The sequence below is a fragment of the Maylandia zebra genome, linkage group LG18, assembly GCF_041146795.1.
Source record: "Maylandia zebra isolate NMK-2024a linkage group LG18, Mzebra_GT3a, whole genome shotgun sequence".
Lineage (NCBI taxonomy): Eukaryota > Metazoa > Chordata > Actinopteri > Cichliformes > Cichlidae > Maylandia > Maylandia zebra.
In genome coordinates this window covers 18,330,207-18,618,564 of record NC_135184.1, presented here as the reverse complement: position 1 = coordinate 18,618,564, position 288,358 = coordinate 18,330,207, and the positions used below count along the sequence as shown (strand labels likewise).

The window sequence follows — 288,358 nt, the reverse complement described above, 5'->3', positions numbered from 1 at the left end:
AATTGGATTACCTGCATTGGCTGATTTTATCTAAGTGCATTGATTAGAAGTCATGCAACATGTAAAAGAGTTTTAATATCCATGAATGTTTTCTAAGTTTGACAATAGTGCTTCAAAAAAGTTGAGATGGCGTCTAAAATATAAATAAAACACAATGCAATGATCTGCAAACCTTAATCTAAGTGTTATTCACAATAGAGCATAGAAACGGATCAAATGTTGCTACTTTCTTATTCGGTCTCTGAATTGAATTTCAAAATATCAAAGTTGAATTTCAGAATAATCTAAATCTAATCTAAATAATAAAATTGCAAAGACTTAGAATATCTCATAATCTAAAGTACATAGTATAGTACACGATAGATTTGGAAAATCTGGAGAAATCTCTGTGCGCAATGGATGAAGCCAAAAATCAATCCTGAATGCCCGTGATCTTCAGGCATTAAAAACAGACACATTTCTCTCTTGGAAATCACTGTTTCATCCAGAAATCTCTGTCTGTGACCACACTTCACTGTGCCATCCACCAATGGCATAGCAAACAGTAACAGACCATTAAATGTGACATGGAAATTCTGCTGTTTTCTCTGGGCCAAAGCTTATTTTAAATGGACTGAGGCAAAGAAGAAAAACTGTCCCATGGTCAAATTGAAATTTAAAATTCAGTTTTGGAAACCATGGACACTGCGTCCTCTGGACTTAAAGGGAGAGGGAGCATTCACCCTATTATCAGCAATCGGGTCATAGGCCTGCCTCTCTGATGGTACGGGGGTGCATAAGTGCCTATGAAATTAACAGTTTGCATATCTGAAAAGGTGCATCAATGCTGAAAACTGCTGTTCAGAGTTTGTGACATCAGTTGTTCTCAGATTTTTCCTTGGAAACTAACTTATAAATGTTTGCAGAAAGCCCCTCTGCAAACATTTATAAGTTAGTGCTGCAGTTTTTTTGTTTTGTTTTGTTTTTTTTGGAGGAAAACGTGGCTTGGAATGGTGAAATACCCATGTACTCATCCATCAGCTATTCAGCCATTCATCTCTCCTTATTGCATCTCTAGCAGTTGCAGTCCAGCATACCCACATCATAACAGATTGCCTCGCCTTGAGGGTTTCAGTTAGTGATCTCATGTTTTCTGTTTTGTTTGTCATCCAAATGCATATGCACGGTTTAACCTCTAAAAAATGGCATTTCTTGGTATTTTTTTTACTTCATCCAAAATTTGTGGTTTTTCACAATTCTCAGGTGCTTTAGGAACATAACCTCTGTGAATTTCAGGGGTCAATGCTATGCTGATTTTAGAGCAACATACTAGGCTAGGCAGCGCCTCTACCACCTACGACAACTGAGGAAGTTCAGGGTCTCTCCAGAGATTCTCAGGATTTTCTATACAGGCGCTGTGGAGAGCATCTTCACACAGAACATCACATCCTGGTTTGGGAACAGCCGTGTTAAGGACCAAAAAGCTCTTCAGAGAGTGATCCGTACAGCAGAACGCTGCTGCAGGATTGCTCTCTCCCCCCCGCTTCAGGACACCTACACCAGGAGATGCCGGACTAGAGCAGCGCAGATACTGAAGGACCCGTCCCATCCTGGCAACAAACTGTTCCAACTTCTGCAATCTGGTAGAAGGTTCTGCATCATCCGGGCAGAGAGACTCAAGAGGAGCTTCTATCCCCAAGCCATCCGGGCCCTAAACCAACCCTAACTTGCATATTTCAGCAAGACAATGTTAAACTGCATATTGCATCTGTTACAACAGCATGGCTTGATAGCATATGAATCTGGGTGCTGACCTGGGCTGCAGGCAGTTCAGACCTTTCACCAACTGACAACATTTGGCTGATCAGGAAACATGATGAGAAGAATAGGACAACATTCCTCTCAAAAAAATCCAGAAACTGTCTCCTTCAGTTCCCAGACATTTGTTGATAGCTGCAAAAAGAAGAGAGGATGTCACATGGTGGTAAACATGGCCCTGCCCCAACTTTTTTTTTTAAAGCTGTTAGTGCCTCAGAAGGCGCTACTATTTTCCCTAAAATGGTGAATTTTCTCAGCTAAAACTTTTCATTTTTTTTCTCTATTGTTAATAAAATGTAATAATTTAAAATAACATTTGCATATTATTGCATTGCGTTTTGATTTATGTTTCACACAGCATCCCAACTTTTTTGAAATTTCGGTTGTATGTGCAATCTCAGCATGTTTCTTTCCAATACTCTTCCAAAATATGAGCCTTTGTTTCTTAGTACAAAGAGAGTCTGTTTAGCAAAAGCTACGAAAATTTTCTGAAACTTCCTGATGAGAGAAGCAGAAACTAACAGGTGCAAAAAAAGAAAACAAAACCCCCGTACAGTGTGTAAGGAAATGAACGATTCAACCTTCAGCCTTCTTTTTTAAGTCTGGAGCCTCTTAGTGGTTCTCACACTGACAACCATTTTTGTTTGATGAAATGAACTGGGAGTGGAGGCTGCTCTGGACTATTGGACTGCTTTGCTCTCATAGCTATTATGAATATTGTGTAAGCCATTTGACAGGTACTAACTACAAACAGTATTAAAGCAGAAAACATACATATTAAGTTTGCATTAAAGAACTGCTAAACTGATTAGATTTCTTTATCTTAAAGGTAGAGCAGATTTTCCCCTTCTCTTGAGAGCACTGTTTGAAAAGCCAAATATTTGTGACATAGATTGTGGTCTGTCTACTGACCTTGTAATCTTAGTTGTTTCAGTTCACTGTTGACACAGGTTGTCTTGCAGAAAAACCTGCTAGCTGTTCACATTAGTGATTATCAATGTGATATGTACTTTCTTTATTTACTGTTGAAATACCAGGCCTGGATCCGTCCAGCACCATCAAGGTTAGTGCTAAACTTTGAATTCAATCCCTTTAACTGGAATATAATGTAAATCCCCAGTCACGCAGGCTGGGAGCTATCTGGCAACCAGAAAAACCTGCCAAATTTAATATGTTGCCAGGAAGTATTAGTCGCAAAGAACTGCACAAAAACCCTCCTTGTTAATTACTCGCTATCTGATTGCATCAATTACCACTAGCTCTTGTTGAAGGTACAACTTGTCTGCAACCGCTCCCTGACTAACCGCTGAGCAGTAGTAAAACTTGAAGTTTTGCAATAACTCTGTGAGACCAACTTAGCATTTTTCCCACTGGCTGCCACTGGTTACTAGGGGTTCACTGCCTAGGCGGTTGCGGTTTTAGCAATCGATTACACAAAGACTTCCAGCAACCACTTGCCAGCTCATTGGCAAATGCTCACTTGGCAGTTTCCAGCTAATATAGAGTCATATTTGATTGGAGCCTAAATATATTTTTCAAATACTAATTTATGTACTGTTTTTATGGTGGTTAATGATGGTGACCCAATTCATCTACCAAAAACATCCAATGCATCTAGAGCAGAAAAACAAGAAGCATGTCAAAACCTGCTGAGTGACGTGTGTCCTGTATCCTGATCCATACAAGCCTAAAGTGATTTTGCCACGAAAGAAATGAAACACGGGTCAAACAAACAGGTTTAGGATTCGTAAACAATAAATGGTGAGGACTATCCACATCACTTTTTGTTTACATTCTCGTTTCCCGTATTCAGGCCCATCCCAGTGACAACACTAAGGCTGTCGCAGATAGCATGCTTATATTGTTGAAGTTGTAGTCTGTCATGCTTTGCGGCTAAGGCACTGTATGACACAGTTGTTGGCTAATATGACACAATAACAGCATCATCAGACAAAAATACCCAGATGATCAGATTAGCATAAAGGCAGATCAAACATATCACACCACCACCACTGACACACACTGGCTCACTGCGAACGTGGGAGAACCCGGACTTGTGGCTTCTGGAAGTCGGTTGACTGAGCTGCTGTTCAGGACATAATTCCCTCCACTACATGATTTATAACTTTGTTAGCATAGCAAGATTGCCAGGCTAGCTTTTTCCCTACTCAAGTCTTTGTTCTGATTAACCTATTAATAAAAAACACTTCAAGGAAGGACACTGGAACATCTGCACCTTTAAACATTTGTCTGGTTGGAATATATAATTACAGGAACACCAAATTACAACACAGCAACACAGTAGTTTGCACAGTAGATTTGTTAGCTCACTATCCGGTTGGCAAATGCTTATTTTTCCCTGACAACTAGTAGTCACTAACTGGTCTATAGAGCTAAAGAGACACTTAGATGGGGAAAAAAGAGTCAGATGTGCAATGACAATTAACAGTTAAACTTTAAAAAATATTTAATAAATACAATTAAGCAAAAATAATCAGTGATGTTGGTATCAGACATTCACCAACTCATGTTGGTGTAAATAAATGCTTTAAGTCTAGAAGGTTTGTAGGTAGAAGTTTAACTCTTATCAAAACCACCCCCACATGTAAAAACGAACAACACTACAAACTAAACTTTTTACAGCCTATCTGTATTCACACAGCTATAGATATGCATGCCTAACAATAATAATTGATAAAACTAATAACCAGATGATTAGAACAGAAACGGCAGACAACTTATTTACTAAGAGAGGTCCAATAAACAAAGAGTGGTGACTGAGGGTCATGGGCATTCAAGGCTCCTTGAGTGAAGGTTATGGGTAGTGAGGTTGGCCCCTGTGACTCGATCCAACAGGCAAATAACTGTAGATCAGGCTGCCAAATACACAGTGTATTGTTGTTTGTTAGGTATGGGTCTGCATAGCTGCAGATCCATTAGGGTGTCCATGCTGACGACTGTCCACCACTGAAAGCGCCAATAACGGGCACATGACGATCAGAAATGGATCAGGGAGTATATAACGTGAATGGCTGGGTGTGTTTGTGACGTTTACCTGGGGAACACTAGGTACCTGGCACCAGGATACACTAGGGGAAGAAGGCAAGCTAGCGGAGGCAGTGTGATGCTTTGGGCAATGTATTGCTGGGACACATGTACTTTGACACATACCACCCACTTAGGCATTGTTGCAGACCATGTATACCCTTTCATGGGAAAAGTATTCCCTGATGACTATGGCTTCTTTCATCGGAATAATTGGTCCTGGCACAAAGGAAAAATGATTCAGGAATTGTTTGAGATGCACAACAAGTTTGACATGATGACATGGCCTCCAGATTCCTCAGATCTGTGGGATGTGTTGGACAAGCAAGTCACAAACAGATTTAGGTTTTTCGAACAATAAATGGCGGGGTAATCCACGTCACTGTGTACATTCTTATTTCCAGTATTTCCAGTGACATCACCTTTGTGGCTAAGGCACTGCAAAACTGTATGTGATGTGTTGTTGGTTAATATGACAAAAATAACTAGCTTATCAGATTAACATAAAAACTGCAGATCAAACATATCACACCACCACTTATGACATATACTGGAGTTTTGCCCTCACTGTGAACTTAGGTCAACCCTGACTTGTGGCTTCAGGAAGTCAGTTGACTCAGCAGCTGTTCAGCACATAATTCCCTCCACCATATGGTTTATGACGTTGTTAGCATAGCAAAGATTGTCAGGTTAGCTGTTCCCAGGTTGATAGCTGATTAACAGATGTTTTCGGAGGATTTCCATCAATAAAGGACACTAGAACCTCTGGGCCTTTAAACATTTGTCAGCTTGGAATATATTATCACCAAAACACCAAATTACAACACAGCGAAAGTGCTGCTGGAATACAATTAAAGCTAGGTAAACCGCTGACATCAAATCATGCTGTCAGAATATTAAAACCAAGGAAAAAAATATCATATTTAGTTTGATTTTTAGCTTACTATTTTTTTTTCTCAATTGCATTTTTTTTAAAGACTCCGCATAAAATAGGATGATGGGGCTTTCAAAGGTATTAAAAACTGTGATACGTCACTGAGGACGTCTCGCCCCTTTCCCATCACCCGTGACCTGGAAAGTTTCATCACACTACGTTGCTGCTAACCTGCAGCAAAATACCTTCACAGTGAGATAGTCGGGTGCAAAACTGGCTTATTTGTAGTTTACCATGTGACTCACTTAAAAGAGTGAGCGCTTTACAAAATAATTCAATTCAATTCAGTTTTATTTATATAGCGCCAAATCAAGGTAAGGTAGACCCTACAATAATACATACCGAGGAAAAACCCAACAATCAAATGACCCCCTATGGGCAAGCACTTTGGCGACAGTGGGAAGGAAAAACTCCCTTTTAACAGGGAGAAACCTCCGGCAGAACCAGGCTCAGCGAGGGGCGGGGCCATCTGCTGCGACCGGTTGGGGTGAGAGAAGGAAGACAGGATAAAAGACATGCTGTGGAAGAGAGCCAGAGATTAATAACAAGTGTTATTCAATGCAGAGAGGTCTATTAACACATAGTGAGTGAGAAAGGTGACTGAAAAGGAAAAACTCAATGCATCATGGGAGTCCCCCAGCAGCCTATGCCTATTGCAGCATAACTAAAGGAGGATTCAGGGTCACCTGATTCAGCCCTAACTATATGCTTTAGCAAAAAGAAAAGTTTTTAACCTAATCTTAAAAGTAGAGATAGTGTCTGTCTCCCGAGTCCAAACTGGAAGCTGGTTCCACAGAAGAGGGGCCTGAAAACTGAAGGCTCTCCCTCCCATTCTACTTTTAAATACTCTAGGAACAACAAGTAAGCCTGCAGTGCGAGAGCGAAGTGCTCTAATGGGGTGATATGGTACTACAAGGTCATTAAATAAGACATATGAAAAAGGAGTTCAAGAGCTTTTGAACAGCCCAAATATGATAATAAGGAAGAATGTGAATTTCAAGTGAAGTTAAAAACATCCTTACGCAGTGCTGTAAAAGCAGAGATGATGTAACAGAGTTGTAAACAGACTACTGCCCTCATTTTCAAATTCAGAATTTGTTCTGTTTTTTGTTTGTTTCTAAAGCACGGATATCTCGTTCTGGAAACAAGGTCATAAGCTGGGGAGAGAAAGTCTGTTAAAACCCACATCCCAACTTGATTATTTGCTATGAATAAATATTGATGCGAATTATGTTTAAGGTTAAAAAATGTTTTTGTGTCTCTGAAAATCTTCTTTTTGTGAAGTGTTATAAGTTCTATAAGAAAGGTTATAAGTTTTATAGCTATAAAGTTTTTACTCATGATTTGACTTTAGTACCTAAAACCTGTTTAAATGAACTCAAACTGCACACGTGATCCACATTCAGTCTTCTGTATCAGTTGTACACACTTGTTTCTGTTCTTGGCTTCACCGTTGAGAGACATGCATCTGTCTAAACAATGTTGTCTCAGAAGCCTGTTACACCCCCACTGTTGTGACCTCCCTAAAACCCCTGCCCTCCACTGCGGTGATCCTATTACTCTGAACAGGTTGCAGACGGACACCAAGAACACAGCCTCGTGGGCAAATGCGTCATTGTCGTCTGCTTTGATTACTGGCCGTGGATTAGAAGAAAATTGTTTCTCCGTGATGACAATCCTTTGAGCAGCGACACAGCAGTTTTAATTCCTTGGTCCTACTTCACTCATTTATCCTACTTGTTGTTGTGCCTCATTTAAGGCTGGCATTGTGTGTGTGTGTTGGATGTACTGGGGAAAATAAAGGATTTGCTGGGATTAGGCGTTTGCAGCAGACTAATGGCAGTAAGAAACTTGCTGTGGCCCCATCAGATACATGATCAGCCTTTAATCTTACAGAAGCTAAATGGGGTACGGGGGGGGGGGGGGGGGGGGGGTGGAGAGGGCACTGCTTTTGTGCAATCATTTTTAAATGTCTGGGTTAGACACAAGCCTCAAGTGCTTAGTGAGCAATTTATCTACTGTTTTTGTCCTCATCTTTACATTTTCGGAGAGAATTGACACAGTTCTGTGAAGTAAACAGTGACGTAAAAGCAGCACGCAGAATGAAAGACGTAGAAACAGCACGCCCCTGTGCTTGTGACATGTGTGCATTTCTGCTGCCTATGTTATATCTTTTATTTACATAATCAAAATGTGAGTACCTGCCTCTATGCTTGATGGAAAAAGCAGGTCATCGTTCTGTAAACCATTTCATTTTAGGATAAATGATTAGTTTAAGTTTGGTTGGTTTTGGGTAAGTCTCCAGGAAATTACTGGAAAGCAATGTGAGGTCCTCTGAAGTGTGTGTGTGTGTATGTGTGTGCTTGGATGAGATGACTTGCAGGCCCTGACACACTGCAGACAATTATGCAACACCACCAACTAATCTGTGTATGAGGACTTGATGGGGGACTGAGACAAGAGAATTATACTGAGACAGGTTTTTCTTTCATGCCAACATCAATACATTTTATATCACTGACTGTATATATAAGTTTTTGGTATTACTGTTTTTAATCTTTGCTGCAGTTTTTAAAAAGTACAACATTGTAAGTCCAGCACTTTTTTTATATGAAATTACATAACATCACATTGAATACTGTTTTATGCGACTATTCTTGGGTAATGAAGTCAGAGTTGTTAGATATTCCTTTTAAAGTATCTATATACTCATCTTTATTAGGAACACCTGTTCAACTGCTTGTTGATGCAAATATTTAACAAACCAATTGCATGGCAGCAACTCAAAGCATTTAGACAATGGAGACATGGTCAAGATGACCTGCTGAAGTTCAAACTGAACATCAGAATGACCAAAAATATATATACGGTGGCCCTGAAAGGTCAAATACACTGCGCCTTAAGAAAACACTTGCAAATAGAAAAACCCTGTAAATGCACAGAAAACAAAAGTTCAATAAAGCATAAAGTCCACAAAGGTCCACAGGTTGAACTTTGGTTGTGTAATGTGTGCTTTTGCAGCGTTTTTCTGTTTGCTGGTCTTTCTTAAGTTGCTGTGCATCTGACCTCTTAAGTGACTTTGAACATGGCAATGTTGGTGTGATTTGGGCTGGGCTGAGTAACTGAGAAACTGGTGATTGACTGGGATTTTCCCACAAAACCGTCTTTAGGGTTTACAAAAATGGTCCAAAAAAGAGAAAATGAGCCACAGTGCTAATGTGTTTTGAGCTGATAGGACAGGAACATGATCTCAAATAACCACTTGTTCTAACTAAGGTACTGTCATACAGACAGACACCTCTGAAGGTACAACATGTCCAAACTTGACGCAGATAGGCTACAGCTGCAGAATACCACACCAGGTGCCACTCCTGTCAAGAACAGGAAACTGATGCTACGGTTCACACAGGCTTACCAAAATTGGACAATAGGGCATTAGAGAAACGATGTATGACCTGATGAGTCTGATGAATTTCTGCTGCAAAATTTGGATGGGCATGGATCTGTCCTACCTTGTGTCAGCTGGTCAGGCTTCTGTTGATGCTATAATGGTGCAAAGGATATTTTCTTGTCACACTTTGGGCCCCTTAGTACCAACTTTAAACACCATAGCAACTGTGTGATGCTGTGATGCCAATATGAAGCATCTGAATTATACTGAGTTTGTGCAAAGGCTGTTCTGAAGACAAATGGGAATCCAGGCAGGAATCAAGGTGTACTTGATGAATTTTACATCCTCACAGAGTTGTGCTGTTGTGCTCTGAGACAAATGTTAATGTCATTGACATGACACATTTATTAGGTTTAGTGTTTGCCATCTTATTTTAGTGAGGAAACATTTACATAGCTGAGGCTGTATTCCAGTCAGTCTTATTAATATTTGACTAAGTTTGATAGGTTTCCTTCAGGCTATGGTTTTTATTTGCTCGTAAAGTATTTGCTTGTTAACTAAAATTGCCAAAACTTCAACTTTGTGAAACTACATGATGAAAAGTTAAGCTATCGCTAAATATACCTCTCCATAATATAATTATATGACCAACAAACAGACATCAGCATTCCTAACTCCAATTTAAAACCATGTTTTCTTCACACTTTACAAAATACTGTGTGCGAGCAGAAAGATACTCTGACTGCTAAGTGTAACCTTAATTTGCTAAATGAATGCAGCAGTAATGTAAAGTTAACGATATAAGCTGTTAAAAATTGAAACTTGTGTTGAGTTTACACATAAACAAGATATTATCAAGAGCCAAAACACCGAAACGATAACAGGCTGTGCCAGAATGCACTGCTTTCACAATTTAAACATTGCATAACAATCCAATTACAAACACCATTTAAGCTATGAGCTTTTGTGTCATCTCACATGGACAATAAAATGTCTTTCTCATTATGTACAAGTGAATGGCAAGAGACGGGACAGTTACGTGAATGGGTACGAAATCCAGTAGATCTAAACACAAAGGGTTAGTGTATTTTTACACTTTTAATCATGTGTGTAAAGTCTGCCCGCGCACAACACCAAACATCCACAGGGTTACACAATTTGCGTGCAGGTCGACATTACTCATGGATGTTCCAAGTGCTCATTTTTTGGATTTGTTGAATGTAACCATCACACATATTTATTATAGTTAACTAAATCTAAACTAAAAATGATACTGATAGTGATTTTCCTATATCTTGCCTCTGACATATGTCCTCCATTCAATAATAATGTAAATGACTAAACAGGAAAACTAATAAAAACATCATTAAATACATTCACAAAAAAGATTCTTCACTCTTAATAAACATGAAGCAACTGCAACTGAAATATATAAAATCAAAGGTTTATGTATTCAAATAATCAATAATAAATGAAAATGTGGTTGTTTTTAAACTGAACTTTTTTTCAATTTTAGACTTTATTTATGTAACAAAATTACACAGAAAATTTATGTTTAGACCTGTGCTGCTCTTTTTCTTTGGTTAGGATGACTCAGAGTCAATACCCTGCCATAAATTATCCACCCCAGCATGACTAACTAGGGCAGTTCCCATAAGGTGTGATGCATTGGTTTTATTAATAATACTCGGCTGTGATCCATCACAATCAAAGAAAGAATGAATAACCAATGATGGGTTGTGCTACATGGAAGTTACCTGCAATAGGGCTCGTCTTTTCTCCTACTCAACATTGTTTTCAGCTTCTTTTAAATAGTGACTCAAGAAGTTTTTCGGAAGTTTTGTCAGTTTTAGAGATTTTAAAGAATTTGGAAGAAAACTTGCGTCAGATGGTCACAAGGAAAACTGGCTTGCCAACTGTTGCTACATTTAATCACAGATTTCGTGTGAATTCATGTTCAATCAGCCATGAAAGGAAGTTCAAAATTGAAGAACATTTAATCCTTTTAACATTTTAAACTCAGTCATTTACAAGTCATCTGTCACCACGTCATCTTATGTAACACAAACTGTGGTATCTGCCTTTTAAAAGCCAAGACAAACACAGTCAAGATTAAATAAATTAATGTTTAATATTGTGTTTTCCATCTAACTGTGCACGTAATCAAAGCCTCAGGTCAGACATGTACCGCGTTACTTAGATATGAAGAAACAGCCTGACTCTGTGGTTTGATCTCCGCAGCCTGGAGCACCGTCACTGAGCTTACTTAAAAAACACACCCCGGCTTTATGACGCCAGAGACATGCGTGTGCGTTGTGCATGCATTGTGTATGTATGCTTAAAGGGAGGTGGAAAAAGATCAACAGAAATCCTGGAAGAATAAGCATACACTTTGTAACACTTATGAACAAAGATGAGGATTCAATAGAGAAACGGACTTAGCTGCTCAGGTGAACGCACAAAAAACATAGAGTAAAGCAGCTGGGTTTTACCTCTGTGTTCTTCCTTCAGGTCCTGCTCTCGCCTCATTATAACCAACAACGGACTTTAACCAGGTTGTTTGTTTTATGCAAAATTCTGCCCGGTCTTAATATCCTTTATCTCCTGGGTGTGTGATGCAGGGGGAGAGGATGGAAAGACAAAGGGCAGGACTAGAGTTAGAATCCCAATAACTTTGAATCTGAGAAAATATTTATTTCTTCTTAAAAACCTTTAACATTGGGTCTGTTGGTATTCACCCAGTTTCGAGGATAGATTGTATATAAAAGATGGATGTAGCTTTGTGGTCTGAAAAGTGAAGGGAGCAGAGAAGGGCATTAAAGTTGCATTCTGGTTTCAAAGAGAACTCTGATTATGTAGAAGTGTACGGGAAAACGGACCCTCAGCTTCCAGTAAACACAGTAATAACTTTCCTGATTAGTTTATGGTCTTAATTGCTAGTTTCATGAGTTGCTGCATGCAACGTGTCATTCGGTTTCTAAATCATGGTTCCCACAAGAGTCAAAAAGGACAGGTTTTAATGATTCGCTACTGTATAAGTGTCACGGTCATGTGTAACCCTAACGTCCATATTTAAAATGCTCACCTCGAGATTTCACAGTGGGCAATGCCACAGTGTGTACATTCACCTTTTATAGACACCTCCTGAGGAATTGCCCTGCCGTGTTTTGTTTGTTTCAGCCCTGGAGTTTGCTGTTCAGCAAAATATTAAAACTTTGTAGAAGTTGAAGTCATATTTTATGACACAGCCCTGATCCAAAAAGTTCAAGGTAGTGCACTGTAAATATTTTTAAATATAGTCAACATTTTATTCACCATAGAAGTTCTTTTGAACTCTTGTGCTTTAATTCACTGGACACATCTCTTCTCAAACTCCTGTAGTCCTACACTGCCCTTTACTTCCTGCAAAGTATTTACTGTAAAGTAAACTCGAATGATAAGTGTGAAGTTTTTATTCTGTGTTGTTACCTTTGGAAAGAAAAATTAGTGATATTTGTTGTTAATGTTTTGCTCACTTTTTAAACCTTAAATATTCAAGTTCATAATCCACCACACAGAACACTATAACGCCCTTTTTACATGTTATTTGCTAAATGTCTGAATGCTCAAACTGCCGTTGTAGTCAGTTCATCTCATCAATCTTACTCCTTTGAGAAACCACATGTAAGTATCTTGATGCATGCTCAATCATCCAGGTAAGTAAATCCCCTAAAGTTGATTCTGCTCATCTGGACGTAACGTTTTCAGTGGGAGAAACGTTTCGTCACTCATCCAAGTGACTTCTTCAGTCTCAGCTGACTGCAGGTTTCCCAACCTTATAAACAATCTTGGGGAAACGTTTCTCCCACTGAAAACGATACGTCCAGATGAGCAGAATCAACTTTTGGGGACACATATAAGTAGTTAACACACCATGTCCCCTTTATTTAATTATTAAGCTTTTGGATAGTATTTTAATATTTGCTGAAGGGGTGTTTTTTTTTAAATAGTGTCCTGAAACTGTGACCTAAATTCTCTTCAGGCTTTGGTTTTAAGAACTTGTATGAAACAAATCAGCTTTAAATAAATAGAAGAAGTAAAGAAGTGTTAAACGATACTACAGATTTTCTTCTAGGTACTTTAGTTACTCCTAGTATTGTTATCCATCTGATAAGCTGATAGCAATACTAGTGATGTTGCATAAACTCTGACTCTGTATCCAAGCTCCTGCTGTGTTGATTGAGGTTGTCGTCCTCTTAAAGTGTTCTAATACTTTGTCTTGTTTAATTTAAGCGTGTCTTTCAAAAACAGCCAAATCTGAATGAGACAATCTTAATCGTAAAAAGTGGAAACGGAAAATGAATGTACTCCCTTTGCTGGTATATAGCTTTATAGAGAAGCGATTTTGCCAAGTATTTCTAGTTGCTTTCTTATTTCCTATATAAGAAAAAAAAAATGAGTCCTTGAACAACACTCTCTCTTATGAGGGTGTATAATTTTTGCATTAGTCGTGACCTGATTATTGTTTGCACAAAAGCACATAGAGTTTGTCAGGCAGGATCAGCCAGCTTAGTGCAAACAAGTAAGCGCTATGGGAAATGCCAGCATCACATAGAAGACATGTAGATGATTATGATAAGCTTATTTAAAGATTTTTCATAGGTTCGAGTTTCACATGCTTTTCAGGAAGTCTTATGAGTGTGCTCGGCTGTTACAGGTCAACACAGGATGCAGGCTGGTTTAAGTTTAACATCATGTGACGCGTCTAAAGGTCCAGGGCTGCTTACTATGGTGGAAATCTGTCTTCTCAAGACATTTATGGTTTTATTGTTTGCTCTTACTACCTGAAAACATCTATACACATACAGTTTCACAAAGCTTTACATGTTAAGTGATGTCATCTGCCTCTCCGTCTCACCCAACCTTTAAAGCTCAAACCTGCTGACTCTAAGTGTTACTCTACAAATAGTAATTTGATCTTGCCCAGAAGGGCCGAGTGAGTCTGTGAATTTACTTAAGTTGTTTACTTTTTTACAGTTTTGTACTTTGTATTTCAGGCTGCTTTGTGTTTCTGTTCCACCACATTTTACTGGGAGCATTTTTAAACTAATGTTAAACACTGGACCTCAGGCTCTGAACATTTTTGACTTTTGACCTCTTGCAAAAGAGCTGCACATTGTTTGGATTCGTCACCATTTCAACTGTATGTAATGTGTTAGAAGTTATATCATACATAAGTTTCCCCTGATGGTTTTATTGTCACGACGACGGATGGCCGGTACTGAATAGGACTCAGGTGCAGAAACCCAGAGCGGAGACAGTAGATGATTTAACAGTTTATTACGGTTAAGTGCAAGGGGGAAAAAAAGGGAAACGTGGCAAAGACAGAAAATGACGAGACGTGGAGCCTTGGTGTGGCGTGCCCAGGGGAACGTGGCTAGGGCGAGGGAACGAGGCCTGAGAAGTGGAACGGAGCTGAGTGGGGAACAGTCACACTGAGGGGAGAGGATATAGGAGTTAGGCAGGTAGTGAAGGCAGCTCAGAAGTGGCCAGTATAAGAGCAGCAATTCTTACTTGCAGTTAGGGACCTGGAGTGTTTGAGAGGGGGATGATGAAGATCCAGGGGAGGCTGAGTGGCATGGAAAGGCTGACCTGAGATCCGGGGCTCCAGATGGAGTGTGATGGCAGGAGGGCAGGCAGGTGAGGCACAGAGGGATTTCCAAAATGATCACTAGGTATCCCGAGTCCGGAGGTGGAGTGAGCCAGGGTGGGTACAGCAACTGTAGCACAAAAGAGTCTTTGTTAGTAAGATAAATCACAGCGAGAATTTGAAACACAAGACCTGTTACCAACATGGGTTGATGACGAACTGGCAGTGAGTGAACATCGATGTGTGGTTTAAATCCCTCTGGCTTGATAGCCTGCAATAGGCTCCAGGTGTGCAGGAGCTGGAGTTGGCCCTGCCCAGGGGCGGATCCCAGGTCAGTTCAGGAGCCTAATGGAAACTCCAGCCACCCACCGTAGACCATGACATTTATTTAACTATATGACCCATAAATGTGTTAAAGGTGCAATTCTGTTTTTAAGAAAAGAATAAAAACTGTAACCTTTGGAAGCACTGCTTTTATTTTGTCATCTATCCTTCCACAATAAGCCTCTCATGACCGTCAGAGTGATCTTACTAATCCCTAGATGTGAAACCACTGGACTTCCAGTGTGTAAGCAACTTTTCCCATTAACATGGTAAAAAGCTCAGCTAGTGCTTTGGTGGACTGTAGGTGCCAAGCAAAGCTTTGCAGACCCACGTCTTCCTGTTTTAGTTGTGTACTGTCACCTGGGGGCAACATAAAAAATAAGTGGAACAACTGGTACTGTGGGCTATGCTCATTTATATTTGTGCGTGTGTTCTTTTCCCTTCCTGAGAAGACAAAGAATGTCTGTGTTGTGGTGGAGTAAACCAAGAGTTTAAAACCTCAGAACTGTCCATAGTCCTCTGATCTGCTGGTGTTCTTTCCAGATACTCGCTCATTGTGAAAAACTCCTCCGGGAGAAACTTTCTCGATCAATTTTTTTAAATGGCCAGTATTTGCATTGTACTGTCAACACTGTGCGACATGCTTTTGGCTTTGGAGCACACATAAAGGAGTCTCTGTGGTTGAATCCGGCCCAACTCCAACAGCTACAGCAAATCATATGCTAGAATTAGAGAGTATTTTTTCTCAGCATACTGTGGTCAGTGCAGTTTGCATGTTCTCCCAGGCTACTTTAGCTTCCTCCCACATCCCAGTGACATGCACGATAGGTTAACTGGTGACCGAGTGTGAATGGTTGTCTGTCTCTCTGCATTAGCCCTGTGATGCAATACATCGCCTTTCATCCTGTGACAATCAGTCGAGGATGAAAGGCGAGAAATCTTTTATCTTTGATTCAGCTTGGTTTTAATACACACAATAGCTACAAATGTGTACAAGGAGAAAGGGTGTGAAGGAGGGTGTTTTTGGCTGAGCCATCTTGAAGTGTTGCTTTTCAATAAGCTTGTGTTTGGCTGATGTGAACGAGACACTTTTTTTTTTTTTGTTAGTCAAATTTTTGAGCAAACAGGTTTGAGGTAGTGACTGCCACGCGACTGTCAGCTTGAAGATCACTTCTTTACACTCCTGGAAACCACAAAATGCGATGTACACATTGAAAGTTTTCTTTGAAATGAATTATTAAGTCGACTTAAGATTTTATTTTACATTATTTAAAAAAGTAAACATGAGGGTTAGATCCCAAATCTGATGAGTGTCTTCTGTTAGTTTGCCAGCAAAATTCCTTAAAGGATGTCCAGGATCCCTTCAAATGTCTTTGGATCTTGTATAATATGCAATGCAGGCTGTGGTGTGTGCTTTTTTGTTTTGAGCATTGTCATTTTAAAAAAACTTGTCCCTGTCCCCAAATTTCAGTAGCACATGGAAGCTTTTTTTCCTTGCGTGCCTTATTACTAAATGGAAAATTACCAAGAAAAGGAACTTGTAGGGGTCTGCCGGCCATCCTTTGTTTTATATGTTAAAGAAGGGACAACCCCCTGTTGATAAATCAGCAGGGAGTTATTGGGGGAGGGGAGCAACCCTTGTGAATTTTGAGGTGGAAGAGTACTGGCATTTGGCCATTCCTCAGCCCTCTTTTCAAACCATGGAAGTGTGGACAGTTTGAACTCTGGTGAAACTGCTCAGAACTGTTTGTGACAGGATGTTTAATTATGAATTCAACACGTTCCTGACACTTGAATGGATGAACAGTAATTTTTAGCAACAGCGAAGAAGAAAAGTTAAACAGATGCTGGATGACTGAGCAGAAGTACTCAAGTGCAGAATTAAAGTGCAGATATTTTACCCTGAAGTCCAACTAAATCTTACAGGTAGATAAGCAAGAGTAGCAATAAACTGATGGACGTGCAAGCACTGTATATATATTTTTTTCTCTTTACTTTAAATGTGGACATTAATATGTTTGCCTTTGACACTTTTACCTACAAAAAGACTGCAAACACACCTCCCCATTCCTCTCTTATCATGCTTCCATCTATTTCATGTTTTTACCATCGACGAGAGACAAAAGCATACTGTGTTTCCTGCAGCAGAGCACAGCCAAAACTGTGTCACTGTGTCATATGTAATGGCGTGACCAATCACAGCACAGGTAAATTTGAGTGGCTGTTGGGGATCTAACATAAGTCCAATCACACCAGAGTGCTCAGCCAATCAGGATCCTTGTAGCCAGTGCACAGAGCCTGTCTGTGGGAACATACCAAATTTTTGAGTATAAGTGCAGCTGGACAAAATATGCAGCTGCATGTTATCTCTGCTCATGAAGACAGGGATGAGTTTGCATGTTTATTTCTGATAGCGCTTGTAAGCACAGCTTGTAAATGTATGTTAGAGTGAATATTTAGTGAATGTGTGGGAGAAAGAGAAAGAAAAGATGGAGTTATTCCCTGCAAAGATATAAATTCTGATGATTTCTCACACTCAAAAGAATTTTTCTTGTTCTGTATATTTCTCTCTAAAATAGGATTATTCATGCTTCCCGCCAAGAAATGAGCCAGGAGACACATGTGTCCTCCACTGACATCTCCTCTCTTGCAGCTTTCTTAAGATGCATTTTGCATAAAACAAAAAGCTGCATTGGTTTCTTTTGAAGCTGTTTTGCAAATTTCATCACTCTCTCGTCCTTCTAGAGCCATGACTTTATGATACAGGGAGCTCTCCATCCATTTCGCACTGACTACAAGAAGCGCCAGCACTGGTTTGAACCAGTGCGATTTGTTACACAACACCACAACAGAAATGAGTAGGATTGTACTGTGCATGCACTGACAACAGAGCAGTAACCTCTAACAATGACCGATTTTCCTGCAGATCCCCGTGCGTTGTTACATTAGATCTCAGAAAGTGTCACTGTGAATATGGAATAAGAGTTATTTGCATTTATTGATGCCATACTGTGAGTGCTTGCTAGCTGACCAGCATCATAAAGCTGTGTTTGGCCAGGGGGCTATTGCGCAGCTCCATTTATGAGACCCCATTTGATGTTTTTTCCCCCCTACTTACATAACATGGATGTGTGGGGGGTTTTCTGGCACTCCACACAAGAACCGCCATGATCCAGCCTGTACATTCCGGTGGTTGCCATAGCAACAGGGCAGCATCCCGCTCCATCCTTTGTCCAGTGTCTCCCCATCGTTTGAGCTTCCCAGGCAGAAGGAGGTTTGGATTCTGCATGCAAATGGAAACACCCCTAATTGAGCTTCAAAGCCAGGAAGTAGAAGGGATTTACTCATTTAGATGGTGACTGAATGCCATTAGGTGGCTTTCACAGATTGTAGCGGTGCACTGAACTCCCAGCATCCTCTTACGACATGGCAACATGCACGTGTCGAGTAAGAGGAAAGGAACTGAACACAGCGTACTGATCAAGTTTTCTTTTTTGTCACATATGCAAATGGGAACACAGCTAAGGGAGGGACTGGTGCTAAATGACGTGCTTTAATTAAATGGGATTTAAGTCTGGGTAGGAGAACATGGTGTCACTGTGTGGTTCTGGGAAAGCATGAAGTTTTACTGGGAGAACTGGACTGTTGCAGTGTGTGTGCCAGTCAGGGAATGTTTGTTTGCTTCTGTCAACAAGTCCCTCAGCTTTGGAACAAGCTGCCTGAGGAGATAAGGTTTGCTGAATCAGTGATTGCCTTTTAAGTCTGAGATCCCATTTTTTATAGGCAAGCTTTTATATAGTGAAGCTTTTGTCATAATTTTATTGACTGTCTTGCTTGTGGGTTATTTTATATTGATATGCAGTGTTTTTTATTTTTGCACCCTTCTTTGTGTTTTACTGGATGTTTGTTCATGTCTGCCTTCTTTTGCTTGTCTATTAAAACTGTAAACTGAATGCTCTATGTTTTGGTGTTTTGGTTCTCCTTTTGCTTAAATGGCAAGAATAAATTCATGACTCCCCCCCCCCCCCCCCCCCCCCCCACACACACACACACACACACACAGACACACACACTTTTAGCTGTAGTGCACAACAGTCTCTAAATAAACTCACAATAAAAGATACAGTTCAATGCCCAATTAGCAACTTAGTGATTGGAAGGTTTTATCTTCTAAAGTTTTAAAGCACAGTTTATACTTGTTTTTCCCTTCAAACTTTACATCCTGCACATGTTTTCCTTATTGGTTTTCTGTTACGAACTCAGTGAACTCAGAAAAGTCTTCTACAAAACAACGTTTAAAAGGGTGGAGAGGTTTCGTGTTTTCCCAGAAAAGACAAAAACAAAGTACATGTCTTGGCTTCAAGCCATTCACCGTCTTCTGAAATATGAGTAAACCTGCTTTCGGCATTATGATTGGCTAACCTGCGCCATGCAAAGCCAATCAGGGATCTGACTAGCATTGTGTTGTAAGGGCAGCTGGGATGTAGGGGAAAGGTCTCAAAGCCCTACCTCTCCCTACCCCCAAGAAAGGAGAGGACAGCAGAAGTAAATGTTCTGTCACGTCAAATGACCATGTTGTGTGCTTTTTTAGGAAATTGGGTCACTCTTTTGTCTCATTATATTAGCGCAAAAAAAAAGGATTTATTTTCCATCCTGTTATTTTCTCTGTATAGTGCAGATTCCCAACTCTTTCCTGACATCATGTTGGATTTGAACACAGCTGAATTTATACGTGTTCTCTACAGATCGCAACGCTTAAGGGTAAACAATATATGTAAACACCAGAAATATGCTGAATTTACTACTTTGCATCAACTGGCAGCACCTAGAAATTTGCAACTAGTGGAAATTTACCCCAAACCTGCCATCCTCTAAACTCAAAGGAAAGACTTGTTTTTCTAGTTTGTTTCTTAAGTTAATAACAGTGTGCAGACAAAGTACATCCAAGCCACAACAATCTGCGGTGCTGTCTGACTGTTAAATGACACAGCACTTCTGGGAAGACTGGCCTCTGGCTGTTTCACTGAAGGAGTTTAATAGCTGTCTCATGAGTGCACCAGTTTTCAGTTACTTCTCATTCTATCCTAAAAACGAGCCCAAACAAAGCTGCTGTTGAGCTCCTGCCAAGGCATCAGCCAGACTGAAACATTACTAGTGTTTCCTCTTGGTGTATTTCCTTTTAACACTCACAGTAACAACACAGCAGTGCCAGCTGTTTTAACAGCTTGCACAAATGTGTGAAGAGCAGCCCGAGCTCCTCCTGCAGCTAGAAACCTTTGGATCAATCATGATTTTCACACTGTCATGATAGCTTTATGAATGCTCCAGTCTAAACTAAGTTTATCAATGAAAACTTGATGCTTTGCTGTCCATAGCTGGACAACTTTGATTATTCAATATTTTGGCAAGCACACCATTCTTAAAAGTTAGATGAGAAGATAGAAGCTGCCACTGGGTCTGCAATGCAACCTTAAGCTGTATAAACAATGTTTGCATCTGCATATAGAACCTGTAGGCAAAAAGCAATATATTTTTTGGCACTTGAGTCCTCCGGTCTCCATTTATACTCCTAACACTTTGGAACTTGGCAAGCTCATAGCTTTTTATACAATTTTCTGGGTTAATAGTTGGGCTGTAAACAACGACTGGCACCCATATTATTTAGATCATTACACCTTGGTCTTGATATGTACCTGTTAAACCGGAAGTCCTAAAATGTTAGTTCCCCCCCAACCGTTAAAGTCTAAGGTAGGCAATAACAGATGAGGTTAACCAGCTATAGTACACCACTACCTGTCTGAGCTTCTACAAGGAAGCAAGTCGGTTGAAAGTGTGGGAAGTCAAAGAGTCACACAGCAGTGTTGTGATAAAAATAAAAGTTTTAAATGTTTCAATAAAAATCACCATGTTCAGTAAATGTAATGTTTTACCAAATCAGGCGCATTATAATATCGCAGTTAACAAAAGGATAAAACTCCTTGAGGAAATCTACAAATGGCATTATGGACAGATCCACCACATTTGCACAACTTACATCTGGGTACAGACCTCTACAAAGTGTACGATACAAAGATGACCCAGTGTGTCAAAACTCTGAAGACAAATGTTGCCATTTAAAAGTAGACACTTGATAAAATGACAGAATTAGTAACAATGAAGACTGGATAGTTGAAAGGCAGTTCAACATATTAACAGTACACTAACTAGTCAGATTTATTCAATTACAAATGCTGTCCAGTCTTAGCAGCGCTACTCTGCAGTGTCCATGTGCTTTAGTTCGTTTTAGTCACTGACAAAACAGGGAATGATATGACATGGGTTACAAAACAGTGTTACAAAAGCCAATCCCTGCTAAAGATGAGGGGAAAGGCATACCCTGCCATGACCAGCTCACAACTACCAAGGATCTAACACCTTGTCATGTTTTCAGTTGACCAGTCAACTTTAAGCCATTAAAAATGTGGGTTAAAAATCATCTCAGAGGGAGAAAGGGAGGAAAAAAAATACAGTACTAGTTTAAAAGAAATTAGGGGGGGGGGAGAGAAACAGTCGGAGTCAGTTGTGGATTTAGTAATCCGCGGGTTCATCTCCTTCCTCGTTCAGCAGACAGGTGCGGATCAGGGCCTCGGTCACACTGTACGGGTCACAGTTGGCTGATGGGCGACGGTCTTCGAAGTAGCCCTTCTTCTCCTGACCAACATTACGAGGAATGCGAATGCTGGCACCACGGTTGGCCACACCTGCAGAGAATTCGTGGATGTTTGATGTTTCGTGGCGGCCAGTGAGACGGCGGGCGTTGTCGAGCCCCCCTTTGGGGTCGTAGGCACGAATGTGGTAGCTGTGCCTCTTTGCGAGCCTCTCAATGGAATCCTCAATAGCTCTGAAAGCAGGAATGACAAGTGTCACATCAGAAATGCAAAAATAACTTTTTAAAGAAATAAATTAAACTAGACGTGAACTTAAGTCCATGAAGCTTTTGCCACGCACTTCAATCCACCGTCTTCCCTCATCTCTTTCGTGCTGAAGTTCGTATGGCAGCCAGCACCGTTCCAGTTTCCAGGGATTGGCTTGGGATCAAATGAGGTGACAACGCCAAAATCCTCACAGACACGGTGCAGGATGAAGCGCGCTACCCACAAATGATCGCCCATGTCAATGCCTTCGCAAGGTCCGACCTGGAACTCCCACTGCACATGGAGAGACAGCTCAGCATTACAAGTGATACTTTTAACTGTCTCTTAAGAACCAGAAAAACCAGGTTTCAAATCCAAATTCATGTTTGGCTTCTTTAATTACCTGAGCAGGCATCACTTCAGCATTTGTGCCACAAATCTGGACTCCAGCGTACAAACAAGCTCTGTAATGGGCCTCCACTATGTCCCTGCCATAAGCTTTGTCAGCTCCAACACCACAGTAGTATGGCCCTGCAAACATTGAAAGTGTTACATCATCCAGGCAAGGATCCATGTATCAGTGCACATTAATTCATTGAGGGGAAAAAAAAAAATAAAAAAAAAAAAAAAGTTTCTCACCCTGTGGTCCGGGGAAACCATTAGATGGCCAGCCAAATGGATGCCCGTCCGTTCCAAGGATGGTGTACTCCTGTTCCATGCCAAACCAAGGATGCTGATCCGCCACCATATCCATCACTTTCTTACAGGTGAGCCGAAGGTTGGTTTCTGCAGAGACCAACATGGCAAATTACACAATGTTCTAAAACACTTTGGCCACCGACAGTGCATATTTTTAGGGTCTCTGATCTGTAATTGTGAGCTTCTCTCATCTCAAATAAAATGAGTGTAAATCTACAGAACAATTCTTCAGTTATGTTTTAATTCCACATTTATTCCCATTCATTTGCCATAATCACCAATGCTGTATCTCTGGTATGTACACCTCAAATTTTGGCTCATGAGACGTAATGAGTGGGTGGCATATTTCAACCATGACTGCAATAATCATTAAATTGATTAGAACTAGCTTCATACCAAGAACCATTGGGTCAAAGCATATCTAAGTTTGTCATGTCACAACTTTATCAAAATTGTTGCTTAGCAACGCTGACAAACAGTTTGCTGGGCTCCTTTCCCCTCTTCCTCGGAGTTCTCCTTTAAAGGTATGCCCCGCCCACTTTACACCTTTAGACCAATAAAATCACCGGCCGTCTGGCGTTAGCTTATCAGTTTTAATATTCAGCTATCAGATTTTCAAATAATTTTATAGCCATTATCTCGTTGAAGTGGTCACATTTATGATGATCTTACACGCACATCACCATCCATCACCCAATTTTTTTTAAAATGAAAAAACAAACAAAAACAGAGGAGCTCCGTTTACCTGTAGGTTTACGGTTGTACTTCAGGACTTCACACAGCACCAGCTTGTTGGGGTCTTTGCGGAATGGATCGCGGAACATGGCTGCGGGGATCAGATACATGTCGCTGTTGGAGCCTTCGGACTGGTAGGTACTGGATCCGTCAAAGTTCCATTCAGGAAGATCTACAAGAGGAGCAGAGCAGTGTGATAGCCTGCAGAACATCTCTGGCTTTCTGCGACTGCGTCAGGAAGATGCTGCTTACCTTCGATGCTTTTGGGCTCAGAATCAAGCGTCCTGGTTTTGCATCGGAGCCCCTCTCCGGTTCCGTCGATCCAGATGTACATGGCCTGGACTTTGTCCCCCTGAGGGAGCTCCATGTACTGCTGCTTGACAGCTTTACTCAAACTGGCGCTGGCGGACGTAGCCATCTTATTTGCTACTATAATACACCTGAGGATGAAGAGGGGGAGATGAGAGCAGGTACGAGACTGCGCTGCGCTCTGGATCACATGTTGCATAACCGGGTTCGGGGCGCAAAAAAAACCCCCACACACACAAAAGCAGCCCCATTGTTTTGTTTTTTCTTCCAGAAAAGGGGGGGGGGGGGGGTGAAAAAAAAACAGACCTTTAAAAAAGGCACATTTCCAGCGTTTTCCTATTTTTTCTGCTTTGGCCACAAAAGAAAAGGCGACTTTACACCATCCGTGTTTACTGATAAGATTACATTTAACGCCGCAGATGCCACCTCACTCCGTGGAAAACACAAGGAAACAAACGGCTTCCGCTAAACACACCTCATCCATCCACGCAGTAGCTGATCGCCGAAAACAGGTGAGGCAATGTTACATCATTTGCTTCCTGTTTCATACACATTACCTTCTGACCTACACCTAAATCAACACACCTAGGAAAAATAAACCGAAGCATCCATACAAAGCAATCAAAGAAAGGCAGAAGCTCGGGTTAAGAAAGAAGTTACTGCACAAAGTCTGGAACAATGGGAAGTCTCACACAAAGAGCTGCCTGACCGGGAGGTAAACTAATACAAAGGTAGGAAAAATAAAGACGAATTACCTCGAGAAACGAGAAAATTGAAATAAAAACTAAAGGACTGGCAGGTCCAATGTGTTGTTGAATGATGTCTCACTAGTGGCTCTCTCATTCTCCGGTACTGAGATCCCGGATCCAGGAGAATTTATAAGAGCGGGGTCTGGCCTTTGATTGGTCGGAGGGGGAGGGCTGAAAGAAGAGCCGCAACGCCCTCTACCCGGAGCTGAGCCGCGTGTTACTATGCGTGAGTCTCCCCCTCGTGAGGGCATCCTCATCTTCGCGCTTAATCTGAAGCTGAAGCGAGACAAAAAGAAAGAAGGAGCCTGACATGGAGGCTGGCAAACTCTTTGAAAACACGCTGCAGTGCCGGGCAAAATGTGCAATTCAGCTCCGCTCACACCGCCAGGTGCGTCTCCGGTCCAAGACGCCACCGAGTGGTGGAAATCAGTGCCATGAACGAACTGGTTTTAGTGGGAGGTTATGTAATCCCGCAACCAGACATCTGATGGTGCAGTGAGGTTTTCAACTGGATTTTCAAGTTTCTTTATGATACACTCATGTGCAGATGTATATCATGCGCCTCTTTACCAGTTGTTTTTATTAGTTTAGTTTTCATTCTACAGTTGGATAAAACAGCCACAGCTGGCAAAGCATCAGATAGAAGCTGTATATTAAAAGACCCTCTGGGCAGATTATTTTAAAAGATCTTAATGCCACAGTTACTGCAAATACTCTCTGACCTCCTGGCAGCCATGTCCTGAGGCTGTAGTTGCATACATTTTCATAGTCATCACACCATTCAGTGGCCCCTCGTCTCCTTTGAAAAGGAGGTATTGTCCAGACGGAGACTGCTCCCAACAGGATAGAAATGTTTCATCACAAGATAAAGGTGATCTCTCAGAGCAACCTTGTATTGATTTGAAGTGACCTTTCCCTCCAAGGGGGACGATAAGGACTGAACCAATGCATGCACCCTAACTGCTTCCTGCAGCATAACAAAGCCACCTCACTGTAGGTGTTAACAGCCGGTGTTTCATTTTAATTTCTCACCCATCTGAATTTGCAGTGCCTTTGTCAGCAATATTATGCAGAAACTACCAAACAGGTAACCTGTTTACCTTTACATTCTTTTGAATTAGAAGATGAACGACTGGCCTTGGCGTGCCTTTCTAACTGAATGCATGTTTTGGCTCAGGAGGGGAGCTGCTAAAAACCAGCTGTTTGACGTGTAAATTCTACTTAAAAGCACTTTTCACAAAAGATTTTTGCACATTTGGTGATTTCTGCGGTGGTCTACATGATCAGTGGTGAGAAATCTAGTTAATTTTTGACATTTTAAGTCATTTTGATAGTGAAAATAATGGAAAAGTTGGGACATTTGCATCATGTCCAAATATCTAATAATATATCATATCAGTAAATGGTTATATCAGCAAATCATCACATTCAAAGAAGCTGAAGACCTTTCTTTATCAAAATACTTTATTTTCTCTTGGCCACTATTTAAACAGCGAATAATTTCATCTTTAATTATTTTTTTTGAGGTGAATAATGTATCATTCAACGCTCTAATAAGATGCCAATCCTGTGATAGCAAAAGAGTGGCCAACAATCAAAAAAATAACCATTCTCCCTTAAGGGGAAAAAACACACAAAGATCTAACCTTAGAACTAAATCCTTGAGAGACCCTTCTTTAAGCTCACTTTGAACTTTTATGTAAAGGTGGCGCTGCATGAAAAGGTCAGCTGTTGTGGTTAATGTGGGTGAGCACGAGGATACTGTGTACAGCCAAAGAGCACAACATTGTTATCAGGAAATTGATGTTTTGTCATCTGTTGTCCATCATTGTCCAGCCCTTCTGCCTCTTGTGCTCAGACCAGACTTTGTCCTGGCAGATGATGAAAGTTCTTATGAGAACTTCTTGAGAACCTGGGGCTGAATGCCAACCTGCACCACCTGGGACTGTGGACTGAGAGGAGGAAATGCCCTGCAGCTATTTCTGACACCAGAAATCCTGCTAACCTCTTGGGAACGTTGTGTCCCTTATCCAAAGTGTTGAATTGACCACATTAACCACCAGACTTCTTTACCCTTTCCTACACCCTTCAGACTTTTGTTCTGGTTCAAAAGCGTCTAGCTCCTTAAACAAGAACAACAGTTTTCTTACATAACTACAATTTAAAATCTTCATCATAAGCAGATCCTCTTGTTCTGCTCCATTTAGTTGGTGTACACCACCACCTGCTGGAGCTTCAGAGGAGTGAAGATGATGAGTGAGACTGATGGAGGCTTCCTGAAGCCTGACTTACTCTGACCCTCCTGAGACCTGCAAGGTAAGTTCTCCTTACCTTTGCTCGACCAGAGGGTTGCTGGAAAACTTCGGTTTCCCTTTGGAGTCTCTAAAGTTTCTGAAGCATCTTTGTGATTTTTCTGAATACACCTGATGCACAAGTTGAAAATCATTAACATTAGACTGATGAGAATATTTTACACAATCCCGTCTGCAATGATAAACAAAGTCATAGCAGAAACACCTGTGAATACTGTGAGATGGACGCGAAAGCTCAGGAATATAATATTTTTGGTCAAGTTTACTGTGTCAAAGGAAAAAAGCTTCATTCTGTATTTTAAGTCTCAGTTATAATTTTGGTTAAAAGACTTCTGCAAAACATTGGCACAGTGTGTTTGAAATACAAAGTCACAGCGTGAGTCCTCAGTTCTGAATCGAATTTTTCTTAATAGTATCAGCTCATTTTGGAAACTAGGTCATAAGTACCCCAACAGTGCTGTAAAGCTTGCAGCCCATGTTCAGCAGATCTCAGCACCCAAACAGACAGAACACTTTGAGTTTTCACAGATTCATCGTTGTCACATTTGCCCAGAGGCACAATGCAAGCTGCTCCACCAGTCTGTTGTGAGTTTTCTGTGAACTCAGCTCTAATATTTAAAGAGGATAACCCTCATGAACAGAGACACATTATTCCCCATGTAGAATAAATTCAGTTTTACTTGACGAGAAAAGATTGATTAAAAATGGACCTTTACTGTCACTAAAGCCTTTTTAGGGGATCAATTAACTGTAGACTGCTCAAAAAGTGAAGAAACAGTTAATCATTACAGGATAACACAATTGAGACTGAGGCATATTAGTCTGTCCGGTTAGGAAGGATAACCCAGTGAATCCATCATCTCTCCTCTTCATCCCTGCTGATGGATTTTTCTCTAGTTCTCCTTTTTGCTACTGCCCTTGTTACTAGTGGTACAGGTAAACCAGCTCCTCCAGCATGGCACATTCATATGTGCAGACACAAGGTCTGCAGACTTCAAGCACACCTCAGGAGTGCAGAGGAGGTAGCAGGAGATGGCCCAGGCATCAGGAGAAGGGCATCGGACCAGCAGCAGGAACGATATGTGGACAGGAGGAGCAATGCCAGTGCATTACATAATAACATCCAGTGCCCTGAGGGTGGCAGGAGAGTATAACATCATTTAGAGGAATCTCTGGTCGCAGTACAGCAAAATGCAGCTCATTTGGCGGTCACCGGACAACACCATAATTAGCAGGTCCACCACCTTCACCCTGTTTTCCTCACAGATGAGAGCAGGTTCATGTGATTAAAAGGAGTCTGGAGCATGAGTCCCACATGAGTGATTCAGCAGAGGGTCAGCGATGGTCCAGGGTGGCATATCTTTGGAAGGTCGCACAGAACTCCATGCTTTAGCCAACAGTATCCTGTGCAGAGAGTTCCTGGATGATGGAGGTACTGATGTCGCTGACTGGCCCTCAGGTCCCCCAGACCTGACTCCAACTCTGAGAACCTTTGGGTAGTATTTTAGTATCAGCAGAACCACAGACTATCCAGCAGATCATCTCTGCCTTGAACCACGTCTGTGAGGAGATCTCCCGGGAGCATGCCCACCCGGACATGTCAGGAGTGCATTACAGGTACATGGGGGCCACATTATAATGCATGTTGGATCATCCTGTGATCTAAAAACTTTACTTTGAGTTTTGAATCCAGCCCTCAAAGGGTTGATGATTTTAGACTCCAGTGGCTGCTGTTACATCATGTTGTTTTCAACATATTACACGATGTATATCAGTAAACAATATCCAGCTTTAATATTTCATTCATCAAGACTTAGTGTGTGATCTAAGAGCTTCCTTAATCCCTTGGAGAATGTATTTGGTGGTGTATATGACTTTTTAAAATAAATATTGAAAAAACAAGCCAGCTGCACTAAAACGGTGAGGGAGCGAGGATGTTTAGATAAGAGGAGAGAAGAAGAACGTAGTAGTAGTACTATCCCTATGACACAGTTCTTTTCCTCATTTTCCCAACTGGTTTTCTCGTACTAACTTATAGGATGTGATGCAATACAACACAAGAAAATATTACTTTATTACCTCCCAAAGGAGGAAAATCATTCTGCAACAGGCAACCCCAAAAAACAGACAACAAAAACCATAAATTGGCTTCTTTTAGTAAATAGAAACCTCAGAATAAATAATCAGTAGATAATAATTTAATAGAAAAGAGCCGTTTTTTTAGTTAATAGATGTAATATTGGTGACCATTTTTCTCTTTTTGTCTGTTTTGGGGAAGGAGGTGGGGCTAAAACTTTAACTGTCTCTGCGTCATAACAGTAAGCAGATCTATAGAAAATCAAATATGGCATATGGTATAAATTATAAATTGAATAACAAAATTAGGCAGCTAATGCAATTTTTAGAAAACAGAACACAGATAGAAGTTCTCCCCAAATCCCCCTTGATCCTCAGAGCACAGTGTGGATTTAAATAGAGCGCTATATGCTTAGTGGTATTATTTCTTGTTCCAAAGATTTTGTTTTTAGTGGTGAGATCATTTGTTTTTTAGAGTTTTATTTATTTATTGGGAGGGGGGGGGGGGGGGCACAGAAGTCTCTCTTCTAATTTGTTTTAAGGGAAAAAAATATGATGTATTCTATTATTTGAAAGTGTCTGTTTAACCCGTTTCATAAAAGTGCCTAAATACCAAATTTCACATAATAAAAATTAATTCTTTGCAATAAATACTTTCAGTCACTTAATTGGCTACACCTGTTCAACTGTGTGTTAACAGAAATATCTAATCGTCCAATCACATGGCAGCAAATTAATACATTTATGGATAGAGACGTGGTTAAGTGAATGTGGAAGAAGGGTGATATTAGTGACTTATTAGTGACTTTTAACATGGTGTGTTTGTTGTTGACAGGCAGGCTCGACTGAGAATTTCAGAAACTGCTAATGTACTGGGATTTTCCCACGCAGCCATCTCTAGAGTTTACAAAGAAAATATCCAAAGTCTTGTTGTTCTCATAGTAGAATGGCCAGACCGCTTTGGGCTGATAGGAATGCAACTGTAACCCAAATAACCTCTCGTTACAACCATAGTATCCAAAACATGTTGAATCTTGAGCAGCAGGAGCAGAAGGCCAGACTGGGTGCCATTACTGTCAGCTAAGAACCATCCATGTCAATTATGATTCATATGGTTACGGTTCAGGCTGCAGTTGGTGTATAATGGTGCTGGGAATATTTTTTTCACACACACCGGGCCCCTTAGCTTTGTTTAAACATCAGAGCCCACCTGAATATTGTTGTTAACGTTCATTTTTTGACCTCCAATGGAGCACTTTTGGGATATGATGAGATGGGAGATTCACATCATGGGTGTATGATGCTAAAATATAATTATGGACCTCAAATTCTGAGCTTTCCAGCACCTTACTGAATCTGAGTCATGAAGAGTTAAGCAGCTTTGAATTCAAAGGGGAAGGGGGAGGGGGGGGGGAGGGGGGGGGGGTCCATATTAGCAAGGTGTACCTAATGAAGTGCCCAGTAAGTGTAACTGGCATTTCATAATGTTGGTACTAGTAATGTTTTTAATCTTTTTTTGTGTGTTGTGTATATAAGATATTTCATGGTGTACATCCACTTTTTTGTTCTCAGTAACAGTTTCCTGAATAATAGTAATGCACTTGAACGCACCGCCCTTTGGTTGGTCCGTTCAAGTGCAAAAAATTACTCAGTTCCCGCCAGCATCAGAATAGATTTCAAATTATAAAAAGTAATCCTTAAAAAGGTTGATGGTTAAAAGTTTAACCAAAAAGTTTTACCTCATTTACCTTAACTGGATTAGTAGCAGTACAATAAGACCGGCCCACCAATGCACACCTCTCATACGACAGTCTTTTCTAAACCAAGACTTTACCTTCAAAGTATTTAAATTCTCCTTTATATTTAACGAACAAATGGCAGTGAATGAAATGTGCATAGAAAGAATTAATCCTTGTTCACAAAATTCACCCGATATTCCAGCAGAGGGCAGTAGCTACCAGTCTAAAACGTCCTTTAGCAACTCTTGAGTCCAGAGCTGCTTATTTAAATCAGTCAGTAACTAAGATTGCACTTGATGCTAAATGTATTTAACAAGAAAACATACAAACCAAAGCACTTGCAATATCTTTTTAGACAGTGCAGCTCTGTGTGCTTAACCTTCACAATTCATTTGATGGACTGTATGTCAGATCTCACATGATGAAATTCAGACTGGCCTGTTGCAATATAACCGAAGGACACCGAAGACTGAAGTTACATTAGGTTCATTATAGCTAATAGAGTTTCTATACTGATATTAAATGCAAGAAGATTTATGGAGTAAAACAAGGTGTGTTCACCTTCTTGTTTGCAGCTCCGTCATTCAGCACTGAGGTTGATGAATAACTCCCCTCCACCCTCCTTGCACCTTCACCCCACTCAACCTTTTAACAATTAGGCCCAACCCTCGCGCTCCCTCTATCGCCATATATCACCATGTCCTCCGCTAACCACAGGACAACACTCTACTTTAAAAATTAATAAGGCTCACAACATACTTGTCACTATTTCAATGCCCAGCGTGTCCTCTGTGACTCATCAGTTCAGCTGTAAATCAGGCCAGGAGTAGCCTCGAGGGATTGTGTTTCTCTAAAGCTTCTTCAAAACACTTTATATGGAACATCAATAACCAAACACTTTGCAATCGCAGTTATTGGCACGGCAGCACGGAGATCTTCTGACTGCTCAGGAGCACGGCTGCTGTTGGGATTTTTGCCTCCGCCAGATCTTTGTCCATGCTCTCTCTCCTCTGGTGAGGATGAATGCAGAAATGTGAGAGGTATTATGGGTTATATTTAATCCACCCTTGCTGTTCTTTGGGATAATAACTTTTTTGCTCCATTCCAGCACTTGTCTGTCATTTTGACACGGCAATATCTCCCAACTCCACTGTTTCATAGTCAGTTTCATTTATTTCCAAATACCATTTCACACCCTGCTGGCTTTAACTAGGTATTATACAGCGTGTGGGGAGTGTGCTGCAGATTGAATCGTGACAGAGACAACAACATTTCTGGTGAAAAATAAGTGAATACTGTTCATGGCAGACTATATAAAATGATTTCTTTTGCTCCATTTTCATGCCATTTTGTCATCTTCATTCCTCAAAATGACACGGCATGTTTGCGGCTTTGTTCTGTTTTTTTAATATTTTATAAAATATGCGACAGAGACTTGTAATGTTACTTGCTTTATTTCTAAGATGTCCACAGCACTTGGCTTTCATGTCAAATTCAGTTTTCTAACTTTGTACCGAATCAAGGCTAAAAGTTTAAATGTTTTATCTGATTAATTATTTTAGAAAAACTATATTTCTGTAAAGAGATACTTTAGATTCGCTAGCTGTGCTGATCATTTTTACTTGTAAGAACAAAACACAAAGTTAAATGTTGCCTTCAGTGGCAACAAAAAGTATTATTATTTGTGTAATACTGTAGAAAAAAACATGAAGGCATTATGTGTAAGCTCACCATGTAACATATACTACATCTTTAATCTAATGTTAGAGAATTTTTTTGGAACAAAAAGATGTTTGGTGGGTTCTTTGATCTGTAACCAGCTGCTACTTTATATTTCTATTTACAAAAGACATGTAATTGGTATAATATGTGGCATAATTTACATTTCAAAATGTACGTTCTGTCACATGTAGATTTTTAAATTTCCAGAACAGTATATACAAAAGATTTCATTTACCTACATTGGTTTATTTTCTATAAATTCTTATATTGAATAAGTCAAACTCTGTGTAATCTTTGAATTACTGCTGTTTAGTAATGAAGAAGAAAACTAAAGGTTTAACTAAAGGTTCCCAGAAACCATTGGTTTCAAGCAGTGTTATGCACAGCCGGGATTCTCTGCCTTTTTCTTTCTTCAGCTTTTTCCCCATGCTGAGTCACATATATGTTAATCTTAATTGTTTAGTACTTAAGTCCTAGAAATCCCAGGGTAAAAGCAAGCAGCACCAAATAGCTAGCATTCTTTATTCTGAGCTAGGCTAAGCTAAACATTTCCATTGTCCGTTGATATTTTCTAATCTAATGATAGCAACAAAGTGTAAAGCACTTTGTGTTATCCCCTATTCGAAATAAATTCTTTGATACTCTGTAGCTCTTTAGCGTGAACATTTCAACATTGCATACATATATTAACTGGGATTAACGTAGATTTCAACTGCTTACAGATCATTTTAAGGTGCCTAGCAGCGCAAGAGCATCAGGAAGTTGCTGCATCGAGCTAATGCCCAGTTTCTTCTTGCCAGGAGTGAAGCAGTTGGCCTCTTACTTGTACCTGCTCTAAACAGAGAAAAACCTGTTGCTGTTTCCTATGCACGAAGCTTAAAATCATCAACAAATACCACTCGTTCCAGTCTCTGTGACACAACAATGATATTAATGTTTTGTCATTTATTTATTCTTCTCAACAAATTGCTCTGCTAATTCCCTCAGAGGCCTCCCATCTGGAGGTACCGCTACTGTCTCTCCCCAGATCTGGAGTGAGAGTGCTGTGATGCCAGTGGGTGGTCCTGCCTCGTGGCTTGGTGGGTGAGCTTGGTATAGTCCCTGCTGCCACTGCCGCTGACATATCAGAGCTGTTTATTAAGAGGATGACAACTCTATCAAGCCCCATAAGCGGGCCCTCGTGCACAGGAGTTCTTTTGTTACTTTCGGGGAGGGTGTCATCAATCTTGCTGCCATGCTACTCTCTTGAGCTGTTGATGGCAAACACGATTCCTCCCTTTCTGCCTGGCCTCTCCCGCCTCGCAGTCTGGAATCAGGCGTGGCGAGGGGGATCAGGGAGATAGGAGGACTTTCCCCGAGAGTGCCTTTCCTTGACAGGCGACAGAGCGGACTGTTTGGACACCAGGGGTGGATATATGGGGCCGTGTAATGAAAAGACGTTGACAGGACCTGCTTGTTCTGTAATGAAGGTCTTCTGGAGCTGTGAATGGATGCGCACATCTTTCAAGCTTTTGTCTCCCCGCCTTTCCCACAGAATCTCTCTCATCCATTTTAACCAAAGAGGAAGGTGTAAGAGAAGCATCTGAGACAACAGCTCACAGTGTTTAACATTTACATGCAACGACGTGGTGTGAATTTTTAATGAAACAGCAACACGATTGATTTACACCCACGATTTGTAGCTAAACCTACCCCCCTGCTCCTTGCATTAGCCCGTGAAGGTGCAGTTGAGTTTTCACCCTCTTTCTTCTTTCTGTCAGTGCTACTCGAGAGTCCGTGTAGCTCACAGAGATGGACTATGATGTATGTACTCCACTTTAGCATTGGCTGAGGTCATAGACTCTATAAATGTCTTAGACAAGTCTGATATTTTAATCTCTTTTTAGTGAGAGGATGTTGGGCCTTTGCCCAATCAATACACAGGGCAATAGCCTTGCCAAGATTTCTCATGGTAACTTTTCATTGTTCTGTCTGGAAGCTGAAATGTCAACCAGGATAGGACTGCTCAAAGTGAAGCTGAAATATGTCTGTCTGTAGTCAAAAACACTGCTGTTATGACCTGGAAGCTTCTGGCAATAATGAAAACACTGATCGCAGTCTAAAGAGCACTCTAATGTGAGGACGAGCAGGAGGGTTGACACCTGAAATTTCCTTTATTGCTCTCAAATGAAATCCACCCTGTTTAATTCATCAGTCAACAATAGCCCAGAATTGGTAGCACGCAGGGTGGGTGGGTGGTGGTGGGGGTGTCCTCTGCTTCTGCTTTTGTGCATGCACGCAGTCAAAAATATCAAGTCTCTCTCTCACATTAACATTGCTAATTTGTTTGCCGATGGTTTCCAGGGCGCTGAATAATTGGGTGTGAGATATTGTTTGTTCAGGTGTTCTACATAATTGAATTCTACATTGAAAATACTGCTGGATGAATGTTTAAAGATTGCGGAGAAGAAATCATGTACTCCGCCATACATTTTCTTTGAAATGGAGCGATTACCGTCCATTAATTCTCGTCCCAGTGGCGACTTGTGACGGCCGCGTCACATTAATTATCCGGCTAATGTATAAAGCACACACGTTTTGAATTTTAAAACAACTCGTGTTCATCCGTTTTCAATTAATGTCCCGTTGTTGAGGCTCTTTTTGTGCAGATGATAGGGCTTCCTTTGCACATGATGACCTTTTGAAACTCGCAGATTGATTTCACGCATCCATTATTCCGCCAAAATGCTGCTTTTGTCAGCGCTCCGCTGTGAGCTGTGTGCTGATAAGCCTGTTACTGTGTGTTGCTGCGTAGCCGGGTCCATATGCACATGTGGAAGCAATATCGCGTCCAGCTGGACACGTGTGTTGAAAAAGCCGCATGATGTATTTGATCATAGTTAGTTGCGAGGAGGGTCTTGGTTGGGTTTCATTCAGCTGCCTGATGGTGACCTAACGCCTCGACTCAATCAGTCACCTTGTCCTCCCCTTGACTCCTCACCCTGTGATCCTCATCTCGCACCCCAAAGGCCTCAAGAAAAACAATCCAAACGCTTAAGGTCCCCCCTTTGCTTGAACCTGGATAGAGAAATAAATTAGATATGAAGTCGGTGTTGGGGTCGGGTTACTAAAACACTTTCCAGATTTCAACTACTTAGCCTAACATGCCTGAATTAGCAGAATTAGGGCTGGCGTTTTGACTAAAAAGAATAAAAATAAAAAGATTATATCTGTACTTCTGCTGCATTAGAGCTTTCTAAATCCGTCCATTCTTCACAGCCACTTGAGCCAGGGTCTCCATCAAAATGCTCAAATTTAAAACAGAAATAAAAAAGTTTAAAAACTAGTGCAAAAGAAAGCTTTTTAACTATTTCCCCCCATTCATAAGTAATTCACTTGTTTAAGGCCTCAGTCATACCAGTCAGAAACCCACTGGCAACCTCTGGTTGCTGGGGGAAAAAAGCATATTTCCAGATCGGCTGGGGAGAGGTTGCTGGCTCTAGTATGTGAAATCATTTGCAAAGAGGTTGCTGCACCAAAAACCTCCCTGTGGGGTGGGGTTGCCTCTAGTTTGCACAGAAGATACTGGCCTGTCTGCAAATAGCCGTCATTTACTCTCAGAGTAGTAGCAAAACTTGAAAAAGTTTGATGCAAACCAGAATGAGAATGTTTCTTTCATACCGAAATTTGTGCTTTATTGCTGCAACTGCTTTGAAAGTGACTGGCCCGATTAGTTGACGAGCATTTGCAGAGAAGTCTGCATTTTCCATTCAAACTACTGGTGACCATGGTAACCTGCTAGCTACCAAAGCAATAACAAGGATGTTTTCGAGGTGCAACACAGTATACCTCTTTTCAACCAAATTCATCCTAGTGTCATCAAGTAACCTCCAGCGACCATTCGTCAACCAGTTGTAGAATACACTTTTTTCTCTAGCAACCAGTAGTAACCAGGGCGTCACTGGCCTGTCACTGGTCACCTGTGTGAATCAGCCTTTAGCAATAAGTTTCACAAAAACTGCCAGCAACCACTCAGAGAGTACACTTTTTTTCTCATGATTGATGTTTGCCAGATTGTTGCCAACTGGTTTCTAGGCCCCTGGTGATGGGTTAGTTACCGTTACCAGGGGCGTGGTCACTTTGACTAACAGATGAATGCCTAAATGAGAAGCTGTAGCTGTTAGCTCCATGTTAGCATTCAGCTCAGCTAATTCCAATCACTGAGCTGAACTCTTGATCTGCATGTGAAGCATTTTCATTACAATTATCTAGCAAATAATTCAGGACCTCTGTGCTCTAGTTGTGTGAGTGAAATTATTTTTTTTCTTTTCTTTTTTCCGTATGTTAGACTATAAATGCACAACACGTATAATAATTAGCAATTATCTCTAGCTGCACCCATACAGTCTATGGATGAATCTGCTAAGCAGTCTTGCTACAACTATTTACTCTGAGTTTTGGAGAGTGGGGCTTTGGCTGCTTATACTTCCTCTCCTCTTCCTTCTGTAATGCTGTGCGTTCCTTCCCTTTTTTTAGAGCTCATCATACGCTTCTGTTTACGAGGCCGGCATTTTGTGTGTGGGAGAGAGTGTGAGTTTGAATCTCCGGTCTGATAATCAGTGACAGAGATGTTACAGGAGTGTGACAGAGTTCTATTTGCCATAACTGACATCTTTATCCCATCACTTTCCTTGTTTTTTTTTTCTATGAAACTTACCAAATGCTGGCATCTGTGGTGTTTCCAGCCGGATACGCTGCAGTGGACTGGGAATTCAGAGGATTCAGACAAGGCCACAGCAGCTCAGGCAGGTGGAGAGAAGGAAGAGCTATTTACACAAGCAGTACAGGAGGAAAGGAGAGGAAAAGACGCTGTTAGAAAGAAAGAGAGAAAGAAATGAGCTCCTTCTCCGAGCCTTATAGTAAAAGTGTTTAGTAGACATGCTGTCAGATTCTGAGGTTAGAGGGGATGATTGTATCGACAGGTTTTATTCGCTGGTTGTAAGTGAAAAAGAGTCAGAAAGCAGGCTTGAGCAGCTAGAGCTTGTGATGCAGAAATACACTATAAATCACCACGTACGGTCTGCCCTGAATAAAAACTGAAAGCAAGAAACATCGGCAGAATATGAGGCAAATTTTTTACGAAAATAAACTTCAAGCATGTTTGACTTCTCAGCGTAGCCTAATTAATTTGGCCTACACAGTTTTGAATATTCTAAACACAAAACCTCAACTCTTCATGCATGTTTGTAACAAACCAGCGAGAAAATATAATCACTCAAGGTACAAATGACCTAAAATTCAGCAATTAGAAAAAAGACATTGTCATGATCAATTATCCATTGATAGACTTTAATTGTGTGTACTTTCGTTTGTTAAAACGTGAATGTGTAGTGCTCAAATCAACCTCCTCATTACAACTTTGTAAGTTAATGCATACAGACTTTTTGTATAGCACAAGTTTGAGCTACACTGTCTTCACCACACTCATTTGCAGTTTCACAGTTTATGCACACAAATAGAAACATTGTAGCAGTCTACGCTGAAATGAATGTGTGGTTTAACAAAGTCAGAGGAGTTGGAAACTTGAAGGATAGATGCTGCATCCAGGTCTGAAAAGCAAAGCCAACGCAAAAGTGCCACAAACTGCATTTTGCCCAACGACCAACAGGAGGCGACTCTTGTGATGGTGAAAAATGTATCCGCTGTATAAAATTCTGTAGAAATCCCACCCTCAGATCTCTTCCTCTGTGACCTCACTAAACACCTCCCTGACGACGCTAGTTTTAAGTCATGCTCAATACAACATCATGTTCGTGTAGTGAGTTATGTTCCTGTTAGTGTCTGAAAGGATGACAATGATTTCTGTAGTTATTTTGGCGCAGCTAAATACGTTTACACACCGACCTCCACTGCTTATACTTAGCTTAATGTCTGAATAGTTCAGCAGAGTACGGGGGATCCGGTCACCTAGGCTTTGCACCTCCAGGAGCTGGTCAGCCATGAAAACTCATAATACGAAGATCCCAGTACACAGTTTTTGTGCTGATGTTAATACCAGAGTTTTGCAGCTCTGCGGTTACTGAGTCAGCCGACCATTAGGTATGCTCATGCACCATGCACCTTTACACAATCCGACACTTTGTGGCTGAGTTGCCAAGCTTTGCAATAATATCATTCACAGCTGATCATGGAATTTCACAAAGTGACAGTGACATCCAGTTACTGCCCCACTGTTCTTGTCAGTCCTCATCAGAGCGACCCAATGTTTTACCAATGTGTGTGAAGGTAGACTGCAGGCCAGTGTATATGATTTTATATACCTGTGGCACCTGAGTTCAGAGGTTTAAAGGTGTGTTCCAACATTGTGTACCCAATGTACATATAGTGTATCATTATATTCTAGTGGTCTATGTGACCAAAAGCTTAGACATTTTAAGCCCTTTTGTTGAAATCATGAGGATACTTTTCAACTTACTAGCTAACCTTTCGGTTTATGTGAAAATATAAAATATGGGCATTTTTTAAAAAAGAAATCTTCCAGTGCGTTGTTCAGGTGTTTGAATGATACACTGAGAGTCAAAATATGCACATATGTTTGGTTTTTACAAATAACTGCTAAACTGTCTAAATCCCTTTGTCTGTCAGGTTCACAGCAGATCTGCAGTGCATTATGTGTTTTAACCTCCTGAGCATTGTCCCATGTTGATCTGAGGATTCACTGGCATTTTTGTGATATGGTGTAAAGACTGAAATGTGCACAATATTTACCTGCTCATGAAAACCAAGAGATCCCACTCTCATTACCAAACACCCTTCATTATAGCAGATAATTCTGCAGCTGACTTGTTGGCACAGTGATTCCTCAGAGTGTCGGTGAATGGAGCTTTCACAATGTTTGCAACCCAAAGTAAAAAAAAAAGGGTGTTGTGTTTCACTTTGCAGAGGCTTTTCAGCTGGCAGCGGCCCATCACGCCTGACCCCTCCTTCTCTTTGTCACCACTTGCACTGCACTCTGTTTTCTCGCATCTCCCTGGCAACCAGCGCTGCATGCTTTTGTGTTGATGTTTGTCCACAGCTAAGGCGTCGCCTCTGTGCTTAATGGACCTCCCAGTCCGCTTCAGTGTCCGCTTCAAACTGAGTGCCCCGGCAAAGCTGGGCGGCCGGGCCCTGCCGCTGTTTGTCCCCGGGTGTCATTGAGTTGAGGCAGGGTGGAGATGAGATACAGCTGATAATGGCCTCTTTGTTCTTTTGCTAGATGTGTTGAAGCTGTGCTCCTGTGGACCAGGAGACGCCTGGTCAAACAGAGACACACAAAGGCTCTGGAAACGGCTGGCCGTGGCCCATTCTCCACACTCTGCCGCGCTGCCAACACGCACCACCTTCTGCAGCCACACTGAATTACTACCCTCACAACCTTTCACACATATAAAAGCACTCTTTCACACAGTGGGAACACTGACATTTGCCTTTTGTTGGTTACAATGGATTTTTTTAATGCTAAGTTTTTTTCAGGTGATTACTCAGAGGTCACATACACCATTAGGATCAGTATGGGGCCTTCTCTTTTGAGGGGCATTCGATTTATTCACTCGTAAAACGCTGCACAGGCATTACTTGATTCAGCCGAGCTTAAGTCGAGAGCGACGCTTTTGAGCGGTGCATTTTGCTTGCGAGTTATCTTTTTTACTTTTTTTTTTTTTTTTTTTGCTTGATTGATTGGCGAAGGAGGCGCAGAGCAGCCCTCAAATCCTATCTGGTGTTAGAAACCGGGGAGGAATCACTCTCAATTATTGCACTTTTTAACATTTACAGATAGGATACACGGCTGCACAGAGAATAGTCACGCTGTGCAATTCTGTGGAGATAATGGTGTATTTAACAATCAATAACTGTGTAAACCTTTGAAATGCCAGGAAATAATCTCTCGAGCAAATGCGCCACACATTCTCATCTACCGGCTCGTTGTTTTAACCTCTTTAGCATAGCCCCTCGAGGACACGGGGGATATGATTAGGAATTCGTTAGCGGGCTTCTATTTTTATGCTGATGACATACTTTCTTCTCCGGGGCTCTCGATGTTGCTGGCTCTTGACTTTCTCACTGTCTTTTTCGAAACTAGATCAGCTGTTTACCACCATGTAGGAGCGTGACATGAAGTTCACTGACTAAAGCAGCTGCGAGCGGAGAGGACCGATATCAGTCAGAGAGAAAAACTCCCCTGTCATCTGAAATCCTGTCACATGCCCTGACACCATTCGCAAGCCCCTTTACATCCCTTCTTCTGTTTCAAAAAGAGGATCCTGCAGCTAAAAAAGATGCTTTAAAAAAAATAGCTGCTTCAGTTATGTTCAACCAGTCGGACCTGAAGCTGCGCCAAAAGCCTCAACTATTGACTGTGAGATACAAAAAGGATGTAGACAACCAGTGAAGGATGCCACAGTTTTGTTGAAATCCACTGTTTTTGTTCATCCCATCATGTTTGGAGCAGATTACAGTGTGTCCGCACATCCGTGCTCCCCTGGGTGCCTCCTCTTGTGGTTCAGGTATTGTGACCAGGCGGGCGGGCTTGTGGCCCTGGGCCCTGGGCGCTTTTGCAAAAGAGAGGACAGTAGCTGCATTTGTTTCCCATTGAAAAGGATTACAGGTCCTGACGGCCATGATTAATCACCAGGAGGCAGACATCTGAATGCAACCAGGGAAAGGTTCAACTTTTTAATTCATCCCACACACAATCTATTCAAACCAGCTGTTTGGCGCTCCTCTCCCTCATCTCCTTGCTCTTTCTTCACAGTGACCATTGCCTTCTACTGTCTTTCTCTACCCCCCCTTTACAGCGCACCTAATTATCTGGGGACGCAGTTGTTGTAATTGTGGGGGTACCTGGACGACGCTGCGCGCTCTATTTTTATTGGAGATGGGCTTCTTTCTTCTTTGTGGGAGAATAGTTAATTGACTTTGTTAATGCATTTGGGGATCAGTAATTTCTCCACAACAAATGACCTTTATGGAGCTCGGCGTCACATATTGTTTGCTGTGTGTGTGCTCGTGCGTGCTGCGTCGGTGCGCGCGCGCATGCGTGTGAGCGTGCACTGATCCGTTGTGACCTTTTCTTGTGTCAGGTGTGTTTGTGCAGAAGGCAGAGAAATATTTCCCTCAAAGCTTCTTTTTTTCCAAAACACTTCAGCTTCATAAACATTTCCGCGCCGCCTCTGCGCTGACAGACAGCTGAAATCCTGCGTTTTGAATAAATTTCACATCTCGCCATGTTCATATCCACTCATATGAGCAGGCCTTCTCATTAAGACTCAGCAGGTTATATGATGGTATTGCTGGAATCCCTGGAGCAAAATGAACAGGGACAGCTACACTGCTTAATGCAAGGTAGCCTAGCAACAGATAGTGGGATGGCAGTGGAAACATACCCTCATATTTATGTTTACATGAGAGAATGATTTGTCTGTCAGGCTGATGGATCCTAATGTTCTCCTCTCCCCGGGGCTTTTCTTGTGCCGCACACAGGCCTGACACTTACCCTGAAGGACAGGCACCACCTTCCCCAACACGCATGAATACTTAATACTGTTAGACTGCATTTATGCAAAGAATGGAAATGGCACCAGACTAGAGGAGAGGGGGGCTAAAATGCATCAAAACATGACACAGAATGCATGATGAACATAGAGGGGGGGCAGAGAGAGTGACAGCAGACATAAGGTAAGACAGTTTTAACACTGTTAGAGGAAGCGTGGGTTGATATATGTAAGAACAGTGGCAGAGCCAGGCAGTTTTTATCAGCGTGGCCAGGGTAGGGTTGTTATTTAACAGTGAGATGGCTCGCAAACACATGTCTCCCCTTTATTTTATGTTATTATTGTTGCTTTTTTATTTTATTTTTGCATGGCAAGCCTCCGCGGGCCAAACAGTTCATTTTTTTGCTCACTCCCTTTTACAATCTACTCATAAGGCCACTCAAAAATATGACTCTCATGACCTCACGTGGATAAATCTAATAAGACAATTGCAATTTAAAAGTGCTGGTCCGCTAATAAATTGAATCCGTGTGGGAACAACAGCTGCAGAGAAAAAAAAAAGAGTAGTTTCTGAATGTAAATACACTTCTGTGAGTGTGTTTGTAACTCTCTAACAACGTTTACTATGCTTATGTGGGGTGGGTGGGTTTGCAGACTCTCTGGTGGTCTCTAGGCCTCCCCAGGACCAACTCTTCACTTGTGCCCTTGGCAAACAACCGTCCCGAACCGAAGTGGAGAAAATCCTACTGGAAAAGTTTTTCCTGTTGCACCAGCTCGGAAAAACAGCTAGTGTAATCATATAAATGCCTTCTGATATTATATTTTTGTGACAGCTATGTCATTAGTTACTTTTAACAGGACACATAAAAGCTTATAGGGAGTATTCCTTGTTACAGTTACAGTCCGTGTTGATGTGCTGCGTCTTAGCCGGTTGCCTGTAAGGCCTGATTGAGACTTCTGCAGGGAACCTTTGGAGAGCCTATGATGTAACCTAAGGGGCTGATGCTGTTGCCCACATTTATGCTTGTGTGTGATATATTACGAGTTAATTACTGTGTGGTGGTGTCCCAGTGTTTCATATGCGACGCCAACCAGTTTAAAAAAATAAAATGCTGCAATTGTTTTCCTTCCTGGGCCCCACCTCTTTGTTGTGGTCAGTTTTTTTTCCTCGTTTTTTTCCGGAGGCAAATGTATTCGTCCCTCAGGTTTTTCCACTTGTTTATAGATTCCCTCACGTCCATTCAGATAGTTTCAGCAATCTCCCTCCAAGGATCTGCTGACATCTGTGTCCTTATTTAGAAAATAAAAAATTGTGATACTTCTTACCCCTCTATACCCACCCAACAAGTTGCCACTGCTATTAAGCTTTCAATAGGTTGCTAATAAAACATGGAGATTTTGTAAAACCTAAATGCAGCAACATGAACATAACACAAACAAAGCAGAAGGATTATGTGACAGCCATGGCAGATGAACTGTAAGTCAGGATTATTTTAGGCTGTTTAGCGTTTCCCTTTCTCTCTTGTCCTCAGTGTCTTGTCTCCATTTGGGTCCACATTCAGCTCCACACAATCTGCAGCTTACAGATCTTGACATAAACAGAGGATATCATGATTGCGATTAACTGTAGAGACGTTAGCAGCCAAGCTTTGTGGTAAAAGACAGTTTTATTCTTATTTTTATTGAAAGAAGCTGCCTACATCTAGCATGAATTATAGTGGTGCAGAAATTGCTCATGCTAGTTAGGCCCAAGTCACACAGGTTTCAAGATTCAAGATTCTTTATTCGTCACAAGCATAGTTATACAAGTATAACACGCAGTGAAATGTAACCTGACACGCTCCTCGACTTGTGCAAAAGGGGGGAGAGTGGAAAGTACCTTATATATTATATACATTAGGTGAATGTGCAGTAGTAGCATGTATGCAGCAAGCAGGTGAATTCTGTACATTAAGTGAATTAAATAAGAATAGACAATCTGAACATTTTACAAAATAGACAATATGAACATATTTAAAATTAAAAGAATTTAAAATGTACAATGTGCCGGTGGGTTTAGAGTGTCTAGAAGAGAGTCCTGTCTCAGTCACTTATGAATGATGTGAGAGGGCGGGTGTGTACGGATCACTCTTTGAAGAGCTTTTTGGTCCTTAACACAGCTGTTCCCAAACCAGGATGTGATGTTCTGTGTGAGGATGCTCTCCACAGCACCTGCATAGAAGGTCCTGAGGATCCCTGGTGAGACCCTGAACTTCCTCAGTTGTCAGAGGTAATACAGGCGGTGCCTAGCCATTTTGGTCTGGACCTGAATGTGGGCAGACCATATCAGGTCTGAGGAGATGTGGACACCGAAATACTTGAAGGACTGGACCCTCTCCACTGGAGCTCCATGGATGGTAATGGGCTTGTAGTCTCTGTGCGGACTCCTTCTGAAGTCCAGCACCAGCTCCTTGGTCTTGCCGACGTTCAGCTAGAGATGGTTATCCTGGCACCATGTTGCCAGATTCTTCACTTCATCCACGTAGGCCGCTCATCGTTGTTGGAGCTGGTGCCCAACACCACTGTGTCATCAGCAAACTTCACAATGGTGTTGGAGCCGTGGGTGGCCACACAGTCTGAAGTGTAGAGGGAGTAGAGCAGTGGCGAGAGGACACATCCCTGTGGTGCTCCTGTGTTGATGGTGATGCTGTTAGAGACGCATCTACCCACCCTCACCACCTGAGTTCTGCCAGTGAGGAAGTCCAACACCCATGCACACAGACGACTGTTGAGTTCTAGATCCCTCAGCTTTGTGAACAGTCTGCTGGGCACTATTGTGTTAAACGCTGGTTTAGAGACTGCTCAGTGACTCTCCGGCAACCACTGGTTGTTAGGGAAAAATGAGCTCTCCTCCACTGGTTGTGAGTGTTTGCTTGAAGTTGTTGTCTTCAAACCAGCAAATTTTGATTTCGTCATAGTCAAATCAATTGCTTATCCTCAGTCACAAAGACCTAAAGGCACTCATGGTTCCACTGCTAGACCATAAACATTGCTAGAGAACAATGTATATACCAGAGCTGTTGGCAAGTGGCTGTGGGAAGTTGCTTGCTGTCGCTAGGTGAAACTGGTCGGAAGTGCTATATTAATAATCTGCTTTCAGTGGCTTTGGTTACTCGCAGAGGGCGCCTGTAGTTTATCTAAAAGATAACAACTTGTTTGGAAGCACTTTCTGATTATTAGTCGAGCTGTTGTGAAACGAAAATTGTTCACTATGAAAGTAAAAGTTGTGCCTTTTGTGCACCACTGTTTCTCTGTCTCTGCTTTGTGTAGCGCTTTTTCAAGTTTCATTTTTCCCTGGTTAGTGGAGGTTGTCAGTGAATTGCCAAGTGGTCTCTAGGCCTGTGTGAGTGAGGGCTTTGCCATGTGGAGATGCTTTATGTAACAATGAAATGAAAATACATGATAAAAAAAAGATATTTTCCCCCCCTAAACAATGTCTAAAACCTCAAGGTGTGAACCAAACTGTTTGGATTTGGAGACTCGTGACACTCCTAGTGACAATATAAAAGCAAGACACGTCTAGTAAGTACAATACATGAACTATATGACTTGATAGAGTCTGTCTTTACAGTATGACCAGCTCCTAGAAGGACAGACTACATCAACTCAATTAGCCTGGCACAGCCTGAGTATCAGCACCATAGATTAGATTTCACTCAGCCTTGTTTACCAGAGAGCGGCCGCAGAATAATATCTAAACAATTTGTGCTTTCAGAAAAATGATGACAGTATCATAGTGGGGGAGCACCAGATATAAGCTTCTCTTGTGCTGTGGCATGGGGTAACTGGCTGGGAGAGACATAAAGAAGCCTTTTGTCAGTAGATAGACATATCCCTGTTCATCCTGAGAACTTGTTTCCATAGTTACATCAATGTTGTTGAAGTGAGAAGATCAGGTATTCCAGTGAGTGATCTTTTACATGAGCTCTGCTCCTTTACTATTGATTTTCATCCCACGTTGAAAAAAAACCCAGCACACTGTCTCAGAGATATTGTGGAAGTAATGAAAGGGTGAAATGTGTCGGAAATGCACTGGACAAGAAAAGAAAGGAAAATGAAAGCCTCTCAAAAAGCATTGAGAGATTTTTGAGATGTCACGTCCAGCTCCTCCAGAGGGGGGGGGGATCAAGTAATGCTGTCAGAAACACAAACCACAGAACATAACAGGGGCTGAGACTAAAAACTAATTGCTGTCTCCAACAGGCGATGATCGCTGTGCTGTTAGCCGTGCGCCTATGTGTTCATGTGAAATCTCCCCAACAGTGTGCTGCTTGCTGTAATGCTAATGGCTCTGAAAAGAGAGTTAATCACTACTGCGCGGTTAGCCACATGCTTGCCTCTTGCAGCGTGCTTGGTGTGTTCCAGGGGTTAGCAAAACACTGGCGTAACACATGATTGCTCTTTATGAGGCTGGGGCCTGCAAGAGAGAGAGGGGGCCCACAGACGATGCTAAAAAGACGGTAATGACAGCCATTCACCGCAATCCAATTATGCAAAAGGGAGTCTAAACAATTCCATCATCCCCTAAATTAGATTGTCCTAACGAGATAAAGGCACCAATTAATCCTGAATTAATTTCTACAGCTCATTTTCCCCAGAAAACACTCTAATATGCAAATGCCAGTGAGAGACAGAGAGGCATCCTTCTGCAGGAGTTTACACCAGCCCTGCTTGTTGGCTTTTCTTTCTGAGTGAACTTATGAACCTGGACACATATTGTGAGGATTAAATGAAGGATTATAACATATGTCACAGCTCAGGTGTTGTGCTGAAGATAAACAGTTTAAGAGCAAATGTAAATTTCTCTGGATTTCATGTTTAGAGTTCAACGAATGCAATTGTTTTATTGACACGAGGCAGCACCGTTCAATAAGCTCCTTATACTGCAGCTACAAGTGTAGCAGAAAACGAACTGAGGCCTAAATGAAATCAATATATCTAAATTTGACAGCTAGCTCTGGGTAATTAGGTGTTAAGGAGCTCAAGAAATTCAACTATTTAAGACATGACCTTATGGTATGTACAGTTTCTGGACAGAGTAATAAAAACACGAGTATTTTGGTCACTTTTGTTTTGTCCTACAGCCCCGCTTTACAGTGTGTGATGATTGTGGATGGTTTATAAGACAATGGGTCCGTAGCTGCAGGAGGCCAGCAATGCCTCCTACATACTAGGTGCAAGACACCCACACTGAAAGAGGCACAGAGCAGCCCTGTCTTTTGTAATCATTTTTGTTTCTGTTCATGGTTGTTTTGTCTCCCTGTGTAGGCATTTTGTGTCTCTTGGTGATCATTTTTGCATCATGTTGCAGTCTGTGCACAGCATACCTACTTGTGAATCCACCTTTAAATTTTTAAAGTTGACCTATTATTTCCAGTGCTATTTTTTATTCTTTTTGCTGAAGTTTGAGAGTAAAAATTCAAATATATCTTTCTTTTTTTTTTTTAGTTTTGTACAGCCAATCAGTCCACTCTGCCTGAAAAATGCCATTTTAACACCTCAACCATCTGCAACCAGTCTGCAACCTCCTGGCAACCTCTGCTAGGGAAAAATATGTTTTCTCTGACTGGTTGCAAGTAGTTGCTGTGAAACTGATTGCTAAAGGCACATACACAGAGGTCTAGAAACAGACCAGCGACCCTCAGCTAACAACCACCACTAGGGCAAATTGTGTACTCCAAAAATGTTGCGCAAATGGTTGCTGTTTGTCCCTAGATGAAATCAGTCTTAAAGAGGGGGGTGCACCAACCTGCTTGTCAGCGTTTTGGTTGCTGGCTCGTGCTTTGCATGTAAATGCCAACCTGTTTGCTTTACTGCCGTTACCAACACATTTCAAAAGGTGCAGCTTGTAATTTGAAAGTGAGTAGTTCGGAAGTCTGTGCAGACAAGTCGGGATATTCCATGCAAACTAAACAAACTGTGGTATTCTGTCACTGACTTACGCAACTGAAAAGAAGTTTCTGGTGCAGCACCTTATACCTCTTTGCAACCAATTTTATGCTAGCAACTACCACTCGCAACGGGTCAAGAAATACATACATTTTCCTCATGACTGGTGGTTACCAGATGGACCTTCACAGTCCTGTGTAACAAAAGGCCTACACACTCACTTTTTAAGGCAGCTTTCTTCTGGTTGGCCACCCCTCGTAAATTTCTCGACTTCTCTGCTCATAGCTAGAGCTTTTGTTGACATCATTCAGATCCAAGGGTTGAAAAAAAAATGCCAGAAATGAAGTGTTTGAACTGAAGCCTCAGCTGACCTCATCAGTTGAAACTTTAAAGATGTTTAATGTTGACCACTTTAACGGTATATACACTTAGCACAAAAAGTAAGGAAAATTGAGTTTGAGTGACTATTTCTTGTATTTTTGTTGCAACAGTGCTTCTTGGTAATAAATCTTATACCACTGGAAAGCCTATTTATTTCCTCTTGGTGCCACATATGTGAGGAAAATGGATTTGTGGGTTGACCAGCAGAGTCGAGTAGTTGAGAGTTGGAATTTAATTTAATAATTTATTCATTTGACAAGCCGGAGGCCTCAGTAGCATGTGGAAGGATCACACACAGCCACAACAGCCTGGCATCTCCTCCTCATGCTGGTCACCAGCTTGGTCACATACTGCTGTGGGATGGCATCCCATTCTTCAAGTCAATGTGGTTGTGTTGGCTGACTTGCGACAAATGCTTGTTGGTTCCATGACAAATTATTTGGTTGGTAAATGTAACCTAATATGTTTCCCTCAGCCTTTAAAGGAACATGCTCTGTGATTATTTAGTAGAATAAAAGATTTAGAGATGCATAGTTTTTGGTGGAGAATAATAGGAGGGTAATTATTAGATTTACTTTAAGCCAACAGTTGAAGCAATGCTGAAATTCATATCAGTTGTAGCTACAAACTCAGGGTTGCACATAATGCCCGTAAAGCTCTTCCTGCTTTGAAAACAAAGCAATTTTAAAAAAATCTCCATCATAATCATCATTATCATTTTCACACTCTTAATTGTCTTGCTGCCAGCTGTCTTGAGCAGTTATAATTGAGTGATCTGACACATTTTCTCAATAGTGCCTTGGATACAGAAATGTACGTTTGCAGAAACATTCATTTAAACCTGTAATTTTCATTGGTGTTATTTGTGTCTCATAACTGAATGTCTTTGACTCTTTGGCCATAAATCTGGACCCTCCTTTATATCGAAATGAAAATTTGGAACCGCCTCTAAACCCCAGTAGATGTCTTTATGAAGCTGGTTTGGGCCTTGAAGCACAGTATTTTATTGATCGACTGTGAGCTGCCACCACCTGTGCACCCCCCAAGTGATGACAGAAACAACCAGGCTGTCAGTTGCCAGGCAATATTCACAACCACTGGCCCACATCGGCTAATTACCAGCAGAAATCACGTATTGACAGATGGGCCCATGCATATTGATCGGCCAGCGCTGCCACGTTCTAAATCACCAAACGCTAATGAATCATTTCCTGTTTGTGTGAAAGAAGGAAAAAAGCATTAGTCTCCAGCCTGACATCATACCTGTGCGGCACATAGCACATAACGCGTGTTATACATTTTATTGCAGCTACCAACATTTAAGCTGCTTATACAAACACCACCAGGCTCCCTGCCTGTCTGTCTCCCTCTCTCACCTCAGCCATCCCTCTCTGTGCTGAGTGGCAGTTATTTTTCATAGCGGCGAGCTGGCCGAGGCAGTAAATACCTCTCTCCTCAGACTGCGGACCAAGAGTGACCCTGCAACCTTTGTGTCTCTGATGTCTCTCCCAAGGTCTCTCATTCCAAGGTCCCTGTGATGCAGCGCTGTGGTTGCAGCATAGACCCTGTAATTCACCAGCCTGCTAGATCGCCTGCCAGGAGCTATTGATTTTTGTTTCCCCAATCTCCAGGAGAGAGGGAAAGAAAAGATTAAAAACACTTTGTCAGTTTGGTAGGGAATAAGAATTCTGCGCAGAGGGATGCCTAGGAGGGCATGGGGTCAGGGCTGAGGTACTGTACGTCTTTATGGCTTTAACTATTTCCACACTGCGGACATCTTTTTCTGGCTCTCACCCTCTCTTTGTCTTTTCTTTCTGTGCCAGGAGAATTCAAGGGTAGAAGGGGAAGCAGAGATTCTGCAGGTGTTGTTACTCAGCGATGACCTCTACTGCTCCTCTCGGTATACACCGTGCACGCTCTGACATTTGTGTCAGTGACTGCGTCTAAATGCAAACACGCACTAAAAAATGATTGAAGGCAGGATGTTGGGCAAAGCGTGTGCATGCTCTTGTCGCTCTAAAACTCTGCTGCTCCTGTACCACACACTCCAACCTTCTATGTTAAGACGATGGTGACTACATGTCTTATTGTAGTTGGGGTTATCTCACATGTATGACTCATATGAATGTCTCATCTAGTGTGACACTGTCAGTCGTTGTTGTTATTACATCAGTTTTTATTCTACTTTGCTGTCTATTAAATGTAACCAAAATGATGGATAGTGAATATATAACTGGTTATGATAATGAATCTAATTAGCATTGTAATTATTGTCTATTGTTTACTGTTTATTTAAGTCATACGTACACTAAATTGCCAAAAGTATTCATCATTGGTCTTTACATGCATATGAACTTGAGTTCTTAATCCATAGGGTTTAATATGATGTCAGCCCACCTTTTGCAGCTATAACAGCTTCAGCTCTTCTGGGAAGTCTTTCCACAGGTTTAGGAGTGTTTATGGAAATTTTTGACTGTTCTTCCGTAAGGACATTTGTGATGTCAGACCTTACTTTGTGCACTGGTGCACAGTCATGTTGTAACAGGAAGGAGCCATCTTCAAACTGTCCCCACAAAGTAGGAAGCATGAAATAATCCAAAGTATCTTCATATGTTAAAGCAGACCTTCCCAAAGTGTGAGGCCCACCCCTTAGGGGGGGCGCAGAGCCATTGCAGGGGAGGCGCGGTATGAAGGGAAAAAAAAAACAACAACAACGCTTGGACACTGCTAGCACGGGGCGCCCACACAAACGCAAAGCAGGAGATGAAGCATAACTGAATATGTTTCCAAACCAACTTCATTCTAAGCCAAAGACTAGAAAATATGGTGAAGCATATCTTCCCTTTGGTTTCACCTGCACACCTGCCAAGGTAGGTCTCCCCTGCATAATTGCTCTCCAAATCACAGAGAAACAGTATCCCACATTCTTGATTTTTAGTTCACACACACTTGTGGTAATGACTAACTACTCCTGACATTTTGGAGATGTTAGCTCTTTATACAGTAAAGTTACAGCAGGATACAAATAATATCAGGCTGATCCTGCCGCAATTTGTTCCCCCTGTCTAAATCACGGACAAACGGTATCCCACAGTTGTCAAAGGAGCTTGCAAAGAAAAGCGTCTGGACTTCTTTAAGTTGCTTGAAGACGTTTCACCTCTCATCCAAGAAGCTTCTTCAGTTCTAAGGTCAAATGGTGGAGAGTCCCAGATTTAAACCTAGTGGGAGTAACCCCCCACAGAGGGACAAAAGGACCCCTGATGATCCTCTAATCACCTGAGCCAAGGTGTGAAACTGGGTGTGGGTCCCAATCAGCCAGGGTTTCGGGTGAGCTCATTGTGAAACCTGGCCTCACCTTATCATGCGATTTCCTGAGGTCAGATGGCCCAGGATGTGAGTGGGCGTTAAGGTGTCTGGGGAGGGAACCAATGTGAACATTGGCATCCTCGAAAGAGTGTCCTTTATCCTTAAGATGCAGATGGACTGCTGAGTCTTGTCCTGTGGAGGTACGTATGGCACAACATAGAAGAGCCAGTGTTCACAGTTTGGACAGAGTGGACAGATGGTTTGAAAGAGGAGTGAATGAAGCCATCTATATCCACTGTGAGCGACCATCTTTGAACAGAGGCGGTGGTTTACGACACCAACTATAATCCAGTTTTGAGTTCCCTCCGCCATTTGACCTTAGAACTGAAGAAGCTTCTCGGATGAGAGGTGAAACATCTTCAAGCAACTTAAAGAAGTCCAGACGCTTTTCTTTGCAAGCTCCTTAGACTACGATGACCTGGATGACTGAGGACCTTCACAGACGGCATCCCACAGTTGTTTATGTTTTTAAACCCATTTTGCACAGAGAGGCAGTTTTTAAAAAATGTATTGATAGCAATGTCGAATATTATTACAACTACATGTAAAACAATTACACCGTGACACCTCTGCCTTTCTAAATGGAGGGACAGTAACTGCGTGTGTGTATGTAAGCGTGTAAAACCTGAAGATAGAGACAAAATGCTGTTAATCTGACTATCTGCCATTCTGCAATTCATCTCATGTAAACAATAACGTGGCGCACAGCGTGACGTGAAAAAAAGGCACATACCTTTAACGTTGTGTAACGAACTCTGTATTCCTCGTCCACACTTAAACGCAAAAAAGGAGTTTTAAAAAATCTCAGTTTTTGGTGATTCGAAACGCCGTTTATGTTTGGACGAAACAGCTGCGTTTTCAAAAATACCCGTGTAGGCGCGGACGTAGCGTAAAAGTGTTAGTAGTTTATTTTCTTACTACCTGCAGATTATTTGTATTTGCTTAATTGTTTACTAAATGTTTGAGGTGTGAAATAAACCGCAATGGAGCAAAATATGGGTGTGTGTGGTTGGAGGATGTGTTAGTGCGTGCGTGTATGCGCGGGGGGCAACATTTTTCTTGTAAAACAAAGGGGGGGCCTAGCGAAAAAAGTTTGGGAACCGCTGTGTTAAAGCATTAAGAGTTCTTTCCCTGTAACTAAGGGGCTGAGCCCAACTCCTGAGAAACATCCCCACACCATAATTCCCCTCCACCAAACTTTACACCTAGCTCAAAGCAGTCAGACAAGTACCATTCTCCTGGCTACTGCTAAATGCAGATTCATCATTACCAGACAGAGAAGAGGGACTTGTCCATCCACAGATCACAGCTCCACTGCTCTAGAGTCCAGTGGCGGCATGCTTTACACCACTGCATCCAACGCTTTGCATTCTACTTGGTGATGTAAGGCTTGGATCCAGCCGATCGGCCATGGAAGCTCATTCCATGAAGCTCTCTGCGCACTGTTCTTGAGCTAATCTGAAGGCCACATGACGTCTGGGGTTGTCTGCACACTCTGCTGACCCCTCTCTGTGATTTTGTGGCTGTGTTATTCCCAATCACTTCTACTTTTTTAGAACGCCACTAACAGCTGGCTTTGGAATATTGCACAGGTGACATCCTATCACAGTACCATGCTGGAAGTCACTAAGAGGAACACATTCTTGGACAAATGTTTGTAAAAGCAGTCTGCATGCCTAGGTGCTTGATTTTATACACCTGTGGCCATGGAAGTGCTTGGAACATCTTAATTCAATTATTTGGATGGGTGACTGAATATTTTCGGCAATGCAGTGTAGCTTGCTGTACACATGAAATATGTTTGTGATGAGTTGCTGTGTGACTTCCTACAGGTTCTCTTTTTCCTCCAATCTCCCTTCACTTAAATTTAGTCATAAAAGGGCAAAACAGCGTCCAGTTTTACCTCACAATTGAATCCTACTGTATGCAGCTGCACCACCACTTCATTTCGATTCCGTCTGAGCACTGAACACTGGTTTGCTTAGGTAGTGTATTCCATTATAATGCATAATTTATAAGGTGATTGTTTGTTTTATATGTAAACTTTAAACAACCCTCAGCCAAGGAGTTAGTAAATAATGCTGTTAAATAAATGTAATGGAAGAGAATTAAGTGGTACGGGTAGCATCCAGTGGAAAGGAAATTCAAGCTCCTTCAGCAGGAGTGTGCAAACCTCTTTCCAAAATAAAGTATGTGTAAAATATGTGTTAGAACAAAATGCAATTATTTGCTAATGATTTAAACCAAAGTGAAAGTGTCAAATACTGAAACTGAGAAATGATAGTTTAATAGCCCCACGTGATTTTATTGCAACCCACGTACCTCTCTGTTTCTTCTTCTTTTTTTTCTTTTCTTTTTTTTAGTTCAGATGGCGTACGCAAAAGACGGGAAGACTTGTGAAGTTCTTAAAAACAGCACAACTATACATGCTAACTGGGAACAGCTGGGTAGCATGCTTGGTGGCATAGTGGTTAAAATGGTCACCTCACAGCAAGTTGTTTCCTGGTTTGAACCCCAGCTGAATCGCTCAGCTTCCTTCCCATAAACACGCATATTAGACTGATTGGTGTTTGGTCCTGTGTGGTCACGGAAGTGATGCAAACAAAAGAATAATGTGCTATATCTGTATGTTTAAAAATGTGACTCTGATGTTGTGAAAAGAATTACATAAATACAGTGCTATACATGAGGTGTTTTTAAAAAGGTGGAAGTGGAAGGTGCATGGTCAAATACTTCAACAATTTCAGCGCAACATTGCTTAAAAGAATGCTGCAGGACTTGTTATTAGTAAAAGATAGTGAATGTGGAGAATTGAACTTTGTACAATTAAAGAAGACCGACACAAACAAGCTGCAGGAATGCCACCGCTTTCTCGACACTTAAACTCAGCGAAGATTAATTGAAAGCAGAAAACATTCCTGTGGTCTCACCACTCAGGATTTAAAATTGTTTTTTAACTTCACGTCCTCGGAGAGAGGACAGAGTGGACCTACAATCCAGCAAAAAAAAGAAAAAAGATCAGCATCCATTTGCGTTTGCATAAGATAAATAAACAAATTTATTAGATCACCTGTCATAAAAATAAGGAAAACAAATAGTTTAGAAATCTGTCAAAAACAAGTTTATAACCAAATAGTTTAAAATGATATTTAACCAAATTCATGTTTTTATAACCAAATTTGAGCACATTGGACTTGTCTGAGAAGACATAAATTGCTAAAGCTTAATATTTAACCAATAAAATTATTTTTTCGGTTCAGGAATGCAAGTAAAAAAAATTAATTTGTGCTTTTCTACAGTTAGTTTCTCCTTCTTTGTAAAACAGTGAATTAGAAAATTGATGGATAATAATAATTATATTTTAGTATTAAAACTATCATCTTGATTAAATAGCTTGCACAGACTGTAACATAAAAAAAATTTTTGGGCGATTAGCAAATTACCAGTACTGTTAATTTAGGACATAAACCTCACACTGGGTGGTGGTTTATTAAATTTGTTAAGCACTGTATGCTTTTCTGTCTGTCATCCTTACACCATCTTCTTCAGGTAGGATATTGCTTAATCCAACATGGCTTTGCTGAACCATACTCTGCACATATTACTCTAGGAGCAGTAGAGCCTGGAGCAGACACAGGGTGAAAGGCGGGGTACACCCTGGACAGGTCATCACAAGGCCAATCTTAAACCCGCTAACCTCTCCACAACTGTGCTGCCCATAGTTCAAACATATTGCATGCTTTTTTTCTTCAAAATTAGATTACTGCCCCAAAGCGTCGAACGACAGCTCTAACTGCATGCGAGGTGAGTTTTAAACATCTTTGACTTTTGTTTCTTCTTACTAAATGAGGAAGATGATAAATTGAAAAGCCATGTGATTTGAGTTCTCCAGTTTCTCATTTTAGTCATTTGGGAAAACCTACACACACACACACACACACACACACACACACACACACACACACAGAGTCATTCAGTCAAATACAGTCATGCTAATGTGATGCCAATGCATTACCCCATCAGATTGTGTTATGCATGGACGGCTCTTATCATTTCACCCTAACTTTCAGCTAAACGTGGAGAATGTTTTCCCCTGACATTAGAGTTTGGTAATGGTGCCTCTCAGGGCCACTTTATTTTCTGAAATGAAATATTCATTCATTGGCAGGGACAGTCTTAGAGGAAGTCTGTCTGAAGTCTGTTCCAGCAGACATTTCTTCAATATTTGATGGGTCATCAGAGCTCTGTGTCTAATACTGTGCAATTCTTCCAAATATTCATTTTCTCTGTTTTGCTTCTCTGTCTGCAGATGGTTGAATCTACTTACAGTTAACTGAATCAGACATAAAAAAAAAAAAAAAACTATGGCCAAAAAACATATGGGCAAAAGTATTTTTTTAACCACTTTTGGTGACATTTTAAGCGCAAATCAACCTTTTTCTTGACATTATTTTTTTTTTCTTTCTCAACAGGTTATGTACCTTATAAGGCCTATCTGTTGTGTAAAGCCATCAGCAAGTGCACACTAAATCAGCTTGATTGCATGCCAACAAGAAGATAAAAGGCTCGGAGGTGGGTACAGTAATCCAAAGAGAGCGGGTGGTCTGCTTCAAGGCATATCATTTTATTCTCTCATGCATATTCACTTCTAAGCCTCTGAGTATGCAGATTAGTCTTGCCTGAACAGTGGACTCTCCAATCACATCCTACTTTTTTTCTTTCGCTCTAACTGCACCCTGCTGTGCATGAGCGCTGGCACAATGAAGGTGTATGGGTGTGTATGTGTGTGTGTCTGTGTGTAGGGGGGATTTTTTTTTTTTTGCTTGTTTGCAAGTTTGGGGGCAGGCAGATTTGAGTGTGCATGCATGAATGAATGTTTGGGTCTGTGTGCATGTGTGTTTGTGTTCCCTGTGTGTGTGTAGGTATATGATTGCCAGACACATGGCTTTGTCTTGTCCTGGCACTGTGCTCTGCTCACCAGATGTTCTCCTTTTTTATCATCCTCCACTTGCACCGTGTTCTTTGAGGGTTTTTGAGAATCTGTGCTGCTCACATTCAACTTGCTATGTTGTTTTCGGCTGTTTTGTGGGTAAAAACAAAATGCTCTTCAAAGCCTTTTTATTTTCTGTCATTGAAGGAGGAAGGTTATTACAAACAACAACTCAGCAAATTACATTTAGACAGTAAATTATGTGCTAATAATTGAGACCTTTAAATCACAATTACAGCAAATTCTATTTAGTTTTATATTTAGAAAAAACCGAAACAGTAAAAATATTAATAAAAAATGTACAATTAAGCACTTGTGGTATTGTGGCTTCGGAAAAACTGACTAATATAAACTGCTGGTCTTTGATCACTGAGGTCCAAACACATGACATCAGCAGGGCTGTCTGTAGTCTGCAGGTTTACTGACTGATCATGTCTTTTTGTCCAACTCATACTTTCACAAGCAGAAGAGATTTACAGTATTAATCTTCCAAGATTAATGCATACGTTTTGGCAGGGAAACAACAAACCACGCTTCCAAATCCATGTTTTAACAACTTTGAACTGGCCTAACATAACACAGACCCATAGCTCCAGCTCATGTTGACTGAATATTCACTTTGAGTTGGATCCAAACTAACTTATGACACGTTGAACAGTATAATTAAGGGTAATCCTTGCAGGAGTTTGCAGCTGAACAAGCTACGTGGCATATAATCTAAAAGCAGTAAGCTAGCTCGCCCGTATTCAGACTGTAAAGCAGGTCCTCTTCATTACCTATGCAAACAGCACATATTTACACACACGTGTATAAAAGAATACACTCAAACAAAGAGCTTTGTGATGTTTTAAAGGCTGATGTTTTCTTTAGGTGTTGCCTTGGTGATACTGGTGAAAGTCTTTCCTTTGGTTAGGCCGACAGAAAATAAGACTGTGTAGGAAAACAAGTTCATATCCTAATAAGTGTTTTCTCCCCAAGGGTGTTCAGGCCAAAAGAGCCCCCACCCAGGCATCTTGAGTGCCTTTTAGAGGCCCGTGGTAGCACTGAGTGCAATTGAGGAAGAGTCAGATTATGGGTAATAGGCCAAGTGGACCACCTGCCACCTGTGGGCAACATCATTTTATTTTGTTCTCCTATGTTTTGTGTACTCCTAAATGTTGGTCTGGTTGGTCTGCACCTTATCGCTGTCTCAATGGGCGGATCGATCCAAATATCGATAGTATCATTGGCACTGCTATTGTGTCAACACTAGCATGATATGATCGATGCTTCTACCCTCGAAGTTCAGAATGTAGCTCACTAAATTGTGTGTAAATTAATTATGTTTTTGGAAATGACAAAATATACCACAGACATGCACTATGAAAAATGTCTGACCCTTTTTGTGGTTATATCTTTTTATCCTATAACACATTTAAACAACAGAGGTTGACCCAAAGTGCTCAAAAAACAGGCACATTTATATCCCAGGTATCCATAAAACCCAGTTTCACCAAACATAAAAAGCCAAAAGGTGTGTTAACTCATTATTGTGGATAGTAAAAATCACAGTAATTCAGTGGTCAATAAAATGTGTTCAGAATTTGCAAATTGACGATGATTTATCTCATAAGTCATGACACACTGCTCTTCCCTACATAAGCTCCCTTAATAAGTTGAAACTGTCAGAAATACTGGCCCTGTATTTATTTGGTATTCGATCGATATAACAATTTGCCTATTTCAAAAAATAACGCACCAATCAGCTACAATCAGCAGGTGAAGCCATCTGGTAACAGTACACCTCGAGTCCTTGTGTTCATGTGGAAGATGTAGATGTCGACCACCCATCTAAATGCTGTAGCAGATTAAGAACACCCCTATTCTTTTTTGTCTGCCTCAACATGACGTGAAAAGAAACATGGCAAGGCCTACTCACTAATTAGATGATCATGCGCCTCATTCTGATTGTGACTTTTCTCTTTGATTGACCCCAACTTAAGTGCTCGATGCTGGTGATGTCAATGGTGGTGATGGCTTTATGAAACAGCTGTAAACACACAAAAGGTCCACTAGGATTCATTTATCAAAGAACGGGGAAACCAGGCCTGAGAATTCCTTATGAGGATCCTGCCCTTCGTCCACAAGAGGTCAGAGTGCAGGGTTGCATACAGAACAACTTTTCAAACGTTGCAACATTTTGCTCACGGCAGAGCAGGTGAGGGGAGGGAGGGAAATGCTGCGATGACTAGCATGTTTACACCCAGCTACCGTTCTAGGTGACTGGTGCTAAACACAGGAAAGCAAGAGTCACGCTACACAATGCAATGCAGTTATGCCCATGTAAAAATGAGATCAAGCTGTCACCTGGTCGGTGCCACCACCCACCAAACGCACAAACAATCACACCCCCATCAGCAAATGCATAGAGCTGTCAAATAAAGCAACGCTTGTAATTACGGGAGGGGCCGAAATTCAGATTTATTCATTATAAAATGAAGCCTGCCGATCGACGGAGGGACAGCTCTCCTCCATCTGTCATCGTCGAAGCCGCACGCGTCTGACAGAGGGATTCATTCGTCTTGTCGTCTTTGACAGTCGGATTTTCCCGGTGCACTCCCACCAAGAGTCGCACGGGATTTTTTGGAGGCATTCTAAAAAAGAAAACACTCTGTGACAAGGAATAGGCTCTTTATGAATGCAAATGAGTCTGGGAAAATTCACAGAGTAGCTAGCGGGCTCCGAGGCTCCGGCATCCGTCACATCTCCCCCCACCAGGCACAACCCACGCTTTGCCAAGAGGTCTAAGGGCTTACAGGGGCCCTACAGCAAGAACAGACACACTCAGGGGAAAAAAAGGGCATGGAAATCCTGTGGCTGACATGCACTGCGAGTGCCACCGGTGACTATTATTTTCATGAAAATGATCATCTTACTGTTTTTACATGCCATCCACAGAATCGCTGGTGGGTTTTGGGGCTTTTTTATTATAAACCATTCATCTCCAAATCCCTCTCTGTGTGCGGATATGTGCGTTTGAGGATGCGTCACTTGTATCACTTGACATTTGGCTCCCCTTTTATCCTGTTCCAAGGATAGTAAGTCAAATGCTGTGTGACAGGTCAACCCCTTCATATCAGTCATTCTTCACCCTGACCCAGCCTCGGCTGCACAAAAACACATCCGGCTTTTTCCACAGTAAAAATGATCACTGACTCAAAGATGCAAGAGATTGCTGCAGGGTTCAAAAGCATCTCCATCCTTACGCATCTAGTTTTTTTTTTCTTCTTCTTCGTCTGCAGTCGAAATCCAAGAAACAGAAGCTGTTCATTCAGAGGATTTATGTATAATATTACATTAACCATGCGCAGCTTTTGTTGTCGACTCCTGGTTTAAGTATTTAATTTCCTTAATCGTTAATCTGAGGTGCAAAGAAACTGGAACGGGTGGGTATTTAATTTAGTAGGAGTTCAGAGGAGGATGGTCAACTGAAGCAGAGCAGGGGCTTGGAAATGCTGACTCGGCTCCTGTCGCTTAATCTATTTGAGGCGTGATTAAAGTTTAATTCGTGCCCATCTCCTAATGCTAGCCGAGTGTGTGTGTGTGCTCCTCAGCAGTGGGTCGGTGAGTAGTTTCAAGCTGAGCCCAGGTCTTTTCTCTCTGTCTGGGCCTCACTTTATTCATGCCTGAGGGACGCCAGGAGCAGCAAACAACTGAATTTTTCATCAAGGTTACTTCCTGTGCCATGCAGTTGCTGCTTTCCCGCGCTGTGTTCCTACCTCATACATAACTTACCCTGCCCTGACCCGCAGCTCTCTCTCCAGGAGGAGCTGTTTGACCCTGGTCCAGATAAGAGAATATGTGCTGTGGAGTCAGCATCGGTTTGTTATGAAGCTCGAAATATTGTGATTTGGTTCACCTGGTTTGGTAAACCAGGCGAATATATCTGGAAGTGTGTAATCCACTAAATTACCCATGTTATACATGGTTTATTACACATTATCAGGCTTTTAAAGTGCATAAAGTTTTGTGGGGGGTTTTGGACGCTTCAAGAGGTAACGGGAGTTTCTAAAATGTTACGCCACTGTTTATTTTTATTTATAGTTCATGCCGTAGTTAAGTTCCAGTCCCGGATGCATTATAATCTTTGGTACGATCTGTCTTCTTCCATTCATCAGAGCAGCTTCGCCAACAAATTCAACTAGTTTACATTTCTGTTGGGAATATCGAACTCCTTAGCATTTTTAGTCTCCAAAAAACAACTCTGCAACTTCTGCAGAAAACATCGACTGTTTATAAGAACATTTTTACATCAAAATTCATCTGCAATTATAATCAAACTCTACTTTTTATGAGAATATTAATGCTGCAACAACACATTTGGTTTTAATGGAGGGAAAATATGCAGTGTCAGACGATTTTTTTTCCCCCTTCTTCTTCTCTTTCATTAAGGCTGAAAATGCTGCTTTATCTCAATACAGCAATCAGAGCCACAAATGAGGTCTTATTTATTCTATTCAGAGTTTACTTTCCTAACGGCATCCGAGCAGTAAGGTCATTTTTGTCTATTGGCTTACAGTGGAATAAATTTGAATTTAGAGTGAACAGAATGAGCTCTTTCGATCATATTTCACGCTAATCAATGCTGCCTTGATTTGTAAATCAGAACTTAGGAGACTGATGAGTGGGGGGTTGACACAGATTGGGATTTGAAGAACCAACCTGACACTGCGGTTTTATATTAGCTGAATGATGGAGTAAAAAATATAAGGAAAAGAAAATTAATTGTCTTGACTCCTAAATGTTTTTTTTCTCTCACTTTAAAGCATGCACGATTGCAGCTGAACCACCATCTCCCTTCAGAAGATTTACAAGATAAATATGAGGCCCCCTCCAACGTTATGACACAGTTAAATAGGGAATAAAATAAAGCCGAATGGCTGCTGGACTGGAGACTTCCATTTCAAGGCTGTGCTGTGCAGTCTTTGCAGCTCCTGAGTGTCAGACATTATCACCACCACTACCCTCAACCTCACCCTGCCCCTTGTGACAATTACTACTCTACCTCCCTATTCAGCACGTAATGAGAAAACTGACTGATCGATTTCTGTCCGGCCAGTAAAAAAAAAGAAGAAGAACAGACCACACTCCGAGGCACAGAACTGCAGTTTATCCACGTTACAATTTCGATTTTTCAGGTGTTAATGGGAGAAATACTATTGCAAGGCAGCAACTAAATTATTTTGATGATGTATTAATCATCTGATTCATTTCTTGATGAATCATTGGGTCTATGACATGTCAGAAAATAGCTGTCACAGTCAAAAAGTAAATACGACAAAGCAGATACAGTGCCCTTTTTTAATTGCATCTGCTCGTCTTCATTCCTACGGCTCCCAATGTTGAGCTTGTTACTCAAGAAAAGTATGTATTACACATTACATTACTCACCACAGTAATTTGTTACACTACTCATTGCATTACTTTCTCGTCACTCCGTAAAATGACCTGAAATAATGTCTCATTTAGGTATGAACACAAAGCTGACAACACAAGACAAAGATGAAAAAGCCAAGTTGATTCTACTTTAGAAGCATGCTCGGATAGAAATGGAGGCTACAAACATGACTGCTTTTGTTACCTGTCGAAGTTCAGGCTCTGGCTGCGGGGCTGGGGTCGGCATACACTCAGCTTTAAAATCCCTCTCGGTTCTTGACTACTTTAGTGTTAGCATGCTATCTATGCAGTAGCCTTGCAAAGAGCCAAAGTTCTCTCAGCAGCAGGTATTCGTCTTAAAGTTTGCGAGGTTTCGTGTGTGATGCCGCTAAAAACAAAATGAAGCCAATGCGTTGGTGCCAAAAAAAGTGCAGTTCACCAAATGACCACTTGAGGCTCACTTCAAAGGTGAATCTATCCACACAGGCTTCAAATGGCAAAGTTGAGCTGGAAGAAAAATAAACACATTTAAAGAAAGGTACAAAAAAATTTTATATTGATAGTTTCATTTGCTGTGTCAACTTCATAGTGATTTTTTTAAGCCCTCTTCTTTAATTGCTAAATAAAAATAATAATAAATAACAAACTATCAGTAATTTTCCACCTGAGACCAGGAATGTCAGTTAAGTTTAGTAACTCATAAAGATGACAGGCAAAATAATAGTAATAGTTTTGCAACACATTTACCACAAGAAGTGCTGCAAAAGTCAAAGTGTGCAAATTTGTGAATTTGTGACTTGAGGGGGCACGTTTGAGTGGCTGAGTTGTGGTTGTAAACAGTAAATAAATAAATAGGAGTAAAATTATAGGTTTTCAGCTCTCAGTGTATTTGTGTAAGTATTAGACTACATATTTGTATTTTTTCCCACGTGTAAAACATTTTATTCCACAATTTTGACATTTTATTCAACAAGCCCTCGCATTTTTCAAAACACAAGGTGTTTGGATGAAGACACATCCAAACACCCAACGTACAAACACGGTCAGATATAAGGGCATTTGTTGATACACGACCGACATGCACACATTTTGTGTGAACTTTTGAGGTTTTGAGAAAGCTAAGGTATTAAACTGAGTTTTTGGCAGCTGTTTAAAACAAACTACAGATTCAGTGTCCTGACGGGCTGTTTGGATGCTACATCCTCTGGACTGTGTGTGCAACACAGATGGACCCTGATCAGATGATAAGAGACTTCAACTGCTGGAATAACGACTCAGCAGGGAGCTCCCCATGCAGGGCTTTATTTTTAATTAATGCAATTTTTAATTGGATTTAAAATGGAAATCCAATGACAGAAAGCTGGGCTAGTTCATTCGGTAGCAGCCTACGTTCTGGACTAACAAAATAACCTTTAGCAATATGAAGTGCGCAGGTACCAAGTTAAACTAGTCATAACAGCAGGTGGGTGAAGCAGCTACCAGTAGGAATGAAGGATACCACTGACCAACACAGGAAAGGGTGAGAAATACTGAACTGCCTACATAGCAAAAGCCTAAAAGTCCATCTCAATAAACTGAGGCGGTTTTAGATTATAAAAAATAATTATTTTGGCCAGCAGTATTACTCCCCAACAGCTGTAAACTGATAGGAAAAATGATCACATTTCTTTTTAATCAATTATCCAGATATTTTATGAGATTTATTTTCTGTTACTGGGTAACTGATGGTTGGAGTAATCTTTATTATATATTATATTATTAAATAGCATTAGCTCTTATTGCTCTCACAAGTAGGCTGTTGTGTTGGATTCCAAAGGAGGAAGGCTGCTAGTTAGACCGCTTTCTGTTACGACTCTTGTGGTCCAATATTCCAACTCAAGACTTGTAAAACGCTTTCCACAAACTGCTCTATGCTCTAATAAATTCATCTTGATTTATTGTTCCTTTGACTGATTACACGGGTGTAAATATTCAGCAGGAAAATATATAGTCCGGATGACAGAGTGTCTTTTCCGAGCACCACCATGCTGTCCTGTTGGGTCAGAGCTCCACTGCCACTCACAATTATTTATTAGGCTACATATGCACCCTCGATCCATCACTGTATTGCCACCCGGTCCGGTCACATCTCTTTATGTTTATTACAGTGTCCCACCTTCCCGAGGAAGATGATTGACGTTTTCGGAGAGGACCGAGGTGGGACTTGCGCGCTTCTTCTTCTCCAATCGTGGCTCGAGGGGCGGAGGCTTTTCATCCACACTCTGATTATGAGTCAGTTACCAGACATAAGCGAAACAATAACAGTTGGTGGTACTTTGTATCCAAAACCTTCAAAGGCAAGTTGAGTCTTTAGCGTTTTGGCGCATCAAGCTCTTGAGTATATCGGAGGTTTCATAAGAGGAGCACAACGCTCTCCACTTTTAATCACATTAGGAGCCTTTAATGTTCAATCCTGTTTTTTTTTTCCTTCCCTACAGTAGCGGTGCAGGAGTGGCCAAAGCCTAAAGCAGCGATTCAGATCAGATTTCACCTAAACCAGCTGGGAGAGAGACCGAGAGAAAGCGAGAGAGAGGGTTTGTCAGTCTCCCTCCTCCCAAATCCAGAAAAGCTTACCAAGGAAAAAGGAGGAGTGGGCTGGGAGAGAGACACCGAGGAATCCAGAGGAATTTCCGAGGATATTTTCTCTTCTTTCTTTTTTCCTCTCTTCCCCTCTTTGATATTAAAATTTTAAAAGTTGGAGTGGAGGCAGCAGGGACCGTGGTCAAGGATGGACGAGCAGCCTCGGCTGATGCACTCCCACGGGGTAGGCATGGCCGGACACCCCGGCCTGGCGCAGCATATGCAGGATGGCACGGCAGGGACGGACGGAGAGGGAAGAAAGCAGGACATCGGAGATATATTACAGCAAATAATGACCATCACAGACCAAAGCTTAGACGAAGCACAGGCGAGGTGAGGCTTCACAAAACACTTTATTTATTCACGTGAAAATGGAAATATTTGGGATGGAGAGGGGGGGGGGGGGGGGGGGGGGGGGAGATCATAACATTGTGGTTCGGATCAAGACTGCCTCTAAATGAAAGCAATTACGCCCACCGAAGTGCCGTGACTGCGCGAAAGCGAAAGAAAGACCCTAAAAACTTGTCACGATTCGTGGTAAATTCTTTGCAAAAACTTTTCTGTCATTTTTTTAAGGTAATATATCGAAACTATAAATGATTGCGTGGCTATATGAGATTGACACGGGGGTGTGTTTTAGCTGTGGAGCACTGAGGCACCTCAGTCAAAGTGAGAGTCTTCTGCCTTGTTACAAAGGAGCTTACATTGTAATCCTATGCTGTAATAACATGTTGCAGATCCCTTTCTATAGCCTGCACTAGCAATAAAATATACATATAGCAAACATTTGAGGCAAGTTGTAGTACCTGAGTGAATTTTATTGGATGCTGCATAGGATAAATCTGTGTTTTCCAAAGATTTGAAGTCATGCATTGTGCATTTAAATTATTTTCAAAAGAATTATACCCACAAAGTATGGATTGATTTTTTTTAACAAATATATTTTTTCCCATGCTTTGGCTCCTGTAAGTTTTATATATTTGCATGCTTTGAAGTGCAATCAGCTGAGATATGTTGGGAAAATGTAACCTTTCGGGGATTTCAGCAAGTTCAGTTGTGTTGCCACTTGTTTGAATACTGATTTGGAAAGTGGTGTCCTGTCCCCCCATCCCTCCTTTGTTTTTGTTTTTTTGTTTGTTTTTTTAGAAAACATGCACTCAACTGCCACAGAATGAAACCGGCTCTCTTCAACGTCTTATGTGAAATAAAGGAGAAAACAGGTAAGGTCACTTTTATGGCCAGTTCCTTGTGTGTCAGCATCACTTGTTTTCTTTTCTCTCTTTTTTTGGTGTCTTCTTTTGATCGTTGAAGCATTTTTAAAGAAAAGCAGAGGTCACGGTTATCTAGACTTGACTCTCCCAAACCAGTAAATATGTATTTACATCATGTTTTCTTTCACAAACCTCACTGACACTGGATAGCTCGCTGTCATTGGACATTTGGGCCTCTTTGGGACCGTCTTTCTTTCTTTCTTTCTTTCTTTCTTTCTTTCTTTCTTTCTTTCTTTCTTTCTTTCTTTCTTTCTTTCTCGCTCCTCTCTTCTCTGTTTTCCTTGGCCGAGTTTGATGGTGTTTGCTGAAGTGAGCTGTTTTGCATGCAGAGACAGGTCAGGGGGATTTTCTGTTTATGTTCGCAGCCTGGGTCAAAGTCATGAAAAAGAATGTGTGAATTATTACTCTCTTAACAGCAGATTAAAAGGAGAGCTCCTCACATGATGAAAGCCTGTGACTATTCTCTGAGGGATGTGGCAGAGCGCTGCTTTTGAAGGGGAGGAAATAAAACAAAAGATCCAATATAACCTTATCTGTGAACACAACTTTGAAGCTGTCTGAGATTATTGAGAGAGCCTTGTCACTTTGGCTGCTCGGTTGTCGCGTCGCAGCCATGCAGACAGCTGAGAATAAACACGGGGCTTGTGCTGTATGGAGGCAATGCCGTTTTCATTAATTTAACATGAACTGTTGTTCACTGAAGCTTCACTCTTATGAGTCAGAGTTTGGCACAGCCCCCCCCCCCCCCCCCCCCTCCAAAAAAAAAAAAGAAAAGAAAATGAAGGGAGAACGTGTAGACACTTGATTTTCGTCACATTTAAAACGTGAAGCCCATGAGGAAGAAGCTATAGCAGGCTGGGGCCCTGCTTCTAAATTGCAAGGCTTGGAAAAGTGAGAGAGTAATGCCTGGCTCTTTGTAAACTGTCTGGCGTCTCCCCGGGTTCAACCAGAGTTCGTTTCCAAAAAGAAGAACAAAGTGACTTGGACCTTTTCCTGGCTTTTCCCCCCTGCCTCTCCTCTCTTCCCACCGTTCTTGGCAACCAGGATTTCACAGGGCTTCTGACGAGAGAGGCTCCCCCCAGACTGCAAATTGCCCTCCCCTCCGCTTAGCACCAAGTTTGGAAAAGGAACATAATTCAATTCAATGTGGATTACATTTTCTCTCTCTCGCTCTCTTTTTTTTAATGCATCGGATCAGTTATTTTTACTTAAAATGTGGCTGGGGAACATTTCTCCCAAACCACAAATCAGCGAGCTCTAAATAGCTACATTGTTTTGATGGCGACAGAACGACGTATAAAAAGTTAAGAATAACCCAAGCAATTTGTGAGGGAATCAAGAGTGAATGGCTGCCTCTCTGTGTCCTCCCTGTCTGCGTTTGAAGAGCTGAGCCGCGGCTCATCTTCGCCCATAGGAGGTTTGTGCAGACGAAACTGAAAATCCTTTCACTGCAGTGACAGAGAAAATGACTCAAACCTTCACCATGGCATTTACAGCCAAATGTGCTGAGTGCAGTGTATGCGAGCGGAGTACAGCCTGTAATTTGTCAGCCTTTTTTATATTCTTTATAAAGAGTCAGCTTCTCCCTGCTTTTTACACTGTTGCAGTGAGAGTGTCTGCGAGAAGAAGAGCGAGCAGGGGGCGATGAGTACAGCAGGGCAGATTTGAAGCAACGCTTTCTCCTCGACCTTTAACTGAAGAGAGGAAGTGTTTTTTCTCCTTCTTCTTTACGTCATCTATAGGTGCTGCATGTTCACGTGTCTGTGTGTGTGTGTGTCTTGTACGCGCCTCTTCTTTGTGGTGCGAGTGTTGACAGCAGCAATATGGGACATTAGAGCAGTGAGGTGTCCATTGGCAAGCAGCTGACAAACAAGGCAGGAGCACATGCCAATAGCAGGCCTTAACTGATGACCTCACACACCCCCACACCCTGTTTATTTGCGCAGGGGTCGTTCCTGTGTCACAGATTTAGAGTATTTAGCAAGCTTAAACAAGCTCAGGTTCACACGCTGGCCGATGGAAAAGCAGCGACAGAGATTTGTGTTACGACTTACAGTCGTACCTTTCGACACCGGGGTTGTTTGGCCCGTCTTCTGGCCCCTCTCGACTTTTTTCTTTTTTTAAACTATCATCATTGTTTCTGCAGTTCCTGAGAGCACTTAGAATTTGTTTTCCTGTGCTTGCTTCACATCCTGTGAAGAGAACCGGAGAGCGTCTTTGTTTGTGTGGAACCATTACGGCGAGACAAGCTGGCACGTACAGGTTGACTAAGTAAGAGAAGCCAGCCACCAAGTCAGTGTTTCTGGGTGTCAGATTTCAGACCTACGCTCTCCCTCTCTCACTCTCTGTCTATCTGTGGGCCTGCGACCGTTTCGTCAGGCCACTCTTGTCAGCAGCCTCACATTACTCCCATGCAGGCTCGGGTCAGATGGCGAGCTCCTGCATGACTAATGTGATCAGACGGATAATGCATTACACCGCTTGAACTTATCAAAGCTGGAGACCTGCTGAATCAGTCCATCCCGCTAAGTGCCACCCTCCGCTCTCAACCCCCCCTCCTCCCCATGCTAATTGGACGTGTACACACAATTTAGATATTCACAGTGGTGTTGATCTGGTCACTTTGGAGGTGTCATGAACTCTTGAGCAAATGTTGTTCTTTCAGTGTCAAGAAGGCGGCTTTTGTTTTGATGGCTCAAGAGTACTCTTTGATAGTAGAGATGCACAGATCAAGCAGCCAGGCACAGATTTTCAGTGTTCTCAGTCCAGACCTGATTCGTTGCATGTAAAACTTGGGCACAGTGGCACAGGCAAAAAGTGGTGTGTGCACTTTGGGGGGACAATCAGAAAAACTTTAGTGAGAACAAACTTTAATCAGACACTTAAATCCCCCCTGAACATGGTTATTTTAAAGAAGCTAACAAAGGTAAAGTGGTTAAAGCTAATGAGCCTCAGTATGAGCAAAGGATAGTTACTTTGGGGATGAGTAATAAATAAAAAAGGGTTCAAGTCCTGTTATCTGGTGAATTTATAAACTTTTTACAAAATGATGTAAGGACTTGATTTTTGTCTTGCGATATAAATGTGTTGCACCTGCTTTTGTAAAATATGTCAGGTAAAGGTGGGTGCACAGCGACTTACTGTCGGGTTATTATTTGTACCTCATTTTGGTAGCATAACACTTTGTTTTCAGAGTAGTTTATTAAGCAAGAGAAAATCTGTAACTTACTGCAGTTTGAGGTAAACTTTAAAGTTTACTAATTTTATTATGAAAATAATGTTTTACATTGTAGAAAAGCTGATTTTTGGTTCTATATGTTGTCAGTTAGAGTTCTTAGAAACTATATGATAGTTTAACCAATAATACCGGCTGGACCAAATGGTCTCTAACAACCCAACAACTGGTGGCTGCCAATGTGTAATTCAGATTATATGGGATTGTTTTTGTTTTAACCTTAAAAAAACAGTCTAATGGATTGAAACAAAACAGCAAAACGAGGACACACTGCAGCCTGTAAATGACCAGGTGAGATGAGTAGCAACTGATAGCATACTTAGCATTAGCTTGGTAATCATACCAATGAGAATCTCCATCAGCATCTCTGTGCAGGAAAACGCACCAACTTGTGTTTACCAAGCTTTTAATTAAGGAAGCAGAGCACTGGAAAAAAAAAAACGTGTAACACTGAGCAGTAGACTTAGTCAGTCCCCAATAGATGACATATTTGTCCAATGCCATCACTGCAAAATCCAGATGGGATAAGGCAGCATATCCAGATGTTTTGTTTTGTTTGATCAGCTGTTGAAAATATGTATTATTTACCATGAAAAACAGCAAAGCTTCTTAATGCAGTAGGTGAAGCCAACAAGAGTTGGCATTTTGCTTAAATAAATGAGTGAAACGAATAAGTGATCATATTCAGTAACATCAGTATAGCAGTAAATAGCAGTATTGAGCATCATGGATCCTGACTTTGACTGTTCACTAATTACTAATCAAATAAGTGGTGTCAGATCTGCTTTGCTTGACTGAAATAAGCCCAAAGGTGCACGGCGATAATGTCAAATTACCGTTTTCTGTAACATTAGCGTTAAACACTTGGAGAGGTACTGGTTGGGCTCAATTCAGCCGTGGATAAACTGGTCACTATGGCTCCCAGTCCTGCAGTTTTTCAGTATTTAATTGACATGGCTGTCCATGATGAGTTCAGGGGTTAGTGTTGCCTCTCTTTGTTACCCTCCTCTCATCTCCAGTGACAGATGGAGGCATTAGTCTCCAATGTGGCGCTGTCCTGAAACTAATGGCTATGTCCTTGGTTTCCCCGCGCTAGCTGGGAGACTGTATATCTGTCCCCGGCTTGGAAGTGCCGAAGCAGCAGTTTATCCCCCTATGTTTTAGTTTCCACGGAAATAAGGCTGAACAGGACTCTGCCTGTTCTCTCATAAATAACTTCAAATAAATAACTTCAAAATGTGTGCGAAGTTTTCCCGAGAAAAATATTGCCTGGCTTTGATTTATGCATTTATCGGAAAACTCTTCCTCTACTTACCAGAAATGTTCGTCTAAGTGAATAATAATAAACATGTAGTATATTTTTATAAGTATAGTCGGAGAGGGGATGTGCTGACTGTCAGTTTATCTTTGCTTTTGAAGTGAGTTATGACATGTGTAAATAGACCGGACTCCCTTTTATTCACTGGCATTTCCTCTATATTCATATTTATGCTCACTACATATTCACTTCAGGGGCAACAGCAAGTATTTTTGCTGTTTCCTGTCCTCTGATATAAACTCACTTGCAATTAGGACAGCTAATATATTATGCAAATGTTGACTGGCTTAATTGAGACATGTTAATCATGTTTTAAGAGGCTAATTACAGCCCTGTATATGTGAGGTGGGAGTTGTAATTAGCCGTGATAACAGATCTGGCTGTAGAATGGTCATATTCTGTGTGTCGATGTATGGGAAGGGTGTGTGTCTGTGTGTGAGATATAGGTATGTTGCTGGGCTTGTTCTATGTTTGCTTTCACTCCTTATTTTTACAGACCTCTCGCCCTCTTTAGCACACAAAAACAATGATAATGTGTGTTTACCTTTCCACTGTTTTTGTCCTCTTTACGTAGTCACAAGTTAAACTGGCGTCCACGTCTGTTTGCTTCACCTTCGCTGAAAGGGCAATAGGGACAGAAAGACGGAGCTATCGGCTCACCTATCCAAGAGAAATATGAATTCATTGCGTCTCTTTCTATAGTTTGTTTCCTGCACTTTTCAGTCTGGTTATCTGATGCAGCAGCGCTGACCATTCTGCACGCCGGGCTTTTATTCGAGACTGTGTTCTTAGTTTTCTGACAGAGATCATATTCAGATCCATTACGCTAAGAATGCCTTCCCACTTATCGAATATAAAATTGCTTTAGAGAGGAAATTTGCTCTATGGCAGAGTGGAGTTTCTTTTTTATCAGATGTTTGTCTCTAGAGCAGCTTTTAGTGTCTACAAAACAGCTCTGGTGACATTATTGCAACTGCAATTGCCTCACCCATTGTTTTTGTTATTGGTGCTGTTTGGATTTGATTGGATTTTCCACAGTCTCATGGAATTGCTTCACGCAGCGTGACTGGCAAACGCATATATCCTCATACTGTTGGTGTTGAAACACCTGCAGATCTTATTATTGATATGTTCATGGGGCTCTAACCATACACTCCTACCTTTGAATTATACTGGGGGGTTTTTTGGCCTTTTTTTTTAAATACCTTTCATATATTTTCTTGTGCCAAAAAATGTAAGTTATAACATATTCAGATTTTCTTGATGGAGGTGTGTTTTCCTGGCACCCTGCCACTAAAATGTAAGTGGTGTGTAGGCAGCATGCTGGGGTCGTACAAAGGACCCCCTGACTTCGATGAACAGTCAAACATAAAATGGCAAGCACTCTTCCCTGGCTGACTTAGTAAAAATGACACAAATTAATACATGCTGCTTAAACAGGACCAAGATTAATGGTTGCCTTTCGCAGCGGCTTAGATCCACTGTCAGTCGCTGCTCGCTGCCCAGATGGAATCAACACCAATCAATGAGGCTGCCTGACTCTCACTAGATATCTGCTTAGGATGCTGAGTGGTTCACACACACACACACACACACACACACACACACACACACACACACACACACACACACACACACACACACACACACACACACACATTTAAATATGTACTGTACATCCACACACAGCTATTCGATGCGGTACTCTTGTGTCTCTCCTCAACATTTCTTCGGATAAACTCGTGGGCATATATTGTGTTACTTCCCATACAGTGTGACGTTCAATCAGGTGCCACAAAGTCAGATGGGGGAGAGCAGTGAGGCTGATGGCTCAGTAGTGATTGGATGTTTCAATTACTGATAGTAATGCCATGGTGTAGTGAGTCATGCAGTGCAGATAGCACCATTTATTTTAATCAGGACAGGGGAGAGATGGGTGTGGATGTGTCTCCCTCATTTCAGAGTTTCACATTTAGATGCAGGGGAGTGTGTGCTCTCTTTCTCTCGCTCTATCTTTCTCTCTCTTTATGTCACACACAAACACTCGCACACAACCGTGCACACATGCACATGCTCAGGTGGATTGAGAGTGGAGGAGAGGTTGCCGTGGGTAACGCATAGCGACAAGGTACTCTCTCGGTGAGCTATTCTAATTTATGTTAATAAACCTCGCCTGTGCCGTGAGAGACAAAAGGGGCCACAGATGAGCCTTGGTAACCTCGGCACCTTCGCTGGAAGGAAAGGCACAGACAAAGAACAATGCAGACACACACACGCACACACACACAAAAAAGCAGAGAAGAGATATTGAACTGTAGAGAAAGACACAAATACTGTGGCGGAGAGCGATGATAAATTTAGCCACACAAAGAGTTGTTTTTGTGGCTGCAAAATCAAACAGTCTCTTGCTGGCAATCTTCAGTGCGGTGTACGGTATGTACTATTTCTGCGCGCGTGTCACAGTGTGTGTTGCAGGGGCAGAAACAGGCAGGCAGGCTGTCTCTGGGGATTGTTGCTGCTAATTCCGTGGGGCCTATAGAGACGCGGGGTTCCTGCAGTTTTTGGATCACTTCCCTTGGCAAATGTGACACCACAGGTAGCATTTAGCACAGTGGGGCGAGAGCACGGATGTTAGCACAGGTCAGCACTTGGCCTAGCCACCTGGCAGTGTAAATACCATCTCTGAGAGTAAGATAAGGGCCCTTAAGCCTGCTTCTGAAGGAGGCAGGCAAAAAAGGGAAACCTCAACATGCAGGATTTTTTTCAAAAAAGGGTGTTAGAGTGAAAGATTTTTTTTTTTGTTAGAAAGAAATACATTAATGCCACTCGTGTCATATAAAATGTCGTTAAACTCAAATTACATTAGAAGCAGCGCCGATTTTCTCAATCGTCAGCAGGTTTGACTCAAAGTTTTATCTTAATCTGTTTTGTGTAGATATCCGTTGCCTCGTTGCTATTATATGTTTTCAGTGTGAAAACTAACCAAACCATTTTCTGTTTGGTTAAATACGTACCCAATTTTCGCAGTAACAGCCATGAGGATTGATAATGCGGTGATGCTTCCTTGCTGCTTCCCTGTACAGTAAAAAATCTGTATCCCCTACCCAAAGAGTGAAAGCTGTGGATTTCCACTGTGCCTTCTGTCTGCCAGCTTGCCTTTGGCGATGTTAGTTCTGGACAGTTAACTCCTACTGAAATTATGTTAATTGCTGTCATTTTCTTTTTTCTACTTGAGCATAATCAGCAAATTATATACTTCTGTTCATTTATTACCGAGCCGCTCCTAACGGAGTTTTTACCCTTCAAAAGATTAAAAGTTAGGAGGTAGTTTGCTCTTATGATTTGTGTATATTCATGCGGGTTTATGGGTATTTTTATGCTATTAGCAATTTGTTATTTTCTGTATCAGTTTGTAATTGCATCAGCTGTTCTGGGCCATAAAAGTTGTCTTAATGCTCCGAATGTGGTGTGAACGCTGTGCTAGTGACACCTGAGAAGTGCTTGTGCTGGAGCCTATCGAAACATAACTTGTGTAAGGTTTATATCGTTTTAATCTTTGTTTGACAGTTTGCCAGTGTGATGCTTTTGTGTTGTTTTGGCAATACTGCCACCCTGGATGCCATCATGCCGCAAGGTTGTTTTTGGCATTGTTACAAAAGTTTCAGGTGTTCACGCACTTAGTATGGAGGAACAAACATAAACATCTTATTCCTGCAGCTGGTGCAGGACTCCTAACTGGTACCAGAAAAAGAGAAAAGAATCACACCTGCACTGTTCTCTGCACCGTCTACCTGTTAAATACAGAACTGATTTGAAGATCCTTTTATTTGAATAGGTTGACACCTGGGTACATTTCAAATCTTCCCTGTCTCTACTCTCCTTCTGGGTCTCTCATATCCTCAGAAGAACTGCATTTTAACTGTTCCACCATCATGGTTAGTGGGTAAGGCTGACTTTAAGTTGGAGCAGCAGCCCACAATTGCTGGACAAGCTTTCCAATTACAATCAAAGGTTTGCTCTTTGTTGGTGCTTTTAAGATGAAGACTTGCTGGCTTTCAATGGTCTTTTGTAGTTTTTATTGGTCTTTAGTAGTTTTAGTATTTTGGCACTGATGATCACAGTGTATGTATGTTCCCTAACTCTTCCTAGATGCAATTATTCTGGATAAAACGAAGGATATAAACTATATACTTACAGTTTACGACATTATTTAGGAAATATTTAAAATCATAATCTTGGTTACTAGGATTATTGACATTTGTATAACTTCTGGGAGACATTTAAAATGCATTTTTAAACATTCAAATCCTTACAAATTATATATGTAGTAGCTGATCTCAAAATGAAAGGTGACATGGCATTTAACTGGTACAATTGTACATTGTACCTGCCTGAAACAGGTATCTCTTGTAACGAGTCTCAATGGGAATACCTGTTTAAATAAAAGCTAAATAAAAATTTTGAAAGAAATTACAGGAACATTACATTACGTGTACATTTTTGATACTGTGGGTACTTTACATGTGCACGCTGTTGTTACGAATATGTGTAAATAAGTGTTCATCAAACACTGAAACTGTGCATCTCATACAATAAAAAGTGTAGCTTACAAAAAGAAAAATACCTGTATGTATTTATTATTCATTTGTTTGGTGTTCGTGAACAGCCGTTTGTTGCTGTCTCTCTATGAAGATAAAAAGAATGACATGATAAATTAACTTGCACATCTGTGTTTTCACATATCTGTGTGAATAAACGTCACAGGCAGTAAAAGCTAGCAAAAACCTCCAGTATAAGTCTAATTACCACTTAAGTTACCTTATAGGTACGGGTAGGCCTGAAGGTTAGGGGTAGATGCTCTGATGTCACTCTCTGGGTGTAGTCAGCTTGACTTCATTTGAAGAATTATAGGAATCTTCCCATTGTGTGCATTATTAATTACTCTTATTTTCATGTCTAGGTTTATGGACTACCCTTTCGAAATCCCTCACTTTCTATGTGCACACATACACACAGGCATGGCCTCTGCTGTTACAGGAAGGCAAACTGTGTTAGTTTAACCTAACAAGACCTCTCGTTTTTACGTTAAACTAGGTCACGTGACACAAAGACAAGTAATATTAGACATGCATTTATTACCACTTCATTGAATAAGTTTCAGTGAGTGAGCGTACATGGATAATTTCTTTTCAGACTTCCCTGAGGCAGACCGCATGACAGTATGTGCAGGTTCCCCCACGCCATGTTGTAAAAGGAGGATTTTAGTGCTTTCTCGCCGATGCTTTCACGAGTCGTTCACAAGATATGAAGCGACGACCCCGTGACTCCGCGCAGCAGCTCTTCTTCTAATATTTTTTATTTGGCTTTGCTGCCACCACCTTGCAGCCTGTTTTATTGGATTTTATTGATGTCCTTCAGCACCATGTTTAGCAGTCTCCTCCCCTAAACACATAAAATTCCTTTATGTTCCTATTACTTGAGTTTATGAAGAGCGTCTTCTCCCACCTCCCTCCCGATAAGATCATATTGATAGATTGATATTGGGAGAGCTGTAGTGTGATAAAGGCGTGGGGGTTAAGAGCTTCTTGGATAGTTTAACCTTGATAAAACAGTTGTTTCAGTGAGGCTGATTTTGCCCCATCCGTCTTCATCCGTCAGGGCCCCTCTGAAGTATGCAAATGAAGGCAGTAGAGGGAAGCGCCGTGTGCGGTTAAATGGGGCGTTGCGAATGTGCGGTGTACCGCGCAGACGGGGTGATACTACTTACTGTCCAAATTTAGTGTGTCTCTTCTGAAACACCCCACCCCCTTCCTTTTTTTTGGTCTGCCTTTCGAGAATATATACACCCTGAGAGCTACTGTGGCCTCTCGTAAAATGATTGCAGCTGTGACAGAAGCAAATCACTTGGCCCTTTTTTTTAACGTTGTTTAAAATATATGTTATTATAGATTTTAGTGTTTTTGAGCAGCGCGTTAGCCCTTTATTTGTGACTCGTACCTGCATTTACATGTTGCAGCGGGTTTTACTGCATGCTCCAGCCATACATTTTTAGAGTATGGCTGTTTACCGTGGTAATTAGTGAGTCTGGAGGTGTAAGGGTAATGATCTTTGTGATAATAACTGTTTATGCCTTAACACTGCTCTCCATTCACAGTTTATGTTGCTCAGGCAGCTTCATTTGCCTGATTAGTTTTGTACCTACTCAGCAGCATTAGGGATGGGGTTTTTTTCTGTGTGTGTGCGTGTGTTTGATTCTCTCATTTATCTCGCGTGTCGGCATATTGATCGATTCCCCTGCTCACTCATTATTTTGTTCTGTTCTTCACAACTCATTTTCAGAAAGGGGGGCCAGCGCCAAGGCCACAAACAGATACCGTGTCTCCTCGTTGCTGTCTGACTAGCCACCACACGCATAAAGCTGTCAATCAGGAGCTCTCCTGCCTGCCCTTTGTTATGGAACGCCAGCTCTGTGGGTGGGTCCTCTGGGTGATAGATGGTTTTGAGAGCCTATCGGACTGCAAGAAGCATCCATCTCTGTCTGGAGCCTGTTAAACAAGCTTGGGAAAGCAGCCATGTAGTCCTAACCACCACTGGCCTCCACTAAAAACCCCCATTAACATTAATGAAGGATAGCTTTAAAAGTTCTCCAGTAATAGGCTTGAATTGGATTTATGAGTCAGATAGTTTGCCAGAGAGTACGTCATGAAAAATGTCGCTGCTAGATAAATGGAAATGAGTGTTTGAAAGGTCTCGGGACACTGTTTCAGCGAGGATTTCAGCTCAGCTTTGAAACTTTTTTTCCCCTCTCACCCCTCAATCATTTCCCCCTCCAGCTCTAAAATCAAGCTGCAGCTTCGGTGGCTGTGAGGGAAAGCGAGGTGTTTGATGTTTTAAGTCACTGCAGAGATAAAGCTGCTCGACTTACACTCAGTGCCTCTGCTTCTAGTGGGGGGAAAAAATAAGTTCTTAATACTTTTTTTAAAGGCCTTTCATCCCAGGTGGCACTGGCCATTTCAATATCTTGCAACTACCACTTTACCTGTCTGCAAGGTCCCTATAGATGGCTGATGTGAAACTGCCATTAGCCAGCCAATTCCTCAGCCACAGATTACTGTGCCAGTACGTGGTAATCACAATGTTGAAAAGGTCTGATTGCACTCCATCCAACCTACAAAGTGTGGCGTAAATGGGTTTTTCGAAGGTCTGCAGTTGGTTGTTGGTATGTCATCATAGTGCATTAGGACTGTCAGAGGCAAAATAACAGTTTTTGAAACCTCTTTCATTTCATGTGAATGTTAACAGGATGCAGAAATACACTCAGAAGCAACCAGGCAAACAGGGTCCTCAGTGAGATGGTTCAGTGCAAGTGCCCGATGTACGAGCTGAACCATGAACTTGTTCCACTGGAAATAGATGTATTTGAGGTCTTTCTAATTTTCCGGAGCTCCCCACTCTCTCGGTTTCTCCCTCTTTCTGTCTTTGTTTCTCCTCCCATCTTCTGGCTGGTGTGCTCTCTGCTAACCTCGGATATCATTACCGTCAGAGGGAGGTTGAAGGGAGAGACAGGTTGCTATTCTTAATGAATTCCGCTATGTCTTTGCACTCCCCCACCTAGTTAACCCTGCCCACCGCCCCATCGTCATCGCCCCCACCCTCCCCCAGCTCAAGGTGTCAAATTAGAGCAGCTGGAAAAGGGGAGAACAAGGAGATGAGCAAGGTACATCTTACCCCAGCTCATTTCCTCACTCTCCTTCAAATCACCTCATACAACATGATATTCATGAAAAGTATCCATGTAACAACTGGGGAAATGGTTGGATACACTACACATATTCTCTTTAATTATTAAGAAGCTGGTGTTGGGATTGATGCTCCTCATGCACTGGTGTGCAGTTAAAGTAAAATAAGTAAAATAACACAAAAGTATGAAATTACGATTTTGTAAAAGCAGGCAAGTGTTTAAAAAGTCGAAAACAACTACATTCGGCAAAATGACCTGATGAAGAGGTGGTCAAAGGAAGAATCCAATAAGCTTGGATATTTACTTTATAAATACATCACACCAGTGACTTGTTGATTGGGGCTTCGATGCTGTTAGGAGGTCCCTGAGGGCTGACTTTAAACTACTAATGGACAATTGGCTTTGACGTCACAGTAGCACAAAAAAGGGGGCCATGTGTTTGCAGGGTGGTGAGTGTTTATGGGTTGGAGGTATTTACATGAGCAATAAAAGGTCTTTCCAGAATGTGAGTTTGTTATCCAGTTGCAGTAATTATTATTGTTAATTGATATTTGCTTCTCAAGTGTCCTCTCATTTGTGTATGCGTGTTATCATTTATTATTTTTGTATAAACATTTATGATGTTTGATGATTGGATAAGGTCTGCCCTTCAAGCATTTGAATATGTTACGGGATCATTAGCATTAGTGTAATTTCAGTGCTGTTTCTGGTCAAGGTGCAGGTGATTTCATTTTTTTATGAGGCCTGTAATGAAGAAGCGTGTCCTTGTTGCATATTTCAGTGACTTGTGAATATTTTTCCATTTTTTTCCCTAAACATCTCAGATTGCTTCATGGCAGTTTTTCATGGCAAAACTTGAAGGACATGTGTTACACAGTATTTGTGGTGTAAATACTTCAGTTTCTAAATTCCTGAATACAGAGAAAACAGTGAAGGTGTCAAATTGCTGACATGCAGTGCAGCAAGAGCATGGTTTCAAAACTCGAGTGACATACAGTAGATGTGCCAGCAATCCATCCATCTATCCATCCATTTCCTTTCCTGCTTATCCAATTCAGAGGCGTGGGAAGGGGGGATGGGTGGGCTGCAGCCTGTCTCGGATGTCACTGGGAGAGAGGCAGTACGCTGCAGACAGGTTGCCATTTAAAGAAAGAATTCAGTGATTGTCTAATATTATTTGTGACCTGTAAATACAACATCTCAAATGTTGAAATTGAGCCATTTTAATGTAATTTTTTTAATTAGCGTTCAGTTTGAATTTTACATAAGCACCACAGTTCAAAAGTGAACATCCATGGTGATGATAGCACAAGTGCATTAGTGCAGATGGTGAAGGCATTATTAATACTGACTTACCTAAATATGGGTTTGGAGCAGGGAAGGTGTTGCTTATATCATCAAGACAATGCCAATTCACATAGTCCACAGTGGTAAACACGTATACTGTCCTGTGTTGTGGGGCATTCCCAGTGTTGGAATGGGGTTGTATCTCAGAGTAGTAATTTAATATTCTCTTTGCTATGCATCCGAACACTGTTCCAACTCACACCTTTAAATTTAGTTCAAGATCTTAAAGTTTCCAAAAAATGCAAAAAAAAAGAAAAAAAAATCCCTGAAAAACTACGTCATGGTGATAAAATTCAGACTTTGACGTAGTCGTAAAAAAGGGGGCCTCGGTAAGGAGCTGAAACAAAATCAAAGAGTAACATAAGATTGTTCACCGGCGCTGAAAGGCTGTTATTTGTTTAAGCCGTACTTTCAGCAGATGTAAGTACATGAAGTTGTAGCATATAGCAACCAAAGAGCTCTGCTGAAGTGCATCAGTTTGATGTTACAGCTGCTGCGTTTGGCCAGTTATGCTCAGGATTGAGAAGATCACACGCCAGCTGTTAAAAAAGAAAAGCACACAGATGTAAGCTCCGTCACCGGTAGCAGTTTTTAATGATGTCAGACTGTTTCAGGGTGGATTTTTTTCCTGTGAGCCCAAGCAGAGCTGTTGTCTACTTCACCCCGGCATTAGTGTTTGATAGTCCTGACTCAACAGAGACTCGGCATCCCCCCGTGGCTGTGCTTACTCACTCCTGAGCCCAGTGTTTAGTTTTCCTTGGCAGACCCGGGCCACAGCTCATTAGACTAAGAGAATGTGCTTGCCTTAATTAATGACATGTAAATATCCTTGAATTGGCCACATTTGCATATTAAGAGAGATTTGTGGAATCTGTGGAGTAATATATTTTAATTAGGGATTAATTAAAAATAATGGGAATTTCATTTCGCCTGGCAGGTTGTGTTTGGTGCGTCGGGGCCCAATCTTTGAACGCAGAGGCAGCTACCAACATGTGAAGGAAGCTCTCTGCTCTTTCACCCGCTATCTGTGCTGCATACAAAAAATTTTCTCTAACACACACACACACACACATACTGGCATCACATTCCTTGAGATGCCAGAGTCTTCCCAGGGGGTCTCCACAAAGCGCTGTAGCTTTGAAAAGCGGGTGAGGAGGAGGCGATTCCAGCTTGAACACCCACAATATGTTTTTGGGGATGGTCCCAGTTTGGCTCAATTTCATCTCCTCTCATCTTTCTGTATCTGTATTTTTTTCCCCCGTATAGTTGGGGAACGGCTCTCAGACACAGAACACTAGTTATGTTGGCAATTATGTTAATGGATGCCATTAGGCCATGATTGTGTATGAGCGAATGGGGAGAGAGGGCACGTTTTCGAGACCGACCTCAACTTCTGCTTTGATCCATTTTTAAGAGACTCTTTGCTATAATACTTTCTAACATATACTCCAGTTTTTATTCCCCCCCCCCCTCACAGATCAGCAGACATTTTGACCGTCATATCAGGGATTGTTTCATTTCAGGCTATTTGCTCTGGGTAATGATGTACTCAGTGTGTTTCTTCTTTCCTCTGACAGCTGTGAAAATAAATCTGAATAGAGACAAAGAAACCATCTGTCATCAGCATTACTAATGGCACTGATAGCACGGCCACTATCAACCGCATCTCCTAGGTGGAAATCATCCCCATTACCAAGCATCAAAGCTGCTTCCTGCTTCCTGATGCTCCTTGCAGCAGTATCGCGCACAAACACACACTTCACGACTTCGGCTCGTTTTTAAAAGAGAGGTTTTCAACGATTTCCGACGCTCTCGGTCATTTTTGCGAAGAAGAAGAGGCACGCAGTAAACGTCTGTTTTTCTTCAGGCGCCGCTTGAAGCGGACGGCTCCTTTGGCATTTGTGATGTGTCGTCAGCGTGCTGATGTTATTGATCCAGGACCTTCCGAATTCATTAGGAGATCCAGCCCTACAGTGCCGCATCTTTATTTATGTTGCTGCCCCCTCCCTGGCCTGCCTCTCTCTCTCTTTCTCTCTCCGCCTCACTCCCTGTCTGCCTTCCTCTTTCATCCTCCATGCATTATTCTTTTATTATTCTTTTACAGCTGCCTTATCGCCCGCATTTTGGTGAGGATAAGACCTGTCATCTTTGGGTCTTGTCTGGGGAGATGATGGGAGACTTCAAGGGGAAGGAGGAGGTGGACTGGGGGCAGGAGGAGGAGGAGGAGGCGGAGGGTGGGTGTAAAGAATGCTCTCTGTCCCCTTTTTTCATCATTCGACGTGGACCTCTCTCTCTCTCTTTTTATTTCTCCTCTCCCTCTCTCTCTCGCTCTCTCTCACTTTCGCCGTCTCTCTTTGTAATGAGAATCTCTCTCTAATTGAGGTAGCTGCAGCGAGCTGGCCGAGGGTTAGATTGTGATACTGGCTACGTGACCGTTATGCTGATAGAGGTGGCAGATCAATAATTTAGGCCCTGACCTTAATGGTGGTGTTAAAATGCTCATTCCTCTGGAGTCTGGAGGCCTTAAAGGTGCAGGAGTTGGATAAAGGCGCAGGAGCTCGTTGGATGTGGAGGTGGGAGCGGGGGGATGGTGGGAAAAGCAGATAAGAGGAGAGGTGGAGAAAGACAGAGAGGGAGAGTGCATTTGCAGTCAGCCCCTCAGTCTGTGAAAGGAAGGGATCATGAGTGATGTTTCTCCTGCCTTTACATTCAGACACTTACATTGTCACCAACATTCATCCTCTTAGTATCCATATGAATGCCATAAGCTTTTTTTTTTCTTCTCCTCTCTCTGTCTTTCTATCTCTCGCATGTATTTGGTATCCGGTTGTAATCCGTTTTCATAAGAAATCCTCCACCCATTCTCACTGATGCACTGAATGCATCACCAGACACCAGAAGTGAACAAAGACTGCGGTAACGAGTGGGTTTAATCTGGTTCTGGGCTTGTCTTGTGCTTCGTAGCTTAAGGCCATGCTCATTGAGGATTCGGACAGCCATCGATTTGATTCTGAGGGACATTAACGTCACAGCCTCATGCATCTCTCTCTCTCTCCCTCTTTCTCTCTCTGAATCTCTAAGACTCGTTCCCTGCTGGCAGGATGCGACCATCCCCAGCTCTCCCTGCTCTTCCTCACCCACCCAGTCACCCTTAGGGGATGATATATTAGATATAACCAATTCAATTTTATGCAGCCAGGACAGACGCCCCGGGGACATAAACACACACATTTTTAATACACTCCTCACCAGGAAGCCCAATGCGCCAGAGCCTGCGGCTGCCCTGGGTCTCCTCTCACACTCAATTATTAATGTAATGGCCGTAGTGGCTTAATTAAATAATAAAGACAAGCTCGCTGCAAAGGAATGGGCCAAGGACGGCGGGAGAAGAGGCAGATTCTGTAAATGTGTGTTATTGACATGTGTGAGATTGTGTTGCTTTGATGGCAGATGTGCTTTATTATCATCGAGTGCACATTTTTGGTTAAGACCCGTTGTCTCGTCGACGGGCCGCGTGCCATCCGAAATGACTTGTGACGGTGGTTGGTTTTGTAATATTTTCTCCAGAAAGCCTTGTCTTCAAAATAAATCATTTGAGCGAGAGAGAGGGGGAGAGGTGTAGACTTTTGATTCAAGTATCCGATCCGCTCATAAATCAATTGTCGCGAGAGTCAGGTCAAATAGGGGCTCGTGATACCTCAACTACATAAAAAGACTGATTTCCTCAGATTATGGATTCCTGCCACCTCAAGGGCAAGCCAGAGGAAGCTCTCTGTCTCCAATGTGATGAAATGTGGCGTTATCTTTTACTTTGTTTCATTAGATTCACTGGAGATTACACACTCTATCCTCAAACACGCGATTTTCCAGCTTTCTAAGATGAGACATCTCCTGGCCTCGGGGCAAGAAATATATTTCCGAGCTGCCGTCCCCCCAGCCCGTTTCTTGGGGTTCGTGGGCTGTTTTAACTTGCAATTAATTATTCAAATTCATTTTGAAATGCAGGGTTACATTTTGAGTGGCTTGTTCAAAAGGCAAAAGCAGTTTTTTTTTTCCTCTCCCCCCCAACTAATGGCAAGTAAGCCCCCGCCATTAGATTGAAAAATAGGCCCATTGTGTGTGTTGACTTGGTGGCGTACTGCGATGAAGGATTGCGACAAACTGGAGTGTTTAAATCGGCGAATTGAAATTAATGCCCTCTCAAAGCCAGGCTTGCTGACGATACATTAAAGCTAATACTCCAGTGAGGTCGAGCAAATGTTTGTTTATATACATGAAATACGCTCGGAGAGAATGAAATGATTGGATTTTGCCCAAGTAAACACTTATATTAAAGAGAGAGACAAAAGAAAGAAATTGTAATGCAATGAGGTGTGGGTGCCTTCTATGTTTATTGTTTCTCCTCTGTTTTTGAGTAGACTAATCTCTTCTGACGTCTTTCATTTATGGCTGGTGTTTTCCCCCCCCCCCCCAGTTGTTCCCTTTCCTTCTTCCCTTCCTTGCTTCCTTCTTTTTTTTTCTTTAAACCTCCTCCTTAAAGCACCTCCCTCTATTTTGGTCTGCTGACACATTGAGACACTTTCAAAGGTCATGCCTGGAGTTTTGTCTTGTCGCATCACTTATTCAGGCTGCTTTTTGTTTATTCATGCCACTTTTTGATTTTAATAATTAAAGCAGCGAGATGTTTATTTCATACGCCGATAAAGTGCTCGCGAAGAACGTCCACGTTTTATGTGGCTTCTTTGTGTGACGCCGACGATCTTCCATGCAAAAAAGCGCGAGCTGTTGCTGTCAGTGGGAGCTGTAATGTGTATCGACTGAAATTACCCCCTCGCTTCCACTGCGGCCAGAAGACCTCTTAGATGGCGAGTGAAGAGGCCGAGTGTATAAGAGCCTCTTTTTTTGTACTTTTCCTTTTCCTTTAGAATTTACTGCCAGCGGCTGAGAGTGGTATTTATTTTCCTCAGACTCTGCTCTGCTATCCTGGAGTTGGCAGAGTGATTTTGTAGAATAGAAACATTATAGACTGTTAGTGTCAAAGTGTTAAATGTGATGTATAGAGCTGGGGGTTTCAGTGGGAGGAGGAGGGGGGCGACGGGGTTGAGGAGGAGGCGGTAAGGAGGTGAGCACTGCCAGCCATGACTGGAGCAAGGTGCTCATGGGAGAGAGGAGCCATCCACCATGTGAGGGATGGCAGGGTAATGTGGCGGGAGGTAATGGCTTTTCTCAGTCCGCTGAAACAGAGGGGAGATCATTAGGGGTTGCTGTGCCGCACAGCGCAGTCCGTTTACCCCGACTCTGCCAGCGCCTCCTGTCAGAGCAGGGGTGTGGAGATACTCATTGTATTTGTCTGTCTGCTTTTGTGTGGCACTGGCAGCGTTGCTCCGAAGAGGCTCGAGTGTTTGATTATTATTTTGGGCCTTTTCTACCAGGATGGATAGACGCTGACACTTTGGCTTACAGCTGCACTCAGATATTTTCTTACCAAATGCTTCTGCAGCTGTGAAATCGAATCGGCGAGCTAGCCCAGACCTGATGACAAAAACAAAACTCTTTTTCTCCTTCGCTTAAATGAGTATTACTTTACCGAATGTCATTCAGTTATTAGGAGAAAGCAGGATTGAAAAAACCTTTGGGTTCATAAGAGTTATTTGTTCAAGGAGCCGCTTGAAAATATCAAAAGAGGAAGCCGCTGATTTTATTTGTTACGAGCCGCAACACATGTTTTTGTTGTTAAAAAGCTAAAGTCACAGTCAAAAGAGAAAGAGAAAAGACTTCAGACAGAGATGGTCTGAAAGGCTCATAGACAAAAAAAGGCCTTCAGATCTCAGAATGATTGTCTGTGGCAAATGAAGGTAACCCCTTCTGTTTTCTTTGAGCGAATCATCCTCTTTGGACTGTGTTTGTTTACAGTGGTTGACATTTATGTCTCACCAGGTATGTTGAAACAAGCGAAACTGCCTCCAGACTGAGCATCTTATTTTATAAGAGCCAGCATTTCAAGCTGTGCCGCTGAATATTTGTGAATGTGTCTGCATATGTAGTGTGACTGTGATCGCCCGACTTTAATTGTGGGAAAAGAAAGCGATGACATACAGCCGCGTTTGAAATAAAGGTGTGCTTTGTGAATCAGCGAGAAGTTCTCAAAACCGGTTAACAGCACTTGGAACTGTCGGTCGATTTTTGCCCCGGTGAGCCTCCAGCCCGGCGTGACAGAGAAGATTGGACGTCATTAAGGTCTACACTCTTCCCTCTGTCTGGGGGTGTGTGAAATGGGCTCTGCTGCTGCCAAAAGCGTGCACCGTTATTGTGTATCTCCATCATTCATGGTGAAATCTCACAAAAGAGGAGGGCTTGCAGCGCAGGCGACCAGAGCTGCAGATGGTGTCATTTACCTGCCCTGCATCGGTTTTCCAGATGTTTTTTTTTTTGTGTCGCTGTTTATATGCCCTTCTGTGCTGGCTGAAGGTTGGTGGATAAGTCACATTCCTAACGAGAAGATTCTCCTCGTGTCGAGACTCATTCGCACATTATGAGGAAAAAAAAGAAGCCTCAAAGAAATATGATCGCTCCTGTAAAATAGACCAATTATTCCCCATTGACAACCTTCAAAGCTCACTTTTATTGGCCGATTCAGCCAAATAAAAGTTTATTGCACGAGCTGAACGGGACGCCATCATTTTTGCATAGCTTTTCCAAGCCCAGCTTTTATATGATCCCCATTATTACACCTCTGTGACATTTAAACTTTATTGAACAAGACTTTAAAATCTGTAGGCAGTATATAAAAGAATGAGGAATTTATCTCTTTCAGATGGGAGGAACCCCCCCCCCCCCTTCCAAACTGCTAAGCGCTGACTGAAACAGAAACGCAATTTTTTTTGCATGTTTTTGAATTGATAGCTTTATTTTTATTCTAATATCTAAACTACTGCAACAAGCTGTTATTTTACCTTCAAAATATTTTCTCGATTTTAAGAATTAAATTTTACACAGTAGTTAAAAGTCTCCATCATAGCTGCTTTGATCAATCACCCAAGGTGCAATCATCACATTACTAATGTCTGCTAGTCATTTTAATCTTTTCAGCTATACAATATGGACAAAGGATGAAAAGTGAAAAAAGCATAAAATGACATGTTTAAATACATTTCTAAGATCACTTCATTGTTGATGAGCATTTGGTTGATTGATACTTTGCAGAGAGACAAGACATATGCAGCAAATGGCCCAGACAGACAGGAACTGAACCAGGAACTCACTGTTGAGGTGTGTTTGCATATGTTCTTATGTTTTGTTTGGTTTTTTTGCCCAAAAAACAGCTGAAATCCCAAAGATAGTATACAATTACAAAAAAAATGAATTATCACTGTTTGTTACAGTCATCTAATAGATTAATCTACCAGCTGTCTGATCTAAAATACCTAAAACGTTGAGGCAATTTAAACTCTCTAATGTTCATTTGTAGGCTCTTTTTTTTATGACAAATGCAATCTTACATCTGAGAATAAATATATTTCCAAGACAGCCAGACGGAGAGAAAGTAAAGCGGAGAAGGGAAAGGCACTGGAAGAAAGGTCCTGCCCCCCTCCTCTATGTAATTAAAAGGGGGTGTCTGTCAGGGGCTGCTGCTGCTTTGTGTGGCCCCATATGTTTGGGCGCTGATACAGGGAGGATTATTCTGTTTGGAAGCCTGATAACAGCCTGTTTATAACCTTGGCACAGGCTGTAGCCTAATCTGGCAGCACCCCCTCCCCTCTCCTCTCCTCTCCTCCCCACCTCCACCTCCCTCCCACCCCCAAATATTCACAGAAAAACCATACTGGCTGTTTTTTCTTTTTTTTTTCTTCTTCCACCTGGGGGAAACAGTCATGACCCAAAAATCTTTCATATGCACGTTCGGCTCTCCTCAGCCTGAATATTATGTGAGATGTTGATATTTAACAATTTCAGAATGGCTCCATTAATCCAGCCTGTTTTGATATTTCGACTGATCATCTATCACCGCACACTCAACGTGGAGGATAAATAATATTTCCTCTCCTGAATTTTTACTTCCCTTCTTCTTTCAAGGTTTTATTTAATTGAGCCGTACCGATTTTTTCGGTTCGTCTTTCCTTTTCCAGACGTCAGAGCTGCTATTGTTGGAAACTTTCTTTCTTTCTTTTTTTAAATCTGCAGGCTGATTAGTCCAGTCTTTTGTTCTCAGACTATATTGTCATCGCGCTGCCTTTCACATGTCTGAGTTTGTCATGATTTCAGTTCTGCTTCTGAAAACTGCTTTGTGATTTTTTTAAAGTCCTTTGTGCTTTCAGAATAACAGCCCCAAATTGTTTCTTTTGCGCGCCTATTATGCCTTTCCTTGACTAATTGCTACATGATTGACTTTATGAAATTAAATGAAAGCTCCTGTAGTCGCCCAGTATGGAGGCCATATTCTTACAGTAAGAAATAATTTCTGCTAGTGTGCGCTTTAATATGATTTTATTAATATGACTTTAGGCAGTGGCTTTTTCTTAACGTGAGATGACACTGGTGGAAGGAAACCAAAGTACTCCACTAATGTTCTTACATTTCACACCTAAAATACGACAAGTAGGGTTGTCAAGTTAACTGCAACGACATTAATAGTGATATTCAAAAACTAAATGTCAATCCCATTTCAATCATGAGGATTAGAGCGCATGAAACAAACAAAAATAGGTCATGACTTTTTTTAAAATGCTGAGACAAAGAATCAGAATTCTGATTTTAATGTCAGCAGTCTGAGATTTTTAATACTAATGGAAAAAGTTAGAAATGTAACTTCAGTTTTGGAATTTTGATGACAAAACAGAGTAAGTTAGAATAAATTCTGATTTATTAAAAATCGGAACTCTGAGGAAAAAGTCTGAATTCTGACTTCAGCTTTAGAACGCTGAGAAAAGAAGTTGTTCTGAAACAAATCGTAGGATTCTGAGAAAAAGTAAGTCAGAATGTCCAAATCCCGACACCAGCCGTACAATTCCAAAGTTACTCTGACACAAATGTCAGAAAATCTGAGATTCTGACTGTAACCTTGAAATTAACATTAAATTTAATTGAATTCTGACATTAAATGATAACAATAAAATTGGAATTTAGAGGAATTTGAGTCGTTCTGAAACAAATGTTGGAATTCTGAGGTTAAGGTCAGAATTATTTCTGTAATATTGCACACCAGATTAGTCTGAGCACCTCCTTGCATTTGTTAAATTAATTTGCCACAACAACACACAGGAAAAACATTTGGTTTGGTTAGTTTTATTATTGCAATTTTTTATAATGATAATCATAAAGTGACAGCCTGGGTGATATGTATTAACATGTGACCCAGATCAAGTATTTTCAGGGCTATAGCCAGTATTTGTTATACTTTAAATAGTACCACCTATATTTCCACAGAGATATTAAGAATTGCTTTTCTTCGTTGTTTTATTTGTAACGGACTGCTTTTTAGACTTTTGCTTAGGTGCATAAGCGAATGACGTGACTACTTCCCGTGTATTACATCGTGTATCGACTTCTTTGCTCTTTTTAGACAAAATAGAAAAAAATAGCTCCCCGCCTCACCTCCTGAATCGCATATTTCCGTGCAAATCTCACTTTAAGTGTTCGCGTTAATAAGAGGGTTCCAACCTAGCTGATGAGTTTCCAGGGCGCTGAATAATAGTCGCTCCTGTAATGCACTGTTCTATAGCGAGGACACTTAACCAGCACACTGCGGGGAGAGGGGAGTGCTCGGAGTGGCAGGCAAAGAGAACTGTCAACCTGTCACATTTCTCCCTCCTCTTCCCCCTGATAAATTAAAGTTACACAGTGTGCGTGTTGTAGCAGCGGAAGGCTGTGCAGAAAGCCTGGCTCCTCAGGTCTCAGGAGATAGCTGGCAACTAGGTCAGACTGATAATGTAATCCGCTGACTGGATCCTCAGCCCACTACATCCAGAGTAGAAAAGCATGACAGGAAAAAAACAGAAATGTAGGAGGAAAAATAGCAACTTTAAGGTGTTGTTGCATATCACCTAGCTGGTTCCGCTTAATCAAGTTTTAAAAAAGAGTAGTGTCCATGCAGGATGTTGTGAGGGAATGTGCCGATATAATATCAAGCTGCTCTGTGTGTGTGTGTGTGTGTGTGTGTGTGTGTGTGTGTGTGTGTGTGTGTGTGTGTGTGTGTGTGTGTGTGCGTGTTACTGCAAACACCTGATTATTCAAAGTGTAATCCATGTCAATACACCTCACGCTACTTACGGGGGAATCTTATTTACACGCATTGCTTTTTTCGCGTTATCTTTGCACCACATACTGCACCGCATATGCACAACAAAATAGTGCCGTGCGAGTCTGCAGGGAGAGAGTGACAAGAATAAGTTCCTGCATCAGCAAGGTGCATTTTCATTCCCGTGCAGTACTCCAGAGAGCCTCTGTGGGCCCACTGTGACAACTCTGCCCCCCTGCAGGTGTGGAAATGAAACAAGGCCTATAAATAGCCCAGGCAGCTGGGAGTAGAGCGCTGTGGAGCTTGGGCGGAGGGGGAGGGAGTTTGAGGTCCAGCTGGGGATGCAGGTGTGTAGAAGCTGACCGACAGTATATGACTGTTGTCTCACCCAGGGGGCCGGGGAGGGCGGGTGAAGCTGCAGCATGATCCAGTTTAAGAAGTGGAACTTCAGCATAATATTAATTTTTTAATTCTGAATGAATGAAAAGATGGAAAACTAGAAAAAATAAACGGATCCAAATCAATTTGCTGTTTTTTTCAGGAAAACTGTCAGTGCACTTCCACGTAACAAAGACTGAGAAACAAGCAGAGCAGACCTTTGACCTCCATCCAGGATCCATGAACTCTGTTATGCTGTTACAGCATTTTTGCTGGCATGCTTTGAGTCTGCTTGTCCGCACTTAGAGGGAATGGTTACTACACATCAGGACACTTTGATCTTGATCCTACGATGAAGCATTTCTATTCTCTTGGGAATGGTCTCTTGGGCTCACTTGGCCACGCTGAATGTTTTAAATATGAAAATGATGTGAGTCACATGCTGGCCTTCGCAGTCACAAGATTTCAACCTATCTGAATACATAAGGGAGATTTTGAGCCCACATGTTTGCGCTCCACACCACCACCGTCACCATCTAACACTTAATCTTTTGGAGAATGGTGTTTCATTGCTCCTTTTTCCCATTTCATGAAGGGGTGTCAGCTAACGGTGTGCCTCTGAAAAACCCGTTTCTACCCTCCTTTTTGTCCTTTTTTGCCGTTCTGCTGTTTTAATGATCTTAGCGTTGTCGTCATGTGCTGAAGTAAATCACAAAACCACAATAAGGACAGAAACTCGGACATCAGCAGTAGTAACAAGAGGATAACATTTTATCACTTAAAAAACAAAAAAACGTGAATTGAGTGTGAGAAGAAATCAGACGCCTTAAATTTAGTCAAATGATGGTGGTGTTTGGTGGATTATTCATTTTCGTTAGTGATTTCGCTTTCAGCTGGGCATCTGTAAGCTTGATAAAATGTTTGACATTGTTTCCATGGTTACAGCGATCTGAGCGAGTTTCTGCGGAGGGCTCTTAGCAGTGCTTCTTCGTGCCATCTGCACAGGTTCAACCCCTGAAGGAAGCATGTGGAATTTCAGCTTGCAGAACAAATTGAGTGAAAATATTCAGAGTGTCTATTTAAATCTGTGAGCAGTAACACAGGATATGTGGGTCAATGGAGAGAAAAAAAACAAGTAGAACTGCAGTAATTGTGACAGATATGGACTCAGTTTCATTTTAGCAATAATGATCTTATTAGAGGCTGTCATTAATTTTAAGAATGCACGGTATATTTTATTAATCCCTCAGTTTACTAGGAAAGATACGACCTCACGTTTACATTTTGTGACCCCTGCGAAACAGACACAGCTGAACACAGCGTGAGCAGAGGGTCTGCATGACGTAAGAGTAAACTGAGTACAGCGTGTCAGAGTAGATAACCAAACAAGCTGCATAGAGCGGAGACTATAAAAGTATGCTGCCTATCTGCACTTCTCATCTACAGTGAGCCGGTCGGAGGAGCTCAGTGCGTTTCACCGGCTTTAGATTTTTGCGTTTTCCTCACTTCTCTTATCACCTCATCAGCCCAGCATCATGACCCATGTTAAAGCCACGCTGGTTTTCTGCCAATGCAAGTGTTTTCATGCCGTGATGACTCTGAATTAGCCTATGAAAGCACCGTAAAAAAAAAAAGGGCTAAACACTGGTTGAACCTGCATTCGGCAGTCCCTCAATGCACAGGTTTCTCATACCTGAGCGGGATATCAGTGTTTCCGGCGTGCAGTCTTAGTGCCACAGGACGGTCTGCACCATATATCAGTTTGCTCCTTGTTCTTCTTCTTCTTCTTTAAAAAAACATAAAAATAGAGCAGTGTTGTCTCTATTTTTTAAAATCAAGTTTCAGCTTTCAGGGCAGAAAATGCTGCTTTCACTCCCAACAGATGACTTGATGTGCTTTTCATGTAAATGGCGTCTAGCACTTGCACGCCGGTGTTTGCATTAATGCATTAATTTCTCAGTACTGTATGCTTTTTGTAGCTGCAGGCTGAAAATGACACGTTCCTATCTAAAGCACATTTCTCCGCTTACAGTCCCACTCCACTTAGACTCTCACGCACGTTTTTTAGTGCTGATTGACAGCAGGAGCTCCCCCTGACCTAGTATTCTGCTACAGTGGGACGATCCCACAGGCCAGTGATTAATGACTAGGCTTTATCCGCTAGTGGTGTGGTAGGCCTGCCAGCCGGGCCACTTAGACTGCTTGGACCGCTACCTCTGCTGTAAACACACTCGTGTCTCACTCTCTCTGCCTACAGCCATTGTACTATCATATTCACTATTACAGCTCTAAACTGGTGTCCCAAGTTGACCTCGCTCTAACCCTTACTCAGTGAGAATGCTTCCCTTAGCAGTCATTAGCCAAATCTATTTGCATTATTTTGAAATTAAGGCAGCTCTAGTAGTGTCTAGTGAGGTTCCCCATGTAAAAAAAAGTGCATGCATTTTCCTTCTAAGTATTCTGTTTTGTTTATGCAAAGTGTCTGGTGCTATTTTTTTTTTTAAGTCAAAGGCAAACAGTCGCACATATGGCATGCTATAAGCAGATCTTAACAAACATTTTAAGCCAAGAAAAATGAGTGAATGCAGCGGAGGTGGTCTCACTCGTGGACAGTGATTGCTTACATTGTTTTTCTTTCCTTACAGCTCAGGGCACACTGAGCATTACTAGTCTGCATTTGAACATCAGGCCTGGCAAAACAGCAAACCTCAGAGGGATTTCTGTAGTTGTGACAGCACCCTAACAAACTGCACACGCAGCAGGAACAAAGCCACTATGACTTATTTTCTCTTGGTGTGAAGCTTGCCTGATAAATGCGGGGAAAGATGATATTTCCTGCTCGGGCATATCTCCCAAGTGTTGCAGCATTATTGGCAACTTGTAACCCATCAAGCATTCGGGCATGAATGTGAGCCTTGGTGCAGTCTTTACTTTTGTTTTGATGACGAGCATGAGATAAGCGAATCCGTTCTGCTTTCAAAGGATCTATTAGTGTGCAAATATTGAGTGCATAATGTGTTTCAATCAAGTATTATACTTCATGGTGATTAATTGCTTGATTAAATTAGTTGATCGCACATATTGTATTACAAAAACAATGATCAAACATTTACTCCAGTTTTTCAAATGTGAGTGTTTTTGTTTTTCGGCTTTGCATCACAAACAGAATGGCTTCATGCGACAAAATGCTCAGTTGCAGATTTCTGACATTTACAAACAAATTATTTTATTCGGCGATAAGATCGTAAGATCCTTGCCAGTGATTTGGTCGATTCACCGGTCACCCTGCATTCCTACCCTCACCTATGGCCACGAGCTGGGGGTAGTGACCAGAAAACCAGAAGTTAGCTTCCTCCAGAGCGTGTCGGGCCTTAGAGATTGGACAAGGAGTTCATTCATCCAGGAGGAGCTCGGAGTAGAGTTGAAACTTGATACTACTCCAATACTACATTGAAAGCAGCTAGTTGAGGTGTTCTGGGCATGTCCTACTGGGAGGAGACCCCTGGGCAGATCCCAGATTTGCTGGAGGAATTACATCTCTCAGCTGGTTTGGGAGCACCTCGTTGGCCTACAGGAGAGCTGGAGGAGGTGGCTGGATACACGGTGGTGTGGGTATCTGTGATTAGACTGCCCCTTATAAGCTTTTTGATGCGGCCCTCCACAACAGTCCCAGTTTCTCATAAGATCCCTTGGGAAAACGAATGGCCCACCTCAGGATTTTATAAAGAAGAGTCATTTTTATCTTTTAGATAAACATTTGTCCTCTCTTTTTATTAAAGAACAGACAGACTGTTACTTGTTTCACCTTTTCATGTTTATGTGCAAAACCTGAATAGATCAGATAAAACAAATTCAAATACAGTTAATTGTTAAAGTTGTTCATTTTTTGTTTTGCTAATTACAGTTTTTCCTCAATTGCTTTGGTGCAATTCTCACATCAGAAAAATCATTGTCAGCACTCTTAATGCAGTTCTCTTTTTCACACATATCAAAACATGAGAAATCAGTCAAGCACTTCAACTCTGATGAATGAAAAAAACAAACATTTCACCACTGTATTGAAACTTAGACATCAAATTCTTTTAAAAACATTTTTATTAAAAATCTTACTGACAGAGAGTAGAGCAAAGATGAAGGCCTAATGTACATTAAAAAGTGTCCAGAAACAAAAATAAAATGTGAAGGATTTATTTAAAACTTTGCAAAATTGCTGAAATCTCCAAAAGCTAAATACTTGTGAAACTGTATGCATCAGAAAACAGGCAAAGAAAATAAATACAATCTGGTCACAGCACCATCTGTTGTGTAATCCAGTAAATTCATCTACATACATTAAGAAACCACTTTATTAGGTACACCTGTTCAGCTGCTCCTTGATGCAAATAAGTAATCAGCCAATCACAGGTCAACAACTCAAAGCATTTAGGCATGCAGACATGGTCAAGACAGCCTGCTAAAGTGACTGAACGTTGCATTATTGTTAGTGTCGGACAGATTGGTCTGAGTATCTCAGACACTGTTGATCGATCGGGATTTTCCCCACACAACTTGGGTTTACAGAGAACGGTCTAAAAATATCTGTGAGCGGCAGTTCTCTGGATGAAAATACCTTATATTTCGTAATCATAGGTCAGAGGAGAATGGCCTGACTACTTCAAGCAGATACAAAGGCAAGAAAAAAACTCACTCAACCACTCGTTACCAACAAGGTGTGCAGAAGAGCATCTGTGAACACGCAGCACATCGAACGTGGCACAGATGGGCTGCACTTGGACCACACTTGGACGAGCAGCTGACAAATCTGAAGCAACTGTGTGATGCTATGATGTAAGCATGGAGCAAATTCTCTGTTTCCAGCACCTTGTTGTGCTGAGCAGCACAGCAACAAAGCAAAAGGGAGTCCGACCGCATACTAGCAAGGTGTACCTAATAAAGTGACCAATGAGTGCATACGTATAGTACAAGCCCGTGTGTCATTGCCATGTCACAGGTGCCATGACACAAGGCTAAGAGTATGCTCTGTGTTTATGTTTGCTTCTAACTGAAGGGCAGTTTTAGTGCTGTTACTGGCCCTGTGTTCCTGGCCTTGTTCTTTATTAGTTTATACAAGTTTGAAGTAATTTGGCTGAAAACACCAGTGCAGTCCAACACAGCATGTCCCTTGGAAAATTAATGGCCCACTTCGGGACTACATCATATAAATTAGAGTTGCGAGATTCAAGTGAGAAGTGTATCACGTCTAATGTGGCTGCGTTACTGATTTGAGAACTGCAAGAGTAGTGAGAATGTCTTTTCTGATGTGAGAATTGCACCAAAGCGATCGAGAAAAGCTGTAAAGTTAAACTCTGTTGTTATTAGCAGAGATACGTTGAGGCCCACACACTAACTAATAAAGCTTCTGTGATAGTTATTTGAATTCAATCAAATACTTTAAGTAACAAAAGTAATAAAAATATGCTGATTAAACAGATGTTCACATTATTAATATGAACATAATTTTCGTTGCAGTCATTTAAACTAATTACTCTTTAACTGATATTCATTTAAGATATGCTTTCTTTGTAAATCTGCCATTTGCAAAATAATGAAATGTAGTTCAGAAGCATAAAACAGCATTGCAGGTCCAAAATTCCTCCACGTTGTGCTTAATTGCAGCAGCTCGAGTGAAGAAGAGTAATTGTTCTTGCGGCTATAGCTTAAATCCCGGAAATTCATCCTCCAGGAAAGTGTGCTGATATTTTTAGCTTTGCTGTGACTTATCATGTGGCAACAAAAGTGTATTTTATGGATTTGCTGGAGTGTGATCTAAACTTGTGGAAAGCTTCAGGGATTTTGCTGTATGGTACAAATGAGGGAAGCTGAACAGCTACCAGTGAGTTAATCCATGAAATATACAAATGTTGTCTCTAAAACAGAACAAATTAACTACTGACCAGTCAAGAAGCACACAACACTAGCACTTATCTCATTTGGATCTGGCTCTGATGTCACTTTTCCTTGATGCACAGATAATGTATACGCTGTAGGTTATCTATATATAGAAAAGACAAAAGGATCTATTTGCAGAAGGCATATGGCTAACATCATTATCATGCCATTCAAAGCACTCAGTGACCACTTGTGCTTTATGGAGGTACGCATTGTCATCATTGGAGATATTGCTCCCAGTGGGCATGAAATGTATCATGGGATAATCTAAGTAACCACTCAGAATCTTTTTTTAATAGTATAGGATATCGCAGACTGAGCCATGTGACTGTGAATAGGCTCTGTGCATCATGTTAGTAATAAAATGTCCCGGCGGCATCTCTGTGTTTCTGTTCTCTCTATATTTTCCCCTGTAAAAAAAGAAAGTGGGTGTAGTTTTTTTCCTTCTCCTTCTTCCACAGACTGTGAGCCAGGTTTGCTTTGCGGTGACGGTTGTGTAAAAATTCATGTTCACATGTTGTCGAGTGAAGCCGAGCACAGCGAAGCAGAACCACAAGCACTACTGTCTATGAGCGGCCATATGGTGGGTGTCCTTGCATGGTAGCTTAAGGGAGCCTTTCTCCCTGAGATGAAACAATTTTGTTCAGCAATGAACCTCGTCTCTCAGCCTTTCGTGTTCATCAGACCCTGCCCCATCATCCACCTCTGAGATCTCACAGTGTATCACAGCTCCCGTCAAACTGCCTTGAGCAGGGATGGCAACCCTGGGCATCCCAGGTAGACCTAAACAATCTCGGTCACGTGGGTTCTGCCTCCCCCCGCTAGTCAAAACCCACCCCTACTCGTCTCGCCCTGCTCCGTGCCTCCAGATGTGGCTTAATTTACTGCGACTCTGCTAATTGCTGTAATTAAGGATTAATTACTGTTAATTACCGTCGCATAAACTCATCACCAGTCAAAGAGCGAGGCCTTATGAAATGTGCCATGCACAGGAACACACACCGCGGGGACTCGAGGAGGATTGTTTTAGTGGACCTCTTGTTTTGTGTCTCGTCCTGGTGCGTTGGGAGGGCTTGTAGGGCAGCAGTTAGGGCAGGACGCTAACTATCACGGACAACCTCCTCCTGGCTCCGAACACTTCACACATCACCTCCTCACCAACTGTTGCCCAGGACAGCGTCAGTGCGCTGGCATTTGATTAGAGGCTGAAAAAAAGGGGTTTGTTTAGCTACTTAAACAGCAGGGGAAAAAAAATATTGACAGCTCGCCTAAAAAATGGGGCTTCATGGATCAAATATCTCATCAGTGCTGAAACTCATTTTACTTTGCCAGTAGTTTTGAGACATTGTTTGATGCGTTGGCCCACCCTTTTATGAGGCTAGAATTTTTCTGCCAGTACTGAAGCCCATGAAGGATTGACGCCAATGTTTCATACGCCCGGCCACTCTCTTTAAAGTCCATGAATATCAGATTCAAAAAATGGGCAGACGATAAATTCAGCATGTATGGTTAAAATTCTGGCACCTGTATATTCGTCCCTCTTCTTCTCTTCTTCTTGTCACCTGTCTTATTGTGAAAAAAATCTTATAAAACATCTAAAAATAAATAGATTTTTAAAAAAAAGCCAAACCCTGCCTGACGTTTATCCAAAAATGAATACGACCAGTCTTTGTGTACTTTGTGGTATCCTGTGGACTGTCCTCTCTCCACAGAGACATCTTTGTCTCTCTGCTTGCAGGCCGCCTGTGCAGCTCGCTGGTCCACAAGCTTGTGACTTCTCAGCTATTCAGTTGCTGTGGTTTCCTACGCAGCCTCGAGCAGTTGGAACTGCATGGGCTGAGCATGAGTTTGATTCAATCAAGGAGATATATATTTTTTAAGACACCTTAAGAGAGACAGACACCCAGGGGCTAATGTATTGCCTATTTTGAATAATGAATTATTTTAATGAAGGCTTTTAAATGGGAGTGCTCTGCATTGGTGGCAGGGCGGTGCACTGAATGGTCTTCTCCTCTGGCGCTGGCTGCCTCATTATCAGGCCAGCCCCTCAGGCCTCAAACTGGCCTGCTTAAGCCTCAGATGATGACGATAATTACCGTTATTAGGAGTAGCTGCAGGGGGAACTTGTTCTGAAAAACACCAAGCTGAGTTCTTGCCACCACCGCCGCTGCTGCCGCCGAATGAGAAACTGCCGATCGCTAGTGGAGAAAGCCGGAGAAGGGGAGAGACAGAGGGGAAGAAAAAAAAAAGCAAGGGATGAGGGGAGCGGCCACCAAATCCGCCTAATGTGACGCCTGTCAGCTCGTCTCCCACCAGCTGTCACCTCCCAAATGCACTGGGGTTCATTTTTTTAATTGACACCTCGCTTTCCTATTCCATTTCTATTTTTCGCCTCTCATTCTCTCTCCATCACTCCTTGCCAGCACCATCCACATCTCCTCATCTCTGTCTGTCTCTCCAGTATTTCTCTGGTGTTTTTCCTTGTCCTTTTGTGTCCCCATCCCCCCACCCAGTGACAGATACAACACTTCAGCTCTGCCCCTTTTCTGCACATGATACTCGAGATGGCTGATAAAACATAAAGCTGTTTTTAGCGGTACTTTATGACTATGCCCTTGTGTACTGAGGCTGTACAGCTTCCCATTATCTGGTGATGGAGAGAACATTTTGGGCCTGAGAAAGTTTCCCATGAGTTCATGGATAGCCACAAATCTCGCTTTTAGCTTGAAGTGGAAAACATTTTAGGACCCCTTAAAGCGGCACCGGACAAGCACGCCCCTACTCACTGATAATAATAAATACGTACAATAATTAGCTGTATAACAAAAAAAAAGGATAATTAATTTTCCCATGGGCCAACAGTAAGTAACTGGGACCAGTAAGCTGAACTCATTTCTGCTCAGTATTAATTTTTATCTCTTTATAAGCTCACTGGTGTCCCAGTTACTCTATATGGCCCCTTGGGAAATTTAATGGCCCACCCCTGCCTCACTTAATAAAGAAAAAACACGAATACGGATAAAAATTCAACTAAAAAGGAATTTAAAAGCTAAAATGAAATGAGCTGGAAACTAATTGGCAGTAAATGGAAAATTTTAAAGCGAATAAAAAAAAACAAATACACTGAAAAAATGCTAAACTTTCAGTTTCTTTCACTCTCCTTTTATTTTTTTGCTTTCCTCCAACAAACATGGGTGTTTTTCACTTGTCAGCCAGTTTCCATATTTGCTTCCATATTGGTTTCCATACTTGTTCCATGTCCATCATTATATCCTCTTCCTGCTTTGGTTACGCAATTGAGCCTTAATTACTTCATGACAATAAGTCAGAAAAAAAGAACCCCAACTCGTCTCTTGCCCCTGTAAACAGCTCAGTGTTAAAGAGTTTTCATGCGCAGGCTGTGAGCTATGATTAGTAATTTCATAATGATTGTCCTTTCTTTATTAAAGCCCAGATTCAATTCAATAGAAATGACCACATATACAGTAAATTGGATTTAATGTAACATAATATTCATTCAGTGTTCTCGGTAATGATAATTGCATTGCTCAGTAGTTTACCTCAACTCTGTGGGGTCAGTTTGAAAAATGTCACAATACCGCGTTTTATGATGATTGCTTTCCCGCTACCAAGTGAAATGTGTTTGTAACTGTGAGCATTGAAAAGTGTCGAGCTTGAAAGCCGAGATCAGTGCCGTCGGACTCGTCTGTACAGATGAAACAGTGATTACCTGATCGGCGAGTTGACAGAAAATTCAATCACAGAGTATTGTGACGAATGCAGGGGTCAAAAACTGACCGGCATCGCCTGCTGCAGCTCCCTGTCGTGAGGATTCCAGTTTTTGCAGTCGATTTAGTAACCTAATATCTTTGAGCTTGGTGCTGTAATTCGCACAAAACGACAGGGCTTTGGAAATTACAGATCGATGCTGAAATACGTACTCTTTCGCGGCTAAAATTGTGAGCTCCTCACCTCGCTTTGAGAGGAATTACCCTTTGAACTGCCGCGATATTAATCAAATTTAAAATAGTTTCAGTGCATCAGAAATAAACCAAAAGCAAGCAGTTCAATGAAACAATGCACGCTGGAGAGGAGAATTATCTCTGGGCCACGTTTAAAGAGAGCTCCACATCACAGTGTGATTGCAGGTCTTAAGGAGCACTAGAAAGAGGCTGACACATGTCGCCGTCTCTGCTATTATGCAGTATTATTTTGAGCCGTTGAATTGTGGGTAATGTAGGTGCCATATTTTGACACTAAGGAAGAATGAATGGAATTTAAAATGTGTCCATTTAACTGTCCATTGTGAGTCAGACAGTGTTATAGGTGCGCGACGCTAAATCGGCGCAGTAATCTTTAAACAGCTTTCCATTATCTCATTGACAGAACGTACGGAGCCGGAGAAAGTTCGCGCATAAATCACACATCCTGCAGAAACATGGCAAAAAAGGACTTTAAGGATGAAGAATCTAAATGTTTTCACGGCTGATATTTTGTCGAGATGTCTGATTGGCGAATTCGTAACGATTGTCCTTTTCTTTATTAAAGCCCAAATCGAATTCGGGAGGAATGATCACACAGCGCATACCGTAAATTGGACGTAATGTAACGCAATATTCATTTAGTGCTCTCGCTGATGATAATAGCATTGTGTAGAAATGTAGTTCACCTCTACGTCGTGTCTGCATGAGATATGGCTCAGTGCTGCCTCTTATGAAGACTGCGTTATTGGGCTTGTATCAGATGCAGATGAGGGCAGGATGGTGAACTCCTTGAAGCCGCGGGGGGGGGAGGATTTGTATTAGTGATACTTGTCATGTCTGCTGTAAATCACGCTGCTTTTTTCAGGTTCCTAGGTTGTTGTTGTTTTGTCTCAGAATGCTGTGTGGCAGGGATGAATGGTGGTGATGTTACATTATCATGTGGCTGTCGCTTTCACTCCTGCTGACTGGTCTGTGACAGGCCCACACACACACACGTACACACACACGTACACACACACACACACACACACACACACACACACACACACACACACACACACACACACACACACACACGTTTGTGTCAGGAGCAGGCCTGATTTATTAACTGCTGAAACCCAAGATGACGTTTGCCCACACAATCAATACAGAGCACAGCCACTGCCTGGTCCTCTCTGGGGTCATGTGATGTGGACAAGAGCTAGGCAAGAGAGAGGACGCACACATACATACACACTACGGGGCTGTGGAGTGTATTGCATTACTGTATTGATGGGAAATGGATCCAGTCCAGTGTTGGCTGCTAGCTGCCAGTCAGAGGCAAGAAGGCTAAACTTTCATCGTGGCTGTCAGGGACATCACTGCTGCCTTGTTTGATTGTAAATCTTCCTAATTGTGACAGAATACTTTGACGTCATTAATTAAACATGTTTTCATTTAAAAAAGCTTGCAGGGCGCCAGGCTGGGTGCTCAGGGTAGTCCGGCAATGTGCGTAGCTGTGTATTTTTTTTTACTGTGTGCTTCCTCATTATTAAGAGTGCTTACATTTGTTCATCCAGTGTGTTTGCATGTGTGTTTGTGTGTGTGTGCGTTCCTTGTACCTTGAGTCTCCCTGTATGAGTGGGTGGCTTAATCGTCATGTTTATTTACACTCCTGTTGTCTGCAAACAGCAGGCAGTGCGGCGATGGGCATGAGCCAGCTCTTAAGGAAGTAAAACGGCATAAATTAATCCTGTCAATAAGCAAAACAAAGGCTTATTCTTAGAAGTCCATTCATCATATAGGAAGTGGCTCGAGAATAGTTTGCGATGCACATTTATTTTTGCCCTTTTTTTTGGTGGTTGTGGGGTTGGTGGCCCAAATCTCGGGAAAGAATTGACACAAGAACGTGCAAACAAAGGGAAGGAGAGACGACAGGAGGAAGGATGGAGGGAGGGAGGGAAGGAGGAAGCGACAGAGAGGGGAATTGCGTCCTCTCATTGTTCAATTAAGTCTGTCGGTAATGATCAAGATGAGATGATGGCCATCTTCCTTTTATAGATACTAATCTGTGACTGTCCGTGGAATAAGAGAATCGCAGAGTGGGGCGGTCTCCGCTCCTTTGTCGCCACCAGAGAAAGTCAAAAGTGTGTGTTAAAGAGTTTTTCTTCTCTTTTTTGCTGCCATTGTTGTTGTTGTTGTGCAACTGTTGGGAGCGGGTGACTTATTTTAATAGAGGGCACTCGCCTTTGTCAGGTGATTACGTTAATGTATAGTCCGTGGTCGCAGAGTTCACGACGAGCGCTTTGACTGGCATTGAGGTCTAATCGATTTCATTGCTATTACTGAACAGAAATAAATAAAGCTGATGGCTGTGGTTGGGGTAATTATGCCACAGCACAGTGAATTGTTTGATTTTCCTTATTAATTGTATTTATTTAATCCATTTCATGCTTTTAGTTGTGCACTCGGGGACTTGGAGGGAATGAATAAATCACTCTTAGGCTCATTAGATTCCCCCTCTGGTAGGGATGTGCCACTATTTTGTCAGAATCAAATTGGCGAGTGTTATAATTTCCCGCTGGTGTGATTCACATGAAAAATATCCACATATTCATCTACCAGCACATGTGCACATGCGCCCACACACACACACTCGCGCACATGCGCCCACTCCCCCCCATCTGAACTCCTGACCTTTTCCAGCCGTCTGATAGCCATTGACATTTGCCTCCTGAGCTGCGCTTGCTCACGTGTTGGAGCTGATGGGAATGGATGATGTTATTGCTGGAGGAGAAAAAGGGAGGGAAGGGGGGAAAAAGGTGGAGGGGGTGGATGTGGTGGTCGGGGTGGTGACGGGGGGGGGGCAGTTGAAAAGAGGTGGACTGTGGTAGACAAGCTCCCCACGCGGCTCCTGGAATCCATCTGGACCCCCTGCTCCCCGGAAAGGTCACAGGGCGTCTCAGCCTTACATCCTCATTACAAAGGAGCCGTCGCTGTGACCTGAGACTGTTTAGCTACAATATGGCTTTCTCTGTCACACAGCCTGTCACATCCCCTCACTGCCTACAGCCATCACGGAAGGGACGTACAGTATGTAATGTAAGACCGTCCTCTTTAAGCATTTTGATTGATGTGTGGATTAAAGTGTGCATGACAAATGTCGTGGCAGCTTTGTCTTTGTCCTTGAAGACAGGGGATGGAACGGAGGGGCTGCACCTGGTCGGCTGTTTTCAGCTGCTCGCTGAAAAGCAGGACGCTCTGCTTCTTTACCGAGGGAGCCTTCTGGTGGCAGAAAGAGGCAGGGCAGTAAAAAAAACCTCGTTCTCTGTTTGAAAGTGAGGGTGAACCACTTGTGCACAGTTAAAATAGTGTTAGAAGAGCCACCGGCGGAGAGTTTTCGTGCGAGCTGAGCCTGCACTTGTGCGTGTTGTGGTGTGGTATGTCATTTGTGCTTGTCCACCTCAGCAGGCCTGTCTTTGCTGTGTTTACACTTCACTCTCCACACCATGGGAGATGAGTGTCAGCCGAGAGCTGAGCGCCTGTAGGTATGAGAAGCTTCAGTTTAGCTTCAGACGCTGTCCTATCTAAACAGTGGCTGTGGCACCAGCGTCCGAGGCGTGCTGTTATTAGGCCGTGTACAGAAGGGAGAGATATGGATACAGCTTGAAACAAATGTTAGATTTATTCCTACTGAAAGAATATTTTCTTTGTTAAGTGATGCATTTTGAACTCTTAATTATGATTAATGTTACTATATTTCTTTAATGTACTCATCATTTTTCATTTCTGTGTGTAAATATGGCACTGGGACTATTTTATTTAACTCAAACTCTGGCAGGACTCATAATTGTTTTGTTTTTCTGTTTAGACATTAACAGGATAATAAAGCCCTCAGCTAGAAACTGAACCTCAGCTAGAGACATGAAACATGAACTCTGGTAGGAGTCTGTGTCGTTTTTCTTTTTTTCTTTTTTTGCATGAAATGATAGTCAAAAATAATGAAATGATAGTTTTATGCTCTCGCTCAGCTGCCAGCCTGTGTAAGGCTGCAGGTTTTTATGGCGTGGACTTGAACTCTTTTAATGACGCCTGTATTTCAGGGTGTCTACTCAGTAAAATGGAAGAATACTTAAGACTCCTTTCTCAGGCGCTGTAAAATTTTTATACCCACAGTCATTTTGAACACCCATGCAGATCGGCCCGTATTACATCATTGCTCTCGTGACCTCTTCTTCTGTCCTCCACAGTGCTCAGTATTCGAGGTGCCCAGGAGGAGGAGCCTCCAGACCCCCAGCTGATGAGACTGGACAACATGCTGCTGGCGGAGGGCGTGGCCGGACCGGAGAAAGGCGGCGGGTCGGCAGCTGCGGCCGCCGCAGCGGCAGCCACCGGCGGCATTGGCGCCGACAACTCAGCAGAGCACTCTGACTATCGGGCCAAGCTGTCTCAGATCCGGCAAATTTACCACACGGAGCTGGAGAAGTACGAGCAGGTGGGGGTAAAGCAAGCTCATTCTTTATTACACGTTGCTTCAAAACACATTCAACACTTCCTCAGCTATCATGGATCACGGATTTAGCTCAGGTCCTCTGTGTGCACAAGTTATTTATGTTGCTGTTTTAGTATAATGCGAGTGCATACATAAGCTGTATGTAAGTGAGGCTTTTTTCCTGAAAACTGAGCCCTTTGCTCAACGAAAGACACATAAATTTAACCCCCCTTTAAAAGGATGATCTCCCGTATTGATGTGCCCATGAGCCAGTCAATGGTACGAAACTCCCTTTTTTCTTGGATTGTGTATATGGATATATGTAACAAGGAATCCTGTGTGTAAATTCATTATTTTATTAGAGAAAACCTTTTGTCAGCAAAAATGTGATTTTTCTATTCTTTGGTGTTAAGTGTTTGAAAAAAGGCAAAACGTTGCACTTTCATGTTGATGGATACAGAATCTGTATTTTGTGAGAATTGTTGGCATAAATTTCAGCAGTTCCAAAAATCAATGTGGATGGAAGATCTTGCCGTTCTGTCAGTATGACCTCACTGTTTTTGTAATGTTGAGGATCTGGCTTTTCATTTTAGCTTTCTAACGTCCCGTCCAGACCAGATCTTCTTGCCCTTTGCATGCTGGGAGAGGCTCCACGCTGCCAGCCTAAATAGGAATAAGTTGGTAAAGGACAGACGAGATATTTTCCTGAGGATGTTTAAGTAATTTTGTCAGTCTAAGAGTATAATGTTCTTGAAATCAGCACTCGTGGGACAGGCAAGCCGAGCCTTTCGGAGATGCTATCTTCAGCAGGCAAACAGCCATTATATCAGTCACACACCAGCTCTTTTCCAAAGACTGTAACATCTTGTCATTCCCGTGGAAGTCAAAGCGTTCTGGGTTTGTCATCTTCTCCGAGGAAGGCTAGTCATCGCTAACTGTCAAAGCCAGTATACACCTGAGCATTTTTGTGTCACCACGCTATGTACACCTCACGTGGTATGAGTGAGTAGTGTCTAGCGTGTGTGTGTGCAAGCAGAACGGCTGCTCAGTGCATCACTTTGACTGACGTAACCCTGGTGTTGACAAGCAACAGACACCTTGACTCTGAATGCAGTCATATCCAGTGACTGATTCAGACAGAGAGAGAACGAGGTAGACGGAAAGATGGAGTGAAAAGAGAGGGAGACAGTTTAAACCTCTTGAACATGAACGGGACTGAAAGCCTGCTGTCATTTTAGATTTCTCTTCACTTGTCACATTCTCTCTGCTATTGAAGAGAAGTCTTTTTAATATTCAGAGCACTGCAAGTGCTCGCTGCCTCCGCTGTATGACTCCGCTGCCACATTTGTTTGGCTTGAAACATCGCTGCGTGTCTGCCGCTTTAATTCAAACTATTCTTATTACCTCTAACACTACTGCTGTTACACTGTCAGCACTGCTCGTGCCAAGGCTTACCAGTGAAGGTGCAGGCTCACCAGAATCCAATTTCATCCTTTTGTTCTGTCTGAAGCTGTCGAGCCTCTGCGATAGTTATTCTTTTTATGAATCCTGCCTGTCTGTGCATCCAGGCGTGCAATGAGTTCACCACCCATGTGATGAACCTGCTGAGGGAGCAGTCTCGAACACGACCCATCTCGCCCAAAGAGATCGAGCGCATGGTCAGCATCATCCACCGCAAGTTCAGCTCCATTCAGATGCAGCTGAAGCAGAGCACCTGTGAAGCTGTTATGATCCTGCGCTCACGCTTTCTTGATGCCAGGTGTGTGTCTGTGCGCCCCCAACTAAATCTTATTCATATGTACTTATATTTCTATTTGACTCTAAGCTGCTTTTTTGTTATCACTCCATTTGATTTTGTTATTACAGTTATTGATTATTGATGGTGCAAGGGAGGAGTCATTTTTCTCTTCTGTGTTTTTTCTGATCAGGCGAAAAAGGAGGAACTTCAACAAACAGGCGACAGAGATCCTAAACGAGTATTTTTACTCCCATCTCAGTAACCCCTATCCCAGCGAGGAGGCCAAAGAAGAACTGGCCAAAAAATGTGGCATCACAGTGTCACAGGTAAGATCCTAGGCAAATTGAGAAAATTAGGCTCTGTGGTAAGTGTGTTGCTCAAAAACAATTCAATTATTCTAAATCAGCAGGGCTCTGTGCTTCAGCGGTCGGGAGCCCTGTCAGCCTGGGGTTACCATTAGAAACACTCACATTAAAAACAGTTGGTTTTCTTACCAAGTTGTCAGTAGTTTCCAAAGCTACCAATACCTTTCCAGGAGCATTTGACAGTCAGTTGATGAAAAAATGATTCACAGTTTTTTCATGGAAAGACTGGATAGTTACAAAGACTTTAACTATAAAAGCTTCTTTTTTGCATGCATTTTCTTTTTGTACTGTAACATTTTTGCTTTATCATGGATCCTCGTTTTTCTTTTTGGGTTGTTTCATTGTTTTTTGTTTTGTTTTTTTACTCAGTTGGTACGCTGGCTATAATTTTCCATCACTTCTTAAATAAATACTAGTAATAAAGACGACCACCCAAAAATCTAATTTGAATAGGGCTAAAAAACTCACAGGGAATAGCAACCAAATTCAAACATGTAGAGCGTGGCAAAAGCTGAATATGGAAAGTTGATCATTTACCTGCTTGAAGTGCAGAGCCACTTCTGCCTTGGGCTGTTTTATTGGAGAGCCAGTCAGCCAGTCAGTGTAACTATGCAGCATGAATTGGTATCATTTCTATGACAGTAAATGTCAGAGAATCTGCATATAAGAGTCGTTAGTGAATTTCTTGTGATTGCTTCAACTTTGGACTCAGCAGCTTTGCAGTGTCATGCATCTGCCAATTTTTTTGTTTTGTTTTGGGGTTTTTTGCACCAATACAAGATTATTTTTCTGACTTATCTTCAATAGCAGATTATTTTTCTGTAGAAATACATGAAATGGGTTCTAGGTTAGGTGGTAACAGTCATTTGCAGTTCAACTGCAGGAAAAAGTTAAATCTGGTCCATGAAGTCCTCATCAAAACAAGAAGAGTGCTACTGGAATACTGCTGTCATATTTCTGTAGTGCTGAGAAGGCCTCAGTTTTCCCCCAGATAAGGTGGAGGAGGTGGCTGGAGAGAGGGAGGTCTGGGTGTCTGTATAAGCAGAAGAAAGTGGATGGAGGGCTTTCCATATTGCTCTGTTCCATGAGAATTAATTCGCAAGCAACATGAAATACCGTGCAAAGAAGAGAGGAGGTTATTGTGCTAACTGGTGTACATGGCATGACTCAGACTTTTTAGGTGTGCAGAGTATCATCTTATATTTGCTTTTATTTATCTTGCTACCGTCTTGACAGGTATCAAACTGGTTCGGGAACAAGAGGATCCGATACAAGAAAAACATCAGCAAGTTCCAAGAAGAGGCCAACATGTATGCAGCGAGGACTGCAGTCAATGCAACCAGCGTGTCCGCTCACGGCAGCCAGGCCAACTCCCCATCTACTCCCAATTCAGCAGGTGAGCTTCGGGCTCTGATTAAAGGCCGCTGGGCTATAGTGAAACAAGTTCCATCAATAGAGGCGTTATCAATATTTGTTGTTCACCAGAGCAGACAGAAGCGTAAGATGGAGCGTATTGACGTTCTCATACCAAAGCCACAACTCAAGAATTCAGTCTCTGGTGATGTTTCTTATAGACTAACAGAACGCTCTCCTTAATTAACCCAGTAATACACTTTGGCTTTCTTGCCGTTCTTCTTCCATTTTTCTTCCTTTCTTCTCTGCCGTCGTTATCTTCCTCCCTCACTCATTCGCTCTCTGTTTCTCTCTCACTCTCTCTCTCTGTTATTGACCTCTTGGTCTTGTGGACGTTAATTTTTCCTGCCTCTTGTCCGGTTGACCTCATGTATGCCATTAAGCTGCTCAGAGGGCAAGCGGAGTCTTTTGTCATATAGAGACTTTGCGACTGTATTGGATTAGGACCGGGTGTTGAAATCAAGTTACGTGATGGTCTCTTTACATCTGGGGAGCTGGGGTCCATTAAAGGACGAATACGATTCTTTGGGTCTTCCTGCAGATCAATTATTACTTCCTTAATGAAACACTAGCAGCACGGACATGTAACAGTAATATGATCCATGAGGCTCGTTTTAATTGGATCTTAAACAGTTTTACAACGAGAACCTGTCGGATTGTTCTTGCTGGTTGATTCAGTGCGTCTATTGTGTGCAACTTTGTAGAAAAAGTCTTTTTCATAATGCCTGCCACGCTCTCAAACTAACCCATTCAATGCCTTTGTGCTTATGCATGATTTCATTTTAACTCCTTTTTCTGTCCCCCTCTTCTTCTCTGTTACTATCCCCTTTCTTCTGATCCTTCTCCTCCTGTCTGCGCGTCTTTCTTTTTCTTCTGCCTCTGTGTATTCTCAGGTTCTGCTGGCTCTTTTAACATGTCAAACTCCGGAGACTTGTTCATGAGTGTGCAGTCCCTCAATGGGGACTCGTACCAAGGGGGGCAGGTTGGGGCCAACATACAATCCCAGGTAGGCGCCTCTCCAAGTTTAGCATCCCATGTGGCCGTAAACTGGCACATTCCTGAGCTCGTTTGTGATGTGGTTTAACCGCTGACCAGTCTGGGAGTTTAGATGCCCACAATAACTTGACCTACATTGTGAAACGGAGGTTATACTTAGCCTGAAGCACTACATTAATGTAGAAACCATTGTCAAGCCACAGTTGAGTAGACGACTGCGGACAGTTTTGGAAACGGTGCAACACTCATCAGCACCTCTGACAAGAGTTCACATAGCCACTGGTGCACTTTGTAGCTCCCTGACCTTGCCCCAGTGGACAGTCATGACCAACGCAGTGTTACAACTCTCACCACGGATTAAGGAATCACCACCCGTAGTGAAGGCCTCATTTGGTTTCAGTGCTTTCGGCATCACTTCCTTCTCCCTCCATTCCTCCTCTTCTGTTCTGATCAGCACGCCAATCGCTTTAGGTCGTTCATGAATATGCAGAAGGGACGGCCCTTATCGTAGATAAAAAGGTCTTCGGGGTTTGCCCTTAATTATTGAACCCGAAAGGGTTTATTTTTCTGATCACGAATGAATGACCTCAATCTCAAAGATTTGCAAGTATAAAAAAGGCACAAAGTACAAATTCATATATGTTTGTCTAGTTGGTAGAGCAGTCAGATTTGTTGTGAAATCCATATGGAAAGTGTGTTTCTGGGGAAAACAAATATAAAGAAATATGAATTGGACTGTGGAATCTGGAAAGAGCATGACAAAATGTTAACAGTAGAACAAATCCTGCATCACACCATGGTTTTATTGGCAGCAGGTGATACTGTGGCACTTCATCTGAGTGTTTGCTCGACTTTAAATAGTTTAAAGAAAAGACACAAGTCTGGACATAAGAATATACAACAAGAACAACAAATACATTGATAATTAGCTATCCTATATTTACTCCTGTGTTTTTGTCCTTTTGTGGCGTCTGTTATCGAGCTTGTAATAGAGGCCAAATCATTCTGATTCGCTGTTTGTAACCTTTTCCTGTTTATGATACCCTTTTACTATCAGACTGACCTTTCCTTGTGCATTACTGTCTTTGTTATCCAGAGCTTTTGTCTTACTGGTCCTTTTGTCTGTGTCCCCGCTGTTCCAGGTGGATACCCTTCGCCATGTTATCAGCCAGACCGGAGGATACAGTGACAGCCTCGCAGCCAGCCAGATGTACAGTCCACAGGGCATCAACGTAAGACCTGTAAACAATCTCATTCTGTCCTTCTCAGTGCTTCTTTGCTCTTTTACTTTGCAGTGATTCCCCAGCTGCACAATGTTGGTGATATCGCCTAAATCTGTATGCACACTAAAATGCCACTTAGCAGACTTTGCCGGGGTTGGGCTGTTGTCCAGCCATTTGCCCCCAACCCCCCTCTGTCTTCTGCCCCAGTCGTGCCCTATGGTGGCAGGCAACGAGGCAGCTACCAGGCTGAGTAGCTGGACATGCTCCTAGCCTGTCGGAGGATATTAGCGTTAGCGAGGCACCTGCAGTCGACAGAAACAAGGACACAGGTGTCATCGTCGCACCAGACGCTGCTCTGTCATTGCCACTGTAGGACGACTCATATTTATTTCCCCCTCCAAGACTGGCTTGGAAAAAAAAGAAGTTCAGAGTTGCTGCTAATCCTTAAAATAACTCGTTAAGCAGCCTGTCAAAGCCTCAGCCAGTTGTCTCGGTCTCCTTGCTGGGCCGGGCAGGGCGGGACAGGCAGCACTCGAGGCAGTGTGTTAGCATGTAGATCCACAGCGACAGGCCGAGCGGGGCTGAACAGAATCAATACGACAGTCACAGGGACAGAAAGAGCGAGGCTTTGGGCTAACAGTCCAAGCACATTGGCCAGATCATTCATCCACAGGAACAGCAGCACTGACAGCCAAGCCTGGAACACCCCTCGTGCTAAAATAAGAACGAGGACGCGTCCAGCGCGCTGCAGCATGCAACAGGCTCATTTTACATCTGTAATTTAGACTAATAACAACACACCAAATTATGAATCTCTGACCTCAGTCGCGCAGCTAATTTGGCTTCTTTCTTTTTCTTATTAATTTTGCTTTTTGTTCATAAAAAAACGCTTTTTATATGTGGAGGTAGTAGAGGATTATAAAAAACTTTGTTCTGCTCTAAATGCTTTTTTCTTTTATCTTCATTAGTCTTTGAGGATTTTTTTAAACATCAAATATCAAATGAATTAGTAATTCAGAGAAACGTAGCGTATCATGACTGCAGTGTAATTGTCATACATAAATGAGTGGTTAAACTGCAGCTACCATAAATGGCTTCATTAATAAATTGGAACTGGATGCTCAACGACGCATTTGGTTTTTAAGTGCTTTTATTGTCAAGGCAAGCCCCACCCCACCAAAACTCAAATGAGCCACCCTGCAAAATTCAAATTGCAGTAATCGATATATTAAAAATAATTAAAACTAATTGTGCTGTTTGTTGTGAAATAGATCGCAGATCCAGCCTGAGTAGAAACACTTACTTTGAAAGCTTTAGAAAAGAATAGAAATAACTATTTCGGAAATTCTTAACAATATGAGGCTCTTTTACAGTTTTACTAACAAAAATTGCAGTGTTTTATTGAAGCTTATGAATGAAGTCGTGCATCTATTTAGCCCAAATGATATTTTTTTTATATTCTTTCTAAGATTTACTGACTGAACTCTCGTGGTTCACCTCTCCTTCTTTATTCTTGAACAGCAATTACAGCCCCTCAAATTGCTAGTGGGTGTCGACTTTCTCTGAGACTGGAAATGCATTTTTTCCCCTCCTCATTCTTTCTTTTTTCCCTCTTCTTGCTTCTGAATAAGATGACAGACGGTCTTTACACAAAATAACAGGGTTTGGAAATAAGAGGCTGCCAAAGCACATTCCCAGCACTCACTAATAGCGTTGAAATTGCAATTAATGGTCTTTAGCCAACCTTTTATGATGATTTGAGAAGGCTTCCATTTTAAAGAGCTTTTTTTTTATTGTGATAATTTATTCTTTTATCATCCATCTCAGGGGTATATTCTGAGATATATGAAAGGTCTGCGTATTCGCTGTTTTATCTTTGCTGTTTATCTCACATTATGTCGACCATGTGGAGGTCCAAGTGAAAGAAGTGGCATGATAATTTTTTTTTTTTTCTGAAAGCATCATTTGACAGTTTTTAGTGCTTTCATTTAGAGGTTTTAGGAGCAACATCACTGCTTTTGAGGAAGTCTTTTATATTTGTTTTTACGTTTAGGGTTTACCTGGTATTCTTCATATATATTTAACAACAAAACCTGCTAAGCAAAACCTTCTGCTGTGAATATTTTTCGAAGGCGTTACCTATAGCGTACTCCTTTTTATTGGCAGGTGTAGTTCCACATTTATTATCTTCAATCAATACACTAAAGATGTAAATATTAAGTAGTGTGGTTTATATTACATAGATGTCATATAGAAGGCAAAGAGTGCTTTTGTTGGGCTCAATATTTGGCTCTATTTGAACATATCTGGGGGGACGGGTGAGTCTGTACAGCACACTGTAAAAAGGTTTGTGTATATTTTAAAGTAAAACTGTAATTTTCAAAGAAATCTTCACTATTCATTAGTTTTTCCAAGCAACCTTACCTCAGTGAATTACAGTAGTGACCCAGCATACTAACACATATGCACACACCTATTATAGTATCTTCCTGTAGATATTAGAGTATAATCAGTTACAGTGTAGCTGTATGGCGTATGGGTACTTTATAAAACTAGGGTGTAGTGCACCGGTAGTCCCTTGTAATGAAAGCATATGATGAAGTTTCATTTTTACAGCAAAAAGCTCTATAAATCGTCTTATTGTCTCCCTGTTTAAGAGTCCAATGGGCAGATTAATACCACTGTCCTGTGTGGTCATTTGGCTCAACATAAAGAAAATATTCCAGCCTCGCTCTGACAGGAGTCTGCAGATTAATTAACGCATTATAACGTATTAATTTACTCTGCACAAAACCGAAGTGTAGAAGTTGTGACCAGCGTCATCCCTGGCATATTTTGATTTTAAAGAAAACAGGACATAATGTGTTAGTGAGTAGCAATATGCCAACGTGCAGATTGTTTTTATTATATCTGATCAGAACCAGCCGAGTTAAACACCTCCAGGCTCCAGCCTCATGGTTTGCATGAACCTGTGAGGTAAACTCCTCACCTAACTCTTGTTCACAACACAAACAGGAGGAGGAGAGTTTTTACTAAGAATATTTTATTTTGGGGTAAAAAAACATGTTTTTTTTCCTTCTATTTACTCTTTTCTTATAAATCTAGAACCACTCTTTTTATTTTATTTCATATTAACTGTAGTTTGTGTTTATTTGTTTTAATTTTAGTGATTTGGTTTGGAGAAAACTAAAGAAGAAAAGAGCTCTGTAAATGCATGATGACTCCAAAGTCAGTTAAATAACAACCCTGAACAATAACCAAGCTAATTGTGTTTGAGATTTTTGACACAATTTAGCAGCCCATCCTTAATATAAAGAATGATGATATTTCATATCACATTCATATTCACGCTAACTTTGTCTTCTTGTGTCTTTACAGACAAACGGTGGCTGGCAAGATGCTCCGACTCCTTCGTCAGTGACATCGCCCACAGAAGGACCCGGAAGCGTTCATTCAGATACTTCCAACTGAATATATCCATCTCTACACTCCATCCACGAAAAACAAACAAAAAATGTAAAAAACATGAACTGACGTTGCTATTCGCAGTATTAAAAAAAAGAAGAAGAAGAAACGGAATTCACTGCCCCACCGTACGGCGAGGTACCACGAAATCCTAACCAGAAAAATTCAATAATATTTCCTCTGCTTATAACGATGGACTTTTGGGATACAAACAAAAAGTTTCACAATAAAAAATATTTCAAAAAATTAAACGATATTGCAATCAATGGAGATGTTTGTACAGATTTCACATTATAATCAGAGGGCTGGGGTTCCTTATTCACTCGTAATGTTTTCGCTCATTATGACGATAAGATAAAGCAAAGAAATAAAATCATTGGTTTTAACTGAAAATACTTCATTCTACCTCTCAGCCACTTAAAAAAAAAAAAAAAGTAGAAAAATGTCAGTGACCATTATTTGTTTTGTAAAAATGAAACTTTTGTCTTTGCGAACAAGAGGCACATCTTCTTACTTACATTTTGTTGTCTCTCACCTATTCTATGGTACGCCATTTAGACTTAAATATTGCTCAGTTGTTTACAATGTGTGCTTGACAAAAAGTATGTTCATCTTCCCCTCGCTGTCTCCGACGAGTCAAAACCAAGTTCTGTCAGGAGATTTTTACCTCTAAGGTAACCCTGTGAAGTATGTTATCTGTAAAACAATAAATAAATACCTGTCATCAAATCAGACAAGCTTGACATTATTCATTAAGAATCATTAACCTAGACGATTTTACACAATGTTGGTTTTGGTTCTGCAGATACACGAATGACAGATTTAATAGAAAAAGTAAGAATTGTGTTTTTCTGAGTTCTTCTTTATCGCAGCAGATTCTGATCATGCCAAAACAAAACTGCTCAGTTTACTCACCGTGTTTGGTTACTTTGTTACTAATCCCGATCCTTTCCGAGAGAAAGATGAAAAGAAATATTGCTTTCATCGCAGACAAAAGTTTGTCAAAGACGCATGTAACTCAGTTTGTTGCAATCCACTTAAACGGGGAAGTCATTATGCTAATAGAGTTTTACATGCTCGCACAGTGGATCTTTGCTCCTGAAGCTGCGGCGCAGGCCCACAGATGCTCGTAGCATGAAGCCAATGATCACCGTCACGACGGAAGGAGCAGGTGGATGAACTGCGGCTCAGCTGAGGACAGTTTTTGACGTGTTACGCATTTTTTGTTGAATTGTGTCCTTGTTAGGATGTTCATTTGCATATAAATCAGTGCATTATTCTGCTGGAAGTGCTTTAGTAACTCTAGAACTGGCACCAAAACAAATATAGATGTTTAAAGTCATGCTTGCCTCCATACCTATCAGGCTGATTCTTCTCAGTATCAAAGTTTTACAAGGAAGCGTTAACGATGAAGTACTTAAAGAAGGGACGAGTCATTCTGTCAAATAATGTGTTTTCTGAGCAGTCTAACCTTGTTTATAGACACTTTTTATGTTGTGTGGCCTATTTGTTTGTATTTGTATTTTTTTTATGGTGTGCTTAATGTAGGCTCCTATTTTTTTTTTTTTTGTTTGTTTGTTTGTTTGTTTTCCTATTCTTGTGAATTAGCTCATGGGTTTTCAACATGTGTTAATGTGCACCACTGTGCTTGACTTGCTTTGTTGGAAAAGGGTTTTCAACACATTAAAATGATATGTAATGCAGAGCGATCATACATCCAGCATTTTTTATTATTGTGGCTTTACGAGACAGCAACGACTCTACGTTTTTGCTCACACAGAGGCGTCAATGGCGCGATGGTAATCACTGCTGTGATAACTGAAAGTCAGCCAAGGTTAGTGAGCCCCCACTCCCTTAATGGCTCCACATCTTCCTACCATTCATGATGGCTCTTGTCCAAACATATTCAACATATTTGGACACATGCACTCAGATAAAAGCACACTGAACCAAATCCAAGCATTTACAGTGAACAGAGGGTTTTGTGTGTACTGAGGATGTAACACACATGTGTTTATGTAGCATTTTTAACTTCAGGTTGTACCTTAGCCATACACTCATAGAGCAATTTATTCTGTACACTTAAAGCACTTTATCTACCTCACAAGCAAGTCCAATTTAGAATCACCAGTTAACCTGACAGGTATGTGTTTGGACTGAGGGAGGAAGCTGGAGCACCTCCAAACAGAGAGGTCCCAGTTGTGGATCTTCTTGTTGTGACTAGTGGTGCTACACCACTGTGCCATCCAGAAACTTAGAGTGTATTGACTGTGAGCCACAAAAGCTTCTGTATATACTCATCAGCACCTCTCACTGGCTGACACTGACAGGCTCTTTCTTAATTGGTAGTATTTTTCAGCAGTTGTTACAGACTGAAGTAGATTTGGTCTTGTTAATATAATTTTTTGTCATGTTTGTTGATATCGTGGGAGCCCGGTCAACACCTTGAGCTCCTTGTCATGTTGCTCGAGCAGTTTTTCATGATGACAAATTGTCGTGCTGGGGGAGGCTGCTGCTGATGGCGGTTGTTGCTGCTGTGTGGGTTGTGCTTAGTATGTCTGCATAGTATTCACATGAATGTCAGGACCCAGGGGTTTAGATTGTTGCACAATAGGTTATTGCATTAATCAATGTGATTCACGTCATGTCATGACAAATCCAAAGACCAAGACAAAAAAAAAAATCTCTTACTTTATGGTCTATTGAGTTTTTCTGTAAGCTTAAAATTCGGTTCTTAGTGTGGCTCATGATGTGTCTTAGTAGGATAACAATGCAGGACATTGCTCAAGCAAAATCACTTGAAGTCCGTGATTTGGCTCAAAATCTGATAGAAAATGAGAAAATGATCAGATTCTTCAAATACAAACAACACCGCTGACAATATCTGAATGGACAGTTGCATGTCTGACAGAATTACATTCATAGCAAGTGAATATTCATAATTGGCCAAACAACAGGGCCGAGGGTATGTGGGAGCAGTTGGTGGTATAGTCTGCGGACGGTCAGAGGCCTTGACTGCTGAGCGAGTGTGAAGTGCCAAAGCCAAACTGCTCCCCTGCACCCCGAGGGCAGCGAAGGAGCCGGGTTGTGCTCACCAGCAGAGAGGGCCTCAAAAACAATCTGACAAGACTTCTCATCTCCTGGCCTCTGCAGTACTGCAGTAGATGCTCATGAGCGAGATTATTCCAGTGTCAAGCCTGCAGCTTTGTCATCTGAAACAATAACATCAAGTGAGATAACTCACGCAGACTGAGTTTTACTTAATTTTTGAGGGATTTTTTTTGTCATGCAGCGTAATTCTCACACCGCCGAGGTGGTGACACTGCACAGGCCAACTGAAATATAATGCTGCTGTTGACATCTGTTTTCCAGCTGTCAGTGAAGCACTGTTTAAATTGCAGCTGCTGTGGAAGGGGCATGGATGAGTGGCTCAGACACCTTGTGTCTCCCTCTTCTCAGCAGAGCCCATACTGCTTGAATATGCAGTGAAACTACCACTCACACATTGCCTGGATGCTTCATCTTAAATTCACTTATTCACACACTGTAACCCACAGATTATATCATGCACAGGAGACAGGGTGTGGCCCCTGAATTTTTCTGTATTACAGTCTGTTACTCATCTCTTATTTTTATAATGGCACAAGGCAACGTTTTAATGAATGTTTAAGAGGGGTCATGTATCCAGGCTGTTTAAAGATTCAGTTACATGAAGACAAAATGATTGATCAGAAGAAAAGCTGTGTACAGAAGAGCCAGAAGTGTTTGTCTTCTTCCACTAGATGGCGACTTTAACACATTTTGTCAAAACTTTCACATCCTCCACACTGTGATATGGAACAGGAAAGATTGCTTTCAGTATTTCCCAGTGGGAATGTTTTGACTGAAGTAAAACCCTACCCTATCAGTAATCAGCATTTCAGTTTTGGGTTTTTCCCCCAGTTACTCTTGCACAACACTAAAAACTTTCGTTATATCCCCAGAGTGATGACGCCTCTTCTGTTTTCTTTGCAGCTGATCCATCTCTTTCACTCTTTTCTCTCAGAAAACCACTCAGATTCAGTCTCTGTGTATTTTCCTGTCATGGAAAAACAGTGACAGCAGAATGATATGCATATGTGAAAAACATGGCAATTCAAAATCAACAAATATCAAGCCTTCCGGTGAATACTGATGATTGCATTTCAGAGCTGCTCTCCTTTTTACAGAAGGAGTTTTCAGCTGAAAGACTTGTAACTTTGTAAAAATGATGCATGGTTAGAAAAAGGCAGATTTCATGAAACGATCTCCACGGCACTGCCCGTTCTGAATAATAAAAACATTTAATAAATATATATATTTTTTGTTGCATGATTTTCCTCATGATTGTATGCTGTAGTATACTGTTAGTTTTGGGTATTCTCTCCAACACTGCCCGGTTTTGTGCCAAAAAGTGATCACTTCATTACTAGCCCTTGAACAGGTACACACAGAAAGGTGGGGCCCCATGAAAAGCAGCACTACATGTAAATGTAATGTTAGAGCGCCCCTGCTGGATGGTTGCTGTTTGACAGCGAGAAATGCAAAGTGTTCGGTTTCCTAACATTCCTTCACCCCGATGCTCCTCCTCTCTCCTGTTGGTGCCAACTCCCTCTATCAACTTTCCTGAGACAAAAGCTCCTTTTGTGGCGGTGGAAAAACAACATGGCAGAATTTGCCGTCCAGTCCGAAGGAAGAAGCGAGGGGATTGTGGTAATTAAATTAGGGGGCTGACGGGGAAGGGACAAGTGTCGAAGAAAAGCGTCGCTCGTGTATGGATGCACAATTTGCGCAGGCAGACAACTTTGCGCGCCTTGCAGATTGCTTAAAGTCACATGCGCTTCTGGTGCAAACAAGATAAAACTCGTACCCGCTGTTTTTCTCCTTGTAGTACAGCAGAAACATGATGTTTGTGTTTATCTCCCCCCCTGCAGATTAAAGATGACTGGCCAGGCTACAGTTTAGATCTCTTCAGCTATCCAGCACACTACTCCGGAGATTTAGACTGTGTCATCATCCCGCATGGCGTGATTATGGACAGGTACATGGCTACAACTGGGAAGTCGCTTTCTTTGTTCTTTGATAAAATCGTGCATCAAGGAAGTAATGTTCCCATATGCTTTTGCACGGGGGCTGCATAAAAGCCTTTGTACAGTTTCTGGGGAAATCCAGGGGATATCATGCACAGATTATGCGATATGAACTTGACGGAGGTTTTGGCATGCTTTTATTGAAATGAATCCTGGTAAAGCTTAGAAATTCCCCAAAGAAACAAACAAAACAAATAAAAAACCACAGCTCCCCAATGAAAGCTCAAATCCCACAGTAACTCCCCGCGTGTATTCATACTTTTTTGGTAAAAAGAGAAAAGCCAGCAGGAGTTCAATCATACTTTGTTTTAAATAGTACTTATTAACTTCTGTATGTCTATAAAAGAAATCAGAAAATGAATTTTTAATTAAATAATTAGTGTTTTTGTCACGTGACACAAAGCTTTTTATCTTACTGTAAAACACAAAAGCTCTGTATGTGGGTTTGTTTATGTTTCTGCTACCTGCCGTTACACGATCAGGAGCCGAATAACCAAACTTGGCACACGGGTACATTTTATGCACCTGAAGTTTTTAATCTATTACCGATATCATGACATCATGATGTTTCCCAGCAATCGTCTAACAAAGGTCTAAAATGATCTGTTCTTAATACCCGTGCACTAACAGAACTATGTCAGTTTTATGTAATAACAGTAGTTGTAATTTATATCTACAAAAGAGGTTCTCTGGCAACCAGCTAGCAATGGGCTCAAATCAACCATTTTTAGAATTTACGCACGTAGAACACCTTATGATTATCATTTCATGTCAAACAGCATGAGCGGGCGGAACAGTACTGAAGCATGGGCATGTACTACTATGTATAGTTGTGGTCAGATGTTTAAACAAGTTGCTTAGGCATAGAATAAAAAGTGCAGTAGGAATGTGCGTGCGACTGGCTGAATAAGCGTTTTAGGTGCTCAATTAGTGTCAAAAAGTGCTTTGCCAGTAGTCAGTTTAAATCACATGTGAGCCATCTGTTTTTCTTTCTTATAAAATATTTAAAACATTTATTTAAATGTAGTAAACGGTTAATCAATCAGTTTACCTGTCTTTGCATATTTAACCAGAATTATTCAATATGGTGAAATAATAACACAAAGCTAAACAAATTTAAACATCACATATGGTTGTGGACCGACAGGGATTTCAAAACTGTCTTAACTGACGAGAAAAGAGGTCTTTTAGAGGTAATTCACCTTTTCTTCATTGTACACAGAACAGAACGTCTCGCTAGAAACATCATGGATGACCTGGGGAACCACGCCATTGTGGTCCTGTGCGTGCTGAAAGGAGGTTACCAGTTTTGTGCCGACCTGGTGGACAGGATCAAGGACCTTAGCCACAACTCCAACCGCACAATCCCCATGACGGTACACTTCATTCGTCTCAAGAGTTACTTGGTGAGCTGTTGCCCACTTCAGCAAAGAAAGCTGACAGTTTATCTTGAGTGGCATTTGTGTGAGAAGTGGAAAGCATTTTCACGCTCAAAAGTATCACCTGTGAGTTTAGAGTTAGTCACAAGATGTGTATTATTTTTCATGCATTAGAACATTGGTGTCTTCCTCTAACTTTGCCTTGAAAGTGCTGTTATGATTTGATGTGATTGCTGACAATTTTTTTTAGCTGTGAAGTACTGCTGGTGAGATACCCTCACTGGCCACTTTATTGGGTACACCTTCAAGCTACACAGGGTTAAACTTCTCTGTGGAGAATTATTCCCTGTTCTTAGATGACGAAGGTGGCACCCGGTGTGGTCTTCTGCTGTGACAGCCAATCTGCTCCAGGGTTCAGTGTGATGTGCATACAGATATATCTGAGTTACTGTTGCCTTTCTATCAGATCAATGAAGTCTCTCCTCTGACCTCTGGCATCAACAATGCATCTTCACGCAGAGAACTGGCACTTACTGAATATTTTCTCTTTTTTGGACAATTCTCTATGAACCCTAGAGATGGTTCTGTGGGAAAATCCAAGTAGATCAGCAGTTTCTGAAATACTCAGACCGGTCTGGCACAGTCACAGCCAAGCTATGCTCAGAGTCACTTAATTCCTCTTTTATCCTTATTCTGAAACTCGATTTGAACTTCAGCTGGTCATTTTAACCATGTCTACATACATAAAAGCTTTGAGTTGCTGTCATGTGATTAGTTGATTATATCTGAGTTAATGAGGAATTGAACAGATATACCTCATTAAACAAGTTGAGCTGGTTCGGGCATTGGACTTGCATGCCTCCTAGAGGTGGGAATCACCATACATCCCACGATACAATATTATCACAATACTTAATGCACGATACGATATTATTGCGATTTTTTAAAATATCTGCGATATTCAGATTCTGTACATAAAGGTTAACTTTATCAATATTCATTTTATCTAATATCAAAGTCTCGCACTCAGTTTTTCTCTCATTTCAGTCAGTTATATTGTTGACAAACTGAACGGTTTGTATTACAGTCTAGTCCAACTTAACTGAATGCAACCATCTGGTACAATTATAGCTATTCTGAACTATGCAATTTGTGAAAACTATGCAGCCCATTCAGCAACTGAAGAATTTGAAAGTAAATTAAAACAAAATATAATTTTACATTAAATAAAAAAGTTTTAAACTTAATTAAAATAAAACATGTCTTAAATTAAAATAAGTAAACTGTCATGTTTATTGCTGCCAAAAAAAAGTTAAACACATTTGGACAGTGAAGGAATGTCAGGATTCTTGCTCAGAAAAAGGAGCTGATCAACATGCTCTGAAGTCAGAGCACAAAAACTTTTTTGTAACAAAATATCGATTTCTGCTGTCCCTGTATCGATACATTATTAGCAAACAAAATATCATGATACTACACAGTATCGATTTTTCCCCCCACCCCTAATGCCTCCTGGGTGAGGTGTTTTTTCAGCCATGTCCAAATGAGATGAAGCTCCAGGATAGACTCAGTGCATTCTTGAGAGATCATATCTCTTATAGATAGATGAATGGATAATTGAAAATATTTCTCCTGTATTTTATGTCCACAGAATGACGAGTCAACAGAGGATCTTCACATCCTCGGAGGAGAGGACTTGTCTTTATTAGCTGGAAAGGTAAGATTTTCATTATCATTGAGACGTCTGAGCCTTATGATGGGCCCTGCTTTTGTAAAAATAGGTAGCATGGAGATGGTGATTGTTGATAGACAGCAGCCTCAAGAGGGCACCCTTCCCTCTAATGTGCTGTTTGCCTCACTTCAGTGAATGAGATCAAAGATGGCAGTTTCTGACACACCTAGCGCTGATCACATGCCAGCTATGACAAAAGGTTTATTCCATTTTATCTCAAGTGAAGCAAAATGTATGGTGTAAATTGGAGGCCATACTGAGTGCGTACCTCGGTAGATCAAGGGGATGACAGATTTACTTAACACAGTCCCTCTTCTACGGCTCGTCGTGTTATCCTGTAATTAGAGATGGTAGCTCACAGAACTCGAGTGTGTGTGCAGGCTGTTGCCAGCCTTTGATAGTGCATGCCACCTAACAAAGGGTCTCAGTGAAACAGTGCAGACTTGTGGTGATGACAGTCACCTTATTATAAAGAGTTGTAAAATCATTTCCAGGATTGGAAATAAGAAAAGCAAAACTTTTAGATGCTTTCATCCTGTTTTCTTGTAAAATACATATATACATAATTGTATATATGACAAAGAAAACATTTTATTTGTTTGTTTACAGCAGGTTAGGAAGGACTCAATCTAACATTAAAGGCCCTGATTACATGACATGTAACTAGTTTGATTTAGAAAGAATAATCAGCACTGATTACAGCATGATGGGGTTCTGTGACGGCAGCAGATCATTCATAGTGCTGAGTGACCACTAGAGGTATTATTAAAGTGAAATTAAACCAAACTAAAACATTTTAGTCAACTAAAACAAAAATAAAAGCAACAAATTAAAAAATATTAAAACTATCTGAAACAATATTGTGAACTTTGAAAACTAACTGAAATAAAATTAAAAGTATAGAGGAAATACCCTTAGTTTTAGGTTGGTAAAAATGTAGTTACAACATGCCTGATGAGGCGTTGATGGATGTCTTTAGATGTCCATGAGACAGTGAGTCAACTGCTTTCAAATGGTTTTGTGTTTTTATTGTAATACCTCTGCTGATTTGCCCAAATCTTGCCTTGGACATGTGCCCACCATACAATGGTGAATACAAAGATGGAAACTAACACTGAAACTAATTCAGACTAAAGTAAAAGTAAACATTTTATACAATAAAAACTAAACTGAAACAAGAAACTAACTGAAAATAAGCAGAATTCAAAACAAAAAATTGAAATAAAAACTAATGAGAAAATATTTGTGTGCTTATATTCAATCTGGAAAGTCCTAAAAGGTTCAAAGACTATTCAGCAGGGAAAGTGGCCTAAATTACACAATTAAAGAAAGAAAGAAAGAAAAGAAAAAGACAGACAAGATGAGCCTATAGAGAGCACACAGCACTCCTCTTAGCATTAAGTAAATGTGTTTGGCATAACAGAGCATTCAAACCACATTTCTGTTTACTAAATCTGGTTTATTAGAAAAAAATAAATAAATAAAACCGGCCTAAATTCCAATTTTCACCAGAGATTTGAACCATCTCACAATTATGTGAGCTCTGCTGTTCATACCCATATATTTCTTATAAAAGAATCTGTGTACAACCTTTTTGCCAAGTAAGCAGCTTTAACTCCCACTCACACACACACACGTGCACATATCTATGTAAGCATACAGAGGGATGAATCATTAACCGTTACTATGGGAGTTACAAGTCAGCAGTGGTATTTTTAGATAATTAAAGTCAGCTGATATGAACATTCACAGTCATACGCATACCTCAGCAGTACATGCACACAGTAGCCAGGTGCCTAAAACTTGAATAGGATATGAGGTAGTAGGCTTGACTCACTGCTTTCCTCACAGAATCTTTAGTGTGCTTGTGAAATCCCTGAGCTCACTGTGATGTGCTGCTAATTTTTGTCCCAGGTCCTAACAGAATGAGGTGATGCTTTCCAGGAAGAGGTTACCTAATTGTTTAACAGTGTACACATTACTGTTCATTTGCTTTTTGACCTCCCTGAAATGTAGTTTTCAGACAGTGAGCTTTACATATCTTGTATAGCTCATTGCTTTTGCATTTCTCCAGGGTTTAGTGCGCTCTAAATAAATCTGGATGAATAATGATTCCTAAACAAAGCACGACTGCACCCTCGGATGAACCCTTTGTTTAAAAAAGTGGAGTAAACTCCGGCAGTTAGAGAGTTTCACTTTTCATCGTGTCCTAGCTAAGTTGAAGCGAAGCCCAGATAGCGGCTCTTAATAAAGACACTGCCCAGTCGTCTTCAGTTTATTAGACAGACATTCGCAGAATTTCAGCTATTTCTGTGCGACATTCAGGGCAGCGCTGCAGGAACATAGCTTTCCAATCTGGATTAGGATCATTCGTTTAGCTGAATCACTGATATCATAAATGCAAAGAGTCTCGCGGATGTAGTGTATGAAAAAATGTGGTTGGTTTAGCTGATATTGGCCATATTTCAGTACTTCTCCTTTTATTTCAGCTGCAGCCTGATCATTTCCTGAAACATTATTTGTCAGTTGGTTTTGTTTTGCACTTTAGAACACAACAAAGTGTATTTCTCTGTTTATAATTAATTGCTTCTTAAATCACCTCTAAATGGCTTTTGTCTTTTTTTTAAACGTGTGAGTTTTAGTCTTGGAGTAAGTGTGGAGCAGATTATCAGTTTTCAATCAAGAGTAATTGTTTGTTCCTGCCCTCTCTTTTCTCCTCGACATGCTCGCTCCATAAGAATGTTCTGGTTGTGGAGGTGAGTCAGCCATGTTTTTGCTACTCTGCTTTTCCCCGTGTTCACCAAATGGACCTTATTGTGTTCCTTGTTGTTGTTGTTGTTGTTGATGATGATGTTTTCCAGGTCAGGAAAACTCATTTAAAATTTTTATCTTCTTCTTGAAGGTCCTGAATTCAACATGAGGACACTTTTTAATTGCCTGACCCATATTTGAGAAACCAAATAGATTTATTGCTTTGTGTGTGTGTGTGTGTGTGTGTGTGTGTGTGTGTTTTAACTAACATCATTGAAAATCTTGCCTTGCCCTACATACTGGAATAGGTGCACTGCAAAAAAATAAAAAGGAAATGTAGGCCTGCAGTCATCATCGTGGGCATTCATGATACTTACTGTAAAAAGATTGTAGGAGTAAACATTTTGAAACAGCTCCCTTTAGTCAGTGCACAACTGTGTGTGACAGGGAACTCGCAATCTGTGGCCGCTTCAGCTTTAAGTAATATTAAAATCTTTATTGTGTGTCAACGTCATCGGGATAAAGCAAGATGGAAAGACTTAGCGTCTCATAAAAACCAATACATTACATCAGGTGCGTCACATTTTACAGGAAGTAACAGAGTTAAAAGGAAATAAAAAGTCAAAATCAGGAAAGGCTCTAAGGAGGTCGATGACTCAGCCGACAGGATTTCCACAGGCAGAATTTTCCATATTTATAAGACATAGATACTGCTGTGTACTTGTTATGCAATTGCATTTTTAAAAAGACAACCTTGTCTTAGTTTTGACTTGTGCAGTGGGTTGGTCAGTAAAAAACCCTTTTTGCTATCAGTATTGTAAAATGGCAGTCATCACTCCATGGTATTTACAAGGGGTAAAATACAAGCACTGATAGATAGTAATGACTTTAATACTAACGCACTGAAACACACAAGGTTACAAAATGTTTCACTAGATACGAGAGAGATAGGAGAATACTTTAAAGAAGTGTACATATCCCAACAAACAGTACCTACAAATACACACAGGTACCGATTTTCAGTGATATCAACTTTAATATCAGGAAATTAACTAAGCGTATATATATTTTCTTCCTCTCTTTTTTGCCATATTTTTCAAGTAACCTGTGTTTGACAACAGCATAATAAAACTGGAAGTTCTGTTTTTTGTGCCCCCCCCACCTCCCATATGGCCACCCCTATGAAAAAATTCTGGAGACGCCCCTGCGTGGAGCAGTTAAAAGACCCGGATCAGGTGATCAGAGATCAGGTGATATAACACCTCAGCAGGCCATGCAGGGCTTTGTGATTGATAAAAATCTGCAGTGTGGTCTGAATTTCACTGGGAGCCAGTGAAGGGAAGCAAGTGTGTAGTTCGGGGCTCACAGCAAAGGATTTTAGCGATATTTCTTAGATGACTGGATGAGCTTAGAGACATGAGATTCAAAACTCAAACACCTGTCAAAAGTAATACCAACGTTTTGAGCACAGGATTTGGCATTATTGGCAAGTGCAGCCAATGTAGTGACTGACCTCTGTATAGAAACCCCACTTTTACCAGGACTGTGATAATAAAGTATTTATAAAGCATTCACTGTGGTAGTGAGAGGCTCTTGAGCTGACTTGACAGAAAACAGATCATACTACATCATAATAGTTATTTTGTGTAAGGAATTTAAATATGGGTCATTTAATTTAAATGAAATGAGAGAAGGAAACAAGCAAAGTGCATTTAAAAATAAGTAAAATAGGTTTTAAAATCTTAAATTCCTGCAGTATTATAATTAGGCTAAGGCTGTTAGTCTGTTCTGGCTCATATTCAGTGACAGATGAAAAATGTGTGAGGACAGTCACACATTTCACATATTTGTAGTGCGTACTGACCAGCGGCACACTGACATGATCGAGCGTACTGTTGTGGCTTTGGTTCGCCTCAGCGTTTGCCTACATCGTAGAGCAAGAGGTCAGATGACTTTTTTTTTTTTTTTTTTGATTGAATATCACATGTTTGTGTTTAAATTCCTCTTTTCAGTGAATTCAAGTAATTCCTAGTGAATGCTTGTAAACAGTTGCGTAATTTGAGTACAGTGTGACACTGACTGCACTTAGTTTCTGTATCACTTCTAGTCCAGAGAAAGAAGAATTGAGTTTTTGTTCTTTTTTTTTCCTCACTGCCATGTTATTACTTTCTCAGTCCAGTTTCTACATCTTCCACCCCCACCCTCACAGGGCATTGTAGGCACCGGAAAGACGATGAAGACTCTCCTGAAGCACGTCGAAGCCTTCGGGCCCAAAATGATCAAAGTAGCAGGGTAAAGCCGCCAAACAAAACCAGCTCAATTTCCTGCTTTGCGAATCACTGTTTTCCCCTTTCAGTTGAGACACACACACAGACACACAGAGAGGCAAAGACTAACATTGTGATGCAGATCTCAGGTACCGCAGGTTTTTTTGAAGTGACGCTGTCTCCTGAGACGGTTTGAGTCGGCTGTTGTAAATAATGTCTGCTTTTGTTTCCCTCAGATTGCTGGTGAAGAGAGTGCCGCATAGCTCAGCATGTGTTCCTGACTGTACGTACCTGACCAACCCTTTTATGGCTCAGTGAGTCATTCACAGTTAAAAAAATTGTTGCATTTGCCGAGTCCCAAACTATTGGAAATATTTGCCTTTGTCGTTTTGTGCTTTCAGATGTCGGCTTTGAGATACCCAATCGTTTTGTGGTTGGATATGCTTTAGACTACAATGAGTATTTTAGAGATCTCAGTGTAAGTCAGTGTCTGGCTTCTTTCTTTCTTTCTTTTTTTTTTGACGACTGTATTGGGAATCCAGTAACACAATAAAGACCTGTGCTTTGGTGCTTCTTTTAGCACATTTGCGTGATCAGCGACACCGGGAAGATGAAATATAAGATTTAAAGAGAGGGCCGGCGATAGAGGCGACTGTCGAGCAGATGTCATCGGACAGCAAGCCCAGACACTTCCTGTGAGATGCCATTGACTTACAGCTGCTATGGTGACATCTGATCCCAATCAGGCCTGCGTTGTTATAACATTCCTGGTTCCGAACATGTTAACATTTTTAACAACACACACTGCAACATTTAACTGGAGATTTGAACACAAAAAGCGCATGCTTGAGGATAAGTCGGAGCTTTGTTGCTTTGACACAGGTGATTCAGGTTTAAAACGTGTAGTGTTAAGTGGGGGGAATGCTGTTCTAACTCTATATCTAAAGCATCCAATCATCCCAGGTGTACTGCTTCTTTTATGAAATGTAAAGCATTCAATAACCACTGCATGTGAGGAATACCAACAAAACCTAAAATGAAAGGAAGTTGGGTTTTTTTTTATTTGTTCTCCACCTGTGCGATGCCTTTTTAAAGTTTCATCTGATTTTCCATCACTTTTAACACACAGGGGAGAAACAGTTCAAGTCTTGTCAACACTAAGTGCCATTACTACCTCCTTTGTGTGTGTGTTTGCTTGTTTTTTCACTTGCTGTAGAGTACTTTTGTCATTTCTCTGTATCAGTTTATGTTCTAACATACAATAAAATGTTTTTTTAAGATTTCTGCATTCTACTATTAATGTTCCCACATGATTTTATGAATGAATGTTTTTAGTACTAATTGATTTACAATGGTTCCTTGGCTGAGCTATGAATATAAAGAAGACCTTGTGTAATATGTTTCTTAGGCTGATGATATACAAAAGGGGCTTGGAGTCTTTTTCTTTTTTTCATATGTCTTTTTAATGGTGTTGAGCTTCTCTTAATTTTATGGAAAACTGGCACCTATATAGGCCCTGAAGTAGCAAAGCTTTAAACCAAAAGCATCCTGAAACATCAGGTTGCCATTGTTTTGTTTTAAAAAGGGGGTTTTAACTGTAAGTGAACTTACAAAATGAACAAAAGAGAGCTCGTTGTGCTGAGCTGCTGTGCTCTTTGTATGCACTTGACATGTGACTCCCTTTGCTTAAGCACTGAGCACAACGTGCCATAAAGAAAACCATCTCTTGGGACAGTGAATAGACTTTGCCTTTTTGACTCACCAGACCTCCAACAGTGATAAAGTAAGAGCTACAACTGAATTACATTATTGCAACCCCTAAATTTGTAGTCAGTACTTTTTACAGTAGTGGAAGAAGTAGTCTGATCTTTTTCAGAAGCAAAAGCAGCAATGCACCACTGTAAATATTCACAATTACAGAAAAAGTTCATGTATAATATCTTACAATTGGATGTCAATAGCATTTCTCAGTTTACTATGGACCAAACTTCAATATAGTTGTAATATTTTAAAGCGGGGGTGTCAAACTACCTTTAATTAACAGGCCACATTCAGCCCAATATAATCTCAAGTGAGCTGTGTAGTCCAGCTAAACAAATGCACAAAAACCTTTTAATATAAATGTGTGTGACATAAATATGTGTTTATATCAGCATTACATGTCTGAAAGAATTAGTGCAATTTCAGCACTATGGGTGCTACATGTGCATTACACATCACATTGTAATAAAAAAAATGTTTTTGGATCTAAATAACTACAGGCTTTAGTGCAGCTGACTTTAATGGAGGCTGAAATGAGTGATTTCTCCAGAATTACAAAGTCATACAAACGGAAACTAAAAATAATTGAAACCCCCCCCCCCCCCCCAACATTTACAATACACAATAATAAACAATATAGTTATTTAAAAAAAAAAATTAAAATGAAGTTAATAACAGTACAATACTGGTACTGTGTAAGAGAAAAGCTCAAATTGCATTAATAAATAATATGTACACCATAAATCTAAGAAAAACAGCTGCTTGAAGATATAATGCTAAGTATTTAGGTTTTATATCAATTTTCAGAGCTGATATATCCCACTTGGACCCACTGAAAGTAGAACCGGCTGGACAGGACAGCTTTGTGAAATTCTCCTCCCTAACTGACCTCTGTAACAAAAGCTGCCAGTCCCAGGAACAGGTGGCTCCTTATGTTGGAGAGGCATAAAAGGGGCATTTGTCAGGGGCCCGAGAATCCGAGCACTTATTTCAGTCTGCAGCTAAAGTGCAGCGAAGGAGTGTCCATTTATTGTTAACTATCTGCTTCGTGGATAAGATGAAAGAAAAGATTTTATGCTGTGTGGTATGTGTGAAATCACCACTGCCCTCCACATTACTAGCTCAGCTCGACCTCACTTTGAACCGGGGCATGTGACTCCTCGTTCACCCTTGCTGTGCGTATTAAACCAAAACCACGACGAGTTTTTGAACGGCTTGAATTGCGGATTTGTTACACGATGCATCTTTTCATCTTCTCCCCTGTTCTCCCGGGAATACTGCTCTAATAGTTCACGGGAACGGTTAAAAAAAACGCCACCGTTTACAAGCGCAGATACAAGCTTATTGTAAACTCGCGCCTCATTGGCCCGGTCAAATACAACCCCGCTCCTGATTGGCTGATAGTGTCCTGTTGACCGAAGGTGGACTCCCAGGGAGTCGGGAACAGTGGAGGCACAAAAAAAAAAAAAAAAAAATTCCGAACTGCACCATGCGCCTCCACTGAGTAGGTTTGGATTAATCACCGGAAAGTCGTTTGTACTCAGACTCTATTAAATTATGACAACGCCCTCCACACTGGACCATACACGATATGTTTGTACTTTTTCTGTGGATTTTTATGGATAAGCATCGCCGTCGTTGACAGCCTGTAATGACGCTTCTCAACTACACAGGTAACTTTGTTTTAACTCCAACCGTTAGCATGGAGGCTAACTGTTAGCAGCCTGTTGCCGCAGTTTGCTTGGTTGTCGCTTTTGCCCACTTTGCTAGTTTTACAGGGAGCTTCCATAAACACGCAAAAGGGGCAGCAGTGCCTCGTGTGGACGTTTGGACCGCTTTTATTGTGGTATTTTATGTAAAGTAACAAAGGGAAAAGCTTCTTTTGTTGAGCGCTCGGGAACAACAGCTCGGCATGCTCCCTTCGTGTCTCATTTAAACATCGATTTCAATCAAGTGATTGAAATCCATCCTCTAAAAAGCACAAACGTCGGCTTTGTCGTGAAACACAAACGGCAAATAAAGCTCGTGTGTTTTTATTTTGTAAGAAATAGTTTCTGTGGGGTTTCGTGTCTCAATTTTGAATGCGACGGACATATTTCGCCCAGCCTCCCGACAGTCCCCAGTCCACTTGTTGCTGGCTATTCAGTTAATGCACCGCTGGCTCTCCACGTTGTTGTGCTTTACGCTGGTTATAGTCCTGGTGTTGGCTACTACAACATTGTTAGACTTCATTAAGTTAGTTAAAATGAATTATTATTACAGTTGACTGTCAAATTAAGTTTGTTCTACCTTTTTATTATGTGCCGTCACATAGTATTACCCTGAATCAGCCTGTTTTCAAGCACCTGAGTGTGAAGCTCTCCAAGGATGAGACACAAAAACAGCATTTAGAAGTAGCGTTTGGTTAGGACCCTGTTGCATAATGCTGATTGTCTAGAATTAATCACGAGTGGTCTGCTATTATAAACAACCAAGGTATTCATTCATGTTGTTTGTACAGACTCTTGGAGTAGTGTGAGATGTAATTGCTGTGCAGCTGATTCCTAAATCTGCCTTTGAATTCATTTTTTTAAATGCACTAAACACATATGTCATCTCATATCTCTCAAACAGATGGATTAAGAAATCCAGCAAGTATGGAGGTGTGAATCGGATTGGAGCATTTTTTTTAACATCCTGGTGGAGCTACATTTTTCATGTGGTGCTTTACAGACATCAGCATTTTAACTGAAGCTAAATGATGGCATCACGGTGGGTTCCTTCTTGTGAAGACGATGAGAGGCAACGAGCAAGATCTTCTTTCTGTGAGGTGAGTATGAGTCAGACTTCTTTAAAGTCCTGAAATGTGTTAAATGCTGATGACAAAAGGGATTTCTGTGGCCAACTGATTGCAGTTTCAGTGTTATCCGACCTCCTTCAGTTTGGTTTTGGGTGGGGGTGGGATTTGTTTGACACCAAGTACCAGCTGTTTGTGTTTGTAGCAACCCCTGCTGAATTCTTTTGCTCTTTATGTCAACAACGTGCCTCTTATCTATTCTTGTCATAAATATGCCCATCAGATTTTTGTTTCTTTTGAGTGCTTCAGATTTTTCTCAACTAAGATTGGCTGTGGTAGATGAACAGATCAAAAGAACAGGTTTTGGTTACAACATTTAATCAGATTTGAAATTATAATCAAACTCAAACGATGGTGTTTATTCAAGACCCGTCTTTCAGATTTTTAAGCTGTGACCCCTGTACCAGACAGGACACCATCTGCTCCTCTGAAAGCTTGCAGTCTGAATGAAGACCTTTATACTGTAATAAAGTAGGTAGCAACTGGGACTCTTTGAAATGAAAGGGCACCTATTTATAGTCTGTAGTTTTCTTTGATTTCCTCCATTGCCTTTAATCTAATATTCAGCTTGTCATTTAAGCCTCCCAAGTTTGCATGATCACCATCCCTAAATGAGGGACATACAGGTGATTATGTTGTTACTTTAAACTAGGTAGATGTGCTGAATTTGATTTTTGTATCTCAGACTCAGGGCAGCAGATAATGCCTAAAAAATTATAATGAATCAATTACAGAGTAATAGAGTTGGTTTTCCGGGGTTTCTTTTTCTAATTTATTCACAGGGATGAGGTTTTTTTGTTTGTTTTTTCCTAAGAGGCCTGAAATTAAAATTTCTGGATCAACCAGCACACCACATACTAGCGCATTCACTGTTGAAGCTCATTCAACAGACACAGCCTTAGCTGCATCTCACTGTCACAGCTAAGAAAACAAACTTAGATGATGTGCTTACCTTTTGTTATTTCAGCCATCTGGATACATGCTTGCCACTACTACACTCATTTAATGAATGAATAATACAGCATGAGAGAAAATAGACAGTTCTTTTGCATAGGATCCCAGAAACCTGTTTGTGAATACTTTAGTAAGTGTTGATGTGCCATGAGGGAAAGCCACAGCATAGTGCCGTGAGAGGAAATCCTCCTTTTTAGCACTCCCTCTAATAAGACTACCACACAAACCAATTCATGTGCTAATTTTGAGCCGGAAACCCCCTGGAGTCTCTGGTTCAGGGATTTTCTGGAAATGATGACACTGGATTTAATTAATGACCTAAGAATTTTCCTAGGCGGATTTTCACTTTCTCTTAGTATCTTAAAAGAGCGTGCAATGGCTGCAGTCGTTGGGAATCAAGAAAATCATTTGGATACAAGACTTGTATATTAATTTAGAGAAAGCATGTCACTGTTGGTGTTCTTGGAATTACATCAGGGGGACGGGAGCTGGATCTGGGGGTGGGGGAAAAGTCTTTCTCACCCACCCTTGCTTAATTCTTTACTAGTCTGTCCTGTTCTTTTAAAGTTTTCTCATCTGTTATAACTATTAGACATGTGGAAAGTGTTTATAGTGAATACTGTGAAGCAGACGCTTAAAAATGGAGGAAAAATATCTGTTATTTGAATCAAGAGTTTGATTGGTGGCATTATCCTCCTCCACACTGGAGTGTCTGTCTGCTTTATCAGCTGAATAGTGCGTGGTATTCAGACATTGCAGCTGAATCCAAATAGCAGACAGCCCTTCCTCTGCTTGGATTTCAGACATTCATTTAGCGGCACAGTGCTGCTTAGTGCTGATGAGTGTGCTGTTGTGTGATTATGTGTGTTTTAGGAATTTCTATATTGGCCTATGGTGTTTACTAAATCAAACTCTATTGTATGGGTTTTCCCCCCTACAGCTTCTGTATGATGAATGCCTTTTTCACGATGGATAATTCCAGCTTTTCATTCTCTAGTAGAACAACAGAAATGAGAGTGGTTGGAACTGGATTATTGTTTTGGATGATGAAGCATGATCCATATTTAGCACCGTAGGAGACCATTGACAAACAGACTTCCCCTGTCACCACAACCCTGGCTTCATTAAAGCTCAGTGTTTATCTGATTTAGGCTTGCTGCCTTTTTACAGAACCCTCTGCGCAGGCATCGTATGGTTAACTGATGGCAATCGGAAGGGAAAATTGACCTTCAATTGGATAGAAGTCGTCTGTTACTTCCTGTTGCGTTATGATTGTGTCTGCAGCGTCTCACGAGAGAACATACGAGATGGGCTGTGTGATTCAGTTTTTCCTCACTGTGTTGTAAAACATCTATGTCTACACATGGAAAACTGTGTGACATGCTCTGTGTCTTGTTCAAACAACTAAGAAAGATTACAGATGGTTACAGACAAATCCAATAAGAGGGGATATTTTCCTTTTTAACAACTGCTCACTAAATCATTTTGAAAGCAAAGTGCCCGTTACACATGTCCCAGTGTTTTTGGTCCAAAACCTAAAATATAGGCAGTTCTATCAAATATGTTAACATGTTATTCGTTTTCAGTAGCTTGTATTTTTAGTAAAATTTGTGAGATAATGCCAGTGTTTTTGACATGTCTGCTCAGAAAACAAGTGGCATCAGTAATTTCACCCATTGAGGAGAATGAAAAATTAAAGCAAATGATCCTGCAGAGAACTGAAGTATCACTACAACTCCTTGGTGCTGAGCTTTTTTGAAATTGTCTTTTTTTTTTTTTAAATAATTCACTGCTAGTCTTTCGCGTATGCAAAGAGGCTTCTCCGTGCCCTCTGGGGTTTCAGTAACGATCAACAGAAAGTATGTTCAAAATTACAACCAAGGGGTGGGCTTACAGCTGCTGAGCAAGACTGTTTATTTACCAGCTTTAATGTTTATAACAGCAGCATTGTATGACAAACTCATACGGGATGTAACAGGATTTCTTTCAGAAAAGTTGTTAATGCTGGCACGTTCGACCAGCACAGTGTGGACTAATGAGGATATTAAGCTTTATAAGACAACGAGATAAGACAATGGTTGTGCCGTGATTTTTTTTTTTTTCCCTTTTTTTTTGAGTGTGGGGTATATTTTTTAAAATTTTTAATTATCACTCAAAGAGAAACCAACAGTATGTCTTGTCTTGGTTTTTTTTTTGTGTGGTTTTTTTTTGGGTTGGGGGGGGGGGGGGGGGGTTCTCTCTCTCTCTCTCTCCCCCCCCCCCCCCTTTTCACATTGTGCAAAACTTCTATGTGCCCTCTTTCACAGGTGGTGCTCTCTGCTGCTGACAGAGCAGAGTAGATTCAGATAGACGTGTTCTTGCAACAGGCGAGTAGGATCTCTGACAGCGGTACAGGAGATGGCTTGTCCCAAAAGTTGCTCGTTTGGTTTCTAGTTGTTTTTGTTTATAAAAGATTTCTAGAGAGATTTCTATGAGAGGTGACTAATTATACTGATAAAGTAGCTAAGCTGACAACAGTGAGAGGTGAAGGAAAGAGGATCACTGCTGTGAGTGAGGGGGTATCAGGTGCCAAGGTGAGATGGCATTTCCACATTTTAAAACAACAGAGATCAAATTACTGCTCAACAAACCAGAAGTCAAATGTGTGCTAGTAATGGAGTACACCTCGGCCTGAAGGAATGCCATTTGGGTTTTATGCGACACTAAGACTACGTCCACACTAGCCCGGATAGATGTGAAAACGGCATTTTCGTCTGAAAACGCTCTGTGTCCACACTAGCGTTTTCAGTCGTTTTCACAGAGTTGTGCGTCCACATTGAAACGGCCAAAAACGCTTACATTCCAGTCCTGCGCTTTCACAAAAGCGAGTGAGAATTAAAGAATTTGAAGAAAAGCTATCTGTACAAACTGATATTAATCTTTTTTAGGGCTGTCAAAATTGAGAGCAGTCAAAACAACTGCTGTATAATGCACTCTGCTATCTTTGTTTAATTGGTCACATGACTGCATCACATGACTGAAATGCGTCATCGTCTTAGAAAGCCTGCGTTTTCGAGTGTCCGCAACGGGACAGCTCCGTTTTGAAATGTATGCGTTTTCAAGAGCGTTTTCAAAACGCTGTGTTTTTCCTTGGGGAAAGCGCCGTCTCAGTGTGGACGGGAGGCCAAAACGGAGAGAAAACGATGCGCTTTCAAACAAAAATGCATTAGTGTGGACTAGGGCTGGGCGATATATCGAGTTTTTTAAAAAATATCGATATATTTTCATACGAGATATAAGATGTGACAATATCGTTTATATCGATATAGTCTATGTTACGTTATAATTATACTTGTGGAGCCGCAGGTTTGCCTCTCTTTCGTCCACTTTTGTCTCTACGCAACGTTACTCGGCCTGGCCTCTCCTTCACTGAACACAACTCCGCCTCCCCCATAGCTTCACCTGCAGGCAATGACAAGATGAAAGCGGAAAATCTCCGTTAGCGAGTTACCATGTGTGGGGCTGGACGGCGTCAACGTGTTAGCGAGCTAACCGCGCTAACGAGCTAACCGCGCTAACGACATGCAGCCAGGAGGGGCTGCATGGCCTAAAATCCTTTCATTTTCTCAAAAATCGACAGTGCGCCTTATGTATGAATTCTGGTTGTGCTTACTGACCGCGAACCGATTTTATGTGGTACACAGCGCTCAGCAATCTGTCAAAAAATGTTTTAATATGACTTTGCTAAGCTACGGAGCTGCACCACTTGATGGATTGTCGGAGGATTACGGCTAACGAGGAGGAGCCTCGCGGAGTGATACGTACTGTGTGTATAAGGACCACAAATGGCACCTGTTCAGAGACGTGGTGCAGCTGTGAAATCTGTCTCTTTGTTATTATGCTCAGCGTCTATTAGTTTACATTTTGACTGCACAATTGTGAGCTTTTTGTTATGCACAAAAACAACATTGTTTTCTTTTATTTATGGACCATGATTATTTAATAAATGCTGATAATTTATTTTTGAGTAATTTCTTCATGTACATCTACGCTGTATGTAAATAAAAGTGCCCGTGTGACATCTGGGACACAGTGTGACTAAGAACTCTCTTTTTGTTCTTAACTTATGGCTTTAAAAAAAAATCGAGATATATATCTTATATCGCCATCCAGCTAAAAAATATCGAGATATGAATTTTGGGTCATATCGCCCAGCCCTAGTGTGGACGTAGCCTAAGGCAGTACAGAGAACGGTTTCACTGATGATTTGCACCTCTGTTTAAGTAAAATTCAGTGTAAATCTTTTCTTTTATTGTCAGTAATTGATTTAAAACTGTGAGATGTGGGCTGCAAACTTGTTTTTTGTTTGTTTTTTTTACTTTTAAATTTTTTGGGGAACTACTGTACTGAACGAAGCTTCAAAAAGGTAATTTTTTTTCCAAACCACACAGATCTGTGTCAGCATACGGGAAAAAAAATCCCACACAAATGGCATTCAGTCATTTCCTTCTCATCCATATGTTACAAGTAGAAGTGTGGCGTGCAGAAAATGCACCACGTGTCTGTGTAGACTGTAGACTGAGTAATGATACTTCTCCTAACCTTGTCCTGCAGTACAAGGCTGGAACGCCCAGTGCTCGCCAGTGGCTCTCTGTATCATTATCTTAGGCTTTTCACAGCTAAGTGCTTGGTTTGGATGGGATGTGGTGTAGAATTTAGCAGCCCACAGAGAACTATGTTTCCTCACATTTGAAGGTTATGTGAAAGCTGATGTCATGTGGTGCATGTAATGTCTGATTTGGTGATGTCAGCAGAGGCTTTCAGACATACAGGCCTCGCAGTGTGGTTTCATAAGATTTGTTAACAAACACTTGTCATGTTGTTGTATATCAGTTTTTTATGTGAAAACTGCTCTCTAATCTCTGTGGTAGGGGCACCAATGGTGTAGTCAGCATAAAAACTCCTGGGGGATAACCACCTGTTCTTTGGATTCAGCATACTTGAAACAGTGTATGTACTCCTGTGTCATTTGTCAAAGAACATTTACTTCTGAAGACACTTATTTTGTCTGTGCATTAAGACAAGGTATGGTCTTTGATATGTTAAGGCATCTCAGTGCTCTTGTATGGTGCGATCCGTACTTAATATTAGGACTGCAACTAAAGATTCTCAATGTAGTCGACTAATCTGCCAGTTTGTCTTTGATCATTTGATTAGTCAACAATTTTTTTCAAAAACTCTGATCTTCGCTTCCTCGGGGCAAACCTCCTGTTTTAGGCTCCAGTACCTCACCTGCTAAATTCTGCCCACTTGTGAATATCACCCTGTTGACCCAGGAAACAAATGAATTTGAAAATAATCACATGTGTATTTTTATCAATATTCAATAGGGCCGTCAGAATAAAAATGAAGTAAATAAAAAATTACGTAATAAAAATTAAAGTGGTAGTAGTATTTTTTTATTTTAAAGTGTGTAATTAGGAAACTAAAAATAGCTTCTGTCAATAAGTTAAAATAAAGCTTCAAATCCAAAAAAAACACTTTTTTTTCCAGTCCAAAATAACAAGTTTGCAAAGTTTACAGATGATTCAGTTCAGTTCATGAATTCACAATTGCAGTGTACATGCTGTGGAGTGAGATGATGTTCCCAGCTGGTAATAACCATGCTAAAGATGCGCTCTGTTATGACTTCAGCCATTTGACAGAGTGGCTGAAGTCATTTGGCTGAGTTTGTCTTTACAGGACAAAATCAGCTACACGCCTTTGATTAATACAAGTAAAACAGGACAAAATAGAATTAAAAAACAAACAAAAAAACGTTACTAATCACAAATTTGGTTGCATGTCATAGTTTCCCTATATGGTTTAGTGTTCAATGCCAATTATGCTGTTTAACTGACAGTGTATTGGTTTACTATCGCATTTCACTCATTAGCTAGCAGAACTAAAAAGGTGTTCCTTTTTGCAAGCGTGATCCTGAGAAATTTCCGACAGGTAAGCTAACACAAACGTTACAGTACAAACGTTAACATAAACAAGGTATCAATGTGATGCACTAACTGAACTCCCTACAACCGACCCATTCAGAGTCAACGTCACAGGGTGCTGGTGTTTTAAATGCTCGTGCACTGCAGTAGTGTTACTGTTTCCACTGTCACATTATTTAATTATGTGGCCATTCTTTACCCAGGGAAGCATTTAAATGGTAGGACTCAACAGTGTACAGATGCAAGGAACATGGAGAAAGCAGAAGAGTGATGGTGGGTCTGTCTTCTTGTAGATGCATTGTATCTACTGTAATCTTATCTGTCAGTCTTTCTTACCCCTCTTTTTTTAATCGATAATTTTAGTGGTTCTTACTAGAGATTTAGTCAACATTTGGGATCAATATATGGAACTGGGTTAGGTTTTACTTTATAGAGCAGTAATGGTAATATTTCCCTTAGTAGAAAAACAAAAGCATCTGAGGAAACTGAGGAAAGAAATGAGTTTTTACAAAGGAGCAACAAGTCTTCACATTTAGCTTGGTCTGAGTGTGCAGACGGTGTTGCTGGATCAAGCAGTTATTAGCTCAAACATATTGAAACACTACTATTAAAAACTCAAATACTGCATTTGTCTTTGTCTTTCCAGCTTCTCAGGCTGTCTTTGACTTTTAGACCCTTCATTCAGAATAAAAAAGGAACTCTTTAAAATTACTTGGTAATTTTCTAAAACCTCTAAATATTTGATATTTGCTGCTCTGGTGATTATTTACAGCACCAAAATTTGAGATGCGGGTCTGGTCACTTTTAATTTCCAACAGACGTCCACCAGATTAGCAAATGCCTTCTCGAACCTTCTCCAAACTGCCTCACCCAGTGCAAACAGTCTGGCATTCTAGTGATTCATAAATAGGTGAGAGGCATTCATTTGTGGGCAGGAAAGAGAGGTGTGTCATATTTTGATGTGGACGTTCCTTTCATGTGCTTTTCTTTGTAGCCCCTTTTTCACAAGTCATGATTTTCTTTTATGTTGCTTCCCCTTTGACCTCTTCTCACAGTTGTTTAAAAGTGGTATCAACTGTGAGGTTGATACAACTCCTCCACAACAATACCCATTTTTGTTGTTTGTTGTTTTGGTTTTTTAAATTAAGTGAGGGAAATGCCCATCTAGAATTTACTGGAATGTCACATCATTAATAACTATGCGAGTGGCAATGATAACACTGCATGGCCAGACCATGTCTAAAGATTAAAGGTTGGGAAATTATTCTCTGGACAAGTTGCTAAATCTGATCCAGTAAACTGAGGCTGACTTGCCCTGGAGACACAAGGGCAGCAGTGCAGGCATTTCAAACATCCAGTCCTATCACCAGAAACAGTCGTCTGGGCACACATTTAATACAACCAGAGCTCATACAGACATAGACTTTAATGTGGAAGTGCTGGTATCACAGTACAGCCAAAGCTCATTCAAAGGAAAACCTGTTCTGCTGGTTTAATCAAAACACATGGGTGTCAGCTGCACCTGTAGCTCTGTTTCCCAGCCAGCTATTAGTGCTCTGGTTTCTTATCCTGTGTACATTTGAAACCTTTATGTGCCCTGCTTGTGATGTTGCTTGAAGTAAAATGTATTTCAAATAGTTTGTCCCTTTCAGCAATATATTGGTCAAAGTGGCCAAATAAGACTGTTAAGAAGGCTGTAGAGAACACAGTGTAACATGCCTTAACTTGGTATACACCTTCAGGCATGCATAACATTTGAGAAGAGTCAATGAGTGTGAGACAGTCTGATCAGTCTGCGAAGTACTCAAGAGTAGTTGGGTGGAAAGTTGGAAAGTTTTAGGTCTGTGCTGACAAACTGTTTTTTGAAATGTTTGTTTTGTCTGTTCATCACTGTGTGCAACAGCTGTTTGGTTTTGCTTAAAACAAACAAAAACAAGTTTTGTTTGTTTGTTTTAATGTGTACAAACAAATTCTTTCAAATTCTTTTCATAGGTTGTTTGAAAATGGATGTAATTCCTCCCAGTTTTCTGACATTTTGTTTAACATTTCTGCCCAAGCAGAGATGGCCTGAATGCAAGCTCATCAAATTCTTCACATTGTTGGGGAAAGTCTGTGCTTCAGTGGGGAGGGGGAGGGTTTGTTTGAGACAGGATGAGGAAATTAGATTTATTTATTTATGTTTATTGAGACTTTTCAAGGCTGATTGGATAGAGGTGTTCTGAAAGTTATAGTGGAGAATGACAGGATTGGTATAAACACTGGCTTGAGGTCAGTTTAAAAAAAAAAAAAAAAAAAAAAAAAAAAAAAAAGAGGTTATGTAGGACAGATTTATAAGCTGTTATGTTAAGTGACAGAAACCAGCTGTTAATTATATGACGAAGTTGTTATTTTCACTTGGAAATTTTCAAAAAGTGTGAGCCTATGGATTTTAATCAAAGCGTTAAGCTCTTTTTGTGTTTTTAAAATCATTATTGTCGAAGTGTTTTATTTATATTTGCTATATATTTGCTATGCTATATTTATATCTGATGTACTTTTTAATGTTTGTATTTATTCTTTAAGACAATTTCAATGAAAAAGTCGAATGTATTTTGCATATACATTCTGAAAACGGTGAGAATAAAAGGACATGCTTCTTGTGTTTGTGCATCCTGTCCTCACAGTTTGACAAATATGAGGAAAATAAGTGATTACAAAACCATTTAAGGCTTGCATTCACTGGGGGATGACTTATTAGGCAAGATACTTGATAATATACCATTGAAAGTGAAAGCCACAAAGACATTTGTGGACTTGCTGAACAAACTAATAAATAATTTATCCGTATTTACATTGTGTTTTACGCAGCAGATGCTGCCTTTATTGCCAACACAAACAGTAAAACGTGCAGTGATGTGAAAGTAACAGGCTTGCGTCATTTAACGACGCTGTAGATTTTAATTGTATTTATTTTTTGGGCCATCCTTCAAAAGCTAATGAGAGATGGCCCAAAAAGTGTTTGCGAACTGAAATAGTAGTGCATATTTGAAAGGAGGAGTTCTGTGTAAAGGAGGCGTTGCTACAAACACGATACCACAAAGGTGTGAAGCTATAAATAGTCAGTAAACACAGGAGTGATGTCTAAAGCCTGACATGCTCTACTCCAGCTGTGTAAATGGGATACTCTGAAATGACTTGATGGTAAACACTGGGCAACCACTAATGTTTTTCATAAGCCCATTCTCCTCTTCACTATGTTAAGCTGAAATGAATGACCCTATGCTAATGCACAGTAATTCCTCTGAAAAGGATGTTTGTTGATGTGGGAATTTGTGGTGGCTTTAACATATGATGTAGTTCTGTTTTTGTTTTGTTTTTTTGTTTTTAACTTTATCTTTTCATTTGTGCCCATTCCTAGATTATGTAGCTAAAAAATTCTTTTATCAGAACTATTTTAAATCTTCTTTAGAAAAAGATGCTTCTTTTTTTTTTTTTTTTTTTTTTTTTTTTTTTTTAATTGCTTCTTAAAACTTTCTTTGTTCAGAGTGACACTCCAGAGTGGAGGAGCTTGGCTGATTCGGCCGCAGCGCCGTACCCAACAGATGACGAGCCATTCTCATGGCCGAGGCCGAAAACTGTGCGTTTGCATCGCACATCCCAAGGCTTCGGCTTCACCCTTCGACACTTCATTGTGTACCCGCCGGAGTCAACGCTGCACTACTTTCCGGTAGATTTCACATCTCAGAAACTTTCATGAGTTTTATTGACCTGAGTATTGTTTGCCTCTTATCACATAAGATAGCATTAAGTCAGCAAAAAGCCTAGTACTGAAAAGACTCTGACCATGAGCAGCAAAGTCACTTGAGGATTTCTGTGCTTTTACAGGAGGAAGATCATGGCCGCAGAGGTAAGCAGAAAAATTCAGCTGTTTCTTCTTATTCCTACCTTTCAGTACTGCTGAATCAGAGCAGTTCATCTGAATTGCATCCACCCTTCAGCTCTTTTTATTTTTTTATTTTTTTTCTTCTAACGTAGTGAGTAGACATAGACTTTATTTAATCCCACACTGTGGAAATTAGCTTGTTACTGCAGCACAAGGGCCAAAAGGAAGAGGTGAATTAGAGATGTATTAGAAAACAATACAAAAGTAGAAAAAAATAAATAAGAAGAACAGACTGGTAATTAAAAAAACAACAACCCCAAAATACTATATTATGTAAAGATAGTTACTATATGCAGTAAAATACACCAAGATTTTCCTTTTTTATGTGTACATAAAGTGCATTGGGTACAATGTAGTTTCTGTGAAAGGTTTGTTTAGCACCACCTCTTTCTGTCCTGCTCTGACTCTCCTCACTACACATTTTGTTCTGGCTGCTTTTCAGCCTTTTTCATGCCCTTAGAAAGAGATGGTCTCAGTTTTCAACAAGCTGTGTTTGACAGTGAGTGTTATGGTTTGGTTTCTTCGTTATAAATATTCACACCCTGTCTATGGCAGACGTATGTCAATCCATTACTGTTTTTTACCTTTTCGGTATGTGACCAGAATAACCGGAGTAGCCTGAAGTTACCAATACGTCACATGCTTTGTTTAAAGTGTGATATAGTGAAACAGAAAGTAGAGAAGAAGAGAAATTAGAAAAGTGCCTGTAATGTTTATTTGTTTGTAAGTATTTTTTTGGATTTAGGCCAGTTTTGAGGAAATGCACTGTCCTTGAGTTTTTGCCAAGTGAGACTGAAAATGTCTAGATTCAATTACTGAAACTGCAAGGAAGTATTTTCAGATCTTTCAAACAATGTTGTGTTGTCATTCTTCAATGGACACCGAGCATGTACTTGTACCTGTTGGGCTAGAATGGATTTCATTTAAATTTTGCTCCAATTATTTTGAATAAGAACGTTGGTCCATCTGCTCAACTTATTTTTGTGGGTGTCAGTAAATCTATGAGACATTTATAATCACGGCAGAGCAAAACATGTGCTGGAAAGTAGCCATGTAAATTTGCTCGCACATGTTGAAGTTATTTATTAAATGTACAAGTAATCGTTTTGTTTTCTTACAAAATGGAAAGCCCCATAAAGTCCTCGGAAGATCACGATCTAAAGTTGTTAAGTGTTAGTGTCTAGTGGCTAATATGAACAAAATCTAATATTTCTGAAGAATGTCTTTAATGGCCATCTTTAAGAGTGTTGGTCTTTTTAAAAAGGAAATTCACCTCTGGGTATTTTTTTTCCCTTCACAGTTCAACAAGTTAGGCCAAATAGAAATTTCAAGCTGTAACACTTTACTGTTTAAATCAGAGATGTCTTTCCAAGATAATTTCTTAGGTATTTATTCTAATAAAACTATTATGAACACTTTCTGATACTTTATACAGCAGATATTGAGCTTGCTTATTGTTCAGATATAAAACCTCAAGTAACATTACAGGAAAGCAAGGTGCCATTAAAGTATATTATTTCTGTTTCACCCCCCAAAATTGAAACACTTTAGAAGCCCAGCACTCTGCCCAGCGCTTTGCTGCTTTGGATCAGGTAAGCCGGAGAATATTAAAGAATCCCGGTAGTTTTATAATGCTCCTCACAGGGGCTCACAGGCAGCAAGAAAAAAGCCAACCTGAGGGCTTTTCAGTCCAGTCTGAGTCAGCAAGCAAACAAACATGCTGCCTCCCCAAAACGTGGAGGATAAAGCTGCACTGTCGTACCTCTGATGTTTTTTTGTTGTTGTTATGAATCAGTTTTTGACGTGTATTTCTTTATTCAGAATAAAAATACACCAAAGCAGTATTCTATAGGTTTATTTACAGTGCAACTCAGTTTTATTATTGTGCAAATGGTCCCATCAGTTTTGTGTATTTTTGCAAAAAAATCTGTCGGGACAACAGTAGGAGGCAAATTAATGTGGGAAGAATTGGATGAAGTAGAATTACTTACAGAAAGAGCTTCATTGCATAGATGACCTTCACATGAAAAGGTGATGGAAACACTAATAATATAAAACGAATCATAAAGAGTTTTCTCAAAAGTTTTTAAGTCATTTAAGGAACTTGACCTTAATGGATATGGATGAAAACAGCAAATTACAGCAACAGACTTATGTTTAAGGGTGGCTGTCTTATTGCTGCTAGCCTTTACCACATCCAGGTTAAATGTTAAAGTTAATAGAAACTCATACAAGGATGTTAAAAAACAAACAAGAGAATTGGTATATGTGAACTATCCGAAAAAGAAAATGACCTTTAGGACGATCCCCAACGTCTCTAAACAGTTTAATAAACATAGTTTTGTGCCTCAAAATCGGGTTTCGGGTTATTTGGTAATTAGACCTCAGTGAGTCTTAAAAACACTGCATCCACCCTAATTTGCTGTTGACATAACTGATCATTCAGATGAAGGCTGGTTGTTATTCTGAAGACGGAAATGTGAATTTACTTAAAACCAACAAGCCCCCCCCCCCTCCACCCCCAAAAAAGAATCCGAGTTATGGATGTGCTGTGGTTATGGTGTGCCACATCACCATCCATTCACAAATTGTACAAGAGTCCGCTTCTTCCCAAGACAAAGATGCTCTGTCATGGCTCGGGTCACGTTTGGGTTCACCAGTGATCTGATAATTGCTGCCTTTTACCTCATTCACAGCTCTGTCTTTTTTAAAACTGCTTATGGGGGACAGGCATTAATATTTTTGTTTTTAACCATGAAGCTAATTTATGGTGGGTTATTCAGTTTTTGCCTAGAAATTATTTTGCACTATATTTTAATAGTCTTCATTAACATAACGGTGAAACCTGCATAGATAAATATGAGTCAGCTGTGGGCACAAACTTCTCTTGAGTTTTCCTGGAGCAATCCAAACCTGTTCCTTTTTTTTTTCCATTTTCTTGGAAAGGTTTTTAAAGGAACACTCAAACTTTTGTGGCATGTGCATTTGTTTTTGTGTATCTGTGCCGAACATTGAGAAATGAATTTAATCTTTATCTGCACATCCACGTTTGGATAAAGCAAACAAACACGTATTTCTCAAAATACTGGTTATGCACAGGAAATGGTTTGGCGCCAACGGGATTAGTGAGGTGCTAAGCTTATGTGTGAGCTATTATACCTTGGTGACATTAATACTGCCATTTGTTTTAGTCTGTCTCTTATTCAGTGCAACTCCCAACATGCATCTAGATGTTCTTAGTGGCATTTTTAGATGGCTTCATTGAAGAAATTAGGACTTGCAACTTCTCAGAATACCACCAGATGGAGCATCTCTTTTTGGTGTAGCAGTATGGGAGTCTTGTACTATATTACATAATGTCCCCAGGATGTGATTCTGCATGAGTAATTACGGGTGTGTGGAAAGGAGGGGGAGAAAAAAAATAAATAAATTTTGAGTTTGGTCTGGTGTAAAAATAATTAGCTTTATCGGCCTGTCAGTGGCATGATCATTAGGTGTCTTACAAGATCATGTCTGAATTTCTAAACAACAACAAATGTGGAGTATTTTAATACTATCACGCCCGCTCTCATGCTGGCTTTTCTGTCTGCTCTAGTTTGGGATGACTCACTAGCAGAATGTTAACGATTGGGCCACTCTTTGGCTGTGCCCAGAGCTTTTGCTCAGTTTATAAGGAAAGAGTGGGAGTTGAGGCAGCTGAACACACTGTCACTCTACCTCGTCTTAGTTTTAGTATCCCCCCCCCCCTTTTTTTTTTTCCTCTTTTCTATGGCTCTGCAGCTGCTAGGAGACAGGAGCTGCATGACCAAACGGGTTTCTTTCTCTTTTATCACTGTCCCTAAAATCACAAAGCTCCACTTCCCTGTTTAATTTTTTTTCTCCCTCTCTCAATCAGTTAATGACCATGTCTATTGAAAACTGAGAAAGAATTGGACAGACCACAGCTTACTATCCAGGCATAATGTTGGTTTGCATCCTTCCAAAGCTTGTGACAAACCTCTCTGTTCTCATATGTGACAATTTATAAAGCAATTTTACGTCTTGGGGTCAGCTTGGGTTTTTTTTGTTTTTGTTTTTTTGTTTTTCCAAATTTTTAGATTTAGTTGTGAAAAAAGGGCAAAGGTTAAAAAATGAATCTACATCATAGGTCTGCTTGTACATGGGTAAGAAATTGTTGTCATTTGTACTAAACATTTAGGATTTTCTTCTCTGAAGGTTTTATAAATCTTTTCTTTGTCAGGATTTTCTCTGTTATGAAGTTGGAAACCTCATTAAGAGTAAATTTTCAGAACTACCCTGTAATACATTTGATATGTTTTCATGTGTTTGTATTGCATATGGTTTATAAATAAGTGTACTCTGTTCTCTACTATCAGCAGGAAGGCAGCGAAATAGACTGGAACCAATGGACACTATTTTTGTGAAGCAGGTCAAGGAAGGTGGCCCTGCTCATGGCGCTGGGCTTTGCACAGGTCTGTCAAATGTCAGCCAGTCATCATTATTTACCAAAAACTACCAAAAAGAGGTTGTTCATGGGGGTGTAATTTCTTGGAAGTCACAGCATTACAACAGAAGAGGCATATTACAGTAACACAGTCTGCAACTTCCTCTATGATATTGTCCTACTGAAAGCATAGGGGCAAAAATGCAAGGAGTGCAGTTTTAAGTTGTCTTGACATTCCTTTCACTGTTATGCACAACATAAGCCAGGCCTGCTGCTTTCTGCCAGGTACCCTAATGATTTTAAGGATTTTAGTCAATACGGAACCCTTCAACCACACTTATTGAAAACTTTCATTATGTTTCTATGTTACTTTTTTCCTTACTAAGAAGTCATAGTCATGTGCTCAAGTCTTTACTTTCTGTCATGAGCACATGTTTCCCTCACACAAAGAGCTTGAAGTTTTCCTAGGATTCTGTCACTGATGTCACTCAAGCCTTTTCGTTTTGATTTGGTTTTCTATCAGGTGATCGAATAGTGAAGGTGAATGGAGCAAGCATCATTGGGAAAGCTTATTGCGAGGTTATATCTTTGATCCAAGACAGGTAAGACTGAGTATGAATTTGTGTGCTTCATGCTTGTTGATTTACTTGCCTTGTTTAAAACTTCTTTTGCTCCCCTGCAGTGGTGACTTCCTTGAACTTTGTGTAATGCCAAAAGATGAGGATGTACTGCAACTGGTAAGTTTTCCTTTGCAATCCTGTTTTGAAAATTAGCTTTAAAAAGTTGTTGTTGTTTTTTTTTTTGAAAGAGTGCTCTCTTTTCTCTAGCCTTGTAATAACTTCTGTTCTGTGACAGAGCTGCTCTAGTTTAAGGTGTTCATGTCGGGACAGCAGTTATGAGATGTAGGCAAGCTAGCTTATCCCATCAGAGTTTTCTATTTAGGCCTCCTAATCAGGCCAGTGCACCCTTTCTGTCCTCCAGAAGTGCTGCTTACAGAACCGCTGAAATGGCCCAAAAGGAGCGGTAAAGGAAGCTTTATTAAAAAATACATTTAACTTGTTGACACACAGGCCAATCTAAATAGCGCATATATTTTGAGTTTATTTCATCTATACATCTGGGTTTATACAAAGTACCATGCACATTAAAAATAAACCAAGGAATGAAAGACATCAACTGTTTTTTAAAAGAAGTTTTATTCTCACCATTTGTGGATAAATGTTCTCTGCAGCTCAGCTGTTTACTTCTAGGTAGAAGTTAGATAATGAATTTATTGTTTGTAATACAACTAAAAGTTGAGTAAGTGGTTTACAAGAAGTGGCAGGGATGCTTCAAATCCACGACAGTAACCTGTGCATGTTGTTACTGTTACTTCTCAGAAAATGCAATGTTAAAAAGGACTGATTTTAGCTGAAAGCTAAATGGGAACGGAGTTCAAATATTATGGAAAGAAATATGAAACCATTAAAATTAGGTTGCTGATAGTTTGGTTCAATTTTGGATCCAGTTCCTAAAATAATAGTAGTAGTAATAATAACTTTAAAAAAATAAATAAAAAAAATGCATGCATCAGGTGTAGATTTATTTATTTATTTTTTTTAAAAGATCTCTATAGAAAGTATTCTGGCGGTGTTAGAATAGTTTGCATTTATAGGTAGCACATGCAATGCATTTTTGCTGGTTAAAAGGGCCGACATCACATTTGAATTATATCAGCTGTAGTTAATCAGTGCTTATCCTGTTACCAGTGTCAATGAAGCGGCACTGGTAACAGGAAGCTAATGCCCTCCCTCCAAGCTGCATGTGAGCTAAAAACCAGCTTTAGTTGTGGCAGCACTTTGTGATTAAGAGTCAGGAAAATGAGAAGGTTTAAACACAAGAGAGTCCCAGTTAAAATGTAAACAAATACAGTATTTTGAAGTTTATATTTTGGAATCAGTTGCTGTATGATTTGGTAATGTTATTGCTGTTATTTTAGTTTGTGAGACTGATTAACATTAATTAGCAATCAATCCAGCTTTTTCTTTTTTTTGTTTTTGTTTTTTTTGGTTGTCTCTTTTTACGGTTTTTGATTGGAGGAAAAATTGATTAGTAATGATCTAGGTATTACAAAAATGGTGGTAGTTCCAGCTTTTCACCCAAAAACGGGTGAACCCTGTGTGCTAATCGCACAGCTCAATATTTAGGGTTCATATATTGCCTTTGTCTTTGTTCTTTGTGAGTATTGCATGTCCCCAAAACAATTTAACGTGCAGAGATAAGTCCTCATACCTATGAACACTTGAGATCTCATCATTAATCTTTCATGCATGCTGCAGGCAGCTCTTTGAAGCTACTGTGCATTTTACACAGTCAGACAAAAGTGAAAGTGTACTCATCTGTTTCATATCTATAGCAAATTACTGTAAGTGCTTTGTCAAATAGCTAAAGAATACTCTCCCTAGGGGTTGTTGTTATCTGACATCCTGTTCATTAGTTAGATAATAAACGAGCTGGGCTCTCTGTGTTACCTAGAAAAACTCCTTAGGGGTCATTTATGGCTAGATTAAATTCTCATAATAAACTTGATGGTTAATTCAATGAATCATTTATTTTGGCATCCACCTTTGCAATATCAAAATCCTGTTTAGCAAATGGTCATCTCTCTGCAGGCTTCACATTTCTCCCACAACAGGCAAGTTATGTAAAACGTTACACTGTATGTATAGCATTTTAATGAGTCGACTAGAATTAACATTGTAAATATCAGAGAGAAATAAATTATTGGTCACATTCCCTTGACTACTCCCACAGTTCTTTTCTAGTAACCAATTGACTGTCACTCCACCCCTTCTCCCTGATAGGTTCTCTTTCCCTCCTGCCTCCATTTTTCCCATCTGTAATCATTCACACAGTTCAGCCTCAAACACGTGTGTTGTTAAATCCATGGTTGCAGTGTTGCAAATGGCAAACATGCGCACACGCACGCGCGCGCAAAAATATGTTGATGTAGGCACGAATAGGAACTGTCCATAAGAACAAGAGGATTGTTGGAGGTGCTGGCAGCAAGACGTTACACTTTAGGAGGCAGCACACTCAGTGCTTGGAGACAGGCAGCAGTTGCTTAGCAAAGAGATGGATTGAACATTGTAGGAGCAGAAAAGGGAAGAGGACGGCACACCGTGAGAGCGGAGAAAATACAGCAGAGTGGGAAATAAAAGGAACAGGATGAATGATGAGCTGAAACCAGAAGATAAAATCAGCTGACTTCCCTGTGTTTTGAACAGGTTGATGCTAAGGGAGAGGGAGAGAGGAGGATGGAGTGGGAGGGGAGCTGTACCATCACAGCTGAATGTATAATCAGCAGCTGCTGCTTCTGTCATGTGAGCAGTACCAAAGGGAAGGAGAGGGAGACATAGACTGGAGGCACCTTGTTCAGTTAGCGTAATATTCTGGCTGAATATGGATAAAACCGTGAAGACATGAGAGCAGCATGAGAGGCAAGCTTCTGCTCTTGTCACCTCACCCAGGACAGACTGGCATAGGCAGGTCGTAACGTGGCAACCCCCTGCTTCATCTTTCCTTCTTCATCCCTCTCTACTGCCACTGCAGCTCTAGTATATTTTTAGCATGTCAAGCCCAGCTATGGCTGATTCATGTTTTCTCCCCGATGAATCTGTTTTGTTTCTCCCAACATGTGCATTTTCTTCTGCTGGCATCTTTTTCTCTTCCACCCTCTCTCCCATGATTTCTTAACGCTCTCGTTTTCTCACGCTGTGATGGCAGCCTATTTCTCTGGAGACTACTAATCTGGTAAGGAAACAGAACACTGGGTAGCCTCTTGATGTTGACGTGTTGTGCTTGCTGTATCATTTTGCATATGTCATGCGTGTGTGTCATTGTTACTGCTGGATGTTGACTTCAGGTTTTACATGATTGCTTTTCAGTTGGCTCGCATGAGTGTTTAATACTCAGCTCCGTGCTCATGATTGAAATGTGTAGACTGTAGAAATGGGCGATGCACTGTGCCTGCAGTACCTGTTAGATTGAACACTTCAGTAGGCATCCAGCTGGCATCTCAGCAAGGCCTCGCCCCTTCTTCATTCTCCATGTCAGATGTCATTAGTTTGATAAAGGCCATTGACCTCTGAACTGTAAAGGGAAGAACTGAGTCAGTCAGTGATTTCTGTGAAACACACAGCTTTATGAAAGGTTGTAAGGCTGTTGGGATCAAAGTCCTCATACCTTTACAGGTCTCATGCTTTGCTGTATGTACAGTATGCTGAGTATACCAGATAAACAGCACATAGTTTAATGTGCTAGAAGAAGTTTTATGTTTAGGTTTGTATTTATTAGAAATGACTTTATTAGCATGTGTATGGAGCATGGTTTTCCGAACGTTGGATAATAACCAGGGGGATAAATATAGCAGTTTCTCTGTGAGCGATAGGAACCGGTTGTCAGTCTGAGGCTGTAATCTGTCAGTCTGAGGTGGGTAAATGGAAACATTGGTTATCTTTCCACATTTATGTCCATTTATGACAGTTTTTATGTTATCGATTTTGTTCCCATAAACCAGTCGGTTAGCTTATTAATATACTGGTGTTACAGAAAGTGTCACTGTTGGGGCTAAATAAGTTCAGTAGGCTTGTGCACCATTTGCCAATTATCTTTTGGTGTTAGCGTTTGTGGTAAATGTTTGTTTCTTGGATGGGCGAGACATTTTTCCTTATACTAAAAAGGACAGCTGTTGTGTAACCACAAGCTTGGAGAACACAGGCTGTAATGTTGTAGAAGCACCAGTACACCACACTGTACCATTTAAAAAAATAAAATAAAATAATGTGTTGGAAACATTGTTTCTTTTAGTTAAAAATTTTCTTCTTTGGTTTATATACTGTACTAGCCTACGTTATTACCATGAGAATTCTAAATAAGGAGCAGATGAAGAGCATTGACACAGCTGAACTGCCTGAAACGCCTCCGCGTTCACTCACACTGCAACATGCACTGCCCACACACATACATGCAGTAACATTTGTAATATCACGCTTGACTTCTCTGTAAGTAGCTAGTATCGAACTGACGTGTGTTATGCACACTTTGCAATTGCTACTTGTTCTCATCTGTTATAAACATTTCTCTGTTGCTGTGTTTCTAGGCCTACTCCCAGGATGCCTACCTCCGTGGCCACAGTAGCTACAGCGGAAATGCCTGTCACATTCCTGATCCACCTTCATTATGCTACCCCAGAGTAGACTGTAAGCCTACGGGCATGGCCCAGCCGACAGACTCGGTGGGGCAGGTCTGCCGAGCGCCAACAGCACCTCCAGACCATGGGTACCGTAAGGAGATTACTGTGCCCCCAACACCACCTCTGGCATCGTATCCTAAGAGCCAAACAGCAGTGTGCATGCGCAATGACAGTGTGAGGACAGTGGTAGTTCCTCATAATACAGCCCATATGGGGCGCATGGTTCCAGCACACAGGATGGAATTTATGGAACCTGCCTTTGTTAGGGGGAGGCCTGGGTCACTGGCCCAGTATCCTCAACCTCGAAAGGCAGATGTCTATCCCGGTGGTCCTGGAATGGTTCCATATGGAGCTCAGGTGTCAAACTACCCAGGAAACCACCAGAGCATTGATTGGCGCACTTACCAGACATACAGGGAGTACATTGACAACAAAGGGATCCATTCTCATGGTAGTCGGACTATCCAGGAGAGGCTGGACAGTTTACGAGCTGCTGGTCAGGCCAGCTTTGGCCCTACTCATCACGTTATGCGGGGAGACTGGGGTCCTAAGGTGATACGGCGAAGGAGTACTTCCCATGACCGGTCATACCAAGGACCTCCACCCCACCTTCAAGTTGCCCCTCGCAGTGCCTCACAGGATCGCATGAGCAGTGCAGAGAGGATTAGTAATGCAAGGAACTGGCCCCCTCGAAGCGTGTCCCAAGATGGCCTAGTTCACAAATCCCGGGCCCGATCCACAGACTATGTGGACCCTGCAGAGCTGGCCCGGCCCAGTGACAGGAGAGGGGGATATGGAAGGGCAGACCAAGGTACGAGGCTCAGTAGGCAAGCCATTCCCAGGCAGGCCATGGTCTACAGGCCTTCTGTGGGATACAGTGGCGGTATGAGGGGGCCCCCAGTCCCTTCTCTGTATACTAAAGGACACGATTCTCTTCAAACTCGCTCTTCACCCATGCTCTCTGACAGACCCTTACATTTTGCAAAGAGTTCAAGTGTTGAATATTCTTTCGCTGACCAAAGAGTTTCAGGCAAAGTTAGCCCTGCAGGCCAAGCTCTCCAGCAACTTCAAAGCAGGGTGCAGGTTGAAACCATGCAACCTGTTGAGGTAGGCAGAGATGCAGCATTGGTAGGACTCAGATCTTCTTCATGCTCTGCTCCCAAAGAGATGCCCCAGAGGCCTAGCATCCTCAAGCCACCTCACTCAGATTCCCAGAGTCAAGTAAATGGGCAAAGCCCCTCTGAGAGTATCGTGGTTCTAAGGGAGAAGCCTCTATCTGGAAAGAACCCCAGCCCCCTCCGGCAACCCTCCTACATCCTGGCTGTCAATGACGATGGAGGTGACTCCACGGCCGATGTGGTGGCGTGTTGGCTTCCTAACGATGCACGTCGAGAGATCCAAATGCGCCGCCTTGGGGAACGGTGTAACACCTCCTGCTCCAGCAACCTGGACGAGTCTCTGGACTCCATTCCATTCATCGGTAAGAGAATCCGTAGTAAGCCTTGCTGCTGTGCTGCTGCTCGTTGTCATGGCAACAACCGCAGACCGTAGTAACATTGTTCGGACCAGTAGTACCAATACTGTAGATGGTTGAATAGCATTAGCACTATAGGCACTAATAAAAATCAGTTCACAAGTGGTGGATGGATGGAAAGCTGACTCCGATGCTTGCAGGTTAACTGACACCTATGGTTTCACTGTTAATCTGATTCAGTGTGTGTAAATATAGCGGTGGGGAGATGCAGTCTGTGTTTACAGATAAACTAATCTCCCTGGGAAGATGATATTAATCAGTTTTTGCGGCTTTTAGTGTGTGTTTGTGGGATGTTTGATTTAACCAGGGCAGAGTGAAGGATGGTTTAAGCCTTTTAGATTATATTGAATTTCTCTGAGACATTGTTTTCTTGGATGTTCTCCCTTCAAAACAGATACATTACACTTAAATAGTCACAAAATTGATTTTGTGATGATTAAATTGTTGTTATCTCTAAAGTAACTATCTTACTATGAACATGTTAAGTGTATGTCAAGTTTCTTGCAGTGTTTTGCTTTTGCCTATGTGTGTCTGCCATTTTAAAAAGGGCATTTAAGTCTGATGAGAATTAAAACGGTCAAAATGTAATTGTTTGCATTAATATAATAATCATAAATAAAGGGAACAGTCACTCTGTTTAATGTTGTGGAATAATGTGGATATTGCTATTATTACATTTCTAGAGACAATACTGATGAAATGCAGATGGATGACCTTTTGATTTTTAAGAGGACCCGTCCCAATTTTTTTGAGGGACGGGTATTACAATTTTTTTTCTCTTTGTTTCTTTTCTGCATTCTGGGTCTTTTTGTGTGTCCTCCATCTGTCTCTCTTTATGTATGTATTATGTATTATGATCTGTCTGTCCATCTGTCTGCCACTTCGTGTGTCTCTCTAAAAATCACAGAAAATGGTAGAAAGGGGATCGGTGAGAGGGGATAAGCTGTTATTTGCAGTTAGATTTTGCGTCATTTGTTTTGGGCTTTACTGTTGTTTGTGCTTGTTGAGTTTTGTTCTTCAGCGAAATGGTCAATACCCAATAACAAAGACTTATAAGGGATTTGTTTTCAGACTGAAACAGGGGGATAAATTCACTTTACTTAAATAATATAGTTTCTTATTTTGACTAGACAGTATTAGCTGGTACTTTCTATTCTGTTTTGTTACCTCTTGTATCAGTCTGCTAAAAATGTGAATTTTATTGAATAACTATCAGATTTGTTCCATCTATTTAAAAAGATGACTTTTTAAATAGACTGAATTTATCATGGAAACAGTAAATTTCCATCATGGAGGTCCTGCAGATTATTTTGGGTTTCTGGGAAAATTGCTTAGGATTAGCTAGAACCACCCTCTTCTTGTCTGTCAGGAGTATGAGCTGTTGCATGCAGAGTGCTGTTTATTAGAAGTGTTACTTCCTCTTATATTGAGCTTATCAGATGTTTGAAAAGGATGGAAGACTTTAAATTTAGTGATGGAAACAACTTTAGCAAAGTAGCTGAAGAAATCTTTTCAAGGGGATGGTGACATCCTTTTTCCGTTGCCCCGTTTCAAAGTTGGGCTCAGGCTTTAACTAGAACAGTTGCTTTTAAATTTAGCTCCAAAAGCCCCATGGCTGCCGAGAGCAGCTTTGTACTCTGAGCAGTTTCAGACTTGATGTGCCAAGAGTGGGTGGTACTTGAGAATTAAAAACTTCCTTCTCTTTCTTGCTGCTAAAAAGGAAAAGGCATTAGATGACGATGTGTTGCTGCACATTAGCTATTGGATTCACAAAAAGAGTGATTTCCCCCCCCCCCCCCCCCCCCTTTCTAAATCCCACAGATCATAGTTATTGGGATACAGATCAGTGAGTCATAGCGCAGCAGTCGTACATTCTTGCAGACAGATACTGAAGTTGGAAACGCATCATATTATAGAATATATATGATGTTTATCTGCATCTGTGTGTTCACACTAAATGCTTTGTGTTCATAGATGAGCCAGTCAGCCCCAGCGTTGACCGGGAAGCTGCTCCTATTCCACCCTCTGCTGTTATATCTGTTGCGCCATCCACAGCTCCCTCTGGTCAAGGCTCACCATGTCCTCCCATTCGACGCCAGCTGTCACATGACCAAGGTAAAAGCCACAAATAATCAAAATCCTCCCCCCCCCCTCCCCCCCCCAAAGAAAAACAAACAAACAAAAATAATAATGTAAATACTGTCGTCTTTTTTTTTTTTTTTTTTTTTTTTTTTTTTTAAATCCTATTGGTCATGTATCTGAGGGCCTATTGTAGCTCTTACTAACAGTGATTTGGAGTCTAAATAAGTTGCATACATACTTCACCGTTACTGTGTAGAGTCCTTGCGAAGTGCTTTGCTGGAGTCTGACTCAACAAGCAAAACTGAGCGGTCCAAGTCCTATGATGAGGGTCTGGATATCTATCAGGAGGAAAGCAGGGCGTGAGTGCATCTTGAACAAAATCACTGCTCTTAGTTTTATTTATTTATATATACACACACACACACACACACACACACACACACACACACACACACACACACACACACACACACACACACATATATATATATATATATATATATATATATATATATATATATATATATATATATATATACACATATATATATATATGTGTGTATATATATATATATATATATATATATATATATATATATATATATATATATATATATATATATATATATATATATATATATATATATATATATATGTGTGTATATATATATATATATGTATATACATACATATATATGTATATACATACATATATATGTATATACATACATATATATGTATATACATACATATATATGTATATACATACATATGTATATGTATATATATATATGGAACAGTCTTTTTTTTTTCTCTCTCTTTTTTTTTTTTTTTTCCTTTGTTTATTTTGTGTCTTTTGTGCCACTTCTTTAGGAGATCTTCCAGTAAGCATTTGCCCAGCTTCAGGGGGCTGAGAAAGGTGAGGAAATTTAGGATCAGTTGCATCATTTTATACTGTGTCAAGGTATTGAATAGCGTTTTTTGTGTGCTTTTTTTTTTTTTTTTTTTTTTTTTTTAACCCACTTTTGAGTCGTGTAGTTGGTTATTTTAACCAATATTTTTGAAAAAAAAAAAAAAAAACTAGATTGGATTTCTGAGATTTGATTTCTGAGAGATATATCAAGTATATACATATAAATAAATAAATATAAAAAAAATCTCTCACAATCATAAATGGAAATGAGTTTGGAAGTTACAGGATGGTCAGATGATACCAGTCTTTGTTTCTTTTAATTTGGGAACTTAGAATATTCTTTACAATGTGGTTTCCTTAGAAGTCTATATATTTATATCATATATTGTCCTGGAAACTGACATCCCCAGTCTAAATCCACTCTGAGATCTTGGCTGCATGTCATTCTACCCTCAGACTCTTCCCACAGTTCATGTCACCGTCTTCTTTCAGCTAATAATCCCAGGAAAAAAATTGTCATATATTCACACTTGCAGGCTCTGGATGGGCATAAATCATCTGGGGATTCTGGCTCTCGAAGGGACTCCTCTTCAGTGATCTTCTCTGATTCTTCCAGAGAAGGGTTGCTTAACTTTAGGCAGTTCAGTACAGATAAAAATAAGGTATTTCTTTACATTCATGTCTTCATCTAACACTGTAACTATCACTAACTTTATGGTTTCTAAGCATTTCGCTCTCTATCTCCTTTCTTTTCTTATAGCGTGTTGGTGGGGGAATGAGATCATGGAAGCAAATGTATGCTGTTTTACAAGGTCACACCCTGACCCTGTACAAAGACAGGAAAGATGCATTGTCTCGCTCTTCAGGGCAATCCGAGGAGGAACCACTGCGAATTAGCATCGAGGCCTGTCTGATTGACATCTCCTATAGCGATACAAGACGCAAGAATGTGCTCCGACTAACCACCTCAGACTGCGAGTACTTGTTTCAGGCAGAAGGGAGAGATGACATGCTGTCTTGGATCAAAGACATTCAGAAAAACAGTAACCCAGATGAAGAGGTAGGGGTGTGTGTGTGTGTGTGTGTGTGTGTGTGGTAAGACCAAATGTTGTGTGCTTAAATGCAGAGCCAAGTGATGGTTATGACCACATGATGAGTTGATCTCTCACAGCCTGTCTGCCAGCTTAAGTGGTTTGATTATATTTCCCCCAAACTTCCTAAAGTGCACCAACTCCTGGCTGGCCTCATGCTTTTCTGTCCTATAATTAAAAAATTGTTATCAAGTCAGAACATAATACTGTAGTAGTACTTTTTTTTTTTTTTTTTTTTTTTTTTTTTTAGAACACTAGCATGTGCTAGTTTAGACTACAGCACGCTGTAGTTTTGAAAATAACAACCGGCACACCCATCAGGTTAACAACAAAGAGACCCAGAGTTTGTCTTTGAATAAAATACAATGAACATGTCAGTGAGATGGAGAGGATTACAGCAGTTATTTACAAAATGGTTAACAAAAGCAAAAATAAGGTGTCACTTGAAACCTGTTCTACCTGGGCAGAACAAAAAAAAACCCCACGGATGGCACTTGGTTAGGGTGTGAGGGGAAATTTCCATTTCAGACTGAGAGGAAGTCAGTAAGGTTCCTTTCTGATCTGTACAATAAATAAATACATGATCATATATATTTATTTACAAAAATATTGCAAAACCTCGATAATTAAATTGTATTATATTACAAAACAATATATTTTTATTTTAAAGTCTTCTGTTTATGTCTGTTCTCGCTACAGAACGCAGCTGTGAGTCGGGACCTGATCAGCCGAAGGATCAAAGAATACAACATGAGGTATGAGGGACTACATTGACCCCTGAGGGGGATCCAAAATACTGGACTACCAGTATTAAGTGTATGGCCTCCTAATTGTAATACTTATTTAGACTGTGTATTTTTTAAATATTTTGCTGTTGAACAGTGCACCCAGCAGCAGGTCTGAACCTTCACCCAAGCCTGCCCGACATTCGCTGAGCATCAAAACGCCATTCCTTGGAGGCAAAACAGATGGTAAGAACCATAGCCCCCATTTGCCCAAAACTGGAGAGGAGCAGAGGGCAATGAAGAGTAAAGCTGCCAGTTTTTAATGTTAAGGTGTGTCATTAAGTGTCGTTAGAGTGCATGTAACCTCAATTTGTATACGTTTGACCTGTCAGATGAGTCCAGTCCACCACGGGACAGAGGTACTTGGAAAATTGCCATTCCAGGGATCATAAGGAAGCCATTTGAGAAAAAGACTCCAGCTGGCATCACTTTTGGTGTCCGACTTGATGATTGTCCATCTGCACAAAGTAACGAGGTGGGTCTGCTGTGTTTCTACAGGTTTTTTTGTTTTGTTTTTTTAAAGATGGGCTCATTATCATTCAGATGAAGATGAAATGTGTTTCTTCCAGACAAATAAAATGCATCTTTACATCCACTTTGAATCACTCATTCACTGGAGCTAACAGTGTGTGGTGTCATTGATCGATATGGTTCATGCTGTTGATTTTTTTTTCTTCTTATGTAATTTGTGCAGAATGTTCCTCTCATTGTGGAGGTGTGCTGCAAGGTTGTGGAGGAGCGAGGCCTGGAGTACACAGGAATCTACAGGGTCCCTGGGAACAACGCTGCCATCTCCAGCATGCAGGAGGAGCTCAACAGCAAAGGCATGAATGACATCGACATCCAGGAAGACGTGAGTGACTGACAGTCAGGTTGCACAGTACAGCGCACCACTTCCCTGACAACATCTTTGAACTGTGATTGATTCGTACTGCAAGAACTGCATTAACCTGAAGCTGCCTTGATCTACTCTGCAGAAATGGCGGGACCTTAACGTCATCAGTAGTTTATTGAAGTCCTTTTTCAGAAAACTTCCAGAACCTCTGTTTACAAATGGTAAGACTAAAGTCATAAAGAATACATTGCAAAATCTCTGGGATAATGTCGTTTTTCCTGTGCGGTTATTCTTTTTGCAATTGTAAGTTGAGGTTTTCTGGATCTGTTCACAGAAAAGTATGCAGATTTTATAGAAGCCAGCAGAATAGAAGACTCAGTGGAGAGATTAAAGGAGCTCAAGAGGCTGGTGAGTGAAAGATCAAATATGAGGAACCTATTTGAACAGTTATTACCATAAAGCATTCTCCTCATCCTGAGCACTGGCCCCCTGTTTGGTCATTTCCTCCAGATCTGTGAGTTGCCAATTCATCACTATGAAACTCTGAAATTCCTTTGTGCTCACCTCAAAAGAGTTTCTGACAACTGTGAAAAGAACAAGGTATGAGCATCAACAGGATCTCTGTGTTAATGCCGTTAGTTAACACCATGCAGTGCGTTCAATCCTGTGCTAATCCAGTGTCTCTGAGGATTATGTCATTAAATGTGACTTTTACCTTGTATCTATTTAGATGGAGCCTCGTAATCTAGCTATCGTGTTTGGCCCTACCCTGGTCAGAACCTCTGAGGACAACATGACTAACATGGTTAACCACATGCCAGACCAGTGCAAGATAGTCGAGAACCTTATTCAGCAGTTTGACTGGTTCTTCGCTGATGATGGTGACGAGGACCCTGTTGTATGTAGCATTTCTTTTTCCTTATTTTATTCGATGGAAATTAAATGAAGGGTCTATCAGTTCTGTGGATCAGTTTAGTTGTTGATTTTGAAGACATGCAGCTACAGTGTTTATGGATTACCTTTAAAATGTAAAAATAGAATTGAACAACTTGCACATGTCATAAACCCAGATTTTATTTTACAATAGAAGATAGAAACCCTATTTTTTGCATTGTGTTAAGTTACTTTTTACTCTTTTTCCTTCCGTATGTTGCTCCAGACCACAGCGGAGCAAGAAAGTACAGTGCAGTCTCAGCCTGTGCCCAATATCGACCACCTGCTCTCCAACATTGGGCGGACTGCACCCTCTCCTGGCGAAGTCTCAGGTAACTTAGCAGCAGTGTTTTTCACACTTCAGCATCAGCACAGCAAATTTCTGCCATAGCAGCATTAATATTTTTCCTTAAGATTATAGTAGATTAAAAGAGTTGTGTGGTAAAGACCTATTTAAGATTAAATGCTGGTAGAGTGTCAATTGCAAATGCTAAAAGTACGAGCACCATCCCTTGTTTTTCAGTTCATATGCTTTAAGCGAATACTAAACAGCCAAGTTTTATTTGTTTCTGTTAAAGCAAGTTTTGTTTAGTTTTTTTCAGTAACTTTTCAGTGGATGCAATGTTGCGCTTCAGCCACTGGAAAATTGTTGAAAAATGCCTTGCAATCATTTAGTTTATTTTTTGGGATAAAAGTCTGTTTTGTTTGGATGTTGATGTTTATTTGCCCAAAATTAAACTGTCCTCAAGTTTTGTTTTTGTTCGTTTCTTTGCTTTACTCTTCTTTTTTCTTTTCTTTTCTTGCTCAAGTCATTTTTTTCTCCCTGTGCTTTACCTGTGTTGAGACGACGACTCCTTTTCTTTCAGTTCTTTTCTTCCCCTCCTCCTCGTCTCTCACATAATCCCGGCATGTTCTTTCCCAAAGAAAATCTAACAAACAAAACGAAACAATGGAAGTTTTAACCCTTCTGACCTGTGCCCTTCTGTGTGTAGTGTGTTGTTTTTCTCCCTTATCCCTGTCCAGCACTCACACATTACCCAATCTTGACACAGGCCAAGTGGGCGGCGTCTATCACTCGATGATGTCACTGATGGACTCTGTTTTGTCAGTGATGGACAGCTGGGACTGTAGGAAGAAGGACGAGTGTTGTGCCCAGTGTAGCTGCCTAGTCTGCAGAAACCCACAGCTCTTTTAAATTTGGGCGAAAGGAGGAAAAAAGATAAAAAAGAAAGAAAGAGAAGTCGATGTTTGTCATTTTTCCTGTGGTGTGCACGTCTCATATTTAAACCAATACCCTAAAATGAGGGCATACAGAGCGATGCTGCTGTTCTCTCTCTGAAAGCCCTTCTGCTGTCTCTTGTTGTTTCTTAAGCTGATCGCAAGGACAAGTAGCATGGTACGGTCAACCTCAGGTTCTCTCCCGGTCATGTGGCATAATCTGTCATGATGTCTGAGGGTGGGGGTCGTGGTGTTGGGACTGAGCTGGATGTTCCCCAGCACACATGCGTTTACACACAAACAAAAAACACACACAGCCACCTCCCAGGTGGAGTAGTAGTTAGGAACTTACTGAAGCAGAGGCACTCAGGCTTTCAGCTAGCACTGGATGGAGTTCCCGTTAGGAAGATGTAGTGTTTTTTTGTTTTTGTCTTTTATTTGTTGTCTGTGATGTCATTCTTTCAAAATCTTCAGTATTTTAAAATGTCACATCGTCAACTACAGACCAACATTTTCTCATATCTTGTAACATAATGTCACAGCCGCATGTCTCTCTCCCAACCATGCTCTGCACACACACAGACACACCCACAAATACACACCAAAATTTTAACCTAACTTAAAACAGCATTATCATAGTGGTAGTCCCATTACAACATGGGAACTTTTAGGAGTCGTAGGAATCGATTATTTAGTCATATGATAAAGGTTTTTATTGGACTCTGTGCAGTCATATGAAAAACTAAGTACAGCCCATAATTCAGTAGCTTTTAGAACCACCTATAACAGCAATAACTTGGAATAAAAAAAGATTTCTCAGACTTCATCAGTCTCTGACATAACCGTGGAGGAATTTTGGATCACTCCTTTGTGCAGCATAGCGTTATTCAGTTTGTGTGTTTATTTATGTACAGCTCTCTTAAGGACCTGATTTGCTGCTGGATCATTGTCCAGTAGTTTTAGCTCGTCTTTAGCTATCAAGACAAAAGGCCTCACATTTGAGTTTAGAATACTTTGATATTCAGAGGAGTTCATTGTCTGCTCTATGACTGCAAGGTGCACAGTCTGTAAAACAAGCCGAGATCATCATCCCTCAACCACTGTGCATGACAGTTGGTTTACAGTGTTTGCGCTGATATACTGCCTATTGGTTTTCACCAAATGCATTGTGTCCAAACATCTCCACTTTGGGCCTGTCTGTCTAAATAACATTGTTTCAGAAATCTTGTGGTTTGTTCATATGCAGCACTCCTACCTTAAAAGCCATACCCATTTAGTCTTTTTCTGTTTTTTTTATTCTCAGATACGTTAAAACTTTATGAGACCTGTAAAGTCTTAGATGTAGCTCTTGGGTTTTTTGCAGTTTCTCAGAGCATTGCACGGTCTGGCCTTGGGATGAGTTTGTTGGGAATTCTGCTCATAAGAAGATTGTCTGTTTTGAGATTTATTAACAAACACCTGAATGTTCCAGGGTAGCAAATTACCAAACTTCTACTTTTATACAGATGCTCACCACATATTGATATTTTAAAAAGTGCAATCGGTTAGCACCACCTAGCTGCTTCTGTTCATTTTTATTCCATTTGAAGCAGTAAGGGTGTACTTGGTTATTCACTGGACTGCAGAGTCAAAACGTTTTTACATGCCTGTAGGAATATTAGAAAACAGTGAGTTTCAGGCCAGTGACAAAATGTATTTCAGTTCAGCTTTATTTATTCTGCAGTTTAAAGAATACACAGCGATGAACAGTTTAATGTGTAATAAAATCTATAAATAGGTAAACCTGATTTAAAAAAAAAAAAAAAAAACACCCTCAACATTGGAAATATATGGTCATTAAGTTCTGAGCAAATCTTCCTATTTTTTTTTTTTTTTTAAGCAAGTAGTTGACAAATTTAAGTCTTGCACTCAAAGACACCTCACAGCGCCTCCTATTTTTAAAAAAACGTATTATTGAATCAAGATGCCACATCTCAAATCTTTGCTACAGCGTTAACTCACACAGGATTCATTGGAAGTTTTGTTTTGTTTTGGTTTCTTTTGTTCCTGCATTTAGTTCCTGCGGCTGCATTATTTCTGTAAAAAGCCTGCTTATCTTGCAGTATGCATGATTTGAGTCAGAGAAAGTCTTGCAAATGTTTTTGGCTTTTTATGTCTTTTATAGTGACAGGCTACTTGTTGAGGGAAATGTAGAATTTCATGCAGCTTGGAGTAAGAGCAAGTTAGACCAAAGTTTGCCCGCGGCAAGTTGTGTCAACCACAAAACACACTCACTGGTCTGTTCAGCTCAGGCCCCTTAAGTCTCTCAGTCAGAGCAAACTCATCACTCCCTCTCCTCTGTGACGTCTTTGAGTTGGGAAAGAATGCCCACAGCTGGTTGGTGGCTATATGTGATGCTCTGTGACTGGCGTGTTTGTTCGTGATGTGCCGTCGATCCATCGATACTCGAGCATGAGCTGCTTTTCTGTGTCTTGGTTTACCGCCAGGTTCTCACTTCCTCGCCCCTCATTATTCATCTCAGGCCTCTTCTGCTGCCGTCTCCACTTTTTCATATACCGCTTAGCTTAGCTACACCTCTCTCTCTCGCGTGCTCTCTCTCTCTCTCTGACCAAATTGTATCATCTGCTTTCATGTAACTGCTCTCATTAAATCCATTGTATCTTGTCACTTTCACTCTGAGCAAACTTTGAATCTGCCTCTTCTTTCTGTATATTGTCTGCTTTGAGACTGTCCTTAAGATGTGAGACTTTTACTAATGAATCTCTTGTTTTTAATGCAGACTCAGCATGTAGTGAAACCTCCAAATCAAAGGTAATGTGCTCCTTTGTGTTTCTGTTTTCTCATTCATGTGTCTAAGCTAGTTTTATGGTCTGAAGTCCAGTTTTAATGTTTTAATGCCATTTTTAATGTGTGTCATCAGGGCTTGTGGGGATCAGGGAAGGATCAGTGTAGCAAAGAATTGATTCGCTCCTCCTTCTTCGTTAACCGCAAACGCAAGAAGCCCAAGGAAAAAGTTCAGCCTAGCAGTTCAGATGATGACCTGGACCCTGTGTTTACAAAGAAGGAGCTACCAAAGGAGAGCCAACAGCATCCTCTGTGGTCCCCGCACAGTCGGACCGAAGAGGAGGAGGAGGAGGAGGAGGAGGAGCAGCAGACAGATGAAACCAGCGAGAAAGAGAAGGAAAAGAACAGTTCTGAGGAGCAGCTGGACAAAACCAACAGGAAAGAATATCTTTCTAACAGCTCAATGTCACAGCCCTCTCCCTCCCTGCCTCCAAAACGCATTTCCTCCAACCTTCAGACTGGATCCCCCTACCCCTCTCCTACACATTCCCCAGACCTCAGCTACCGTATGCCGATGGTTCACCAGTCCTCTCTCACGGACCCGCCATCAAACTATGATGACACGGTGTCTGACCTCGGAACGATGAACAGCACCAGCTCTCAAGCATCAGTGCCCAGAATGAGGCGTGGCAAGACGGTGGGTGCCCTGGGAGCAGAGATGTGTCCCAGCGGGCTGGGAGCGGAGGTTTGCTCCATTACCTCAGACTACTCCACCACATCCTCCATGACTTTCCTGACTGGAGCTGAGCTCAGCACCCTCAGTCCCGAAGTGCAGTCTGTGTCTGAGAGCAGGGGCGGAGAAGATGCTGATGATGAGAGAAGCGAGCTCATCAGCGAAGGAAGGGCAATGGAGACGGACAGCGAGAGTGACCTGTCAGTGTTCACTGTGGGTAAAGCCGACCAGCGAGAACCGCAGGAAGTCCTTCGACCCCTCCCCTCACACAGACTCATCGAATGCGACACACTTTCAAGAAAGAAAGCCGCCCAACAGAAAACCAACAGCGAGTCTTCTCTGGACGGCGCTCGTAGCGATAAAGATTCCACTGGACCGTCACGCTCTTCGGGGTCAGTTAAGGGTCGTTCCACCGCAAGCCTCAGCACTGCGTCCCGGAGTGAGCTGGACAAAGGAGAGCCCACGTGGAAGTTGAAGATCACAGACAGACTGAAGGTACGCATGCGAATGTCTGTGGATGACATGTTCGGTGTGGGCAGCCAGAGGATTCAGTCCTCAGAGGGCCGCAGTAAGAAGAAGAACATCAGACGCAGACACACGATGGGCGGGCAGAGAGACTTTGCCGAGCTGTCAGTCTTGGGAGACTGGCCGCAGCAGGTTCACATCGGCTCACGGTCTGAGCTCTCAGCTGTGGACCGGCTGAAACCTAAGTGCAGCTCTCAGGACTTCTCAATCGGGGACTGGATCGCCCGCGAGCGCCACCGATCCAGCAATCCCGAGGTCAGTCTGGACTTCTCTGAACAGCAGAACCCCAGAGCCTCGTCCTCTTCTGAACCCCCACATCATCCTGCTGAGGCGCTGAACGGGGACTTCCCCCAGAGCAAAAATCTGAGCCTCTCGGCCACCGCTCACCCACATAAACTCACCAGTTCCCAGGTGGTCCATTCGCGCTTCTATCAGTACCTGTGAGAGCTGTGTGTGCGTGTGGCTGTGTGTGTTTTTGGTCTGTCAGGTGTGTCTCTGTATATGGGAGTCTGTCAGTGTAGTGTCTATTGTGTGACCAATGTCTAGTGAATGAGCATGTTGTACAAAAATGTCTGGCGTGTGTGTCTAAGTGGTGTGTGTATGCTTGTGAAAAGAGAATTACTGCACACAGGAATTGTTGAGCTTGCTCATGTTTAAGGCATGGAACAAAATGTTATCTTTTTTTTCCATTTTGTTTTTGTTTGTTTTTTCTTTTTTATATTAAAAATGACTTTGGGATGGCCCAAGAGGAGGATTTCAACCCTCCTAGTACAAGTCCCAGATGTGCTAACGATCGAAAGGACCTGTTGCCCGTGAAACGAGTCTGAAGTACGTTTAAGGAAGTGTGAACACTCAATTTAAGATTGTTTAAAGGTTTAGCTAAGTGGCTTTAAGGATGAACTGACTTAGGATGAATAGGAAGTAGTGGAAAAGTGCAGATTTTTCGTATTGCAGAGCAACTATTTTTGCGTAAAGAAAGTTACAGTGTTCAAAGTCGGTGAGTCTGTCGGTAACCAAATGAAGAATGTACAGACATGCTTGCTGTAATACTGACTAAAAGCTTTAGATGCTTGTGTTTCATTCTAAAGTGTACATATCCCTATTTTTCTGTGTACTTGAATTGTGTTTTTTGGTAGTGTGTGTGTGTGTGTGTGTGTGTGTGTGTGTGTGTGTGTGTGTGTGTGTGTGCGTGCCTGCCTACAAGCCGTCTGCTGTCAAAGGGGCCTTTCCAAAGGTACAAAGGTGACAAGGAGACACTGGTCTTATGCAAATGGAAAATATAGTTCATACTCATCCCTGCTGTGTGGTTTAAAGAGCAGTGAACAACAGCCCTCTGATGCAAGCTATGTTTTAGTGTTCGGAGTTCACACGTCTGTCCGCGATTGCAACGAAGAGAGAGTTGGGCAAAGAAGAAAATGGGTAATCGAACCAGAAAAATCAAGTTTTCTTCACTAAAGAAAGTGCCTCACAATGAAATGTTAAGGGTGCCATATTGTCTTTGTTGAGATACACGAAGATGTTACTGTGAATGACATTTTTACTGTTGACTCTCAGTCATTCTACAGGTTAAGAAAATGCCGAGCTTCCATTCCTTAGGCATTCCACTCTGGTCTTAATGTTTTATACATACTTTATCCTGTTTTTTCATTTGTTGTTTTTTGTTTTTTTTTTAATTTTAACAGAACTTGAATTTTAAATATTCATTGTAAAATAAGTAACTTAAATGTACATATAAATGCCATGTTTTAGCTGCTTTATTTTTCATTTCCATCAGATTGCAAGTTTAAGTACAGTATTGAGAAATGACAACAATGGCGATGATGAGGATGATTATCTCGAGGCCTGTGTGGGTGTTGTGGGCAGTTTGGTACTTCTCTGTGATGAGAGGTTCCCTGCAGGAGGAGGGCACTTCATTGAGCTGGATTGTTTGTATCAGTGCAGTGTTCCTCTTGATTGTAAGGGGGTGTGCACAGACTCCTGAAACACTGGAAATAAAATTTTGTCAATGGCAAATATCGATTTTCGCTTTCTTACCCCCCTCTTCACCACTTTGTATGATGGAAGTGAGATGGGCCAAAGCACTGAAATCTTTTTAAAAGGGGAAAATGCAACTTAAATAGTTGTGAATATGTTTAAGCTCTCAAATCATTTTAAGTATGAATCAATATTAATGATTACATTTAATCCTAATCATGTAGCATTAAAACATTTGTCTGAAATGTGCCTTTTAATTGGGCCGCTCACTACAAACTCACCATGTTTTCCTTCTGCTGCTGTTTAGCTGTCTGCATTGTTTTAGTGCAAGTTATCCAATTTTGCAGATATTGGCTGTAGAAATGTCCCGCTTCTCTGGAATGTAATGGATGTAAAGGGCACATGCTCTGCTGTGCACAGAGCTTCTGAAAATAATGAACAATGTTTAAGCAGGAACTGTGTTCATTTTACTGCATTTATCAGGCAGATCAGTGCATGAAGAAGCTCTCATTTTTAGTAGTTTGTAGGGAAAATGTTTCCTACAAAAAGAAGAATTGGTACCCCCCCTTTTTAAAAAAAAAAAAAAAAAAGACATTGCATATTTTTCTTCTTTTTTTGCATTTTTGCATTTGCAGTGAACTTGTACAAACGCATTCAGTTGTCAAACTTCACAGAGCTTTTTTTTAAGATGGTGATTTAGCATGGAGCCCGGTTGGTATTTGTTTGCTTATACAGCTATTTCCTGGGTTAGCACACTAACCCAAGTAAAATACATTTACTGGCCACTTCAATAAGTATGTGTTCAACTGTTTAATCCAAATATTAAACAATCACATAACACAACTCAGGCATGTGGACAGGAATAGAAAACGGGAACTCAAAGATGTGCAGAAGAGCATCTCTGCATGCACAACATGTCCAACCTTGAAGCAGATTGGGTCCAGCAGCAGAAGACCACACCACACACTTTTATAAGCAAAAAACTGTGATGCTGTCATGTCCGTGTGGATCAAAAGGGGCAACAGGTAGTAATGTAGTGGCCAGTAAGTTTATTTCGTACCAAACCTGGTTGTCATCGTTTGCCTTTATGCTTGTAGTTGTCAAGGTAAGGTCATGAATTAAGCCAAAGAAAAGATAAGTTTCAAAATGCTTTATATACAAGTTGCACATACAACATAAAGACTCAAGATGTTTTATACACTTTGTACATCAGCTGACTAGAAACCACTGACAACAGAAGTGATATGAGGAGAGAGAACACACAAAGTCGTCAAAGTAAACCACAAAATAATAATAAAAATCAGTATAGTTAATTCACCACTACGCCAGTTTGGATGGCAAATATCAAGAAACTGCAAACTAAATATCGTTGGTTTTGTGTTAGTGTAACACCTTCTCCCCAGCAGTCGTACAGTTATCTTCTATTCAGCTCTTCCTAAGTTTTAAATGTGCCCCTTGATTCACACAACGCCTTTTCCATATTAGCTCATTTTCAGTGTCATGTGGGCTCCTAACATGAACACGTCACCCACAGTAAGGCACAGTGACTAAAAGAAAAAAGAAAAGGGTTCATTCGGAAATATGAAGAGGAAAGTTTCACACCATTTTTGTACAGATACATTTTTTTGGAGTACAACACAAGTTAAACATTGTGCCTTTGTTTCGTAAAGCAACTAAAGACTGACGCAGCCAGACAGCCACTCCGACACGGTACAACTGTAAGACACTGAACAGAGAAATTCTGAGAAACAAGTACCAATAATCATACTCATGAACACAATAATCAGTAAGTTAGTTGGCAGGGTTATGAGAAACTGGCAGCCTTTTAAAAGTTAAATCTCAACATGATGAGCCTATCGTCGCAGGTGAGGGATATTTGGTGCCGCGAAGCACTGGATTAATGTGCCTGTTTTGTAATGGAGACGCAATGCCGAATGGATGCTTTGTTGATCCTCTATCAGTCCACCAGAGGGAGCACTAGTCCGTTAATCAGAGAGAGACATGACTGTTCGCATCTGAGATTTATTCAGCCTCTATCTGACTGGTTTCCCTGTCAGCAGCCAGCACGAGATGAGGAGAAGGGATGTAGGCAGAGGCCCTTTTTGCACATGCAGGTGCTGCACTTCATTGGAGCTAAAATCAGATTTGACAGCAGGTGGTGCGGATTTACTGGGATGGAACGAAAAATCTGTTGCATATTGTGCTGTAGTATCTGGCCGGGGCTGCTCAGAGGATCAAAGTTTAACTGTTGTCCTCGTTCTCTTCCTGCTGGTCGTCTGTCAGAATCTCTGGTAGCCGGAAACACTCCTCGAAGAAGTTGACCAAGGACTGGCTCAGGTGCTGCTGTGTCCCCTCACCGTGTAGGAAGTGTCCTTCGTCTGGATAGATCTGCAGATAAAGATGGAGAAATTAACAGAGACAGTACGGTGAGGCTGATTTGGTGTCGTTCACTCAAAATCTTTTTTTAATAATGTTTTTTCATTGGATAATGAAAATGCATTTTCTGAGAAAAAAAATACTAAAGCATAGCGCTGAAGTGTAAAAGAGTGACAAATGCACATAAAAGTGGATGAAAAGAAGTTTTTCTTGGACATTTCAATCATTTTCAATGCAGTCTTTGTACCTGATCATTTTCAGAGTAATGTTGTTTAGTTTGATAAGTCACTTAACACTGAACCATGAATCATTCAAGCATAAAAAAGACACCGAACTCAAGGGATGAACCCGTGTTTACAGAAAGTTAACAGCCTAACAAAGAATAAAAAGGTATCTTTATGCACTTTGTTAATAGCAGCCTGTCGCAAAATTCCATAAATGTTTGCATTTCTTTATTACAATCTATGAAAAATATCAAAGACAACACAGTTTGACTGGCAGAGCTGTTAGATAAATACTTGGCATATCTTAGTGTTGAGTGCTGTGTGAAGTGGAGGACAAAAGAAGACGTGGTAGGCTTTAAAAAAAACAAACAAAAAAAGAGGTCTACAGCAGACAAACAGTATCTGAAAGTCATGTTCTAAAAAATACATGGGAAAAAAATCCAGCAAAGACCCGGCATAGGACCTGAGCGACACATCTGACCCTTCAGCTGATCCATCTACTGTTGTATCTGTTCTCCAAAGTCTCATCCAGAAATGGTCTCAGTGAAACAGTGGCTTGTCAAGAAGCTATTACTAAAAATTACAGGAGGATTTTATTATTTATTTTATCCTTATACACTGTATTTATTAAAAAGCCTTTCTGGCATGTATACAGGCAACAACAACAACAACACTAATTATGATATTGTGGGGAAAAAACAGCAAAACAGCAATATCCGACTGTGCACTGGGACACTGTGCATAAACATAAACTGCATGTAAATAACTGAACAGTTCTTCAATCTGCAAAACTAAGAAAAAGTTATTTGTCAAGCTAAAATGGGAAAAATTAGAAAGAATAATACACAAATTAATCTGAAATGAAAATAACTCTTAGTTACTTCTCTCAAGAGATTTTGAGCGCATTCTTCACACAACATCAGGCCATTTACACACACACACACACACACACACACACACACACACACACACACACCAGTGATTTCAGACACCGTGGCTCACCTGCAGAGTGTAATTGGCCTTTTCACTGATTAAATGGTTGATGAATTTGGCTGTGTGCTGGAAGTGAACTTTTTCTGTGGTGGCGAAGATGATATTGCAGTTAGACTCTGAGCACGCACATATTTACTGTGGTATTTAGAAAAAAGAAAGCACTGGGTTCTACCATCAGCAGTCGGGTGAATTATTAAGTACTGTTTCTCCAGCAGCTGACCCGCTCTGTGTGCTAAATTTGCCATCTGGAGGAAAGAGACAGAAGGAAATCCACCATGTCATTGACACGTTCTTTTATAAAGACCCCCCAACTCATTGTCTGAGCTAAGCATTCTGAAGCAGAGGAGAAAAAAGGGTGGATACTTTACTGTGTAAACTCGGGAGTCTGTCTTGGCGCCGAGGTATCGCTCCGAAAATGCAGATGCTGCATTTTGCAATAAAGAAAACCAGGGTTAGAAAGATTGGGTACCTTTTAGATCTAAGACTCACTTAGCAGAAGATTTACTGTAAAGTTTTACCATAAAGCTCGAAATCTGTGATGGGGGAAACTGCTGTTCCACATTTAAGTTGGGTAAATTCTTCTGAGCTCAAAAGCAAAGTTGCTAAATAACCACCATAGGCCTGGAGAAGAGGGAGACACAGATACAGTATGTGAAAATAATTTCATGGCGGGCTGTATTTTTTATAAAGGCACAGAGGTGAGTAAAGGTTTAACAGTGCATCTGACTGTTATGTCTTCTTACCTTTCCATAAACTCCCATTCGATTCTTATCGATGTAAGACTGTTCGGATATCAGCCTGAAAATGAAAAAAACAACAAACCCCCCCCCAACAATAATGAAAGTGACAAAAGCCAAATGACCAAATAGTTTTTTGCTCATTTTTCTGAGTCTGACCTGAGTGCCTCCAGCTGGTCCCTCTCCTCCAGTTTCCCCAGTTTCCTGCGGACCTTGTGGAGGAGGTTGGTGCCCTGAAATCCGCTGCCGTGGCCGTCAAAGCGGACAACAATTGTGCTGAAGCTGCTGACCAGGACGGTGGCCCAGTCCACCTGGAACTGCTCCGTCACCATCTGCCCGCCAGGGGTCCCATCCCTGTGAGAGAAGCACACAGCGTGATGGAAAACAATAAGTTCAACTAATATCTCAGAGCCTGGTGTAGTAGTAGTATTATTATTGGTTGGCACAAAAATTAGAAAATTAATTCCGAAAAGGGAACTTTGAATAATCAGATCTTTTACAAAACACTTCGAAAGAGAATAAAAGGGACACTGTTGAATTTAACAAGTCCAATACAACACCATAACCCCTTAAATATGACCACAAATATTTAAATATTGCAGTTTTTAGACATGTGGAATATAGCGCACAACATTCACATTATTTTATTCTGGAGCAATAACATTTGATTTAGTGATAGAAAATCAATAGGGATTATTTCAGCCTTAGGTAAACTGTTTCCCACTCCAGCTGCTTCTCTTCACCATTAAATGTCAGTAGATTGCAGTCAACTGTATTCTGTTATTGTACCTCTCCCAATTCAAGTGCATATAATCCTAGCTAGCTAGCATGGCCAGAGTAGGACAAACAACAATGGCTGCTGTTCATTTGTAGTGAGTGTAGGCTGTAAGTCCACTGCAACTTCTGTTGATACTGAGGTGAGTTGTTGAGGATATCCTTAATTTTTCTTAGTAAGTGCTGCTGTTTTTGCTGCTGTTAGCCAGTGTTAGTGAAATTTTCTTTGAAGGTTATCTAACATTGTTGGACCGAGACACTTAAAAAATGAAACGCTCATATGATTTGAGAATTTAATCAAACTGGTTATCACAGAGAAAGTTTTTAGGACAGTTGAGTCAAACATTAGCTGGTGTAATGTTAGCTTATAAGCAGCTGCTGTTATTGCTCGGCTGTTGTAAGCTGTAATTGTCAGACATGAGAGAGAGATGATGAAAATATACAGGTAAAGCAATTAATACATAGTTATACATAGTTAGTTACAGTAAGGAACTAATTTCTAATCTTTAAATTAAATGTCACTTATAAAGTGTACTACATATGAGGCTAGTCTTTAGCAGCATACATAAAATGCGATTAGACGGAACGTATATGTCCATCCTGTCAACTGGATGTCCACTGGATTCAAGATGACGGGCAACATGGTGACGTCCACAAACCCACTGCTATGTATTTTAATGTACTGCTAAGCTTAGTTTTCTTGCTTCTTACACACTAATCATTGCATAGTTATGAGTTAAATATTCCTTTTAAAATGATGTACTGTACCTTTAAGGAATAAAGACTCCTGTTAAAAACTGATGGCAAGAGTTTGAAAAGGTAAATATTTATCAGCTCGAAATGCAAACACACACACACACACACACACACACACACACACACACACACACACACACACACACACACACACACACACACACACACACACACAAAAGAACACCTTGCAAAGTCGGGGACACTTTTAATATATCCAAAACGTCTTGTTACTGACATGAAGGCTGAAAAATGGTGGAATAGTAGTGCAAAGAAACTTTTGAGCTGAGGTGAAAAAAAATGACCTAGCTCATGTAGAAAAGTTATTTATTATCCTATAACAAGTCAGGCATTTGAAATAGTTATCAGTGTTTTGTTCATTCATGTTGTTCCCAGAGTCTGATTTAAATGCTTACGGCTAGACTGAAGCCTGAAGAATCACTTCCAAACTAGGGAAATGGGATCGTTTGGGCAGAATTTAAATGAATACTGGCCTCGTAAAAAAAAACAATGACGTGCATGGCCGGCCTAGGATCCAATGTTTTGGGGTTTAATACAGTACTAAAGGTGCAGTACTAAAATGATGCACTAAAGTTCTCCTTTGAACATTAAGTAAAGTCAGTTTTAACTGCAGAACTTATGCTCACCAGACACTTCATTAGGTACTAGTACTGGGTTGGTCTCGATTTCTGTCACAGCAGAAATCGAGACCTAGTTTCCTGACATCTGATGTCAACAAGGCATTTTGATCCAGTGAACTGCTACTCACTGGGTATTTTCTCTTTTTCTAACCATCCTGACCACACATAATATTTATACTCACACTAGCAGCAGTAATGGATAGGTAGCTGTTTCTACAAATCCAGCTGGCTTCAGAATCTGCATCGTCAGAGCTAGAACAGAAAAGACAGGATCAATGGGAATCTTATAACACAGACCTTCCTATTTCTTATCAAATTACAGTGTACAGTTGTGGTCAAGACTTTACAACCACTCATCATCACTTCTTTGAACTACTCTTTCTCGAGGGATGAATAATTGTACATCATACATCTTTAGTGACTTTAGAAAACAATAATTAGGTGCACGTTGGGTTACACAGAGGCACACTTACTGTAGCCTTCTATGTCAATGGTTTTGTACTCCACTCTGGGCATCTGCATGTTGTTGTGTGTGTTGTTTAGTCTTTTATTTGTCTCCACGTCAAACACCTCTGCAGTTCAAGAGAAAAACCTGTTACAAATTCTCAAGTCCAAATGTATTTATCATTAAACATATTTGTAGACGTGTTGTAGACGATGCAGGCGTACACTTACTCTCTTTGTCCTCAGTTCTATAGACAGCCACACTCGGTATATCTGGTCCTACAAAGAACAATGCAGGGAAAAATGATCAGCTAACGGAAATGTAATAATAGAAGTTATTGGATAAGCATGATAAAATATCACATAACAAGATGCTGATAAAAGGCTGAAATGCCTCCAGGAAGGCAATAATAAAGCCACTGAAACCCAACCCTCTGTAGCAGAATAATCTTAAAACAGCACTCTCAGCCAGCTCTGCAGTTAATAATCTACCTCTGTCCCATGAGGAAGTATCTTATTATTTCACGATGGAGCTACTCTCCAAAGATCCAATTAATGAAGAAAGCCACTGGCACTTTTCCTCTCCGATGTGATCCCCTTAAACAAATCAGCTTCCATAGAAACCTTGATGATGTTGTCCAGTGTTGAAGCCAAAAAATGTCATTGTATTTTTCTGCCGGAGTGTCTCTAAGGAACACAAGAGACTTCTACTACTAAACAACAGCTAATCATTGAGCTTTCTTCGCATAATAAATGCTACAAACGCCAAAAGTCACACAGCCTCTGTTAGTACTCACGTGACTGTTTGCAGGCAGTCAGACAAGCTGTTTATTCTTACTGCTAATCAGGAGGATCCTGCAGTGGTTTGAGGTTATCTGCTAACATCCAGTTCGATATAAGCTCTCTACCTGACATGGAGCACTAATTCAATTACACTTTCTACTGAACACGCTCTCTGAGTCTCCCAGGAGGCCTTCGCTGTCAGGAGTGTTGTTATGTAAAACCTTTCAGTCCAAGATTTCTCAAGTGATTCAAGGTAAAGGACGCTCACCTTTACAGTTGAGCAAGAAGTACTGCATGTCGTGGCTGAATGAAACATCCATATAGCCGCACTTGAACTCACAGGACAAGCAACAGCGGTTGAATGGAGCGATTGTGTCAGCACTGCAGGATGGCACAGAGTAAATAATGTACACTTGAAGCAGCACTTAAAAAAAATCACCAAGATGACTTTAACTAAAGCGCTACCTGTACAAGTGCCGCCGTTTGGGGTCATCCTCCGTGCTCAGGAAGTAACTGTGAATCATCCGAACACTGCTGTCAGATAACAAGAGAGCCAGGACTGCATTTAAAAATGTGAAAGCATCTTAAGGTCTTACATGAGGTTTCTTTCATGATTGTAGGCCAAGATCCTGGTCACATCCCAGTCTCCAGAAGTTAGGGACTGAAGTATGTCTGTGCTAGTGTTGGGCTAAAGGGAAGTAACACAAATTAGACACTCACGCAACAGGACGAAGGAAAAATATTACAAGCAAAGGTTTAACATTACGTACCAGAGATGTGGACATGGAGATGTGGAAAAACTTTCCTCTGCCACCCTGAGGGATCGCCCTGGTGAAGAAGAACTTGTATCCATCTTTGGAAAAGAGCGGCGGCTCGTTCTGAAGAGAGGAGAGAAGTTACAAAAACGTGCCTGCAGGGCTTTTTATATCTTTGTCTGTTTACGTGTTCATGCACACACGGGATAAAAAAAGAGTCTGTTTTTTAGCCAACTAGACTTCTCCGTCTTTCATCACATACCTGTCGGTGCAACCAACTCTCACTCTCATCCTCATGTTTCTGAAAAGATAAAAGGATCTGAGCTGAAAGCTTAATTCAGCAAATAGGAGGGAAATGAAAAGATACATCTCAAAAGGTTTTACATTTACAGTTATGTAAAAAAGAAAGCTTTCACAGGATTGCACAGTCCTGTGAAAGCTTTCTTTGTGCCGATATGTCGTGTTTGGTTTTCGTCAAACATTATGGCCACTTTGGTCTTGACTGTGCGGAGGACATTATCCCAGAGGTTTTGTAGTTTGTTAAGATACAACTTTGCAAGCCTAGCTGTGCAGCCGTATTCTTTTTAGAGAGAAGAGATTTTCTTCTGGCAACCTTGCAGAAAAGCTATACTTGTTCATCTTTTTCTAATTGTATCATTTTGAAATTTAACATTTAACATAGCTCTTGGATTTTTTTGACATTTCTCTGTGACCTTGGGATGCATTTGCAGGGACATCCTCACTAGAGAAGACTGGTGACTATCTTGAATGTTTTCCATTTGTGAATAATCTTTCCTACTCTAGAATGATGGACAAACAATGGTTTGCAAATTGTCTCATAGCTCTTCCCAGATTGATGAGCAACAAGAATTACTTCTCTAAAATCACTGCTGATGTTGGTCCTCCTTGGCACTCTGTTAATACACAACTGAACGCTTCAGACCAGCAAACTGCCAAAACCTCTGCTTTTATAGAGGAGCTGATGATCAATTTATCATCTGTATTTGAGCGGTGGCACTTGGCTGCTCGTTTCCATCTTAATTCCTAAGGAAGCAATAAGGGTGTACTTAATTTGTGTAAAAGAAAGCTTTCAGAAGACTGTGCAGCCTTGTGAACAATCTCTATTTCACGTCACTGTATATTCTTGCCAAAAAATTAGACAAACAAACACAGTCTCTCTCTACTTGATGCTGTTGGCTATATATAACTATAGTATATATGACAGTGCCAGACAAGACTCTCAATACCAATCTCATACATGCAAGTGTGGCCAAAAAAAACAAAACAAAACACCTGACAGATCACAGCTGGGATTTAAACTGATGAGCTAAAGCAAGAACAATGTGACTTTGTGATGCGTGATATGAAAGTTATGGTTTGTGCACATCAGCTGGAGTCTAGAAGAAGCTTCTCTTTCAGTTTTATGTAATAGATTGGACAGGAATAATTAAAACAGTGATACACGACTTAAAGAAACCAGCATCTTTGCATAAATATCAGCCAAATGCTGGAAACTGTTGTCTCCATCCACAGTGTTTCTGAAGATCACTCTATAACTATCAGTCTACATCAGGTGTATCAGACATAAGGCCCGGGGACCAAGACTACAGTCTAGCTAGGTGGAAGCGTCTGGATAATGTTTTTTGGACTTTAAATAGTATTCTCACAATATTTTCTTACTGAAGACTGCCACCATTGGCATTCAAGCTACATCAAAGTAATTAGATAAGCAATAACAGAAAACGTCCTTTTTTCAGTATGGGAAATAATGTGAATTACTATCAATGAACTTTTTCTGTAATTTTCTGTAAAAAAACTGAGACATATGGTATTAAATGTACAGTTAAACGTCTTCAGACTGACAAAGAGGGGATTTTCACTCAAGATTAAAATGGGTTGTATGAAGCCCACCATATGAAATGTTTCACATGCCTGCTTTCTATATTGCTTATTGTGTAAAGTGAAAAAAAAGACTTTTATGGGGATTTAAATAAGCGACTGTTTCACAAGAACACAAGCTCCTTGTCTCACGCTACAGTGAAAGATATTCACCACGATGAATGCTTGTTAAAAAACAGCTGGACAATGTGTTATACATAGCAACCTTACTCTTGTAGGACTAATGGTGCCCTTGTCAGGACCTATTTTTCTCTAATGAGTATCTGCAGCAGCAGTTTGATGTTTGATTCAAAATAAACTACAGTGTTTGTGTTTATCGACATGAAAAACATGTAAGCCAGGGTTATTTCCAGTCTTCTCCCAGGAAAACACTGAATGTCACAAGTGGAATACTTTAACACAACGGGGAAAGGGTGGCAGCTAATTTCACACTTTGTTTCACCTTAATGCAGACTCCAGTGGTCGCCTCACACAGTGTCAAGATGGAGTTGTTCTGGGCTCTGTTCAGCCAGTTGACAGCCAGTTTGGTGTTGGTTGCCCATTTCACCATGGTGATGTAATATTCCCTCCTGGAAAAGCAGAAGGTGAGAACACATGACACCTCTGACAAGCAGCACTGTCTCCTTTACGAAAATATATCTCGGTGCTTGTTACTTTATACACAGCGAGGCACCTTCAGATTCAGTCACTCACCCTATCCGGGGGTCATCAGGTTTCTTCATCGCTACCGTGTGCAGAGGACCGTGGAGGCTCACCACTGACAGGTGCACTACAGGGTTTTCTTCTCCAGCCTGCAAGGAAATTAGATACCGAAGGTCAGAAGCTTCAATAACTGATCTTTTTGTCCTCTTGAGGGAAGTTCACTGGCATCTCTCATAATTCTGATGCGACAAGCTTGTTATTTGCACACTGAATAGTCTCGGTTTGTGCCTTTCAGTCTTGTTTCAGCACGTTTAGGTCACACAGTTTATTATCAGTTTCTTTAAAACAACGGCTCATTTTAATCACAAGCTCTTTTTGGATAACGGGGCTTAAATGAAACATTACATGAATGTTCTCCCTGAACTGCATATTAAGCATCGTAATTAACTTCTTCCTTTAAATCTGTCATGGACACAGGCTTGAACCATTGACTCCTTCTCAAAGGACCAAAATATTTTGCCCATAGTTTATTAATCTTTTGGACAGATCACTGATGAGCAGAGAGAAATGAGTCTGAATAGACCTGCATTTTCATTGTAAAAACTATGAATTCGTTAAGCTGTAAGATTTGCTGGTCGGGACTTGCCTTTGGGTAATGATAGTCAAGACTCGCGGGATATGGCGCTCCAGTAAAAAACGGCACTTCCATTTTTGGCACCAGCGTGTCATTGATGGTCATGTAGGCCAAACGCAGTCCATCTGGAGACCACCAGTGAGCTATGTGGGTCTGCAGGATCTCCTCTGTAAAACAAATCAACAACATATTATTAATATACATTTCTAAACGTGGCAAAATACTGTAGTTCAGTCTATTACTGGCGTATTCTCCTTGAAACTGGTTAATATACCCAATTATTCGGGCAGTGGGGTGAACATCTTTTCTTAACAAGAAAAACATGATTATTAGAAAAGGGCTCCATACTCGCTCAGCTTGTATTTCAGTCCAAGAGTTTTCTTTTGCCTGTGGGTGGCATTTAACCCAGCAGGGGGCAGAAGAACTCTGTGAAAAGCATGTTCCAACACAGACTGATCAGTCCAGCCTTGATGAGGACATTTTGATTTTGTTTTCCAACTAGCCAATCTTGTTTTTTTGCTGTCACAGCTGGCAAAGGAAGCCATTCACACAGAATTTGATTGAATTTTCACTCTATGGCAGAGGGTAATTTGTTGCAGTGCAGCTTGATTTTTCGAGGTCAGCGCCCGAATAAAACCAGCAGAGACTCTAAAAAAGCACAATTCAATGAATCTATTGTTTTATGAAGGCCAAAGCACTAAAAAGACCTCTGTTATGAAGCTCTGCATAGATGCTATAATTTGTTTCCACATAAAGATGGGATAGTTATCCATTTCTCACATATTCTCTGTGAGAAATCAGTGGAGAGGTTGACTGTGCAGCTGATGTTTCCCTCTCTTTCGGTTGCGGCTGGCCAACCCTCCAGTCACAAAAGAGACGCCACATTTCTGACCAAATTCCACAGATCTGCAGACGTTAATGACATGAGAAAAGACAAACCCACGCGCTGTACTCATACGAGAGCTCATCTATTCCACCTCCCCAAACCTGCAGCTCGACAATTCATTGTGAAAGTCTTTCCAGCATCTCATGACTTCACTATCTTTAATCTCCTGATCAAAGGTAGAGCTCGTGTTGGTTGATGCTCTCTTATGACAAGTGTGGAATTATTCCTACCACTATTGATCAGCATCAAAGGCCCACACATAATTATTCCTGTCTGAGAACTGTTTAAGCCCACAAAACTACGTCTGAAAATCAAAAGAGAATTGTGATGCTTTAGCAAAAATGTGAATCATTAAATATTCCACTTGATATGATAGTTCGTACATAGAAATTGCATGTTTTCTTCAGCGTGATGCACAGCCCCTCATTTCTTTGCATTTTGGCGTGATCACCATTATTCTTTCGCACAGCCTAAACTCTCTATATTTGTCCATTTATATCTCTCGTTCAACACTTAATTTTATATGACTGCTTTGTCGTCTACTGTATACACGCTGCTATGACAATACAATTCCCCTTTGGGATTAACATTGTTTCAATAATGTTGAGATCCAGGCCATGAGGAGGCCAATCCATGACTGATAGTGTTCAAATGTGTTTGTTTTTGCTTTTTTTTTAATGCAATCAAAGAACTGGGAATATTTTTACTGCTCTGGCCGTGTGTTTAGGGTCATTGTCATGCTGGAAAATTAAGCTGTTGCTATTGACATGCCTCCCAGATTATGTTGGTGAATCTATAATTTGATGGCATTTTTCTGTGTCCATCATTTACCATTGAAATCAGTTTTGACAAGATCCACAGCAGTGAGTGTCTGCTGGCTGTAGACACTAACTGTTGGGAATCTCTCCTCATGATTTGAACTAAAAATGTAAAATTTGCATGAATGGCTCCATAAGACCTGTTGCTATTGATTTTGTCCAGTTCTTGTGTGATTTGATATACCTCAGCCTTTTCTCCATGTTATCCCCCCTTCGTGACAGCCGTCTTTCCGCTGAGACCCGATGAGGCTTCTGATTTTACTGATCATCTGTTTTATAGGGGTTTTTTTTATATACTCCTTTTTTGTTCCTGCACTTTTTAAGGACATGTTGCACACCATGCTGAGATATCCCAAGTTTCCAGCTAACAGCTCTTTGGGAATCACCTTGCTGGTGGGAAAAAATACTACTTTATGGCTGTCAAACTGTGTTATCTTTGGCATTTTCATAGATGCAACTATGAAAATGAGAAAAGCTGGAGATTTGTCCCTCAAAACCAATTTTTTTTTAAAATAAATGACAAAAAAGTCTGACTCCTTGGAAGTAAAATATAAAGAAATGAGGGAAGGCTCAAGACTTTTGCACAGTACTGTGAGATTTAAAATGTATATACAGTTAAACACCTTAATAGATGTTTAAAATGAGTAGCATTTCCTTGAGCCCTTATAAGTAAATTCAATGAAAAAACAGTAAAAACATTTTAAAGTTGAATGTACAGCCTTCCAGAAATGAGGCAACCTCACCTTGAACCACATTCATACAACTTCTGCCAAATCCTTCTGACCTGAAGAGCACAGTGTGCACTGTGAACACTCCAAGAAATGCGTGGGAAATATACATAAGCTGCATCGTCTCTGTTTTTGTGAGACAGTGTGTTATCCGCAGATAAATCCTTACAACACAGCAGGAAAACACAGCAGGCAAATCTTGCTTCGGCTCTGGTAATGGATTACTTCTTTCATGTCATGTTCTGTGTCTCCAACAAAGAAATAATCCCATTAATGAAAAACCGATTAGAGCCGACCCTGAAGCAGTTCATGCACTGTAACAGAATTTCTCTCGTAATAATTGGCATTTTGTAATTATATTTGCCCTGCATTATTATCCCGGCCCCTCCTCACCCGCAATAAATCCACAATTAATAGAAATAACAATGCAGAAGTCTAAATAAAATTACCTTCAAACTTCAAAAGATTATTCTCAAACATGACAATGCATCTGTAAACAAAACCGTAATCAAGAGGTATGTAATTACAATGTCTGTCCCACATATGCTGTAATCGGGAAATGTCTCATATTAAATCGCAAATATGTTGGCTTTTGAACATCTGCTGAGTGAGATTGCAGTGCTGCAAACATGAATTAATTAAAATTGCCAGAACGCAAACGCAAGCTATGCGAAGACTAAAGGAGGAGGTGCGCTGAGATGTAGCCAGCTGCGTGCTTTCAAATGGAATCACGCACACAAATACACAACACGCCGTAGGGAGAGGCAGGTGTCAAAAGACTGGATTAAAATGGTTTTCAAGTGTAGCCGTCGAAATGCAGTACATATTAAAAAGTTTCTTGAAGCCGCTGACCTAAAGTTTACTTTCATTCTTGTGTTGTTCAGGCGGCAGGCTGGGAAAATACACAAAACAACCTCACAAACTAACACCCAGCAACAAACAGCAGGTAGATGAAGTTAGTGACTACCTGGTGAACATAATGAGTGCATACCCAGATGTGGCAAGCAGCTGTTGGGAGCGAAAAAAGCTCTATAAATCTTCCGTGGGCAACACTACCTGTAGCATCAAACAGAAGACACAGCTGGCAACTGAATTAGCTGGTGAACCCAACAGAGCACATAGATGCTAAAAAGAAAGATATTTGGATTTCAGTAAAGAAAAACCCCCAAAAACAAGTGAATAATAAACTTGCCTTCACCGGCTGGATAGAAACACAACTGGAAGTAAATGCACATGTTGTTATTATGACTTCAACGTGATAACACTGGAGGTGGAAGTATTTATGACTTATTTCTACTGTATCCAACAGTCCAAAAAACAACTAAAGAAGATTTAAGAGGAAATCTAGATGCTACAATTCAGTTCACTTCAATTTTATTTATACAGCACCAAATCACAACAACAGTTGCTTCAATGTGCTTTATATTGTAAAGTAAAGACCCTGCAATAATACAAAGAAATGGAGGAAACACCGACAATCATACGATTGACTTGAGCAAGTACTTTGGTGACAGTGGTGACAGAAAAACTCCCAACAGGAAGAAAGTACTAGTAGTACTACTGTACTACTAGTACAGTAGTAGACATGCATACCCTACAGTAGTACAGTAGGGTGCAGACTATTAACATGACAATCTTTAAAGCAAAAATGAACATGTTTAAAGGCTGTTAAATGGTCTCTATAGCTTCTTGAATTAAGTACATCCATACTACCTCTATGGGAAATATGAGGGTAAGTAGCAGCTAGATGCTGCTAATCAAATGAAATTGATTAAATGATCAGCAGCAACTCTCAACACAATGCCACAATCTTCCCAGCAGTGGAATTTTCAGCAAATTCACCCCAAAGTCACGCTGTACCAAGCTCAGAGAAACTGCAAAAAACCAAGAGCTAAATCTCAGATTCTTAGGGCCTCAGCTAGCATGTTAAAAGTTAAAGTTTCTGACAGTACAAATAGATAAAGATCGAATGGTTATCTTCGGAAAGGTCAAAGCCTCTTCTCTTTAAAAAGAACATGGCAGACCAGCTTAGGTTTGCAAAAGTGCATCTGAGCAAAACCCCCAGATTTCTGGAACAATGTCCTTTTGACAGATGAGACCAAAGTGCAGATGTCTGGCCATAATGCACAGCACCGTGTACTGCAAAAACCAAACACAGCATATCAGCACAAACACCTCATACTAACTGTCAATTGCAGCCACAGGGCATCTTGCAGTCACTGAGTTGACCACAAGCCTCTCTGTATAGCAAAATGTTGTCAAATCTGAAGATATCTGTCCAACAGCTGAAGCTTGGCCAGAATTTGGTCATGCAACACAACAAGCACGAGCAGTAAATCTGCAACAAAAGGGCTGATTAAGAAAAAAAACCCAAGGTGCTGCAATGGCCGAATCAAAGTCGAGACCTCAGCCTGATTGAAATGCTGTGGCAGGGCTGTAAGAGAGCTGTGCATAAACTAATACCAGCAAACCTCAGCGAACTGAAACAACCTAATATTGCACAACATTGCAAGAAAATGATAAATTTACAGAAACATATTGGGGCTAAAGCTCTTTCTTCAAGCTATTGAATCATGGGCTGTGCTTACGTGTCAAGACAATTTTACAGAGGGTGATTAATTTTCTTAAACACGTGTAATATTACATGTTTGGCCACTGTGAGTGACAGCTAGGTGGTATTTTGTTCTGTTCACCATTCGGCTCTTTTCAGACACAGAGCCGGATGATTTTTCTAGTAAGTAGGTTTTGTTTTAGGCTTATTTGCTAGCGGGTGACCACATTTTATGTCTCTAATGGACCTTGCTGAACAAGCTAACTGGGCAACACTTGCATTAGTTAAAACTGTCCTTATGCTACCCTATCAACAGAATATGTCCATGTCTGATTTTTAAAAATCCAAATCGCACTGAAGACAGAATTTCTCAGACATTTTAAAAATAATCCAGAAATCAGGGGACGGCATTACAGTGACTATGTCCATCTTTTCTATTCAGTCTATGCTCTTGGCGCAACAAATCCTCAATGTGAGAAAGAGAAAAAGCTGGACAGACCTCTACAGATTCCTCACCTAAACCCCATGCAACAACACTGGGCTGTTAAAATCAATTCAAATGCAGTCAACATCACAGTCCAACCTCACTAAAGCCCCTGTGGCTCACTGGGACAAAATCCCCATACCCAGCATCTGAAATGTTGTAGAAAACCTTCCTGAAAAGCAGAGACTTTATAATAACACATTAGCTGGCCTGGTTTCGAAATGAGATGTGCACTGAGCCCTTGCAATTCATTCTCAGAATCCATAATTGAGTTCAACTTCAACCACTCGTTAAAGATGAAAGAAATCCGTCTTTGATCTGAACTCTGAAGAAAATTCCAGCATTTGCAACATAAAGGAATCAATATTATTTCAAGCGTTGTTGTATTTTGGTACGACCTTTTTTTTTTTAAGTCATCTTACCCTCATACAGCCAGTCAGTGAGGCCATTGAAGACAACTCCTTCTTTGCCAGTGGACACCAGGCGGATCGCTCGACTCTCTACAGTCGTTCTGTAGTAGATGTTGTTTTCAAATATGAAGACCTGGACAAAAAAAGGTGAAAGAGTAGCCATCATCATTAATATTTCTTGTACTTTTGCATTAAAAAAATGAAATCTTTAAGCCAAAAATGTAAGAGTTTTTTTTTTTTTGTAATAACAACACATTATCTTAATCCAAGCTGATACACTCTCAGTCAACACCTGCTTAATGCACGAGTGTTAAAAGAAATCTCCCTCATTATAGTTCACACTGGGTTCCTCTTCAGCCCAGCACGAAACCATTTCTGTTGCTAATCAAGGCGCTGGAATCGGCTTCGGCCCTGCAGGCACACATACATTGCTAAAAACATATGTAGATGCCAGCTGATGACTCCCCCGCCTCCCGCCTTGCTCATTGAGAACTCCGCGCTGTCTGCAGGGGGCGGCCGGGATTGAGCTAAATTGCTGGTTATACTGCTGATTTAAGCCTCTGGCACCCACAGAGGCATCGCCTGAAGGAATTTAGACGCATCGCTGTCAGATGAGCGTGGGACACTTAAAAACCTCTGTCTATAAACTGTGATTTCACCGCTTCAACAGGTGCCAGTATGAAGCAGATGAACGCAAGACGGTCTGATGTCTATAGTTCAGGTCGTGATGGTGTGACTAGCCTGTCAGCTGTACCCTCTTCAGTGAAATTTAAGCCTCACATCACTCATAAGATGGAGGAAAACAGAAAGACAGAAGTCCTTTTAGCTCTGATCTTTGGATGCTATTGAGCAAATCAAAGTTTTATATTGTGGGATTAACATCTGAGGAAAACAGATCAATGCAGGGCAGTGTAAAAAGGAGGGAAGCTGGCAGTTGGCGAGTGTTACAAAGCAGCCGTGGGACAGGATTCAAAGAGTTACATAAAATAAAATAAAAAACCCTCAGCCAACCAAATGATTAAAAGACATGCATTAAATTTCAGGGTTGAGATTTACTTTCAGAACAAAACTGATACAGTCATAAATAATACTGAATGGACTCTCAGAGCTACAATTGTAGGGCATCCATATCTGGATTCACACTCACTTGCTTGGTGATTTTTAATGTTCAAGGGAATTAGATGAGAGAAAAGAGTGAAAGTGCAAAAAGCCAAAAGATAGCCATTTCAAAAGGGCAGAGATGAAAGCAGCAACATCAAAGCTACCTGAGCAGGGCGAGCAGCATGGTTGCTCATTTGTGTTGTTGCAGTTGCATGCTGGGATGTGTGCTGGTGAGCGAGAAGTTGCGAGACGTCTAATTTTGTCAAATAAAACTTCCACTGGTCATTTTCCCTTAAATCCATCGTCTTATTTGTGTCAATACAATCTCTTTTCCCGCTCTATGTGTGTGTATGAGTGTGTGTGTGCGCGCATTGACCCAGCCTCACTGATTGCACCGTCATGGTGGAGTAATTGCTTGTGGTTTAATGAGGGGAACGTCACAGGATTCATCTCCTGGCTCCTCTCACTGTACATCTGATGCTCGGCTGCACGCAGGCACAGGCACAAACACACACGGCACATTTTTCTGTGCTGATGAAACACTTGATGATAAATTGCTCCACTTCTGATAAACTTAATGGGAAATCATTATATTCACAAACTGTTATGGGGAAAAAAAAGAAAACACATCTCCGGGTCACAGAGAGACAAAAGACGAGAGCTCATCTCATTTTTTTTTCCTTTCCTGCACAACCTTGGTAGTTCATTAAATCAAACGCAGAGCTACAGTAACAGCTATGCGAGAGGAACAATCAGATACATTATTACCATATGCAAATTCACCTGCTTTCTTCCCTCGGCAAAAGGCAAACTCTCATCACACACTTGAAATGTTAATATTTTCTCACAGCCATGTATCTGTAATTTAAGCAAATGATACGATAAGAGCAATTACAGCACAAAGGAAAAGCTTTGAAGTAAAAGCCGATGAAACGTGGGGCCGTAACTCGTTTAAGGAACACAATCTAAACAGAAAAATAATTTAAAGTCAACAAGGGAAAAATGGAGTAAGTGAGAGAATGAAACAAAACACCATCAGGTGCTGGATCGATGAAACTTTTAAGCTCAGTAAAAGACGGGCTAGCATTTTTCATACAACAAAACCAAGATTGTGTCAACACAATCTAAATATACAGTTTTGTATAACATAAAAAGGCTAAATGAAGAGCTGTGAGAGCACAGAGCTGTTTAAGAAGTCTCTCAAACAAGTGTTGACAAAACAACATGTCGCCCAGCGCAGCACTGTTGCTTGCTAACTTGTTTTTAATAGTTTTTAAACAATAGAAAAGCTCAGTAAGGAATAAGCCATAATGAGCTTCAGCTAAGCAGGTAAATTGCACGACAGATTCAGCGACGTTCCACGTTTTTCTTTCAGGATATATAATGACAATAGGCAGTTGCAGGTAAGCATAATCATTACCAAGAATAAAAAGATACACAAGTTAATGAGGAAACTGTGCCACTAACGATCGAGAACCAGGTTTTTTTTTAGTGTTTTGTGATCCTTTATAAACTTTATAAAGTCGCTTACTGCTGCCATTCCTGGATGGCAGATCACTAAGAATCTACTAGGATCCTTGAAACATGATAACCAACAGTCATCAACCATAAAGAAACTGGATAACCATGCCCCCCTCAGTGATGGCTTTCTGAAAAAAGACAAACTCCAAGTGATGAGTGCAGCTGTGTCACAGAAAATTGCGCATGTCAAGTGCATTATTCCTGCAGTGCTTCAAGTCACTGGAGAAAAATGATGCACAAAAGTATGGATTCTATTTTTGGAGACTCTACATGTTGTAAACAAGTCTATATGACAGTGTGTTCAGTGCATTTTGTATGGTCACGAGATCAAATCAAATATATTTACATACATACATACACATATAGATATATATGTAAAATCCTTTTGGGGAATTAGAGGACTGTAAATGTACATTATATTGCCAAAAGTATTCACTCACCCGTTGAAATCTTTGAAACCAGATGTTCCAAACACTTCCACTTCAAATGGATGGAATGAATTTGAACTGTTGCTTGTAGACTGCTTCTACAAGCATTTATAAAGCTATGGAGCTCGGTGAGTCCCAGTGACAAGAACTCTTAATGCTTCAGTATACCAAGACATTTTGGACAATTGTATGCTCCCAGTTTTGTGGGAACAGTTTGGGGATGGCCCCTTCCTGTTCCAACATGGCTGCACACCAGTGTACAATGCAAGGTCATTAAAGACATGGATGTAGAAGAACTTGACTGGCCTGCACAGAGTCCTGACCTCAACCTGACAGAACATCTTTGAGATGAATTAGAGCAGAAACTGCAAGTCAGGCCTTCTTTTCCAACATCAGCGTCTTACCTCATTGCTGTGTTTCTGGAAGAATGGTCAAAAATTCCCATAAACACCTCTAAACCTTGTGGAAAGCTTTCCCAGAAGCGGTGAAGCCGTTATAGCTGCAAAGGGTGGACCGACATCATATTAAACCCTATGGATTAAGAATGGGACGACACTCAAGTTCATGTGAGCGTGCAGCTAGACTTTTGGCAGTATGGTGTATGTTAGATATGGTTTCCTAAAATAGCTGATTTTCCATAAAAAATTATAGAACAGCTAAACAATTCTCTTGCTTCTAAGATCTGAGTCACAGCTCAGAGTTTTCATTATAAAAAAAGTTACAGATTGACCAACAGTATTTGACCTCTACTGAAGTCCATTAAAAACAGACAACTATTTTAATATTTGAGTGTTTCATTGAAAAAATAGTTTTAGTGATTCACAATAGCTGGAACTAATCCAGATACCTTTTTTTTTCTCAGTAGAGCTCATTTTAAATCCCTTTGTGTATGGAGAGACACATCTTTTAACTATGCTGAATCCAAGGACTTCTGTTTGAACATCATCATGGAACTATTTCTGTACTCTTCATGTTTTAAAAGGTAAAAGCAGCAAAACATGTTTTTCTTTTGTAAAAAAAAAAAAAAGGAAAGAAGAAAAAAGCAATTTTCTGTCAGTAAACTGAATGGAAATTCCAAATAGTGAGACTAAATTGAAGATTAAGAATTTGTTTCCATAATCATACAGACTGTCTCCAAGCAACGGGATCCTTGTACATGAGCTGCCCCCAAACGTGGCTGACATCACAGACCAACACGTGTGGAAACACGTGCCTGCTGACCTTTGTGACGACACTGGTGCAATGCAACCCTTTGCTCATTGCCGTAACCTTGAGGCTTATCTCCAGTCCTACACCCTCAAACATTTGAAGATGTGCCAGAAAGCCAACATATCCTCACCATGCTGTGGTCTAAAATGAAAACAGGCACATGCACACACATCATTGCTGTGTGTCTACTGCTCCTCTCCCAGCAACCTCATACTGCCCAAGCCAAGGGTTGTGCCACCAAGATGCCATCTGCCACTGTGTCTCTCACCGGCTCGCGAGCTGTCACAAAGCAAAGATCTTCTTGGCTGACATTGATGGAGGTCAAAGCAAAGGACGTTCACCTAAGAGATCTAAATGTGGTCATTACAGAGTGCATAAACCTTATTACCACAAGGTTTGGCTGTGCCACTGTGACAAGCCACTGCTGTGCCTCCTCTGTGAGGGCAGACTGATACTGACAGATCTCTACCTGCGAGCTAGAACTCAGGGAGTGTAATCCCAAGGGTACAGGCTTCTTACCAGCTGCTGGCCTTGGGGCCCCCATCCGGCAAACTGCAGGAAAGCTTCATGCACCTCAGGGGGATTTAAAGGCCACGTTTCCCTGTGAAGACAACACATCATGAGAACATACTTGCTGGTTTGTATACTGCATGCACATCACACGTGTTATATGCCAATATAAATGCACAGTCAGACAAAGAAGTCGTGTGCTTTTCAGCCTTGTTCCCTCACTGTAGGTTTCATCAATCAACCATGTCCTTTTTTTTAGCACAAGCTGACTTTGCTTGGCTCGCTACAAATACAGAACAGTAGGGAACTAAGCAGACATAGATGGATGAAAGGCTAAAAAACAGGCCAAAAAGCTTCGCCCCAAACTAAAGTGAATTAAAAAGCATTCCCATAAGATTCTAGAGTACGCAGGTAAATGGCGCTGATGTCAGTGCCAGGCTACATATGGTCAGAGTAAAGACTTGTCGAGAAAGAGGACAGAAAGTTTGTACTTACTGTGTCACGAGACTGTAAATGATGTACTTCGCCTCATAGGAGTGTTGGTATTTCTGTGGAAGAAAACAAAGTTGCGATCAGGAAAGGACAAAGTCTGAGAAAACAAAATATTTCAGCTAGATTTCTCACCGGTTTTACTTCAAAGGCAAACAGCACATGTTGCATGTCTGGAGACACTTGGTACTTGGCAGCTCTGGATCTATCCTGGATGGGATACAGACAAAAATACAGACACACTCACATCAGGAACACACTCAGTACAGCAGCAGATAGTAAAAGTTACTGTTCTTGGAGAAAATGTACTCACAAACAGCTGGTTTGGAACGACAACCCTTTGCTCCAAGGTGTCAATGTTAAGCTGGACAACATCCCCTTCCGCTGTACGATACAGCAGCTCATTGTCTTTGAATGAAAAACAAACACCAGAGGGTGAGATGATATTTCATACAGTTCCTGTTCCCAGATACAGACAACGAAAGTGCAGCAAGTATGGTTTTCCTGTTGTGTAATAATTACTGCGACAGGTCCCACCACAAGGGCAGTTCTCAGTATATACACTACAGGGGCAAAAGTATAAATCCACACCTTTAATCCAGTGTTAATTTTCCAAAGGGCTAGCCCCCTTGGGAAAAACTGGAAAACTGGGACTGTTGTGGAGGGTCCACGTCATCTCAGTCTTTGTATTCCGGTGTTTTCAGTCCTCTTGCCACAGGTGTATACGATCAAATATCTAGCCATGAAGCCTGCCTTTACAAACATCTGTGAAAGAATGGCTCTTTCTGAATTCAAGTGTCGTACTGTAATAGAAGGGCCACCGTTTGTGAAATTTCTTCCATCCTAGAGACTTCTCAATCAGCTGTAATTGGTATTATTGCAAAGCAGCATTAACATCAGCACAAAAACTGCATGCTGGGAGCTTCATGCCATTGGTTTCCATGGTTAAGCAGCTCCAGTAGGTGTAATATTTAGGTAGCCTGGTAGTACATGACTACCTGTAGACAGAAGTTGTCAACACAATAACAGTTTAAATAAAAGCATGGGTTTAGTATGACTACTAATTAGAAATAATGTAGTAATGACCACCTACACCACTCCACTTTAGTATCCAGTTTAACCTACAATTTGCCAAATGTTTTAAAATTTTTCTTGGATGATTTTTTGAGCACTTTGGGAACATAGAGGTGAAGCACAAAGACTGAAACTCAACATCATTACTGTTTAAGTTGATATGACAACATTACTCATCATTTATTTATGCATCCAACAGTTACAGAGCAATATAAATAACTTGGGGTTCATGGGAATATCTCTTTTTAGCCATCAAAGACTCAACCAAGTTCACCAGCTAGTTGCTTGTATAAATTATGGTTCCGGGCAGGTTATGTACAGCTAAGTGTTTTTAATGAAGCCAGTTGTAATTTAAAGCAGCAGTAAGCTGCCAAACAGGCCTTTCATCTGTTTTATATGAAAACTACAAGGTTTATCTTATGATCTAATAGTAATGAATTACGTATCTCCCGCTGGTCAGTGTTAGAAAGGCTCTGAGTATTCAATGTGCCAGCGACCTTAGCTTAGCACTGAGATTCATGTCTTCTTTCCTCTAAAGGGAAGTGTCTGCTGTACTAACTGTATTTTCTTCATCAGCCTGAATATTACAATTCACAGACTTGCATATCAATATCCTAAAGCTGATAATATCTGATTATAAAGATATAATAATAATAAAAAAAAATTGTTACAATGAAAGCGGCTCTGCTCAGGCTGAAACAGGTAAGCAAAATACATTTTGTTACCATCTGTTTGTGTCACTCAAAAGCACTTGTCTCACATCCCATCATTGACAATTTTCAGGAACTACAGATGCATATAAAATGTGTCATTTTCAGCCAAATTTAATTAATTAATTTTATGAGAAACATTTCAGCTGGAAGTCATAAAGTTTGTTTTTACTATGATAAAACCCTGATTTACAAAAACTTAATTTGAAATATTAACGACTAATAAAGGCGCCACTATTTCAGTTATCTGCTACATCAGGCAAAGCCATCATTGCTTTGTGTACTTCACTCATATGTATGACCTGTGATATGAATTTTAATTAATTGAAAAGTTTTATTTTAAAAGGTTCATGTAAAGTATTTGATTTTATTCATTACTAAAAAAAACAACAACACAAAACTGTCTTTTATCCTGTCTTCCTTCTCTCACCCCAACCGGTCACAGCAGATGGCCCCACCCCTCCCTGAGCCTGCTGGAGGTTTCTTCCTGTTAAAAGGAAGTTTTTCCTTCCCACTGTCGCCAAAGTGCTTGCTCATAGGGGGTCATATGATTGTTGGGTTTTTCTCTGTACGTATTATTGTAGGGTCTGCTTGCAATATAAAGCACCTAGAGGCGACTGTTGTTGCGATTTGGTGCTGTATAAATAAAATTGAATTGAATTGAATAGACTATCTTGCAAAGAAAGACCTCAAAATACAACCTTAGTGCAATAAAAATCAGTTCATCTGTGACTACAGCAACAAAAGTAATTATACAGTTCCAATTAAAGCTAACTGCATGGACATATTTATGGAAGCCTGAGAAAGCCACTGCTTTCTCACGCCACCTGGTAAGGACTCACCTGAACAAAGCAGAGCAAACTAGAGGACTGACCTTAAGCTGAAACATTGCTGTAGCAGTGGTTAGGAGGGACTGTGAAAGGCTTTTCTTTTCAGAGCAGGCCCCTCCATTTTATAAGGACTTAGAGGTCACGATGACCCAGCAGTCTCTAACAAGAGTCTCTCAAAATCTGTGCCTAGGATGCTCTCTCCTATCTAATATTAGAAACTCAGACAGTGATCTTGCCTAAATAACATTTCCACTCCTTCTAGACTAAAGGTGAAGGAGTTCTGTTAGCCTTTTCTGGATGATTGAGTAGATGTGGACAAATTGTAGGAGTGTAGAATGAATGCACCCTGTTGGGAAGTGACCTTCAAACTGTGTTGCAGTGTGTCATATCAACCTTTGTGGACATTTTTGCTCTCCCTTGTTTCTGCTGAGGTATGGGAGGAGCCGGATTGCCAAAAGGATTTGGGCAAAATGCATAATTTTGCAGTTTATGCAAGTTTGCATTGAGACAGGTTTCTGTGACAACAAGACAAGAAGAAGGACGTCGCGTGAAGCTGTCCTCTCGTCAAGAGTGAAGTGTTTTTCATGTTTGTCACACATCATGAAAAAGAAAAGAAAAACATTATTAGTGGCTCTAATGCTGATGACACGGCAAAGACCAGTGACCTGTGTTACCGATCACAAAACACTGATGAAGGAGGTATTTTCAAACATGAAAACATGCTGCCTAACACACACAAAGTTTTTAAAGAAGACAAGAACTGAAAACACGGGCAGGGATGCTCGCTGAATGAAAACCACTGGAAAATCTTTGGATTATTTTAAAAGTGGAAGGTAGAGCAACAAAACCCCCGCAGCAAAGAACAGATAAAAGAAAAACATCTGCGAGAAAGAGGAGAACATTTCTCCTCAGTCTGGCATCATCTTTGCCCAAGAAGATTGAGTCCATCATCAAATATAAAGACGGGCATGCAAAATATAAAAGGATGGGAGTCTGCTGAGGAGGGATGTACTAATTTTTTGTTGTTGCTGCTGTTGGTTGCGAAAGGGCTCTGTTTAAAGTTGCCTTCACTCTTCTAGGGCTTTCTTGGGTAAAACTGGATTAAATGGATTGAATTTAATGAGGATGGAGTGAGTTTTGTTATATACCGTATGCTCTGTTCTCTGTGTGTATTTCAAAGATACGAGCGCTTCAGACAGACAGTGGGAGCTCTTTGTTTTAGAGATCAATCCGAAGGTCGAATACTTTGCCTTTGAATCGGAGTCTGTGAGAAACTCATAGGTGAGTCCAAAGACTACCGATGCGAGCGGTGATCAAAGAGCAGTGGGGATCAATTACGCACTGCTGTGAATGTAGCCCACAAAATATTGATGAGGACTGCTCAAGTGTGAGCTTGTCCCATCGGGTATCTTATCAGAAGGTCATTAGCGCCAAATGGGGGTTGATTGCATTAATGTAGCTGACAAGATGCAATGTCACATAATTGATTCCTGGAGTTTTGTCAGGTGCCGAGGACGTTTTCATCAGGGCTGTGAGCGAAGGGCACAGAAACACGCAAACTTAACTAATTATATGTTAATAAGCCTGTAATGTAAGTAATCAGTCGAACAATCTGCACAGTGGAACAAAAGGACAGATGTAAGGTCGTTTTGTGCTTGTGCGCTACATGAAAAGTAACAGCTGCATTTAAAAGTACGCATGCGAGTCTTCAGGTGTTTTCATGCAGTGTGTGTCAAGCTAATAACCGCAGTACGACTTTTACGAAGAGGTTGAACGCAGCACTTTCACTTCTCAAAGAAGATCTGAACATTGTTTCCTAATCAAGGCAGCCTTTCTGTATGACTGTAAGAACCATAAAGCAGAACTCAGATTTGCAAAAATTTCAGAAAATATAAATGTTTTATGACTCATCTTCTAGATTTGATTTTATGTCTGACCAAATATGCTTTTTCTCCCCCCTAATCAATCGCCTTCTTCTCATCTCTCGGCAAACAGAAATTTGAAAAAGTAGTGGATACAGAGAGGGGAGCACAAAAACAAACTACAAGCAATTTATTTTTTTTGTTTTAGACTTAGACTGTGTGTTTTTCATTGAGATACTTGATGAGTTAAAAGTTTATTGAAATCTGAATCAGAACTTTATTTTGAAGGTCCCAAACCTCCACCAAGGCAGCGCCTTCTCTGTGCAGTATTTACTTTTATGCGAACAGTATTGCATCAGCATTCATTTTGCTTTATTTACTTTATTCATTTTTACTTTACATAAGTTTGTTGAGCAACAAAAACAAGTGTGACGTAATATGCCGTTATGTAAAGTTATTCATATTTAATGTACACTACAACCATTGTAGCCCCTACAGCAGGAACGTCAAACTAATTTTACATCATCCCACTTTTATTTTAAGTGGGTTGGATCAGTGAGGCTACATGACAAATGTGTAAAATTACAGAAACCATTCTAGCAGTTCATTGCCCAGACTATCCTGTAATTATAAAATATAGTTTTTGTTAATTCACAGAAAAATCTGGGGTGTTTTTTTTGTTTCGTTTTTTAAAAACAGAAATTTCTAAAAGTAATAAACAAGAACTTTTCTGTCATTTAATTGTGGATCTATCACTTAATTAGTTTGGTTTAATATGAATGGAAAACACTCAACATTTTCCAAATGTCCAGTGGACCAGATTGTAGTGATTGCCAGATTGTTTCTTGCCCCCAGGCCTTATGTTTGACACCCCTGCCCTACCCAAGTATCCACTCAGTGTCATAATGTAGCGCTTTAAATATTTAACACCCTGCTGAATGAAACTGAGAATGAAGTTCAGAGGGAAAAACGATTTGGATGAGCTATTAAAATCAGAGACATTTGTACTGGGTAAGCTAAAGCCAGAAGACAAAAGGGTAGAAAACACTGCTTTAATGTTTAACTTTGTTGTGCTTTTAAAAACTTCTTATACTATTCACTCTGTATGATATGAATCTTAAAAAGAAGTAACTACTGGTAACTTCTGTGGTCTGTGGCAACGCTTGCCATTTGTTTTGCTGTTGTTTACTGGGAGGGCATCATCAGTGCCACACATGCCAGCAGGATCAACAAGACTGGAATCATTATTGCCATCACTGGAGGCACTGAGTCAGTGAGAGACAGGGGGTCACTGAACATGGAAAACCCATCGCACCCACTCCATTGCACACTACAGAGGCAGCAGGGCTGACATGAAGAACACCTCAGGAAAAATCATTCCTCTGTAAAAAAAAAAGTACAACAGCTCTCTTTTATTTGTGACAGGTGAACACGCCTGTCAGGACATAAAGACATCTCTGTATCAAACCTTCTTGCTGCTGTTTCTTATATTTATACTGTTCGTGTTATTTATTACAGGAGGCAGAACTGCAGGTGGCACAGTTGAAGGGGGACGAGATTAGAAATGAGTACATCAGAGGGACAACTCAGGTCGTGCAGTTTGGAGACAAAGTTAGAGAAGCAAGGCTGAGATGGTTTGGACATGTGCAGAGGAGGGATGGTGGATATATTAGACACAGTATGATGAATATGGAGCTGCCAGGCAGGAGGAAAAGAGGAAAACCTCAAAGAGTCATGGATGTGGTGAAGGAGGACATGCAGAGGGTTGGTGTGGGTGTGACAGAGGATGGTCGGGATAGAAGAGATGGAGGCAGAAGATTCTATCTATCTATCTATCTATCTATCTATCTATTAGGGGTGCAACGATATTCGTATCGATATTGAACCGTTCGATACAGTGCTTTCGGTTCGGTACGCATATGTATCGAACAATACAACATTTGTAATTTATTTTATCAATTTTCCTTCTGACGATGCTGTCTGTGTTGAGCGCTCAGTGAATCTGTGTTCGACTACTCCGCCTAGGCTGCACTGTTGAGCGCAGATCCACTGAGCGCTCAACACAGACAGCATAGTCAGAAGGAAGAGCGCAGGGCAAGCTAGCGAGACAGAAGTTAAGCTCTCCTTGCAACAGGCAAATTGAACCTCATTCAGGTCTGGCATTTGGAATTATTTTGGTTTTCATGTGACGTATGACCCTGAAGGTAAGCGAGTCATGGACTAAAGTAAAACAGTATGTTGGATGTGCCATGCAATGCTCAATTACACTGGTGTGAACTAGTGTGTTAGCGCAGTTAGCTCGTTAACGTGTTGGCCGTCTAGCCCCATGCACGGGGCGATCGGCGGTAGCTCGTTAACGGAGATTTGCCGTGTTGTGGCGTTAAGGTCATTTCAACGAGATTAACCTGAAAGCACTAGTGGGAACACAACGAATATGACTGCACATTTACGCCGACATCATCCTAGTGCAAAGACAAGTGGAAGCAGACAAAAAAAAGCAAGCATGCTACTAACTTTAGCCGAGTCATTTAGACCGCTGTTAGCACATGATTCTCCTTATGCTGCTGAGAATATAGCCCAGAAGAAGCGGATAGTATAGCTTTTATTTTGGAAAGAGCCATTTCTCTGTAATAAACTCTCTTTTCCAAAGATGAGTGATTCCTCAATCAGATACAGGGCTTGCAATATCGCTAGCCCGACGTCCCGAAGCTAGCGATTTTTTCAGTCGGGCTACCAAAATCTATCTCTTCCCTGCCCGTCGGGCTATTGTAGGAAAAATATATGTCAATGCTTTTGCATTCTTTCAGAAATGTAGCTGGGTAATTATGTCATTGGCATCGGTGAGCCACTGTCAATATGTGACATATTGAAGTCGCGTTTGAATTTGCGCTTGTTTTTTTGCTTTCACTTTGCAATCGTGCGAACTGTGTATAGAGAGCGACAGCACTGATCTGTGAGTGATGATAATTTGTGCACCAATTCCTCTGACATCGTCTTATTAATCGTTAGCTTACTATGCAAACATGACAAGTGAAATCTCCCGCAGCAAGCTTAAACATGTGAGAGGTTGATCGCGCAGAGAATCGCTGAGCTTATGTGAGTCCGTGTGTAAAAGCATTTCAGTTCTGCTGAGCCAATAAGACAGGTCAGGGTGAAGAAGTGACAGCCAAAGAAAAGCTTACCACAAAACGGAAAAGTTATGACAAATCAGACTATAAGGCAAAAAGAAAGTGCAGCTTTATGGTTTCATGGACAAAAGAATTTCTGTGGCTGCAATATGACGAGCTAAATAACCAGGGCTGCACATAAGTGGTCCACAGGTGCGCATTCGCTGTCAAAATAAAAAACACGCACAAGGGTTAGGGTTAAATTTAAAAACTGTACTTTTGAGTTAAAATATATATTTATAATTTTAATAAATGACAAATTAAAAATGCATGAACATTTTTTTGTATCGAAAAAATATCGAACCGTGACACCAAAGTATCGAACCGAACCGAACCGTGAATTTTGTGTATCGTTGCACCCCTACTATCTATCTATCTATCTATCATGATGCAATGTTATTATAAAGTTACCATCACAGGAACAAAGTAGTGCTGATTCAAGAACATAAAGCACTTCTCCTGCTGAACACCAGGGGGCACAGACTTAGCTTTTATGAGCTCAGGTAGCAGCTTCCTATTCTCTACCTTATTAAGGCAAAAGAGGACACAGGGACGCTGATTAAGTGTGCATCTTTTCACTTTGACTGGCACACAGCATGCTCAGTTTGTATTGCATGGCTCAAAGGCTGACTCCAAGGATGTAACGTGTGTTTAAGGTGAATAATCAGAGTTATTGTTTGTTGAACTAATTGTAATGTTTATTTGAGGTAGTGTGGAACTCCATTAGCTTTAGAAACAAGCAGGTTTAAAAATATTTCATATTTTATTTGCTCAGTTATATCAGTTTATTTGTGCTGTTGCACCTCGCTCAGCAACTTACTCAAAACCGATCCCTCATTTGTATCTTATCCTTATAAGATACAAATGATGTCCTTACAGGACAGTTCAATAAATGCAAAACTTTAGATATAGGAACACTGCACTCGTTAGCATCAGATATTTTGCACCATTTCTTTCTTTTTCCTTCATTTTGCTTTTCTTTGTTCTTTATGAATCATTTCTATGCCTCCCTTTATTGCTGGGTGTCTGGCTTTGGGCTTGCTCTAGCACGTTGGCTGTGTGTGACTTGACTATCTATTTTTCTTTTATGAGAAAATATAATCACTCTATTGTACTATACTGTATGGACAAACCAAGAAAATATGTTACCAATCAAAGTTTTTACAACATCTGAATAAATAGAGTTTTATTTTCTCTCTAGAAATCTTCAAATCCTAAATGAAAACTGTTTTTCTTCTCATCCAGCAGCCAAACTGATTTCATGATTTGAATTCTTTCTGCAATGAATATAAATCAGTGGTTTTGAAAAGGTCAGCACAAAAATGTGGTGTATCATTTGCAGGCTTTTTTTCTTTCACCCCTGCATTAATTTCATCCCAAACCAGCTTGAGCTGGACTTTCCATGTAATGAAGGTGTTTTGCTGCAGGATGAACCCTCGGGCTTCCTGCGTTACTCAGCTTTTCCCCATAATTTCAATGCCAATATAAACTTCTTCCTTCTGCACCACTATAGTCCTAATGATGTATCAGCGGGTTTAGTAACACAGGGTGTTCCAACACCTTTTGTAAGTGAGTGTTTTGTAAGTATTCAACAAAATGTTTGGACACTTTTGCAACAACTTTTCAAGGCTTCCTCTAACTCCAATGCTGCAGGAAATATGTTAGTTATCCAACTTGTTAATCGCTGGAAGAAGGCCGGACTTCTTTTAGAATTTATACGATGATACCCACATTTTTATTTTTTTATTTATTTTTTAAACCTTGAACAGTTTACAGTTATCGAATGCAGTTGAACTGCCTGAACTTGAATAATAGGTGGAAAAACCGGGCTGCTGCATGTACGTGTACGCCTGATTTTGATGCCGATGTTATGTTCTGTGTGACGGCTGTCATAAAGCGTCTGGATATGTTCTGTGTTTTGACACGAGAGACGGATTTTAAACGTCAAACACACGTTCGCTCACTCACCGCTCAGCCATTTAGCGTCCGGGTCATGGATGTGAAGGTCTGCACCAAAAATATCTTCTACGGTTACTTTCTTCTTAAGGGCCAGGCTGTCATCTTCACCTGTCAGAGCATTTCACAAAAGGATAAACATGCATAAATTGAACATGACACACAGAAGCCCACATATTTACGGTCATAAATTATTTTGCGGTATAGCTGTCTTTCAGTCTTGCCAGATTTTTTTTATTTTATTATTTATAGCAAACACTGAAGGAAATATTTTGACTTTTTTATCAACACGTTTGTTTTACTGTACATTCCTCTTCTGTCTCTGGAGGTGATGGAATCCAGCAACTACTCCCCTGCTACAGGAGGGTCAATTTAGCACAAAGAGCAAACATTAAAGAGCCTCTGGTATTGCTCTGTTGGTCTAAGAGCATCAGTTCCCATCTTCCTGCTGAGTTTCTCAGCAGCTGCCTGGCGACTCAAAACCCAAAATGAGATCTGAAGCCGACAGCTGAACTGCAGGTGGAGCAGACAACAGGGGGGCAACAAGCGAGTGAGTCTGGATGTGAGGAAGGAAAAATGGTGAACATTTGAACCCTTTTGGCATCTTATAGAACACCTTTACTTAGAAAAGCACCGTTAAGACAGGAGTTGTCACGACGGCTGACAGCCCGGTCTTACTGTACAAAATGGTAAGTTGACAGATTCTTCGGCACTCTTCGCGTTGTGACTGAGCGGCGAGATGTGCGCGTGTAAATACCACATCGAGTGCTGTCGAGTGTTTACTGACTTGAAACGTCATAGAAACTCTCCTGCCTGGTAAGAATCTGCAGAGTGAGGAGGAGAAAGCTAATTTCCGGCACGAGGCAAACAGTGTTCTGATGCTTTGCCAATCTGACAAATGGCTGGAGTTCTTACAGCATAATGATCTCCATTAAACAGGCCTGAATGGAATTGCGCATTAAAAGGGCCATTAGCTAGTGAGAAGATGACTGGTAGAACTGGTGTAAAATCACAAGCAGAGAAACAATGTCCTCTGTAAAACCGTTCCCTGTGGAAAAAAGATTGTCAAATCAAGACAACTGCGATTTCATGTGAGGCGTCTCTGCAATGGGGAGATTCAGCAAACGCCTCTTTCAGTGCTACGAGTTCATGTAGATTGTTTTGGAGATATTGGCTGTACTAAGTAAAGTAGGCAGCACATGGCTTGTGGTTCACAAACTGCAAAAAGGACTTGATTTTAGTTCTTTCTGCAAAGCTTCTGTTTATAACAGCCATAAAAAATGTTGTGAATCATATGAATGTTTTGATTAAGCCAGAAGATTCAGCTGGACCAGAGGCTTCCCATGTTTCCTGTTTTTTAGTCTTAATGATGCATCAGAGGATCCATCACTTTTGTTCAAAAGGTCATCCACTTGTCAGTAGCTTCATTACAGCTCCACATCCATAAGAAAGTCTGTAGTTGAAAACAAAGAATTACGCTTAACAATCATGAAGATGCGTCCGCACTCTGGACCAATCAGGACACTCAACTCATCTTTTAATTCACCAAAGCAGAAAGCGTTTTAGCCCGAACTGTTTCAGAGAACTGTCCACAGTTCAGGAATACTTATTTACCGTTTGGACTTTTTTGTCTTTCCAGTGTTCAAACATTACAGCCCGGCTAAGACGGACGCCATTAATGCTTACATCCTGTCATGAGCACGAGCCTCTCTTTACGGCCAGATAAATGCTTCCTTCTGCACACTATGTGTGTAGAATTTGTGTGCACTGAAAAACAGCTAGAGTACTTTTCTCTCTCCTCACCTTGATTTCTTGCCAGGAAAATTTAAAAGCTTCACACATTCTAATGGGTTTTGGTGCGACATTACGACACAGCCAACAATGATTAGCTGCTCATGAGAATCCAAGGCTTTTGGAGGTATTTTCAATAACTTCTGCAACTTCTGGCACACTGTATTGCAATTATTTTAGCATTTATTATTTTATAGAATCAGCTGAGGTGACTGTGTAGCTTTGTCAGAGCCTTGCCCTCTCAGAGCTTCGTCTCACTTGTCTAATGCGTTTTGTTATTCAAGTTCAAGTTCAAGGTTCTTTATTCAGTACCCTTAGGTAGATTTATTTTGCAGTGAAAAGAGCTGGCACCCTTCTCAAACACACAGACACTAGACAGTGTTAGTTAGTTATTTAAAAAAAAAGTTCCATAGCTCCATGCTTCACTGAGACCACAGTTTCAATCCCTCCCCCCACCTACAGTATACTAATAGATACATTTGAAAAAGGAAAAAAGAGCTACTGTTATAAATACATAAATAAAAATATAGAAATATAAATTAATTAGTGCTGTCAGCGTTAATCTTGTTAACATGACGTTAATGCACAAATCTCCGTTAGCGAGTTAACGCGGATCGCCCTGTGCATGGGGCTGCACGGCGCTAGCGTGTTAACAAGCTAACCGTGCTAACGCGTTAATGAGCTAACGGCGTTGACGCCGTGCAGCCTCACGTGTTAACTCACTAACGGAGATTTGCCACGTTAAGTAAATAGGTTTAGAAATGGGAATATTGTGTGCACTGGTACCTCAGCCAGAGAGCTCCTGATTTATAGCTCATCTGTCTGAATGCTGAATATCAACATGTCAGAGTAATTCAGAGGTGGCAAAACTACAGATACTTCAAAACTGTGTTCAAAACTACTCCAGTAAGAGTTCTGATGTATCTTATTTACTTTACATGCTCTGAAATGAACTCAAAGTCCAACAGTAAAAAGCAGCTTTTCTAGAGCTCTTGTTGTGCAAATCTAAATGAACTTAATGATATTTTAATGCAATAACAGATTAATTTTAGTACACGGGAATACAAACTTTATTTCTGATTACACTTCCACAACTAAAACAAAAAATACAAGGGTTGAAGTGGGATTCGGCAACACAACAAATTATCTTAGGAACACTAAGTTGTTGTATTGGCTCAGTGTTGGAGAAAAGAAACATATTAATTTTTGTTGTGAGCTCCAGACTGCTGCTCTTGGTGGATTTACACAACTGAACTCAGCAACAGGCAAGCAGATGTTTTGATTTTTGTTTACTTTCTTGGCAGATTTCCATCAACTACACTGACAGTATAGTATTTATTCTGTCTTTATCCTAGACCGTATGCAGCTGGTCTAAATACTGAATTCAGTTACTGAATTCACCACAGTACAACAAGCTAACCTGTTTATCCTGCACCAAGCTCCAGAGCACTTGAACAACACAAAGTTAGTATAAAAATTAGATTGGTTTGCTGGACGTTTCACAATATGAAAAAATAACTTTATTTCATATACAGATCCGATATAAGATTAAAAAATGAGGACACTACATGTAAGCTTTATATTTCCAGTTTATCATATACCCAGTGTTGGGAAGGTTACTTTTAAAATGTATTCCATTACAGAATACAGAATACATGCCCCAAAATGTATTCTGTAACGTATTCCGTTACGTTACTCAATGACAGTAACGTATTCTGAATACTTTGGATTGCTTAATATATTATCATGCTTTTTACAACAACGTGAATGTACTATTGCTGTGTGATTTATTACTATTACTGAAGGTCCGCGACTCCGAACTGTAGTAAAGGGACCTCTGACTAATACGGCGGGGTCCCTGTCGGCTCGTAGCCGAAAAATAGCTTTACTTTGTTGTGTGGGTCAACTTTTCTTGCGAGAGACAGAGAGAGGCGTTGAAAGACTGCTCCAACGGAACTTATTGTTTTCGGAGGAAAACACGAACACGGTGTACAGTCGAGTCTTAATAGCTTACTTACAACTGGGCTCGTCAGGCACTCTTCTTGGCTGCAGTGGTTATTATTATATTTACATGCTTCCAGCTCCCGTTTTTCCTCAATGACAACTCGTACCTTTCCACTCCCCTTTTTCTCCCTCCTCGCGCTCACAGACCCATAACGTGTATGGCAGTCCATTCTCCCTGCAACACGGACTACACTGCCCATGATGCTACATTCTTTAGAGCTATGCTTGTAGCATTGAGCCTGTTTGCTTAGCACAACAACAACAACGAAAAGGCTCTCAGGAAACACACAGTCAAAAGAGAGAGAGAGAGCGTCGCCCTGTAACCATGGCAACCGTAACGCTGCCGCCTGGAACAACAGCACGTAGCTGTCAAACAAAACCCAAACAGTCCTGACCCGCGACAATATTAAACAGGAAAGTACCGCAGTGTAATCCATTTATTTCAACAAAGTAACTGTATTCTGAATACCACCTTTTTAAACGGTAACTGTAACGGAATACAGTTACTCATATTTTGTATTTTAAATACGTAACGGCGGTACATGTATTCCGTTACTCCCCAACACTGCATATACCACTGAGAACTCCTTATCTTTAAATCTATCCTCTCATCTTCCTGTCCTGTTCTGAAAATGTAAGGATTAAAAAGTGCAGATATTTGTGTAAAAATGTAGGGAATAAAAGTAAAAAATATGTCAAATAAATAAAACTCAAGTACAAATACTTGAAAATACCACTTAAGTACAGTAAAAGTACAGTATCTGGAAATATTAAAGAGAAGACTGTAATTTTTGCATGAGTTTAAATCCTTGCCATAGTCAGTTATGAATGCACATAATTCCTAGGAAACTGGATATGTAACGTGATGCAAATTACTCATTTTGTTTGAATAAATATAATAACCTAAGAGGATTAAGCATCCTTGGCATCCTTGGAAATACACACCCACTGAGTGTTAACATATTTGCATGCAGGTTTGTGTATTTGTGTGCATTTCCTAGAGGGCTATACACACCAGGGCTGAGCAGGATAACAGAGGTGACAATCAGAGAACAGATGATCAGGATGACCAGCAGGGCTATGGCTATTCCCTTCCAGTTCCTCTGAGGTGGGGCGCTGCCAACAAGGTCCTGAAAAACATAAATATTAAATTACAATGAGGCAAAAACAAACAGAAGCGAAAAAATACCACCTATCAAGCACCCATAGGCAGCAAATAAAGTACTTCCAGTGCTACAATTCTACTTCACTGTAGAAGATGTTGTACAATGACATTCAGGAGATTGTATTTTTTGTACAATGGTTTAGAGTTCACCTCATCATAAATAAAAAAAGAACTATTTTGTACTGTCACAGTTGGAGGTAGAGATTGGCCGGAGGACAGCTCATTCTGTCAGACAGATGCTGACAACTCAGCCACTTGTGCGCAGTAACAGCGCATCATCCAGTTGCTCCCCGCTGCTCGTATACGAAGAGTCCCCGCAGCTTCGCCTGATAGCTGGAGCGGCGCTACGGCTTCAACACAGACACAACAGGCAGAATAATGAGCTGCTCTCCTCACGGAGCCCAGCAGATGGTAGATGGCTAATCAACACTGTTTGAAACGCACGTACTGCAAAAATCCACAGGACACACAAGTGCAAAAGTGCAGCATGCAGCAGTGAGAAGACTGACCAACAATCAAAAACACATCTTCAAGTATTTCAATGTAAAAGCCCTCGAGTGGCTTTACTGTGTGATTTGCCGGCACAAGCACGCACCATCAACCGCCTCTTGACACACTGCGTCCATTAGAAAGCAACAGGAACAGACAGTTTTCTGGAATAACTGCAGATGAGTGCTAACCTCCTGAACTCGGAGCTGGCTTTCACTCACTCTGCCTTTAAGATTGGGGGGTAACTTCGCTTGCCGGGCACACATGTCAAATATTTCCATTTTCAAGACCGATTAGACTATTTAGAAATGTCCTCATCTGACACATAGATCGTTTAGAAATTAGTGTCCAACTTTGGGGTTTTGTTTTTTGCACTTTAGTATGCTGTATATTTAAGACTCTATTTTTCAGTTTATTGAAACTCAAAAACTAAAATTTGTAATTTAAAATAAGCCTTTTACTGACTTGCACGCCATCTTTAGGTCTCCCCACAAGGCTTAAAGCTCAGGCTAGGCCCTTCTGGATAGTCATGACTTTGCATTGTCCTGGCAGTATGTCTTGGGTCAGTGTTGTGCCAAAGGTGAATCAGTGTTACAGTTGCAGGTCTGTGTAAGCAGAAAAAAGAGACCTGCGACTTTCTAAAAGAGCTTGCTGTTTTCAGTTCAGTGGCACACTGTGTGACTTTTACAGAAATGGAAACAATCAATAAAATAACTACCACAGCCCATCTCCTCACCAACCTTCTCACTCTCGTACAGGGCAGAGTTTCCACAGCTGCTCCAGTTATTTGACCATTTACCATTTAAACACAGAGGAAGGCACTATTGCCATTTTTTTCCTTCAGCAGACAGTGGCAGAGAGAAATGAACTGTGAGAGTGAGGTTTTACAGGTGCACACAAGCAGTCCTCTGAATAACCATCTTTAGCAACAATAACTTGAAGTAATCATTTTCTGTATGACTTGTTTCTCACATTATTGTGGAGGAATTGTGCCCCTTCGCCCTTACAGCATCGCTTCAGTTCATTGAGGTATGTGGCCATTTGTTGATGCGCATTCAGATCAGATTGAGGTCTGAACCAAAGCAACACCTTGATTCTTTTCTTTTTCAGTCATTCTGTTGTGGATTTGCTGCTGTGTTTAGGATCATTGTACTGTTGCATGACCCGGTTTTGGACAAGCTTTTGACTCTGGAACAGAGGAGTTTATGGTCAACTCAATGATCAACAATATGCTTGACAGGTGGTATGAGGGCCTTACACTGATATGGTTTTCTGAGGTCAAGTAGTTCCAGAGGTCTTGAGATTTATTCAGATGCAGCTTTGCAAACTAAAGCTGTGCTGCCAGGTTCTTTTTAGAGAGAAGCAGCTTTCTCCTGGAAGCCCTTCCAAACAAGACATACTTGTTCAGTCTTTTTCTAATTGTGCTGTCATGAACTTTAACATTAAACATGCTAACTGAGGCCTGCACATTCTGAGATGTAGCTCCTGGTTATTTTGCAGTTTCTCTGAGCACTGAGCAGTCTGACCCGACACGTGCTGATGACCAATTAACTGCTAGAATTTCTAAATTCTGGTCAAAAACATGCTTTAACACTATAATTATGGGTTATTGCTAATATACTGGTGTGCAAAGTTATATTAATTTAATTGTAATTGAAGTGTTTAAAGTGAAGGCTCTGAAGCGACCCATTAGGGTATCGCTCTACTCTATTGCACCCAGCGTGTTGAAGGGTCGAGGTTAGAAATTGCAGCCAGATATGATTTCCGTGCATCATGCTTGCCAGCTATGTGGCCGCACAAACAGACACGCACATTTGCACATTAATGCCTCTGGTCACAGTCAGTGAGACAAGTGAGCAGCTTCAGCCACCCGTATCAGTCCAGCTGCTCATAACCATGTTACCAATTAGCCCTGGTCTCTCTCTGCCTGCAGTCAGGAGAGTGGTTATACGGTACGGAGGGGCTCAGTGAACCACTCATGAGTTAATGAGGGGTGCGTGTACACGGGAGAGAGAAGCAGACAGCTCAACTGGTGAGCAGAGACAGCGCTTCTTATATATTTGAAGACTTTAGCAAGTTACGATACAGTAAATGTTTAAAATGATCCTGTGTGTACGGCACCTGTGTGTATTTACTTTGCTTGCGCACCTACTGTCTCTGCACAGTTTGTCTCACAGCAAAGCAAATCAATAGCGAAGGCAGTGAGTACATATAGAAAAACAGCAGGCACATCAATAAGCTGATGCATTGCTGCAGAGGTAAGGATTTTCACAACAGCGTGTATGGAGTCGTATGCTGGGTTCATAAGATATTAATCTCCCTGTGTTATCTCGCCCCAATAGGAAAGACACGATATCTGCAATCGCTTCAGACTTCTGACCGAACCAGAAATAAAAGGCGCTGATGCTCCGACCAGCTTTGCTGATAATGACCTCCTTTCAGCAACCGCTAACTTTTCACTTCATAGAGTTGTCTGTGTATCTGTGCGAAAAATGTAACAGGATCCAGTCCAGCGTAACACATCAATCAATACACGTGGCATTTGGAAATAATCAACATAACAAAGTAAGGAAAAAAAAAATCTCCCATCACAATATTTCTAAACACTGTGACATTTAGTTACAGCAATTCTTCCACCTATGACAAATGCAGCTATAATGACAGCAGAGCGCCATTTCTATCACAAATGCATCTCCCACAGGTCCTGTGGGCTAGTGCAATTGCAGAATACATATGATTTGACAAACAGGAGCAGCAGCTTCCTTCCAGGATGGCAGTTTCTGTAAACAGACAGTCGAACATTCAATTACGAGTCAAAGAGCTTTTCCGCAATCCTGATCAATAGACAATCAAAGACTGCTGGACGTTTGCCTTCTTCACCGTAAAAATATATAAATAAAAAATTTAAAAAATTAAAACAGCTCAGGTTGAAACGGTTGCCACCATTAAAGTGGTATGTCAATATTTCTGGATGCATAACACCGACCTGACTAAGATCAGATCGATGTTTATTGTGCTACACGGTGGACAACAGAGCCGTCAAAACAGCTGCCACAGCTGTTTAAAACGCCCATTCAACAAAGCCACTGCAACAAGGTGAGCATTAGTAGTGCACTTACTGAGGGTGAGCCTCAAAGCTACTCAACGCTGTAAGAAGCTGTACTGAACATTTACCAATATGAGATGGCCTTTATCTGTCTGAATTTATTAGATGAATGCATTTCCACCTCAGAGCTGTGAAACTTATGTACTGTATTACATAAAGTACATATTTATTCAATGCTGTGGTTTGTAAAAACGTAACCATAACTCACTACAGAACAGGCTTTACCAACTTTTATCGTTTTTTTCTGTCTTATAGTAGTAAATCGGAGTATGTCTTGTTTAAAATGAATGGGTCTTTTGATTTAGTGATTATAAAAGTGTTTCTTAAATACCTATATGGCTGCTTTCACTTTGAAAGAGTAAAAAGGTTCACATTCAGAGGTAGGCAGGCTACAGAAACACATCAACATTCGACCTGGACGAAGGAGTTCATGGTACAACATTTGCTTAGGTTTAGGTTTAGAAAAAGCTCAAAGCTCCCAGTCTAAAGACGATATTACCAGTGCACTTTGTGGTGACTGTGAAGGCCATTTGAGTACAGTGAATTCATTGCCATGTTGAAGAAACTTGTTTGAGATGATTTGAGCTTCGTGACATGGTGCACTTTCCTGCTGGAAGCAGCCATCAGAAGATGAGTACACTGTCCTCATAAAGAGATGGAGGTGGCGAGCAACAATTTTCAGACAGGCTGTGATTTTTAAATGATGCTTAGTTGCTGATAGTACTGTAATCTGATGTGATCTGCTGCTGCTGTAGCCCAACCCAGTATCATGGCAAAGCATGTAATAGACACGCCAGTCCATCGTGTCCATTTCATGCTTTGCCTCGCCAAAGCATGAAATGGACACCGATGCAGAAATTGCATTACCAGCAGGAGGAGAAAATATATTTAAAGCCAAGAAGTCGCTTGTGGGCAAGGAAGGTATGAAGTACTTTCCAGGGTCCTTAATCGCCAGACACGATTAAGCAATATGACTAACATGTTTTTACATGTACAATTGTGTTAATAATGTCTGTTTAAATGCTTTGCCGTGATTATTTTCATGAAGGTTGCTCGTACTGCAGGCTTGTTATAGCGGCACGATCTCAAGGTTTAACATGTTGTACATTCTGAGATACTTTTCTGCATACCTTGGTTGTAATGAGTCTTTTTTTAGTTGCTATAGCTTTCCTATCAGCTTCAAGCAGTGTGGCCATTTTTCTTTAACCTCTGACCTCTGACTAGGCATTTCCACACAGAGATTTACCGCTCACTGGACATTTTCCCTTTTTCAGACCAGTCGCTGTAAACCCTAGAGATGACTTTGTGGGAAAAATCTCAGCAGATCAGCAGTTTCTGAAATAAATAAACCATAAAACGTTCAAAATCACATTTTTCCTTATTTTCAGGCTCAATTTGAACCTTAACAGGTCTTTTTGGCCTCATCTACATGACTAAATGCATTGAATTGCTGCCATGTGAATGACTGGTTAGATATTTGATATACGACCAGTAGAATATGTATATATAATAAAATGAGGGTATAAACCAGTAAGGACTTGTTTCAGAATAACTAAGTTATTGTCGTTTCTGTTAGGATCATCAGCATGAGCTTCTATGTTGTATACATTTATTTAGTTAAGAGCATTAAGAGCATATATTTTAAAATAGAGCTGCTCTCTCATACAGCCCACTGTTATTAAAGTGTCTCAGCTCTGATTGCTTTAACTGTGCAGAGTGCTTTATCCCTGTTTAAAACGCTCAACGCTTCACCCACCTACTCAACCACAGAACAGAGAGCTCCACTCTATTCACTTACATAAAAATGCATGACAATTATCACCACAGTTTCCAGAAAACAAACCCTACAGAGATATATAGAATCTAACCTTAGATGCATGGTTTCTTTTCCCGGGTGTTCAACGTGTTTCAGAATATAGCAAACTGTAGGAGTTTGCGGGAGATGTTGAGTTTTCTGGAAAGCTCTTAACAAGTGAAAAAGTGCATCTGTGTATAAGTGGAAATCTTGACCTTTAGCAGCATTTCAGATGCAGGCTGGCTCTCTGCATTAGGCCATCTCCTTCTGTTAGTCTGTGTGTGAAGAGCACGCATGCATGCCTTACAGCTGATAACAATAAAAGCTGCATCAATAAATTAGAACTGCAGCCATTTCCACCCTCTTCTCTACAGACACACATCTAAATAAACCCATTCCCATACTGGCATCTCTCAAAAGACAGAAAACCCCAAGAGAGAGGACGCAACAAGAATTTTTCCCGATCTATTTGTTGCTATTTCCATTCTGTTTCGAGACAAAGGGGCTGTAAAAAGAAGGCATCTTTTAAGGTCAAGCTCCCTTTACCCCCCTACCACTCTCTCTCTCTCTCTAATCCTCTCTCCCTCCCACTTTCCCTTTGTCTAAGCATCTCTTTGTCTCTCTGCTCGCTGCTGAAGTGTGAAATGGATCTTTCCTGATCTTTGAGCACCTGGTTTCCAAGGGAACCAAGAGAGCTGTTTGAGTCAGATTTGCAGTGAACATGGTGCTCGCTGGTACAGTACAGCAGGGACTAATATTACCGCTGACTGCCATGTGGGAAACAAGGGGCTTGAGAAATTAACCTAGGATTTAGGGGAAAAAAGGAAACAAGGGAATGTAGATGTTTGAAACTCAATGTATCCTTTCACTGTAATGTAGTCGCTGTCTCGGGACAGTAAAACTTCAGAGTGAAGCAGTAGCCTTTGGACATAGGGGGAAACTTTTCCTCTGGAACAGCATCAATAAATCATGGCCATTCACGAGTGAGATTAAGAATTCATGCCAGCTGGCTTTTGGCTCATGAATAGTAGGGCACCAGCCTCAATGTGCCCGTCCAGCCTTTGTCCTTTTTGAACTGCAACTCAACTGAAACAAAGGAAAACAACAGGCTGTTTAGATGACATACAGTAACCTGGCTGTGGATGTGATAAGAGAACAGGAGTTAGGCCACTTCTTTAGTATTTAGAACCGGGGCACATAAGTCAGCACACGTAATCAAAACATTAAGAAGAAGCGCGCTCAGTCATGGCCAAAGATAACCAGAGTACTTTTTATACCTCTGAAAACATGATAGCAGTTTTGAGGTAAAGTAGGAAGTTGCAAAAAAATTACAATCATATAATCAGACTAGATACTCATTTGCAACAGTTTTAATACCAACAATGGCATCTTTGCCTCTTCCAGCTGACACAAAACTTCACACACTGCTCTTCCCCTCGCTGCCAGCCGAACAATAGCACGAAAAACGTGCTGAAGCATCTTAAAAAGCCCAAATCCCTGTCCTCATCAATAAAGCTCCTGTTTCAACAGCAGTACTGAAGTATTAATCGGTCTGTAACGTCAATAAACCGCGTTAACTTAACAGCACACCACAATTATTTGTGTCTAAACTGTTCTCCTAAAGCCCCAGATTGAAGCTGACAAAAGTCTACCCACAAGTAGACAGACAGCAGCAGCCAAAATTAACAACTCTATTTGATCAGCAACAATAATATGCTGCCAAGTCACCAGAAGCAAAGGAAATAAACAGGGCTGTAGCCAAATACATTTGCACCAACCAGTATGGTTATCGGAATCCAGTTTGAAATTCTGGCATCGTGACAATCCTACTCACGAGAATCAAACTGTGGGAGCTATTCTATATAACACAGACAATCAAAGTAGGTGAATTAAAGTAAAAAGGAAGCATGAACTTACATTGAGAGTAAAGTTACTGTATAGAAAAGGAGTGAAGCAAGAGTCTTGGACCGCAATACTCTGAAAACATCTCTCTGTTTGTGCATGACTTTGTGATCCAAAACACTGAAAACATGGAAAATTCTCCTAATTTAACTTTATTATTTGATGTTTATAAAGACAGCAGAGCTGATTAGAGTCCTGGTGTGAAACAGGCCTGTGCAGTCAAAAAATTATTGTCAAATTAATTACTAGCAACTGGAAAAGCTTTTGAATTGTAATAAATTGGTCCTTAGATGTGAAATTAATGATAAGTAGGGCTACGTTACATCTCTGTTAGGAAAATTCTTTGCAATAAAGTCTTTGGGTCGTTTCTCTCGCAGCCACAATTTAACATGTTAAAACTTTTGTATCGTTTCGGTCGCCTTTTGTCGGCACTACAGAAGAATAAAGAAACTCAGCTGGTTAAACTGACAAGCTCTGCTGCACCTTATTCTCTTTTCAGCTTTGTAGACAGCTTTAGCGTTTGTGCTTCTTCACTGATGAGAATCTAATAATATGACTAAGCTACTGTAGCAGAGCTGCAAAAACTTAGCAAACGTCTCCATCTGTAAGATGACCCTCAGCTCGCAAGGCGCTCCAATCCCCAGAGAATGTTTTCAGCAAACGTCCCTGGCTGCTTCACTGATTAATGCTCACCATCTCAGTGCTAACTTTGTCTTTCTACCATTTGGTGCTGATGAACTGATGGTGTACAGCTGGGTGCAGCTGCAGCGTAACTCGAAAGTGGGGGGAGAGTATAACAAACCATAAAATGAGAGAATTTAAAACCGCAAAAAAAACAACATAAAAAGGTTAAATGCCTTTATAGAGATGAGGGAAAAGATCATTGGAGCCATTCTTAGTATAAAAACTTGGACCTGTACAGCTCTGGACCAAAAACTTTTGACCTACTTATTTTCTGTGAGTGGCAGTGGTCGTAGTTGCGATGGCATGGCAGTAGTATTAGCGACACCAATGATATACTGGAGTGGTAAGTGAGAAGAAGACAAGTGCACTGAGTGGTTCTTTCACAACAAGTCAAAACTATATTAAATGATTTATGCTGCTGGCTTTTATGCCATTATCTGTGTTCACCTGGGGATAAATTATTCAGTAACTGATGAGGTACTTTTATTCTTCTGTGGTCTAGACACTTCAGTCTTTGCAGGCAACAGCACTGTGTATGTTGACCGTCTTAAATTATATTACACCCAGCCAGCCACTCATTTAGAAGTAACGTAAGGGCCGCACTTATCTTATTATGAGTAGCAGTCCAGATAAACGATTCTTATCTTTAAGACTCTTTATCTTGCGCATAAAGTCAGAAACATGGCTTAAAAACACACATGTTCTGAGATGAAATGCTGTGCAACTATACTCCAAGTTAAACCCCCCAAAAAGCAAATTACGTATCCATCGACTCATCTACAGCTTACAGTAGGCACTAAACAGCAACATTACAGAGAAGTCTTCTCTACTTGACAATCAAAACTGTTGCAGAAATTCAGCAAAAATTACGTAAACAGTGCAAAGTGTGCCAAACAATTTAAAAATAAGGTTCCAGCATTTCTGTTTCTTGTATTTTGGCATAAGAACAAGTTTACCTCATTATTTTTGCTCATTTGTGCACTAGTTCTCTCTCCAGGTGGATTTTCTTTCTTGTGAAAATAGAAATGAGACTGAGAAACTTCACCATCTATGAATGTGACAGGTAAATGTGAAGGGAGGCCACAAAGTCAAGTTCATCCTACAGTCCTGGCAGACCCCACATCAGGCCTTCTACACATCCTAGTGTGTGTTATTTAAGACCCCAGGCACACTGGCCTAGAGACCAGCCAAAGATCATTTGGTAAACACCAGTCACAAAGGAAAAGTTGCTCCTTTCTAACTGGAAGTTGTTTGAAGTTGGACGCAGTCGTGAAACTGGTAGCAGATTGCTGCGGTCACCAATAGTCTGCACGGAAGACACGATTTACCTACAAACACTCGCAAACTACTCAGCAAGCGGCAGAGAAACTGAAAAGTGCAAAACAAACTGGAAACACAGACAGTTCCCCTTCAAAGTAAAAGTTGTGCTTTAGCTCTGCAACCAAAACAGTTCAAATGGCTTAATTTTGAATTTTGAAAGCCGTCTCCGTTTCTGATTTGCGTCACACTCAGTGTTTAGTTTACCACCAACCATTTGCCATCCGGTCATCGACAGGTGCCTAAACCAGTGCTACTCAGGCCTAAGCTGCTTTAGCATGTCGCTGCTTTGTAGTCTCGCTTCTCCTCATTTTGCTGCTTTTGATTTACTTGAAGTCACTGAAGCCTTCTGTGGCCTTTATAAAGACCTTGTTGCTACACTGCCAGCTTCTTCCTCACTACATGCACACTAGAGATCCCAGAAATGAGACAAATTTTGAAAAATGATTGCAGGCAATGATTTAATTCAATTTTATTATAGCACTAAATCACAACAACAGTCGCCTCAAAGCACTTTTATTGTAACATTACAGAGAAAACACCAACAATCATCGGACCCCTTATGAACAAACACTTGGCGACAGTGGGGAGAAAAAACCCTCCTTTTTAACAGGAAGAAATATCCAGCAGAACCAGGCTCAGGGACAGGTGGCCATCTGCTGTGACCAGTTGGGAGTGAGCGGGAAACTTTAATGTTTCCCCAGAACTAAAAACTACATCAAGGTAAAGAGGCTTACAGTGTTGCTATGATTGAAGGTGCACTGATTTCCTGGGTGACCCATCCTCATGTTAATAGTCTGGAAAAAAAATTCACAAGACAGATGGGGAGGAAATCCAGTCTGCAAAGAATAAATAATTTCTGTACGCCTCAACGATAAGAAGACGCCTTGGGACAAAGTGGGAAATGGGCGTTGTTTTCAGGCGCACAGAAAAAAAACAAAAGCAGAGATATAAAAAAGTATATTCTCGTCTGCGTGTGCCTCTTCATTTGTTTTTGTTGGAATGGATAACAGAAACTGGGGAGGAGATGAGAAAAGTAAAAATGATAAAGCATTAAAACTCCCCGACTCTATCCACTAGGGACGAGGGGAAGATGGAGGTTAAGATGGGTTTTTTGAGAGGACTCAAATCGCTGCCTGCCTCTGAACAAAACTGGCTCGGCTATCTTTCAATCATCAGAAGAACTGTTGCACACAACAGCATGACTGAAGTGGAATCACTGGAGAATAGATCAGCTGGAAGTGCCCCTTGCTGTTTTTAAAATCCCCCTTTTTCAAATTGAATGCTTTCTCTCTAAATATGCTCCTGAAAATTAAATCCATTTTCAGTTAAGAGGAAAAAGGGGACAGCTCGTCTTCTTTCAGAATAATTACCTGCAGAAAAATAAGGACCTAATATGATAAGGAATCAGGAAAAAATAAAATCTGCAGCATTGAAATTTCATTTGATGACGCTTGTGTACCCATTTAATTCACCTGGTAACAGGTTCTCTTTTTCCCCTGCACTTCACCTTTGATCCCCCCCCCCCCCCCCCCCCCACCCCCCTGTCTGAATGGGTACTTGTGGTTTAAATTACAGCCCTGCTACCTTGAACAAGACAATAACCAATAGCATTGAACAACAGCAAGTACAGTAATGGAGGAGGCATGAAACAAAAAAAATATTGTGCAGTGGCAAATTTGTGCGGCGCCTTCAAACCATCATGATAATCAATGATGCGAGAGTGTTGCAGTGGTGCTCAACAAAAGAGAGCAATAATCACGGCGTGTCAGATAAAGAGCATGTAGGTACATTTCCTGGGCGTGTAACAACTTTCCTAATGAAGGCAGCTTTTGTTTTTTTGGTTTTTTTAAAGAGAGAGAAAAAGTTTCCCTTTATTCCCCTATACAAGTTGTATTAAGTCTGTATGGATGCAGTGCACAGCCTGCATTACAGACAGTGTTCAAATCTCAGATGTGTTTGCTCCCTGCACGCTACTTCCTCTGCTATGACATCTTTATCTCTCTGCCTCTGTCTCCGCACCATTAAAGAGCAGACACAAAGGCGGGCATTCGCATTTGAAGCTGATATTTCCAACGAGCAAGGTCACTGTTGGAGCTACACAGTCAGCGTTATATTTTCCAAGCTTCCCATCCAAGCAGGAAGTATGCTGCCTGCTGTTGTCTCGTGCAAAGTGTTTTGCACAGAGAAACAAAGCAAGTCGAGGCCGGTCGCATATAGAAATCGCTGGATGGGAATAAAGACATACCGCTCCTTTCTTCAACAAAAGTGAAACGTTTGCGCTTGTGCGTGTGATAGCTGTGTATTATGTGAGTTGCAGTGATATGCAGATGAGCCCATGTGCCTTTTGCTTTCCGAGCTCTCCTTTTTTCACGTCTGAGGCCCGACTTCCTCTCAACCTTCAAAAGAGCTCACACGCTCTCTCTGTCTCTTTCTTCTTTAAAAAAAAAATTGATCTGATTTCACGGTTAAAGATCTGCTGTACCGCTGTCGACTCCGCACTCTCACTTTTATAAATGTATGAATGCGACGCAAAAATAAACACTTTACACCTAAAATATTCAAAGGTGCTGTGACTGCACTGGAGAGACGAGAAAAGAAACTTCATGCAAGTTGAGGCACAGGAAGCAGTCAGATGAGTTCCACTTTTACAGATGCTACACTTCATTACGCGCTGACCAGTCAGCAGTCACAGTGAATAACCCTCATCACCTCAGTGAAATTAACCTTTATTATGAGTCTTGTGTATTCAGTGCTGCATTTGAGCCAAAAAAAAAAAACAATGAACAGCTGTTATGCAACTAGTTTTATTGTCGACATGTTTCTGCTCCATAGGCCAAACGAGCTGATTTTGGTGAAGCACTTTTCAACCTAAATTATGCCATCAATGCCAGAAGCTCAGTTATGTAAACTCACAAGTAGTGTGTGTGTGTGTGTGTGTTTGTGCCATTACATCACCTCACAGTGTTCCCTATAGCCTCATACTGAGCACAATTTAATCTGAATTAGTTAACAGAACACAGAGCAATTAACGCCCACTCTCTGGCATTCTGTTTCTTTCCATTTTTTTCTCCGGCACACACAGTTGCTCACATGCAAAATGCATGATTTTGTCAACTGAACACCCCCCTCTACAGACACACACACAAACACAACCAAACATTCCTAAAAACTCTGTGCTGTCACCAGAAGCTGTCAAACTGTTAATGAAAACAGGAGACCAACAGGTTCCATTATAGAAGCTACACCTGTGGGCTGAGGTTTCAATAGGAGCTCATTCAATATTTAGGCAGAAGTTTAGAAGGAGGCAGCATACATTCAAACTGCAGCACTCAAAAGCTTTTCCAGCTGCTGATTCGTGAGTCAAACACACAGAAACACACATACACGCAGACAGATAACATGCAATCTAATAGAAAGCCAGGCTGTTTCGAATATGTTTCTTTGATTTTCGTGAAGAAGAAAAATAACTGTTTGCGCCTCCGCTGCTTCCGAAAGATAAGGAGCGGAACAATTAGGAGTCAGCTCCCCTGAAGACCTACCTGATCCTGCTGCTGATGCTGAGCCACTTTCCCCGGCCCGTTAGCGGCGTCTTTTGCCGAAGTCATGACGCCAAATCAAGAAGAAAAAGGGGAGAGAAGAGCCGCGCACACGTCCGCTGCTGACAGGTGCAGAAAAAATGAAGCGGAGAAAAGAGGGGGAGCACACCGAGAGAGAGAGAGAGAGAGAGAGAGAGGGAGGGAGAGGGAGAGAGGGAGAATGCGCGTAAAGTGTTCGAGGCTATCCACGAGTGATTTGCTAGAATAACGCAGAGATACCGTGGGTGCAGACGGCGCAAAGTTCTGTGGACCGCTGCCATGTGGGAGGTTCGGTTTACCTCGGAGCGGGAGTGGTGTCATCCACGACAGCTGGATGTGCTTAAAAAATGTAAAAAAGAAAAAAAGAAAAAGAAAAAACCTACATGATTCTTTTCAGTTAATTAGACTCGGCGCTACTTGCGGGTCTCTTATTTGAAGAAATTGTCAATTTAGAGGAAATGTCAGGTTAACCAAAATAAAAACCAAAAAAGGTCAAATTGACTTCTTTGCAGAACTTAGCACCACCAGGCTGGACCTCTCTGCAGTGGAAACGGAAACAACCGAGCTATGCCGCCAGCTGCTGTGCCAAAAAGTGATTTCCGGTATTTGCCAACATATAATTGTCGGTATTTAACGGGATGTAAATGATTAATTGGATTAAAATCTGTGAAACGTGTCAAAATATATCTCTCGTGAATGACATCAAGTCATTTTAAGGCAGAAAGAACATTTCTGTCAGAGGTAGAAGCTGCAATCAGTTTTTTAATATCTTTTATTTATGCATGTAAAACTCTCGATGACATTTTGCAAGAGAGATCGGGCCAAGAAGGCAGCAGAAATTGCAGTAAACAAAAAATAAATAAATATATATATGTGTGTGTGTGTGTGTGTGTGTGTGTGTGTGTGTGTGTGTGTGTGTGTGTATTTTAAGTGGCCAAAAAGGGCTGGATTTATTAAAATGTGGACATCAACAACATAATCCCCCCTCCCCCTGCAAAACAGGTCATTTCTGTATTTTAACCCCTTTGTGAATCCGGTTGACTGCAGACTATTTATTCGTATAAGGAAATGTATTAGACAATAAAAACACACAAAAACACTGCACTGCTCCTTTTCTTTCCTTGCAGAATGTAGAGGGGAGCTCAAGGTTTTGTCCTTCCACCTGGGCCTATATTTAGTCTTACCAGACTCCTCTGTGCTCAGCTCTGAGCTTGCAGCAACTGATAATATGGAGACCTGTCAGCTTGTATCACATCACTGCGGGCACTCATTATTACTGGCAAGTCCATTATACAGGAAATGGAAACAAGAATCAATGCGAGAAGAACAAAATACTTTCAGTTATAAGCGTGGACTCTTTTCAGATAGGATTGGTGTTCCTATCTTACTAAAGCTTGAATACACTCATGGCTGTTAATGCTATCTACATTGCAGTTTAGGGAATGGATTTGCATAGAGCGTCTATAGCCATAAAAATCATATTCGCTCCAGTGTACTGCCACCGCTGCTGTACTGTCTGCCAATAAAACAAAGGCTTGCTGCTGGCCTCGCTCTTGAGAAGCAGTGTTATATCGTCCTCCCACATCGAGCAGAAATAGTCTCGGTTCCTGACAAAACATTGTTTATACTGTAACTTTCTCACCGTGCGCCACATCTCTGCGAGCACACACAATCCACATTCTTGTTAGCACAGCTTGTCTGCCTATTTGTGCCGCACACATGAAAACACACACAGCCGCGCACACGCACGCACGCAGGGCGCTCTCGTGCTGGAGAGACAGTTTCTTCTGAAGTCATGCACAGTCTGTGCAGGCCTCTTGGCCTTTTGAACCGATCATCTGCTGGGGGGAAAGGAACTGAACAATCCCAGTAAAAGAGAAACACACACCAAAAAAGTCAGCGATACGAGTCACTGACACAGCCTGCGTACGAGAATGAGGGAAAGATTCTCTAGTTGATATAATGTTTTCATCAGCGGACTTGTTGCAGCCCTAAGGGCTAATTATTGCTTGTTTACAAGCGAGGAAATGGCATGTTATCTTTCTGCAATCTGTGCATCAATACATTAACAAGAATGAGCAGAGCAAACTCTAAAGATCAAGGTAAACATGCAAAGTTTCAAAAGCATATAAAATCATAATATTAATACTTATTGTCGACTGCTTTTGCTAAGGTAACCATTAAGAAATACACCATGCATTCAGGGATATTCTACACTTAGATCTGTTTTGCTTACTTGGAAATTTGGGGAATTTGGGAATTTGTGTGTTGGCTGTGAGATCAGGAAAAAATGCAACAGTACTGATTACACTTGAAGGAGTCTCGTGCTCAGCTGGAGAATTTCTTCAGATCTTTGGACTAAAATCTTCAAGGATTCACTTAATCCAAATATCTGGGCCCTGAGAATCATCATATTCACTGTTAAAAATCATGCTGTGTATGAGGTACCACAACAGAAATAACTATGAGGTTTAATACTTCACAAATAATTATTTCTGCATGCCAAATGATGGCACTGAGCGCACTGGGCGTTCTTCTTCTTCTTCACTCACTATGCATTTACACGCCACTCTGCATTTAATCATTAGTTATTATTAATGTCATGTGCTCTTCCACAGCGTGTCTTTTATCCTGCCTTGGCAGATGGCTGCCCCTACCTGAGACTGGTTCTTGAGAGATTTCTTCCTGTTTAAAGGGAGTTTTTCCTTCCCACTGTCGCCAAGTGTTTGCTCAAAGGGGGTTGTTTGATTATTGGGGGTTTTTCTCTGTTATTAGGTCTTTATCTTACCTTAAAGCATCTTAAAGGGAATGTTGTTGTGATATCTTAGATCTGTCTGCTGGTCACAGTTTACTCCTCTGTGTATTTCAAGAGTTTCGACTATAAGCTGGGATCACCGATAACTATTGTATTTATCAACAAAATTAATTCCTTGGTCATGTTTACTTAAATCTTCTACACAGTGAGGGTTGTTTTTTTTGAGTAAGCTCAGATCTGTGCATCACTGTGTCAGTAAAAACCATCCAGTTTGCAGCAACAGAAAAATTTAAAGCAGATAAATGGACCAGCTATAGAGAATGTAAAATGCTACCTGCCCAAAGTGAAGATGGAAAAATGGAAGAAATTAAACACGCTGAAGCAAGTGTAGAGACAAAGTGGATGGACACAATGATAAATTTTCACAGTGCTGCAAAATGAAGCTCAGATCTTTCTGGCTGGATGATGGGACTAAACACAGATAGTACCAAACACAGCATTTTGGTCCTGCTGTCATCGCACAGCGCCTCACACGGCCCGAGGGAGCCGCACAACCAGCTCACTGCCAAGAATGGTTTCAGCACCACGGCCGTGGACAGCTCCACTGACACAAGAGCGGAAAGCCTGTTTACGATTTAATCCTCAGTGTGTGACCGTCTCTGTCCTGCCTTTATTATCTGTTTTCACTCACAGGCTTTCCACAGCTGCTCAGTGAAAAGATCAGGTGGAAGAGGAAGGGGAAGCAATTTCCTAACAATTAGCTGCACTAAATTTTTAAAAGTTTTTAGCAGACGCGAGAAGCAACAGGAAACAATTTACAAGACAAACAGCGTTAAACGCAGAGTGCTCATCCGACCAGCAGAGCTCTAACAAACAAGAAATGAGACTCAAACGCGGTGAAGGCTATGGCGATTGATCACAGCACATTCGATGAAACAACACAGGATCAGGTTTAATTGGAGAAACCAAACAACGTGGAGCCATTTAGGGTCAGAGCTTTTTTAAAAACAAGGCTCACCTATTAGTCAGTTTCTATTAGTTAACTGACATTAAATCCATTCATATTTTACTCATTTAGCAGTTACTCATATAGGCTGCACTTTGTCTACAATAGCCCTTCAAAAAGCTCCAAGCAGTAAATGCATCTTTGCTTATATTACTGGCAGAGCTTTCCTTTTCTTTCTACAAGACCCACAAAGTGCCATTCATTTAACAGTCAATAAACGCTGTGAAAGCCTTCAACTGCATGCTAGTGCCCCCCAGTGATCACTACTTGTCCAACACTAATCAATATTGAGGATTTTTTCACAGAAATTGTGCTTATTATATTAAAAACTGTAGTTTAGAGAGGAAGAAAGTATGTTGCATGGGATTTTGGAGAGTTAATAAAGTGCTTGTCCACCTCTGCCAATGAGCACAGCCATCAGCCTGTCACTTAAGACCGAAGAGAACAGGAAGAAGAGCAAGAGATGAGTCCGCCTAGCAAAGGCCAGGGCAGTTTTGTTGGATAAACGATCATTATCAGCTGAACTCTCTCCGCAGGCCAAGCAGCACAGCAGAAAGCCTGAAAAGGCCACAGCCATAGAAAAAAGGCAGAAAACCATTATCTACCATGTGTTTGCATAAATGCATCCCCAAGGGGTTTTTGTTCTAGTGCAAAGAAAGCACAGCAGCACTATGTTGATGAACAGGGGACACACACAATAACACGAACATCTGCGTAATCTAACGCAAAACAACACAACAGCTTTGCAACAAAACACAGCCTCTGCAAATCTAAACATTTAGTGTAAAGTGTTTCAGAGAGGAGCAAACTCAGAGGCTGATGTACTTTTTCTAGCTGCTGTAGTGTTATTAATGTTTCATACTCATGTTTTACCAGCTTGATATTGTAACCGATATTGTTTTCATCCAGAGAGCTTGCACCTGTCATCACTACAAAATGTGCTCCTGGAGATTCTCAGAGTACCGGGAACCTCCACAAATTGAGTTATGGCAGGTGTATCTCAGCCTATCTGTCTGTATTCAGATGTTGTCAACATTATAACATGGAAACTGTGCAAGATGAACTCCTGAAACTTTACAGCTGAGATCAAAAAACCGTCATTTGAATCTCAGCCAGTTGCAGCGTGAGCGTATTTTCTGTATACGATGATGGAAGATTTTTAGGATTCTGCTCTTTGTCTATGTTAAGCTGACCTGGTTGAATGGAAGGCTCCATCACATCATGCTTTGTCTTTATGCTATCTTCTATTACAAGATATTACACTTACATGTAATGTTCTGATTATATCCTGTGACCACGGGAGGTAGATAAGCTGTTTCTGGTTATTATTTCATGCAGACTGCTGTTGCAAAATGAATTAAAATCTTTTTTTTTAAATGTTGTGGAAATTTGAAATAAACTGATGTACACAAACAGGCTGTAAAACTACAATACAGAGCGCAACAGCAGGCTGCAGGGCTTTTTGCAAAGAATAATAAAAGAATAAGGATAAGATATCTACGTGCCATTCTCACAGGATACAATAATCACAGGAGCATAAAATGCAAAAGATAACATTTTGAGATCTGTTTGTCTTGTAAAAGAGGATTAGCATGTCACTGTGGCCAAGATGTAAAATTTCCATTAAACTTGTATTCCAAAGAAAAATGTTATTGTCTGACAAACATGTTTCAGCTTGTGGCCCGTGCAGCTTTTACTTGTATATTTGTGCTGAATATAGTAAAAAAAAAAGTATTTAGCCTATTTTAGACTTAATAGGAGAGACCTCTCAGCAGAGCTATACCCACCACTTTTTTTCCTGAGACAATTCAGGGATTTTAAAAATCACAGAACGATAAATGAAACAGAAATTCCACAATGAGCTTGTTCTGAGCAGGCATTTGTTTGTGTGCCATAAACACAGAATATACTTTAATAATTTTGTTGTACATGTAGAATGACAATAAAGTGCTATTTTATTCTATAGAAGAAGATAAAGATAAAGTTTTATGCAGCAACCCAAAAAAGACTGAGTTGACTTAGAAAATGCAAAAGCAAAGACAGGCTGAAAAATCCCGGGCACCTAAGGTAAAGACCTGAGTGATTTGAACAGCAGGGAGAGCGCAGATATCAAACTGCGGCTCACAAGACAGCAATATATCAGCAATCTTACTCTTTGTGATTTTAAAAAGCCTTAAAAGCAAAAGTTTTAAATCGAGTGTAGAACTTTGAGTGCAATGATGCACAAATGGGAATGGTACGATCTGATTCCCAACTGCGTGTTTAAATCCCTGAGACAGCTGGAGCTGAAGGCAAGTAATTTACTTATAGTTAATGGAGATGAGGAGAATTACAGCGTCCCAAACGAGAAGAAATAAAGACGTGGTGTATCTTATCAAGCGTAAGCTGGTCTCCTTAACTAAAGGAAAATATGGTTATAATTCGAAAGATTTTGGCTTGATTTTGGGTATCTTGTCTGAAGGGGAGAGGAATGTCTAAAGGGGACTTCAGGAATATATATATATAAAAAAAAAATTATTGTTTGCCACCATCTATTCAATGAAAACAAAACTTTTTGAACCGTATGTTTTAATCTGCTCATTATGCGCATTTCCAGTAAAACCCCATCAATCAGTGAGGGCGGCTGATTTAGGAACAAGCTGTTTCCACTCAGCTGACCTGCCAGCATGCCCGGCTCAATCATCAGTCATGCCCCCAACGCCCTCCGGCCTGCCGTGACTCCTTCAGCTGTCCAACTGGCAGCACACCTGCCTCGCTTACTGTAAATACTGCTGTCCGCATCACAGTTCCTGCCTGCCATGCAGCAGCCACAAATCACAGGTTAAGGATAGAGATGCCGTGCGGGCAGCAGTTCATCACGGATCGTTACTGTACTTAAGGGTCATCAATTCAGTCCTGAGAAAACACGCCTCCATACAGAGTGATGAAAGGCACAGAAGTTTTCAGACTGTAGGCACAGGCAGTTTTTCACTGTCTGGACATTACAGAGTGGTAATTAACAAGTCTTCAAGTCTTTAATCAGATTCATTATTGGTCTTTTACCAAGAGAGGGCTTTCTGGGGGAAACAATTAATCTACTATTGTCTTGTCTTGAATTGGTTGGAGACATTAAAACACACAGGGAGAGAAAAAATTACATTAACTTTGAATGATTCCTTAGCCTCTGGACCTAATTCTTTGACCCTCATCAATACTTGATTGTTTTTCTGAGAAGGCTACCCCTCCAATAAACTCACTTGTTAACTTATGACAACAGCATCATTTGGTTCGCATTACTCCCTGACACTGAGCCTGTGGTGGTTTTTTAAACAAATATATTACGTGTTTAGCATTTTTAAAGCTGGAAACTTTCAAAGTTTTCATAATGTGCAGTCCTCTGCAGCAAGTTAAATTTGAAATGGCTATATTATAAATAGTATTAGTTTATTACCTATTACTTGCGTTTGCTTTTGCAAGCTGACCTCTTGTTTTTTCCCCCTTATTGGCTGCTGGCATTTACACCAAATCCAATAAAGCATTAACGAGGTCAGCGCATCCTCCCACCACCTTGCTGATTCCTGTTGAATGCTGAAAACGTCAAGTTTTAGATTATGCAGAGAGCGCCTCCAAGACAGTTTCAGGTGAGACAATACTGTAAAAACAACCACTCGGGTCAATTTTGAGAAGCTTCCGGACCATGTTTCTCGTAAGAAGTGTCTTTTTGACATGAATTCAAACAGGTGAGTGTTTAATGAGTGGTTGTATCATTTGCATATGTGATGTTAAAATTTCAGAAAACTTGTTATACAAGAAATAATTGTCTTAATGTAAACAGTTGCTAGGAAACTGAAATTTGCAATGCATATAACATTTGTTTTTTCATACCCCGAGTCAGAAATGTCATAACACTGTGTCAGGCAGGAATGCAGGACTAAAGTCAAAAACACAGTTTTGGTGCTGCATTCAAAATGCAAAACTAAAACTAGGAAGAAACTGAGATATTACAAAACTATGAAACACTGAATGGCCAGAACACACAGCCAGAGGATGAGGGAGATCGTGAGAATGACAGAAGGGGACACAGACATATATACAGAATAGGGAATCAGTGAAGAGAGGAAACACCCGGGGAACACAGCTGAACACAGTCTGACTGATGAGGCAGGGGAAGCAGAAGAGAACATAATGCAGACAGGATGAGGGACTGACAAAATAAGAGACACACACTAAGACTCAAGCTGACTACATACAGAGCGCAAGGGCAAGAGCACAGAGAAATCAGTTAGACACATAGAGACATGACTGGGAAACAAAGCCAAATAAACATTGAGACACGACTCACTGCACAGGGAGACACCTAATACTAACAAAGGAAACTAAACACAAGAGGACAGAGAAAACAGGAGAAGATGACAGAAACCTAACAGCTGGATAACAAAACAAAGAATACAAATATTAAACAGAGGGATCACAAGTATAGAAACTAGGAAGAGAATCTTACCCTCAGAATATTACATAAACCAGAATCAGAGGTCAAAACAAACAGGGTCACAGTTCAAGCTGAACCATCCAGTTTTATTCCAGTCTCTGCTCTGAAGGTTATATAAGGGTTTGTTCGTTTAACATCGAAATGTTAAATGATATATAGAACATTTTATTCCTAAACTTTTCACAGTGCAATGTCATAAAAAGGAATCAGAGCCTGGCTTTATTATACACTGTTGTACTCTGTTTACATGTCTTCCTAATAAAGTATATATATATATATATATTTCATATATTTTTCATGCACAGCAAACCAAAGTATTTTGCTTTTGTGAACCTAAACAGCTGACAGCGCTCTGCTAGCTGCACATCAAAACTTTAAACCCATGAATTTCTCCTGAGGAAAAAAGATTATTGTGTCTCTGCAACACACCGCCGGGCAGTCTGGAGCAAGCTTCTCAGGAAATGCCTCCAAAAGGAAAAAAAGAAGATCTTTACACATCACTTTCTGACAAAAAGTAACTGCCTTGACGACTAAAACTGGACTCTTCCAGGAGAAAATTGCAACCCTGGAGAGAATTGTGGGAAACAGTTTTACAGCACTGAGGTTGCCAATAATGGAGGCGCACGATGCAATGCTAATTGAGTTCTCACACTAGATCTCAGTGGTCCATTTATAAGACACCCAGCAATGCTTTTTCCTGCAATACATATTTCTTATTATTACCATAAGAAATATCTCAAAAACTCCAAGAATACCCAAGTACTCTTAAAATCTGGTGTTTCTCTATTTAACTCTGCAGTTAAAATGTGAATACAGCCTTCCAGTGTTAAAGTCTGTAGACTGAAGGTCACGCATTCAAACGAAGCACAACTGTGCAAAACAAAATTCTGATTGAAGCAAAAAGAGTTTTGATTTTTGCTTTATGCGCATCTATCTCTAAGGCCCGAGCCTGCAAGTTATGCAGTAACAGGGCTCTAGAGTGCGACCAATTTTTCAGTGGTGCGACTAAAAAAAAATATTCGGTTGCACCTGTGCGACCAACTGTTCGGGTAGCAAAAAAATAAATAAAAAATCTGCAACCTTCCCTGTGGTCAACAACAGACACACATTTTGCCCCTATCGTGGACTAAACCAATCAGAGGTAGTCAGGGGCGGGACCTCTCTGATTGGCCGTGGTCCAGTTGAAAATGTAGGTGGAAGTGGGAGGTGAGTAGCTTGAATAAAGCGATATCAATTCATTAAATCCTGAATCGACTTTTAAATATAACTGTGTTTTGCCAGAAACGCCTGATTCTCAGATTAAAGCTCACAAAACCATTTCAACAACAACCAAACAGCAAACGAGAGCAGGTACACGCATTCCACACAAAGACGTAAACACAGACCCGACGCATCAGAATCAACTTTGTCTTTCTCGGCTTTCTCACCTGACGGCCCGTAGACGGACACGCTGTCGGAGCTTAGCGATTCTGATGCGTCCGGTCTGCGCTGTGATTACGTCTTTTTGCACTGATTCTGAGCTGCAGGTTTTGTCTCTCCAACCAAAATTCGCCGAGCCAGCAGCAAAAGAAGCAGCAAACTGCGCTTCACATTTGATCAATGTCGTCATGAATTTTGCTGTTTTGCTTCCACGACTATTGAAATCCCACTCCATGCACAGCTAGCTCTCTCTCTCTCTCTCTGTACTTCAAGAACAGTTTCCCGTCTCCAATCTCTGTTTTCTGTATTATTCATTCGCTTATTACCCACCAGTCTACCGTTGTTTACAGCGCTGTCGGCTGCTGTCTTTTTCTTTTCTTTTTTTCACTTAAATGACCTCGGACAAGAAAGCCTATTTTTTCTGTTACTCAATACTGAAGAAATTTAAACTTTATATGCAGAACATTGTAGAATATTTTTAAGGTTATCTGCTATAAAAAGCCAGACCAGGAAAATCTCCTTCATGTTTTTCTGTGTTTTATTCTCAGTTACTTTCACACAAAGGCATCTGCTGTGATGCTCACAATTCTGATGAAGTCAGTACTGATAAATCATCAGAGTTATAATATTTCTGACTGTCTGAGGCTAAGTTGAATCGAATCGGGACTTTGAAAACCGGAATCGAATGGATTATAGAAATCAGTGATGATACCCAGCCCTAGTGAGCAGCCTAGGCACGACAGAAGTGGATGTAGCTGTAATAGGAAAAGAACTATTGATAACTTTTCTGTTAAGTTAAGGCCTGATCCTTCTGAAATTCATAGCCAGTGCTCTGACACGGTGTCATCAATCTTTGGATGCTGAAAAAGCACAGTGTATCCAGAAAAACACATTATATTATATCAATTATTATAAAATTTGTGTACGCCTAACTTTTGTGCCGGTACGCCTAACTTTAAAAAGTTAGGTGTACCGGTACGCCCATGGCAAAAAGTTAGTCTAGAGCCCTGCAGTAATAATAATGCATAATTCAAAACCATAGTTTGCCATTATTGTCTCCGGTAATATGGACCTATACAAGGCTGCGTCCTACAACGTGCGCAGCGCGGTCCGAAAGGCAAAGCGGAGCTACGGGGAAAAACTAGAGTCACAGCTACGACAGTGCGACTCTAGGAGCCTGTGGAAAGGACTGCGGACTATAACGGACTATAAACGACCAGCTTCTTCAATGATGAATGCCGATGCTTCACTGGCTGATGAGCTGAACACGTTTTATGCTCGCTTCGACGCCGCAGCAATTAAAACAACAAACGGCTGCGCGCGCTCGGAGTGCACCAGTGAAGAAAATGCATTCGTCTTCACAGAGCATGCCGTGAGGAACACCTTCAGGAGGGTGAACACCAGGAAGGCAGCAGGACCAGATGCAATCCCTGGCCGGGTCCTTAGAGCCTGCGCTGATCAACTAGCACCGGTGTTCACGGAGATCTTCAACCTCTCCCTGGCCCAAGCTGTGGTTCCCACGTGCTTCAAACGGTCCATTATTGTCCCTGTTCCAAAGAAACAACAGCCCGCTTGCCACAATGACTACCGTCCAGTAGCACTGACTTCAATTGTGATGAAGTGTTTTGAAAGACTGATGAGAGATCACATCACTTCTTCACTTCCTCCCACCATCGACTCACTTCAGTTTGCTTACCGGACTAATCGTTCCACAGACGATGCCATATCTCACCTGCTCCACACATCCCTGAGTCACCTGGACACTGGCAGAGGGAATTATGTTAGGATGCTGTTCGTGGACTACAGTTCAGCATTCAACACAATAATTCCCTCTAAGCTTTTCACCAAGTTGACGGATCTAGGACTCAGCTCATCACTGTGTCAGTGGATCCTCAACTTCCTCACAGACAGACCCCAATCAGTGAGGGTAGGAAAACAAGTCTCCCCCTCCATCTCACTCAGCACTGGAGTGCCTCAGGGCTGTGTTTTAAGCCCCCTGCTGTACTCACTGTACACTTATGACTGTGTAGCCACATCCGACACCACCTCCATTGTCAAGTTTGCTGACGACACTGCTGTTGTGGGCCTGATCTCCGACAACATCGAGACGGCCTACCTGGAGGAGATTAGGAACCTGGAGACCTGGTGCCAGGAGAATAACCTCCTCCTAAACATCAGCAAGACTAAGGAGCTGATCGTGGACTTCACTACAAAGCAGGCGAGGAATTACAAACCCCTCATCATCAGTGGCACGCCAGTGGAGAGAGTGGACAGTTTCCGATACCTGGGTGTCCACATCACTCAGGACCTGTCATGGTCCTGTCACATCAACACCCTGGTTAAGAAAGCCCGTCAGCGTCTCTTCTTCCTCAGAAGACTTAGAGACTTCCATCTGCCACTGAAGGTGCTCAAGAACTTCTACTCCTGCACCATCGAGAGCGTCCTGACGTCAAACATCTGCAACTGGTTTGGGAACAGCACCAAGCAGGACAGACGAGATCTGCAAAGGGTGGTGCGCTCGGCAGAACGCATCATTCAATCAGAGCTCCCTGACCTGCTGTCCATCTACACCAAGCGGTGCAAGTCCAAAGCTAGGAAGATTATGATGGACCTCTCCCATCCCAACAATGGACTCTTCTCACTGTTGAGGTCTGGGAAGCGCTTCCGCTCCCTTAAGGCCAAAACAGAGAGAATGAGGAGGAGCTTCTTCCCCCAGGCTATTCGGGCCCTGAACCAGGTGTAGGACTAGACTCTCCCAAACACGTCACTATAAGACTGGACTCTCACACACGTCACCACACGCACCACCACACATTTCCTATAATCCTATAATTCCTATAATTTATAATCCTTATCTTTATAATCTCTTCTGCTATTTGCACATTCTTTACTGTAAATTCCTAAGTTAATTTGTAAATTTTTGTAGTAAATTGTAAATATTGTAAAACTTTTCTTCTGTCATTTAATGGTCGGGCATTGTACAGCTACAAGCATTTCACCCCCATGTCATACTGTGTATGGTTGTGTGTGTGTGACAAATAAAATTTGAATTTGAATTTGAATTTGAATTTGAATTTATTACATTTGTTTTTAGGTATCTTAGACACATCTAACTGGAGCATTGTCATCAGTGTCTTAACCCGATATGTGAAAAGAGATCACAAGCGTTTCCCCTTTTATCACAGAGGCTTTTAGAGATTGTTCTAAAAGATGCATATATAGAGTTGAGATCTGTTAGGTGGATATGAGCAAGAAATGCAAGAAAACAACGTCAACGAGGAAATAGCAGAGCTGTTCATTAAGAGCAGCACAGAGGCATCTGGCATCTATAAAAGAAAGAGAGAGACGAGCGGGGTGAGTCAGCATGCATTTACAAAGCATTAACCCATCTGCTGATCCAGTCTTCGTAAAGCAGACTTACGAGCCTCGTGAACTTTATGTGTTCTCATCAATGACTTACAAGAGGGTCGTAAAATTAAGAGACGAAAAAAAAAGTTCCAAGTTAATGTTGCATTTTGGCAAGTTGTTATAGAAATTTGCTGATGATAAAGTGCTGCAGCAAGGGCAGTAACGAGGGGAGTAGTAGCAATGTGTTTGGATAAAGGAGTTACAAATCATCGAATAAACAAAAGCTGCAGGTGTAAAATAGCCTCTTTGTTGGGGCCAAAAGGAAATGATAATGACGCACGCATGCAGCGTGGGATGAATAATATATCAGTGCTGTTCTGTTTGTCTTGAGAAAGGAATCCTAGAGATTCAGGGGGAAGTGATCAAAAGCAAATTAGGAGTATGTGCTTAATCTTTATCCATTCAAAGTTTTTATTATCAGACTGCTCCACATCTCCGGAAGCTTCTGATTACTAAAAAGAAGAAAAAAAAAAGAAAATTAGAATCTAGTTTAGTTTTTCATTATTTGCTCCTTCTTTCTTCATTAGTCTTCAGAGCCAAATTGGATATTTTACATACAAATACATACACCCACATGCTTTCACAGAGACTGAAAGCAAAGAAGATGACCACTATGAATAAGCAGAAAGCTTAACCAACTGAACAGTAGCCAATTCATTTGCAAATTTTTGCCTCCACATCTTTGGCAATAACATTTATTCCATTCACTTCCACTTCCATCATTGAGGCATTTTATTCTGAAATGTGCAGAAACATGCACACGCTGTCTGGCTTACCTTTGTTAGTATGCAGAAATTTGCAGTAAAAAAGCACCAGATTCTAAGTGCAGACAATGCGATGACAGTATTACTGCTGCATGTATTCTGCCTTAAAACAAAAGTACTGCAGTTTGTGTATCTGAGGTTTGGATGTGAGTGTGAATGGTCTTAAGAGCTTGAAAAAAGAAGGTGACTGGACTTCTTTGAGTTCTTTGACACCTCTGCGGATACGGAGAGATCCAGGCATTTAACCCCTATGGGGGTAGTCCTCTTCGGAGGTGGTCGCTGATCTACCGTTGATCATGCACATCATTACATTATGGCGTGTGATTGACTATTAATCTAATACTTTGCCCCACCCTATCGTGTGACCTATTGAGGTCACCTGACGCAAGTTGTGAGAGGGGTTGAACTGCATGCGAAGGGATTTCAAGACTGCATTGCAGGTGGCTGAGAGCTGGTGCTACCTCTGTTCAATGACGGTCGTTCAGAATGGAACAGTTGCCCTCTTTTACTCCTCTTTCAAACCATCTGTCTGTTCAGTCCAAAGTTTGAACAATCTCATCTTCGAAAGAGTGACCTTTGTCCTTTAGATGCAGATGTACACCTGAGTCTCGTCTCATCAGTGTAGTGTGAAAGGGCGTAACCCGTCTCTCTCAATGTCAGCTTAAATCCAGCCAGCCTGCAGCTCTACATCTAAAGTTATATCAATCACAATGCATCCTACACGAGGCGTGAATTTAACCCTAAACGACCAAGGTTATCTTCACTGTGCCCCTAGAAGAAAGGTCGGGGGACTCGCAGAGTAATAAGATTCAGCCGCTGTGATACTTCTGGGACACTGAATGACAAGCGCAGTGATGAGGGCAAAAACTCATGGGTAGTGTTTGCAGGAGTTTATCTGATAGTAGCAGTAGCATCTATAAAACAGAGAAAACGCAAAAATATTGTGACAGCCTGCACACTGTCAGCTCTCTGTCGAGCTCAGCCTCTCCAGGGACCAAAACCATTTGTGCCAAACTCGAAATCCTGTCAAAGCAAATGCACATATAAGGCAACAAGCTAGTGACAAGGACAACACCCAAGGATGCCCGGCAAAATAAAGAGACGACAGACAGACTGTGTCTCTGTTGTTACCTCCTGCTTCCTGTGCCATGGCTTGAAAGTGAAACATATTGCACTGTTGAGCCCACACCTGTATGACGGTGTCATTAATGAATGCTGAACTGTTTCATGTGTCTGTTGAGGTCAGTAAGCATTTGATTAAAACTGGAAAAACGTATTAAAGGGACAGTTTTTCTTTTCTATTAAAGGAAGGAGGTTGTAAAGTTGAGCGGACGCTTAATCCAGAGCGAGCACACAGCGAAATGTTCAGCTTTGCCCTTTTCAGATTATCTCACTGTGCCCACAGTTGATTGCTACTAAAGGACACCATCGAGGTGGGGGTATAGCAAAAATGCTTCTTAGCAAAAAAGCTGATACTGCATGATGGGACTGAGGAAGCACTCTGTGCATTACAGTGCATCTTTTGCTTAACCACAATTAATGCCTATACACAGAGTGCCTTAAGAGATTTCTTTGCTGGACCCTGTGTGTCTGGTACTTCAGCTCGCTTCATGTAAAGTATGGCATCACGGGAAAAAACTATGTTGATCCGATAGAGTAATAAAAATGCCATAAACAGCAGTAACATTGACGTTGAAGTAACTAAAACAAAGTATGCTTAGTATAACTTTAAATAATCTGCAGTGTGGCGCAGATTAATCTGCACTTATCACAAAAAGTTGCCCTTCAGCCCTTCAGTGCTTAAATTTACAATACCAGACATTATCAGATGTGATGACTGTGATTTTTCTCCAAACTCATCCAATCTCAATAGCCACAACGTGGGCTATCATCTCAAGTGCTCATTATATCATCAGAATGGTTTAAAGCAAAATAAATACATTTTTAAAAAGCACTGACACGTTCCTCAACACTTTGTAATTTTCTTTGAACATGCCCATCGAGTGTTCCATAACTGACTGATTAAAAGCATAATTATAAATAAGAAACAAGACGTTAAACAAATTGAGCACTCACCCTCCACAGTCTCTCCACCCGCGACAACTTGCGTGTTTTCATCGTGGCGGAGAGGCGGAATATGTAGTGCCGGCGAGAGAAAGCAAGAGGACTGATGTGGATTTAAAGAGAGGCAGGGAATGATAACCTCATCATCAAAAAGACACACCTCACTTCTCATTGGGAATAAACCCACAGTCAGCATCTCTGGACTTTCACAATCCACGCATTAAGTTAAAGTGCGTGTGCACACAGTCGTTTGATGCCTGTGTGTGTGTGTTTGTGGGGGGGAGTGGGTGTGTTTTGGCACAGACTTTTTCCACCTGAAACACTGCCCTGCTTTCTCAAGTATAGATCACGTCATCAAGGAAACCCCAGGAAGGCAACGAGAACCTGACACCTCTGCAGACACGCCACAGGAGGTCCTGTCAGATTACTGGGTGGAGATCTGCAAGAACGGGGTGCTGCTGATGGCCGCGCTGAACCCTGGAACACAACCTCTTCAAAAGAGTGAAGGATGAAGCCAGAGAGCTCTGCCCCTTCACAACAATCAGCACTGAACCACTTACCTGGGCCATTAGCTACATTTTGCTGTTCAGCACAGATCAGCATTACACACCACATGCGGAGCTGAGCCACATTATGGTGCTTTTTACCCAGGGTTGTTTATCCTGTCTCCCCTCCGCTTTTCTCCCAGGAGCACTTTACCCGAAATACAGCCTTTCTCAATTGATAAAAGTGCAGCTCATACAGCTGCAGGCTGGTGCAGACTCCAATTCCTTGCAGTTTTGGGAGCTTACATGAACTAATAATGTCTCAGTGAAGCTAATGTGTGGTATGGTATTCACGCTATCTGTGCTCTCCGTCTAATGTGACACTTGTGGACTGTCTCCTGTTTAAGAAAGATTAAACAACAAATCAGGCAGAAAGTGTTTCTATAAAAGAAATACTCAAGAACTACAAATTTCTATGGAAATCTTACGGAAATCAAAAGAGGTTTTAACTCATTCACTGCCATTGACGTCTATAGACGTCAATTGAAAAACTTACGTTGACTGCCATTGACGTCTATAGACGTCAATTACGTTTTTCAATGGGAGGGGCTAGAATACAACCTCGGGCAGCTTGTCAGTGAATATCAGACTTGCATTCATGGTATGTAATGACAAAATCGACCTGCAAGCTCGTTTTCTCCCTTTTTTTGGTCAAAACAGGCATTTTTGGTGGAACCCACCTCTCTTCTACAGCTGATTACTAAAGAATGGAAAATGGTAGAAACAAGCTTTTTTTTTTGGATGAAAGAAGAGAGTCTGTTCTTCATTTTGGTAGGTTCAGCGTTTATATGATCATAACACACAGTTTTCTGTGGCTCTTCAAAAATGAGTAAAAATGCTCAAAAACCCTGGCAGTGGGGAGTTACCTGATTTGAAAATGGCTGGCAGTGAATGAGTTAAAAGACAAGATTATCTTTAAATATGCATTCTTTTTTAACTGTAAAAATAAGATATGTGAGCTGGATTTAACAAAAATATACATCACTTTTACTTTTAAATCTACAGTTTTCAAGTTGAGCTTTTGAAAAGAAAACAAGAAAGAACTTGCTGTTGCTCAGGTGAGGGTGCATTCGGCAATGTTTGCCATGTTTCAAATTGAAAATATCACTTAGCGACTTCCATTAAGCCTTAATCACTCAGACATGAAGACCAGTCTGCAACTCCCTACCAACCTCCAGTCTGGCTGGCGAGTGGTTGCTGGCTGTTGCTACTGTAGGTGAAATCTGTCACAAAAGAGGGCTCTGCACCATAAAACTACTTGTGGTTGTTTTGGTTGCTATCAGACGCTCATTTGTCTGCAAATACCTGCTAACAAGCCACTGAGCGGCAGTTAAACTTGTAAAAGTTCAGCACAAACCAGAAACAGGGAAGGTTCATCTTTAAAGTTGTGCCTACACTGCAGGAACAAACACATTTCAAGAGACGCAACTTTTACCTTGAAGGCAAACATGCGCCATTTCTGGTGTGAGTTGGACACCTTACAATTTCATTGCTGCTTAAGGAGTAGTTGACAAGTCTTTGTAGACAAGTCAGCAACTTCCATACAAACTATAGTAATAGCTAAGGACTTCATTAAATTGATGTAATTGGAGATTATGGAATTTCAGGAGCGGGACCACGCCTCCAAACACGCTCCTTCCAGTTGTCATCTATATAGGTTCCCCCAGTTCTGCAAGCTGTTCACGTCCAAGCATTCACCTTTATCTACTAAAATACTGTCAGACCTAAAATGAGGACGTGGGTCCAGCTAGTGAATGATCAATTTAACGTAAGACAAACAAGAAATCTCCACTGGTTAGAAACCACTCACCAGCCAGTTGAGGAAAGATCATTTTTCCACAGCAACCAGTAGTTGCCAGGATATCACCAACCAGTCTCTGAAACGCGACAGGACAGCGTTGTTCCAAACCAAACAACACAAGCTGTACATGTACTTGAAATGAAGCTGGCAACTTTTCAGTAGAACTTTAGCGCTTTGTCGCAAAGCTTCTAACTACACAGAGCGCTAAATTCTTACATGGTGAAGATTAAACACATTTAACATCGTTGCTGTCTCTAAAAACTAGAAACTGTTTGATGGTTACTCTATATGTACCAAAGATGGGAGCTGTGAACTTTCTGACCGGTGTCAGCATAAGACATAAGCAGCTGAAAGATACAGTAAAGACAGACCGAGTCTCTTCAGTGAAGCTGATCATGTGGTATGTTTGTCTGAACATGTCAGCGCATCATGGTGTCTTCCTGAACATGTTCAGCAATAAAAACTCTGTAATCCCACGATGCAACAGGCAATCTGGTGAGGGGAGGAACATCAATCATCCCGGTTCGGCTTTCCCGTCTTTGGTGAGGTACGATTTGACAGGCTGCCAGCTCCAAAATAGCGAATCACTCAATAGCGCTCCCCGTTCTTTCCACCTCCGCTATACCAAACAATCATTATCTCCCCCATCTCTGTTCAGCTCCACATGAGCTCCACACTGAACATCATCACATAAGTCAGAGCCCAACTCCCAGCTCAGGGAAAAAAACACAATCTTCTCCCTTATCCCTGGAGCACCAGGCCTCATTCAGACTCCTGGCTTTGAGGAGCAGGAGGGAAATATTGACCGGAGATGCTGATGTGCGGCCAAAGCTCCGCCATACAGAATGTAGCTGACAGAGAAAAAGCTCCCGACGGTGACAATGACCTACATATGCCTGTAGGCAAGGGGTAAGTTAGCAGGTAGACACACTCGCACAACAAGCTACGGCTTCAGAAGATGCAGCAAACAACTCTGTGCTGAAACTGACCTGCAGCTTCCACGCTGAGATTTTCTAGCCAAAGTAACGAGGTATAAAACCCACCTTCATGGCAGGAGGGACAAAACTTTTCTCCCCTGTTGCTCGGCTCAAGAACAGAATGCACACAAAGGTCTGGCGAGGATGCGACATGGAAACCCTCATGTGTTATTCATCAGAAGACTAAACCAGAGCCCGGAGGCAGGAGAGAGCCCGCTTAGCTGCGGCATCATTTTGTGACTGAGCCAAGAGACTTTTATCACAGCAGACAGTTGGACTTGTTAAACAGGTGTGACTAACCAGATTCATAATAACAGGGTTGTTTTTTTTTAGATGTTTCCATGCCAGGGTCCGGGCATTGTGGGTGCTGATTCAATAACTGGCATGTCTGAATGCACATTAGCGCTTGCTGATGCTATTAGTTATACATCTGCTTTTCAAGCGGTGACAGTCAAAGTGTTTGAGGTGAAAAGGGGTCTGTTACCCACACGGGGCACCGGAGGGGTATAGAAGCATTTAGTGAGTAATTAACCATCACAAAAAAATACACGAGCAGACCTGGTTCACAGAAATAGTTTACATAAATTAATATTTTAAACACACAGAAAGAAAGACATTTTTTTAAGTGCTTCGAAATTTTTACCATTTATCAGTTTTATCTGTTTCTTTACCAAACATCATTGTACAAACACAAGAGCATCAAACATAAGGCCCGGGGGCCAAAATAGGCCTGGCGAAGACTCTAATTGGGTCCACCACACAGCATTGGAACAAGTGAAGGACAGCATGGACTTTACAGTTTAGAGTTTTACAGCTTTTCTTATTGATGAAGACCTCCCCCACAGCTATTTATACTACACCAAGGCAAGTAATAGATAAACAATTAAATGGCAGAAAAGTTTGTTTGTTTCTTTGTTTTTTACAATGTGACCACGGTAGGAAAACATAAAAAGGAAATTTTGGAATAATTAACAAAAAGCTTCAGTTTTAAAATTAGAGGAAAGTCTGTGTGATTATCCGACAGAACTTTCCCTAATTTTGCACATTTATTTCTTACAATTTAAGCCCAAAGACTTAAATGTTTAGGTAAATTAAACTGATCTAGCTCATTTAATACCAAAGTGGGCTAAATGTGTTCCAAAGTGTGAAATGAGATTGCCACCCCTGCACAAGAGCTTTCAGTTTGAAGAAATAAAGAACAATTTATAGAAAACTGCATTTCATCCAATAGATGGAAACAATCCAAAACAAAATGACGTATGTCTTGTGGTCCTGTTGGTTTTCCCCTGTCTCTGCCATCATGCTGTCTTCGTGTCTCGGTGCTAGTCATAAATCTTTTGTTACTCTCTACTTTGCTTTGAAGGTTAGTTTTCTCACGAGTCTCGCTCTAGTTTTGTTTCCTGCTTTTTTCCCTCCTGCGTGATTGTCTGTCCCGACCTCATTAGGTTCACCCCTGTCTTGTTTCCGCCTGTGTCGAAGCAACTGTCACCACTGCGTGGATACAGCTGGGTCCATAAGGATTTAAGGACAATGACATTTTTGTAATTTTGCATCTGTGCACCACCAGAGTGGATTCCAAATCAAACGGTCAACGTGCGAGGGAAGAGCTTTAACAAACTGGAATTACATCTTTATACATATCCTCATAAATTTCCAGTGGCTCGTGATTAAATGCACAATTGACTGACAAGCGGTTTCATGGTCAGGTGAAGCCTGTTCCCTCATTATTTTTTCACAAATTAAGGAAATAAAACTGTTGAATTTGCATTTGGCAGCTACAGTTTTGACTAAACCTCTCAATATGAGGTCCAAAGAGATGTTGATGCAAGTAATATGCGCCATGTATTGGTTGGAAAATGGATGACCCCAGAATCTTTCTTTGATTTAGAAAAGCAACTATGTAACAACAAGTCATGAGCACTCTCGAGGAGTAAGGAGTGTCATTGTCAAAGTATGCAATCAAGAGATATCTTCATGAAAGCAAACTTTACAACAAAGTGCAAACCACTAGTTACACTCAACCTTGCCAACAAACATCTAAAAAACATCTGCAACAATTCTTTGGACAGATGAAACCAGGATTAACTCGTACCACAACAATGTGAAAATGCACTGTGGTGGCGCACTGAGGCAAAATGAGAAAAACTGTGCCACTATCCAAACACTTAATTGTTCATGCTGCTCTCTTCTCCTTTCTCTTTGTCTGATTATCCTCTCTTGTTTGCCAACCTGCTTTGCTTGCCTGTGTCCTGCTTTCCTCTTGTTTGCTTCCACTCGTCTCTGTTATTTCTTTGAGTTTAGTTGAATTTTTCCTCCCCCCGTGGATTTGCGGATTCTCCTGTCAGCTTTGTGCAGCTGTTTTTGTTAGCAAATCATTTTTCTTTCTGTATGCTGACACTCCACATATTGTATTTGAGCAGGCATTCCATTACGGTGCAGAAACATTTTATAGATGTCTGTCTTTATGACAACTGTAATTTTATTTCTTTGTTCTTACTTAATAACTTCACCCATACAAACTGTGTAAGTTGTGCATTATTCGGAGTGTTGTGGCTGTGGTGATTGGCAGGTTTGGGGGCTGTTTCATCTCATCCAGTGTTCTGCTGTACTGTAAGTCTCTCTAAAGAGGCGATTGCTTGGTTTCCCCACTAAGTACATTTTGTTTTGATCCTGTTTCTTTGTTGCTAGCCACAGTGATAATGGATGTACCTTACTAACTGAGCTACGGTGCCACTCTGTGGGTTTTTGTCACTCGTGACATAAACAACAAACAAACAAAGACACGAGAAAGGCTCAACTAATGATTTGTTCTCTTCGTGTATCTTTTGACGACCGATACTTTTGCTATGATGTTGCTAATTGCTATAACTTGGCTTCAGTTTGGAATACTAATACATATTTCATGACGCTGTAGTGAATGTGACGAAGCCTGTGAGCTCATTCAGCAGGTAATTGTAGCTGCAGTGCGTCATACACCCTAACATCCTAGCCTCATATCCTGAACATACACTCTCAACTTGGCAGCCTTTTCTAACCCATTAAAACTTAGACTAGTTTCTACTTTCATGAAAATTATGGGAGATGTAAATAATACAAATTGGACCATGAGTTTGCATGGGTTAAACTGGAGAATTTCCCATTTTTCCCTGTGACATCGGTGTGACTGCTTCCCTCCATGTCTGCCAACCTGCTGTTTTAACCCACTCCATCACCCCAGCAAACACCTGGAGGGGGAAGGTGCTGCCTAGTCACCACTCCTCAGTTTCTGTGTGATCACATTTGAGCTAGATGCGACACTCGGACTCTCTTTCGCTGCTGTAGTAAAATGTATTACTTCAAGCATAAAGTTGTTTGACTGAATGAAACTTTGGTGCCTGCCATCTTTACACCAATCTTCCGTTTCTCACACAGGCTGTCAGGCAGCAGCGATGCTACAAAGCCACAAAATGATCATGGAGACAGCTAATAAAGTCGCAGCATCGGCAGACAGACCTAAACATCAACAGGAATCATATTAGCATCGCTATTTCTATTTCTCCACAGTGACACAGCTACTACAGATGCATTAGGTCCAACTCGTGTCTGCTGCTGGATATCTCTAGGATTTATCACGCTGTGATGTGACCTTGTAAACTTTGCTTTTATTCTCAAATGCCCTGCGCACGTGTGTGTGTGTGCTTGTGTCTGTATGACAGTTAAATTAAGTTCTTGTACCCCTGTGTGAGTGCTTGCTTGTGTGCATGTCTCTGGAGTGTGTCGCTGCTGTATCATGGCAGGGTCGATAAGAGAATCTGCCCGTGTGACACAACAGATTACTGCTGCCTGGTCTCAGCCCGGAAAACGACTGCGAGAGGACTCGGGAGAGATGGCAGCAGGGCTTCGTCGCTTTGATTCGAACTGACTGAAGTGCTGTAGGAGAAATCTCCTCCACATAGTTCATATTTATGTGCGCATTGCTGTTAGATTTATACCTCTGATTTGTTCACAATTTTAAGCATGAAGCGCTGCTGCAGAGGCACAGATGAGTTCCAGTTAAATAAAGGAGGGCTGTTTTCAAAAATACATGAATGGAGCTTGTTGCTACTGCAAAAAATACCCACACAGAAGCACCTGTCAGCCTCTGATTTAACTCCAGAGAGGATATGGCAATTTGATCTTTCACAGCCTTGAATTAAATGTCGCAATCAAGTGAATCAACTGATAACTGGCAGAAAAAGTCTTAATCAGTGTCTTAGCAATTTCTTAATGTGAAGTGATGACCGTACAACCTTTTCAAACCTTACGAGAGGTGACATTTTCACCCTCTTCTCAGATGAGACACCATCAGGTGTGCCAGCTTTTTGATAACATTTATAGAAGCAGTGCGAGGTAAAATAAAAATTGCCTTTGGTGGTACATAAATGATCTACTACTCACTACACTGGCTTGGCTATTAAATCTTTGAGTTTGTGTTAACTACAACCAAAGCCTCACTTATCCACTGCACTGTTGATGCCTTCACCATAGCGTAGAGCTGGTGCATTGATTGGAACACAACAGTCTCTAGTGGCAAAACAGACACAGTGCAAGGAAAAAGCCATAAAAATGGTCTCCAGCATCTAAAATGTCAGTGAAATGACACTGCCTACTGCACATGACCTTTATTTTTTCAATAAACTGTGAAAAATAGAGTAAAGCAAAGCAGGAGGAAGAAAACTGACTGTTTTAAAAGGAGTTACTCTGGTGATTATCAGCTGCACACCTAATAAAGCTCATCCTCAAAACAAATCAGTGAGAATGCTGCCTCCATTTATAAATATGAAGCACAGGAGAAAAGAAAATGGGACGCAAGACAGGTTAAGAGACGGTTATATTTAGCTGCATTCTCGTGTAATTCTTAAACACTGCAGGAATCTTTAAGATCCAGAGTGACAGCGCACAATGTGCTTTGAAGTAGCAGCCAAGAAAGGTGTGATTTAAGTCTACGAACAGTGAACATCCATGTGCACACCTGTGTGGATCAGCGCGCTTGTATTCAAATGGTTTCCCCATGTAATGGTCCGCAAGAGGATGTAGAAAGCCATAGCCCCGTCCCCCAGGGCATGAAGCAGGCATGGAGGAGATCCAGGCCCCAGACATCCAGAGGCCCCAGAGTGTGAGAGCCCAAGGAGGACCACCGGAGGGGCATCCGTGCCACCCTCATGGGAAGGGCTGAGGATCCCCAGACGAGGGGTCTGTCTGTCCTGCGTGCTGCACAACAATATTTAGTATTTAGTATTTACTGCTGTTTACACTTAGCTAGATTAATGCGATGGTGTTGTGTTTAGTATATTGCTTTGGTTTTTTTTTTGCTTGTTTTCTATTCTTCTTCTCTCAACAGGTGATCCAGGAGATTTTTTTATTCTTTTTTTTCCCCCTTTCTCACTGTCTCTCTCCCCTTCTGTTTTTCTTTTCCGTCCTCTTTCTCTCTCCCTTTCCTATCCCTCACTCGCGTCTGTCCCGTCTGTAACAATTGAAAATAAAATAAATAATAAAAACAAAGGTCGATCAAATGGACCAATACGGCAATGCCATGATGATCCATTTGGCAAAATAAATCCATTGGGTATCCTTGTTGGTCTTCAGAAAACAATTCTGACGGTTAAAGAACCAAATGGGACAGGCAAAAAAAAAAAAAAGATCCAGAGTGAAGTTGCATCTGAAGAGTGAGATAATCCCCTGTGACGTGAAGGAAGTGAATGTGACCGCCATTATTAAGCTGACGATCGCAAATGAAGGTAGACAGATGGAGTGATTTTCTTTTTTCTGCATTTGCATCGATATTTAATCAGCTTCGGTAAATTTCAACTACGCAGACTGTAATTAAAGAAAGCGACAAAACGGTGTTCGAACACCACTGATTACAAAATACCCACGTGGAGGCCTAATGACAGCTGATGATATGTTTACTTCACGTGATCTTCAGAGCAGAAAATCTACCACGAGAGACTGAAGCTCAGCATCATCACGGCGTAATAAGGCCTCTCTCTCTGTTTAAACACTGACTAATACTCGCTGTCAGCTTTTGTAATAATACAGTAAATCATCAGGAGGAAGAGGGACAGTCAAACAGCGAGGCAGCAGTCAGCTGATGTGCCGCTGACAGGTCTGTAGAGGTGGTGCTGGGGGAGGGCAGGGCGCGAAGGGATGATCGATGGGGTGTCAACAGAGCGTTGAGGTGCCGGGGAGAGGAATGGATGACCCGTTGAGATGCCCTCTGGGAACAGAGGAGCTAAAAAAGCAAACAACAACAGCAACAAAAAAAAAGGCTGATGTCGAATATGTCTGTCAATGGCGACCTGGTGCAGAAACCAGAGTGGAGGCTTGTATTCATTGAGAGTCAAAGGGGAATTCATACTTTTTTAACAAGAAGGAAAATTAACATCGTGGTGATGATGATGGACACAGTATGCTGGTATGAGCAGAGGATATTCAGGTTGCGATGTGAGAGCTGCGTCATCTCCAGATGGCAGTCAGAGCCACCAGCGAGCAGCAGCGTGTGTGTTCCCAGAGCTTACAGCCTCACCCTCTCCACCTTTGCAACCATGGCAACATCGAGCATGAGGTCCTGCCGGCTGCTTTGTTGTCCTGAGGGGAGGAGCTGCGCTGGGTGACAGCATGTCTGCCTTCTGTGCTCTGCACTGCACACTGGTTTAAACGTACAGAAACCAAGCACTGGCTTGTTTTTTTCCACATGTGATATTTACTTTCATGCTGTTTTACCTGATTTTATACTTAACTATTAATTACTATAATTCAACAGTACAAGCCACTTCATTAGGTACGCCTTGCTAGTACTGGGTTGGATCACCTTTTGTCTTTAGAAGTACCTTAATTCTAGAATATTCCTCAGAGATTCTGACCCATGTTTGGTATTATGAGGCTCAAAGCATGCCGTGAAAATATCCCCCACACACCATCATCCCACCCCCACCAGCCTAAGCTGTTGATATAAGGCAGGATTGATCTTATCTTGTTGTTTATGACCAATTCTGACTCCACCATCTGATTGTCACAGCAAAAGTTGACTCATCGGTCCAGGAAACACTTTTGCCAATTTAGGTGAACCTGTGCGAATTTTAGTTTCAGTTTCCTGTTCTCAGCTGACAGAAGTGGCACCCAGTGTGGTTCAGACCATTCTTGGGGGTGGAAATGAGCAATTTCTGACCAGCCAGTCTGGCACCAGCGACCACGATCTGTTCAAAAGTACTTAAATCACCATTTGGATGCTTGGTGTCTGCTTTTCTACATGCATCGAGTTAGTGCCATGTGATTAGCTGAATGGATAAGGAGCAGGTGAACAGGTGTACCTAATAAAGTAGCTGGTGACTGTACAACCTTATTGTTATCTTTTGCAGAACCTCTTTTTCTCATTTATTTAATTGCATCTCAGCACAAATTTCTTCACCATTTCTTTTAAGTCATTTTTTACTCGTCTGTGTTTCTGTTTTTATTTAATATTTAGTATTTAGTATTTTATTGTTATTTTAGGATAGGATCAGACTTAGCTGTACACCACATGCCTGATTCTAACTGTACTTAGTACATAGACAGTGGCTAAAGTGCCAGAAACATCCCTCACGGAACAATGGAGACCAAAAACAGCTAAAAGAGAAAAATATGATGACAAATATATTTCTGAAAAATAATGTAAAGACAAAATATTTTTCACATAAGCTAATAAAACAAACCAGATTACATCAAGTTACTGTGTTTATCTTTGTGGTATTAGAGTGAAACTGTCACAGGTGAAATGCGACTGTAATATCGCTTGATCAATACACAACTATAACGCCATCTTCTGTCCACCCAGGTGGGAAAGAAACTGAAAAATAGTCTTAATGTTTTCACAGTAGCTTTAATTTCAATTAAGTTCTAATTCTGCATCACCGGCTCACAAAATATTGAACTCCAGCTGCTTCATTAAAAGCTCTACAAGCTTATAAAGACAAAACTAAGCAACCTACAATCCGCTATGAACGCACACAGGGCAACAGTTCATGTTTTCCCGCACTTATATGTCTCATGCAATGATTTGCACATTAAAGCGGCTTCCTTCACATTTTTCCTCTCATACAGCATAATTATGATTACAGGAATAATCACATAATTATTAAAAATTAGAGCGTGTGCTTGCGTCTTGATTGTTTCCTTTGAAGCCTAATGTGGTGGCATCCAGACAAGAGAATTTCCTGGCATAGCTCCTCATATAAAATATTTGTTCGTGGAAGTAATGGGAAGTAGATTTTTTTTCCGTTTTCCATCCTTAACATTCACATCTGGCTTTCTGCACTGATGAAAAGGGAGCTTGCCTCAGGATTCGTGATCATTTTGGATTAGCATGCCAAGTAACAAATCCGGTGGCATCCTTCAGTAAGCAGTCGTCATCTGAAGCACACAGTTAGCCTTTCCTCAAAGATAATGAGGACAGCCTAACGCATCTCATTGCTCTCTTTCTTTTATCTGGCTGCTCTTCTTGAGCTCCGTCTGGCTGATTTATCTGAGCTCTGGACCTCAAAGGAAGCACAGAGCTAAACGAAGACTTGGGAACCGGGCCAAACTGTCTTACTCAGATCTGGAGTATGTCTAAGCAGAAGGCACAGTTAAGGGGACGCATGAGGACAGGCTGCGAGTTTGCGTGCGTGTTCGTGTATGTATAAGCCCTGGGCAGTCTATCCAACATGAATTCAATTTTAAGTCACACAGCAAAGGTGATTTATGATTCATTCCTTTTGAACATCAATTTCCTTCTGATTCAAAACAGAATCTGAAAATTTAGTGCTCAGGGAATTTTTCCTCAGATAAAACCTTTCGAAAGGAAACTTAATTAAATTAATTAAAAGAGGATATGTAGTGTAATGATGCTTTCAATGCTGAAGAGCTGGCAGTGTCCTGAAATACAATGGGTTCACTACAAACAAACTCCTGTAATTACTAAAGGGAAATCAGAGAGCTCAGAGCTCTTTGTGCTTGTCCCCAGAGATACAGCCTGCCCACTTTGCCATTTCAAAAATGCTTCTTTGGCCCTCAGGGACGCCATCACACCATCTCTTTGTCATAAGGGCATATTACATATGTGTAAAAAGAGCTAATTAAAAGTAAAATGAAACCACATTTTCAGCATACTTCGGTTGATTTTAAAAGCGGAAGCCCAGACCGAGATCAAAATATTAATGCATTATAGAGCAGCGTGCTATTCTGAGATTAAGGTGGCCCTGTGGGAAATGAGCTTTTCACTAATGACTAGTACTTATAGTCAGACATGAATACAGCTGTCATTGTAATTAGCAGCAGGAGGTCTGTTTTTAGCTATTTTGGGGATAGAAACGATGGGAATCAGTAGGATTTTGTGGCTTTTATTCAGTAAAATGTTCAACTTATTTAGAAAACTGACAGCCTTCATCACCAAATCATAAAATCTAGATTAGAGCTCCATAAAAGGATCATGAGAAGTTAAGCCCTGGTATAAATGGAGGTTGACTTTGTCCTTCGTTTGTAGTTATACATTTTTAAGGCTTACTCATTACATCAGATGATGCTTATTACAGCTGAAAATGAACCATAAGCATGGCCTCTAGTAAATCATTGATCACAAGAATTTAGATTTGATGTCTTTTTTAAAGGAAACGAGAAGGAAATGTTAAAGAGAGCAATATTTTTATCACGTGGCTCTTTATAAATCTGGACTACTTTAATTCACAATGATTCTTTTTCATATTTGTTCGTATAAGGTTTTGTCACTTGTCTTAAGGTCTCTATAAAAAAGGGTAATTCAACCACCTCCTCTTTATTTGTCAAAGAAAAACAGCATGAATATTGTTTTTATTACTCGATATGTTGACTGTGAGTCACATGTCATTATTCCAGATCACAGGGCGAGACACAAGCAAAAAGAGATGTGGGGTTTTTTTTTTCTGTTATGTAACCTATAAAGAAAATGTCAATACAGGCCGAGTCATGAATGTGTCTCCAGGCTCCAGCCTTAAGGCAAAATGCTACCCTGTTTCACCTTTATATCCAACAGTTAATTAAGATGTTCACATGCCTCTATTTACAGTAAAGGGTAATGAGGAGGAGAACGAACTACTGCTGATACCTCCCTAGGTGACGTAAACTCTACCATGAAACACTGACACACAGTGCAAAGCGAGAATTAATCTCATCTCACACACACACACACACACACACACACACACACACACACACACACACACACACACACACACACATAGCTCTCCGACAAACAAAGATGCAGTGCCTGCATTTCGCGAACCCAAGAGCTCAGAAGAACACAGCAGCAAACAAATGAAACTGTTGTTTACAAAAAATGTAATTCTTTGTGCTTTTCATTAACTCAGAGTAAACTCTCAGACGCACGAGTGTTCATAAATATTTGGATGAATGAAATTAAATTCACGAATGTCCGATTCAGTTGTTTGCTTCTTCCGTCTGCAAAATAAAGGAGGACAACAACAGCGCGGGCAAACTTTTGCCAAGGAGGGAGGGATTGGAAATTGTACTTCTTGAAATGGTCTCCCCATCTCTTGAGGCAAAAGGCAATTTCATGCTCCAGCACAACTCAGAGAGACATTGGGACTAAAGGTGACCTCAAGGTTAATAGTGCAAATGTAATAAATTGGAAATCTTGCAGTACAATAACAACTTCTGACTTAACGGGTAAAATGATGTCTGTTTGTTAAGAAAATCGTGACTGTCAAGTCGCCAGAAAAGAATTATCCATAAAAATGAGGTAATAAGCTTAAAGGAAGCAATGGTAGGTTATTTCTTTTTGTCCAGAGGCGTATAGGACACAGCCAGAGGACTATACCTCTATTTCCTGCAGAAAACAAGCAACACATTTCCTAACAACTCTGTCTTTGTGCAGACAGAATGTGAGATTCCAGCCAATCTGAAACCTTCTGTGAGTTTTCGCTATTTGGTGGAAGCATGGCTGATGCTACATAGCTAGATGGATATGAGTCTTCTTAGGCTGAAAAAAAGAGAAACCAGTAACACAAATGTTGTTTAGGGGACAAAATTGTCTGAGAGCTCTGCACTTCATGTTGTGTTTGTTTTCACAAATGAAAACAGAATGACACAAACACTTTGTGTTTTCGCCATAAATGAACCAGGATTCTTTTGCTTGTTAGGTGATTGCATAAACCACTACAGTTTGGAGGTACTGGGTGCTGTCGTCTCTAACAGGCACAAAGTCCAAATAGCCATCTTCTAATCTAATAGAGAAAGGCTGAAGTAGAGCATTTTGGTTTTTGTATGAGAAGCAATTTCACGTCATGGCTACAAGCAGACAAACAGTGAACTAATAAAAAGCATTGTGATGATGTACCTGTCATTAAATCTAAAAAGCACAGAACAAAGCCAAACACAATCCAGCAGGACTGAGCAGAAAAGCCATTCCAACAATGTTTCATAAACTGAGCCTTCTTATTATTTTTTCCCATATAGTACCACCTATCCAGGACTGGTTCTTGCTACTGCAGTGCCTTAGGAAACATTTGAACTCAACCTTGGATTAGCTGGTGTGTAACAAATGATTTAACTGCAAAAAGTGTGTGAGTGTGACAGGTCATCTGACTAATGTGTAAAAAATAAATAAATACAGACTGTGTTTTAATTCTATCCGCATTGAGAATATTTAATGATTATTAATAACTCTCTCTGCTGAAACCCTCCTGATGATTCTGCAGCTGTAAGTAACCCCATGAAGCTGCGATTATTGGATGAACTTTAAGGAAAGACTCCAATAAACAGCTGTAAGCAGCAAGCATCGCCTTCAGATTCCCCTGGGTTACATTAAATATTCGTCAAACTTATTAATAACCTGTTAAGACAGTTCTGGCTGTGCACCCGTCTGTGTGTCTAGATCACTGCAGCCTGACAGTAATATTTTGTTCAACTTTTAGATCCTAGTTCCCCGCTACAGCCTCTCTTTTGTAAAACCAACAATCCGACTTCTACAGGCAATCTGAGGAGTCGCCTGCACCCACACTGCAATTTATCACATGTGGCTTCAATTTATAATGCTGCAGGGAACATCTGTATGCGTAGCTTCCTTTTAGATCAGCTGTTTACTGTGACCGGTGTCTTTAACAGTGCTTGGGGCACATTAGTGGCATATTTTTAAGGTTGAACTATAAATTTTACAAAATATTTCTTCCTCTCCTTTGCGTCCCTTGTGCTGTTGAGGCTCCAGGCAGCTGCCTCGTTGAGCTGGCCCTCAACTTATCCATCAAAATCCACAGTGAGAAATTTCTAAATGCTAAAGGCTTGTGTGTGTGTTTGTGTGTTGGGAGGGGGATTAGGGTCATGGTTGGGCCAAACACCCTCTTCATGAACCTCTCAAAAATGGGTCAGACGCTTATGTTTTGTCACTTTCTATAACCACAACACTGCTGTGGTGCTGTTTGCAGTTTCAGCACCACGGTCAGCACCATGCAACCCATCAGCGGCTCTCTGCAGACAGATATGAAACATATGGAGCAGAAAGTGTTGATTTTTAAGTCAAATCATCATCACGGTCACCTGAAGCACGTCGAGCTTTAATGCTACCATTGCTAGTAGTGGAAGAGATGAATGTTTTTTAAAAAACACTGCAACACAAGCAGAAGCAACATAATAATGGAAGACTGCGGCTGCCACAGAATATAAACCAAGCTTTTGAAAGTTTCTTCAACATCTTTTAAAAGTGAAAGCTTCAGGGAGGCCTGTTGGGGTCTGAATGAGAGTGTTTGAAGAATTACTGTCCAAAATGTGCATAATTGTGGCTTTATGCATGCAAACAACAAAGAAAAAACTCATTTCTTACGTCCTCATCCTCCCGCAGGCATTTTTTGCGGTACTGGACGTGAGGTCTCCCATCGAGGAGTTGCTGAGGGGTCTTCGCTGCGTTTTCCTCGTCTGCAACCTGTCCACCAAGAAGGTGGCTGGCCTCAGGTGGGTGCGGAAAGGAATTGGTGGTATTGATCTTTCCGGTGAATCTCTGGTACAGCGAAGCCATAATACTGGTCCGGTTCAGATAAAAAAAAAAACAACAAAAGCAACTTACAGCATGTCAGAGTCACAAGCAGGTCTCGTCTGATTGTGTGGCTTGGACAGTCTGTTTGGTTTATTTGCGCTTCGAAGAGAACCGATGGCAGGCAGCCAGCTTTCACCTCCGGGATGGAGCAAAAAAAAAAAAAAGGACGAGGTGAAGACACTTGGCTAGTAAATAAGCATCTGTGGATAGTGTGGATGACTCACGGCGTTGGAGTGTTAGACCAATATAAAGCCGGATCATTCGCAGCCGTGTCCTTTTAGCTTTGCCCAGGCGCACGGCAGACTGGTGGGCTGTAGGTGTCAATAGTTGCTCTCTTCTGTATTCACGACACGTTGTCTCCCCTCTTCAGTTTCCTGATGCCTCCTTTCAGAGAGATGGCAGGCGGATGCGCTGAGTTTCCATCAGATATTCGATCATCCAGATGACTCCGAGTGATTGTCCACCTCCCCCCGTCCAAAAACAAACAAAAACAAACGAGCAACAGATACTGATTCGACTCTTCCGGCTATGTGTATACCGGACTGACCTCACATATGAAAAGTGTGAAGGACGCAGAGAGCCCGACGGTACTCACCGCAGACGCGCTCTGCATGTGAAGTGACCATCGCTGTGAGAGCAGCTTTACTGTAGCACTACTGTCACTGCACTTCTTTGTGCACTGCTTTGCGCGCAGAAATGCGCCAGCGATGCACAGATTCGCTTGTATAGACTTCGATGTGAAAGCGCAGAATAAGAAGCCTCTCTTATTTATGATTTCATGAGCGAGGTTGTAAAATTGCCTCTCATGTGACTGCGTATGGTCCCAGGACGGAGCTCTAGTGCCTCTCTGTGGCGCGCTGGATTAGGACAGGCTGACCAAACGCCTCTTAAGATGTGTACTCCACATGTGACACAACAAAGAGGGAAGTTCTTTCTTTAAAGATAGAAAACAGAAAATACTTTGAAGCACAGCATATATTTGAGTCACACAACTGGATAAAATAAAAGGAATATATATTTAAAATGTGTACAAACGTGGTTAAACGTATCCTTTGCAGCTTCTTAGAGCCTGATGAAAACCTTTCTTGAAAGCCCCTCTACATGCAGTGCCACAAACCATAAAAATGCCCCTTCCCTACTTCAGCCCAATATTTTCATTCAGTTCACAACCACAAGTGTTATTCAGCTCATAACACTGCAGGTGATTTCATGCTTGAAATACTCACAGAGGCCACAGCAATGCAGCTCTGGTAAATGCAGAATATTGGCTTATATGCAACGGAGGGAGGGAAAGGCTCTTGGGTCAAAGTGTTCAAATCTCTGCCATTCCTGTCAAGAATGCCACAGGCCAACACGCCATGGCCTCTCACTCAAACTATCACCCAACTGGTGCTGAGCTGTATTTCTGGGAAATAGGTCATCTTCAGAGGGGTACAACTTCAAAGCAGCACTAAAGCGCAGCTCCAAACAGCTCTGCACACACTCTGCTGAATACCGCCGTTTTGCCTCTCTCATTAAGTGTTATCAAGGTGAACTGACTAGAGTAGTAGAAATGAAAAAGGTCTATCTTGAACTCTGAATAAAGAGTGAGTTTCAATTAAATTTCTTTTATAAATGGTGAGTTATCTCGAGTCCTGAAAGAAATGCTGAAGGCTCATTGATTCGTGGCTTGAATTATGAATACAACCCGATTAATAGTAAATCTATCTGGAATACAGAATTTTCATTTCAAATGTTTGGCCATTTACAAAACAAAACAAAATAAGGATAGTGGACGTTACTCCCCATTCTCCCCTTCCTCGTGAGTTTGACTCATTTTTTCCTTTGACTCCAAGTATGATTCAAAAAGTAATGAACTTTGTTTGATGCTTTGTCTACCTCGTAATTGGAGTTTCAGCAGAAACTTGTGCTTTGGACTGAACATCTCTGGGCTTCCAGCAATCTCTCGCCTTCCACAGTGGCTTGCCTCGGTCCTTGTCATTTGTTTCCCTAGTTCATAAATGCCTTTTCCTGGGTCTGCGCACCCCTTGGGAAATAGGCCTGAGTCACTTGACATCAATCCCAGCCTCTCTGATAGATGTCTTCCAATCTCCCTCACCTTGTTGGGGAGCTATTGTGAACTGCCTCACTGCTTTAAAGCTCCCCTCAGGACAGTGCCGGGGAGCCCGGGCTCAGCTTGACTCCCCTATCGCCTCCACACAGACACAGCAGATGACTGGAGCTACGCCTTTCCCTGCTCCCACAAACACCACTGCAGTCAAGCTCTGCATTACAGGTGGTAAAAATTTGAAGAAGCATATAATAACCAGGTATAATGACAATGATAGCTGCAGTAAAACCTCTGTGGGTAGCTAATGGTACTGTTGGAGACAGTGCAAGCTAAAGCTTACCTCCCTTGTGATATGGAACATCGTAATTATATTTCAAACACGTCACAGATGCATTTTATTTCAAATGATACGATGCACTTTGGTGCACTTTATGACGCTGTGAGTGATGGCTTTATGAAGCTCCGCTATGCAGTAAACTCCCTTCAGTGAGTTTATTTTTTAATTCCAGTGAGGGACTGACACACCAACTTTGCCAGAAATTTTACTAACTGAATGCACAGATGTTATTTTATTATATGAGGACCAGAGGGAAGTCATTATTTTTCTCCTCCTAGAATGAAATGAAACAACGCCAAAAACTGGTGATCATGTTCTCCGCAGAGAGGCGGAAAACTCTGAGGCAGCCTGGAGGTAAAAAAAAAATCCCACAATAGCATTAAACATTATTAGCAAGAAAGACTAGAGGGAAACCAAGAAATCTGAGAGAGAAAAAGGAAAGTAAATCTTTTTATAATTGCACACACACACAAAAAATCATTTTAATGTTTGCTCTTTTCTGTTTTAGATCTCCTGGCTTGGAAATTTTTAAGAATTAAGTGTTTTTGATCTTATTTTCTTAAAGTTTGACATCTTTAAAAATATGTACAACAAAGGTAAGCTGGATATTAAGCTGCACAGCAACACTATCACGCATACTGTTATTTCTATTACCATAAACAGGATACCATACAGTACATACTGTAGTGTGGTGCCTATATAAATTTAGTTAATCACTCACAATGGCAATATTAATGTATTTGTATGAAGTGAAATGCCACTGCAGCCCAACATCTTTCCATCAGCATTCCACACAGCACAACAAAATGACACAAATTAATTGGATGGAAGAGGAGACCGATCAATCAATCAATCGATGTTTTGCGGGTGTGCAGTAATATCTAATTTCCTCTGAACATCACTCAGCTGAACAAGGAAATTGCTGAACCCCTTTACATGCATGTAAGAGAGAACAGATTCAGTTACAGCCCATCATAATCACATTTTTCCACCATTCTCCATTCGGCATTAGCTGGACACTAGTGATTTCTCTCGATGCTGTGCTGGGACAACCATGACAACAAGTTTCTTTATCACCCCGCTGCCGGTGTCGGATTACATGCCCCGTTTCACTGTGGCCTGGGCACATACATTTTATCTTGAAGCTCTTCTCGAGACAGTCCATTACCGAGCTGTAAATAGCTTGCTCTCACATCGATTAAAAATCATCACAAATACACTTGTGTACATCAAATTTGTCCAATTATCAGAAGCAGTCTTCAAGAAGGAATTGCACGCCGTAACTCATTAAAATGCCTCCAGATCAAATGTTTTCAGGCTGCAAGACACGTCTCCTCGGGGGAGCACAGAACAGAGGGAATAGATGTCGGTGAAGATACTGCATGAGGTGAAAGGGGCAGATTTGTGGCATCACTGTAACAACAACAGCAGGTCAGCCACAGTTTGGTGCGCACTTAGCAGCATTGTCAACAGTTAGGACAGAACATCCACACAGCAATATATCGTATAAAAGCATTAACTCACATCGTATGTATAAACTCTGGCCTCAAACGTGCATGTTTTTATTAAAACACCTTAAACACATTTCCTTCACAGCATGGATTACCCCAGTCACGTGACTTCCAGAGGCAAAGCTTATCAAATGAATGAAGGAAAAGCAGATGCCTGTTCACTCACTTGCAATGTAATTCACAGATGAAAAAATAGTGGGAAAAGAAATCAGAGAGCTAATTAATCAAACGGACGTATTGGAACGATTATTATAATACACACACTGATGCTGCGATGCACTGCACATATTGGTATTTGTTTACACAGGGATCATGATTTTTGTAGCTTATTGTCATGCAAAGTGTGAAGTCTTTCAGCATTTCTGTATTGTGATACCACAAGAGACAGACAGACAGATAGATCGATAGATCGATCGATAGATGGATAGATCGATCAGCCATTACTCACAGGGTAGAAACATCTTTCTCCATCAGTGTTTATCAAAATTGAATTGTGTGTCACTGAAAGCCAAAGTCTGTGAGACTGCAGAGTCTCACAGTCCTTATCATTGAATTACACCCTAAGACTACGTTACAACACTTGGCTCATTTCGGGCCATGTAACAATGGTCACTTCAATTACTCTTGGCTGCAAGTACTGCATTCATTACACTTCTGGTCCGCTGCACAGAAGAAGGAAGCTGCTACAAATCACTGACACATATTTAGTCTCATATAGGTAACACTTTATGTGTGAATCATTTGATGACCTTCCTACTGTAAATTCACATAAATGGAAATATTGTCATTTCTAACCTGTTCTAAGCCCTTATTTGCCTGCATAAAATCCATTCCCTGAGTGAAACTAGTTGAGGATGTGTCCCATTGGAAGGGGAATATTATTTTTTATGGAGAGCTGACTCTCCCAGTGTATTACAAGTGAAGGGAAGCTATGCACTGAGCCCAAATTGAAATGGCAGCAGATAAGTCACTGAGGAAATGGAGTTTAATGCTGGCTGATGCTGTAGAATAGACTGTGGTTTGAGGGGGAGCAGCAGACTACAGCTGTGGATTGTGGCGGCGGCAGATGATGGGGAGAAGAAAGAGGAAGGAATCGAAGGGGGAGATAGGAAACAGAGAAACCAAACTAGAGCATGTCACTATAAATTTACTGTCAAATGTGTGTTTGGGTGCGGATAGAAAGATAGTGTGCACAGCAAAACGAGAGCTGAAAATGGATTATGACAAATGAATTGAAGGAGTTTATGGTATGAGACATGCAAGGCTTAATGCAAACTGCCCTGCACAAGTTATTGATTGGTATGACCCTTCTGGTCATTTATTATTCCACGTGGCACAAAATGTAAGTGTATTTGTGATCTGGAGTGCTGCACAAATCTAAACGCTGCTCTGCAGGAGAGAGTTTTAGAGCTACGGGCGTTCCTTTCTCTAACTTCCAGAAAGCTACAATTTACATAATTTTAATTGCTCAAGAACACCAAAGTCGCACAGCAACTTCTGCTCGTCATCAATCTCCCTTGTAGCCCATTTGCATGCAAACATGAGAGCAGTAAACTGTCAGCATTTAATCTAATGAGTTGACCTCAAAGTCAAGTCTGGAGGATTTTCACATAAGCAAAGATTAAGCAAAGAAAAGGCAATGCAAAGCAGTCGTTTTAAAACATCTAATATGGCACTGCAATCATACTTTCATACCTAACTTTTCCTCATAGTGAGCAGCTGAACTGAAGTCATTATGTGGTAACATCACAAAGATTAACAATGAGGCGCAAGGTATTCTCCACAGCGTATGCAGCCAGCCATTCATTAGAAGTCGCCTCTTGAAAGAAAATTAAAAGTGGTAAGCATTTGTCCATCAAGATCCTGGCAGAGGGGAGATGAGGACCCGCCGCTCTCTTCCTGCCTGTCCAGTTGTTATCAAAAACAGCCAGCAGCCTGTTCTGTCAGTAGCAGGAGGCTCACCCACAAACACAGACATTCCCCCACAGCGTGTCATGCATGCTAAAAGGGCCTCTTACCCTTCTGGAAGGAGTGCTGGTGTCTATCTTCAGCTGGGTGGCTATGAGGACAGACATGGTGAGAAGTGCCACTTGCCTTCCCCTCTCGCTGTGCTCACACCTTTGTGCTGTGAAGTTGGGGCTGCTGGAGGTGTCTGAGAATTCCTCCCCCCCACCCCGCCAACCTCCTCCCCTTCCCCTCCCTTCCCCTACAGCTAAGAGAAAGGATGACCTGGGGGTCCGGGAGCCCAGCGAGAACGCCTCCCTCTCTACTCGCCGGGTGAATCAATCACAGACACTGGCATCGTTTCCAAAGAGGGGGGCGGAGGGGGGGCGGGGGGGGCGGGAGAGGTGGTGGTACAGGCTCCTCCAAACGTTACTTATCTCTGCCACCCTTACTCCCTCCCTCCCTGGCTCGCTCGCTGCCTCAACTCCTGCACACAAATATGCTTAAACTCTCTCGACAAGACTTTACTCAGCAAAGGTGGAGTTGAATAGTGTAAGTAAATCTCTCTCTCTCTCTCTCACACACACACACACACACACACACACACACACACACACACACACACACACACACACACACACACACACACACACACACACACATAAATACACTGTAGCATGTAAATAATAACATGTTCCTCAACATATTAGTAACAATATTGCCTGCTAGGCCTTTTTCTCTTTGAGAGTGCGTGTGTGTGTGTGTGTGTGTGTGTGTGTGTGTGTGTGTGTGTGTGTTCAATGTGTGTAAATATTACCAAGAAATTGATCATTTCACTCAGCATTGCAGCTGGGTTGTGATTAAGCACAAGTAATATTTATGCTTCCTGTCTTCTCTATCATAAAATACAACTCCGCCCACCTGCCCAAACACACATGCACACACACACACCCATCAAGCTACACTGACAGGACAGAATCCTGGCACAGGCAACACTACTGCAGATTTATTTATGTAGCATTTGTACCTCCCGTAATGAATCCCAGGGCTGAGACTGAGTAACCAGCTTATTTAACCGAACCGTAGCACTAAGCCACAAGACAGTAGCGACGAAATGGCTTTTATAAAACTAGAAGAGGTGATATTTCTAAGTGAAAAGCCAAACTGCCCTCTCCTTCTGCATCTAGCCCGGCTGAATATGACAAAAGCCAGAGGCAAGACGCCCTAAGAGGACCGTCACGGACAGCAGGAATGGCAAAGTGTTCATAACTCATTCATTTAAAATGGCACACAGCAGGATCCAAGCGTAGTAAATCACAAGGCCACTTCTCACACCCAGGCTTGATATGGACTCAGGGTTTGAATTATATCCTTGTGTCGATGCTGTCCAGCATTTTGCTTGTGTGTGAACTCAGGATGCTGAAGTTGTGTGAACATCAAAATTGTAAACAGCGCAACGTCACTAAAGCGCTAACGCTGCCCTAACTTTTACACTTCACAGATGAAAGAACATGTTAACTAATTCGACGTTCGTGAGCAGAAGGTGACCTTGACATTTTGTCAGTGGGCAAGTGACTAAAATAAAGTTTCATGGATGGTGGCATGTATTACACCCTGTGGTAAGCCCTGGTTTGAGGTTTCACGGTGGTTCATAAATACTTGCATTAAAAGTCAGCTACATTTCTTTTTGACCGTGACTCATGAGCCTGTTTGAAGCTTCCCCCGCAGCTGCAGCAGTTTATCTCTAATGGCCGCCGGGTTTCGGCTCATACTTTACATGTTTGATTTGCACACAGACAACATCTCCGCAGCAGCAGCTGATGAATTGCAGCGCTTATTTAAATGTAGGCAGCATAATCACTGCACGCAAGACGATCAACGTTTAAATTAAACCACAACAACAGAAAAGAAGAACAGCTGCGCTTGTTTAGGCTTTTTTTCTTCTTCATGTTAACAGGACCCGCATTTAAGGCCACTCTACACTGAGGATAAAGATGAACTGTAGTTCACACGCGCCACAGGAGATGAGGTTTCATCAAAGAGAGTAATTGCTCTGGTGACTTTACCAAAGGATAATAAAGTCTTTCAAGTTCATAGAAGAAATGGCGGTTGTAGTTATAGCTGTTTCTGTTAACAAGCTCATTTTATGCCGTGACATTTCCCCAGGGTCCTTTAAGCAAGCCCCTGATTGGTCATCTTCTGCGTTCATTTTTCTTACATTTACAGCTATGACATACACTCCTATGATTATGAATAATGCTGGCTCACAATAAGTCACTGTAATTGCAATTAGTATAAAAGGTCAACGTGGTTATTGCTGTAGAGCACAGAGGTGACGTAGTGTTTTATCACACCGACAGAGCATTAACCACGCACAGCTTGAAAACTTATAGCACTGCTTATATTTACTTACAGAGTCCGTCCATTTGTCAGCGTCTGCTGATTTCACAGAACATGAGCAACCATCAACATATTTTAAGAGCCGATGTCAAAACACAATCATTAATAACGTCTACAATTGATAGCACGCAATAATATTCAGGAGACATTAGTTTATTGCGTATAAATCGCAATGACAGTTTGCATTTCTGTGTTTTTAAATCACATATATCAGCATGGTGAAGGGACTTCTGTGATACACATATGGGCCTCCAGATTCAGTGAGAAAACAAGATTTAGCATTCAGCCCAGTGGAGATAATGAAATCATCAGTTTATGTTTTGGTTTGTGTGGAAGTGTCTGCTGCAATGGTGTATCCAGCTTCTTAATTGAATTTTTATACCATAATTTGTCTGGTAATACCGAAACAGCTCCACAGTTGTGGTCAGAAGGACATAACAGCTTGATGATGTCATCAGACACAGTTACAGAGGGGAGGACACATACAGAGGCAAATATGCATGCTCATACAAACCTTATCATACCTGAGTGTTTTAGCATTGCACACAGAATTTTCTGGTAATTGTTTGATTTTTTTTTTTTTTTTTAATCTCTGCAGCAGTGTTGAAAATGTTTCTCCTTTCAACCCACGTACAGTTGTGGTCAGAAGTTTAGATATAGACATCATGGCCATGAATGTCATTGAAATTTGGTGCTTTTAACAAATTCTTTGGGCTGTTATTTTTACAGGATGGAAAGTTTCTACTTCTCAGCATAAAAAGGATTTTTTACAGCATTCATTGGACTGACCAATACTCTCCAAATAAGAGAGTTGTAGATTTCCACAAGTGAAGAAAGTATCCTGGAGCCATTTCTAGTTAACTCCAGATTACAAGATCAGGTCAAACAATTGTACATAAGTTGAAGTTATTTGGATGGTTAACAATGATCTGGAAGAAGATCCAATTCCCTCTCACTCAAATTAGAGGGAATTGGTTTGCATTTTTATGATAAACAAAGGAACAACCAACAATGAAGCCTGCCATGAACTGGAAACTGCTGGAACATTAGTGTCACTGTCCACAATAAAAGAAGTTTCACCTGACCGTGGACTGAGAGGGTGCCGAAGCTGGAATTTCCAGTTGTCAACACAGACAAGCCAAATTCATCTGGAGAAAGGTTTTGTGGTCAGACAAGACAAAGATTAATCTATTTGGCTACAATGTGGCTGTCAAGCATGGTGGTGGTAGCATAATGCTCCGGGGCTGTATTGCTGCCAGTGGTGGTGCTGGTACACTGCACAAAGTGGAAGAAATAATGAAGGAGGACTACCTCAAATCTTTAACTTCACTTCAAGTCAACAGCTAGATGTTTGAAACTTGGACATGTTTGGGTGTTCCAACAGGACAATGATCCCAAACAAATATCAAAACTGGATTTAGAATGGGTAAAACAGGCGAACATTACATTTCCGGAACAGCCTTCCCTTCTTGTTTTTTAAAGTCATTGAAGATGTTTGCTGTTCAATCATTCCACCCTAAAAGAGGAACACTTCAAAGAAATCCTTAAAAGCCCCAATATTAAAAGGACATTCATGCCCATGATAGGATATGTAAACTTCTGACCACAACTGCACATGGACTGAAAGAAGTAATGTTTTCAACACGGCTGCAGAGATAGTATTTCACAACTACAGGATAAAATTCTGTGTGAAATCCTAAAACGCTAACATTCAGGTGTGAAAAGGTGCGCATAAGCATGCATGTTTGCCTCTATACGTGTCCTTCACTTCACAACTTGGTGTCTGATAACAGCATCAAGTGCAGTGCAGCTCTAATTTTGACCTTCAGCCAGACCACGGCACCTATCCCTGACACTCCTCCCTGTGGATTCTAAAGATTCATGCTGCTGTCCTTGGTATGCACTTCGTACACGCTTCAGTTTGAGTTCAGGCTACAACACCAGTGCAAAGATATGAATAGAGAAAACATCGTTATTCGTCAGAATAGGAATGAATCTGGGAATATCTGTGTGTCACGCTATGATGTGTCTTTATCAGCAAGTGGCTTCACTACAGGCAGAGTACTATCAGGTCATCTGTCACAGGTGACAGGAACAGATGAACCCTGCGCCCCAGGGAGCAATGCAAGTGCAAGATTGTGTCCAGGATGAAGAGCTTTAGGTGCTCAAAGGTGGCCGGGAGCTGCAAAACCTGGACAGCTTTTATAAACATGGTTCTCATCTACAGCAAGCCTTCCCTGGGGAGCCTAATCGCAGCATAGCAGTTAGTGGTGAAAAATGACTGCTGCTGAATGGTGTCTGTTGCTTCTGGGCATCCCTGGTTGTTTCTGTCTCCGAATTTCATTTCATTGAACAATGTGCTATTGTTTGCAACAGCATTATCACTTTCAAAGCGGTCATTGGATAAAATAAACAGATGGTATCAAAATGTGCACAGAAAATGTGTGCGTGTGAGCGCATCAGGAAAATGAAAGTCATTTTATAATGGTTACTACTGGCTGCGGGCAGCAATACAAACATTTTAAGCAGGCGATTCAAAGTGCAATGGTTCAATGCAGAAATACTGAGGGCTCACTAGATGAATACAGAATGTTTTTGAAAGGCATTTCATCCTTATTCCTGCTGCATACAAATCATTTCAGTGAAAGTTTGTCTGTACAATTTTACTCCAGGGAACCTTAACATTCAGCTCAGGGTGCCAGTGTATCCTTGACACACACACACTTTCAAACAGCGCTGATACAAGCTCACTCAAAACTAACACGATCAAACAGATGAAAGGTACAATCGTGTTGCTTACTAACACACAAAACTACACTTGAGTGGTAACATGCTGTATGACCCCCGCAGACAAATTTATAATGCCGTCTTACAAACTCTTTTAAACTCTCTGCTAAACCTCAGAGTGAAACAACAGAAATTTTATCTGGGAAAGAGAAAGCAATGCCAGCTGACTGTCTGACTGCCTCTCTTAGTTAATGCAAATAAAGGAAGTCTAGACTCAGGGGAAAGCCACTGGCCTCAAAAACGTCAGTCAGCGAGCAGCACCAGAGGCAGACGGCACCACAGATGAGACAAGATACGGTGAGGCAAAAAAAGAAATATATTTTCTGCTCTGTGGTGTAAAGTAAAAAAAAAAATACCAATGATTCAACTGGGGGCATGTCTAAGCATAAATACATGATGCTGAGTAACCATTCCATCAGATGTAAATGATTCAAAAATGATGAATGAAAAGGTTTTCGCTCCAAATTTGCGACAGAGCAACGATATGTGCGACAAGATTAGAGTCCTAAAATAATTCAGGAAATTTAAATTAAGCAGGTTCGTGTGACAGCCTTGTTTCCACAATGCTCTGTGGGATTTGTGCATCCTCGTGGGGGAATGTTTCATTATGAAGCCAGTAATGGATGTGATCTCTACAAGTAACAAACATCAACAGCAGCTGAAGCAGCATTCAGACTGACAACAAACACTGCAGAAGCTTAATATAGTCATGAATATAAGTATAGAACTCCCTAATGTGGTGACACTTTGTGACCTTTTATTGGACACAAAATTAGAGAATCCTGGAGGAGAATGATGCATTTTGGTAATACCAACAAATCGAAGCCTTGTATGTGTGTGTGTGTGTGTGTGTGTGTGTGTGTGTGTGTGTGTGTGTGTGTGTGTGTGTGTGTGTCAGAGTCCATTTCAGACCAACAACTACAGCTTCTTTCTTATATAAACAGCAAAATCTCTTCTTAATATTTTACCTTAAACAAAATCATAGCCAACTGCACCTCAGTTATTTTGAATGTAATTCATTTTCAATAGGGATTTTGAAAGATAGCGTAACATTAGTCTTTTATATTTGAATTGTGTCATAGATACAGTATTGCACAAAAGGTTTGAGCCACCCCAATTCTCTTGATATTTTGCTACAATAATGGGAAGTAGGAGAAGCGATTTGTTGAAGCTTGTGTAAACATAAAGGAAAACACAGAATTTGAGGTTAAATCAGAGTTTATACTATTCTGAAAAACTTGAAAGTCAGTATTTCTTATGACCACTTTTATTGTTCAGCATAAACTCTCTTAGGCAAACTTTCCCTTCACTTCTTTAAGTAGTCTTTAGGAATAATTCCAAGCTCTTCTTTGTTCTGTTCTCTGTCAAGATGACACTGTTTCTACAATGCTGAGCTCCACTCTCTGGGGAGGCCAATCCATGACTTATAGAAAACCACACAATGGAACACTATCCAGTATGCTTTTACTACACTGGGTTTGGGGTCATTTTAATGTTGAAATATGAAGCTGCTACTAATTACATGCTGTCCATATGGTGTTGTGTGGTTGATCAAAATCTGATGATACTTTTACGCATTAATAATTCAATTAATTCTGACAAGATCGTCAACACCACCATGGCTCATTATGGTGCAAATACATCCCAAAGCCATGACAGAATCGCCACCTTGTTTCATGGCATGTCTCCTTCACTGATGATGATTTGACAGCTTTCAAATTTGGATTCATCACTTCTTCAGAGTTTTTACCATTGATTTTCAGCCCAGTTCTGGGGTAATCTGGCATACCTCAGCCTTTTCTCCCTGTTTTGCTTCCTTAAGAATGACTTCTTGACAGCCAACCTTCCACTGAGACCACCTCTGATGAGTTATGTTTTGGCATTTCCTATAGATTCAGCTAAAAACATGGGAACTGGGTTTGTTTTTGCAACAAGCTCCTAGTAACAAAGAGTCTAGAGATACAATTTAAAATTGGCTCCCAGAGTTAGGGTGCGTTTTCCGTGCTTGAATAATTTATATATCAGTGTTAAGTGACTTAAAAATCAAGCAAATGAAAAAAAGAGTTGTCTGAAAATGATCAGGTGCAAGGACTGAAAAAGGTTGAAAAAGCAGCCAGTGCCCAAATAAAAATGTTTAAAGACCTTCAGAAAACCAGGCGCACTATTGCTCAAGACCACTTAAAAAAAATGACAACAAAGGTCTCCTCGAGACAAGACTCCTCGGTAGCAAAATATTAAAAAATTAGGAGTAGATCAAGACTTTTTCACAGTAGTGTTTTAAAACCACAATAATCATGTAGAGTAACATTTCATATTGTTACAGTCCTCATGCTTCCTGATTGGATGGGAGTGTAAGGTTTAAATACAGTAGCAGAAGACCTTTGACTCTGACACTAACATAATTGCATTAGTTGAATGTTTTATTATATTTTTATTAGGTTCATAAATACCCTTAAAAAGCTAGTTAGTAATTAATACCATTATGAAATAAAAGGAGGAGGAGGAAAGGGAAAAGAAGATGAGAGCAAAAAGGGAAATGAGAATAAGAATGTAGATTCTGACAGTAAGTCACTGTTAATATGAGCTCTCTTATTCTCAGGCCAGAATCACACCAACCAAATCAGGTTTAATGAATTTTAGTGCAGACATGTCTGCATTTTCTCAAAATTATTCTGTCCTCAGAGAAGGGTAGGCGGCTTGGATTGCCAAGGCCGGACTTAATGATTTCCCTTTCTATGCAAATTGTCCACAGATTATGGTAGAATTTAATAGGTTGTGTCTGGGAATCCTTAATAAGTAAAATACTGGTCACAGAAGCTTCAAGGCTTTGGGGCTTTCACGGCACTGAGCTGTAAGCGGAGCTGTCAGCAGAAATATGAGAAATATGGAGTGTACAAAAGGTATAGCCTCTCTTCACAGTGGAGAAATTTGTTTAAGTAAAAGTGACTGGAGTCCAGCAAAGCCTGAGTAATGAGAGAAAAGTCTGTCAACATGCCAGCAGGCTGCTGAAGCTTGGCAGAGAAGCCTCATGTTGACTGAGTATGTGCTTCCAGCAGGTGGCAAACTAACTCCAGCGTGAACCAACGTGAGCACAAGGGAACGATATCAAGACTCGGTCTAATCTATGACTAAAAGATGAGTGAATCCACACAGAAACTGGGAAATAATCCAGATTTATTAGGATTAAATTACACACTATTGTATCAAAGAAAACATGCACAGCAATGCAGCACAAATGTGATTAAATTAATGACAGAGAGCCGATTAGGCAACGACACCACCAAGCTTTCCACAAACAACACACATGAACAATCCTTAATCTGAAACTTAAAAGAGCATTTTTAAACGAGTGTACTTTGCTTGTAGCACTGTGGGTAACATTCATCTATAAATAGTCTACTACAGCCTGTGATCTTTAAACCTTTTTGGGGATGACATGCCCCCTAGAGACAGACAAATTTGTCACAATTTAAATATTTCACAGCTCCTCTACAGAGAATCACAGGACAGGGAAACGCATTTTGTCCTCACTGAAACCACAATCAATGCACCCCGAGGTGTAATGCAAGTTAACTTTGGCTCCAATATGCGGCTGCTGCTCGGAAGTGATGTTAGGCAAGTGCTGTTGCTGGGGAATTACAGGACAGGACAAGTCAGAAGAGATGTATTTTTATTGTCTGTTGATTTCATGTGTTTCCTTGTTTGAACTCTGAGGGTGTAAGCCACTGAGCTATAAAGGAAGATGGAGTAAAAACATTTGAAATTAGAGTTGAATATAAAATCATAAACAGTCTTCTCATGGAGAAGCTGTGGATGGATTTGCAGACATTTTATCAGATTATTTGGCATCTTTAATCTTAACTTCTAAAGTGAGGCAACATTTTGTGAGCGTCTTTGGCTCCCTACAATCAGATGCACATTCTTTATGACACCTACTGTTTCCAGAACAATCCTCGTGAGCTGAGTGATTCTATACTTAAATAAACAGGTGGAAAACTACCGAAAGGGAATCAAGATACTGCACCCAGAAGACAGCTACACCTCTGCATCTCAACAACATGTAATAGGAACCCGATCGTCTTCTTTTACAGTTCGGTCCACAGGACTTAAAGAGGGGGAGGGGGTCACCTCTTTACGCATCGGTGGGCTTTAAAAAAAAGTGCTCAAACAATTCTGCACAATCTGGTAGATTTTAATAGTTAAGGAAAGTAATGTTACTTAAAATAAGGAGATTTAAAATATAAGTTACCTTGTCTACCTTGATGGAGCCTCTGCGATAGTTTCCTGCACCTGCAGATGAGTTCATGGTCCCATAAATAGAGATAGTCTGCAATACAAAATATTCACCTGAAGTCGCCTGAACAACCAACTTTCATCTCTCTCTCTCTCTCTCTCTCTCTCTCTCTCTCTCTCTCTCTCTCAGCTGGTAATCACGAGGATCTGCGCGCTTGTTGTCTAAAATCGTAGAGCCAAAGGTGCCCAATGTGCCTTTTCGCCGATAAGTGTATGCGTCTCAGCTACAGCTGTTCCAACAATGTGCTCCAGATTAAGCGTCACCCACCTGTAGTAAGGCTATTTAAAAGTGTTGTCCAATGGTAAATCAAAGCTCTTTGTGCGCAGCCTCGCTTCGGAGATAGTGAATCCCCTCGGGGGTGTACAGTGTGCGCTTCTCTCCTGAACCACACAGATGAGTCGCAGAAAAGCAGAAAGTTTCTAAAGGATGACGATTCACAAAGGTTTCCAGTCAGTAAATGGAGTTTCTTTGATAGATTTGTACAGTTCCTGCAGAATAAACTGAGTTCGTTTATAATAGGTTGTGCATTTACAAACGGGGCGATCGTGGCTCAAGAGTTGGGAGTTCGGCTTGTAATCGGAAGGTTGCCGGTTCGAGCCCCGGCTCTGACAGTCTCGGTCGTTGTGTCCTTGGGCAAGACACTTCACCCGTTGCCTACTGGTGGTGGTCAGAGAGCCCGGTGGCGCCAGTGTCCGGCAGCCTCGCCTCTGTACTGCGGTCAAGTGAGCCCTCACTTACGAAGTCGCAGTCAAGCTAGCCGCCCCGCCAGCCGCACCGAAAATGTGGTTGCACTACTCTTACGTATATTACGGTATGGGTGAAGACCGGCTTAGAAACGCAGTGTTTTCTGTCCTGACACTATTTTACTTCACAATCCACTCCCATTTTTAGTGTATCTCCACTTTCCCCCCCTGTGATCCACAGCCCAAATTACTGTATGATTCAGAGAAAATTAACAATAAAATTTACCCAATTTACTCAACTATACTTTTAATGTCCTCATCTTTGAGCTCAGATTACAGGAAAACTATAAGAGGTGACGCAGATATTTCACTGGATTATGAATCTAGGCTGTCGCCACTCTGCACCCTGTCATCCACAGCCAAAATTACTGTACAGTTTTTGAGAAAATTGATAGTAAACTTTGCACAATTTACTGTACTATACTCTATATATTCTCATCTTTAAACTCAGATTACAGAAAAACTGTAAGAGGTGATGCAGATATTTCACTGGATTATGAATCTAGGCCATCTCCACTCTGCACCCTGTGATCCACAGCCAAAATTACTGTACGGTTTTTGGGAAAATCCATAGTAAATATGCACAATTTACTCTACTGTACTCTATATATTCTCATCTTTGACCTCAGATTACAGGGAAACTGTAAGAGGTGACGCAGATATCTCACTGGATTCTGACTCTAGGCTGTTGCCACTCTTCACCCTGTGATCCACAGCCAAAATTACTGTACGGTTTTTGAGAAAATTGATAGTAAACTTTGCACAATTTACTCTACTGTACTTTTAATATCCTCGTCTTTAACCTCAGATTACAGGAAAACTGTAAGAGGTGACGCAGATATTTCACTGGATTATGACTCTGGGTGACCCCCACTCTGCACCCTGTGATCCACAGCAAAAATTACTGTACGGATTTTGAGAAAATTGATAGTAAACTTTGCACAATTTACTGTACTATACTCTATATATTCTCATTTTTGAGCTCAGATTACAGGAAAACCATAAGAGGTGACGCAGATATTTCACTGGATTATGAATCTAGGCCATCTCCACTCTGCACCCTGTGATCCACAGCAAAAATTACTGTATGGATTTTGAGAAAATTCATAGCAAAATCTTCCCATTTTGCTTTACTGTACTCTACATATTGACATCTTTGGCCTCAGATTACAGGAAAACTATAAGAGGTGACGCAGATATCTCACTGGATTCTGACTCTAGGCTGTCGCCACTCTTCACCCTGTGATCCACAGCCAAAATTACTGTATGGTTTTTGAGAAAATTGATAGTAAACTTTGCACAATTTACTCTACTGTACTCTATATATTCTCATCTTTGAGCTCAGATTACAGGAAAACTATAAGAGGTGACGCAGATATCTCACTGGATTCTGACTCTGGGTGACCCCCACTCTGCATGCTGTGATCCACAGCCAAAATTACTGTACAGTTTTTGAGAAAATTGATAGTAAAATCTTCCCATTTTGCTTTACTGTACTCTACATATTGACATCTTTGAGCTCAGATTACAGGAAAACTATAAGAGGTGACGCAGATATTTCACTGGATTCTGAATCTAGGCTGTCGCCACTCTTCACCCTGTCATCCACAGCCAAAATTACTGTACAGTTTTTGAGAAAATTCATGGTAAAATCTTCCCATTTTGCTTTACTGTACTCTACATATTGACATCTTTGAGCTCCGATTACAGGAAAACTGTAAGAGGTGACGCAGATATTTCACTGGATTATGAATCTAGGCTGTCTCCACTCTTCACCCTGTGATCCACAGCCAAAATTACTGTACGGATTTTGAGAAAATTGATAGTAAACTTTGCACAATTTACTCTACTGTACTCTATATATTCTCATCTTTGAGCTTAGATTACAGGAAAACTGTAAGAGGTGACGCAGATATCTCACTGGATTATGACTCTGGGTGACCCCCACTCTGCACCCTGTGATCCACAGCAAAAATTACTGTACGGATTTTGAGAAAATTGATAGTAAACTTTGCACAATTTACTGTACTATACTCTATATATTCTCATCTTTGAGCTCAGATTACAGGAAAACCATAAGAGGTGACGCAGATATTTCACTGGATTATGAATCTAGGCCATCTCCACTCTGCACCCTGTGATCCACAGCAAAAATTACTGTATGGATTTTGAGAAAATTGATAGTAAAATCTTCCCATTTTGCTTTACTGTACTCTACATATTGACATCTTTGAGCTCAGATTACAGGAAAACTATAAGAGGTGACGCAGATATTTCACTGGATTCTGACTCTAGGCTGTCTCCACTCTGCACCCTGTGATCCACAGCCAAAATTACTGTACGGATTTTGAGAAAATTGATAGTAAACTTTGCACAATTTACTCTACTGTACTTTTAATATTCTCATCTTTGACCTCAGATTACAGGAAAACTATAAGAGGTGACGCAGATATCTCACTGGATTATGACTCTGGGTGACCCCCACTCTTCACCCTGTTATCCACAGCCCAAATTACTGTACGGATTTTTAGAAAATTGATAGTAAACTTTGCACAATTTACTGTACTATACTCTATATATTCTTATCTTTGAGCTCAGATTACAGGAAAACTGTAAGAGGTGACGCAGATATTTCACTGGATTATGAATCTAGGCTGTCGCCACTCTGCACCCTGTGATCCACAGCCAAAATTACTGTACGGATTTTGAGAAAATTGATAGTAAACTTTGCACAATTTACTGTACTGTACTTTATATATTGACATCTTTGAGCTCAGATTACAGGAAAACTGTAAGAGGTGACGCAGATATCTCACTGGATTATGACTCTAGGCTGTCGCCACTCTTCACCCTGTGATCCACAGAAAAAATTACTGTACGGTTTTTGAGAAAATTGATAGTAAACTTTGCACAATTTACTCTACTGTACTTTTAATATTCTCATCTTTGACCTCAGATTACAGGAAAACTATAAGAGGTGACGCAGATATCTCACTGGATTATGACTCTGGGTGACCCCCACTCTGCACCCTGTGATCCACAGCAAAAATTACTGTACGGATTTCTGATAAAATTAAATCCTATTCCATTACCAAACAAAATGAGTTCATTGAAGTATTTGCTTAACTACAAGAAATGTCTTTCCACACACAATTTAAATTTTTCAAAATGTCATTCACACACCACCTCAAGTATCAACTTCAGTTTTAGACATTATTTATTCAGTGCTTAATCACAACAATAGTCAACTTAAGGCACTTACATAATAAGTTAAACCTTACAATAATACATACAGAGAAAAACCCAACAATCATATGACCCCCTATGAGCAACAGTGGGAAGGAAAAACTCCCTTTTAACAGGAAGAAACCTCTGGCAGAACCAGGCTCAGGGAGGGGCGGCCATCTGCCTCAACCGGTCAGGGTGAGAAATTACATTTCTCAGATTACTGATTTCTCATATTACTACTACACAGTTTAGATACACTCAACAAAAATATAAACGCAACACCTTTGTTACTGCTCCCATTCCCCATGGGATGGACGTAGAGACCGAAAATTCATTCCAGATACACAATATAACCATCCCTCCCAAACAGTGGTCACAAATCAGTCCAAATGTGTGGTAGTGGGCACATCTGCCATATTGAGATAATCCATCCCACCTCACAGGTGTGCCACATCAGGATGCTGATCTGACATCATGAGTAGTGCACAGGTGTACCTCAGACTGCCCACAACAAAAGGCCACCCTGGAATGTGCAGTTTTTTGCGCTATTGGGGGTCTGGGGACCCAGAACCGGTCAGTATCTGGTGTGACCACCATTTGCCTCATGCAGTGCAACACATCGTCGCATGGAGTCTATAGATTGTCAATTGTGGCCTGTGGAATGTTGGTCCACTCCACTTCAATGGCTGTGCGAGGTTGTTGGATATTCGTGGGAACTGGTACACGCTGTCGTATACGCCGGTCAAGCACATCCCGAACATGCTCAATGGGTGACATGTCCGGTGAGTATGCTGGCCATGCAAGAACTGGGACATTCTCAGCTGCCATCTGCCCTGAACAATGTGAACCATGATTCATCCGTGAAGCGCACACCTCTCCAACGTGCCAGACGCCATCGAATGTGAGCATTTGCCCACACAAGTCTGTTACGGCGACGAGCTGGAGTCAGGTCAAGACCCCGATGAGGACGACGGGCATGCAGTTGAGCGTCCCTGAGACAGTTTCTGACAGTTTGTGCAGAAATTGTTTGGTTGTGCAAACCAATTGTTCCAGCAGCTGTCTGGGTGGCTGGTCTCAGACGATCTTGGAGGTGAACCTGCTGGATGTGGAGGTCCTGGGCTGGTGTGGTTACACGAGGTCTGCGGTTGTGAGGCCGGTTGGATGTGCTGCCATATTCTCTGAAACGCCTGTGGAGACGGCTTATGGTTGAGAAATGAACATTCAATGCACGGGCGACAGATCTGGTTGACATTCCTGCTGTCAGCATGCCAATTGCACGCTCCCTCATTGCTTGTGGCATCTGTGGCATTTTGCTGTGAGACAAAACTGCACATTCCAGGGTGGCCTTTTGTTGTGGGCAGTCTGAGGTACACCTGTGCACTACTCATGATGTCAGATCAGCATCCTGATGTGGCACACCTGTGAGGTGGGATGGATTATCTCAATATGGCAGATGTGCCCACTACCACACATTTGGACTGATTTGTGACCACTGTTTGGGAGGGATGGTTATATTGTGTATCTGGAATGAATTTTCGGTCTCTACGTCCGTCCCATGGGGAATGGGAGCGGTAACAAAGGTGTTGCGTTTATATTTTTGTTGAGTGTATCTAAACTGTGTAGTAGTAATATGAGAAATCAGTAATCTGAGAAATGTAATTTCTCACCCTGACCGGTTGAGGCAGATGGCCGCCCCTCCCTGAGCCTGGTTCTGCCGGAGGTTTCTTCCTGTTAAAAGGGAGTTTTTCCTTCCCACTGTTGCTCATAGGGGGTCATATGATTGTTGGGTTTTTCTCTGTATGTATTATTGTAAGGTTTAACTTATTATGTAAGTGCCTTAAGTTGACTATTGTTGTGATTAAGCACTGAATAAATAATGTCTAAAACTGAAGTTGATACTTGAGGTGGTGTGTGAATGACATTTTGAAAAATTTAAATTGTGTGTGGAAAGACATTTCTTGTAGTTAAGCAAATACTTCAATGAACTCATTTTGTTTGGTAATGGAATAGGATTTAATTTTATCAGAAATCCGTACAGTAATTTTGGCTGTGGATCACAGGGTGCAGAGTGGGGGTCACCCAGAGTCATAATCCAGTGAGATATCTGTGTCACCTCTTATAGTTTTCCTGTAATCTGAGCTCAAAGATGAGAATATATAGAGTACAGTAGAGTAAATTGTGCAAAGTTTACTATCAATTTTCTCAAAATCCGTACAGTAATTTTGGCTGTGGATGACAGGGTGCAGAGTGGCGACAGCCTAGAGTCAGAATCCAGTGAAATATCTGCGTCACCTCTTACAGTTTTCCTGTAATCGGAACTCAAAGATGTCAATATGTAGAGTACAGTGAAGCAAAATGGGAAGATTTTACTATCAATTTTCTCAAAATCCATACAGTAATTTTTGCTGTGGATCACAGGGTGCAGAGTGGAGATGGCCTAGATTCATAATCCAATGAAATATCTGCGTCACCTCTTATGGTTTTCCTGTAATCTGAGCTCAAAGATGAGAATATATAGAGTATAGTACAGTAAATTGTGCAAAGTTTACTATCAATTTTCTCAAAATCCGTACAGTAATTTTTGCTGTGGATCACAGGGTGCAGAGTGGGGGTCACCCAGAGTCATAATCCAGTGAAATATCTAAGTCACCTCTTACAGTTTTCCTGTAATCTGAGGTTAAAGACGAGGATATTAAAAGTACAGTAGAGTAAATTGTGCAAAGTTTACTATCAATTTTCTCAAAAACCGTACAGTAATTTTGGCTGTAGATCACAGGGTGAAGAGTGGCGACAGCCTAGAGTCAGAATACAGTGAGATATCTGCGTCACCTCTTATAGTTTTCCTGTAATCTGAGGCCAAAGATGTCAATATGTAGAGTACAGTAAAGCAAAATGGGAAGATTTTGCTATGAATTTTCTCAAAATCCATACAGTAATTTTTGCTGTGGATCACAGGGTGCAGAGTGGGGGTCACCCAGAGTCATAATCCAGTGAGATATCTGCGTCACCTCTTACAGTTTTCCTGTAATCTAAGCTCAAAGATGAGAATATATAGAGTACAGTAGAGTAAATTGTGCAAAGTTTACTATCAATTTTCTCAAAATCCGTACAGTAATTTTGGCTGTGGATCACAGGGTGAAGAGTGGAGATGGCCTAGATTCATAATCCAGTGAAATATCTGCGTCACCTCTTATAGTTTTCCTGTAATCGGAGCTCAAAGATGTCAATATGTAGAGTACAGTAAAGCAAAATGGGAAGATTTTACTATCAATTTTCTCAAAAACTGTACAGTAATTTTGGCTGTGGATCACAGCATGCAGAGTGGGGGTCACCCAGAGTCAGAATCCAGTGAGATATCTGCGTCACCTCTTTCAGTTTTCCTGTAATCTGAGCTCAAAGATGAGGACATTAAAAGTATAGTTGAGTAAATTGGGTAAATTTTATTGTTAATTTTCTCTGAATCATACAGTAATTTGGGCTGTGGATCACAGGGGTGAAAGTGGAGATTAACCAAAACTGGGAGTGGATTGTGAAGTAAAATAGTGTCAGGACAGAAAACACTGCGTTTCTAAGCCAGTCGGCACCTATACCGTAATATGCGTAAGAGTAGTGCAACAACATTTTAGGTGCGGCTGGCGGGGCGGCTAGCACTTAGACCCCCGGAGAGCAGTCATTTTGGATTTCTACCTTAGACCCCCGCGGAGTCATCATTTTGCGTTTCTACCTTTAAAAGCCGGAGAGCAGTCAGTCAAATGCTGGAGTCATTCATATGTATATTAGGTCGTTACCTAGGAATTCTGGAGGGAGGGGAGTGGGGGTGAGTGATTGAGGGGGTTTGGGAGTGGAGTGTTTCAGTTTGCCATCTTAGGGAGAAATCAACACATGTCCTTTGTATGTCCTTTGTTGCTGACATTTATTGATGAAAACAGTACAAAAAACCAACCATTTGTACACATATTTACAAATAATGATAAAAAGTGAGTGAGTACATTTCAACATTTTCAGCAATCACTCACAATCCTGGCACTGCCACGGTATCTGTCGTCTGCATTTACCACATGTGTACCTGTAGCAGTGAACACATCGCACAGTGGCCTGATTTTTCTTGCATTTGTGTTTGACCTGACACGTGGCTCTTTTTCCAGGGCTCGGTGTGGAGGGTTCTGCCCGAAGCAACTGATCTTTTCTTGCCTTCTTCGCAGCTACATGAGAGTGAGCCAACTCTGTTGCAAGCGCCACCAGGAAGTCCACCCGTCTTTCCTTCGTCCCGGTGCATGCTTGATACAGCACATGTGCATTCAGTGCTGCCATGTCAATCATGTTATAAAACACGGCGACTGGCCAGCGCCGTGTTCCTTTGCGGACAGTGTACTCCCGAACCATCTGGTCCATCACATCCACGCCACACTTTGTTTTGTTGTAAAGGGTGACAGTGTTTGGCTTCCTTTTGGTGCCGCATACGCCGTCAGCGTGGCAGCAGAGGTTGAAAACACCTAAGAAATAAGATAAATTGTTATTTCCATAGCCCTTTTACACACAATGAAACACATAAACATAGAACCACAAAAGACCTGCAACATACCTGAGTGGTGAATTCATTGCGATCTGTCTGTCTAGTGGATTGAGGAATTTCCCTGCGAATCTTGTTGACTGTGCCGAGGATGGTGGTTTTCCGTCCAAGAAGTTTTTGTGCCAGTGAAAGCGATGTGAAAAAATTGTCCGTGGTAACATTTCTGCCCTTGTCTAGGAATGGTTCCATCAGCCTCATTACTACATTTTCAGAAAGTCTCTCCCCAGTGGGACGACTGGGGTCCTTGCCAAGATATGGGAAGACATTGCAAATGTACTTGGATTTTAGGTCGCAAGCCACCCAAAACTTGATCCCAAACTTGTCCGGCTTACTTGCAATATACTGCAGGAAACTGCACCGAGTCTTTGATGGGAAAAGCTGTTCATCAACGGTGATATGTAGACCAGGGTTGTAGCACGTGATGCAGTTGGTGACAAATGATCCCCACACACTGGAAATTGCAGCGAACTTATCAGTCTTTGCTCGATCACTGCGGGTGGACTTGTCATCAAAGCGTAGGTGTTGCATGATGTTTTGGAAGCGGTTTCGTGCCATAGTTCCAATTATCTGTGGGTTTCCCAGGTTTGCTGACCAGCAGTCATTTAGAGATGGAACCCTGTTAACCCCCCGCAAGATGACAATTGCAATAAATGCCATTAGTTCAGGGAGGTCCATGAACCAATGAACATGCTCCATGCACCACTCAGCAGGCCATTTGTAAATATGTGTACAAATGGTTGGTTTTTTGTACTGTTTTTATCAATAAATCTCAGCAACAAAGGACATACACCCATGTGTGTTGATTTCTCCCTAAGATGGCAAACTGAAACACTCCAAGTTGGTGACTTTTGGAGATTTATTTCCCTGGATGATTGAGAATGCATCAAGATGAAACACAAAAGGAAGTTCACAGCTTTTAGCAGCTCCCCCACCCCCTCAATCACTCACCCCCACTCCCCTCCCTCCAGAATTCCTAGGTAACGACCTAATATACATATGAATGACTAGCCAATTTAGCTTCCACTTCCACCATTTGACTGCTCTCGGGTTTTATAGGTAGAAAGGTAGAAGCCTGGGGATGCTAGCTAGCTTGACGAGGGCTCACTTGACCGCAGTGCCTCACTCTGTCAGTGCGCCCCAGGGTGGCTGTGGCTACAATGTAGCTTGCTATCACCAGTGTGTGAATGGGTGGATGACAGGTTGTGTAAAGCGCTTTGGGGTCCTTAGGGGCTAGAAAAGCGCTATACAAATACAGGCCATTTACCATTACAAAGATGTAAAGCAGACTGTTTATCGGCAAACTGCACATGCGGGTTTTTTGTTGGCCATCTTATCTACGCTTTTCTGAAAGTTACGCCCCACGTAAGCGAGCATTTCAAGGATGGGTCGTTTCTGAGAGCTAATTTCACAGCAGTATCTAGCTCATGACTACACTGGGAGCTTTAGACTTAGCTCTCACAACCTTTTTATGAGTTGCCGGGCGCGTCTGACGCGGTTATTAGTTGGACAAAGGTGCGTAATTTGACCTCCGCCGGTAAACTTCCGCATCGAGCTGCAATTAGAAGCTTTTAGCCGTCAGAGTTGATCAAAGGCGAAGCTGTGTCGCCCTCCAGCCACTCGGAGTTTAATTTTAAAAAAAAAATTCAGCGGGCCTAATGAGGAGGGGGATGCAAAAGAGTTCATTACAGAAAGTAAAGTGTGAATTTAGTAAAACCACGGGGAGCTAAGTGGCGGCGCACTCTGCAAATACTAATGATGCTGGGCTGGGGAGTCTGCTGCAGCTAATTAGACGAACGTAGGACAGACCTTTCTTTTTGTGAGAAGAAAAATGTTGATATTTATTTAAATAATTGTGTTTAAATTCTGTAAAGGCACTGCTTTGTTGCACTAGTTTCTTCGGTAAACAGTTGGTAAGTAGCTGTAATATGAGTGGACAACCTTTACTGCAAATAACGGAGTTGTAGAAAAGTAACATGTTACACCTAAAGGTGCACAGTTTAGGTATGACAGTTCACAGGTGGGAAATTGCAAAATAGTTGCAAAGTTACTACTTGATATAACCTGCTATTTACAAAAAGTCAGAAGAATTTCATTTCACTTCAAATTTGACATAAAATATTTGTTTTGCAGGGTGACCTTTCCATTGTCTGACTCTCATTCAAGACATTTCCAGAAAAAATGTCCATATATTCCAGAAAAAAAATGTGTATATATATATATATATATATATATATATATATATATATATATATATATATATATATATATATATCTGCACCATGGACGGCAGCCAGGCAGCTCTGTGGTGGTGTTAATGGAAGAACAGGCAAGGGGGCTCTAAAGCCACAGGAGACCAATTACAGTTGTTATGCTGTTGTGGAAATGCTGAAGTGGAGTAGAGGTTTCAGACCAGGAGCTGAGTTACACTGAACCCAAATAAATTGGAAATCAGCGAGATGGAATCGAGTGGGTGGAGGCTGAAGCAAATCTGCATAACAAACATGCTTTATGGTGCTTCTTCCTTTTTTGTCTTTTTCTCCATTTTTATGACCCAGCTTTGTAGTTTTATCACCAGCTGACAGACAGGCTAAAGTTTGAATGAAACACTGCAAAGAGCTTCCAGAGGTCATTCTCCAAGCCTGTTATCACCGTAGTAATCTTCAGTTGTGGTAAATAGCCACACTTTTGGTCTAAGGTTTGCACAAAGTTAATCTATTGTGTATTAAGTTATGCATTTTGTACTGATCATTGATTCTCTGGACATAACAATGAGAGCTTTACTGTTTTATAGCTTATTCCTACAGTTTCAGTAAAAAAGTAGGAAACTGAGGGCCATAGCTGTGTAGATAATAATGATAATTATCAATGCATCTCCAGTGATGACTTAATTTATAATAGCTGTATTGTCCTCTGTTCCCCAGTGTATCATGTCAGTTGATTGTTTTTAGCAAGAAATCAGCTGACTATTACAAAGTATCACTGTTCCCGAGAGCCTGTCATCATGAAACCATTTCCTGTCAGATGGTATATGAGAGCAGTGTAAATCCCATGCTGCATTTTCAGATCTTGTTTCAGACCCTTTGGTCTATAAGCACTTTATTTAGATGAGGCTAAAAATGCTGCAGACATTTATCAAAACAGACATTAGGCAGGACAGGATAAAGGTCAGACAAAGGATCCTGATTTGGTTTTAATCTGCAGAAAAATAAACCAAATCAAAGAAATGAAAAGAAAAGAAAAGAAAATCTTTGAGGAGATTTTAACATTTCTACAGTTTTGATAAGGATAAGACAGAGCCACAGATATCTTCTAAGGTGAATTAATTTCCAAGTTGACTTTATGGGTTTTGCATATAGCTTACCTATTCTGTCCCATCCTCTGAAACTGCAATCTACACGGAGAATAAGTCATTGAATTCTGCCTGAAAATCCAATTTTTCTCCTAGCTGGCCTTCCCTGTTTCTTATTAGAATATCAACAAATTTCACCACATGAGCTCTGAGGCAAAAAATAAAAAATAAAATAATTCCCTGTTTTTTTTTTAACATCACTGATTTAATGGACCTGAGGGATCTCTGGGGTTGGTGGTGTACATGTGGGCAACACTGGCAGCATGTGGAGAGCCAAACCCTGGAGTGATAACAACCTGAAAGAACAGAGGAAGCAGTGCTATCAGCTTAAAAACCTCCTCCACTTAATTATGTGTGGGCTACTGAAGGTCTGACATGAATGCCATATGACCGAATACAGTTAGCAGCAATACTGCAGCGCTTAACTTGCCTTTTCACTGTACCACTTCTCCTGGAATTACTTAGCAGAGCTACCTGCAGGAACATTGGTCATACAGTGGTTATAAAATCCATTCTTGGTGGCTAACTTGGCGAGGGGCACTTTAGAGGTTGACTCACTTCCAAAATAATCCACTTGAACAGAGGAGTAGAACAACTACAATTGATCCATAAAGTACCTCTGTTAAAGTTTACAACCGTTCAAATTCAAATATGTTTTCGTTTCCAGTCTAGCTTTCCAAACTTTGCCATCTCCTTGTCTAAATCACCAGACTCTATTTTTCCTACTGAAGTTACAAATTTAAGAGAATGACAGAGAGTGATAAGTATATACATTCATGAAAAGACTATTTAAAGGAGCCTATTTGGGGCATGAAAGAGTATTTACAGCAAAAGGGTATTTTTATTAGGTACACCAATTCAACTGCTTGTAAGCCCAAATATCAAATCTGTGCTTCCAGTTGATAGAAAGGAAACAGTAACTCAAAAAACACTTATTACAACCAAGGTATGTAGAAGAGGATCTACAGTGGCTTGCAAAAGTATTCGGCCTCCTTGAACTTTTCCACATTTTGTCACATTACAGCCACAAACATGAATCAATTTTATTGGAATTTCACATGAAAGACCAATACAAAGTGGTGTACACGTGAGAAGTGGAACGAAAATCATACATGATTCCAAACATTTTTTATAAATAAATAACTGCAAAATGGGGTGCGCGTAATTATTCAGCCCCCTGAGTCAATACTTTGTAGAACCACCTTTTGCTGCAATTACAGCTACCAGTCTTTTAGGGTATGTCTCTACCAGCTTTGCACGACTGAAATTCTTGCCCATTCTTCTTTGCAAAACAGCTCCAGCTCAGTCAGGTTAGATGGACAGCGTTTGTGAACAGCAGTTTTCAGATCAAATGCACACAGTTTCCAGGAATGTCCAAAAATGACTAAATCGACTAGTATTTTAATCAATAACCAAAATATTTCACAGACATAATGCATTCCCTCACCCTCCACGCTGGCTTAAAATATCACAGCTCGCTTTTGCACTGCACTTAACCTAAACCTAATTTTACATTTTATCCTTAAATAGTTCTCTGAAAGCTTTATAACACGCACACACAGACACACACACACCTTGCATCAGCTTTCAGGGCCAGGTCTCAGACTTCTCAACCACTTTATCTCAGGCTGTGGTCAAAAGACACATGTAAACTTCCTGTGGTATTGCCTTTCAGCAGTGAAGTTCTACATAGCTTCTGTTTACCAGTTCACCGACTTCCATTACAGAGCTCCTGTTTACCAGCCTCCTGATCTGCATATACTAATTAACTGACCCCCAAAAGGCAACACTCTTAGAATTTATATAAAAATCATGCACACAGACTGCTACTCCACATCCGTATATTGAAATTGAATTGTGCATCTTCATCTTTCTCTGGTGCCTGGGGGATAGCGAAACCTCCTCTCCTAAGCACTTTGTTGCAGAAAAGATGAGAATATGTGTGTTTGGGGAGATACAAAATGGGGCTGTCTGTATTAAAATAAACACTTCTCTGTATTAGAGGCAGCCAGAATTAGAGAAGCATAAAAAGGCACCTCACACAAATAAATGTGGTTTATATCGTGGAAATCCTTCTGAGCAAGTGAAGATGCTCAACTGTATAACAATAGAATTGTTTGAGCCACTCAAATTTGCTTATGAGATTTTGTCATTGCTTTCATGCGTCAGTGCCCTGTACGGTACACATTCATCACCTAGAGTGTAGTATGACAATTTTACATCAGTGTTAGGAATTCCCAACCCAGAGTTAGCGCTTCATTGTATTCAAGGGATAAATCATGCCATTAATGGCTATGCTGTTTCACAACACCACAAGGTATATGCTGGCCCAGATTAATCATCAAAATGAGGCAACAGTTCAATAACCTCCACACAGTCGGTGTGCAAACTGTCATATTTTATTATGGAATTTGTCAACGCACGGATGAGAGGAGACACAAAATAAGCCAGCAAGAGATTTGATTTGAGCTGATTTGTGTGGGCTCACAACATTGTGTTTTGTAGCAAAGAACTAAGCAAACAACATTACGTGCACACACTCTGAGTAAGTGGCTGTCACGTAAGGTACACGTAGCATAGCTAAATCTCCCCCTTTTCTCATCTAAAGCTGCAATCCCAGCAATTTACTATAGCTGCAACTCTTTTAAATGCTCTCAATTACAGCCATCAAGAGGCCAAAGTGTCATCTACACTCCAAGCAGATCTGCACATAAAGGTAGCTGTGGTGCTGTTACGCCATCACATTATTCTGCAGACACCCACCTTCATGCATTACATGGGTAGCACATTATGTGTACTTTATGAAGCAATATTATAAAGAGAAAAGTGAACCAAATATCTCACATTGACAGAAATGCTCAGCGCACACAAAGGTCTACATATTCCAAGTCAGAAACAATTACTCATCATCAGAGCCTTTTGTCTCCATGCGCTTTGTTGTTTTGACAAAGAGAGGGGGACCATTCATCACTGTGAATGGATGGACACGCCACAAATGTACACTGTAGCGTACTTCAGCGTGTTCAGCCATAGTCAGTGCAGCTGGATCTTTGGATTTGAGACAGTGGGGGTTTGTGGTTTATGATTTATGATTCTCTGGGAGAGGAAAACAAACCTGTCCTGCATGTGTAAATGTTTTAACTGTGGGAAAGAGCAGTTCTGTTCAGTTAGTTAGTGGAACACATAAGCAGCACCACTGCATTGCGTGAGCGCATCTCACATTTGGTGAACAAGTGTAAAAGGGATTTATAAACTCAGGGGTTATGAAAAGTTGAAAAAAGGAATAGAAAATATATTGCTGCTGCACAAATTTTAGACTTTTCCATCCAGTTATTATGTATATGAAATTTTAATGATTCAGAAACTGAGAGTGAATAAACTTGAGAGCAAGTAAGGCACACAGAGCAATGTGAACAGCATCCAAACTGAGGGAAAAAAACCTTTCCCATCATGTATTTCAAGGTATCCTTTGGAAAAGTACTTTGTTTAATTGGATATATAAAGAGGGATGGGATGGTGATGTAGTGGATATCACTGTTGCTTCACTTTGCTGGTCATCTGAGGCCTGCCTGTAAGGTTACTTCAGCTCCCAGAGCTGGGAAATGAAGCAATTAATGCACAAGTGACAACAACACTTCAACAACATGTCCACTAGTGGCAATTTGAGGCTGGCTCCAAAAATAAGCATAGTTTTCCTCTCCAAAACAACTCTAGTGAATTTTACCTGGATTGGGGGTGTAGTCACTTTGATTGACAAGTGTCCTGACACAGCTTAGTTTATGCAGTTGGGATCTGCTAGGCCTGATCTCTAGTTTAGGTCACTGAATGGAACTTCTCAATCGTGTTAGTGCTTTTTGGGGCATTTTGAAGTATTATCTGACTAATGTTATGATTCGTGACTATTTTAGTATTCCATCCACCAATTTCCTGACAGCTTATTCTTAGCTGTCATAGGGCGAGAGGCAGGGTAGACCTTGAGCAGGGCACCAGTCTGTCACAGAGCTAATACAGTTCTGTGGTCAGACAACCATTCATGCTCACATTCACAACTTTGGTCAATTTACAGCCATCAATTAACCCATGGATGTTAATTGGTGCGTGTGTGTTTTCGGACTGTAGGAGGAAGCCAGAGAACATGCAAACTCCACACAGCAAAGCTGAATCCAAACTCGGGACTTTCTGGGTGCTAGTGCTAACCAGAGCACCACTGTGCCATCCTGCTAATTAGCAGATATTTGTGTCTGTGCGTTACACTCATCTGGACCTAGCTTAACAACAAAGTTAGCTAACGTTAGCTAAATCAGTAATTTACCAACTCATCCAAATAAAGTCACTTAAATTTCAAGATATGTCGTAGCATCATGATCTAGGGCTATTTTGCTGCCAGTGGTACTGCTACATTGTACAAGGTGGGTGGAATAACAAAGAAAGAGCTCCAGATTCTTCAACTTCACCACAAATCACCGACTACATGTTTGAAACTTGGATACAACTGAGTGTTCTAACAGGACAATGATCCCAAACACAGATAAAAGAGGTTAAAACCGAATGGAGTGATTTTTTATTTCTGAACTTGTATGTATGCTTTTGACCCTCTGTGCCCCCCCGCCTCCCTCAAAGTTTTAAAAACCCTAAATTACATTCATGATAATTTGGGGCTTGTAAACATTTGACCACAATTGTACACCAACAGAGACAATTTTTCTAAATCATCTCCCTCTTATTGACATAAAAGTTTCAACGATCCTAGAGATCAGTTTTGGTATTCTTCTCAGCCACAGATTGTTTACAACTACCTACTATTTTCTGGGACTGTTTTTGGTCAGGGCACTCTTTTTGTCTAATGATTACAGAAGATCTGGACTGTTTTCTGACTGAGATTATATTTAACATTTTAAAGAGGTTATGATCTCCCAAACAAGGCTCTGTATGAATTTGTTGTTGCTTTGCCTTTTGGGTGAGATACAGGTTTGTTACCTGCCTCATCAAACTTTTACGTGATCCCTTGGTAGACAGCAAAGAGAATTCTGGCAATTCCCTAATGGACTTGGGTACCATGACTTATTTAGCAGCCTTACTTTCAGTTCAGCAGCTGAATTTGGGATAGTTTTCACCCATTTCATGTTGGTTCACTGCATCTTTCCTTGGACTGTCAAATACCATGTTCTAAAATACATGAAAACATAAAGCCATCCACCTTGGTCTTTGAAAGTAACCTTATTTAGATATCTTGTAGTCCTTTCCTAATCAGTTTATTCTATAGTTTCACTTACCTTTGAGGATTTACTTAGATATTAACTTTACACCAAACAACCAGACAGTAGTTACGTAATTTATATCTGGTTCCAAGCAAGAACAATAAGGCACTGTCTATTCCTTTTCATAGATTTCTGAGTTTTGCTGACCTCAGCATCTTCTCCCTGACAGACTTTGTAGCTTTGGGAAACACAAACCACAAACACTGAAACAACACTGACATCCAAGTATATACTGACTTAGAACTGACTCGATAAATTATTGGACTCTAACTTTGTTTGGGGGGGTTTCAGCTAGATGAGAGTAACATGATGATAGATATTTCAATCCTTGAGTAACATGAATACTTCCTGCAAACCTCATTTCCTAAGAGTAGATACCACATTATTGAAAGATAGACTCTCTTCCCCAGCTGATAGATTTACAGATACATTTGCTGGTTTCAAGAAAACTGGTTTGTTTTGAAAGGGTGGCTTTGTTCCCCTGGGAAACAGGGACCCTTAAATCTGACTGTAAAGGAGAGGCAAAGTTAACAAGATGGAGATGGAAAACATAATCTAACACTCTAACAGTCATTCAACTGTCAACTTGTCAATGAAAGGTCGAGCTAATTAATGTGCTCTGTTCCACAGTCTAGGGGGCACAGCTGTAACCAGACATTTGGCAAGATTGCAGCAGTAATATGAATGAACAAATTTTCCTCATAATTTCCGTCTTATTTTGTGTTTTTTTGCCTCACAAACAGAAAAATGTGATAATTACTTTGACAAAGTCAGAGTTTGTGTGTGTCAGGGTTGAACCAAACAGTCTTTATTTACAACACCCAGTGAGCTATAGACAAATGTGAGGGGAATGGACAGGGATCAACAGGACAGGAAGGGAAAACACTCCACACCCTCTCGTAGATCCACACTCTGTTCATTCCGTGCACTCACTCGCTCCAGTCTCTGACTCGCTCCGCAGCTCAGCCAAACGCTCGTGCTCAGGTATCAGTATATAAGGGAGGCTCAAGGGATGGGTCCAGGAAATCTATTTACACAAAGACGAGAGATCATCTCTAATAGAAAGCCACTAGGAAAACACAAGAAATTGTTCAGCCTTGGCTACACTAACGTGCATCTTACAACAGTCCAGCGACGAGAAGCACTGAGCCATCATCTTAAGAAGCAGCCAGGGAAAGCAGGATGATGTGATTACTCACAGGTGTGTGGGCCGAAGGCAGGAACCCGCAATGAGCTCCGCCCAGGAAGAGCGAACACAGGAGAGAGAAAGAGAGAGAGCAGAACCCAAAACGAAAACGCATGTAGCCTTTCTGGATCGGCCGGGCAGACACAGGGACCGTGACAGTGTACAGCCAAAATATTTCATTATCCTGGAAAATCTTCTGGTTCTTATTTATTAATTTAATGACTATAGGCCTAAATAATATATGTTGTATATATATGTATATATATATTATTATTATTATTATTATTATTATTAATGGTGTTTACACTGTTAACCATTTTAGTTTATGTAAACATGCCAGGAGCTTCCACCAGAATCCTGCTTATTAATAAAGTCATCCTCAGGACCACGAATGTCATCCTGTGGAAAACTAAGCACACTTCATGATTCGACGGTTTGTCGAACCACCTTTAGCAGCAATAGCTTAAAGTAATTGTTTTCTGCTTGACTATCAGTGTCTCACAATGTTGTGGAGAAATTTTGGCCCATTCTTTACAACTCTGTTTCATTTCATTGAGGTGTGCAGGCAATAATTTATGCACAGGTCTTTTATGGCTCTTTTATTTATTTTTTAATGCTACCACAGCATTCAATCAGGTTGAGGTCTGTACTTTGAATGGGCCACTGAAACACCTGGGTTCTTTTCTTTTTCAGTCAGTCTCTGTTGTAGATTTGCTCCTGTGCTTGGAATCGTCCTATTGCATGAATCTATTCCGATCGAGCTTTAGGTGTCGGACACATGGCCTCATGTTTGATTTATATTTTATTGGTATGCAGAACAGTTTTTGGTCCACTCAATGGTTCCCAGGTTCCCAGGTCCTGTGGCTGCAAAACAAGCCTAAATCATCACGCTTCTACTACCATCCTGGATAGTGGGTATAAGGTGTTGGTCCTCATATGCTGTGCTGATCTCTACTTTGGTTTAATCTTTCCAATGGACATTGTTCAAGAAGTCTTGGGATTTCTTCACATGCGACGTTGCAAACACAAATTGTGCTGCAATTTTCTTTTTAGAGAGAAGAGCCTTACTGCTGCCAGCCCTTTAACATGCTAACTGAGGCCTGCAGAGTCTGAGATGTAGCGCTTTGGTTTTATTACAGTTTCTCTGAGCACTGTACAATCTGACCTTGGGGTGAATTTTCTGGGACACCCACTCTTGGGAAGACTGGCAACTGTCTTGAATGTTTTCCAGTTGTAAATAAACTTTCTCTCTGTAGAATGATGGACTTCAAATTGGAAATGGCCTTATAACCCTTCGCAGATTGATTGGCAGAAGCAATTGTTTTTTCTAAGATCACTGCTAAAATCTTTGCTGCTGTGTTAACAGACACCTGAATGCTTCAGAGCAGCAGACTGACAAAAGTCGCTCACACTTGCTGATGATCAGTTAAGTGCATTTCATTAGCAGCATCTAACTTCTACATGCCCTCTTAACTCCAATGGAAGCAGTAAGGCTCCACTTAATTCTTCACTTTCTGTTTCTCTTTAATATAAATGGACTGTCTCTGATTGCCATACATGGCTTTTGTCCATTCCTGACATGGAAGACATGGTGGTTTTTGCAAATCTCTTCTAATAAATACAGGATTTTGCACTGCAGTTGAATCATATTATTGCTGGTTTTATTTATCCAATATGAACAGTGTTACTGCCAACAAACAGTAATGCACGCTCTGCTGAGTTGTGATATTTTACTGGGCTCTTATAATCCAGTGCGAGAATTTACAGAATTATTTTGTTTCTTACTTTTAATGGAAACAAAATAAACTGTGCTTACCAAATCCTGAGGGGAAACCAAAGGTGATCTTTTAAAGGCTAAGAAACTGTGGTACAAGCTCTCAATGGAGATTTGGTTGACTACTAAAAGGGACAGCTTTTGCCTGGCTCTTTAAAGGGCATTTTTGCCCTGTGGTAGACTGGCAACTTGCCCAGGTCAGGGCTTTTACCCAGTGAGTGCTTATTTGGATCCTGAGCAGGCAGATGGATGGCCGCTGAGATCCTCCTGTTGGATTTCACATTCTCCCTGCAAAAATGCCAAACAGATGCATTTCTTCAGTTTTTGCTACACAACACAGTTGAATTTAATTATGTTAACTTTTCATTAAAATTCAAGAAGCATACACGATCATAATTACTCAATTAAGCACAGAAACTCAGGACAGTTTTTTTTTCTCTGCATCACCTTAATATCACAGTTATTAAACGTTCTTATATTATTTCTGAAACTGTGCTCAGTCTGTGACAGTAATGAGAAGAAACCTTTCCCAAACACCACCCACACTTCATCATCGGTCATTCTGGTGTAAACAAACTACATGACAGCTTGATTACACAAAATATGAGCAGCTACATTTCCTGTCCTGCATTCAGCAACACATCTGCAGCAAACCGTGACAGATTTCTCACTTCAGCACAGACTTATTACCAGGAATCATATTTCTGAGGAGAAATATGATATATATATATATATATATATATATATATATATATATATCATATACATAGCACAGTGAAGGATGGATTGACAATGGAACAAGTGTGCTCTAATGCTACAGACTTGTTCCAAAAGCATTGACGAGCATTGCTGCAATGAATGCTCAATGAATCTGGACTCGTATTATTCTGGGAAATAGACATTAGACACAGACATATCCAGTTTCCTTTGATGTGTTTGAGTATTTATTAAAATGTCCCAGGTGGTTGTCACAATGGGGAAATACATTACAGAAAGGTTTGACTGACCTTGATGTTCCTCAAAACTTTAAATAAACTACAAAAAAGGGTCTGAAAATGATGAAGTTTGGTCTTGACCTTATATAGAGTGTGTGACAAATGTATCCTAAAGTTTAATATTTAAACAAAATAAATAAATAAAATAAAATAAAAAACCAATAATAAGCGTGTGAAATATATGAGCAATTGTGATCTGTCAGTGCTTCAGCGGTGGAAATCATAGTCAAATACATAAAAGTACTATAATCTGTGTAAATGTAAAAAAAAAAGAAAATTGAAGCTCCAAGCTCTTCCAAATCCAAGTGTTGAAATCCATCACTATGGATCTTTAGAGATGAGGTGCTTGGGGGAAGGTTCAGCTGGGAGGAGACCCTGGTTGTAGGCCAAGAACACACCAGAGAGATCATGGTGCTCGGTTGGCTAGGGAACACCTCCGAGTCACATCAGAAGAGCTGGAGGAAGTGGATGTCAAGAAGGATGTCTGGGCATTTCTACTTAAACTAATTCTCCCATGACCTCGACCTGGGTAAGTGGCAGAATATGGATAGATGAATGTGAGTCCATAACTATGGCCCGCTCCACCACAACCACCCACACATGCAGGGCCTTGGAGTAGGGGTATGTCACCAGGGTGCAGAGGAGGCTACCCCCCCCCCTGTCCCCTTCTGGCTGCCTCTGCCTCAATTTTATCCCACAACTTAGACATTCACATTACTCACACTCTCATTACACATACATATAGGATCTTGGGGGTGGGCACGATACACGGAGTCCAAAGTACCATCAGGGTGTACACCTCACCCCTGGCGTCGTTGCCCACCTTTCAATTTTAAATGCACGTAGACATTGAGGGCTAGCAGGAGGGACTATGCGCTTGCCTGCTGCTGTCTGGCAGGTAGCTCCATGGCTTCCTGGGTTTTAATTGCACCTTAGAACACACATGCATCAACACTACAATGAGCGGGTGGAGGGAGGTTTGGAGTCTTCTCTCACCCCCATTCTCTGCGGCCTGCTGGAGCGGGGGGGCTAGGAGGAGGAGTTGGCCGTCCGACTGCGGTCTGGAGTGTGGGGCCTCCCTGCTGCTGCAGAGTCGGGGCGGTCTGCCTGTCTGGGTGCAGTTCCCCCCTCCAGGGTCAAGGGTACCTAGACCCGGTTCGTAGAGTACGCTTGGGGAGTGTGATTGTGTGTACAGCGTCTCTTTATGTCTGTCTCCACGTTGGTTGAGTGTGGAGTAAGTGCATATGAGAGCATGAGGGTGGGAATGGATGTTTGTGTCTGTGTGTGCCTGTATGTCTGTGTCTATATGTCAGGTTGGGTATAAGACGCCACCTGTCTGGGGACATCTCAGGCCCTCCAAGGTTTGGAGGCCTATCTCCACCCACCACCACTTCCCCTGCCAGTGGCGGACTCCCTCAGGTGTCGGTGCGTTGGTGGTTCTTTGTGTCTGGGGGTGGGCGTCCGGGTACACACCGGCTCACTCCTTGGCGGCCGCTTATCGGGGCCTGGAGCCTGGGGTTCGCTCGGGCCACTTCGGAGGTGGGGTGCCCCCGGCCTCTCGGCCTGGGGCTCGGTCACTCAGGCACGGCTGGCTGCCGGCGGAGCTCACGGGCGCGTCACTGCAACTCCCCCTGGCTTCTGCTCCGCAGCTGCTGAGTGAGCCCTCATCTGGGACTCTCCTCAGCTCTTACTGGGACAGTGGCGCGGCTGCCCCTCTGTTGGTCTTCCATGGTCTCTTGTGTTCTGGGGGCCTCTGGATGTCTGGAGTTTTGATCTCCTCCATACCCGCTTCACACCCTGGAGGACGGGGCTGTGGCCCCCCCACACTCCCTAGCAGATCGTTACATGGAGAAACCTTTGGAATACAAGCATGCTGATCCACACAGGTATGCACACAGGTGTACACACGGGTGTTCACAGACGCGGACTACAGCTTTCTTGGCTGCTGCCTCAAAGCACATTGTGCGCTGTCTATCTTGCGTGCTGCACAATATCGTTTATTATTTAGTATCTACTGATATCT

General features: G+C 41.1%; 5 protein-coding genes and 1 long non-coding RNA gene across 18 annotated transcripts; 3 read left to right on the top strand and 3 right to left on the bottom strand.

Moving 5' to 3' along the window:
- Positions 1 to 14,469: 14,469 nt before the first annotated feature.
- Positions 14,470 to 15,168, bottom strand: LOC143413476 (uncharacterized). The gene is made up of 2 exons (XR_013094086.1): positions 14,721 to 15,168; positions 14,470 to 14,641 (listed from the first exon to the last, which is right to left on the bottom strand). It is a non-coding gene; the product is annotated as an uncharacterized LOC143413476 (long non-coding RNA).
- Positions 15,169 to 20,981: 5,813 nt separating this feature from the next.
- Positions 20,982 to 24,664, bottom strand: glula (glutamate-ammonia ligase (glutamine synthase) a). Its single transcript, XM_024806120.2, has 7 exons — positions 24,512 to 24,664; positions 23,700 to 23,887; positions 23,458 to 23,619; positions 22,653 to 22,799; positions 22,417 to 22,544; positions 22,108 to 22,307; positions 20,982 to 22,000 (listed from the first exon to the last, which is right to left on the bottom strand). Exons 2-7 carry the CDS (start codon positions 23,863 to 23,865, stop codon positions 21,688 to 21,690), a joined length of 1,116 nt encoding a protein of 371 aa, XP_024661888.2. The 5' UTR covers positions 23,866 to 23,887; positions 24,512 to 24,664; the 3' UTR covers positions 20,982 to 21,687.
- Positions 24,665 to 55,956: 31,292 nt separating this feature from the next.
- On the top strand, positions 55,957 to 115,371 carry pbx1a (pre-B-cell leukemia homeobox 1a). Of its 4 annotated transcripts, XM_076876336.1 has the most exons (11): positions 55,957 to 56,110; positions 64,091 to 64,279; positions 64,421 to 64,895; positions 65,709 to 65,782; positions 104,227 to 104,477; positions 106,037 to 106,227; positions 106,397 to 106,532; positions 107,808 to 107,967; positions 108,878 to 108,990; positions 110,123 to 110,212; positions 113,582 to 115,371. In XM_076876336.1, exons 3-11 carry the CDS (start codon positions 64,711 to 64,713, stop codon positions 113,672 to 113,674), a joined length of 1,293 nt encoding a protein of 430 aa, XP_076732451.1. In that variant the 5' UTR covers positions 55,957 to 56,110; positions 64,091 to 64,279; positions 64,421 to 64,710; the 3' UTR covers positions 113,675 to 115,371. The 4 variants fall into 4 exon arrangements, with proteins under 4 accessions (XP_076732451.1, XP_076732453.1, XP_076732452.1 ...); XM_076876338.1 differs by lacking the exon at positions 108,878 to 108,990 and having other exon boundaries at positions 55,961 to 56,110; XM_076876337.1 differs by lacking the exon at positions 55,957 to 56,110 and having other exon boundaries at positions 104,227 to 104,471.
- Positions 115,372 to 118,268: 2,897 nt separating this feature from the next.
- prtfdc1b (phosphoribosyl transferase domain containing 1b) lies at positions 118,269 to 128,185 on the top strand. Of its 5 annotated transcripts, none has more exons than XR_013094017.1 (9): positions 118,269 to 118,399; positions 118,621 to 118,727; positions 119,999 to 120,182; positions 121,807 to 121,872; positions 124,626 to 124,643; positions 126,848 to 126,930; positions 127,142 to 127,219; positions 127,307 to 127,383; positions 127,486 to 128,185. XR_013094017.1 is itself a non-coding variant. In XM_076876341.1 (9 exons), the coding sequence occupies exons 1-9, from the start codon at positions 118,352 to 118,354 to the stop codon at positions 127,531 to 127,533; spliced, it is 648 nt and encodes a 215-aa protein (XP_076732456.1). In that variant the 5' UTR covers positions 118,269 to 118,351; the 3' UTR covers positions 127,534 to 128,185. The 5 variants fall into 5 exon arrangements, 4 of the variants coding, with proteins under 4 accessions (XP_076732456.1, XP_004542758.1, XP_076732457.1 ...); XM_076876341.1 differs by having other exon boundaries at positions 119,999 to 120,152; positions 127,142 to 127,188; XM_004542701.2 differs by having other exon boundaries at positions 127,142 to 127,188.
- Positions 128,186 to 130,091: 1,906 nt separating this feature from the next.
- Positions 130,092 to 167,467, top strand: arhgap21b (Rho GTPase activating protein 21b). Of its 3 annotated transcripts, none has more exons than XM_076877223.1 (25): positions 130,092 to 130,339; positions 131,280 to 131,475; positions 141,946 to 142,128; positions 142,287 to 142,308; positions 146,724 to 146,816; positions 147,312 to 147,390; positions 147,471 to 147,525; positions 150,554 to 150,580; positions 151,929 to 153,501; positions 155,530 to 155,670; positions 155,894 to 155,996; positions 156,511 to 156,556; positions 157,087 to 157,212; positions 157,311 to 157,610; positions 158,341 to 158,396; positions 158,524 to 158,612; positions 158,759 to 158,901; positions 159,121 to 159,279; positions 159,404 to 159,482; positions 159,596 to 159,669; positions 159,772 to 159,861; positions 159,992 to 160,159; positions 160,421 to 160,526; positions 164,192 to 164,223; positions 164,333 to 167,467. In XM_076877223.1, exons 2-25 carry the CDS (start codon positions 131,404 to 131,406, stop codon positions 165,896 to 165,898), a joined length of 5,382 nt encoding a protein of 1,793 aa, XP_076733338.1. In that variant the 5' UTR covers positions 130,092 to 130,339; positions 131,280 to 131,403; the 3' UTR covers positions 165,899 to 167,467. The 3 variants fall into 3 exon arrangements, with proteins under 3 accessions (XP_076733338.1, XP_076733337.1, XP_024661717.2); XM_076877222.1 differs by having other exon boundaries at positions 146,721 to 146,816; XM_024805949.2 differs by lacking the exon at positions 150,554 to 150,580 and having other exon boundaries at positions 130,093 to 130,339; positions 146,721 to 146,816.
- A 1,096-nt stretch (positions 167,468 to 168,563) lies between these two features.
- LOC101464940 (A-type potassium channel modulatory protein DPP6) lies at positions 168,564 to 265,589 on the bottom strand. 4 transcript variants are annotated; one of them, XM_076876789.1, is made up of 27 exons: positions 265,500 to 265,589; positions 265,188 to 265,265; positions 204,628 to 204,742; positions 199,830 to 199,928; positions 190,532 to 190,626; positions 190,354 to 190,428; positions 190,225 to 190,277; positions 189,739 to 189,820; positions 184,973 to 185,093; positions 179,096 to 179,250; positions 178,501 to 178,598; positions 178,250 to 178,376; positions 176,171 to 176,209; positions 175,924 to 176,031; positions 175,750 to 175,841; positions 175,619 to 175,666; positions 175,422 to 175,534; positions 174,602 to 174,649; positions 174,400 to 174,498; positions 174,109 to 174,178; positions 171,918 to 172,112; positions 171,765 to 171,819; positions 171,540 to 171,642; positions 171,390 to 171,445; positions 171,194 to 171,266; positions 171,031 to 171,104; positions 168,564 to 169,816 (listed from the first exon to the last, which is right to left on the bottom strand). In XM_076876789.1, exons 2-27 carry the CDS (start codon positions 265,242 to 265,244, stop codon positions 169,670 to 169,672), a joined length of 2,397 nt encoding a protein of 798 aa, XP_076732904.1. In that variant the 5' UTR covers positions 265,245 to 265,265; positions 265,500 to 265,589; the 3' UTR covers positions 168,564 to 169,669. The 4 variants fall into 4 exon arrangements, with proteins under 4 accessions (XP_076732904.1, XP_076732903.1, XP_076732905.1 ...); XM_076876788.1 differs by lacking the exons at positions 265,188 to 265,265; positions 265,500 to 265,589 and adding exons at positions 249,700 to 249,895; positions 250,134 to 250,682; XM_076876790.1 differs by lacking the exon at positions 265,500 to 265,589 and having other exon boundaries at positions 265,188 to 265,389.
- Between the last annotated feature and the right edge of the window lie 22,769 nt (positions 265,590 to 288,358).

Excerpts from the sequence above, each read along its gene's own strand:
- LOC101464940 (XM_076876788.1), bottom strand. The coding sequence starts at position 249,891 with ATGGCTTCGCTGTACCAGAGATTCACCGGAAAGATCAATACCACCAAT. Across the intron at positions 175,535-175,618 it reads AAACGGCGGCACTTGTACAG|TGCTGACACAATCGCTCCAT; the intron begins GTAGCGCTTTAG and ends GCCATCCTGCAG. Across the intron at positions 174,499-174,601 it reads TAGAACTGAGGACAAAGAGA|AGGTGTTTGACGTGGAGACA; the intron begins GTAAGTGTACGC and ends CTTGAACTGCAG.
- pbx1a (XM_076876336.1), top strand. The coding sequence starts at position 64,711 with ATGGACGAGCAGCCTCGGCTGATGCACTCCCACGGGGTAGGCATGGCC. Across the intron at positions 64,896-65,708 it reads TTAGACGAAGCACAGGCGAG|AAAACATGCACTCAACTGCC; the intron begins GTGAGGCTTCAC and ends TTGTTTTTTTAG. Across the intron at positions 108,991-110,122 it reads GGGCCAACATACAATCCCAG|GTGGATACCCTTCGCCATGT; the intron begins GTAGGCGCCTCT and ends CCGCTGTTCCAG.
- prtfdc1b (XM_004542701.2), top strand. The coding sequence starts at position 118,352 with ATGGCAGAATTTGCCGTCCAGTCCGAAGGAAGAAGCGAGGGGATTGTG. Across the intron at positions 118,400-118,620 it reads GAAGAAGCGAGGGGATTGTG|ATTAAAGATGACTGGCCAGG; the intron begins GTAATTAAATTA and ends CCCCCCCTGCAG. Across the intron at positions 127,189-127,306 it reads CTCAGCATGTGTTCCTGACT|ATGTCGGCTTTGAGATACCC; the intron begins GTACGTACCTGA and ends TTGTGCTTTCAG.
- glula (XM_024806120.2), bottom strand. The coding sequence starts at position 23,865 with ATGGCTACGTCCGCCAGCGCCAGTTTGAGTAAAGCTGTCAAGCAGCAG. Across the intron at positions 22,800-23,457 it reads GTACAACCGTAAACCTACAG|AAACCAACCTTCGGCTCACC; the intron begins GTAAACGGAGCT and ends TGGTCTCTGCAG. Across the intron at positions 22,545-22,652 it reads TGGTTTCCCCGGACCACAGG|GGCCATACTACTGTGGTGTT; the intron begins GTGAGAAACTTT and ends CAATGTTTGCAG.
- arhgap21b (XM_076877222.1), top strand. The coding sequence starts at position 131,404 with ATGATGGCATCACGGTGGGTTCCTTCTTGTGAAGACGATGAGAGGCAA. Across the intron at positions 131,476-141,945 it reads CAAGATCTTCTTTCTGTGAG|AGTGACACTCCAGAGTGGAG; the intron begins GTGAGTATGAGT and ends TTCTTTGTTCAG. Across the intron at positions 142,309-146,720 it reads GGAAGATCATGGCCGCAGAG|CAGGAAGGCAGCGAAATAGA; the intron begins GTAAGCAGAAAA and ends CTCTACTATCAG.